This window comes from Balaenoptera ricei, chromosome 10 (assembly GCF_028023285.1).
Source record: "Balaenoptera ricei isolate mBalRic1 chromosome 10, mBalRic1.hap2, whole genome shotgun sequence".
Lineage (NCBI taxonomy): Eukaryota > Metazoa > Chordata > Mammalia > Artiodactyla > Balaenopteridae > Balaenoptera > Balaenoptera ricei.
In genome coordinates this window covers 17,621,351-17,909,708 of record NC_082648.1, presented here as the reverse complement: position 1 = coordinate 17,909,708, position 288,358 = coordinate 17,621,351, and the positions used below count along the sequence as shown (strand labels likewise).

General features: G+C 38.1%; 7 protein-coding genes and 2 long non-coding RNA genes across 15 annotated transcripts; 6 read left to right on the top strand and 3 right to left on the bottom strand.

Moving 5' to 3' along the window:
* Positions 1-36,264: 36,264 nt before the first annotated feature.
* LOC132372456 (tubulin polyglutamylase complex subunit 2) lies at positions 36,265-37,575 on the top strand. The gene has a single exon (XM_059934529.1). The coding sequence runs from the start codon at positions 36,313-36,315 to the stop codon at positions 37,195-37,197; it is 885 nt and encodes a 294-aa protein (XP_059790512.1). The 5' UTR covers positions 36,265-36,312; the 3' UTR covers positions 37,198-37,575.
* A 16,132-nt stretch (positions 37,576-53,707) lies between these two features.
* LOC132372454 (uncharacterized) lies at positions 53,708-56,179 on the top strand. The gene is made up of 3 exons (XR_009505192.1): positions 53,708-53,782; positions 55,044-55,115; positions 56,120-56,179. It is a non-coding gene; the product is annotated as an uncharacterized LOC132372454 (long non-coding RNA).
* Positions 56,180-56,542: 363 nt separating this feature from the next.
* LOC132372455 (uncharacterized) lies at positions 56,543-56,981 on the top strand. Its single transcript, XR_009505193.1, has 2 exons — positions 56,543-56,685; positions 56,851-56,981. It is a non-coding gene; the product is annotated as an uncharacterized LOC132372455 (long non-coding RNA).
* Positions 56,982-73,273: 16,292 nt separating this feature from the next.
* On the top strand, positions 73,274-94,969 carry LDHB (lactate dehydrogenase B). 2 transcript variants are annotated; one of them, XM_059935416.1, is made up of 8 exons: positions 73,274-73,382; positions 78,984-79,118; positions 85,468-85,585; positions 86,806-86,979; positions 88,886-89,059; positions 91,087-91,204; positions 93,153-93,276; positions 94,602-94,969. In XM_059935416.1, exons 2-8 carry the CDS (start codon positions 78,990-78,992, stop codon positions 94,767-94,769), a joined length of 1,005 nt encoding a protein of 334 aa, XP_059791399.1. In that variant the 5' UTR covers positions 73,274-73,382; positions 78,984-78,989; the 3' UTR covers positions 94,770-94,969. The 2 variants fall into 2 exon arrangements, with proteins under 2 accessions (XP_059791399.1, XP_059791400.1); XM_059935417.1 differs by lacking the exon at positions 73,274-73,382 and adding an exon at positions 74,099-74,255.
* A 27,955-nt stretch (positions 94,970-122,924) lies between these two features.
* On the top strand, positions 122,925-179,783 carry GYS2 (glycogen synthase 2). Of its 2 annotated transcripts, XM_059934527.1 has the most exons (16): positions 122,925-123,042; positions 133,777-133,958; positions 134,824-135,015; positions 137,798-137,980; positions 141,241-141,385; positions 155,795-155,912; positions 156,095-156,215; positions 158,803-158,909; positions 159,572-159,631; positions 160,883-160,961; positions 161,734-161,847; positions 171,561-171,687; positions 175,089-175,184; positions 176,073-176,236; positions 177,327-177,407; positions 179,493-179,783. In XM_059934527.1, exons 1-16 carry the CDS (start codon positions 122,925-122,927, stop codon positions 179,712-179,714), a joined length of 2,109 nt encoding a protein of 702 aa, XP_059790510.1. In that variant the 3' UTR covers positions 179,715-179,783. The 2 variants fall into 2 exon arrangements, with proteins under 2 accessions (XP_059790510.1, XP_059790511.1); XM_059934528.1 differs by lacking the exon at positions 134,824-135,015.
* A 3,607-nt stretch (positions 179,784-183,390) lies between these two features.
* Positions 183,391-192,562, bottom strand: SPX (spexin hormone). The gene is made up of 6 exons (XM_059934526.1): positions 192,227-192,562; positions 191,734-191,814; positions 191,431-191,488; positions 190,874-190,936; positions 189,543-189,626; positions 183,391-184,739 (listed from the first exon to the last, which is right to left on the bottom strand). The coding sequence occupies exons 1-6, from the start codon at positions 192,230-192,232 to the stop codon at positions 184,681-184,683; spliced, it is 351 nt and encodes a 116-aa protein (XP_059790509.1). The 5' UTR covers positions 192,233-192,562; the 3' UTR covers positions 183,391-184,680.
* A 6,663-nt stretch (positions 192,563-199,225) lies between these two features.
* Positions 199,226-211,774, bottom strand: GOLT1B (golgi transport 1B). The gene is made up of 5 exons (XM_059934524.1): positions 211,626-211,774; positions 206,429-206,520; positions 204,860-205,038; positions 203,955-204,036; positions 199,226-201,735 (listed from the first exon to the last, which is right to left on the bottom strand). The coding sequence occupies exons 1-5, from the start codon at positions 211,648-211,650 to the stop codon at positions 201,697-201,699; spliced, it is 417 nt and encodes a 138-aa protein (XP_059790507.1). The 5' UTR covers positions 211,651-211,774; the 3' UTR covers positions 199,226-201,696.
* Positions 211,775-211,931: 157 nt separating this feature from the next.
* RECQL (RecQ like helicase) lies at positions 211,932-248,557 on the top strand. Of its 2 annotated transcripts, none has more exons than XM_059935411.1 (15): positions 211,932-212,008; positions 214,334-214,381; positions 222,834-223,031; positions 224,246-224,425; positions 228,064-228,170; positions 231,742-231,940; positions 238,484-238,650; positions 239,400-239,481; positions 240,557-240,678; positions 240,771-240,888; positions 241,666-241,804; positions 245,330-245,421; positions 246,499-246,718; positions 247,045-247,174; positions 247,754-248,557. In XM_059935411.1, the coding sequence occupies exons 2-15, from the start codon at positions 214,366-214,368 to the stop codon at positions 247,904-247,906; spliced, it is 1,923 nt and encodes a 640-aa protein (XP_059791394.1). In that variant the 5' UTR covers positions 211,932-212,008; positions 214,334-214,365; the 3' UTR covers positions 247,907-248,557. The 2 variants fall into 2 exon arrangements, with proteins under 2 accessions (XP_059791394.1, XP_059791393.1); XM_059935410.1 differs by having other exon boundaries at positions 240,530-240,678.
* Positions 248,558-248,596: 39 nt separating this feature from the next.
* Positions 248,597-271,641, bottom strand: PYROXD1 (pyridine nucleotide-disulphide oxidoreductase domain 1). 4 transcript variants are annotated; one of them, XM_059935413.1, is made up of 13 exons: positions 268,705-268,787; positions 266,430-266,552; positions 265,924-266,034; positions 263,365-263,484; positions 260,692-260,820; positions 258,647-258,720; positions 255,448-255,608; positions 254,579-254,679; positions 253,458-253,593; positions 252,444-252,556; positions 251,683-251,805; positions 249,793-249,930; positions 248,598-249,001 (listed from the first exon to the last, which is right to left on the bottom strand). In XM_059935413.1, exons 4-13 carry the CDS (start codon positions 263,434-263,436, stop codon positions 248,753-248,755), a joined length of 1,296 nt encoding a protein of 431 aa, XP_059791396.1. In that variant the 5' UTR covers positions 263,437-263,484; positions 265,924-266,034; positions 266,430-266,552; positions 268,705-268,787; the 3' UTR covers positions 248,598-248,752. The 4 variants fall into 4 exon arrangements, with proteins under 4 accessions (XP_059791395.1, XP_059791396.1, XP_059791397.1 ...); XM_059935412.1 differs by lacking the exons at positions 265,924-266,034; positions 266,430-266,552 and adding an exon at positions 271,442-271,641 and having other exon boundaries at positions 248,597-249,001; positions 268,705-268,785; XM_059935414.1 differs by lacking the exon at positions 265,924-266,034.
* Between the last annotated feature and the right edge of the window lie 16,717 nt (positions 271,642-288,358).

The window sequence follows — 288,358 nt, the reverse complement described above, 5'->3', positions numbered from 1 at the left end:
AACAGCTTCTATTCAATACAGTAAGATACACTTTTCTTTCCACATCAGATTTCATGACAATGTTTTCAGCTGGGGCCAGATTTTCAAAGATGAAGTACAACAACCAGGAAAGCATACAACTATAACTACAGAAAATTAATAAACTTTAATTGTAGTCAAATAAATTTTGAATTAATTTGTGCACTAAATATGTATTCAGTGATCAACGATAGAGAGACAAGGACCATAGGCAAAAAGATGAGAAGATATAGAGCTAATTTGAAGGAGGTTGTACTCTAGAGGTGGGCAGCCATGCGATCCGCAATTGCAGAGTTGTTCAATAACTTAGATGCAAAAAATGTTCGTGTGAGATATTATGGAACCATAGATACAGGGGTTTCTAAGTATTCTTGGGGAAATCCAAAGAGGCTTCAGAGAGGTCTGCCAAAAAGTTGAGAGAGAGGAAAAGGGGGCAGCATTCTAGTCTGTAAGAATAGTCTGTGCAAGTGAATTACCTTAAATGCTGAAGCATAAAACAACAACAACAAGGGAGAAGTAGGGAATGAGATAATTTAGATAGACGGGGACTAGGTAATGAAGGAGTTGAGACTTCCACCATCAGGCCAGTTGCTTTTAAAAGAAACCAGTGGATCCCCAAACTCCCCTGATGGGGTCCAAGGGGAGACCGAGTAGATGGGGCTGCAGGCCAGACCTCTCGGAGTAAAATGGTGCCATTTGATATGCAGTGGATTCAAGCAACATTTTGATTGAAAATCACTGCTGAAAGTAATGGGCTCTACAAAGGAATGTTATTGAGGTTTTCTCAAGAGCTGAATTAATCAGAATATATTTCACAAAATTAGTTTTAATATATTCCTATTTTGAAAGCCACATCATCCATTTTAAAAAGACGAGGAAAAATGACAAGAAACAGAGACAGGGACCCAGAAGATGACTGAGGGCAGCAGCTGAAGTCTAATAAACTGTATTTTGCTGTGTTAGATCATCTTTAAGTGGTTGGCAGCATACTTGATATGGCATGCATCATCTGTTCCGTTGAAAGTTGCCATGTCTTGTTTGACAATCACAGATATAAATGATAGTTCTGTTTAATGCTGATATCTTTACATCTCACAGTTCTTCAATATCCTTCAACATATAGGAAGAATAAAGAAGTTATTAGCAGCAGAATGTCCTACCTTTGGGAATAGGATACAATAATTCTGAATTCCAAAGATCGTGTAAAACTGATCTGCATGACCTTTAACGACACTGGATTCTCATTTAAACAACAGAAGCTCCATTACTTCGGGGTATCCCAGGCATTAATCATTAAACAGAATCAATAGGGAGAGATAACAAATGCTTATCCCCAGATAAGCAGTAGTTGGTAAAATGTAGCTGGTATGAAATTGACTCTTGAAACCCTTCAAACCAAATAGAGTATTTCCAAAATGTTCTCTGTTATAAAATACGGTTCCCAGAATGGTTCTCACTTGGTTAGTTTGAGAAGCTGTGATTTGTTTAAAAATCTGCATATAAATCTCAGAATTCATTCTGTTATTATTGATGAAAATATGGAAACAAGAACAGCTACACCACATGGAAGACTGTCTAGACAAGAATGTTGGGGGTTATGACTGAAATAAATTATTATTTGCTGAGAGTCAACAGTATGCTTGGCATTAAACAAGACAGCCAGAGGGCAGGACCCCAGCCTTTGGACTCACAATTTAAGCCAGACACACAAACAACCAAATCATAAATCACAACAGCTAAAAAAAATATGGTGTAAATTTCACAGGCGTGAATTTTGGTGTTGATTTACTTTCTTGGCAATAATAAATTAAGAGATACCAGAAATAATCATCATAAAGATTGTCAATAATGTTATTAATCCAGTCCCCTAATTAGCTACCTGATTAAATTTTAAAAGCAGATTTTTGACATTTAGCAAACATGGGAATGCATATTTTTAGCAGCAGCACTTATGAAACATTTTATTGCATGATGTTATGAAAAGCAAGTTATACATCATGTCCTTAACTTCTTCTTGTGTGTACATTCGCTAATTTCCACTTTGCAGTCTTTCTTGCCTTTGTGATCACTGGTCTTATTTGATAATGAATAGGAATAGTAAGCCAGTAAGAGTAATTCTTCCCTGCTTTTTTCCTCTTAAGGTATATTTGTATATGCAATCATATGTATATAAATGTCACTCTGGCTCAGGACATCAGAAAAGCAAGAACCTCAAATATTTTTCCTGTTGTCACCTTTCCAAAGAGTGCCAAAGGTCTTGATAAACAGTCAGCTTTGAGGTTAGAAACCTATACTCGGTACAATTCACAAATTTTCTGTCTTTACCCTGCTGTAGAAATTAGGTGGTATTTAGGTTTTGACTAACATAGAATATCTGTGGACCTCTGTTTCCTCACCTGTACAATGGGGGTAACATGCAAAAAACAGAAGCCCTTAGTAACACTCAGTAACAGTGAGTATTATTATTATTTAACACCATATTTATTTAAATAATTATTGTTTCTACATCGTCCAAGTTTATCATGGTAGAAAAATATAATAAAAAAAGAGCTAACAGATGACATATTTTAGAATTATCTACACTGAAACCCCAAGGAAAGGAACGTATTTGCCTTTTTTATGTTTTTGGAGAGATAAAGCATGAGAATTGGGGGAACTCCATGACAGGTAATTCTTCCATTTAGGAGCCATTCAAAAAGAAGGGCCTAGCTGTTGTGTAGGGGTGGATGCAGGTTTTGTGAGTCTTGAAGTTTATACAATTTGAGATCCTTTTTAAGGTCATATACATATTTAATACAAAATCAAGTATTGTGGTTTTGATGGGATCCATGTACATAACGATCACAGAAACTTAAATTTTATTAGCTTCCTGGTGGATCTGCCCCTCAGGGTGAGATAAGGTGAACTTCAGATCCTTCCAATACCAGAGGGTAGAAATGAGAAATAGGATTAAGTTTAGTGCTTTGAAATCTGTAGAAACCAATGACCATGAAATCTTATTTACCTAGGTCAGTGCAGGAACCAAGAAGGCCCATCTTTGTATCCAGAGAGTGTAACATGGATACACTCACATGGTTAGAATAAGGTCTTGCTAAGCTCGTATTCTGTAAAAAGTGCTATTCACCTGGTTCCACCCACCAAAGGACCTAGTGTCAGAACTACGGTCAAACTAGGAGGTACATAGTCCAGATACACAGAATAATCCCTACGCAGGCTGTTAAACATTGAAGTTTGTGTGGATGACCAAGGGATTTGTTTGGAGTATATTCTTTCATTCAGCAAATCCTTTTGGGAGATTTACTATGTGCCAGGCACTCTCCTAGGCGGCAGGGATGCAACAGTAAGAAAACCGACTTTTAAAAAATAGGGCAAAAAATCCATTTCCATGCCTACCTTCTATTCAGAGTGTACAGAAGATAAACAACACAAAAAAGTAAATCTCATAGGGTATTTGAAGGCGGTGTGTGCTGTGGAATATGAAGTAGGGAAGGAGGAGGAGGGCTGGGGAGGGAAGAGGTATGATTGGAAAGATCTAGGCCAGGAAAGGCTCCCTGTGAAAGTGATATTTGAGTAAAAGACTTGAAGGAGGAAAGTCTAAAAGCAGCAAGCCATGTGGTGATCTGAGGAACAGGCCTTCCAGGACAAGGGAACAGCAAGTCCACATTGCCTAGAACAGTGCCTGGCACACAGCAGGGGTTCAACAACATGTATTCCATAAAAAGGAAAAGTGGGTTAGGCTCATCAAGACGAGTTTGGGGCGGTGATGCAGGAAGGAGAGCCATTTTTTTTCCTTTTGGCAACAGGGACCCTCAACAAAGGACAAAAGAGCAGAGGCCTCTGCTGTGGAGGTTCCGTGGTTCCGTGGCACCTGGTGTCACCATGGCCACTCAAGACCATTGTGACATTTACTTGGGATGGCTTCCCCCTTAGTCCTGTCCTGCCCACTTAGCATGGCTTCGATTTTGTCCTTGTCTTTGGTACCAAACCCTGGGCCTCAGCAATGAACTCCATTACTTCCCTGACTCTTAGCATCTCTCCTGCCAGCCACTTTGTTTCGATCTGTTGCAGGTGCCTCAGCTCACATCACTTCACATGACTAGCTGGAGAGTCCACAGTAATGGCACTGCTATCTTACTGTGATTATTGGCACAGATCAATCTACATTACCAGTCTACTACCAGGACAAACACAGCATTTAGTTTTTCATAATGCCAAGCAAAATCATAATGTAGACTCTACTGTCAGTTATGTGAATTGAATCAGGGGGAGAAAGTTGTTTATAATCATCTAAAAATCACCTTCTGTATCTCACAAGGAATAGAACAGAATTCAGAGAAAAATCCAATGCACATTACAATAATGCACTAAATCTCTTCTACTTACATTTCCTGACTTATACAGTTCATTTTCATTAGCTCATATAAACACTCAAGTCTGTAAAAGTTAGCAGTGTGACCAGTGCCAGGCTAAAAGTAGACTGGAAAGAATTTGCTTATATACCCAACTATAATAATTTGAGAAACTGTAATGAGCTATGTCTTAGCCTCTCATTTATTCCTGCATCCCACCATAACCCTTTCCTGCATCCCACCATAACCCTTTCCTGCAGCCATTCTGGAGAGATTCATTCTTTTGCTTCCCTGGGACAGATCTCAGCAACTAAAACTCCAAGTATCTGATTTATTGAGCATTCACTCTGGGCCAGGCCCTGACAGAAGGGGGCCACATACAGCGCCTCTTTTAAAATCACCAGTACCCTGGGGAAGAAGGTATAAAAAATTTAAGCTCAGATCAGGCAAGTAACTTGATCAAGGTCACACAGTTTATGAGAGCCTAAACCTGGATTAAATCAGAGAGCTGGAGGATGTTAGAGCTTGATATTTTAACTGTATTCTCCACACTCCCAAGTGTTAATCCTGATAGGAGAGCAGGATCAGGCAGAGAGAAGACAGTATCCTCCTGACGGTAATAAATGTCTTCCCAAGATACCTCCCTGAGGCCGACATTGTTAGTTGTCTCTTTTTCCCCTTGGTCATGGAAGCCTGATTTTGTCTGGGGTGGGAAATAGTAAGCAAAAAAGTAGCTAAATACTTTTTCATCTTTCCTTGCAACTAGAGCTGGCCGCATGACACATGGCCAATAATATGTAAATTAAATTCTGCTAGGCAGTTCTGGAAAAGGTTGTGCTTCCAACCTTTCCCAGAAGGAAACAAAGAACAAGCTTTACCAGAATCTTCCCTCCTCCTTTCTTCTGGCCCCAAATGTGAACAGAAGGCTGGTAGAGCTTGCAGTTGCCATCTCAAAACTATAAGGGAAAATCTAAAACAAAACAAAACAAAGACAAAAAACTCATGGAGATCTTAGCAATGAAATTGGAAGATTGGAACCTACATCAGACTACCTCCTCCCAGACAACTTGTTATAAAAGGAAAAGATATTCTTCATTTCCTCTATCATTGGCTGGGTGTTCTGTTACTTGTAGGTAGACACTGGTAGCCGACACAGGCCGTTAGAGACCAGAGTTACCCTGGGTCAGTGCTTCTTCGTGTTACCTTTCCATCCCAAACACATACCACCAACCAAAGATTTAAATGTTGTACAAGCTATAGAATCAAGGTTGAGCTATGTACTTTGAGGTCAGCTATTTCCTTATTCCACATAGATGTAATGTTTTTCCTTTCTATCATCTTTTTTTGTTCACTCTCTTTTGTTCTCTGTGCAAAAAAAGTACACATAAGAGTTATGTGAAATACTAGTCAGTGTTATCAAGTGGCAGACTAATATTAAAAAGCATGTAATGATCTCTAGTCTCTGTCTTCCTTTGATTTTTGTGTAATGAACTGAACTGAAGAATATGTTGTGATTTGGCTTTATTTGAATTTATTTGGTTTAACTCAAAGAAGGACCATGCCCTGATGCAATATTTTCAGGATGGCCAGGGTAGAGGACAAATCCAATCTAGTGAAAGAGACATTCTTTCCCAAAGTTACTAGAGCTGTCTTTCTGAAATTCATCTACATCTGCTCTGTGACATCAACAGAGAAATAAAATCTCCTGAAAGTGAAAATGGTCTTCAGAGGTGAGTTGTGTTCTAACTTAAAACCGTGGTACTCAAAGTGGGGTCCCCAGACCAGCAACATCAACATGATCTAGGAACTTGTTAGAAATTAAAATTCTCAAACTCCAGAAATCTGTCTTTTAACAAGCCCTCTAGGTGATTGTGGTAATGCTACAGTTTGAAAACCACTACTTTTTTTTTTTTCTAGATTCATAATAAGAGAAGGAAATAATTGAAGTGCCTGGGAAGAATTTGGAAGGAGAAAAAGAAGTGAGGAAGAACAAAAGAGAAAAAAGTTAGCATGATGGCTGACTGCTGTGGGACACGTTTTCATAATTATCCCCCATACTACCTTAACAAATTTTTTTGGTAAAATCTATAAAACATATGACGGTGGCTTTCTTGGGAAACTGATGTGATTGAATTTGTTCGTACATGTAGAAACTGGTTAGGGTGGAGGCTGAGTTCCGGTTATAGGTTGACATGGTGGGAAGAAGAGAAATTGCACAATCAAACAGAAGGGACAGGGAAGGCCCCACTGGCATCTGAATTACACATGGAATTTCCCTAAAGAAGTTCTCCTGATGACATTTGACACAGAATCTACATTTTTTGCAAATACTTCCCTTCCCGTCCTTCTTCCATCCTGACACCCCTGCATACGTGCTCCACCACCCTACACACATAAACACACAGACCTTCCTAGAGCTAGGAAAATATCATATTGCTTCAGCATTTTTTTAATTGGACACTTTTATCAACTCCTTGCTATCAGATCTTGATGTAACATCCTGATATTGTTTTTCCTCCCTGCTCACTCATTGGATTCAAGGTTCTTCCTGGAAGTGGATTTCCTGTTATCTTTAGGGAATCTTTGGAGGAAAATATCCCCTTAAAAACAGTTACAGAAATCTTTCTTTGAAAGTTTTGTCATTTATTTGGAATTTTAACCTTCCACTTATACGTAATTTTCACTCTTGCATTGATTTGTGACCCCCTGCATCTAGCCTGTGAACTCCTTTATTTCTGGGACTTGGTGTTATTCATCTTTGTGTTCGCAATGACTAGTAACAGTGCCTGACACATAGTGAGCACTCAGTAAATGTTTGATGAATAAACGAATGATGTTATCAATAGATGCTAAACTTTCCTAGGCCTCAGCTTTTCCCACTGGACTCCTGTGCTGGATACCTGCCTTCTACCCCCTCCACTCTCTTGTACTCTGATGCCTTGATGGTTTTGGCCAGTGGAGAGCCATGACAGGAGATTGGAGGGAGAGAGGAGAGTGAGGTCAGAGTATATATTCCCCTGCTGTCTCCTTCCCTGTGGAGCCACCTTGAATTGGTTCTGTCCCTTGACCTAAGGTCACTGCTCCTTTCAAGGTAGCCTTCTCCATGCTCTTCTTCCCCATTCTAGTAACTTCTTCCTGTCACTCCTTTGGGATAAAGGATGGTAATAGCTCTCCTGACCCTAACCAGGTTGACTAGCTTTTGTGGTTCCTCTATACCCTGCCCACATCCCTGTAAATAGACTCATTATTAAACCATCCGCAAATTATCCTGTTCTGAATGAGCCATCTGTTTACTGTTGGAACACTGACTCATATAACTGTCAAATATAAAAATATTGGAAAACCTTCCATATCTTTAAATATTCACCAACAACTGGGTTGTTCTCAATACATGTTGTTTCTGCATAAATATGCTATTTTAGATATTTCATAAGTATAGTATTTTACACTGAGGGAGTTAGAAAACTTACGCCCCCTCTAGTCTCCTGTAGAGGCAGGCAGAGGGGCCCTGAGCCAAGCTGGATCTGTCTGTAAAATGCTCTAGCAGAGCCAGGATTCCTGCAAATAACTTCGCGCAAGCAAAGGATTTCAGAGAATGCATAAATATACATGTAAAAGATATTCCATTTGGTTTTCACATGCATAATACAAGTTTTCCTGTGGGTATAATATCTTTGATTTATTACTTTTGCTTTTTGATTTGTTAGGATATTTACATCTTAAACCTTCTTTGCAGCAACAAAATCACTTATGAAACCTGAAAAAATGTACTTTGAAATCTATATTTCAAAATTTTTTAAACTTCTAAAAGCCCATCAGCTGGTTCTGATTGGAACCCAAGGTGGAACCCCAGTATATATTATAGTGGTACAGGGTTGGTATTAAATATTTTTACCTCTTTGATTTTTTTAATATCCTTTTGTAAATGTAGTGCCACGGTACAGGATTGTAGATGACCCACATCCTTGTGTTTGCATCCAAGAGAAATGAAGGAGGAAATATCTGGGGAATCAGAGGTCCTCGCTTGTACTACTATATGGCTGCCATGAGCACGTCATTAATTTCTCTGCACTTTGCTCCTCTCACTTATAAAATAGACGAGTTGCAGTAAATGATCTCTAGCGTCATTTCCAAATCTGTAGATTTTTATCCTGATGTCTTTAGAAAAAAAGAGAATACGTTTCTTTTCAAAACTCAGTCTTCATAGCTGTGCCCTAGCTGGATAGAACCCCAAATGACTTGAAGCCCTATATCCATTATTTTCCAATTAAGAAAAATTCAACTATGCTGCTCAACAAATTCTTGAAATTCTTCCTGCCCATAACTTCTGCTTCATTCACTGTTATTACCACAGCTAATTTAATCGTTTCATATAATTATTGAAACAACACCTTCCCCAAATCTCACCCTCCAGAACTCCCGACCTCATACCGTCTTTTTGGAGAATGAACACAATGGCCCATACCACCTCTGTGTGCCTTACTTGGTCTATGATACCCAGATATGTTCCTTAAAATCTTGTGATCAAAGTACTCCACCAGGTCTCTCCCCACGGCTTCCCTTCTTTTGTGATTTAAATTTACAGAAGACCTTCCTTGATCTATTCAATCTAGTCCTCTTGAAAACCTTTATGTTTCTTATTTTGAACTTCTGTATCCGAAAACATACCCAAGGTTAGCGCATGTTCCTGTGATTGCTGCTTCCTCCATAAAGCCTCCCTGGGCTGGAAGACCAATTAACTCCTCAGTGTCACCTTCAACGACAGCAGGACCTCAGCAACTCCACCCTCTTCCTCATCCAACAACCGCGTCGAGCACCTATTCAGTGGGAGTACTCCGTACATTACCCACAAATGCTTGATGTCCTTTCACACATGAATATGAAATCTTGTCTATGTCACCGCCATTCATTGCTCAAATGGATAAGTATCTGCCTGTACTAGCTTGCATCAGCATAAGGCTGTGTGAATAAGGAACCACATCTGCTCACTGGAGTACAGTCATGGCACCAGGGGTCAGGGTCACATTGCTGAAGGCATTCCAGGCTTTGGGAATCCTCCGGGCCCAGGCACTAGTGAACACCGAGGTATGCTGCTCAGATCCTCTAGCTGCAATGAAGAACTTACTACCCCAGGAATGCTGCCTGCAGACAGCCCCTAGGGGTCAGCCCCCTTCCAATATTGCCTCAACTGTCCAATTTTTGTCCAAGTCAGTTTCTCTTTGAAGATGGCCTATATCTAACAACTGTTTGGCCTGGGACTAGAAAAGTCCATCTCTCTCCTCTCAACTCAGGGTTGCTGTGAAGCGTCCTTTAGAACTTCCCATAGGGCTGGCTGAGGCTTCTGCTGAAACTGCCTTGAAGTTTGAGATTGTCCTCCACCCCGTTCTGCTTCCTTACCTTCTCTTTCACAAGCATTGATCCTAAGAGCCCTCTGTAAAATCCCTCCTGCATCCTGATCTCCATGTTAGAGTTTATTTCTCAGGGACCTCAATCTGCAACACACATAATAGATGAGAAAAATTTCCCACCCCTAGAGGAGTAGGAATTTAGAGGGAGAGCCCACCTACAGCAGATAAGGTCTCAGTTTCCCACCTTCATTTTAGCTTTTTTAAAAAAGAATGAGATGTGGAGACCATATGTTAAATAAACTGATTCAGCAAACTGCCTGTACTTTTCAAGTCATGATAAGTCCTAAATTTAGTGAATAGAAATAAACGTTTAGTGAGTAGAAATAAATGTTTAGTGAGAAACTATTTTTTTCCTCATAAAGTATTTTATATGCATTTAAGTAGTAAGACTTAAAAATATAAAACCACCTGAAAATTGTTATACCCCCAAAATAACAATAATATCTTAAATATTCTAATACCAATCTATATTCAAATGTCCCCAGTTGTCTGAAATTTTCCTTTTGCAGTTGATCTTTTCAGATAATAAGAATCAATAAAGTTCATTAATTGCATGGTTGCAATATCTCTTTACTTTATTTATTTATTGCTTTTTTTTATTAAACATCTTTATTGGAGTATAACTGCTTTACAATGGTGTGTTAGTTTCTGCTGTATAACAAAGTGAATCAGCTATACGTATATATATATACCCATATCTCCTCCCTCTTGCGTCTCCCTCCCACCCTCCCTATCCCACCCCTCTAGGTGGTCACAAAGCACCGAGCTGATCTCCCTGTGCTATGCGGCTGCTTCCCACTGCTATCTATTTTACATTCAGTAGTGTATATATGTCCATGCCACTCTCTCATGTTGTCCCAGCTCACCCGTCCCCCTCCCCATTATCCTCAAGTCCATTCTCTAATAGGTCTGCGTCTTTATTCCCGTCTTGCCCCTAGGTTCTTCAGAACTTTTTTTTTTTTTTTTATTCCATATATGTGTGTTAGCATATGATATTTGTTTTTCTCTTTCTGACTTACTTCACTCTGTATGACAGACTCTAGGTCCATTCACCGCACTACAGATAACTCAATTTTGTTTCCTTTTATGGCTGAGTAATATTCCATTGTATAAATGTGCCACATCTTCTTTATCCATTCATCTGTTGATGGACACTTAGGTTGCTTCCATGTCCTGGCTATTGTAAATAGAGCTGAAATGAACATTGTGGTACATGACTCTTTTTGAATTATGGTTTTCTCAGGGTATATGCCCAGTAGTGGGATTGCTGGGTCATATGGTAGTTCTAATTTTAGTTTTTTAAGGAACCTCCATACTGTTCCCCATAGTGGCCGTATCAATTTACATTCCACCAACAGGGCAAGAGGGTTCCCTTTTCTCCGCACCCTCTCCAGCATTTATTGTTTGTAGATTTTTTGATGATGACCATTCTAACCGGTGTGAGATGATATCTCATTCTGATTTGCATTTCTCTAATGATTAATGATGTTGAGCATTCTTTCATGTGTTTGTTGACAATCTGTGTATCTTCTTTGGAGAAATGTCTACTAGAGCTAATCAATGAATTTGGTAAAGTAGCAGGATACAAAATTAATGCACAGAAATCTCTTGCATTCCTATACACTAATGATGAAAAATCTGAAAGTGAAATTAAGAAAACACTCCCATTTACCATTGCAACAAAAAGAATAAAATATCTAGGAATAAACCTACCTAAGGAGACAAAAGACCTGTATGAAGAAAATTATAAGACACTGATGAAAGAAATTAAAGATGATACAAATAGATGGAGAGATATACCATGCTCTTGGATTGGAAGAATCAACATTGTGAAAATGACTTTACTACCCAAAGCAATCTACAGATTCAATGCAATCCCTATCAAACTACCACTGGCATTTTTCACAGAACTAGAACAAAAAATTTCACAATTTGTATGGAAACACAAGAGACTCTGAATAGCCAAAGGAATCTTGAGAAAGAAAAACAGAGCTGGAGGAATCAGGCTCCCTGACTTCAGACTATATTACAAAGCTACAGTAATCAAGACAGTTTGGTACTGGCACAAAAACAGAAACATAGATCAATGGAACAGGATAGAGAGCCCAGAGATAAACCCACGCACATATGGTCACCTTATCTTTGATAAAGGAGGCAAGAATATACAGTGGAGAAAAGACAGCCTCTTCAATAAGTGGTGATGGGAAAACTGGACAGCTACATGTAAAAGAATGAAATTAGAAAACTCCCTAACACCATACACAAAAAATAAACTCAGAATGGATTAAAGACCTAAATATAAGGCCAGACACTATAAAACTCTTAGAGGAAAACATAGGCAGAACACTCTATGACATAAATCATAGCAAGATCCTTTTTGACCCACCTCCCAGAGAAATGGAAGTAAAAACAAAAATAAGCAAATGGGGCCTAATGAAACTTAAAAGCTTTTGCACAGCAAAAGAAACCATAAACAAGGTGAAAAGACAACCCTCAGAATGGGAGAAAATATTTGCAAATGAAACAACTGACAAAGGATTAATCTCCAGAATTTACAAGCAGTTCATGCAGCTCAATATCAAGAAAACAAACAACCCAATCCAAAAATGGGCAGAAGATCTCTTAAGTACTTTAGTCTATTTAGTTCCCCCTCCCTTCTCATGCTATTGAATTTGCTGGAGAAATCAGATTATTCATCCTTTATAGAATTGTGCCCATATTCTAGAATTGTATGATTGTTTCTCTGTGATGTTTTTAATCAATATTTTTAATTGACGTTTAGTTGATTTACAATGTGTTAATTTCTGCTGTACAACAAAGTGACAGTTATACATACAATTTTTTATATTCTATTCCATTATGGTTTATCATAGGATATTGAATATAGTTTTTTGTGCTATACAGTAGGACCTTGTTGTTTATCCATTCTATATATAAAAGCTACATCTGCTAACCCCAACCTCCCACTCCATCCCTCCCCTAACACCCTCCCCCTTGGCAACCACAAGTTTGTTCTCTATGTCCGTGATCCTGTTTCTGTTTCATACATAGGTTCATTTGTGTCATATTTCAGATTCCACATGTAAGTGATATCATATGGTATTTGTCTTTCTCTTTCTGACTTACTTCACTTAGTATGATAATCTCTAGTTGCATCCATGTTGCTGCAAGTGGCATTATTTCATTCTTTATTATGGCTGAGTAATATTCCATTGTGTATATACACCACATCTTCTTTATCCATTCATCTGTCAACGGACATTTAGGTTGTTTCCATGTCTTGGCTATTGTAAATAGTGCTACTATGAACACAGGGGTGCATGTATCTTTTTGAATTATAGTTTTGTCTGGATATAGGCCCATGATATATGATTGCTGGATCATACGGTAATTCTATTTTTAGTTTTCTGAGGAACCTCCACACTGTTTTCCACAGTGGCTGTACCAATTTACATTCCCACAAACAGTGTAAGAAGGTTCCCTTTTCTCCACACCCTCTCCAGCATTTGTTATTTGTAGACTTTTTAATGATGGCCATTCTGACCAATGTGAAGTGGTACCTCACTGTAGTTGTGATTTGCATTTCAGTAAGAAACTATTAAGTTCTAGGCATTTTACCCACATTAGTTCATTCAGTCTTTCTGGTTACTCCAAAAAGACTAACATGCTCAAAGAGTTAAGGTAATTTGCCAGATATCACACCATTAATAAGTTAGTTAAAAACAATAGGACTTTGAACACTGCAAAAGATAAATGGACATAAGTTTTCAGCTCTTAAAAAAAGAGTCACTGGGGCTTCCCTGGTGGCGCAGTGGTTGAGAATCTGCCTGCCAATGCAGGGAACACCGGTTCGAGCCCTGGTCTGGGAGGATCCCACATGCCGCGGAGCAACTGGGCCCGTGAGCCACAATTACTGAGCCTGCGCGTCTGGAGCCTGTGCTCCGCAACAAGAGAGGCCGCAATAATGATAGGCCCACGCACCGCGATGAAGAGTGGCCCCCGCTCGCAGCAACTAGAGAAAGCCCTCGCACAGAAACGAAGACCCAACACAGCCATAAATAATTAAATATAAATAAATAAATAAACCCAAAGTTTAAAAAAAAAAAGAAAAGAAAACTGCAGGTTGGGGACTAAGTCTTACTGTCTTAAAAAAAAAAAAAAAAGAGGCACTAACTTAGATGTCTCCTTTCTGCCTGGCTCTTTAATACATGGTTTTAAAAAGATTTATACTCTGATTAAAGTGGATACCACGTTGCTGAGTTTGCCTTTCAAAGCCACGTTGGAAACTTCCGCCAACTCTTGGTTAGATGTAGAGGAAAAGGAACCCTTCTTGTTCTTTGTCATCTATATACTCAACAGAACAAGAGCTTTACAATCAAGCATTATCACTTTCTGATGATGGCAATACATTAATCTACCAAGAATACGCTAACGTTGGTACATATCAAGTACTTTTGTGAAATACAAGGTTTGGGGAATTTAAGAAGAAAATAAAAGGCATTAAATTATACTTTCTCCCAGATCAACATCTCCCTTCTCTGGTTTTTTTGTCAAAGACCATCCCCCAAATGAGCTATTTAAACTCCTGGGAGGGCCTGTTTATTTTACGGCCCAGAGAAACGTGTTAAGTATTAGAGAATTGTGCCGAGAGACTGCTTAACGGGGGTTTTTGTTAACTGACCTGAAATTTTCTGGGCCTTTTGCAAGACTTGAAAATTTCAAACTGGATTTATGCATGTTTACAATGGCCAGAAAAATCAAAGTGAAAGGGACCAAAGAGACCTCTGGAGTGAAGGTCTCTTTCTCATGTAGACAGTTTAATAGCTGCGTGTGAAATAACAGCATGCTGTTAAAGATACTTTGGGAGGGCCGGTTTCACCCATAAAGCAGTGGATTTCCTGCGAGCATTGCAGAATGTTGCCATTGGCTCCTCACTGCTGGAAAGCTGCTCTTGGAATCCTCCAAAACTGGCTCTCTGTGATTCTTCTTGAGCGAAGATCACATTCAGCAAATCGTAAGAAGGGACAATAGGTCACTGGCTCTTGAAAAGAAAAAAAACACTACCATTTCCCTAGATAGGTCTCTAACCTAGTGGTGTTCATGTCTTAAATAACTTTGAGCCCTTAAGGGAAAATCCATCTTGTCAGTTTTCTTCAACTTCCTGCCAGGCTCTTTATCAGAAGAAATTAAATACCTGTCCTTGCAATCTTTATGTCCTGAGTAAACACTGTCAGGAAAATTGTCTGAAATACCAATTTTTCTAATATTAGGAATTTTTATATTTTTTCACACATGACTATTTTTGCATTTCAGGGTTTTTTTTAATTAATGTATTGTTGTTTTACAACGTTGTGTTAATTTCTGCTGTACAGCAAAGTGACTCAGTTATATATATATATATATATATATATATATATATATATATATATACTCTTATTTATTTATTTATTTATTTAATTTATTTTATTTTTGGCTGTGTTGGGTCTTCGTTGTTGCGCTCAGGCTTTCTCTAGTTACCGCAAGCGGGGGCTACTCTTCGTTGCGGTGCGTGGGCTTCTCATTGCGATGGCTTCTCTTGTTGTGGAGCACGGGCTCTAGGCCCGTGGGCTTCAGTAGTTGCAACACGTGGGCTCAGTAGTTGTGGCTCACGGGCTCTAGAGAGCAGGCTCAGTAGCTGTGGTGCACAGGCTTAGTTGTTCTGCAGAATGTGGGATCTTCCCGGACCAAGGCTTGAACCCGTGTCTCCTGCACTGGCAGGCAGATTCTTAACCACTGCACCACCAGGGAAGCCCTATACCCTTTTTCATATTCTTTTCCATTATGGTTTGTCACAGGATATTGAATATAGTTCCCTGTGCTATACAATAGGACCTTGTTGTTTATCCAGTTTATATGTAATAGTTTGCCTCTGCTAACCCCAAACTCCCACTCCATCCCTCTCCCATCCTCCCTCCCCCTTGGCAACCACAAATCTATTCTCTATGTCACACATTACTTTTAATTCTTCTAATAGTAATATTGACTTGTAAAACAGTAAAGGGTCCTGGTTAAAGTGGCTATAAATGATGAATATTGATAGTGACCGTTTATTAAACACATACTAATCCTCACTATGGGCCAGGTACTAATTATGCAATTGTCACACGCATAATCTCAACAGCCCTCAAAGAAGAGTTAAAGAGGTTAGATAAAAAGCAATACAATAAAACTCAGTCCCATATATGACTCACTCCAGATTGTGATTCTAAACCATTGAACTGTGCAGCGTCTCCAAAGTGAAGCTAGAAAACAAAGGGTGACCTCTTTCCTCCTTCCCTCCTCCAGAAATACTATTTACAATCCTCTCACAAGGCAAGAGAAGATAGGAGCTTGATACAGTCATATTTTATCATACAGTGACTTTGAGTGAAGAGTAATGAAACTTACTTCAGCCCCTGGCAAAATTCTTGCACATATCAAGCATATTGCTTGTTGTCTTTTGATCTTATTTGATAGATAGTTAGACAGATAGATAAATAAATACACACATATATTACAAATTATGTATAACATATAAAGTATATATGAAAAAGTATACCAAAAAATTCTATAATGAACGAACATTACATAAACATTTATGGAGAAGATACAAAAATGTCTTCAATGGAGGAAATTATATTTATTAAGGGAACCCTGCCAAGGACATTCATATTCTATCAATAGTTGAAAGGTATATATTTTGATTCCATTTTATAAATGAGTCGCCTGAGGATAAAGTTTGTGGCACAAGGTCACATGGATATTAAAGTTAATCATCTAAAGTAAAGCACCCTCTCAAATTCTCAAATTGTCAACTTTCTTAACGTAATAACCTCACCATTTCCGGCTGATTTCCAACAGCTGTTTTTGTTATTGTTCTCGATGTTGTTTTCATTTCCTGCTCCCCATTTTTGTAGAGATATTTTCAGAATAAATCCGCCTTTCAGCCAAGATCAATTTGTCCTACTTTACTTCTCACCAAATGATGTAATATAAGGTTGACTCTATTGTAGCAGTTGCCAAACTTTGCTGACATTGAAATCATCTAGGAATCTGGAAAGACACACTCATATTGTATGCCTATCTGCAGACATTCTGATTTAACTAGTATGGTTTGTCATTGGGGAATCTGGGTGTTTTAAAGCAGTGGTTCCCAACCTTTTTGTCAGCAGGGACTGGTTTTGTGGAAGACAATTTTTCCAATGGGGGGTGTGGGAATGGTTCAGGCGGTAATGCGAGTGATGGGGAGCGATGGGGAGCGGCAGATGAAGCTTCGTTTGCTTGCCCACTGCTCACCTCCTGCTGTGCGGCCCGATTCCTAACAGGCTGTGGACTGGTACCTGTCCATGGCCCGGGGGTTGGGGACCCCTGTTTTAAAGCTCCCCAATGTAATTGGTACAGCCACTATGGAAAACAGTATGGAGCTTCCTCAAATAACTAAAAATAGAGTTGCCATATGATCCAGCAATCCCACTCTTGGGCATATATTCGGACAAAACTATAATTCGAAAAGATACATGCACCCCAATGCTCATAGCAGCGCTATTTACGATAGTTTAAGACATGGAAGCAACCTAAATCTCTATCAAAAGATGAATGGATAAAGAAGATGTGTTACATATATACAGTGGGATATTACTCAGCCATAAAAAAGAATGAAATGAAATAATGCCTTTTGCAACAACATGAATGGACCTAGAGATTACCATACTAAGTGAAGTAAGTCAGAAAGAGAAAGACAAATATCATACAATATCACTTATACGTGGAATCTAAAATACGACACAAATGAACATATCTACGAAACAGAAACAGACTCAAGACATAGAGGACAGATTCGTGGTTGCCAAGAGGGAGGAGGGTGGAGGAGGGATGGATTGGGAGTTTGGGATTAGCAGATGCAAACTATTATATTTAGAACGGGTTTGGGATTAGCAGATGCAAACTATTATATTTAGAACGGGTAAACAACAAGGTCCTACTGTATAGCACAGGGAATTACATTCAATATCCTGTAGTAAACCGTAACGGAAAAGAAAAAAAAAAATGGCATAGGGAATTTTCACCATTTATTGTAAAGCAAACAAAGTTTACAAAATAATATGTTAAAAATATTCAGCTTAATCATAAAAAATAAAGCTCCCCAGGTGATTATAATGTGCAGCAAAATTTGAGAACCTTGCTCTTTGAGTTATTTTAGTCTTCTCGGGCTGGATCGCCAAAACTACCAGCTAATGCCATTGAGCTATATTACTCGCTCTCCCTCTGTATTCCAGTCATCTGTGCACCTCCAGGACCCTCCCTTTATTCCTTAAAGATATTAGCAGTGGTCACTCCAAAACAATTACTGCCATAATTTTTGGTGGTTTCCATACCCAGGTAGACCATCCTTCCACTATCTTGCCCTTTCAGATTCTTGCCTCCTTCCTTGAATTGTGGTTGTCCTTAACACTGCCTAAGTCACCTCTGGCACAATCATACTCTCCTTATGCTTTACTGATGATTGCATCATTCCCCAAGCTCAATTTCAAACCACCACACTCTACCTTTCAGTGTTTGAGACAATACATCACTCCTTCCACCTTCAACCAGCTTCTCCACTCAGCTTCCAGAACTCCTCTTTCTTTTGGTTCCCTTCCTACCTTTCCAGTCACACCTTCTCAGTATCATTATTGCTTCCTCATCACCATCTTACAAATGGAATTTTGGAATCCTTGGATTTTGACACTATTTTTCTTTCTCTTCATACCCTTCTTCCCAGGTCATCTCAATCAGTCTCGTGGTTTATAATCTCTGTGGCAAAATGATTTGCAAATTTTTTGTCTCCAGCTTGGGCTACTTCCCTGAACTCATCTCAGATATCTCACTGCTGATTCAACGCAATCACTTGGATGCTCACAGTTGGATGCTAATAGTCATCTCAGAATTGGTGTGTTCAAAAACAAACTCTTGGCAGCTGTGGGTGTATGTCCATGAGGCCCACATTGCTGCACCTGGACTCAGAAGGGGAAGGGACAGAAGAAGTGGATGCATTAGGCTAAAATGAAAGAGAAAAAGGATGAGCTAGAGATGCAAGTAAAGTGTCTCAAAACTGACTAGAAACCACGGAGTGAGATATGAGTTAATTGTCAGCCTCTGCTCTAGGAATTGCTTCTGATGTCTTCACCTATTCAAAGGGTTTTTTCCCTCTTTCTTTTTTTCTTTTTTTTTGGTAAATCTCTATTCTTGATTTATTAAACTAAAAATAAAAGCTAAGATAATCAATCAATCAATCAATCAATCTTGATTCCTTCCAACACCACCTACTCTTCCTCTAGTCCCATCTCAGTAACTTGCATCTTATTTCTTTCGGTTGCTTGGAACCAAAACCTTAGAGTCATTCTTGGCTATCTTTTTCTCCCACGCATCACATACAGTCCATCAGCATGTTCCGTTGGCTACTCTTTTAACATGTATTTTAAATCCAACTACTTATTACTTCCTCTATCACCCCCAGCCTGGTCTACGCTGCCATGGAGTGCTGCCATTAGCCTCCTAACTGAGCTTACTGCTCCCACCACTTTTCCCTTCCAGTTTAGTCTCCTCCTGTGTATGGAGGTCTCCTTTAAATATAGAAGACACATCATGTCACTCCTCAGCGCTGCATCACCTAGTGATTCAGTCTCACTTAGAATCATGCTGGGTGAGCTAAGATATGGCACAATGAACTTATCTATGAAGCAGAGGCAGACTTGCAGATATGGAGAGTGGACTTGTGGTTACCAGGGGGGAGTAGGGGTTGGGGGATGGATGGATTGGGAGTTTGGGATTAGCAGATGCAAATGTGATATATAGGATGGATAGACAACAATGTCCTGCTGTATAGCACAGGGAACTATATTCACTATCCTGTGATGGGCCATGGTGGAAAAGAATATGAAGAAGAACATATATATATATATATATATATATATATATATATATATATATATATATATATATATGTATGGCTGACTCACTTTGCTGTACAGCAGAAATTGATACAACATTGTGAATCAACTATACTTCAATAAAATTTTTAAAAATGAAAAAATAAAAAACAAGGTCACTATAGGGATGGACAGGCCCTCTATTATCTGCCCCTTTGTGATCTCTGACACCCCTCTTACTACTCTCCCCCTCCCCCAATACACTCCAGCCTCCCTGGCCTCCTTGCTGTTCCTCAGATGTGACAAGTACTCTCCCACTTCGTTTCACTTCCTCTCCTCCTTGTCTGGATTCTTTTCTCTCAAATCTGCAGGGCTTTCTTCCTCACTGTCTTCAGGTCTACTCAGATGTTACCTCCTCAGAAAACACTTCTCTGATTATTCTACATTAAAATTTACCCTGTCTTTTTAAAATCACTTATGGCCACCAACACATTACACCAGAAATCAACCAATTTTTCTGTAAGAGCCAGCTTGTAAATATTTTAGACTTTGGGAACCAAAGTTCTCATGTCTGCCATAACTACTTTGCTATTGTAGTGCAAAAGCAGCCATAGATAATATGCAAAGGAAGGGCATTGCTGTATTCTAATGAAATGATAATTACACAAATAAGTGGTGGGCCAAATTTGGTCTATGAGCCATAATTTGTCCACACCTGCCTTATATAGTACCTGTTTCTTACCTACACTCACCTTTTAGAATGTAAACTCTTTGTTGGCAAAGACTTCTCCATTTAATAGTAGATGGTCAATTAATATTTTTAAATAAATATCGAATGTTGCATAAATCTACTTTTTTTTTGTAATTGTTGCATCTCTTTCTGTGATATTCTGCCATGGGTTGATCAGTATCAAAGGACAATATTTTCATCATTCAAGAAGTAACTGTGTATGTTTGGGCAGAAATTTTGACAGTTTCTACCATGGAAATGTACTGTTAAAAAAAGAAAAATCCAGTTAGTGGTCATTGGTAGATTTTTTTTTTTAACATCTTCATTGGAGTAAAATTGCTTTACAATGTTGTATTAGTTTCTGCTGTGTAACAAGGTGAATCAGCTATATGTATACATATATCCCCATATCCCCTCCTTCTTGCACCTCCCTCCCACCCTCCCTATCCCACTCCTCTAGGTGGTCGCAAAGCAATTGGTAGATTTTTTAATGAAAATATAAAATCAATTCTTTGCATGTTCTGTGGTTAAGCACACTATTATTGTTTGGCATCTTTGAACTGCATTTTCTTAAAAAACAAAAATTGCATTGAATCTGAATCAAATTGGATAAAGACCAAATCTATGTTTAATGTTTTAAAATAATGTAAAATTATAATTAAATATTTGCAATAGAATCTTTTTTTCTGAGAAAAGTTTTCCCTCTAAGGAAAATGGTCATTATTTTCAGTTTCACAAACCGCAGAAGACATACAAGCTCAGACTGTCAAATATACATTGTGCCTGGAAATCCACATCAATCCTTATATAGATGTTTCCAATGGAAGATTGCTCCAAATACCATCAGAATCCCACTGCCATGAAATACCAAGTTGTTAATTCAAAAACAGAGTAAAAGCTTATGATTCTCAGCAATCCATCCTACTGGCTTGTTTCTGTGATAACTGTTTGATGGTCAGGATTGCTTCCAAAGATATGTTCAGACTAAAGTATCAGTGTCTATAATTTACTCAAGTTGAATTTTTCACTAACATAAAAATTTTCAATTTTGCACCTTGGCCTGAAACTAAAGCAAAATGTTCTCTTCCTGAAGTTATTTAATCTTATCTCCTATGTGTTCCTAAATTATGTCTTAAAAGCATCCTCCTGGTGTTCCTGACAGAAGCTGTTATGAGAAAATGTCAAGATTTCTTATCTTCCTAATTGTCATAGAAAATGCGAGAAATTTGCAAAGACTATGAGTTCCCGAAACACAAAATGCTTCTGCACTTAATACTTTCCAAGTATCCGCAGCTATCAGTTAGATATTTTTGATTTGCTACTAGATCATTATTCTGATAAGAACATAAAATAAGAATTAAGAAAAAGTATCCTTTTTTGATAATAAGCTATCTTTGCTTCAAAATTGTTGCTCAAAAGTGAAATAAATAAATACATAGACGTATCCAAACTAATTGAATTGCTTTCTCATCTCAAGATGCTGTTCCCTACAGTCAGTTTTGGAAGATAAGGCTACTCCTCTTGCACTGACTCTGAACATTAAAATTTTCTGTCTATCTAGGCCTTGAATTATCACCTTATACTTTTCTAAAAACAGAAGTCCACTCACTCGGTTTAAAATACATATTTCTAAAGGAAAATAAACACATTTCACTCAGATGTTTGTGAAACCAAACACAGACACTGTCATCCAAAGAGCAGAATTTATGGGAAAAGAAAAGAGAAAAGATGGTCCTGGGATCATTCAAATCCCAAAGGAAGAGAAAGACACATATCACTTAGCAAAAATTCCCACCAGAAACAAGTACACATGTATTTGAGACAACGAAAAGCTGAATGGAACCCAAAAACAATAGACAGATAAGGAGGTTTAGATGAGTGAAAACTATTTTTTGTTGTTTATATTACAGTGTTACAACTAGATCCTGGGGTAATTTTCCAGTGATAAATTTTTAAACCTTATTCAAATATGAAAGCTGTTTAAGATATTTACTTTAATATTTTAGTAAATGTTGGCTTAATGGGGGTCACCAATGTGTTAAAAAGTCTCAGGATTAAAATATTTGCTTGAGGTTTTTTTGTTTGTTTGTTTGTTTTGCTTGAGATTTATTGATGAGAAAAAACTCATGTAAGTATTCTAAGGAAAGATAGCAGATGAATAAAATAGGGGCTGGGAGAGCTACTTTGGAAAGTCTCTTGTTAAAGTATTCTTTGTAAATGTAAGTCACCACCAGTTGGACACCCAACTTCTTGCACCCTTGGACTAAGGTGCAGTCTGGCAGTCCAGCAGGGGAGGAGTGTTAGTCTAGCTTGAAAGAAAGAACATACCGAATGCTATAAACATTTTGTTGGTGCATCTCAAATAAAGTTAAAGCTTGGTGCAATTCTATGCAAAATTCTAAACAAATATTTTTAACTTGGCAAATAATTCTAAACTTCTGTAAAGCTGAAATGGGCAAAAAAAAAAAAAAAAACAATGAATTTTTGTGAAGAACAAAATAGTAACATGAGGAATTTATCTTAGCAAGTGTTAAAATTTACTATAAAGCTATACAATCAAAACTGCGGAGCTAGAACAAGGATGGACAGATCAGTGAAATACAATAGAGAGCCTAAGAATACACATAATTATATAAAAAATTGGTGTATGATATATGTGTGATGAGTAAGAAAATATGTGATCAGTAAAAAACAATGCAATAAATAAGAAAACGTAGGACAAGTAGGGAAAAAGATTATTCAATAAATGATTCTGGAAAATTGGTCAATGATTTGAGAGAAAAAAACAAAAAAATTCTAAGTGCATTATAAAGTTAAATAATAAAAATCCAAAGCATAAAAATCAAAGTTAGGAGAAAATGTGAATAAATATTTTTAATGCTTTATATGGAAAAGCTCACAAAGAAAAAATTATTAAATTCAGTTATTTACAAGTATCAATACTATCAAAAATTTGCAAGTATGGATTCAGGCAATGACCTTAATATATAATGAGTTCGTATGAACCTGACAGCAACACATCACACACCAAATTAAATTGGGGAAGAATCACAAATGGGCAGTTTACAAAAGAAAGAATTTAAATGTCTATTAAACATAGGAAATCGATATTCTCTCTAATAAGCAAAGAATGTAATTAAAAATACTAAGAAGACCTTTGCCTATAAAAATGTTTAAATATGTATGTATACTCAGTGACAATACCCAGAGCTGCAAAAATGTAGTGAAAGAGCACTGGTAAGTTGTTGGAATTATAAGTTGGTAAATATTTTCTGAAAGAAGGATACACAGATAAAATTTTTTTTTTAATTTTTATTTATTTATTTATTTTTGGCTGTGTTGGGTCTTCGCTTCTGTGCGAGGGCTTTCTCCAGTTGTGGCGAGTGGGGGCCACTCTTCATTGCGGTGCGCGGGCCTCTCACTATCGTGGCCTCTCTTGTTGCGGAGCACAGGCTCCAGACGCGCAGGCTCAGTAGTTGTGGCTCACGGGCCCAGTTGCTCCGCGGCATGTGGGATCTTCCCAGACCAGGGCTCGAACCCTTGTCCCCTGCATTGGCAGGCAGATTCTCAACCACTGCGCCACCAGGGAAGCCCCAGATAAAATATTTTTTAAAATAAAAACAAAACTGAAATAAATGTCCAGCAAAAGGTAAATGGTTAAATAAACAATGGTTAGCAAGATTGTGCATTTGAATAATATTTCATAACAGAATATTCATGATGGGTTATTAAAAAAACAAGTATCAAAATCATATATAATATGATCCCAATTTGTTAACACAAATTTTCACAGAAAAAAAAACAGAAAAATAGATAAATATATTACTTACAATTTTTTGATCATTTCAGATTTGCCTTATTATCTTGATATTTTCCAGAATACCCCAAAGGGGTATGTATTGTTATTTTTAGAAATTATTATGTAAAGTAACATGTGTTTGCAGCCACCGGGTATCTGTCTGAAATTTAGTTGAATTATATGAGATGGTCCCTGTCCTCAAGGTGCTTACAGTTTCACTCGACACAAGCTCATTCATAAAAGAAAATTCAAGTATATATGACAGGGTATGTTCAAATATCAAAATAGGAGAAATTCAGAGGCTTTGTGGATTACAGTGGGCATGGAAGGGTGTCAGGGCTGGGTCTTGAAGGAAGATAATAATTTGTCGAATGAGAAAAGATAGGTGATAAAGACTTGAGAAGGGACTTCAGTCAGGACAGGATGTGACTTTTCTAAGGGACGATGTTAGGACATGCCTGAAAATATACTGTACTTCATATTCTCTATCTTTTCCACAGTCATTTAAAAGTTGTAAGGTATCTGGATAACTAATGTAAATATACTACTAACATATCAAATACAACATTTGAAAACTTTCATTTTTTAACAGAGATTCTAGAGTAGCCTGTCTTTTCTGCGAAAGAAGAAAAACTCACGTTAAAAATTGACAATGACACAAAGAGGAAGACAAATACCGTATGATATCACTTATATGTGGAATGCAAAATATGGCACAAATGAACTTATCTACAGAGACAGAAGACAGACTCACAGACATAGAGAACAGACTGTGGTTACCAAGGGGGTGTTGGAAGGGATGGATTGGGAGTTTGGGGTTAGCAGATGCAAACTGGTGTATATAGAATGGATAAACAGCAAGGTCCTACTGTATAGAACAGAGAACTATATTCAATATCCTGTGATAAACCATAATGGAAAAGCATATTAAAAAGAATAAAAAAAAAGCAAATGAAATATTTAAATGTACGAGCATTCTAAAATTTTTTCACAATTACAGATAGGCAACAAGTTAGGCATTGTGACTCCATCTAAATTCCTTAGAGACACATGGAACTATCCATTACTGACAAGTGGCTGTGGTGAGCAAGACTCGTATATGTGCTGTGTAGGAAAGAGAGAACTTTCCCACGACCTAAAGAGACTCTGCAAAGTGACCACAGATGGTTTATACCAGAAAAGTTGGAAAAATTATATGAAGTCCTGTGAAAAATCTTAGCTTGGAAAAAAATAAGAGGGAACAAATAAATAAGAGGTCACCAGCAACCTCCAAATTAAAGGAGGTCTCTCTGAATCCGCCTTTCTGAGATTTTAACATATGGACTTTCTAAATCACAAAGGTCTGGAGAGATGAGAACCAAAGTGAGTTCCAAATCCCTGAGTTTTATTATCCCATTGTTACACACTAGGGAGATTTATGGGAGCCTCTTCCATAAATGTTTTGACTGTAGTAAAGAAATGACTCGTTCTCACTAGACCTTTTTAAAAAGAAGCGATGCATTATGCCAGGAAGAGTGCTGAGTAAATGGTGGGTGACCAGAACTCTAGCTGGCCTGATATTTATCATAGGGAAATGATGTCGAATACTTGACCTCACAAGGTTTTCACTTTCAGAACCTGCAGTTTGAAGACAGTGTTTGAAATTAGAATAACACAACCCGTCCTAAGCAGGCTGTGAAGATCTTGTTCAGTAGTATAAGTCAGAATGTTCAAAACTAGGAGATTCCAGTTGAATTCATAAAAATCTGGAGAGTGGGAAATACCCTAAAGACCACCAGGAAAAGCCTAATGGTCTCTGGGGTCATAGAAACCTCCTGGCATGCTCCCTTTATTTTATAATAACAATAGCAGCCTTGGATTGAATGCAATCTAAGATCAGGCTTGAGGTAAAGAGTAGTTTATTTATAAGGTAAATAATAATTTGAGGTAAATGATATCTCTATGAGATACATAATATTTTACAGATGAAAAAACTTGAGGCATAAGAGAAACTAAAAGTCGCTTGTCAGAGATGAGACATCTACGTGTCAGACCTGGGAGGCTTGTCCCATGCTGAAGCCTTGCTCTTAGGAGGCCGTGCCCCACCTCCTCCTATCAGAAAGAGCTGGGACCCAGTTGGGACAAAGAACAGGTAAGCACCTTCCAAATAAGTGCTGGAAAGATCTATCCAATGTCATAAAAATAAAGAATAAGTACATTGAATTGCCTCTCAGAAAGTATGGAAACTGAGACATAACCAAGTAACAACTTATTAGAAAAATCCGCATTTTGAAATTACTTTAGAATTCCATGGAGATGTTTTGTGTAATTGAAGATACAACCTCGAGATATCAATGTTTGTTCGTTTTATGCTAAATGTTGGTGTGGAAACAATGCCACAATTTTCTTCGCTCCCTGTTAATGAAAAAACGATTAAAAAAATGTTTTGCATACAGGAAGATTTTAAGCGGTTGTGATTGAGAGCATACTCTGCAGCTACCTGGGCTGAGTTGAATCTTGATCCCAAGACTTACTGTCTATTACAAGTTATCTTAGTCATTGCTGTATCCTGAATGCCTAGAAAACAGGCTGACACCTAATAAACTGGTAATAAAGATTTTTGAATTTTTAGCATTTAATTCATTTTTTCCAGAAAATGGGAATTAGGTCTCTCTCTCTCTCTCTCTCTGTCTCTCTCTCTCTGTCTCTCTCTCTCTCACACAGACACACACGCACACACACACACACACATAATCAAGACTTTCTTTTAAGTATAGTGCAGCATACCATTACTGTTCTTTTCTTTCTTTTTCTTGGTCATTTTTGAGAATAACCGCTTCTCCTGGAACAGTGGTATTTGTAGAACAGCATTAAAGCTATGTTGTGAATATTTTAACCATAGATTCAATGGGTACAAATGAGAAATTCATATTTTGAAGTCTAAAGTCGCTGTTTTGTCTACTTTGATCACATTAAATGAAACACATATTTGACTCCTGTCTGATTAAAAGGTCTTTAACTAACATTTATTTTTCTGAAAAAAAGCAAAAGAAGTTGAGGGACTCCTTGGATGGCATCTCAGACGACCCAAGAAACCCACATTCCCTTAGCCAAGTTCTGATATTGCTCCTCTGAGAACTTGCAGCAATCAATAAAAATTTTAAAATCGTACAAAGAAACTAAATATTTCAAAGCATCCATAACCACCAAAATGAATAACTAATATAATGCCCTAGTGGTATAGAAGACAGGAAATGGAGAACAAAGTGGAAAGTTCGATTTAGTGGAACATACATTACCCTTAAGTCTTTTGACTGCTTATTTAAATTTGCATCTTCATTTGATTGTCATTCCAATTGTAATTAGACTCGTCAATTCCCCTTAGACAATAAGACTAGGAAACTTTGCTTCTATCCTCACTTTATTACTAATGAGCTGAACAATTTACCACAAATAATTTGACCTTTCTCAATCTTACTTTCTTCATATTTAACTAAGACAGTTGGAAAAGAAAATTCCTAAAGGTCTTTTTAGTTCTAAAACACTGAGCTTTCAAGCTAATGACAAAAATGAGATCTAGAAGATGAACTGTGTTATAAATACTCATTCAACGTTTTAATTTGTTTATTCACTAATGACGGTCAATATGTATTGAGCCAAGCACTTTTCTAACACTTCATGTGTATAAACACTTTTAATCCTTCCAGCATCCCCATGAGATAAGCCTGTTATTATCCCAACTTTATAAACGAAAAAAGAAAAGCACAGTGATTACAATGCTAGTGGTCAGGCAATGTAGCTGGGATTCAAACCCAGGCCATCTGGCTCAGACCCCATGTGTTGAAGCACTCTGCAATTCTGCTAGAGCAAATTTCAAAACACTCATCCTGATCCGGGGGGGAAAGACCCCACCCCTGGCCATCCCAGCAGTTGGTAAGGATTCCATTAATGCAGAATATCATGTCTTCTGAGAAACGCTGTTCTTGGTAGAGAAAAGTAGTTTGAAGGCTAAAGTTGATTTTTCCCCCAGAGAGTTATGTACATATCCCTAGCCCCTCCTACCTTTTAAATATTTTTCTCTAGTTTTTAAATTGCATAGTCTGATTGCTGGGATTGAAAAGTAATGCTGAGAGAACAACAATTTGTTGTGTCAAGACGTGTAGAAATGAGCATCGCATAATTAGCTCAATACTATAAAGACAACTTTAGGAGATGCATTTGAAAATATGAGTATTGGTTTCTCAGAATGTAATTGCTATTTGTTCTGGCCAAGGCTATTATAAAATATGGAATAGATGAGGGAGAAAAATTGTGCAAACAGTAACTTGGGTATGCCTGTAAGTGTTGTATGATTGTGTACATGTGCATGTTTATAAATATGAATTACTAAAGATAGCAGAAGTCAGTTAAAGTTACAGCCTATTATTAACAAGTCCTAAAGAAAAAATAGATAAGTAAGATTTTAGGTATGTATGTATGTTGGCAAACTTGTATGTACTTACTAAGGCAGGTTCATAAGGTCTAATTAAGACTAAGTCAAAAATATATGTTGAACTTACAAGGTTGATAAACTCATTCTATTTGGGAATAAAACTTAATGTAAAGCTATGGTAACTCATACTGAATATTGGTGCAGTCCTAAATAAATAGGCCAGTAGAACAGTACAGTAAGATCTCACATATACAAATGAATTATGAGAGAATGGGACTGCATATCAGAGGAGAAAGTGTAGACTTTCAATAAATGATGTAAGGACAATAAATTTGTATCATTACTAGTCAGATAACCAAAGGATAGACAAAATTACTTTGTAAAAGAAGAACAAAGTTAGAGGACTAAACCACCTGACTTCAAGACTTACTTAAAGCTGCAGTAATCAAGAGCGTGTTGTATTGGTGTCGAGATAGACAAATAAATCAATGGAACAAAATGGAGTCCAGAAATAGATGCACACACATCTATGGTCAATTGATTTATAACAAAGCTGCAAAGGCATTTAATGGAGAAAGGACAAAGGGTCTTTTCAACAAAGGGTGCAGGAACAATAGGATTTCTATATGTAAAAAAAGGATGAACTTCCATCCATAATTTTGCATCATAAACAAAAATTAACTCAAAATGGATAATAGACCTAAATTTAAAACCTACTTAAAACTATAAATCTTCTAGAAAAAAAATTGTAGCAGAGAACATTTGTGACCTTGGGTTAGGCTATAATTTATTAGCTATGACACCAAATGCACAGTACATAGGACAAAATGACACATTGGACTTCATCAAAATTAAAAATGCCTATTCTTTGAAAGAGTCTCTTAACAGAATGAAAAGACAAGCCATGGACTAAGAGAAAATATTTGCAAATCACATAAAATACTTGTATCCAGACATTTACAATTCTCAAAACTCGATAATAAGAATATAAATATCCCAATTAAAAATGTGAACAGAAATTTGAACAGACATTTTATGAAATAAGATATACAGATGACACATTAAAGGATGATCAACATTACTGTCCATTAGGGACGTGGAGATTAGAGACATGTAGCGATACCAATACATATCTATTAAAATATTTTAAAAATCTTAAAACTGACTGTGTCAAGTGTTGGCAAAGTTGTGGAGCAACTGGAGCTCTCATATACTACTGCTGTGAATGTAAAGTGACACAACCACTTAGGAAAAGAGTTTAGCATTTTTTTTTAAAAAAGTTAAACACATATCTATCATATGATCAAGGCATTCCACTCCTAGGTATTTATCCAAGAGAATAAAAGCATATATCCAAACAAAAATGTATACACAAATGTTCATAGCATCTTTATATGTAATAGCTAAAAACTAGAAACAACTCAAAAGTGCATCAATCTTTGAATGAATGAATAAATTGTAGTAAATACATACAATTGAATATTACTCTGCCAAAGAAAGGAATGAACTTGTTATACACCATAACATAGATAAATCTCAAAATAATTATGCTAAATGAAACAAGCTAAACATAAAAGAGTATATGGTGTATGGTTCCATCTTTATAAAAGCCTAGAAAATACAAATTAATCTACACTGACAGAAAGCAGTTCAGTGCTTGCCTAGGAATAGGGGAGGTTGGGATGGGATGGGAGGGGTAGAATAAAAAAAGGGCATAAGGGAATTTAAGGGGGTTCTAAGTATGTTTATTATCTTGATTTTGTTTATGATTTCCCACTTGTGCATATGTTAAAACTTATCAAATTGTACTCTGTGTTAGTTTTCTATTGTTGCATAACAAATTATCACAAACTTAGTGGCTTAAAAAAAATCATAAATTTATTATACCACTATTTCCGTGGGTCAGGAGTCCTAGTCAAATTATGGGTTACCTGGGTCAGGATCTCATCAGGCTGAAATCAAGTTGTCAGCCATAGCCGTTATCTCACTGGAAAATCGAGGTCTCAGAATTCAGTGCCTTGTGGTTGTAGGATTAAGATCCCTGTTTTCTTACTAGATGCCAACCAGGGATTCTCTTAGCTCCCAGAAGCTGAGAGTTCTAGTCATATGGCCCTTTCACAACATAGAAGCTCACTTCTTCAAAGCAATCAGGAGAATCTCCCTCCAGTCTGTCCTGATGTTTTCTTCCATAACATAACCTAATCACAGAGTTATGATCTCATGGTTTTCACAGGTCCCACCCAAACTCAAGGGAGGGTATCCTAGTCAGCTGGGCTGCCATAACTAAATGCCATGGATGGGATGGCTTAAACCACAGAAATTTATCTTCTCACAGTTCCAGAGGCTGGGGAGTCCAAGATCAAGGCTGATTTGGTTCCTGGTAAGCTTTCTTCCTGGCTTGCTGATAGCTTTTTCACTATGCCCTCACTTAGCCTTCCTTCTCTCTCTCTCTCTCTCTCTCTCTCTCTCTCTCTGTCTCTCTGTCTCTCTTCCTTTTCTTATAAGGCCACTAATCCCATCATGAGTGCCCCATCCTTATGACTTAATTGAATCTTAATTACTCCCAAAGGCCCCATCTCTAATTTAGGGGTTAGAACTTCAACATATAAATTTTGTGGAGACATGTTCAGGCCATAATGGAGGGGATTATATAGGGTGTGTACAACAAGAGGTGGAAATCTTGAAGCCATCAGAGAGGGCTGCCTACTACCTATACTTTAAACATGTGCAGTTTATTTTATGTTAACAGAAAACATCAACATAAAAAAACAGGAAATGATAAAAGGGAAAGAAATTAGATTATTGTCAGACTTTTTGTAGTAATTTTTTATGTAAAAAAAAGAGAGTAACATTTTAGATACTGAAAGAAAGATTATGTGAGCCACTGATTTTATATGCAATAAAACTCATTTTTAAATGTAAAGGGCACGGGCAAATTCAGGAAATGTTGTTTCTATTTTCTTCATTAGGAATCTACTACAGAATGTACTTTAGACAACCAAAATGAGTAGAGAATTATCAGTATGAGAACAGATGAATATTAAACATATAGTTACTTGTAGAACTGACACTAAATGAGGAATAAAGGAAGACAGTAAAATATATAATGTCTTTATTTTTAAGCAAAGTAGTGAAGTTATAAAAGTTGGGTTTAATGTATAGAACATATTCAAAAAATAGTTTTAAAGTCCTCAAAAATTTTTAATTGTGGTGGTTTTAGTATGATTATTTTAAGACTATCTTGTTTGTAACATGGGATAAAGTAATAGAGCGATTATGGGAAATTCTAATTATACTCTCTCCTGTATTCATGAGAACTGGGATTCTTGATGTGGAAGAAAGTGATTACAGTTAAGTAGAAACAAACATAACCCGCACTTATACGGTCAATCAATGTATGACAAAGGGGCCAAGAATATGCAATGGGGAAAAATAGTCTCTTCAATAAATGGTGTTGGGAAAACTGGACATCCACATGCAAAACAATGAAAGTAGATCACTATCTTACACCATACACAAAAATCAACTCAAAATGGATTAAAGACTTGAACATAAGACCCGTAATCATAAGACTCCTAGAAGAAAACGTAGTGGGTAAGCTCTTTGACATGGGTCTTGGCAATAATTTTTTCAATCTGATTTTGATACCAAAAACAAAGGTAACAAAAGAACAAATAGACAAATGGGACTACATCAAGCTAAAAAGCTTCTGCACAGCAAAAAAACCATCAACATGAAAGGGAACTTACAGAACGGGAGAAAATATTTGCAAATCACATATCTGACAAGGGGTTAATATCTAAAACATCAAAAGAACTCATACAACTCTATAGAAAAAATTAAAAAACTAATTCAAAAATGAGCAGAGGATCTGAATAGACATTTTCCCAAAGAAGACATACAGATGGACAAAAGTACATGAAAGTATGCTCAAAATCACTACTTTTCAGAGAAATGCAAAAAGCAATGATAAATCACCTCACACCTGTTATCAGAAAAGACAAGAATTAACCAGTGCTGGCGAAGATGTGGAGAAAAGGGAGAAAATCCTTGCACACTGTTGGTGGGAATGTAAGGTACAGCCACTATGGAAAACAGTATGGAGTTTCCTCAAAAAATTAAAAATAAAAACTACATGTGATCCAGCAATTACACTTTTGGGTATGTATTGGAAGGAAATGAAAACACTAACTTGAAAAGATATCTGCATTCCCATGTTCACTGCAGCATAATTTACAATAGCCAAGACATGGAGACAAGGATAGACAAGTGTCTATCATTGAATGAATGGATTTTTTTTTTAAGTGTGGTGTATGCATACAATGGAATGTTACTCAGCCATATAAAAAGAAGGAAATCCTGCCATTTGCAACAATATGATTTGAACCTGAGGACATTATGCTAAGGGAAATAAATCAGAGAAAGACAAACACTGTATGATGTCACTTACATTGGAATTTAAAAAACAAAACCAAATAAACAAACAAAAAAAACTCAACTCAGATACTGAAAACAGATTGGTGGTTGCCAGAGAAAGGGTGTGGTGGGCGTGTGAAATGGGTGAAGATGGTCAAAAGGTACAAACTTCCAGTTATAAAATAAATAGGTCCTGGGGATGTAATATACAGCATGGTGACTATAGTTAATAATATTGTAGTGTATATTTGAAAGTTGATAAGAGAGTAAATCTTAAAAGTCTTCATCACAGGAAAAAAATTTTTTGGTAACTATTTACGAAAAAAGACGCTCCCTAGACTTATTACAGTGATCATTTCACGGTATATACAAATATTGAATCATTACATTTTATACCTGAAACTAATATAATATTATGTCAATTATATCTCAATAAAAATACATTTAAAAGGTAAATATAAATAAATCCATTGTGTCAGTTAGTGTATGGGCTAAGCTGCTATAACAAAAAGACCCCCAAATGCAAAGTCCTAAACAAGAGAGAAGGTTATTTCTTTTTCATGGTAATAGTGGAGGTAGGGAGTCCAGGGCTGTTGCAGTGGTTCTGCCATCCCCAAGCATCTGGTTTCTGTTTCTAGGTCTAAGGACATTGCTCCAGTTTTCCTTAACTCTTAGCCTGGAGGAAAGGAAAGGACCAGAGGAGGGCATGTACATTTTTTTAAAGGCATGGTCTAGAATAGAATTTCTCAACCTTGACACTGTTGACATTTGGGACCAGATAATTCTTTGTTGGGGGCAAGGGGCTGTTTCATGCATTGTAGGATATTTAGCAGCATCCCTGGCCTCTACCCACTAGATGCCAGTAGTACCCCCAAGTTCTGACAACCAGAAATTTCTAAAGGGAGGGGATAGGCAAAAATCACTTCCATTGAAGAGTCCCTGATCTAGAAAAAGCACACATTACTTCTGATGTTTTCCTATTGCCTAGAACGTAGCTATATGGTCATAACGAGCTGGGCAGCCATACCCATCTAAAACTTGGGAGTTCTATTATTTAAAAAAGAGAGAGAGAGAGAGAAAATGAATGTTTGGGGATGACTAGTAGTCTTTGCATCCATTTCAGGCATGTGGACTGCCAAATTTCTGAAGTTCCACCTCAAGTCTGAGATACCTGCCCAGAATACACAATGAGGCTGGCTGTGGAGGGGAGGGAACAAAGGTGGTCACCAGGAGGAACTTCTAGGGTCCTTGACAAGAACTCAAAAAATATATATAATGTATGGTTTAAAACAGAGGAAAGAAAAAAGAGAAAGCTGGTTACAGATCTGGGGGAATCTAAGAAGAGGGGAAAATCCCAGTTTCCCACCAATAGGCCAACCCTTGGAGTGAAGAATTAGATCAGTTTCGTACAAGAATTTGTAAAAAATCAAACTGCAGCAAAGCTGGTCTCGCTTCTCTTTCTTTGAGCCTCCAGGAACAAAAACAAAAACAGCACACCCTCACACCCCCCCACACTAGAATTTTAATTGGAAATATATTGATATGATCTTACAAACTATTATATGTGTGTGTGCATGCACACATGTGTATATGCATATATGTGTGTATATGCATATGTGTATATACACTCATATAAAAAGATTTCCTCCCTTTTCCACTCCTTTCCACAAGAGGTCTTCTGGCTACATGGTCCTGTCAAGACAATCACAAGAGTCAATTGTACATAATTCCTTGTGAAGGACAGATATTCAGGTCCCTTTCCACTAAGCTCAGTTATCTCCTCATATGAAGTGACAATTAGGCTCTACATCCCTCAGTGATCACACAGTCTTGGCTTCACATCTCCTGTAAGGAAATTCTTGGGGGCAAAAGCATCTATACATCTCCTTAAAACAGTATTTCTCAAGCTTGAGGCAGTCTAAATCTAAATTTAGACAGAATAGAATTCTAACTTTGCAAAGACAGAATTCAGCCAATACATACAATTTCTATTACTAAAGAAAACACTTAATGACTCAATCTGAAGGTACTGCATTTTGGCTCCCTCACTGGATTTCAGTGCTTCTCTAAGAGTAAAGGTAGGTGATCGATCATCCTTTATCTGCATGGAGAAGAGCTGCCACAAAGGCAAATTCCTGCATCACCGCTGGGAGATGAACAAGAATCACTACTCCCCAAATGGAAAGTTTTCCCACCACCGCGTTGAGGTCCAGAAGCTATCGAGCACTCAACATTTTAGAATAAGGCAACAAAGTCTTTTATCGAACAAATACAGTTTGGTCACATAGGTTTGCCAAAATGCCATGTGGTTTTTTATTTCCTAATACCTCAAATGTCCCCAAGCAAATTTTTAAACACACAAGTTATTCCTTCAAAATGCCAAGATTCCATGGGAACATTATACTCTGTTTTAAAAATAAAGTTTAAGGCTATTTGAAAATAAAGTATTAATCAGTCAATGCTGAGTAGCCAGATTCACAGCACACAGAAATATGTGATACAGTTTGAAGCTCTTCAGTGGAGACAGATATTAGAGACCCCTTGAAGACATAGGCTTTTAGAAAACCTTCTATATTAAAGCATGCTCTTAAGTTTCTTTGTCCTTTTAACAGAACAGAACATTTCAAAGCACTGAATTACCTTATTTAATCATCAGTAAATTGTTCCAATTGTAACCAAGCAGGATACTGTGGGGCATTCATGGACAGACCCCTTCCCCCATGTCCTCTGTCTGCCTCTTGTTTGTAGAAAAGCTGTAGTCTCTCAGCCCTCCCCCGAGTCACAAAAGCCTGGCTCAAGAATTAATGATTAAAAGGAGGTGAACATGTAATGACAGAGAAAGGAGTTGGGCCAGGAGAACTAGTAACAATATAAACAGTAAATCAGCCATATGGCAGTCACAGAATCTTTAGTTCCTCCCTGAAATACATAGATAACAGTATCTGGTGCACATTCCTGAGTTGTTTTACAGATACTAAAGCTTCCACCAAATAGAAGAAGTTGACTACATGATGACCATGGACACGTAGCCCCCAGACCTACTGGAGTCTGAGAATTAATAATGTTAACCCTTGTGACACTGTCCAGTTACCTCACCATCAACCAATCAAAGAATTGTGCACGAGCTGATCACATACCCTGCAACTCCCCTCCCTCACCTTGCCTTTAAAAATGCTACCCTGGCTCCCAGCCGCCCCGCTCCCCCGCCCTGTCCCAGCCGCTCCTCCGACCGCGCGCGGAGCTGGGACGCGAGCCATGGAGGAGACACCGCCCCCGCTGCTGGGCAGCAACAAGCCGCACCTGGAGAAGCTGACCTTGGGGGTCACCCGCATCCTCGAATCATCCCCAGGTGTGACAGAGGTGACCATCATAGAAAAGGCACCTGCTGAACGTCATATGATTTCTTCATGGGAACAAAAAAATAACTGTGTGCTGCCTGAGGATCTGAAGAACTTTTACCTGATGACCAATGGCTTCCACATGACATGGAATGTGAAGCTGGATGAACATACCATTCCATTGGGCAGCATGGCAATTAACAGCATCTCAAAACTGACTCAACTCAACCAGTCTTCCCTGTACTCACTTCCTAACGCACCAACTCTTGCAGACCTGGAGGACGATACACAAGAAGCTAGTGAGAACCAGCCAGAGAAGCCTCACTTTGATTCTCGCAGTGTAATATTTGAGCTGGATCCTTGCAACGGGAATGGGAAGGTTTGCCTTGTCTACAAAAGAGGGAAACCAGCATTAGCACAAGACACTGAGATCTGGTTCCTGGACAGAGCATTATACTGGCATTTTCTCACAGATACCTTTACTGCCTATTATCGCCTGCTTATCACCCACCTGGGCCTGCCCCAGTGGCAGTATGCTTTCACCAGCTATGGCATTAGCCCACAGGCCAAGCAATGGTTCAACATGTATAAACCCATCACCTACAACACAAACCTACTCACGGAAGAGACCGACTCCTTTGTGAACAAGCTGGATCCCAGCAAAGTGTTCAAGAGCAAGAACAAGACCTTAATCCCCAAAAAGAAAGGGTCTGTTCAGCCTGCAGGTGGCCAGAAAGGGCCCGCAGGTCCTCCTTCCACCTCTAGATCCTCCTCTGGCTCTGGAAACCCTGTCCGAAAATGAGCGCCCCACCTCCAGCTCCCTACCAGCCCCACAGTGACGATTTCCATGCACAGATGCCCCAGGCGTGGCCCAAGCCTCAGATTCTGTGTGTGGAACCATAGTCCTCTCCCCATCTGAGTGACAAAATCCTAGGCCTTTTACTGCCATTGGCTTGAGCCAGGAGTTGGAAGGGCATACTCAGGTCTCCCCAAGAATCCTTCCCTCATACCCCTTACAGCAGGTTGTGCCACCTACTGATTCTGGAAGCTGTGGCGAATGTAAGGTGTTGTGTAAGTGACTAAGTAGATCTCTTAAGAGCTTTCTTCTCTTTCTACTCCAACCCCCTACCCCTCAACAGTAATTAGAGAAGTCCCCCATAGAAACCACTGGTTTTGACCTATGAGGCATTAGAACTATGCCGCTCAATTGGTAGCCACTTTTTAAAGCAGCTAAATTTAAGCCATGTTAAAAATTCAGTTCCTCAGTTATATTAGCCACAATGGGAGTATTCATGTGGCTAGTGGATTCTGTATTAGCACAGAGATGATGAAACATTTCTGTATCATCACAGAAAGTTCTATTGGGCAGCACTGCATTAGAATACTTCTGCATTACCCTTCCTCAGATCAGTTAATTTTTGTTAGAGAATATTGGTACCTTAATTTGATGGGTTATAATGTTCCACGAAAGACCTTGAATATACATTTTTATGTTCTTTATATCCTTTACCACAAACAGATCTTGCTTTGCTCATTTTCAGTTTCCTATAGTTTCTCATCTTCATCGGTTTCCTATAAAGTTTCTTGTTTCCAGTTTTGTGATGTGATAGTTGCACATTTGCCAAAATTATCTTTATCACTTTTTTTTTAAAAGAAGAGGTGATTCTGCTGTACCATTAAAAACAAAACAAAACAAAACCTCCAAAAAAAAAAAAAAAAAAAAAAAAATGCTACCCTGAAACCTGTCAGAGAGAGTTTGGGCTTTATGAGCATTAGCTGCCCCTTACTCCTTGTATGGCACCTGCAATAAACGCTGCACTTTCTTTCACCACAACCTGGTGTCAGTAGATTGGCTTTACTGCTTCCAGCCCGCGGACCCAAGTTTGGTTGGGTAATGACTAAATTATTCCATTGAGTAGCATTGATTTTTGTTCAAAGGAAAAAAATATAATTTCTTTAGTCCTGTCTGCTTCTCCTTTTCCCTCCTCCTGCTTCACAAATTCAGGCCATTTCTGGCGCTCATGGAGGTATTTCAAAATGCTGCGATAGGCATAAGAATTACATGCAGCTGTCCAGTTTTCCCAGCACCACTTATTAAAGAGGCTGTTTTTTCTCCATTCTATATTCTTGCCTCCTTTCTCAAAGATAAGGAGGCCATATGTGCGTGGGTTTATTTCTGGGCTTTCTATCCTGTTCCATTGATCTATATTTCTGTTTTTGTGCCAGTACCATACTGTCTTGATTACTTTAGCTTTGTAGTATAGTCTGAAGTCAGGGCGCTTGATTCCTCCAGCTACATGTAAAAGAATGAAATTAAAACACTTCCTAGCATGATACACAAAAATAAACTCAAAATGGATTAAAGACCTAAATGTAAGGCCAGACACTGTAAAACTCTTAGAGGAAAACATAGGCAGAACACTCTATGACATAAATCACAGCAAGATCCTTTATGACCAACCTCCTAGAGTAATGAAAAAAACCAAAAATGAACAAATGAGACCTAATGAAACTTAAAATCTTTTGCACAGCAAATGAAACCATAAACAAGACGAAAAGACAACCTTCAGAATGAGAGAAAACATTTGCAAATGAAGCAACTGACAAAGGATTAATCTCCAAAATATACAAGCAGCTCATGAGCTTAATATCAAAAAAAAAAAACCCCAATCCAAAAATGCGTAGAAGACTTAAATAGACATTTCTCCAAAGAAAACATACAGATGGCCAACAAACACATGAAAAGATGCTCAACATTGCTAATCATTAGAGAACTGCAAATCAAAACCACAATAAGGTATCACCTCACACTGGTCAGAATGGCCATCATTAAAAAATCTAGAAACAATTAATGCTGGAGAGGGTGTGGAGAAAAGGGAACCTTCCTGCACTGTTGGTGGGAATGTAAATTGATAGAGCTGCTATGGAGAACAGTATGGAGAGTCCTTAAAAAACTAAAAATAAAACTACCATATGACCCAGCAATCTCACTACTGGGCATATACCCAGAAAAAAACATAATTCAAAAAGAGTCACGGGGGCTGAGTTCTGAGGAGAGCTGCTGTTTCACTTCCACTCTGAAGCCATGTGGCTGACAGTGTCTTGGTGCTCCACCCGGGTGTCAGGCCTGTTCCTCTGAGGTGGGAGCTGAGTTCAGGACACTGGTCCACCAGAGACCTCCTGTCTCCATGTAATATCAAACAGCGAAACCTCTCCCAGAGATCTCCATCTCAATGCTGAGACCCAGCTCCACTAAATGACCAGCAAGCTACAGTGCTGGACACCCTATGCCAAACAACTAGCAAGACAGGAACACAAACCTACCCATTAGCAGAGAGGCTGCCTAAAATCATAATAAGGTCACAGACAACCCAAAACACACCACCAGACACAGTACTGCCCCCCCAGAAAGACAGGATCCAGGCTCATCCACCAGAACACAGGCACTAGTCCCATCCACCAGGAAGCCTACACAGCCCACTGAACCTACCTTAGCCACTGGGGGCAGACACCAAAAAAAACGGGAACTGCAAACCTGCAGGCTACAAAAAGGAGACCCCAAACACAGTAAGTTAAGCAAAATAAGAAGACAGAAAAACACACAGCAGATGAAGGAGCAAAGTAAAAACCCACCAGACCAAACAAATGAAGAGAAATAGGCAGTCTACCTGAAAAAGAATTCAGAGTAATGATAGTAAAGATGATCCAAAATCTTGGAAATAGAAGGGAGAAAATACAAGAAACGTTTAACAAGGACCTAGAACTAAAGAGCAAACAAACAACGATGAACAACACAATAAATGAAATTTAAAATTCCCTAGAAGGAATCAATAGCAGAATAACTGAGGCAGAAGAATGGATAAGTGACCTGGAAGATAAAATAGTGGAAATAACTACCACAGAGCAGAATAAAGAAAAAAGAATGAAAAGAATTGAGGGCAGTCTTAGAGACATCTGGGACAACATTAAATGCACCAACATTCGAATTATAAGGGTCCCAGAAGAAAAAGAGAAAAAGAAAGGGACTGAGAATATATTTGAAGAGACTATAGATGAAAAATTCCCTAACATGGGAAAGGAAATAGTCAATCAAGTCCAGGAAGCGCAGAGAGTCCCATACAGGATAAATCCAAGGAGAAACGTGCCAAGACACATATTAATCAAACTATCAAAAATTAAATACAGGGCTTCCCTGGTAGCGCAGTGGTTAAGAATCTGCCTGCCAGTGCAAGGGACACTTACCTGGCCTGGGAAGATCCCACATGCCGAGGAGCAACTAAGCCCGTGTGCCACAACTACAGAGCCTGCGCTCTAGAGCCCACAAGCCACAACTACTGAGCCTGTGTGCCACAACAACTGAAGCCTGTGCACCCAGAGCTCATGGTCCACAACAAGAGAAGCCTCAACAATGAGAAGCCCATGCACCAAAACAAAGAGTAGCCCCCACTCACCACAACTGGAGAAAGCTCATGCACAGCAACAAAGACCCAATACAGCCAAAAATAAATAAATAAATAAATAAATTATTTAAAAAATAATTAAATACAAAGAAAAAATATTCAAAGCAGCAAGGGAAAAACAACAAATAACATACAAGGGAATCCCCATAAGTTTAACAGCTGATCTTTCAGCAGGAACTCTGCAAGCCAGAAGGGAGTGGCAGGACATATTTAAAGTGATGAAAGGGAAAAACCTACAACCAAAATTACTCTACCCAACAAGGGTCTCATTCAGATTAGACGGAGAAATTAAAAACCTTACAGACAAGCAAAAACTAAGAGAATTCAGCTCCACCAAACCAGCTTTACAACAAATGCTAAAGGAATTTCTCTAGGCAGGAAACACAAGAGGAGGAAAAGACCTACAATAACAAACCCAGAACAATTAAGAAAATGGTAATAGGAACATACATATCGATAATTACCTTAAATGTAAATGGATTAAATGCTCCAACCAAAAGACATAGATTGGCTGAATGGATGCAAAAATAAGACCCACATATATGCTGTCTACAAGAGACCCACTTCAGACCTAGGGACACATACAGACTGAAAGTGAGGGGAAGAAAAAAGATATTCCATGCAAATGGAAATCAAAAGAAAGCTGTAGTAGCAATTCTCATATCAGACAAAATAGACTTTAAAATAAAGACTGTTACAAGAGACAAAGAAGGACACTACATAATGATCAAGGGATCAATCCAAGAAGAAGATATAACAATTGTAATTATTTATGCACCCAACATAGGAGCACCTCAATACATAAGGCAAGTACTAACAGCCATAAAGGGGGAAATCGACAGTAACACAATCATAGTAGGGGACTTTAACACCCCACTTTCACCAATGGACAGATCATCCAAAATGAAAATAAATAAGGAAACACAAGCTTTAAATGATACATTAAACAAGATGGGCTTAATTGATATTTATAGGACATTCCATCCAAAAACAACAGAATACACATTCTTCTCAAGTGCTCATGGAACATTCTCCAGGATAGATCATATCTTGGGTCACAAATCAAGCTTTAGTAAATTTAAGAAAACTGAAATCATATCAAGTATCTTTTCCGACCACAACGTTATGAGACTAGATATCAATTACAGGAAAAAATCTGTAAAAAGTACAAACACATGGAGGCTAAACAATACACTACTTAATAACTAAGAGATCACTGACGAAATCAAAGCGGAAATCAAAAAATACCTAGAAACAAATGACGATGAAAACACGATGACCCAAACCCTATGGGATGCAGCAAAAGCAGTTCTAAGAGGGAAGTTTATAGCATACAATCCTACCTCAAGAAACAAGAAATATCTCAAGTAAACAACCTAACCTTACACCTAAAGCAATTAGAGAAAGAAGAACAAAAAATCCCCAAAGTTAGCGGAAGGAAAGAAATCGTAAACATCGGATCAGAAATAAATGAAAAAGAAACAAAGGAAACAGTAGCAAAGATTAATAAAATTAAAAGCTGGTTCTTTGAGAAGATAAACAAAACTGATAAACCATTAGCCAGACTCATCAAGAAAAAAAGAGAGAAGACTCAAATTAATAGAATTAGAAATGAAAAAGGAGAGGTAACAACTGACACTGCAGAAATGCAAAGGATCATGAGAGATTACTACAAGCAACTATATGCCAATAAAATGGACAACCTGGAAGAAATGGACAAATGCTTAGAAAAGCATAACGTTCTGAGATTAAACCAGGAAGATATAGAAAATATAAACAGACCAATCACAAGCACTGAAATTGAGACTATGATTAAAAATCTTCCAACAAACAAAAGCCCAGGACCAGATGGCTTCACAGGCGAATTCTATCAAACATTTAGAGAAGAGCTAACACCCATCCTTCTCAAACTCTTCCAAAACATAGCAGAGAGAGGAACACTCCCAAACTCATTCTACGAGGCCACCATCACCCTGATACCAAAACCAGGCAAAGATGTCACAAGGAAAGAAAACTACAGGCCAATATCACTGATGAACATAGATGCAAAAATCCTCAACAAAATACCAGCAAACAGAATCCAACAGCACATTAAAAGGATCATACACCATGATCAAGTGGGTTTTATCCCAGGGATGCAAGGATTCTTCAATATACTCAAATCAATCAATGTGATACACCATATTAACAAACTGAAGGATAAAAACCATATGATAATCTCAATAGATGCAGAAAAAGCTTTTGACAAAATTCAACACCCATTTATGATAAAAACGTTCCAGAAAGTAGGCATAGAGGGAACTTACCTCAACATAATACAAGCCATATATGACAAACCCACAGCCAACATCATTCTCAATGGTGAAAAACTGAAACCATTTCCAGTAAGATCAGGAACAAGACAAGGTTGTCCACTCTCACCACTATTATTCAACATAGTTTTGGAAGTTTTAACCACAGCAATCAGAGAAGAAAAAGAAATAAAAGGAATCCAAATCAGAAAAGAAGAAGTAAAGCTGTCACTGTTTGCAAATGACATTATACTATACATAGAGAATCCTAAAGATGCTACCAGAAAACTACGAGAGCTAATCAATGAATTTGGTAAAGTAACTAGATACAAACCTAATACACAGAAATCTCTTGGATTCCTATACACTAATGATGAAAAATCTGAAAGAGAAATTAAGGAAACATTCCCATTCACCATTGCAACAAAAAGAATAAAATACCTGGGAATAAACCTACCTAAGGAGACAAAAGACCTGTATGCAGAAAATTATAAGACACTGATGAAAGAAATTAAAGATGATACCAACAGATGGAGAGATATACCATGTTCTTGGATTGGAAGAATCAACATTGTGAAAATGAGTATACTACACAAAGCAATCTACATATTCAATGCAATCCCTATCAAACTACCACTGTCATTCTTCACAGAACTAGAACAAAAAAATTCACAATTTGTATGGAATCACAAAAGACCCCTAATAGCCAAAGCAATCTTAAGAAAGAAAAGTGGAGCTGGAGGAATCAGGCTCCCAGACTTCAGACTATACTGCGAAGCTACAGTAATCAAGACACTATGGTATTGGCACAAAAACAGCAATATAGATCAATGGAACAGGATAGAAAGCCCAGAGATAAACCCACGCACATATGGTCACCTTATTTTTGATGAAGGAGGCAAAAATATACAATGGAGAAAAGATAGCCGCTTCAATAAGTGGTGCTGGGAAAACTGGACAGCTACATGTAAAAGAATGAAAGTAGAACACTCTCTAACACCATACACAAAAATAAACTCAAAATAGATTAAAGACCTAAATATAATGCCAGACACTGTAAAACTCTTAGGAAAACATAGGCAGAACACACTATGACATAAATCACAGCAAGATCCTTTTTGACCCACCTCTTAGAAAATGGAAATAAAAACAAAAATAAACAAATGGGCCCTAATGAAACTTAAAAGCTTTTTCACAGCAAAGGAAACCATAAACAAGATGAAAAGACAACCCTCAGGATGGGAGAAAATATTTGCAAGTGAAACAACTGACAAAGAATTAATCTCCAAAATTTACAAGCAGCTCATGCAGCTCAATATCAAAAAAACAAACAACCCAATCCAAAAATGGGCAGAAGAACTAAATAGACATTTCTCCAAAGAAGATATACAGATTGCGAACAAACACATGAAAGGACGCTCAACATCACTAATCATTAAAGAAATGCAAATCAAAACTACAATGAGGTACCACCTCACACCAGTCAGAATGGCCATCGTCAAAAAATCTACAAACAATAAATGCTGGGGAGGGTGTGGAGAAAGGGGAACCCTCTTGCACTGTTGGTGGGAATGTAAATTGATACAGCCACTATGGAGAACAGTATGGAGGTTCCTTAAAAAACTAAAAATAGAACTACCATACGACCCAGCAATCCCACTACTGGGCATATACCCTGAGAAAACCATAATTCAAAAAGAGTCATGTACCACAGTACTCACTGCATCTCTATTTACAATAGCCAGGACATGGAAGCAACCTAAGTGTCCATCGACAGATGAATGGATAAAGAAGATGTGGCACATATATACAATGGAATATTACTCAGCCATAAAAAGAAACGAAATTGAGTTATTTGTAGTGAGGTGGATGGACCTAGAGTCTGTCATACAGAGTGAAGTAAGTCAAAAAGAGAAAAATACTGTATGCTAACACATATATATGGAATCTAGAAAATTGGTACTGATGAACCTAGTGGTAGGGCAGGAAAAAAGAGGCAGACGTAGAGAACGGACTTGAGGACATGCGGTGGGGCGGGGGGTGGGGGAGAGGGGAAGCTGGGACGAAGTGAGAGAGTGACATGGACATATATACACTACCAAATGTAAAATAGATAGCTAGTGGGAAGCTGCTGCATGGCACAGGGAGATCAGCTCGGTGCTTTGTGACCACCTAGAGGGGTGGGATAGGGAGGGTGGGAGGGAGATGCAAGAGGGAGGGGATATGGGGATGTGTGTATACATATAGCTGATTCACTTTGTTGTACAGCAGAAACTAAAGTAAAGCAATTATACTCAAATAAAGATGTATATATTAAAAAAATAACTAAAAATTCTTTTCCCCAGTAGATGCCTTTAGGAAAATTCCAAACCAAAGGGAGACAAGGAAGTGAATGTTTATAGAGTGCAACCAGTGTGGAAGATAGAGCTTTGCTCCTTTGTAAATTAAGTTAGAATCGGCCTACTTTTCTCCTGGGCGTAGGTTGAGAAAGAGAGAAAGTGAACTCCCCTTTGTTTGAATATCGCCTGCCCGGCTGCACTTCCTAGGCTGTGTCTCAGTGAATCCCCATGTGGGCATCGTTATCCCGATTTTATATACGAGGGTAGAAACATGCTCACATCTGTGTATCTGGCATGCAAAAGTGCACAAATCACACCCAGACCTATGGATTGTAATTGTAGAGATAATTGTATCTGACTGATAAAACTTGTGTTCCCTGGTCTGTAGCCACATCCTCGGTAGCAGAAGAAGCCCTGAAAATTACCCTTCTCTGCTGCAGCTAAAATCAGATCAACTCATCACCCCAAGCTATTGAAAATGGTCCAGGTAAACCTCACAACATAAAAATACAACGGACAAAAAATCCCATCGATTTCTAGCTCTTTTTCCATGTCTCTTGAATTTTTAGTGTGAACGTTTGGTTTAAAAACACCTCATCAAGCCAAGTTTAAAGAAAAATGTCCAAGCAGCCTTTCAGTTCAGCACAATTATAGGGTGTTTTTGTTCAATCTTTAGAAGGTTTTCATAGATATTTTTAAGAAATGGGAAAAAAACCAAGTTACACACAAAAAGTTTGCTTCCCAAGCTGAAACATGGACTTGTGAATCCAGGATAGTTGAACAAGAAAATTATTCTTGGAGAAAATATCTGAGAAAGAAAATATGCCATATTAAGGCAAACTGAGTAAGGAAAGTGATGATTAACTGTAATAGAGACCAGGGTCATGTCAGGTCCCACTTCACCTTTGGATAACTTCACTCTCTCAACCTTAAGGGAGTCGCGCCTAGGATTGCTTATGACAGGTAATTCTTTTTTTTTTTTCACATCTTTATTGGAGTATAATTGCTTTACAATGTTGTGTTAGTTTCTGCTGTATAACAAAGTGAATCAGTTATACATATACATATATCCCCATATCCCCTCCCTCTTGTGTCTCCCTCCCACCCTCCCTATCCCAGCCCTCTAGGTCATCACAAAGCACCGAGCTGATCTCCCTGTGCTAAGTAGCAGCTTCCCACTAGCTATCTATTTTACATTTGGTAGTGTATATATGTCCATGCTACTCTCTCACTACATCCCTGCTTCCCCTTCTCCCACTGTGTCCTCAAGTCCGTTCTTTACGTCTGCATCTTTATTTCTGCCCTGCCACTGGGTTCATCAGTACCGTTTTTTTATATTCCATATATATGACTTAGCATGCAGTATTTGTTTTTCTCTTTCTGACTTACTTCACTCGACAGGTGATTCTTGAGTCACATATATGCAACCACAAACGCAAAAGAGACTTCCCCCACGCCCAATACGTGGTTTTACATACACTTTTATGCATAGAATCCAAGATAATCTTTTATTGCTTATTAAAGGCATTTCTTACTTAAGGGCATTCCAACTCCCACATAAGGTCACCTTATTTCCTGCGCTTGCCTCAATGCACATTTTTCCACACTTCTTTTTTTGCACCGGAAAACTGACTCTAGCATGCTGACTTGTCATAGGAAACCCAGTGGGAATTTTTAGCCATCAGTTTTAACTGAGAGCCATTGATTCCTTTGTAGAATAATATCAAGCACGAGAACAGTAACAATGTTCCCCGGGGTGGGGGCGGGGGGAGCGGCGAGGGAGGAGGTGGGTCGAAATGGATGGATGGGTTATTACTGCCATCTGGTGGCAAGGATGCAAAACTACAGGCAATACATTGGCGAGTTCAGAATGACTCATTCATTTGGGAAACGCATTGTTTTACAAACTGTTAAGAAAATGTTTAATTCCAAGATGATTACCAGATGTTTTGTTTCACTTACTTGATCCAGACCAGTTGGAATTTCAACTGTTCTAACTCACTTTTTTCCTCAATATCTAAGAACATAAAGGTGTTGTGAGTTTTCGGGCCTAAAGACCACAGAAAAGATTTAATGATCGTTGCATCCATTTCACCTTCCTGTGGAACTCAGCCTCCAAAGCTTTTAATCTAAATCCGAAAGTTGATAGACATTCTACTAAGGGGGTGCGGCTTTCAAAGGGGGACACCTCATCATTTGTTTGCATCTATCAGGTTCTTATGGTATGTTTCCTAGGCAGTTGTCAACATGATAAAATCAGGTAAAATTCAGGATACCATTGCTTCAACAGGGCAGACTTGTAAAGTGTCTGATTATGACTGCGCAGGGGAATTCCACTCCTATGATATCTAGACGTCCTTTTATGCCAAAGCCTCTATCATATGCTAAGCAATACCATCATCCCCCACTACACATCATGTAATTTCTGTACAGGAAACCAAGCCTTCTTTCACTGCACACTTGCACAACTTGTTTGTTTCTGCCTTCAAGTCTTCACACTTTCTTTTCTTTCCACCTCTATTTCCTTCCACGCTCTCCTAGACAACTACCTGGGTCTTGGCCAAACTTCAAAATGGACCAAAGATCAAAAATGCTTCAAGGATTATCTGCACCTAGTTCTGATTACTACAATTATCATTGGGGAGGTTGCTTGCTATGGGTTAGGCACTCTTTTAAACACTTTATACATATATTATTTACAAATTGTCAGAAAAACTTGAGGAATTATTATCCCTATTTAAGAGTTGACAAATCTTGGCTCAGAGCAGTCAAGAACTGACCCACACCTACATAGGGAGTGGGTTAGAGAAAGAGTAGAGAAACCATGTTTGGAAGCAAAGCTCAGTCTAGGTTAGAGATTAAACTCATTCCTTCCTTCATAATCACACTATCAGCTCTTTAGCACGCATACATGTGCACACACACACGCACACAAATGGGCATACGCACACAGAGTTTGGTATAACTGCTACAATATATATTTGCATATAATACTAACAGTACATATATATTCTCATTATCACTTGCCTGTGCAATTGCATCCATTTACCTCAACAGAGTCTGAATGATTTGAAATTAGAAATAATACCTGACATTTCCTTTTAGCAGCTCCAGAGAGACCACATTAGCAAGTCGTATGGTCTTTTGATTCAGAGCGTGGATTCTGAAGTCAGACTACATTCTACCACCATCTGTACCATCTGGATGGGATTGAAAAACGTGCTTTCAGGGAACTCTACTCAATACTCTGTAATGGCCTATATGGGGAAAGAATCTAAAAAAGAGCAGATATATGTATATGTGTAACTGATTCACTTCACTGTACAGCAGAAACTAACACAACATTGTAAATCAACTATACTCCAATAAAATTTTTTTTAAAAAAAGAAAAGCGTGCTTGACATCAAACACTCAGTTTGGTAACTTTGAAATATTCATAAGGCTTTTTGAAAATTAGATGACATAATCGAGGAAAAGAGTTTAACTAACATCACGCTTGTTACATATCTCTCATGTATGAAGGGTGTTTTTATTTCTGCCCCTTCTACACACTGGCTATTCCATTCATATGGTTGATTAACTGTTTTCAGTGAGACAGCCAGGCTTTCACAGCAGAAAAAGAAAAGAGCTCTTATACAGTACTGGGTGACTTGAATGGTAACGCTAAAATAACAAGACAAGACTCCTTGTACGGGTTGTAAATACAGTAAGGTCTGGATAGAGCATCTTTAGATATTGGAAAAGGCAGAGGGTACCAGACTCCTGAATTATCTAGCCTGGCAATGGCCGTATGGAAAGTTCTAAATGTGAAAATGGTAGCTTTGTCAGTTTTCTCCTACAGGCATTCCAAAGACTGCCATCCTCCCTGTTCATCTCCAGTAAAACATAGTAACTAATACAGCTCCTATAAATTTTGCCTTTTTCTAGGACTTTTCCCTAACATACAAACACAAAAAGGAATTGCAGCACAAAAACTGTTAAACTACGTAAATCCCAATTATATTTGGAATAAACTTTATACTTTCTGCTTCCTAGTTTTGTAAGGGAAGTAAAATAGCAATCACTGGGAGAGAATTTTTATATTCCTGGGAAAATAATTTAAAGTGTTATTTTTAAGGAGAAGAGCAATCATCTCTCATCCTAGAAAATGAGAAGAATTTTTTCAAATTACTGTTTAAAGGGTGGTAGTTCTATAAAAGTTGTATGTAGTGGCGTGTGTGTGTGTGTGTGTGTGTGTGTGAACATGTATATATCATGTATTTATATTCTAAGTTGATATCATTTCTTAAACCACTGTCCCACTGCCATGGGCACTGATGCCTTAAGAATCCCCATTTCTGCCATGATCATGGCAAGTGTTACACACGTCAGGGACTATCCATTAAGATTAGAAAAATAGTACAAAATCCTTTAGCCTTTATCCAGCAAACCTACTTCTAAGAATCAATCCCAACCATACACTAGCAAGATCAAAAAATACATTTGCTCAAGATTATTCATTGCAAAAACAAAAAAGAGAACAAACAAAAAAAGAAAGAAAGGGACTTCCTTGGTGGCCCAGTGGTTAAGAATCTGCCTTCCAACGCAGGGAACTCGAGTTCGATCCCTGGTGGGGGAACTAAGATCCCACGTGCTGTGGGGCAACTAAGCCCTCACACCACAACTACTGAGCTCGCCAGTCACAACTAGAGAGAGAAGCCGGTGCGCCGCAAGGAAGAGCCCTCGTGCTGCAACTAAGACCCAACACAGCCAAAAATATAAATATAAAAATAAATAAATAGAAAGAAAGAAAGAAAAAAGATTATTCATTGCAGCATTATTTACCATATCAAAAGACTAAAAACAACTCAGATGCCCATTGAAATGGGACTAGTTAGTTAAATAATACATCTTTATGCAATCAAGTACTCTGCAGAGTTTAAAAACGGATGGGAACTATCTCCATGCTCCATGCATTTCTGTGGATTATGAGGGATATTTTATTAAGTAAGAACAATCAAAGTAGAGAAAAACTTTTATAGTATGCTGTTATTTACCAAAAAACAGGAGCTATTGTGTTTATTTACACACATATATACTTTTTAATTTTTTTTATTGACGTATAGTTGACTTACAATGTTGTGTTAATTTCAGGTGTACAGTAAAATGATTCAGTTATACATATATATATGTATTCTTCTTCAGATTCTTTTCCTTATAGGTTATTACAAAATACTGAGTATAGTCCCCTGTGCTGTACAGTAGGCCCTTGTTGGTTAGCTATTTTATATATAGTAGTGCATATATATTACACACATCTATATATACACATATAAAATATCAATAGGACAAATCACAGAAATTTTTAAATACTTACCGATAGGCTAAGAGGGAATATAGAGTGGAAGAAAAGAGATAGAAGCTAGTCTTCTTTAAATATAGCTTGTTTTATAAATTTGAGTTGGAAACCGTGTGAATTTTTAAATTTGAATATGTTATCAAACATAAAATGTTTCTATATTAGTTATGTACAAGTAACTCTCAAACAGTCATCTTTCTGCACATCCTTAATGGCATATAGTCTAAGGACAAAAAAAAAAACCTTTAAAAAAACACTTTGTTTCAGTAATTTGTATTTTTGGTGATAGTTGATGCTATTGTCATTCTGATATTGTTGAGTGAGTCACGTAGGTTAAAGTAAATGAATAAGTATGTCTGTATCACTGACAAACAGGAATTTTAGCGTGAAAGAGGGAAAATACAATGGTAAGGTTAAAGAAATGAAATTGAAGTCTGTCTTCTTGAGTATTAATTGAAAATATCAGTGTAAACTCATGAGGGATTTTATCTTTAAAAAAAAAAAAAGGATTTGAAGGATTGCCTAACTCTACCCTCTGAAAAGATCTAGAAATAATGACTAGTCCAGTAGTAAGAGTACCCTGAGTGCCTAGATTGTGGTCTCTAAATATTTTTTATTTTCCACTTAGATGGAACCTGGACTTTTTGAAGAAATGGCTGATTCCAGATCTGGAGCAAGAAATTTACAGGATAAACTTGAACTTTCTTGTTGGGTCAAAAAGCAAGAAACACTGCCCAGATCATTTCCAAAGGACTCATGGTTCAACCCCAAAAGATTCCCACCATCCCAAAGTTAGACAATTAGACCAATAAGAGTAATAAATGCGATCACATAAAATATGTATAGCCCATGGTTTGTAATAATTTCAAGCAAGCAAACAAGCAAACTCATTGGCCATCCTTGGAAAATGATAGGGAACATAGTCATTTTGAAAACTAGTAAATAAAAGGAAAGAATCAAACTTTATCCTGCTTTTTCTATATAAATTATACTTCAGAGTAATTCAGTGGTTAATGAGGCTAGAGTTCTCTATGTAGAAATATTCCAGCTAATAAAAAAGGGAATTGTAGAATAGTGATATTCTAATGCATATTGCTCTTTTGCAAACTCTAATGAGTTAATAGATTTAGACAATGATCATTAACAACTTCTAAAATCACAAAAAGAGAATCAGCTAGGCAATAGGTGTCTCTTGATATGAGTTCACTATCAACTATTCTTGCCCAAAAAATTAAACCTAAATTTCACCGAGACTAAATCTAACTACCATTTTACTGAAATTACAGAAACATATAAAATGATACCACAGATGCAATCGACAGAATCCAGTTTCTTCAACAAATAAATGACAAGTGGGAAAAATAAAATGATGGAGAGAGGCCCTCTGGACTAAAAAAGATTTGAGAGACAGATTAGCCAATTGCAGTTCATGAGTCTTATTTAGAACCTGATTTAAACAAAAACGAACTTGGAATAAATTGAGACAATGGGGAAAATTTGAAGACTGACAGAATACTTGATGATATTAAGGAATAATTGTTAATATTTTTGTTGTGACAATGGTACTGTGGTTATGCTCAAAAGAGTTCCTATCTTTCAATGATACAGAAATATTTATAAATAAAACTGTGTCTCGATGTTGCTATAAAATGATCTGGTGTGTCAGGGGAGGTAAGTAGGGGCATAAAGAAAAAGCATTTGAGCTTGAATTGGTAATTGTTTGAAACTAGCAATGAGCATATGGGAGAGTTACACAATTCTCTCTAGTTTTGTATATACTTGAAATTGTCCGTAATAGAAAGTAAAAATAAAAGCTGGATTCTTACCATTAACCAACAAGGACTTGCATAACCTGTTCCATGCCCACCTCTCCAATCCCCTCTCGCTCATTTTGTGTCAGCGACTCCGACCTTATTTCTTTTCTGTGACTACATCCAGCTCTTTGTCTACAGAGAATGGAGAAGTATTTGAAGAGATAACAACAGCAAATTTCCCCCAAATTACGAAAGACATTAAACATACACACAAGAAGCTAAAGGAAGCAATAAGTTTATATCTACTTGTCCTTTTTCTACTAACTCTAGTATTCTTAGCCAGTTAGCAGACTTTCTATTCTATGGATATCTTGCACCCCAAGGCCATATCTTGCACCCCAAATCCACCATTGACCACCTTGGTGGGTTTCAACTGAGAAAATCTCCTAGGTTCCATCCTTATTGATATCTGCATCCTCTGAATGACCCAGATACCAATATTAACAAGCCTCGGGGTTGAGGTTTACAGCGATTATAGATTCCATGCGATGCCTTTAAAGCCAAGGTGTACCAGGAGGGAGGAAGAATAATAGCTCTTTCTCATTTAATTTGATGCAGGAATGAAAAGGGAATAGAATGCTATCAACGTAATTTTTGGGGTCTTCTGAAAGCACTGTCTTCCCCGACAGTTTTTAGGGGAAGGAAACTGATCTAAGGTAGATTGAAGGAGGAGGCTGGCTTCAGAAACAGGGACTAAACGGTGAGAGATCTGAGATAAATCAGGGAAAGCAACTGCAAATGTGGCATGTTGTTTGTCCCCGAGGATGTCTTTAGAATGACACAAAACAAATTCTGCTTTCGTGTTTAGGGCCAGTTGTAGAAATCTGGTCATAAAATAAACAGGAGAAGACAAAGGGCATATTGCAGCAGGAAGATGGATGAATGCAGATGGTTATGTAATTTCGCAGCAGCTCCACACCCCTTGGCAAGAGCTGATTGTTCCAAAACCCAAGAATAGCTCCCCATGTGATCTCAGACTAACTGGGAACGAGGATGTACCTGGCATGGCAAGGGGAGAGCTCGCCCAGAAAAGTGATGAGTGAGGAAATCATTTTCCCTGATAGACTTAGGTCAGCAACCTCAGAGAGAAGAGATTCGACGATTCAGAAGCCAACGATGGCCACCACTGTGCTGTTTTTAAAGAGGTAGGAGGCTGTTAACACCATATGCCATTCATCTCTTTTATCCCCCAGATGGCGTTCTTTGAACATACGCTGTTTGCCAAGCCCTGAGCTAGACCTGGGGAATGCAACGCTGAGCAAAGCAGGCCTGGTGTCTGAAGATAGATTGAGTATCACGTCTTTGTGTATCAGGAAGTTGGTTGTCCGGAGACATTCAGTGAGAAGCCAGGCAAAGGGCTTTCCTAGGCTCACCTCTCTTGGTTTCTTTTGCCAATATCCTTCCCTTCAAACCCCCGTGAGCCCCATTTTAAAGTTGACAGAGTCCATAAGAGATTAGTACACGGAACAAAGGATAGGAGACAAAGACCTGCAGAGGCCAGAACTCTTTGCAGAATTTTTGATGTACAGCAATGAAAAAAACAAAATCCTCAAAAATGTAGTTGTCTAAAAAGGACAAAATAGCTCAATAAAACTACACCCACTTCACCATCACTACTGTAGGCACTTTGTATAGACAAGTCAAGGTTGGCCTTGTCTGTTTCTATTTTGTCTGGTGTAGAAGATAATTCATATTATGACAAATGGCAGCATCGAAGAAGAATTGGATGAAGTCTGCTTTATTCCATACATAGAAATTAATGCATCTAAAGTAAGTTGGCTTATAGAAACAGAAAAGCTTTGGTCTGTGCAAAACTGGCATCAAAATTAAAGGAACTTAGGGACTTCCCTGGTGGTGCAGTGGATAAGAATCCCTGCTCGCACTGCAGGGGGCCCGGGTTCGATCCCTGGTCAGGGAACTGGATCCCACATGTATGCTGCAACTACGAGTTCACATGCCACAACTAAGGAGCCCACATGCCACAACTAAGGAGCCTGCGAGCTGCAACTAAGGAGTCCACAAGCCGCAACTAAGGAGCCCACCTGCTGCAACTAAGACCTGGTGTAACCAAATGAATAAATAAATATTTTAAAAGATGAAAGGAACTTAGACAAAATGGCCCCACTTAACAGAAAAGGAACATATACAGGTGCCATAAAATGATCAGATTAGGAATATTATATCAGAACACTTATAAAACTCATCTTTTTAAAATTCATGAGTAATTAAAATACTAAAATAAACAGAAAAGAGACTTAAAATATCATTTTCATTATTCTGTTATAAAACCACTTTCTTGTATAAGATAACAATTTTAATTCCTTCTTGAATAGGTAACAAATGTGTTTGGTTAAAAAACAGTAAACAGTAAGAAAGTGGGTCTCCTTTCCACTCCTTGTCACCTAGGTCTCACTCCCAGAGGAAACCACTGGAACCAGCTGCTTGAGCGTCGTTGGGAAATAAGCAGTGCACAGACAGGTACTGGACCGGTAGCTCTGGTATCAGCGTATGTATTCATATTCCTGCTCTATTGGCTGTTCAAGGCCAACCCCTGTTCTGATTGGTCAGTCAGCATCCCCCTGAGTAGAAACATGTGCAGTACGTGTATAACCTTGCTTTACAAATGTAGCACACTGTTGTTATCAATTGCTCTGTTTATTTTACTTATGTGTGATTTTCCACATGCATTCATATAGAGAGCTATTGATACCTTGTCCTTTCAATGTATTAGCTCTAACCTTCAGAATGTTCTAATTTATAGATGAGTAAACCGAAGTTTAGAAAGATTAAGCAATTTACCTAAAACCACAAAATTGGCAAGTGGTAGAGTCCTGGTTGAACCACAACTCTCTCAGTCCAAAAACTCTTATCAACTCTTCCAATTTTAAATTCACTAAGAACAATAATAAAGAAAACATAAGTTAACAGAAAAATACAAATTGTCAGCAGTACTGCTGCATTTTCCTGTTCCCTTAGCTTCTAGTCATGATTGACTTGATGAGAATGACAGAAAGAGATGACTGAGGTCAGACTGCAATATACAAAATGTTAGGCATTCACGCAGCAGTTCTAGCAATCTTCCACTAGGTGGCAGTATTTAAGAATATTACTGAAAGCCACAATGACTGCAGGTAATTGCAGCAATGAGATTGGATGTCAAACAAGAGTCTTTAAACTTTGCCCCACACTTGCATTTCCAGTTTTGTTTCGTTTTGTTTTGTTTTGGTTTTCGTTGTCCTTGGAAAAGTTCAGGAGCTAAAGCTTTACCATCTCCAGTAAAACTGTCTAATTTGGGGTCACCCTTCAACTTGCTAATACAGAACTTCAGCTTTAATAAATTACAGTAAATTTGTTTAACCTTATTTTGGGAATTCTGTGTATGGTCCTTGAAATTGTTCCAAATACCGTTTCCACCTCTGGAATTTTGTGGGCTATGCTACAGAGTGGTATTTAAATGGCTGTTAATCTTTATCGTGTCTCAGATGTCTGGGCCATGTGTGAAGTACAAGGTCAGGAGCTGCTGACATGGCATAGGAATCGGTAAGAATTCTGCCTGGAAATAAGAGTAATATTTCCCTAACAGTTAACATCTTTTACAAACCACTCTACATTTGCCATTTCTCATCACTTTGCAACACTGGACCTTCAGTCCAGTCTAACAAACCATTTGCCTTCCTGTGTACATCTCTCTTGTTCCCACCTCCATACTTTACACACACTCTCCCTGTTAAAAAAAATTCCTTGCTGGGACTTCCCTGGCAGTCCAGTGGTTAAGACTCCATGCTTCCATTGCCGGGGGCACAGGTTTGATCCCTGGTGAGGGAACTAAGATCCTGCAAGCCGGGTGGCATGGCCAAAAAAAAAAAAAAAGATTTCTTGCTTCTTTCTTTCTCAATCCAGGTACCCACCGAGGGGAAAAAAAATGTTGCCTGCCATATCAGTAAACAAAGAACGTTGCCTGCCATCAAGCCATCAGCCACTGCAGCCACCGGACTCTGTGCACCCTGAGGGGAATTCAGTTTGGAGAAAAGAAGGATACTGGCCCTAGGTAGTTAAGATGCATATCTAAGGAATCATTTCAATGAGCCCAGTCTCTTCCCATACATAGTAAAGCACTACGATCATTAATTTGAGATTTCTGGGTTTTGCAATTAGCAGTAATCTTTTGAGGTTCAACTACATGTTTTTGTTTTGTTTTGTTTTGTTTTTTCAGCAAAAACTCCTATGCGTCGCGGCTCTTCTGTTACCTCTTCAGAACAGTTCCTCAGAGCTATCTGAGAGGCTGTCAGCCAGGTTATAGCCCTCAGGAAGGTCCCCAAATAAAGCATAACTCACAACTTTTAAGTTGTGCATTTTTCTTCAGTCAAAACTACCTTGCTTCATAAAGTCTCTTCAGGGCTTCCCTGGTGGCGCAGTGGTTGAGAATCCGCCTGCTAATGCAGGGGACACGGGTTCGAGCCCTGGTCTGGGAAGATCCCACATGCCGCGGAGCAACTAGGCCTGTGAGCCACAACTACTGAGCCTGCGCGTCTGGAGCCTGTGCTCCACAACAAGAGAGACCGCGATAGTGAGAGGCCCGCGCACCGCGATGAAGAGTGGCCCCCGCTTGCCACAACTAGAGAAAGCCCTCGCACAGAAACGAAGACCCAACACAGCCAAAAATTAATTAATTAATTAATTAAAAAAAAAAAAACGCAAATGAGTTTTAAAAAAAAATAAAATTAAAAAAAAAAAAGTCTCTTCAAAAAACATACTCTAGGGGCTTCCCTGGTGGTGCAGTGGTTAAGAATCCGCCTGCCAATGCAGGGGACACGGGTTCGAGTCCTGGTCTGGGAAGATCCCACATGCCGCGGAGCAACTAAGCCCGTGCGCCACAACTACTGAGCCTGCGCGTCTGGAGCCTGTGCTCCGCAACAAGAGAGGCCGCGATAGTGAGAGGCCCGCGCACCGCGATGAAGAATGGTCCCCGCTTGCCGCAACTGGAGAAAGCCCTCGCACAGAAACGAAGACCCAACACAGCCATAAATAAATAAATAAATAATTAAAAAAAAAAAAAAAAAAAAACATACTCTAGGCGTTTTCTTGACTAATTTTATGTTCCTCTTTTGTATCTTTGCTCAGAACTTATGAAACCAATTTTCCATAATAACTTACATTTTCATATATGTTTATCCTACAATTTTTCAAGTCAACATTTATTCCATATATGTTAAAAACTGTTCTGAGGTTTTTATACTTCCAAAGAGTCATCTGTGGCCAATTTGATTTCTCATATTAAATATTTTTAGAATACACATTCCTTCGGAGTTGAGGTTTCTTCCAAAGAGAGGAATTTATGTTTGCAAGGCACTTTGAATCAAATGTGCATAATATTCACATTTTCCTTTTTTCTTCCTTTGCTATTTTTTGTGCAAGTTATTACTGCAGTATAATATACATACAGAAACGTGTGTAAATCACAGGCATACAGATGATAAGTTCTCAAAGTAAACATACCTACAGAGCAAAATTTAAATCTAGAGACTGAACATTCTCAGAACCAGAAGCTCCATCAAGGTCTAGTGGACAAAAAATGTCACCTGCCGCATCAGTAAACAGAGAATGTTGCAGCCATCAAGCCATCAGCCACTGCAGACATTCCGACTGTGTGCCCTGAGGGGACTCAGGAAGGAGAAAAGCAGGATACTGGCCCTAGATAGTTAAGGTGCACGTCAAAGGAATGATTTCAAGGAGCCCAGGCTCTTGCACCTTCCTATACATAGAAAAGGGCTAAATTCATTAACTTGAGATGTCTGATTTTCTTTAATTAACAGTAATCTTTTGATGTTTGAGTACCTGGGCTTTTTTGCAAAAACACCTGTATGTCCTGGCTCTGCTCTTACCTCTTTGAAACAGTCCCTCAGAGCTGTCTGAGAGGCTGTCTCCTGGGTTTAAGTCTTCAGTATGTCCGCCAAATAAAGCATAATTTTCAACTTTTAAGTTGTGCATTTTTTTTTTCAGTCGACAGCATCTTGCAGTCACAACTCTCTCTAACCATTATCCTGACTTCTAACACCATAAATTCACATCCAACTTTAAGAAGCACAAATAATCTGGCACACTTGTAATAGGTGGAAACATAAATATATGTAGAATAAATATAACTAACTAGTGGTTGTACTTCATCTCCATTTATTTATGTCATCCTCACAATAACCCTATGAGTTATGTCCTCCCTTTTTTGTAATTTTCAGATAAAGAAACTAAATATTAGAACAAAAACAGCATTTTCTTAAGGTTACCCAGCCAGTTAATGGCAAAATTGTGATTCAAAATGTGCTTTTTCCTACTCCAGAGATCCCATTCTTAATCACTGTGCTCTACTTTCCACGTATAAGAAAATACATTTCAAAAACAAATATAATCAAGGAAATGATCATTTACTCTTGGAGTGTTTCAGAAGAGGAAAGAAAAATAAATTGATAATAAGGTACATGTCATAAATACAGGCAAGCAGGGAGGGAAAGAAGTTTCTACCAAAGAGAAAGTGTTGATTCATTAAGATAAAGTCCATTATATTCTCCCTTACTTATGGTATCTTTTAAAATTAAACCCATCCGTTGTATTATTTTCTTTCTGTCAATTTCATTGCAGGATAAGTAGAGTCATGGTAAACCTGAAGTGCTCAGACATGATTAATTAGCTGAGTAAAGGGAAAAAAAAGTAAGAATTAATTAATTTAGGAAGTGACCATGCTTACTATTTCTCTCCCATAATGCATTTGTATCTCATACACATTCTTCTTTGTCCTTCCCTCTAGGTGCACCATCACCATGTCAGGCAGAAAAATCCAATCTTCTGTTAGAAAGGGTCAGTAAGTATTTTCAAACAAACAAAAAGACCTTTTAAAAAAATATCATTGAAAGAAACTGAGTGTGGTCTAGGCAGGAAAAAAATACATTTCTAACCTAATTCACGTAGTACAGTTTTCCCCAAGATCATCTATTTACTCTTAAATACATGCTAACAGGCTGAGTGAGTACAGTGCACATATAACGAGGCATGAAATAGTTACATAGGAAACTCCCAGGCAGCTGGGAAGACTTGTGAGCCAGTAAAAATGAAAGAGGTGTTCCATGGAACTGTATAGCTCTACACCCTAAACACCTTTAGATTTAAGAGTTTACATGGATTTGTGTAGTGGCTGCTAGGTACAAAAATGGTATAATCTGTGCACCCTGGAAGTCTTAATCACCCAATATGGAGCCGCCAGAAATTTACTTGGCTGGAGACTTCAGATGGGTGAAGTGGTTTTCACTCATTGACAGTGGGTTTCCCAATGTTTGGGAATTGCTGGAATAAATGTCCGAGAGATCCTTTAACCCTTTCAGAGTTATCTAAATTTTAAAAGTTTATAACTAAAGAAGTATCCATCCACATTTTAAGTACTGAGAGAGAGAGAGAGAGAGAGAGACCTTTTTGGAAACTGCTGATAAGATATCTGATTGTCTCCCTTAGAAATACGCACATGTGCTTATACAGACAATTTTATATAAAAATTCAAAGCCCTGATGCTTTTACTGAAAGGTTAGGAAGAATTCCATCTATAGATATGATTTTAGGCAGTGTAAAAAGGTGAACCAAAACTTTTCAGGAAATATGGAACTTTAGGAACAGAGGACATTCCCTGGTTTAAACACACACGCAGCCTGGGTTTCTGGGTTAAAGAAGATGTGTCTCGAGTTTTCATCGGCTCCCATGCTCCGGCAACTCAAAATCTCCGGTCACCCCCCAGCTTACAGTCTACCCCGTGTCTCAGTGCCTCTGCGCTTGCTGCCCCTCCTCCTCTCCTCTCTCTTCCTCCCCTCTCCTAAGGTTGAGCTGAAGTTTACTCAGCTCAATCTTAGGAGTGAGTACGAACCTCCATTTTCCAGGAAGTCTTCCCTGACTTGCCTAAGCCCTCTGTGCTCACAGGCTAAGCCAGATGCCCCAAGGATCCCCTGCTCGTGAACGCATCATTTCATACCATCTCTAGAATCTAAGCAATTTGAGTGCCGGAACTGTGAGTGATTTAAATTTGTGTCCTCAGGTCTTAACACAGTGCCTGGAACTTAGAAATGTTTCTGAATGAACGAATAAGTGCATATATACAGATGGTACATACACTCAGTGTTTGAATCCAGGTGGCTGAAAGTTCAGACTCCTTTGAACCTATTTTCAGGAGAACTTGAAACAATATCACTACCTTTGAATGGGCTTGCTTAAAAGGAGCATGTACTCATTAATAAATAATCCCATCTTCTCTCTCGAGGTCAGCAAAGCAGCTCCTTCTGACGAGTTCCTGAGTGATCAGTGTTTGATAAATAAATTTTTACAGCAAACATTTCCCATTTCCTTTTCTTACACTTTTCATTATTATTGTTTAAATCGATATACATGTGTATGGTATAAAATGTAAAAAGCTACCAAAAGATATACAGTGAAATGTAAATTTCTTCCCAACACACTCCTGGTTCCTCAGTTCCCTCCCCCAAAGCAACTACCATTAGCAGTATTCATAGTCTAGGCATATAACAATATTTTTCATTACATTTTTGGATGTACATTCAAGAGAAAGAATTTGCTTATGGCCCAAATATTCTCGATCTTGGACAGCTGTTCAAAGGACCAGCATGCTCTAGAGGTGCTTCCTCATGGACAGGCTGTAAGGGTTCCAGACAAATCTATCCAGGAAATAGCTAGAAATAGAGGTCTGAGGCTTAGAGAGAGTTCTCAGCAGGAGGTAGAAATCATTAGTAAGAAATTGTTGATACCATTGGGATGATGCAATATCCCAAGAAGCATAGAGGAAGGTAAGAGCCTGGCATCACACCAGAATCAAGGACAGGTCCAATACTGAGGACAGATACAAGAAGAGCTAACAGTCAAACCCAGGCAGGATCAGATAAGGATTGTCTTAGTTTGCGCTGCTACAACAGAATGCCATAGACCGGGTGGCTAAAGTTGATTTCTCACAGTTCTGGAGTCTGGGAAGTACAAGATCAGAGTGCCAGCCGATCCAATGCCTGGCGAGAGCCCACTTCCTGGTTAATACATGGCTGCCATCTTCTCTCTGAGTCCTCGCACAGCAGAAGGGGCAGGGAGCTCTCCGGGGTGTCTTTTATAAGACACAAATCCCATTCATGAGGGGCTCCACACTCGGGCTCATCATCTTTCAATAGCCCTCCTTCCAAATACCAACACACTGGGGATTAAGTTTCAACATGAATTTTGGAGGGACTCAAACATTCAGTCTATAACAGGGATGAATTAATAATGATAGTTTTTGAAACATTAAAGTAAGAGCAAATTTTGTACTCTGGATACTTTAAATTACACTGAGAGGCACTATCAGATACTGAAAGGTCAGTGCTGTAGGATACTGAAAACAGGGAGTCAAGAAAGTGGTAATAGCACAGGGAGAGATGTGAACAAATTTTATCCATCAAATATTTATTGAATGGTTACCATGCACCACGAATGTGGGAATGCAACAGCAAACAATACAGGTTTTTGTTCTGTCCTCTTACAGGTTCATATCTTGGTGCAACTGTAACTCTAAGAGAATGCCCTAAGATAACCTTCCCTCCTCACGCTGGTGGAATATTCAAAGTAGAGACACTAGTCTCATGTTGCCCTGATACACATAAATCATCCACTTGAGTTTAAGAGGATTTTGAAAGTCTTGTAAACATTCATCATCCAACCTGCTCAAAACCTGTGCCTAGAAAGAGAAGTTAGGACTATAATAGGGGAGGAATGTTAAAGCACATGAAAGAAAAAGACAAAGATGAAAATGAAGGAGGACAAGGTAGAGGAGAAAAAAAGTAGTACCAAGAACAGCAAAAGGGTCTGAGGCTTCCATGTTTTCATATAATCTTCATTCATCCAACCATTTAAAAGTAAAAATAAATCATTAAATGATTTTTTACCATATGCCTTACATTGTTTTAGCACTGAAAATGCAGAGATGGAAGATAGGCTTCTAGAAGTTTGCGTTCACAGATAAATTAACAGACTCTGAATGTTGGTGAGTCACTATAGAGCATCACACCTTTTCAGAAAGCCTTTCCACAGGCTCAGGTACACCAGTGTTGCGGCCATATGGATATATGTACAAGGTGCAAAGGAAGCAGTAAGAGAGATGCTTCCCCCCTGTTGGGGTTAAGAAAAGATTCCAGGAATTTCAGACCAGGAATTATTAGTTCTCTCTTGGTTGCAGTTTTAGGGCATATCCTGCACATATTTTATCTAATTTGAGCTTTACCAACAAGCCAATGCCATTCTTGTGCCCATTTTACAGATGAGAAGTGTTCAGAAAGGTTACATTGCCGACTCACTTTGACATAGCTAACAGTGGGAAAGCCTGGATTCAAGCCCAGAGTGTCTAGCTGAGAATGTACATTTGTGATCACCACCCTCAGTGCCTCCTTTATTTGTGTATCACCTTGATCCAAGCATTTGGCATTGAACTATATATGCCTTCTTTCAGGAGTGGGGTACAGGAGATGAGATTAGGGAGTCAAAGGTAAATGTTTAGACTCTTTAGAGGTTTAGAACAGTTTTCCACAAAGTGTGTGTTTTGGAAACTTGTATCAGAGTCACATGGATATTTACGAAATACACAGACTCTTGAACTCTACCCCTAACCCACTGAAATGGAATTTTTTCTGTATGGGATGTTTGAAAAACATTGGCTTCACGTGTGACCCTGGAATGCTTTAAAAAATCCCACTACTATAATTCCAAAATGATGAATGTGGTACAGTTTTAAAGGAAAATTCAAAATCCTCCAAAATCCTTCTAAATGTATGATGCCAGGAATGTCAGCCTTGATCTTAAGCATTTAAAGCACCTATTTTATTCTGACATAGTAGAAAATTGAGAATTTTCCTCAATGCTTGCTTATGAAGAGAGGATCTCAAGCCACAGTAGAGTAAATGATACTGGCAGGACTTGCAAATGTAAACAACTGGAAACTAACCAAAATAGGAGAAACAACAGTTTTTAGACATTGGAAGGCAGGCATGACAAGACCATGATCCCTGAAAAAAAAAGAAAAAAAGAAAAGAAGATGAGCCTTATAGTTGACCTGACTTTCTTCCTGGAAGCATTTTTTGGATCACAGTGTTAGTAGAAGGAGTCCAAGCAGGGCACTAACATCTCACTGGGTTGAAGAGACAGGGACTGGTATTCCAGAAAGTCAAGGCAGCTGGAATAGGTGGGACACACATAAGATATGAAGTCAGCAAAGAACAGCTGCCAAGAAATGTAACTGGGTGACTCCCAGAACCCAAATGAGATTTGGTGATATTCAAATTCTGATTGGCCATTGTGTAGAAATCTTGTTGAAGACCCAGGGTCTCAGTACATACCCTAGAAGTCTAACACCTTGTTAAGACATGTAAACCAGCCATAGAGTAAAACTACTCTAGAACTGCTCTAACAGAGCTTAAAACAAGCCTCAGTAGGATCAAGCTGATCCACAAGTAACTTAAATGCCCTCTAAACAGACTTCAACGCCCTTTGTAGACTGCAGCAAAATCTAGAGACTTTAACATGGTAGCATTCACAATTACAACATCCAGCATCCAACAAAAAATTGCTTGATATGGGAAGAAACAGGGAGAAACTCAGTCAGTACAAACAGAAAACATAAACGACAAAATGGTTGAAATTTACACACACATACACACACATGCACATACTCAAAGACATAGAGGAAAATATGAATATAAATAAAAGAGCAATTGAAACTATGAAAAGAACCAAATGAAATTTCCAAAGATGAATATATAATTTCTAAAATTTAAAATATACTGGATGGACTTGAAGCAGATTAGAAACTACAGAAGAAAATTTCAGTGAACTGGAAAAAGTAACTATACAACTATACAAACTGAGGCATAAAGAGAACAAAAAAGCTGACTTGTGGGACTGTATCAAGCTGACTAACACAGATGATTTCATGACCTCCTGGGCTTAATTCTTACCATCACCACTTAGTACATTTGAGGCCAATTGATTTGACCTCTCTGTGCCCCAAATTCCCCAACTTTCAAATAGGGAGAGTAATAGCACCTGGATTAAAGGGTTTTCATGAGGATTAAACATGCTTGTATATGTTAATATAGGTAAGGTAATCACACAGTGATCAATGAATTTTAACAATTTTTATTAAATTCCAAAATAAGAAGAGAAAAAAATTGATCATGGGAAGTTATTCCTAAATGGTGATCTAAGATTTTCAAAATTTGAAACTAGAAGATATAATTTGCCAAAAATAAAACAATTATTATGAAAGAAAAATAATTTACTTCTGAAAAGGAATAGGATTTATTGGAATCTTATTGTATATTAACAAAGTTTTAACTATTGTTTAATTTTAAGATGTGGAGACAGAAAGGATGCACAATAAATGGTTAGCAGTGATTACTTCTAAGGAGAAGAATTGGGAGATGGGGAAACTGAGGACTTTTGCTTTCTACTTTGTATATTTTTACAAATTTTCAATTCTTTTTAAAATCATGGAGTATTTATAGAATAAAGTTAGGAGAATTGAAATGAGATGACCTGATAGTATGTTATCAATTAGTCAGAAACTGGCTGATGTTTTCTTCCGCCTCTGGCTTTACTATGATTCCGTTGCCTCCTAAGATTGTCACCCTTCTTCATTAAATACTATTAGACAATTGTCTCAAGTTCAATAGCATCAGTACACTAGCCAAGATTATATTGGGCCATTCAAAGCACTCAGTATTGCCTCTAACACATAGCAAGTCTCAATAAATACTAGTTCCCTTATGTTGCACCCCCAAATCACACCCATTTTTTTCATTTAATGAGCAACATCAAGATTCTGGATTTTAGAGATTGCTTTTGGTGCACCTGTTCTTCTGTAATCTTTTTTTTTTCAGTTGAGTTTTGTTTGTTGTTGTTTTTCTTCTTTTCTTTCTTTTTTTCCCTATCCGCTAAGATCAGAGAAAACAAAATGAAACAATTTTTTAAAAGACTTTTTAATTTAAAAGCAGATGAGAAAAGTATTTCTTATCCTATTTTTGCTTAAGAAGTACCAATGAGCATTTGGAGTGGAGGGTAAACACAGCTGCAGGGAAATTGCTTTCAGAAGCCCATTAAGTGAACCGATTTCAGCCACTAGGGATGGATGAGTGGTAGAAATAAATTCCTTTGTGGTGCACAAGAGCACTGCAGAAAGTTGCATTTTAACCTGCCTTAAATAATCAGCAAGACATAATACCTAACTTAAATACACAGTCTACAGCCAAAATGCCTGAGGCATATGTTCTTTGCAACATTTCTACTCTAAAAGTGAAAGAATATTCCTTGAGTCTATCTACGCTGCCTAAAAACCTGGGTAATACTTGATATATTTTAAAGTATTTATGTTTATTTTCTAGTTAAAGAAATTATCTGTGGACATTGCACAAATTGTTCAATATAAACAAATGTATATTTTAAAAAAGCACTCAGATGCATATAAAAACCGGAGAAACCTGAATGAGGTCCATAGTTTAATTTATAGTAGTGTACCAATCTCAACGTCTTGGTTTAAATAATATACAAAGGTTAAATAAGATGTTACATTGGAGGAAGCTGAGTGATGGATACATGGGAACTTTCCGAATGATTTTGCAACTTTCTGTGAGTCTAAAATAATTTCAAAATAAGAAGGTTTTAAAAATCACCTATACTTTTAATATTTTGGTGTTGAAACAAATAAGGTCAGTGTGATTTTAAAATGGACAAAAGAATGTGTCAGTGAGAACCCTGCCTTTGGTCAGTGATTTGTTTACCTGAAAAATTCCAGGGAAGGGGTTCAGATGCCATCACCTGGTTTTTCTCTTGTCTGCTGTCCCCCAATTCTTATTTCTCTTAGTTGGTTCCAGTTTCAGAGAGGCTCTTCTCTTAAGAAGCTCCAGTGCATTGTAGGGGAGGAAGAGATGAGAACAGGATGGAAAATTCTGGGCTGGTTTCACAAGGTGAATAGTTGCTAAGTGGAAAAAAACAAAACAAATTTCCACTGCAGCAGATGAGCAGAGATATGGAAAGTTTAAAAACAAAATAAAACAAAAAACAAACAAAACCTTAAAGAAACCATGTGTTCCGTAAATATTCAAAAGATATATATCTTTACCAATAATCAAAATTACATAAATTTAGAACAAAATTCCATTTTCATCTGACAAACTGGAAAAACTAAAACATTAAGTAAGACATACAGAGGCTGGGAAGCGTAAAAGGGTACAAGCCTTCTAGAAAACAATTTGTTCATATCCTTTGGCCCAGTAATTTCACTTTCAGTGATTCTAAGGAAAGAATTAAAAATACAGATAATGACTATGTACAGGGATATTTATGCAATTTTTTTTATCATAGTGAAAAGCATAATGTCTCAAAATTTGGGGATAATTGAATAAACACAGTGTTTCTGAATGACTGAATATTTGTAAACTTCCAGATTTCTTGTAATATTTAAAGTAATATTTTAAAAAAGGAAACAAATATGTATAAATCTATATTTTAAGAATTATCCTCAAATTTTAAAACAGTTTTCTTACTAGCTGTGTGACCTTGGGCAGAATTTTAACCTTCTGTGTCTCAGTTTCCTCATCTGTAGAATGAGGATAATAAGAGTGACTTATAGGCTTGAAATGAGGATTAAATGAGTTACTACAAGTAAAATAAATATTGCATGTTGTTAATTCATGTAATTGCATATATTACATGCTCTTTGATGTATTATATGCCTGGTACATAGTATTAGTTTTCACAATAAATGAAAGCTTTTTTATTATATAAAACAAATTCTTTGGTGTGTATTGCTTTATAGAACTCTTAGAAAACTTTAGTGAAGTAGACCCCAGGATTTTCCAGTTAAAAATCTCAGTGATAACACTTTCCACATTACAAATAGACATGCTTTAAAGGACTACATACTCATTCATAGTTTAAATGAGTACAAGGAAAGAAGGGAAAGAGCAGGTAGGCTTCAGAAGAATTCAAGAATTGAGAAAGAAGACGCAATTGCATCCAGACAGGGTGTGAGAGGGAAGGGGCAGGGGGCCATTTATTTTATTACAAGCATTTTCATTCCATTTAATTCTTTATTTTTATTTGCTAAAAATAAAAAAATATATATTTTGAAATGTGTAGGGCCAGAACACAGAAAAGCTACTCATCTTCTTCAGGGTCTCTAAAATAAGAAAAGAAGTATTAAAATAAGAAAAGAAGCTGTAGAAGAAAACCCTTGGCAGCACAAAGAGTAAGAGGCCATGATTCCAGGAATGGGAAATGTTGATGGAGGACTTCACACAATGAAGACCTTGGCAATGCCCTGAGGGGGAGTAGGATGAACTCTTCCCAGAAAGCATCACCCAGGGAACTCACGGGCACCTCCTTGTAAGCAGTAGGAAAGTTCTGCTTTCTGATTGGCTCTGCTGTAGCTGGCCAGCCTGAAAGGTCACCTTCAGGCAAAAATTGTGAGCTCTTATCTGGTGTATAATTCACTCTGTGTGAATATTTTCTTCTCAATATCACCTTAACTGGAGCAAACTCTTACCAAGGCAAGAGTTACCAGAGGTGCTTTCCAAAGATTTATCCCCTCTCCCAGCAGAGGAGCATTTTTCCGTGAGTGGGACATGGTTAGTCAAAGAGTTATCCACTGATGTTTTTCAGACACCCAGAGAAAACAACCTCCAAGGACAAGAGAAGTAAAAATGCATGCATGCTCTTTGGTTGGAACCCAGGAGTCTGTTACCAACAACATCACTTCTAAACATCTGTCATTCCGGGACTTCCCTGGTGGCACAGTGGTTAACAATCTGCCTGCCAATGCAGGGGACACAGGTTCGATCCCTGTTCCCGGAAGATCCCACATGCTGCAGAGCCACTAAGCCCGTGCACCACAACCCCTGAAGCCTGCGCACCCTAGAGCCTGCACTCCACAACTACTGAGCCCACGCGCTGCAACTACTGAAGCCCCTGTGCTCACAATTACTGAGCCTGCATGCCACAATTACTGAAGCCCGCACACCTAGAGCCCGTGCTCCACAACAAGAGAAGCCACCGCAATGAGAAGCCCGCACACCACAATGAAAAGTAACCCCTGCTCACCGCAACTAGAGAAAGCCTGCACGCAGCAATGAAGACCCAACGCAGGCAAAAATAAGTAATAAAAATAAAATTAAACATCTATCATTCAGGTACACTAAGGGGCCCCATGCTTCTTAGGACAAACTAGTCCATACCCAACTAGATTCCAACATAGGTCATTTCAAAACTACTTGTATAACTCAGAATATCATTACCTCCCTTTGAAAAGGAACAGCTGATATGTACACAGAAAAGGCACTCCAAGTTACAACTATCCAGTGAATGGCTGGACAATTAAACCTTCAATTTTCTTCTTTCCCCACTGTCACGATGTCTCTCCCTGGCCACATTTGTTTCTTGTAGTTAGAGATACCCACCAACATCGGTTCTTCATTTTATAAGCAAATATTGCTATTATAGTATCAACTTGAGTGACAACCCACCAAGCAGAAACTCAGCTTCAAGGAGCCTATCTGAAACATGCCTAAGAATTGGGAAATAAAGAAAAATGGCAAAAATCATGTAAATACATATATATATATATATATATATATATATATATATATATATATATGCCTGTGTATGTGTGTTTGTGTGTGTGTGTAAAAGAGTCTGAATCCAGGGATGCTTCTTAAATCCTTGCTCATATAGTGCCCCAAGGTTAATAAATATCTAGCTGGGAGAAACACAAGTATCTTGTCAGATACTATGTTACTTGGAGATAAAAAGATGAATAAAATACTCTAAAGGAATTTATAGTTCTAATAAGATTAACAAGTATCTTGTCAGATACTATGTTACTTGGAGATAAAAAGATGAATAAAATACTCTAAAGGAATTTATAGTTCTAATAAGATTAATCTGGTTTCATGAACACAGAAGAACAAAAGCAGAAAAACAGAATTAAAAGAATTCACACAGGCAGACGCACAGATAGCGGCAAGACCAAAGCTGTTTCTGGTCCTATTCTTAACTCACAGAGTAACTTGAGGCCAGTCACTCAAACTCTGGGTATTCATTTGGGTTAGATTATGTCAAAACTCCTATTCCATTCTAAAATTCTATGAATTTGGTTTTTAAAATAGTTGATAGTCTGACAACAGGAGTTTTTTTTTTTTTTTTTTTTTTTTAAAGGCACAAGATGTGAACAAAACAAAACAAAACAGCAGTTTGGGGTGATTTACTATAGAAGCAAAGCACTCTACCCTCAGAAGTAGGCTTTCTCATGGCACATAAATCATTCACAAAGACCCACAGGCAGGAAAAGTCCAGATAAAGCAATTGTATATTAATGGGCTTATATTCTTTATCCTGTTATTTTTTATTAACTTGTTTATTATCTATGATCTTGTCCATGCCTGTCATATATTTATGTTTCAATAAACATTTTTGGAAAGAAAGAATCATATTTTTTGAATTATATATGTTTCAATAATTATTTTTTGAAAGAAATAATCTCTTTTGATGATTTTTGACTCACTTTCAGTTTTGTATCCAGATTTCTGGCAATTTTTAAGCTGTATCTCTAAATGGACTGGTTTAGCATTCACTGCCTATAAGGCTTTTTCCATGACACCAAGCAGTTCTTCAATTTTCAGGCTGCAGTGACTGGGCATCCCACAAATTTAACACAGTTCTCAGACTGTCTACCTGGAGATGGCATCAGATCCCATGGGTTAAGGGCTCAGTCCCACAAGACTACCACACTTCAGACACCAGCCCACAAGCCCAGGTTTCTACTGTGCTTCTGACTGACTGGCTATAGATCAGAGGTTTCTACAACCCCCTCCTTGGGTTGGATTAATTTGCTAGAGCAGCTCACAGAACTCAGAGAAAACACTTACACATTTGCCAGTTTATTATAAAGGATATTATGAACAATACAGATGAATGGGGGAGGTTTGGAGGGGTCCTGAGCACACGAGCTTCTGTTCTAGTGGAACTGGGGTGTCCCACCCTCCAAGGCATATTTACCAACCCAGAATGATTTCTTAAAGAATGGAATGCTATAGGGTGTAAGGGAGAAAAAACTTTTTCTCCATCCTTTAAGGGTCCCTGGCTGGGTCTGAAAAGCAAACTGACAAAGACAGATTAACAAGAGAAAAGCGTACAAATTTTATTAAACTTTTATATGTACATGGGAGCCCTCACAAAAGAATGAAGCCCTAAAGAAGTGACCAGAGGAGGGAACTTTTATATCTTTTAGACAAAGAAACAATAAATTTGTGAAGAATTTGAGAAGACAGGGGGGTTTGGGTTAGGGGTAGTAAATGGTAAAGAAGTAGCTGGAAAGATAAAGGTTAGTTTTAACAAAGTTTGTTTATACAGACTTCCCTTCCTCCTGGTACAGGGAGGGTACATTTCACATGGGAAATTTATCTCCTGCTCTCAGGGAAGAAGGGTGAAGTAGGGGGAGGGGAGATCAGAATAAGCTTCCTGCTCCTGCTGTTTCCTCAAACCCCTTCAGCTTAAGATATTCAAAATGCCAAGGTACCATATTTTGGGGTAGCATGTCATGAACACCATCAGGGGAGTATATTGTATGAATCGTATATAAAATTGTCTTTCACACTTCATACTGAAAAAAATAACTCCCCTGGTTATACAATTCTCAAAAATCTCTGAGGCAGGTAGTACGTGCTGTCCTGGCATTCAGAGCTGCAGATGGAGAACTCAGTTCGATCAATCAGATTAGTAACTGATTGTGGAGGGGATGGAAATGAGGGTGGAGGAAAGAAATATTTTTTCTTCTTTTTTTTTCCTGTCCCCTTTCCCTCCCAAAGATACACAGTAGCAGGGGTGGCAAGAAGGAAAAACTGCAGAGATATTTAGACGTCTACAGGAGATGTAGAGTGACTGTTTTGGAAAGCAGGTGAGAATGATCTAGGGTGGCTTCTACATTTCTTGCTAGAGTGACTTGCTCATCTTGCTTCAAACTTGGATTCAAGACGAATGTAATAATACATTTGAGGTTATCCATCAAGCCCTTCCTCCCCCTGATCATCATGCTTCAATTTGTAACTAGACTGTGCCTTTAGGGTCATTGAAGTCCCCACTAACTGGCCTCTGTAATTCTGGAGTTTGAGGTTTACCAATTCCTCTAGACACCCCTTTTCTCAGTGGCTGCCCCCTCCCCCTTTTTTTTGGCTGTGTTGGGTCTTCTTTGCTCCACGTGGGCTTTCTCTTGCTGTGGTGAGCTGGGGCTACTCTTTGTTGCAGTGTGTGGGCTTCTCATTGCAGTGGCTTCTCTTGTTGCAGAGTACAGGCTGTAGGCGTGCGGGCTTCAGTAGTTGTGGCGCACGGGCTTAGTTTCTTCGGCATGTGGGATCTTCCTGGACCAGGGATCGAACCATGTCCCCTGCATTGGCAGGCGGATTCTTAACCACTGCACCACCAGGGAAGTCCGGTGGCTGTTCTCTTTGAATTTTTATTGTATTTTAGCCAAATCTCTGTTACCACATCACATTGTGTTGTAATTGAAAGAGTCTGCCTGCTTGTCTATCTCCTAGGAACTGGGAGCATCTCAATAGGCATAGTGATATATCCATTTTTGTACCTTCCATGCTTGACACTGAGATGAAATTACGGCATAGGATTGATGGCCATTTACCAAAAATAAATAAATAAATACACTAGCAAAAAAATCCCTTTCAAATACAGGGGGTTTGTGAGATTGCTATACCTGAAAGCATTTTAATAAAGACACACACAACTGAAGCCGAATCTTTAAGATACCTTCACCTGCTTAGTCATTCATTCATCATTCATTTATTCATTCACTCATTCATCGACACCGTATTGAGGTACGAGGCACTGGGCTGGGTGCTGGAGACAGAGACGAATGGCAACATGCAGCTTTGGAGTCGCTCAGGGACTAAAAGAGAAACTGCATTTTACTGGTGGCCCCATTATCTGCCCCTGAGACCATACAGATTGGTAGGGAACTTCAGAAGGCAGGCCCTAGGCCTCACTGGTTTCGCGGGCAACTAGTAGGTAGTTGTTGTATATTTGCTGAGTTAAGGTGGGAAAAACCCTTGCATCAAATAAACTTTATATCGAAGATGACGAGAAATGAAAATCTAATTTTATTTAAAAAAAAATTCAGAAGCAGCAGTTTTATTCCAGGGGAACGAATACACCACCAGCATCTCAGCTCAGAACAGTGGTCCCCTGAAGTTGACGTGGAATGCAAAACAGAAATTTACTTCTATTGGGACTAAACTTATCCAAACAAGAGCGTGAGAGTCCAAAAGGGTCAAAGGTGGTCAGGGTTTAGAAATAACGCCGCCTCTGTGTGGAAAAGTCTGTGAGCCGCCGTGAGACTGGCTGAGAGCGAGGCCGCCTTAGCCGCCAGAAGGTGACCCCCTCGACTGGGCCGAGGGAGGGCGTGGGCACATTTGAGCCCTTGTCCTTGAAGGGCATTGAGCGAGCCGAGGGGAGGGGTGGGCGGGGCTCGGGTTTCCAATCACAATAGAGGAAGCTCAGAGGCGGCCGAGGGGCGGGCCCCGCCTCCTCCTCCCTCCTTGCGGATCCTGCGGTGAGGGGGACGCACGCTGCCGACTTTGTCTTCTCCGTGCGACCCTTACCGCCGTCTCGAGAACTTTCTCTCCCCTGGTAGGTTTCTGCTCGGGACCCTGAATCCTGGCTCTCGAGCAGACCGGGTGGGATGTGGAAGGGAATCCTTGTGTAGCAAGACTCGGGGAAGGACCAGGAAGGACATCTGCGCTCCCGGGCCTGTAGCCCTGAGCATCCGGACTCGGGTTGGGGCGGGTTGGGGGCAGGGGCCGTGCCCTGGGCTGGGGAGCAGGGCGGCGCGGAGGGGCTGCGAGCGAGCCCCCGGGCTTTGTCCGCCACGCTTCGGGGCTCGCCGCCAGCCCGTGCTTCCTCGGGGGACAGACTTGTTGCATTTGCAGGTGATCCCGGTCCCTGCGTGTCCTTGATGGGTTCATGGCGGCCGCATCACCGTCGGTGCCTGCTGGCGGGAGCCAGGACACGTGCTTGAGGAGCTGGGGGAGGGAGAAGGGGCCAGGTGGCCCGTGAGGCTGGCGGATCGTGAGCCTGGGGATTGGCGTCCATTACCACGGGAATGGAGAAATGCCCGGCTTTTCGGGGTTGAGGGTGAAGGATGATCTTGGCCCTGCCCTCCAGCCTCTCCCAGGCTGCGGCACACGCAGCCCTTCCCGGAGCGATGGGCCGGCTCGTTTCTGGCCTCTTTTCTTGGTGCTTCGGGTGCTTTGTTTATTTGACAGCTTTGGGTGTTGAGCGTGAGGAAAGCCTAGACTTTTCGCCCTAGAGACCTTGTCCGAGGAGATCCGTGGTTGCTGCCTCCCCTTGTGACCTGCGCTCTGCGCTGCGGGTGACAAGAGGAAGAGCTGGCCCGTGGGCGGCCTGCACAGCCGCTGCAGCTGGGGCCTGCAGGGGTAGGAGGAGGGGAAGAACCGCCACTTACTAGTGAAGATATTGCACGGCAAAACTGGGCTCTAAAAGGTTAGTCTGCAAAGTGGAGCTTTGTTCCTGAACTTAAGGCCCGGGTTCATTTCTAACGATTTATATCCACAGAAGGGGCAGGAGGGTGGGAATGTAAAGGACCAAACATCGGAGGTAATTTTTACCCTGTTTATCATTCTTTTCCCTTACAAGCCACCACTCTGATCTTGAGGCAGGCCTGTGTATAATATAAAACATTTTCTTCTAATTTCTTACAACACCTGTTAGAGAACCCCTGTTAAGGGGGGGAAAAAGAAAATTAAATCACTTTTTCTCTAGAAAGACCTGAGAGAAAATCTGTACTTCCTCAAGCTTCTACAGTGTCATTTCTGAAATTCCCCAAATAGTTTAAAAGGTCTTATCTGGACAACTAATCTGTATTTCTATAGCAGTCTTTCTGGATTTTTGTTTTCCACTGCTTTACTGGATCCTCTGTGTACCTAAAGGATCTTAAACAAACCAACTAGTGAAAATAACATAATAAAGAAAATCTGTGCGTTTGTATCTGTTCACCAAGAGAGGCGGCATTCTTCTGATTCTGCGCAATATGCAGGACATGTGTGAATTTCATTGTTATGGTCATCTATTTGTGGAGACAGTTGTACACCATTGTGTATTTCTTTTTTCTCTAGCATCCAGGAGAAAACTGCAAATAGGCTTTGTAAAGGCAAAATAATCTTTGAGTTTAGTCCCTCATGTTTGGGGGAAAATAGTTTTTGGGGAAAAAAAATAGCTATAGAATGAAATAGTTGTTAAACAGTTATCTCCAAATCAAGTACTTTATTCCAACTTGGAACCTTACCAACTCTTACTTAACATATACAATTACTAAACTAGGTTTTGTTACTTAGTCCTTTGCAGATGAGAAACAAAAAACGAGAGGGAAGCAGGGGTACAGTTTGAAACAGGGGGCATTGTCCTCTAAGTTAACAGTTTAGCATTAAAAGTAAAAGGCAAACACAAATACTAGACATTATAACGGGTTACAATTATAAACGATACTTAATTCCGAAGAAAGGGCTTTTTTTATGATCTGTACCCTCTTTGTTTAAGAAAGCAGGTTGATACAATAAATTTTGCCTTTTGTTTTAGTTATCCAGAACACTCAGCTGATAATCTGATGGCGCAGATAAAATCGGTGTTACTGTATAAATGTTTTCTAACAGTTTCCATTTTTTAAACTTATTAATTTTTCTTTTTTGGCTTTTTCTTTAATGGCTGGAAAGAAACTCACTCAAAGGCTGATATTCTCCTAATGTGACCCCCTGAAAAAAAATTTAATAAGTACCCGCCTTCCAATAAGCTTCCAAGGTGCACTAGAAGGAATTCAGAGTGATATTTTCTGCAGATTTTGCATAAACATTATTCATCACTATTGTCACTGTATTTAAGCACACATAGTATGTCCAGTACACTGTGACAAATTTTAGGTGAGACTTCAATAGAAGAAGAAAATAGAAGAACCAATTGGCCCCTATCTTCTAAGAGTGATAATAACCATTGGTAGTAGAAATTATATTAATAACTGGCCATTCTTTTAGCCCAAGCTTAAATATGGGCTAATACTGGGCTCTAACTTAAATAGTTACACATAAATACTTTATAGTGGGCATAGAAACAAATCCGCTAATCTAAATATAAATATTCATGTTGTTTAACCAGTAAATGAATGGCCACAAGACAAAATTGTTACAACTTTGTTAAATACTATTAGAAAAGCAAGCACAGGCTGAAGAGACGAACCCAAATTCTAACAGGCTTCGTGGAAATTTTTGTCTTGTTTTTTGTTAATGGGTTAACATGGTTTTTTTAAAAAAAAAAACATCTTTATTGGAGAATAATTGCTTTACAATGTTGTGTCAGTTTCTGCTGTATAACAAAGTGAATCGGCTATACGTATACATATATCCCCATATCTCCTCCCTCTTGTGTCTCCCTCCCACCCTCCCTATCCCACCCCTCTAGGTGGTCACAAAGCACGAAGCTGATCTCCCTGTGCTATGCGGCTGCTTCCCACTAGCTATTTTACATTTGGTAGTGTATATATGTCCATGCCAGTCTCATTTCGTCCCAGCTTACCCTTCCCCCTCCCTGTGTCCTCAAGTCCATTCTCTACGTCTGCGTCTTTTTTTTTTTTAATTAGTTAATTATTTATTTATTTATTTATTTATGGCTGTGTTGGGTCTTCGTTTCTGTGCAAGGGCTGTCTCTAGTTGCGGCGAGCGGGGACCACTCGTCATCGTGGTGCACGGGCCTCTCACTATCGCGGCCTCGCGGCCTCTCTTGTTTCGGAGCACAGGCTCCAGACGCGCAGGCTCAGTAGTTGTGGCTCACAGGCCCAGTTGCTCCGCGGCATGTGGGATCTTCCCAGACCAGGGCTCGAACCCGTGTCCCCTGCGTTGGCAGGCAGATTCTCAACCACTGCACCACCAGGGAAGCCCCTATGTCTGCGTCTTTATTCCTGTCCTGCCCCTAGGTTCTTCAGAATCTTTTTTTTGTTGTTTTTTAATTTCCATATATATATGTTAGCATACGGTATTTGTTTTTCTCTTTCTGACTTACTTCACTCTGTATGACAGTCTCTATGTCCATCCACCTCACTACAAATAACTCAATTTCATTTCTTTTAATGGCTGAGTAATATTCCATTATATATATATATATGTGCCACATCTTTATCCATTCATCTGTCGATGGACACTTAGGTTGCTTCCATGTCCTGGCTATTGTAAATAGAGCTGCAATGAACATTGTGGTACATGACTCTTTTTGAATTATGGTTTTCTCAGGGTATATGCCCAGTAGTGGGATTGCTGGGTCATATGGTAGTTCTATTTTTAGTTTTTTAAGGAACCTCCATACTGTTCCCCATAGTGGCTGTATGAATTTACATTCCCACCAACAGTGCAAGAGGGTTCCCTTTTCTCCACACCCTCTCCAGCATTTATTGTTTGTAGATTTTTGGATGATGGCCATTCTGACTGGTGTGAGGTGATACCTCATTGTAGTTTTGATTTGCATTTCTCTAATGATTAGTGATGTTGAGCATCCTTTCATGTGTTTGTTGGCAATCTGTATATCTTCTTTGGAGAGATGTCTATTTAGGTCTTCTGCCCATTTTGGGATTGGGTTGTTTGATTTTTGATATTGAGCTGCTTATAAATTTTGGAGATTAATCCTTTGTCAGTTGCTTCATTTGCAAATATTTTCTCCCATTCTGAGGGTTGTCTTTTCGTCTTGTTTGTGGTTTCCTTTGCTGTGCAAAAGCTTTTAAGGTTCATTAGGTCCCATTGGTTTATTTTTGTTTTTATTTCCATTTCTCTAGGAGGTGGGTCAAAAAGGATCTTGCTGTGATTTATGTCATAGAGTGTTCTGCCTATGTTTTCCTCTAAGAGTTTGATAGTGTCTGGCCTTACATTTAGGTCTTTAATCCATTTTGAGTTTATTTTTGTGTATGTTGTTACAGAGTGTTCTAATTTCATTCTTTTACATGTGGCTGTCCAGTTTTCCCAGAACCACTTATTGAAGAGGCTGTCTTTTCTCCATTGTATATTCTTGCCTCCTTTATCAAAAATAAGGTAACCATATGTGCGTGGGTTTATCTCTGAGCTTTCTATCCTGTTCCATTGATCTATATTTCTGTTTTTGTGCCAGTACCATACTGTGTTGATTACTGTAGCTCTGTAGTATAGTCTGAAGTGAGGGAGTCTGATTCCTCCAGCTCCGTTTTTCTTTCTCAAGATTGCTTTGGCTATTTGGGGTCTTTTGTGTTTCCATGCAAATTGTGAATTTTTTTGTTCTAGTTCTGTGAAAAATGCCATTGGTAGTTTGATAGGGATTGCATTGAATCTGTAGATTGCTTTGGGTAGTATAGTCATTTTCACAATGTTGATTCTTCCAATCCACAAACATGGTATATCTCTCCATCTGTTTGTATCATCTTTAATTTCTTTCATCAGTGTCTTATAGTTTTCTGCATACAGGTCTTTTGTCTCCCTAGGTAGGTTTATTCCTAGGTATTTTATTCTTTTTGTTGCAATGGTAAATGGGAGTGTTTCCTTAATTTCTCTTTCTGATTTTTCATCATCAGTGTATAGGTATGCAAGAAATTTCTGTGCATTAATTTTGTATCTTGCTACTTTTCCAAATTCATTGATTAGCTCTAGTAGTTTTCTGGTAACATCTTTAGGATTCTCTATATATATTGTCATGTTATCTGCAAACAGTGACAGCTTTACTTCTTCTTTTCTGTTTTGGATTCCTTTTATTTTGTTTTCTTCTCTGATTGCTGTGGCTAAAACTTCCAAAACTATGTTGAATAATAGTGGTGAGAGTGGACAACCTTGTCTTGTTCCTGATCTTAGAGGAAGTGGTTTCAGTTTTTCACCATTGAGAATGATGTTGGCTGTGGGTTTGTCTTATATGGCCTTTATTATGTTGAGGTACGTTCTCTCCATGCCTACATTCTAAGGGTTTTTATCATAAATGGGTGTTGAATTTTGTTGAAACCTTTTTCTGCATCTATTGAGATGATCATATGGTATTTCTCCTTCAATTTGTTAATATGGTTTCTCACACTGTTTTTTTAAAATATATTCTGTGCTCTAGAATACCATTATGCTCCTTTTAAAATGTATTTTAGTTCAAACTTGCAACAGTAACATTACAGATTCCCATGCAGGTTTCTCATATGGACACATGTATAATATTTTGATTATTTTCTTTCAGGGCACAATGGCGACTCTTAAGGAAAAACTGATCGCACCAGTTGCAGAAGAAGAGACAATGGTCCCAAACAATAAGATCACTATAGTGGGTGTTGGACAAGTTGGTATGGCATGTGCCATCAGCATTCTGGGAAAGGTACGTACTTTCAAGAACACCATACGTACTAATGAGAACCTACTGTATAGCATAGGGAACTCTACTCAGTGCTCTGTGGTGACCTAAATGGGAAGGAAATCCTAAAAAGAGGGGATATATGTATACGTATAGCTGATTCACTTTGCTGTACAGCAGAAAGTAACACAACATTGTAAAGCAACTATACTCCAATAAAAATTAATTGAAAAACAAAAACAAAAAAACACCATACATGATAGATAATTTCAGCATGTGTATACAGTCTCTTTAGGTATCTGAGAATTTGATTGTATCTTTAAAAGATTTTTTTTTCCTGAATAATTTGAAGTAAGTTGTAGGCATCGTGATACTTCACCTTTAAACACATTAGCATGTATTTCCTGAGAGAATGACATTCCTCCTATCTGACACAATAGAGTTACTGCACTCAGGAAATTTAATACTGCTAAAATGCTATTATCTAATACACAGTACCCAGATTAAAAGTTCTCCAACTATTAAAATCCTGCCTTTTCTCCCCTAATCCACGATCATGTTTTTATATACTTGTCATGTCTCTTTCTTCTTCTTTAATGTGGAACTGAGCCTTTCTTTGTCTCTCATGTCATTGATATGTTTGTAGAGTCCCTGTCGGTTCTGTAGGATGCCCCTCAATTTATGTTGGTCTGATGTTTCCTTGTAATTGGGTTCAGGTTAGATTTGGGGGGTGGGGTGGTGGCACGTCCTTCACAATGCATCACAATTTTGTCTCATGACTGGTGGTGCCCAAGAGTCCTCTGGTTGAAGTGGTAACTGTCAGATTTCTCCACTGCAAAGGTCCCTTAACCCTCTGTAGTTAATAAATAATCTGCACAGTCGCTTTTTGAGGTCATGGAAATATCCTATTATTCCCCTCAAACCCCCACCCAGTCCTTTTATTTTGAAATAATTTCAAATTTACAGAAAAATTTGCAAGAATATAAAAAAAAATAAAACTTCCATATTCACTTCACCTATGTTTACTAATTCTTAACATATTTGTGGGTGTGTGGGTGTGTGGGTGCACGCACGTGTATGGACTTTTTTCTGAACCATTAGAGAATAAATGCAAACATGCCCTTCCTTTCCTTCTGTCTGTCAGAGTACATTTCCTCAAAATAGGACATATTCTCACATAGTTCAGTTATCAACATCAGATTTAACACTGACAACATGCTACTAGCACCCTCTACTCCTCCAGATTATATTTTCCCCAGATACCTCCATAAACTTTTAGTTTGCTTCCTATATTCTTACTTACCTCATTGAATTGATCCTTGTTCTTTCGGAAGGCTGTCTTAAATGTTTTTTAGGGGAACCCCTCCCCTCAATGCTGCCTGGCCTTCAGTAGAGCACACTGTCCATTTGTATTGTATGTGAAGGCTGCTTGAATAACTCCCAGCCAAGCATATTTCTATTTACAAAATTTAAATTCTAAAGCAACAAATTCTGAATCTTCACTGAGGAAAAAGTCATCAAAGAAATCAACTAAAATATGTAGTGTGCACCAATGAAAGTTTTATTCTTTTGCATTTTTTCTTGCTAGTTTTCATTGGCCAGGTTCCCCTGATTTAGGAAAGCTGCTTCCCAAATTACAGGGAATTTAAATAATCACAATTTAGTGTTCATCCTTCATACCAGTAAAAATGAAAAGTATTCCAGCTTACCTTTCTTTTAAAATATGTACCGTGTTTGAAGTGGTTTGACTAAAATGCTTCATTTTAAACAACAATCTCAAGAAATGGGAACTGTTCATATCCTGTTTCCAGATGAGGAAGCTGAGGCTTCATTAGATTAAGTGGCCTGCCTATTGTCACGCAGCTGGTAATGGTAGAGCTGTATTTTGAGCCCAGGACTCTGAACTCTTAACTATAGTGACTCTGCAGTTTCTATTCATTCTATGCTAGTACTGGGGCAATTAAAGACATAAGTATATATTTTTTTAAATTGAAGTATAGTTGATTTACAGTGTTGTGTTAGTTTCAAGTGTACAGCAAAGTGATTCAGTTATATCTTTTTCAGATTCTTTTCCATTATAGGTTATTACAAAATATTGAGTATAGTTCCCTGTACAATACAGTAGGTCCTTGTTTACCTATTTTATATGTAGTTGTGTGTATATGTTAATCCCAAGCTCCTACTTTATCTCTCCCATCCCCCCAGACATAAATATATTACTAAAACACTAGCTAAAGATTTTTCATTCCTCCTGCTAATCTCAAAATTTGGATTTTCAGGAAACTATATCTGAGCTGTCATGATTCTATAAGGAGTACCTCGCTGATTGTTTTAACTGTAAATTTAAAATCCTCTTGGGTAAATAATTTAGTTGAGACTCTCCTCTCTGCAGTTATATAATACTTTGGCCCAATTCTAGTGCTCGAGAGAACAGACTGGGCCCCTAACAGTAGGAATCTTCCAATTGAGCTGCTGTGAAGGAAGGACTGCCTTCCTGAAAGACCATTTTATTAATCAAAAGTGTTTAAATCTTCTTTTAATGGGGAAGAATTAGAGTCAAAGTTGTTATTACTCTTTAGTAAGGATTATAAACCCCACTTGTTTAATAAGAAAGGGAACTAACAGTGCTCTTTTGTCAGGTGTCTGCATGTTACCTTATTCCTCTAGAAAAGTTCTAGGGGATATTGTCATCTCTATATTACTGTTGGAAAAGGACAAACTCAGAAAGATTAAGCCCCTTGATTAAGATCTCAGAGATCCTAAGTGCCAGATCCAGTCTCTGAGTCCATCACCAGTGTGCTTTTCAGAGGACACACACTGCTTTGGCCCAGAAAGTGAACAAAGCTGGGGCACCAGAGACAGAGGTTGAGAAGGCCCACGCCTTAACTGGGCCCGTGGAGGCAGCTGAGCCTCCCGAGTACAATGTCCGCCATTGCAAAGACACCGGTGTTTTCTGCTTCTCTTGCCCACTCTACCCAGCCTCGTTGCCAACATGGAAACCGTAGTGAGCTTTTATAAAAATAGCTTCCCTACTTAGAACTTTCTGATAGGTAACAGTGCACGTCAACTACACGCATACATAATATGCAATGAGGCGTCAAGGATTTTTCCCTGCCTGTCTCTCAGAGCAAGGCGGGGTGCACACCTCCAGGGGGCACCATTCAGAGGGTCAGGAGCGCCTTTCCAGTGCAATGTGGTGGTGCTGTCTCTGACTTCATCTCTTACCTTCTGCCCCCTTTCTTCAAAACACCAAGCTCATGGCTGCTTAAACCGTTTTAGTACTTGATTTCCCTTCCCCTGGAATGACTGCTCTAGACCATCAGAGCTGACTCCCTCCCATCATTCATGTCACGCTTTTTTGGGCAGGCCTTCCCTGACTGTCCAATACCAAGTAAGCGTCCTTCCCTTCCCTTTAACTTCACCCTGCCTTGCACTGTTTATAGCACTTCCATTATCAGAGTCATCTTAAACTGTTTGCTTCACTCCTGTTCCCTTCCTGGTACATTCCACGAGGGCAGGAACTTTGCCAGATTTGTTCATTACTGTATTCCTCATTAGTAGAATAATGCCTGGCACTTTCAGTAGTAAATATGTATTAAATAAATGGATATTCCCGCTATTACGAAGAAACTGCACTTACATCTGGTCAAATTTTGATCACAGCTTTTCCTTTTTCATGGCTTCTCCTGCCACCCCTACCAATCACAAGCTCTGTGTTTTGGCTGCCAAGATCCCATCATGTTGTCAAGGTCATACACAGGTTCCATGCAGTTATTCCACCCTTAGCCTCTGTGCAGCTGTTTTTAGTTTGAGTGTCTGTTCTTGATTGAGTCAACTGTAGCCACATTCTTGTGGTACAAACCCAGCATAAGGAGTCTCTTAAAAGGAGCAATGTAATTACATACTGCAGAGCAGTTTTTGCAGTGCAAGACTTGGCCTAAAAGTGAGACTTAATAAGAATTTGGTGTCTGCACAAGAATAGACAGGTTAATGGAACAGACTCAAAGCCCAGAAACAGGACCAAAGAGTATTTAATGAAAAGTGGCATTCCAGAGGAGAAGAAAAACAAATTATTGAATAAATGGTGCTTGTCCATTTAGCTAATTATTTGGAAAAAGTTATACCTTTTCCTCCCACAAAATGTCATGCAAACTAAACACTTGAATGTAAAAATGCAGCCATCAAATATTAAGCCACTGGCAGCAGTAATTTACTAGCTAAGAGGGCCAAGAGGTAGATTATGGCTATGTCTTATCCACATGGAACTTTAGATTAAGAGACAATTTTTATAGTATGTTAAACAAGGTTTCAGCAGCGATGTTCTTGGCTTCTAACTGATCTTGTTCCTTAATAAGTTACTGCTTTTGCGATGAATCTAACCCTTGATGTATCAAACATTTTAAAATATATTTACAGCATTAACTGGAATATACATATGGCTAATATACACTCTGTGAATGCAGAAGGAGATTTCTTTAAGCCAAAGTGTCAGTACTTAGTCACACATCTTCTATTTGCCTGCCTCCCACTGGGAGGATATTTAGTCCCACAGATGCAGCTAAATTCAGCGCTGCAATTATTTTCTCAAAGTGTTGGATCTCTTCCTTCCTTGCCAGCTGACTATGCACTTCGCAGACAATTCTCTACCCACTGAAACAAAACACAGGATCTGAGATCCTGTGACATCCTTTTCCACTTAAGCCCCAAACTGTTGTGCCCCGTTGACTTTGACAGCACCCATGTGATGTTCCCAAAATAAGAGTGACGTTCCCGGCTCTCAGGACCTTGACGGAACGGTTATTAACGTTCTCTTGTATGGTTTTAGGGCTTCAGAAACACAAATGCGGGTTTTGTGTGATCTTGTCAGAGGCTGCAGAGGAACAAAACCATTTTTAAAGTGTTGAAACATGAGTCTAAGTGAAAACGGGTGAACATTAATGCCAGTATTTGACATACATGGAAATGAGAAAATATTTACCAAGTAACCCCCAGCTCATAAAAGGGTCATTTCAGAAGCTTGCAAGTGAATCAATTGCTTGGAACTAAGAACATTTTCAGTCACAGGGAGGCCTGAGTCTCAGGGAAACCCTCACAAGCAGGCCTATTGCGGCTCACTGCTTGAGGCCAGCCGCCCCTGGGCTTCTAGAAACGGGACAGTGTTCATTCCTTGGCTCCTATGGGGAGCGGGACCTGCTTTGTTGGCAGCTTAACTGGGTCACGTTTTCTTATTGGCTGCCTCGCCTCTCTTTGTTTCTCCCTCTGCTGCTCAATACCTTCCTGACCCCTCCAGTTCCACCCTGGATTATTCTATCGTAGCCTCCAAAGTGCTTCCTGAACCCCAGTTACTTAACGCTTTTTTCCCATCAACACCCTTTACCCTTTACCTAGCTGATCTCACTATCCTTCAAAGAGGTATTTGCATTGTTAAGTGTGATATATCATATTAAGCTAATTATTTTGCTAACAGCCCAGTTTTTTTGCTAAAACCAGTAAAGGCCAGGATTCGGGTGATATTTCAATGGGAAGGATAACTACTTTTTAAAGAGTTTGTAAATTATGAGTTTTCACAAGACAACCAACTTTAAAAGCTGAAAAGTTATTTAGATGCAATTAGATTGACACCCTCCCCCCTTCATTTTTCTGAGAAGAAAAAGTTGACTTGCTGAAGAATGGACATGATTATTGATTTACGGTTTTTCTTGGGATGGATGGCACAGGTGACAGTTGGAATAGAAAACAAGAGAACTCTGGGCAAGTTTGGGTTGATCATGCATAGAGAATTCACTAGCCCTGGACCCCTGTGTCCATGACTCCTTCCTTTCCCCACCAGGATATTCGAGCTGGTCAGAGCCAACCTGAGGCTTCCTGGCTTCAACCAGGGCTTCAAAGCCAGCTCTAAAGTGAACTCAACCTGTTGATGGTTTTAAACTGAATCTGCCCTCTCAAAAACCCCTCCAAACTGGAGGATGACCTTCGGGATGGACACACTGCCCAAGGTTGTTTCTAGGTCTTCGTCTCTTTTTCACCGCCATCCCCCATGAATATGAAGACTTGCACACCCTGAGGCCACTGTTGAGCCACGTTGGTTTCATGTCTGCAGATTCTTAAAGCAACTTGTATCATGCTCACTGAATGCCAGTTGGGTACCAGAAGGTGAAATTCTGAAAAATTGGTATCTTAAATATGAATAGTTTGTTATTTAAGACATTTTATCATGAAATTGTTTAAAGAGCACACCTAACTCCATGGTAAAATTCTCCTCTAGGTTTTTAGACATTGAGTACTTTGCCGTTTCAACAGTCTCTGGCTTGTACTGACAGCGGAGGTATCCTAGAGTGGCTTCGGGTCCTAACAGCTGTTTTCGTGTTTGTAGTCTCTGACCGATGAACTCGCTCTTGTGGATGTTTTGGAAGATAAACTCAAAGGAGAGATGATGGACCTGCAGCATGGGAGCTTATTCCTTCAGACACCAAAAATTGTGGCAGACAAAGGTAGTCTCATTTCACGCCCAAAGTGATCAAATAGTAAATTGATGTCCTCACTCCTTTATAGCAGATCGGTTTTCCCATCCTGGTGAATCTAGTGCTGGTAGTTTCTCCTTTCCTTCTGGGTCCAGTTCATCCTCAAAAACAAACATAATTGTTACCTCTGTAGTCCCTCTCCCACTGCCTTCCACACATGTGGTACATAACATTTTAGGAAATTGGATCCTAATGCTTGTTTACACCTACCTGAGAACAGGGATGTTTTAGATCTGAAAAAAATATTGCACAAAGTAATTTGAGTGCCTTGAAGAAACTAACTAAATTCATATTCTAGCCATCTTTGTCCTGGATTAATGGATTTATGCTGTGACACTGTCACCACAGCACGGCTGTGCCCTACAGATGTAGAAATGTGGGCCCAAAATAATTCCTAACAATACTATTGATAATAGCTGTTATACATTGAATTATTAGCATTCTGGGTATGCTAATGTGAAACTTTGCATATCTCATCTTCACAGCAACCCTATGAGAGATGGATACTATTACCTCCATTTTATGGAAGAAGCTGATAAAGTATTAGTAACTGAAAAGTCACATAGGGACATGGTTTAATTATATGAACCATCCATAGCTATTGAGTCTAATGACCACATCAAATCAAAATGTCTGTAATTTGGGAAAGGGTGCACTTCCTTGAGGAAAAAATAAAATATTTTCTAGAGAAACTCACTGCTAAAAATTAATAAGGTTCTTTAAAATATTGAGTATTAGAAATTAAATTCTAGCCAAGAACACTGGAGTGCCTTGCTTCCCTTCATAGATTGAATTAACATTACAAGTCTGCAGTTACCTTTAAATTGCTTTTTTGTTGGAGGGCTGCCTGTTGAACTTTGCACTCACTGTGTTTATGCTTTGTATTATTCCTGACAATCCAATCTTCTCTAAAGCCAATAGCATTTTGCATTTGTTAGCCGGAAACATAATTTAGGGCCATGTTTACTTCCTGGGTCCATTTTCTGAGCCAGTGTTATGGTTGGAATGTTTCCACATCACTCAAGGAGGAAGAAGCCACAGAACATTGGTGTTGCAGCTCAACACCTTATACAGAAAATGTAATTCTCACGTACGTTCTGGGAGCTTATGTATAGATTTCTAGAGCATATTATACAACATGTTTTGATGAAGAGTTGTATGTAAAGTACTTTTTTCCCCTCTCCTTCAAGATTACTCTGTGACCGCCAATTCCAAGATCGTGGTGGTAACTGCAGGAGTTCGCCAACAAGAGGGAGAAAGTCGTCTGAATCTAGTGCAGAGGAATGTTAGTGTCTTCAGGTTCAGCATTCCTCAGATCGTCAAGTACAGTCCTGACTGCATCATAATTGTGGTTTCTAACCCAGGTATTACTATAATGCCTTAAGGTTCAGTTCTGTTAAATTCAATATTTTGGATTTTTTTTTTTTAACTTAAAAAAAGTCTGTTCTGGTGTCTGCTGGCAGGAGCAATTCATGTCTTCTGTTTTTGGCCACAAAAGAGTGGTGTTTGCAAAACCAATGACACCGTCCCAGGCCACATGCTTAAGAATCTGAGAAGAGTTTTATATAAAGCAATTTCATCTGCTTGTTTTATCTGGCTTTGTTGTAAAGTCTAAAAGCTTTTAAACTTTTCTATCAAGATTATCCTGGGATGCATAATGAAGCGTTTGAATGTGATTCCAATTTGGATGAAATATTTTAGCATATTTGACCTTCTGTTTTCCAGAAAATGCTTTCTAGTCTTCTTATCTATTTCTAAAATTCTTGAAAATTGAGTTGATTGAATTTGAAGTTTAAGAAAGCCATTAATTAGTCTAGGTTTAAAGATAGAAATAGACTGTATTGATGGACAAATACATGCTTAACATCAAATGTTGGAACTTGAAAACTTCTGGTTAGAAAGAATTGCATTTTTTTCAACCCAAACAGTCAAAATTCACTCTCTATTTCACACTTCTTTTGCCTATAATTTGCCACCAAGCTTACTATTTACTGGTGAGCACCGTAGATACAGTGATAAAATGGTAAAGCTAATTATCTCTGACACTTCACATTGAGAAAGATTGTGAATAAGAGCCAAGAAAATCCTTATAATTTATGGGGGTTTTGTTGTTGTTTGTTTGTTTGCTTGTTTTAGCCGCACCGTGTGGCTTGTGGGATCTTAGTCCCAGACGAGGGATTGAACCCCGGCCCTCAGCAATGAAAGCACAGAGTCCTAACCATTGGACCGCCAGGGAATTCCTTAATTTATGGGATATTGAGAGTTGGAAGCCAGCAAGACCAGATATTATTTTAGTAGTGTTCTCTGTAATCCTGGATTAAGAGTTTCCTAAATAGTTCAACCTTGCATCTAAAACTTCTCATAAATAGAGGGTGGCAAATAGATGTAGAACATGAATGACAAACAGGAGGCACATATGAAGTTGTGCCACATCCTGTGCTTAAAGCAGACAGTATTAACTGGTTATACAGCTTTTCCAGGTATACCTTCAAAATCTTAACCCTCCAGGGAGTCACTCCTACTGAGTCAAAGTTGCCAAGGAAGCTTTTATAATATCCAGGCCAAAATGACCTTAAAATATCTCAGCCAGTGTCTATATATGAGAGTGGAGGTGGAAACTTGCCTTCCCTGTGTGCACGTTTTCCTGCTTTTTACAGCTTAGCCTGTAAGTACTTTGATCTTCTCTAGCGCAGCAGGTTTTAGCTTTGCAGTCTCTGTGCCACACAAGAATAAAGGCTGTGTCATAGAATTCCTTTCATTAAGTAGTAGAAAATGTTAATACCCTGTATTATCACAGTTGTTTACTGAATAGTGTCTTGTTCCCAGGGAAATTTATAGCAGCATGCCTTGGTAGTTTAGTAACTGAGAGCTTTTGGTTTCTGATGACAGTTGTTCAAATCATGGAATGTTAGCATTGGAAGAAACTTAAGTGATGAACTAACTCAACCCCTTTTCTCTTTCTTTCCATATAGAGTAAATTAATCTGCAAGACTCATGTATTCTTGTTTCAAGTAATAATGTAAATAAAAACCTCAATATTGCATTTCCCATGTTTTACAATCTCTCTTACTATAAAACTTAAGTTTTTTTCCTGTCTTTCTAACTCCCATTATCTCTCATTATGAAAAGTCAAGTATTTACATCTTTCTGGCCACATCTTATTTGGAGGATGGGGCAATGTGAGAAGAGTAAACCAGGGAACCCATTAATTGACATAGCAATTGAAATCAGTTTTGATGTACTTACATATATTATTTTTTAAATTTTTAGTGGACATTCTCACATATGTTACCTGGAAACTAAGTGGATTACCCAAGCACCGTGTGATTGGAAGTGGATGTAATCTGGATTCTGCTAGATTTCGCTATCTTATGGCTGAAAAGCTTGGCATTCATCCCAGCAGCTGCCACGGATGGATTTTGGGAGAACATGGCGACTCAAGTGGTAAGAAGAAAAAAAAAAAAAAAAGGACAGTATTTACTGTGTACTTATGTGGTGTTCTTGCCATTCTGACTGTTTTCTTTGTTTTTACATTATATTTTCTATATTTTCACGTACTTCACATTACTAATAAGTATTGTGGGAGGTTACTTTGATACTGACTAGGTAAATATCTGATTCCTCCTCAACTTTTTTTTTTTTTTTTCCCTCCTCAACTTTTTGCCTGCTAAGTTTAGTATCCACTTACGATTCTTGCCTAAATAAATTATGATGGTTGTCAAACATGATATTCTAGTTCCATTATTTCGTCTTAAACATTGAATTTTATACATTGAATAGGCTTATGGTGTAAAGCTGTCATAATCCAAAACATAATGATAATCTTTGTTTTACTAAATTCACTTTTGCCCAATATGCAAGGGGCTATTTTCTCCCTAAAAGGTTAAGACGTAAATTTTCCTTTGAATTTAGTGAGAGTTAGTAATGTGATTTTGGTAGAGTTTACTTTGGTACTGTAAGAATTTGGTCTTAAAATTATTGCATTGGTGCTTTCTTGTATGATGATGCTGGCTTTTTTTTTTTTCTGACACATTGTACCACTTCATTCAAGAGTTTCTCGTGTCCAAGGATTTTCCTGAATTTCTATGCTATATAAAGTAGTACAATGTCTGGTGTACAGTAAAAACTCAGTGCTAGTTATCACAGTTGCTAGAACCACAGATCTGGAAGTGACCTTACATGTTGAAGATCCTTTAGCTGGCTAGTGGCATAACTGCAGCTAGAATCATGTCTTCTGATTCCTATCCAATGTTTTATTTACTCATTACTGTGTCATTTTTTCCAAAACATCTCCCCCCCACCCCGTTTCCGTATTGATCTATACTGTGTACATAAAATGAAAGAGAATTAAACTATGCTCACTTAGGCATGATTATGTAGATTTCATAGTCTTCAACAAAAACCAGGAAAATGCTTTAGTTTTCTCAACAGTTACCCTGAATTAGCAAAAGTTGTGGACTGAAACATGGTCTTGTTTGGCCATGGGCAGCTTTGCCCTTCATAGTTGGTTCTAGCTTTTACCCCAGGGCTCTGCTCTTATTTTCTGAATCTAAGTGTTTTCCTTCAAAGGTCCCCAAGGAACACAAACTTATTTTTCAAGGTCCAGTTCAAACGCATATTTTTTGTAGCGCTTTCTGACATTTGATTTTCCCCTACATTAAGTAGACCCTTATTTATGTTTTATTACACTTTTTTCATCCCTCCGTAAGAGCATATCCCATTGCTTTAGTGTCCTTTACTAACTGTTTTCTCCTAGTAAATTCTAAATTTGTCCATGGTACAGAGCATATTTTAATCCATCTTTATATGCCTAGATCTTCAAAATATAGTTTTGGCTGGGCAAGAGGTGTTCAGAATAGGTAAGGGGGTGTTTTGGTGCATCAAAGCCTCCAAAAGATATAGTCAGTGATAACACCTTTGTCTGCTATGCCTTTGGGGGCATTCTTGGAAGGAAATATTTGATGCAGTTAAGACCAGAGCAATTCATTGTGGTTACATGGAGTTTCTTTCCAGAAATGGACTGAACTTAGAGCATGATAAGAGAAAATTAGACGGTACTCGGGTTTTTTCCAAGAATTCTTTTGTTTTTTACTTCACTCTAGGAATAAAGGGGGCTTATATTTGAAAAATAAGCAGGCAAAAAGTTAAGAATTCCTCAAACCCAAAGTTTAGAATAGTCCCAAACTAGAATCCCTTAGGATTTCACAAACCTAGGGAAAGGCAAGAATTTCATAATGTCTGTAAGCTTTACCCAGCAATTCTGTGTGCACCAAAATGGTTGAAAGTTAAAAGGTCAGATTTGAAGGCAAATGTCAGCCTTTGCAGGGAAGTATATTGGAGTCAGCTGTCATTGGAGCAGTAAGTGGGTAACTTGCAACAGGGGTGAAATCTGAACTAAGAGAAGAAAAGATTTTTTAAAAATAAGGTCAGAGATAGCTAAAATGTTTGTGTATTTATTTTTTCCTCTGCAGTGGCTGTGTGGAGTGGGGTGAATGTGGCAGGTGTTTCTCTCCAGGAACTGAATCCAGAAATGGGAACGGACAATGATAGTGAAAATTGGAAGGAAGTGCACAAGATAGTGGTTGAAAGGTACGTAGGAGGGAGCTTGATTTAAGACAATTAGTATCATGTTAGACAAAATTGTGAACACTTCCCATGGCTGCCTGTTCAGATAAACTTAAAAGTTTTTTTTTTGTTTTTTGTTCTTGCTTTTTTTCCCATTTTTTCTTTTTTTAAATTACTCTTTGTTTTGGGGGGGTTGTTTTTTTCTTTTTATTATTTTTTCTTTTTATTTTTTCTATTATATTTTTCTTTCTATTTTTTCTTATCTTTTAGATAAACTCAATATATAATAGTAAATATGTGGCTGTTACCTTCTGAAACAAGCAAGACTAATTTATACTGGTCAAATTTGCTATGCTGGTCCCCCTAGGGAAAGCAAATATTTTTCTAGAGAAATTCTATTGCAGGAGTAACAGGAGTGGGACATGGAATTAACAAGTGAGAAAGGCTTTCAAAATACCTACTGTTGACACATAAGGTTGGCTTATTTAGAAAAGTAAACCTAGACACTATTAGTGTCATAATTGCATTAAATAATACTTACTGATTGATTGCTGATACTGTTTAAGCTGTGCTGTATTTATCTTTCCACACCCAACCAAGGATGTCCTCCTCTCCCTCTTTGAAACTGCCTTTTGTTACTGTTTTCTCTTTCTATGACCTTCATGTTTATCCTAAAATAAGGTGTCATTTTGGACCAGAGTAAAGAATGTGGGCTTAGATTGAAATTATAGCACTGACACTAACTAACTGTATAGTCTTGGGAAGCCATTTAGCCCTTAAGCTGAATCTCAGTTTTCTCCTCTGTAAAGTCATAAGGTATTTAAATTATTGTAAAAATTGAGTTAAATCACACATACTTATCACTGATAAGCATTCAAGAAATGTTAGCTTCTATTTTCAGAGAATTGTTGTTATAAGACTAACTGATGTCTCAAATATGGAATCATTTTGTTTAGTTCAACTTTATTTATTTATTTTCGGCTGTGTTGGGTCTTCGTTGCTGCGCGCGGGCTTTATCTGGTTGCGGCTAGCGGGGGCTACTCTTCGTTGCGGTGCGCGGGCTTCTCATTGTGGTGGCTTCTCTTGTTGTGAAGCTCGAGCTCTAGGCTCGTGGGCTTCAGTAGTTGTAGCTCATGGGCTCTAAAGCACAGGCTCAGTAGTTGTGGCACATGGGCTTAGTTGCTCCGCAGCATATGGGATCTTCCCGGACCAGGGCTCGAACCCATGTCCCCTGCATTGGCAGGCGGATTCTTAACCACTGAGCCACCAGGGAAGTCCAACCCTTTATTTTATAAATGAGAAAACTAGGGCTCACCCAGGTAATATAACTTGCCCTAGGTCTTTTAATCGGTGATAGATTGCATTAAATCCCAATTTTCTAATACCCAGTTACTCCTGCTACCTAATTCTCAAGTACAAGTGCCTTTGTGGGTTTCAAAGGGTATAATTTGTGCTCAGAAAGTTGCCGGGCAAGGTATTGCCATCACTTTTCTCTTAAGTTAGTTGGTCATAGTATTTTAGGTGACAATGGTTAGTGGCCTCAAATGGACCTGAAAATCAAAGTATATTTTGTCCTTTGAATGTGAAGGTTCTTTTACTTTCACTGTTCCCTGATTTCATTAATATCTTTGGATATATTGATGTTTATGAATAAGAAGATTGGTTGGAAAATGTACATTTTACCTCTGTGACTTTATAAATAGTCATTTATACAATAAACTACTTAAATTTGTCAAAGCATTTACATAGCACCTACCATGTAGTTTTAAAATTTTAAACATTTTACATATATATTAACTCATTTAACAAACTTATGAAGTAGATACCACTGTTATCCTTATTTTACAGAAGTGGACACTGAGACAGGTAGATTAAATAATTTGCTCAAGATTACAGAGTTAAGAGACAGCAGGAGTCAAACCCAAAGTGTCTGGTGTCAATTATCTCTTTTATGAATTTTTTTTTTCCTTAGTGCCTATGAAGTCATCAAGCTAAAAGGATACACCAACTGGGCTATTGGATTAAGTGTGGCTGATCTTATTGAATCTGTGTTGAAAAATCTATCCAGGATTCACCCAGTGTCAACAATGGTGAAGGTAAACTGTTATAAAATATTATGATTTCTGGTCGAGTATTCAATATGTAGATTCATTTTAAGAAGGATGAGATAATGTCTCAGTCCACAGTTATTTTTCATCTCAAAGTTTTATGGAAACCTTTCTCCTTTCCAATAGAAGTTTAGGACAATAAGAGCAAAAATTTGTAGAGACATTGAAGCATTTTTACATTTCTCCCTTGTATGATGTGGCAAATTAAATATTAACTCTGAATCTTATTCGACATATTCTCAGATGATCATTTGAATAAGTTTAATAGTTTCATTTCAAGTTGGTGTATTAAATTATAGATTGGCTTTGATGTATGTAGCATTTGATACTTTAACAAATTTAGTTTAACTCAAAAGCTATGGAACAGTTAAGTAGAAATTGATTATTTTTAAATAAAACTAAAATTGTATTAAAACATTGTCTAAGATAATGGACTCATTTTCTACAAGTCAACAGCAGGGGTGAAAAAGTAAGGGGGGGACTGCAGTAGATTCAAAGAAACTAAGAGATAAATATAGAAGTGTTGGGGGGGTAGAACATGGTGTCAGATGTTTTGGGGGTTTTCTGTTGTTTTGGGGGGTTTTTTGATACTATAGCAAAAAAATTAAAAGCAAGTATGGCAAAAATTGGATAATTGCTGAGTCTTAGAGTGCATATATGTAGGAGTTTGTTTATTCCCTACACTTTGGTGTATATACAAAAACTTTCGAAGTTAATTTAAAAAAATATTAAACTGACTTGATTAATATACTAAAATAATTTAATTAATTATGTAGTTAAATTGACCATCTGAGTAATTTACTTAATACAAACCGGTAAAGTGTTTTGGGAATTGTATGATTTTTTTTCAGCAACTCTTGGGTGTTGCAAGAATCTTGCCTTTGAGTGGCATCCAACTACTTCCCTGGACCTTGTAGGTCGGCTACTACCTGAAATTCTCTCCTTAACTAAAGAATTTTAAGAAACTTAAAATTTCATGAAAAGAAGCCCAGTGAGAACCACATTTGAATGTGATTTGAATTTGAAGACATAATCAAAGTTTATTAAAGTGTATTGAAGCAGAGAGGTATCAATAAGTTCAATAAAGTACCTAAAATTCTAGTTTTATCATAGTGTGTATTTGTATATTCTATGTATAAAATCTAATTAGAAACACAAGTATTAGGGTATATAGGCCTATAAGTGATAAAAACTAAAGAATGAGTTTATGCTTATCAAATTTCCTGCAATTCTTCCTGTTCAAACTCGGGACCTGTGATCATTCTTACCTGTGGTTTCATTTCCTCATCTCAGTGCTTTTCTTGTTCTGGCAGGGGATGTATGGCATTGAGAATGAAGTCTTCTTGAGCCTTCCATGTATCCTGAACGCTCGGGGGTTAACCAGTGTTATCAGCCAGAAGCTGAAGGATGATGAGGTTGCACAACTCAAGAAAAGTGCAGACACCCTGTGGGACATCCAGAAGGAACTAAAGGACCTGTGACTTCTGGCTGCTAGGCTGTAGAAACTTAAAACTACAGTGTGATTAACCACGAGCCTTTAGTTTTCATCCCTGTACGTGGAGCACAGTCTGCTCTTATCTTCCTAAGTATGTGAATCTGGGCTCCCAGAATCAAAGCCCAACCTTGGTTTAATGCTTGCAAGATGAGTCCTTGAACAAATAAAATTAACTATCGTAGTGTGCTTCTGTCTCTGGAATTCTTTCTTTAATGGTTTCTGAAAGATTTCAGTCTGTTTTTCAAATAATTCTTCCCCCCCTACATCATAAGTTTCCCTAAATTCTATCATCTACATCCCATCTTCTACTTCTTTTGCAAAACAGCACTACAATTCTTTGTCACAACATGTACTATGATTTTGTTGTTGTTGTCCTGAGAATATGGTAACCATTTTTTTTAAGGACTTATTTTTTTGGGAGCAGGTTTAGTTTCACAGCCAAATTGAGAGAAAGATACAGAGATTTCCCATAAACGCTTGCTTCCATACATGCATAGCCTCCCGTTATCGACATCGCTCACTGGAGTGGTATGTTTGTTACAGTCAATGAACCAACATTGACACGACATCATCCAAAGCCCGTCGTTTACTTTACAGTTCACTCTTGGTGTTGTGCATTCTATGGGCTTGGACAAATGTTTTATGACATGTATCCATCGTTAAAATATCACGGTATTTTCACTGCCCTAAAAATCCTGAGGTTACCATTTTAAGGTTATCACTGAAGAAAGAACTAGAACCAGTGGATGACATTTACAAGGAAGTCCATTTTATTTCTCTAAAAGGAAGAACCTCTAAAACAGCTTTCTAAAATAGGGATTAACTTTGTTAGAGTTGGTTCTATTTGATAATGAAGAAAAATGAAAGTTTGGACTGAATTATCCAGATCCAGGCTACTGGGAGACAGCATAAAGGGGGGTTAAGAGGGGGACTTATAGCAGACTTCCTTTAACAACGAGTTTCTACTTTCCATGTAATATCTAAGGGTCAAGTGTTTTAGGTAGTGTTAAAAACATGGACTTTGTTATCACATAAACCTGGATTTCATTGATTAACTGCAATTTGGAGCAAGTTATGTACTTAACCACTCCTAAACTTCAATTTTCTTAACCTATGAAGTAGTGGTAATAATGGTACCTCTTCAGTATGGTGTATGAATTAAATGAGAAAATGTAAAACAGCACAATGCTTGGTTCTAACAATAAGCAAGTAGTGCTTACTGTTCTAAGTGATTTACGTATATATTAACTCATCTAAGTCAGCCTAACTATAAGGTAGTGTTTCTCCACCTAGGCACTATTATTTGGGGCTGGAATATTCTGTACTGCGGGGACTGCGTGGTGCATTATGGGATGTTTGGCAGCATCCCTAGCATCTACCCACTAGATGCCAGTTACACACCTCTCTCCCCAGTTGTGTCAACCCCAAAATGCATCCTGGGAAGCAAAATCACCCCTGGTTGAGGATTACTGCTCTAAAGTATTTGAATCCTCACTTTACAGATGAAACTGAAACACACAGAGGTCACACAGCTACTAAGTAGCAGATTTGGGGTTCAACCCAAGCATTGTAGCTCCTTAACCTGTGCTCTGAAGCACAGTGTGCTACTATTGCTGTAAATATTAGTCATCGTTATGTTTCTGTATCTTTAGCATTTATAAAATAATATCAAAATCATTCTCTAATGCTCCAGCATATTATGAGGATATTATTATTATCGTATTACAGAAAGGGAGACTAAACCAGAGGTACTAAATACGTTTCTCAGGTGACATTTCCAAAATGACTCAATCTTACCTACTGGCATAGCACAGAGAGCTATATGCAATATTTTGTAATATCCTATAAGGGAAAGAATCTGAAAAAGAATATATATCTGAATCACTGTGCTATATATTGGGTTGGCCAAAAAGTTTGTTTGGGTTTTTCCATAAGATCTTATGGAAAACCCAAACGAAGTTTTTGGCCAACCCAATACATGAAACTAACAATATTGTAAATCAACTATACTTCAATTTAAAAAAATGACAATCTTTTGGGATGATAATCATACATCTAGCTAGAAGTAAGGAGAAAGGTTATTTTAATTTATGTAATTCATTGTTCTAATTTATTTGTGAATACTGAATTTACAACAAGCCAGTGATTTCCAAGCTTGAATTTCATGGACCAGTTTAAAATTCTTTAAACTTTGTCAGGGATAGGGAATGAGTCCTTGTGTGGAAAGAGGTAGGGGGCCTCAACATAGCCTTGCCATCTTTTAATTTTGCCAAATAAAGACATGGAGTGAAAAAAGAACACATATTCTTACCATTATATGGAAGAACAGATATTTTAATGCCAAAAGAAGGAGAACACCATAATCTCAAATTTATCAGCTGTCCTGGACCAAGAGCAGAAAAGCAAAACCCTTGTTCTGGAAGAAGTCTGGGTCCTTGGTTTTCATGGAGCCGCTCTACCAGCTACAGACTGCCTACGTCCAAGCTGCTTTTGCATTAGGAGGAAATAAATGCCTATTGCTGTTATTATGGGTATGTGTCTCAGCAGCCAAATTTAGTAACATATTCTGTAAGACTTTATTTGGAAAATCAACCATAAGGCAAAACACCTGTTAGCAAATAACTTTTCATCTAATCAAGGAGACAGACATGAACGATAAATCGCAAAATAAAGTGCTGTAAAATCAAGAAAAAAAACCCCTGAGTCTTCACATATTCAGTTGGAGCACTTCGGTTGTCTTCTTGTTCTCTGGGGAAACATGAAAAATGGAACTGCTAAGATTCCCTAGGAATAGAGGAGATGACCAGTAACACCTAACTAGTTAATACATGGATTCAGATATTCCATAGATCAGTATCCAAAATACAACACTCATGGACTGTTTGGGACTGACATAGATAGTTTATCCATAAAGCTAATTTTGTCTCATATAATTTTAACATTGGAAATGACCTTGGCTCAAGCTATTCTACAGAAGAGCCACTAAGACCTAAGCGCTAAGCTGATTTACCTAAACGCAACCAAGCTAGTTTATGGAGCTGATCTATTGGTTAGTAGTCCTTCAAACTAGCTAAAACAAAACAAAAAGGAGGGAGGATTTACTGGTGCACCTAACTGAAAAGCCTAGAAGTGGAACTGACATTAAGCAAGATTGTATTCAGGAAGAAAAAAATGTTACCAGAATTATCAAGATTTTCTCCAACTCTCCTCTGAACTCTCCTTTTCTCTCCTTAGTATATTTATTTGATTTTCAGGTTCTGTGTGGTGGTAAAACTCCAGTCTCACATCCTCTCATACTCAGGTCTAGTAGAAAACTACCTACTGCTTTCCTAGAAACTCCAGAAAATATCTCATTGCATCCTATGGGCTCTCACTGAGTCAAAGGCATATCCATGGACCTCTCTCCATGGCCTGGGAGATGCTGTGCTCACATTGGCTAACGACTTGGTTTTTCTGGAGCCAAAACCCGTGAACTGAGAGTGGTAGAGGGATGTGTCTCAGAAGAAATCTAAGGTATTCTTACCAGATGTTGGGGAAAGATAGACAGTGGGTGATAAAAACAATAGATGTCCTCAAATCTCAACACCCAATCTGTGACCCTTTCCATCACCCCATTTTACTGCCTGGTATTACTGTCCCCCAATAGCTAATGTAATAAATGCTTTCAGTTATATCTAGATTCTGCCTTAGTGAAGGTTTTGTTTTTTTGTTTTTTTTTCTGTATAGGTCAAATGCAGACCTTATAAAGGGAAACCATGACATTTTCCACTGCAATGTCTGACTCACCTTGGTTCCTGTTATTATTGGAGCTCCCACATAGAAACACTAGTCATTACTTTAGAAAACTGAGAGATCAAACAAAAGTAGGAATCCTGTATCCAGTTGTTTTTTTTTTTTAATAGATCTTTATTGGAGTATAATTGCTTCACAATACTGTGTTAGTTTCTGTTGTACAACAAAGTGAATCAACCATATGCATACATATATCCCCATATCGCCTACCTCTTGAGCCTCCCTCCCACCCTCCCTATCCCACCCCTCTAGGTGGTCACAGAGCACCAAGCTGGTCTCTCTGTGCTATGCAGCGGCTTCCCGCTAGCTATCTATTTTACATTCGGTAGTGTATATATGTCCATGCCACTCTCTCATTTCGTCCCAGCTTACCCTTCCCACTCCCTCTGTCCTCAGGTCCATTCTCTATGTCTGCGTCTTTATTCCTGTCCTGCCCCTAGGTTCTTCAGAATCTTTTTTTTTTTTTAGATTTCCATATATATATGTTAGCATATGATATTTGTTTTTCTCTTTCTGACTTACTTCACTCTGTATGACAGACTCTAGGTCCATCCACCTCACTACAAATAACTCAATTTCGTTTCTTTTAATGGCTGAGTAATATTCCATTGTGTATATGTGCCACATCTTCTTTATCCATTCATCTGTCGATGGACACTTAGGTTGCTTCCACGTCCTGGCTATTGTAAATAGAGCTGCAGTGAACATTGTGGTACATGACTCTTTTTGAATTATGGTTTTCTCAGGGTATATGCCCAGTAGTGGGATTGCTGGGTCATATGGTAGTTCTATTTTTAGTTTTTTAAGGAACCTCCATACTGTTCTCCATAGTGGCTCTATCAATTTATATTCCCACCAACAGTACAGGAGGGTTCCCTTTTCACCACACCCTTTCCAGCATTTCTTGTTTCTAGATTTCTGATAATGGCCATTCTGACCTGTGTGAGGTGATACCTCATTGTAGTTTTGATTTGAATTTCTCTAATAATTAGTGACATTGAGCATCTTTTCATGTGCCTCTTGGCCATCTGTATGTCTTCTTTGGTGAAATGTCTATTTAGGTCTTCTGCCCATTTTTTAATTGGATTGTTTGGTTTTTTGATATTGAGCTCCATGAGCTGTTTGTATATTTTGGAGATAAATCCTTTGTCCATTGTTTCATTTGCAAATATTTTCTCCCATTCCGAGGGTTGTCTTTTCATCTTGTTTATGGTTTCCTTTGCTGTGCAAAAGCTTTTAAGTTTAATTACATCCTGTTTGTTTATTTTTGTTTTTATTTTCATTACTCTAGGAGGTGGGTCAAAAAAGATCTTGCTGTGGTTTAAGTCAAAGTGTGTTTTTCCTATATTTTCCTCTAAGAGTTTTGTAAGTGTCTGGTCTTACATTTAGGTCTTTAATCCATTCGGAGTTTATTTTTGTGTATAGTGTAAGGGAGTGTTCTAATTTCATTCTTTTACATGTAGCTGTCCAGTTTTACCAGCACCACTTATTGAAGAGGCTGTCTTTTCTCCATTGTATGTTCTGCCTCCTTTGTCATAAATTAGGTGACCATATGTATGTGGGTCTATCTCTGGGCTTTCTATCCTGTACCATTGATCTATATTTCTGTTTCTGTGCCAGTACCATACTGTCTTGATTACTGTAGCTTTGTAGTATAGTTTTTAGTCCAGGCCCCGATTCCTCCAGCTGCGTTTTTCTTTCACAAGATTGCTTTGGCTATTCGGGGTCTTTTGTGTTTCCATACGAATTGTAAAATTTTTTGTTTTGATTCTGTGAGGAATGCCATTGGTAGTTTGATAGGGATTGCATTGAATCTGTAGATTGCTTTGGGTAGTATAGTCATTTTCACAATATTGATGCTTCTAATCCAAGAATATGCTATATTTCTCCATCTGTTTATGTCATCTTTGATTTCTTTCATCAGTGTTTTATAGTTTTCTGAGTACAAGTCTTTCACCTCCTTAGGTAGGTTTATTCCTAGGTATTTTATTCTTTTTGTTGCAATGGTAAATGGGAGTTCCTTAATTTCTTTTTCTGATTTTTCATTGTTAGTGTATAAGAATGCCAGAGATTTCTGTGCATTAATTTTGTATCCTGCAACCTTATCAAATTCATTGATTAATTCTAGTAGTTTTCTGGTGGCATCTTCAGGATTCTCTATGTATAGTATTATGTCGTCTGCAAACGGTGACAGTTTTACTTCTTCTTTTCCAATTTGTATTACTTTTATTTCTTTTTCTTCTCTGATTGCCGTGGTTAGGACTTCCAAAAGTATGTTGAATGAGAGTGGTGAGAGTGGACATCCTTGTCTTGTTCCTGATCTTAGAGGAAATGCTTTCAGTCTTTTGCCATTGAGAATGATGTTTGCTGTGGGTTTGTCGTATATGGCCTTTATTATGTGGAGGTAGGTTTCCTCTATGCACATTTTCTGGAGAGTTTTTATCATAAATGGGTGTTGAATTTTGTCAAAAGCTTTTTCTGCATCTATTGAGATGATCATATGATCTTTATTCTTCAATTTGTTAATATGGTGTATCACATTGATTGATTTGCGTATATTGAAGAATCCTTGCATCCCTGGGATAAATTCCACTTGATCATGGTGTATGATCCTTTAAATGTGTTGTTGGATTCTGTTGCTAGTATTTTGTTGAGGATTTTTGCATGTATATTCATCAGTGATATTGGTCTATAATTTTCTTTTTTTGTAGTATCTTTGTCTGGTTTTGGTATCAGGGTGATGGTGGCCTCATAGAATGAGATTGGGAGTGTTCCTTCCTCTGTAATTATTTGGAAGAGTTTGAGAAGGATGGGTGTTAGCTCTTCTCTAAATGTTTGATGGAATTCACCTGTGAAGCCATCTGGTCCTGGACGTTTGTTTGTCGGAAAATTTTTAATTGCAGTTTCAATTTCATTACTTGTGATTGGTCTGTTCATATTTTCTATTTATTCCTGGTTCAGGCTTGGAAGGTTATACTTTTCTAAGAATTTGTCCATTTCTGGGCTTCCCTGGTGGCGCAGTGGTTGAGAGTCTGCCTGCCAATGCAGGGGACACGGGTTCGAGCCCTGGTCTGGGAAGATCCCACATGCTGCGGAGCAACTAGGCCCATGAGCCACAGCTACTGAGCCTGCGCGTCTGGAGCTTGTGCTCCGCCACAAGAGAGGCCACGACAGTGAGAGGCCCGTGCACCGCGATGAAGAGTGGCCCCTGCTCGCCGCAACTAGAGGAAGCCCTTGCATAGAAAACAAAGACCCAACACAGCCAAAAATGAATAAATAAATAAATTAAAAAAAAAAAAAGAATTTGTCCATTTCTTCCAGGGTGTTCATTTTATTGGCATAGAGTTGCTTGCAGTAGTTTCTTATGATGCTTCGTATTTCTGTGGTGTCAGTTGTGATTTCTCCTTTTTCATTTCTAATTTTATTAATTTGAGTCCTCTCCCTCTTTTTCTTGATGACTCTGGCTAAAGGTTGATCAATTTTGTTTATCTTCTCAAAGAACCAGCTTTTAGTTTTATTGATCTTTGCTATTGTTTCCTTCATTTCTATTTCATTTATTTCTGCTCTGATGTTTATGATATCTTTCCTTCTGCTAACTTTGGGTTTTGTTTGTTCTTCTTTCTCTAGTTCCTTTAGGTGTAACGTTAGATTGTTCATTTGAGATTTTTCTTGTTTCTTGAGGTAGGCTTGTATAGTTATAGACTTCCCTCTTAGAACTGCTTTTGCTGCATCCCATAGGTTCTGGATGGTTGTGTTTTCATTGTCATTTGTCTCTAGGTATTTTTTGATTTCCTCTTTGATTTCTTCAGTGATCTCTTGGTTATTTAATAACGTATTGTTTAGCCTTCATGTGTTTCTTTTTTTTACATTTTTTCCCCTGTAATTGATTTCTAATCTCATAGGGTTGTGGTCAGAAAAGATGCTTGATATGATTTCAATTTTCTTAAATTTACTGAGGCTTGATTTGTGACCCAGGATGTGATCTATCCTGGAGAATGTTCCATGAGCACTTGAGAAGAAAGTGTAATCTGCTGTTTTTGGATGGAATGTCCAATAAATATCAATTAAATCTATCTGGTCTATTGTTTCATTTAAAGCTTGTGTTTCCTTATTAATTTTCTTTTTTCTTTTTTTTTAAAGTTTATTTATTTATTTATTTTTAATTGATTGATTGATTGCTATGTTAGGTCTTCATTTTTGTGCTAGGGCTTTCTTTAGTTGCGGCAAGTGGGGGCCACTCTTCATCGCGGTGCACGGGCCTCTCACTATCGTGGCCTCTCTTGTTGTGGAGCACAGGCTCCAGACGCGCAGGCTCAGTAGTTGTGGCTCACGGGCCTAGTTGCTCCACGACATGTGGGATCTTCCCAGACCCGGGCGCGAATCCGCGTCCCCTGCATTAGCAGGTGGACTTTCAACCACTGCGCCACCAGGGAAGCCCTCCTTATTAATTTTCTGTTTGGAAGGTCTGTCCATTGGTGTAAGTGAGGTGTTAAGTCCCCCACTATTATTGTGTTACTGTCGATTTCCTCTTTTAGAACTGTTAGCGGTTGCCTTACGTATGGAGGTGCTCCTATGTTGTTTGCATATATATTTATAATTGTTATATCTTCTTCTCGGATTGATCCCTTGATCATTATGTAGTGTCCTTCCTTGTCTCTTGTAACATTCTTTATTTTAAAGTCTATTTTATCTGATATGAGTATTGCTACTCCGGCTTTCTTTAGATTTCCATTTGCATGGAATATCTTTTTCCATCCCCTCACTCTCATTTTGAATGTGTCCCTAGGTCTGAAGTGGGTCTCTTGTAGACAGCATATTTATGGGTCTTGTTTTTGTTTCCATTCAACAATCCTGAGTCTTTGGGTTGGAGCATTTAATCCATTCACGTTTAAGGTAATTATCGATATGTAAGTTCCTATTACCATTTTCTTAATTGTTTGGGGTTTGTTTTTGTAGGTACTTTTGTAGGTCCTTTTCTTCTCTTGTGTTTCTTATAACACAAGAAGTTAGAGAAGTTCCTTTAGCATTTGTTGTAAAGCTGGTTTGGTGGTGCTGAATTCTCTTAGCTTTTGCTTGTCTGTAAAGCTTTTGATTTCTCCATCAAATCTGAATGAGATCCTTGCCGGGTAGAGTAATCTTGGTTGTAGGTTCTTCTCTTTCATCACTTTAAGTATATCATGCCACTCCCTTCTGGCTTGTAGAGTTTCTGCTGAGAAATCAGCTGTTAACCTTATGGGAGTTCCCTTGTATGTTATTTGTCCTTTTTCCCTTGTTGCTTTCAATAATTTTTCTTTGTCTTTAATTTTTGCCACTTTGATTACTATGTGTCTCAGCATGTTTCTCCTTGGGTTTATCCTGCGTGGGACTCTCTGCGCTTCCTGGACTTGGGTGGCTATTTCCTTTCCCACATTAGGGAAGTTTTTGACTATAATCTCTTCAAATATTTTCTCGGGTCCTTTCTCTCTCTCTTCTCCTTCTGGTACCCCTATAATGTGAATGTTGTTGTGTTTAATGTTGTCCCAGAGGTCTCTTAGGCTGTCTTCATTTCTTTTCATTCTTTTTTTAAATTCTGTTCCGCATCAGTGAATTCCACCATTCTGTCTTCCAGGTCCCCTATCTGTTCTTCTGCCTCATTTATTCTGCTACTCATTCCTTCTAGTGTATTTTTCATTTCATTTATGGTGTTGTTCATCTCTGGCTTTTGTTCTTTAATTCTTCTAGATCTTTGTTAAACATTTCTTGCAACTTCTTGATCTTTGCCTCCATTCTTTTTCCGAGGTCCTGGATCATCTTCACTATCATTATTCTGAATTCTTTTTCTGGAAGGTTGCCTATCTTCACTTCATTTAGTTGTTTTTCTGGGGTTTTATCTTGTTCCTTCATCTGCTACATAGCCCTCTGCCTTTTCATCTTGTCTATCTTTCTGTGATTGTGGTTTTTGTTCCACAGGCTGCAGGATTGTAGTTTTTCTTGCTTCTGCTGTCTGCCCTCTGGTGGATGAGGCTATCTAAGAGGCTTGAGCAAGTTTCCTGATGAGAGGGACCCGAGATCCGCATTTTCTTATTTCTAAATTATTAGCTTGAACCCCACAGAAGCAAATGGTTGAAGAAACACCATTCTCTTTAAATATTCTGTATTACTTTACCTGTGCTCAGATAATAGAGAACAAACTTTACCATGTTAAACCAATAGATTTAACTGGGTGATATGGAGGGAAAATGAATTCTAACATCCTTAGAAGAGAGATTTAACTTAATTTAAAACAACCAAGACATTTTACTACTAGGAATCAGAGAAATAAAACATATATATGTGTAGTCATATGACATTTATACGTTTAGTCCAGTAGACACAGCACTACACATGTGTCCAAATATTACACTTCCAAAGCCGTGGCTCTTCTACTTCAAATCCATGTGATGAGATTATTCTGAGTTAAATCTGGTTTGGAGTGAAAACAGCTTTCTAAGAAATATAGAAAACCCTGAGGTTTAAAAGGGTTAAATACACAGGGAGTTTTTCTCCCAAGGGAAAAAAATGCAATCAGAAGGTGATGACAGCTCAATTCCCAGGTTATCTCTTGTTTGTTCTACTGGCATGGTATTTGGCCGCCTGCATTACAAAACACTCAACCCTGCCGGGCACGTCCTCTTAGCCATGCAGAACTAGATTATGTTCCATGAGGCTGGAAATTATGATTCCCACCTGATACCAGGCAGCTGGTGCTTTCAATTCATGTCGAAGATGTAAATGGTCATTTCTAATCAACTACACAATTCTAGAACAATGCACAGGATATTTTTAACAGTAGACAAAAGTAACATATGTATTAGCCAAGGGCTTTACAAGGAAATAACATAAGCTTACTTAACATTTAAAGATTTATTACATTTGGTTTCTATCCCTAATAATAATGTGCGTGTGTTTGTGTGTGGAGATGTGAGAGAGTCAAAGTGTGCTAAAAAAGCTTGTGCTAAAATCTTGACACAAGCAGGTTTTAATGAAGGTTAGTTTACTTGTATATTAACAGGACAGTTTTTTAGGTTAAAAGGCCTATTTTATACATAAATATTATATCTATGTAAGTTCCATATAGATACATAAAAAGGCATGTAAGTTTTTTCTGTATGTTAATTTTGAACACCTTGTAAACTCTGTAATATATTTACATCTCATTTTTAAATTAGGTGCCTTTTAAACACTTTTCTCTATTCCTCAACCCATACACTAAATAGTAAGATCATTTGAATTTTAATAATAAAAGTGTGGACTTCTCTGGCAGTCCAGTGGTTAAGACTCCACGCTTCCAATGCAGGGGGTACGAGTTTGATACCTGGTTAGGAACTAAGATCCCACATGCTGTGCGGTGTGGCCAAAAAAAATTTAAAAAAAAATAATGATAATAAAAATATATTCGGTTTCCTAAGCCCATTTAAAGATTAAAAACGAAATCTCCTGAGAAATTGATTTTGCTTTTTATTTTGTGAGCATCAAGAATGGAATAAGAGAGATGGTGTTTTGTGTGGACATATTTGAGGCTAATTTATACTATAAGGAATTTTGCCTATGATGATGTCAAGTTTTAACTTTATCCCTGAATATCTTTTATCCCCGTTCTTGCTTTTTTTTTTTTTTAATCCTACTTCAAGATTGTGCTACCTTCACACTATTACATGGATCATTGTAAGCCATGTGAAATATTGTCTAAAAAATGTATACTTTAAGTAACTGAAACTATACAAAGAAGAGTAACAAGCTAAATCTTCAGACTTTTATTGACTGTCATGTTCCAGACATTGTGGTAGGGGCTGAGATTCAAAGGTGAAGACAACATAATTCCACCTTCAACAGTCTTATAGAGAAGAAATAGAGGCAAGAAGAGAATTATTCTGAAATACAATATGACAAAAGTAGCCAGGGATACACAGAGGGCATTAAAGAAACCTTCCTTAAGAAGGAATATCGAAGGTAACCTTGGGAGTGTGGAGCTTAAGAACACCCTGGTCCAGGTGTCACTTAGAGGAGCTGGCCCGGGGCCCAGAATGAGCAGCCTGCAGACTGTTCCTGGCAAAGGGGACAATGGCTGCCCAGGAAGAGAATCGGGTCACAGCACTGTGTGGGAGATTTGAAATGCAGCCTGATGGCCCTGGAGCATCAAATTCCCGGTTCTGCGTGTTAGATGGTGAGGCTGGGGCAGGTGGGGGGCCTATTCCACAGCGATTCCACTAGAGAAAGTGGCCACAAAACGCAGGGTATCACAGAATCAACAGTGGTGCCTACACTATTTAGACTCTTCGAATAATTGTTGACTTTCGGGGTTATCGGGTTTATGAATAATGTACTCATTAAACACTAAACAAAGATATTCATTGATTTGCATGTATTTTATAGAAGAAAAATGATCTCTTTCCTCCTCTTCCTCCATTCCTTAATCTGAGCATGCATTGCTAGTATGCATGGAGACTCCAGACTCAAGCAAGAAACACATCATTTCCAAAGAAGGATTTTCCCTGGGAAGGCAGAGCTCCTGGTCCTCACCAAGTACTTCCAATTCCCTTGCATGCTAGCTGTGGCTAGAAAGGCTGGGCTGTATCTCTGCATTGTCCTTTTTTCCCCCTCTTTTTCTTGTTCCCTTAATCCATTCCACATCTTCTATCTTTTCCCTATTACTTTTTTAACAGTGCTATTTCAACATTTTACTCATACTTGATAACTGAAACTTTCCTGATTTTGCTTTTAGAAAGTGCCTAAATATGAAGAAATCTGCTTGTGCCTCCAGAAACAGATTTATACATTCATGAATCTAGCCATGAATTTTGACTGAGTACCAGCCAATGTGACAGGCCTGGAAGAAAGAGTAGAAAGCCACAGATGTGAGCCTAGTGGGGAAAAAGACACCCATCAAATAATTACACAACTAGATATATATAATTACAAACTGTAATAAGTATTATGAGAAAAATGTGCCTATTTCAGCGAACCATAGAGGGCTTCCCTCTGGGACACTTACACTTGATCTGAAGGGGAAAGATTTGAGGAGAATTTTAGGCAGAGAGCACAGCATGTACAAAGGCTCTGGGGCAGAAAGAACCATGGCCTATTTAAGAAACTGAAAGAAAGCCAGTGGGGTCAGGGCTCAGAGGAAAAAAAAAAAAAAAGAGAGCATTAGGAACTGGATTCTGCAAGATCTTGTAAGCCAGGTTTCGAATTTGAATCTTTAGCCTAAGAATTTGAAGGCAATTGAGTGTTCTGAATTTCAGTATGACTTGATCCAATTTGCATTTTTCATAAAAAAAAACACACACTTTAGTTTTCAAGTGGCAAGAGTGAATCTTAGAAACCATTACAAGAGATGAATGTAACTTAGACTAGGGTGATAATGGCAGAGAAATAGAGAAGCTGGGGAATTCTGGAAATATCTATGAGGCTGCATTGACAAGGGCTTAAAAGAAACAAGCAGAGGCAATGCCACAGTCATTAGCAGAGCAGATTCTAGAGCCAGACCTCCTGGTGTAATCATGGCTCTGACACGTGTTAGCTGTGTGACATCGAACCAATCCTTTAACCTTAGCCTCATTTTCCATATCTGTAAAATGGGCAAACTATTGGTCCTTCCCACCCAGGGTTGTTGTGAGAACTAAATACTTAATAGACATAAAGCACCTAGTCCATTGCCTGGCATGAGTGCTCTAGAAGTGTGTGATGCTCTCAGCCTGGTTACGGAGAATGTCGATGGAGAAGAAGGAGGTGCTGAGGAGGATGGTCAGAAATGCATTCATTGCACTCAAACATGACTTCAATTGGTTAAGAGGAATCACATAGGACCATGAAATTATTAAGCTCTGAACTGGTAACAATCTGTAAGAAATGATTGTACTTTTGCTCAACGAGAGAATCTTTTTTTCAGGTCAGATCCCAATGAGGAAATTACTCTCCCTTCTAAAAGTGATTTAAAACAAAAGAACACGATTTTTGCCGAGGAATGCTGAACACCAAAGAGAAAAATCACAAGTGGGTGCCCAGATATCACAGAACACTAGTATTAAACTGAAATAGAAGTTGTTCCTCAGGAAATAAGGAATTAGAAGCAACTTCCTTAGGAAGCTATTGACACACTCAATCATCCACCCTTTCAGCAAATACTTCCAGAGTGTGTATAACATGTCAGGCAATTTGCTAGGTGCAGGTTACAAAGGTGACCACAACAGACAGTGTTCCTATCTGCCTAAAGATTAGTGTGGAAGCATTAAGCAAACCCAAGAAATTATTTTAAATAAAACTCTATATCTGAAATTAACAAATTAAAAAAGGAAATAAAATTGATAAAGGAAAAATGAGGAAAAATAAGAAAAGTTACTAAACATGATAAGGGCTATATTTCAGAGTTCAAGAGCAAACATTCTATTAAAATATTAACACTAAAAGCAGTCTCATAAGTGTCACTCATAGACACATTATTATTTGGCAATGTTTAGTATATTCTAGCTCTTCCAATCAAATAAAAATGAGACGTGCTATAAATATTAGGAAATAACTACTATCTTTAGATGATTGCCTACCTAAAAAAAATTCAAGAAACACCATTAAAAACCTATCAGTGCTAATAAGACAATGTAATACGGCAGATACAAGAGAACTGTAAACATTAACCCCTTTCCTTTATACTAGAAGAAATTTAAACTTGAAATGGAAAACCTATCTCATTTCACATATCACACTAATGATAAAGGATTTAAAATACCTTGAATAAATTAAAGTAAAATGAAGTAAAATCTTACATGAAGAAAATTACAAAACTACTAATGATAAATCATAATAAAATAATTTTATATATTATGAAATTTACTAACAAAAGCATTTATATACAGAGATATTTTAATTTCTGGGTGGGAAAACAATATCATAAAGATACATCCTTCCCAATATAAAATTACTTGAATTCCAAGCAGAATCTGAATGAATTGATGCTTTTGTTTTTGACTGTTTTGGTGGTGGTGGATTTATCCAAGTGCAATGGAATCAGATGAGATATTTAAAGCATGATAGTAATATGGTCATAGTTTTATATTTAAATGCTCACTCTAACTGCTGCATGGAAAATGGACTATTTGTGTCTGTGGCAGGAAGGAGAGCTAAGGAAATGTGGGGAGCCTAGTTAGGAGGAGTAAGGAGGCTGTGGCACTTAAAGGGTTACAGCTGAGGGTGACCTGGACCATGGTGGTGGCAGAGGCAGAGGAGAGAAATGGACTCCTTTGAGGTATAGTTAAGAGAAAAAAAAGTGATAGGACTCAGGGCTTAAACTATGAACATTTCCAGATGCAGAATGAAAAATTTGGAAGTATTAATAAGGACCCTGACACGAGATAGTGATTTCTAGTAGGGAGTGACATGAAACAGACAGGTTGCTAGGAAGTATTAGGGAAAGTTTCAAGAAACCCCAGGCATCTCAAAAAGAAGATTCAGAAATGATGAGAAGAAAGACTTTGCTCTCATGCACATCTAGCTAAAAGCTTTCAGCAGCTCCCTGCAAAGAAGAAACTAGAAGTTAGTATCGGAATTTTCATTTGTATTTTGCTGCATAGATTACACTTAAGTGTTTAAACATTGTTCCTGTTACACATGGCATAATGTGAATTCAGTCATGCTTACCTAATCCTATGTCTTCATAAAATCCTAAATAGTGAAATCCTCCAGAAACTGATATGCATTAAATATCTCAACCAGGTGAATGCTACCTGAATTGAACTTAAGCTTCTGCTATCCAGAGTAAGGAAACTAGGTGAGCAGTATTTCTCATAGAGCTTTATTTTACCAGGTCCAATTTCTGTACGCTGTATTGACCCCAGAGAAGGAATTATTTGCCCCAGAGGAGGATCAATCCCTTTCTCCTGACTTCTCAGGCAGGTTTAAGGAGGTCAATTCTCCATGAGGATGTTTTTCAAAAGTATCATTTTGGCAAATAATTACCATCACTAACAAGAGTAAAATCCCCATAACGATCTTCTGAATCTCTCAAAAAAAAAAAAAAAATCAAAGGAGAAAGAAACTGATGCTTAGAACAGATAATAACTTTCTCTTCCTGTTATTCCACAAACGGCTCTGCTCCTCACTGAAAGAGACAAAATTTTCATTTTAAATGATGTATTTCGGTAGAGGTGAATTTCTAAAATTCTGCACAATTAAGATAAAATTCTTAATTTCATATATATACTCACAGACTGGTACACATGTCCCAGCCTGCCCCAAAAGCTCCTGTGAGGTGATGAACTATGCCAGGTATGAACCAATAGTTCACACAAACTTAAAAAGCCATTCTTTGTTATTTGTAGAATTCACTCAGTTTCAAACATAGATTTTGTTCTCTTCTAGAAGTATTTGGATATCTTACAGTTCCTAATTAAGATTTGTATGATTTGAGACAAAACAAACTTTAATAACAGCTTTCAAGATCTTCTTCTATTTTTCCACAAGTGACCTTGTGAAAGTTGTATGCTGTATTCCTGAGTCAAGGCCTAAATTTAAGGAGGTGCAAAGGTGAGATAATAAATGCTTTCTGAGCAAACAGTATCTTTGAACTTCCATCCAGAAGTTGATTTGGTCTAAGATTGAAGGACTCAACATCAGTTTTTAATAGCAAACCTCTAACCTAGTGTCCCCATGTATTTACCCATCTCTCCCCTGAAGGTAAGAACTGCTAGGCTAATTGCCAAAGAGATAATAAATTGCTTTTAATTTTAACTCTTCCTTGGTTATTTTAGAAGACATTGCATGCTTATATTCTGATTATTCATTTTCTGAACCTACCTGAGCAGTATCTGCTTGTACTGCAGTTAGTTTATCTTCTCTGACTGGTTCACACTCAGAAGTATGCTGTCCCTTACAAAAGAAGTACTATTTAGCTAATTATGATGTTTGATATATTTCCAAGAATAAATATTTTCATGAATTATGGGATTTTCTGAAGTCAGGGACATAAATCAATTCTGTTCACATTCCTTTGGTGGAAAGTTAGTTCCATGTCTACACCTGGTCTCCAGAAAACTGGGAAATGTGTTTCAACCAGGTGGCCATATACCCAAGATGAATGGGAAAACCTGTTTGGTACACAATCTAAAAAGTAAGCATTCTTAAAGTTTTCTTTTATCCAAGAAATAAACATTTGGTTTTGCAAACCAAGCTAAAGTTTCTAGGTATTGTCTCAAAAAAAAAGAAAGAAAAAGAAAGAAAGAAAGATAGGAAGAAGAAAGAAAGAAAGAAAGAAAGAGAGGGAAAGACTTTTTTAAAGAAATCATAATAATGTTAACATGTCCTATGGATAGTACAGAGAGCAGCATTATCTTTATCATTCACTTTCTTATTCATCTTTGATTTATTTATTCATATGTGGTTTTAACTAGGCAGCTATACACATGTTTGGTGAAACACTGACTTCATTTAAAACACTTGCCTGGGATGACACATCCAAGAAAAGAAAAACACCAAGAGTCAAGCCCATGCTCTTAATCACTTAATCTTAAGATTTAGAGCTTAATCTTAAGCCCATGCTCATATCAATATACTGAAGTATATATTATATTTGCTTCCTACAATACTTACCTTCATTGCACTGTGTTAGAAAGACCTCTGAAAACAAATAACAGGACATATTTGCCTTGCATTGGCCAGCACATGGACTTAGAAAAAAAATCTCTTGGCATTTTCTAATACTGCTTTCCTCTTAACCTTCCAATCTAAATCAACACTAAAGAGTATTATAATCATATCAAGAGAGTGATTCCACAGTATTCCTTGGGAGCCATTTCCATGTTACAAGAACAACTTGTTTTGTAGTCAAAGTGCACATGGAATTGCCAGTCACATAAAGTAATATGACTTCTCCTCCAAGTGCAGTGATTGAGAAATAGCCTGGTACTGATCTTGTGAGAAATATGATGAAAAAATTACCTTTCAATATGAATATAATCTAACATTAAATTTTAAAATCCTATTTTCCTACAAAATTGTGTTTATAATAGGGCTGAGTGATGTCTATGACCGTGACGACTTTTCCTTATGATCTGAGACCATGGCACCCAGGATTTGTGTTTAATGAGAACTTGTTTTTATGCCTGCTGCACACAAAAATGGAGATTTAGTAAGCTGATAAAAATAGGTAAACCCAAAAATATGTGTTCTCAAGGGGACATTTGGTGAAACTTATTGGTGTTAGAGTTAATTGGGGTCCCATATGTGGCTGCTCTCACCAAGGTTGGGTAGGACTGATTCCCTGGTTCACCTAACTACCCTGAACATTGACTTAGTAGGTAAAATAGGCAATTACCGACAGCCACTCCCCTGGCAGAAATCACTTTAATACAACGGCCGTACTAATGTCATTATATTCAACAAAGAAATAAATATTACTACATCGACTATTTTCATAACACTGTTTTGGAAGAAAATTAGTTTAACATCACATATGTAACTTGTTCTCCTTGTCATATTTGTCATATATATGTATTTTATAAGTGTCTGCATATATATATAAATATACATATATATATTTAGTATAAAATCACTGTGTAAAAAAGATTTGGCCACATTTTACATCCTGATTTTGGTGGAGAATGCCAGAAAAGTCAGCCTGTAACTTGATATTTCTAACCTCCACACCAGTGTCCTTTCATCCAAGTAGAGCTCAGAGAAAAGGGAGTCTCAGTGGCAACGAACCAATGGTTTCCTGAGTGAAGACCAGGGCAGAGGCAGATTCGTAGCTCGAGCTGGCCTGCCATGAGTCAAGTTCATGCACCCTGATTGCAATCCCTGGGGTCTGAGCCAAAGCAGGATTTGGCAGACACTGTACCAGGGACATGCATGCATTCTCTTAACTAATCCTCGCAACAACCTCAAGAGGTCAGTGTTATCACCCCCATGTCACAGGCTAGTGAGTAGTTCAGTTCTAACTGAGACTAGCCTGTCTCCAAAGCCCTTTTCTGAAACAATTTCACTATGCGACCTCTCCAGCCGTCTGGTAAACACACAGTATCATCAGGCTTTGGCTTCTGCTCTTGGCAGATTTTGTTCTCAACTCCACACACCTTTGCTCTGGATTCTGATGATTTTTTTTAACTGATACGTTTTTAAAATGTGGTCATATTGATTCTCTTTAAGTTTTAATGGGAAAAAGGAGGAGGGGTATACATTGACAAAAGCATCATAAAATTTGATGGAACTTCTCAGAGTGACTTACTCTCTCCCCAGAGAGATATCATCTCTCTGCCTTCTCCCTTCCCCCAAATCCCATTCTTTCAGCTCTTCATCCACAAGGGCTAAAGCTACTCTTTTTAAAATAAAGCCAGGGAAGAGAGCACAGCAAAACAAAATCTCTATTCCAAAAACAAGTTCTGGGTGTCTGAGCAAGACTCCATTTATGCTGCCACTAAAATAATCTCAATGGTCAAAGTCAAAAATCTTTCTCATTATCATCAATGCAATGGGTGGGAATTGTCAACTTAGATTACCAGGTTAATTTTAGAATAACTACTTCTTTCTTTGGTCATTTCCTGATCAGCAACTCCAAATGTGCACAGTAAAAAATTAAATCAGAAGCTTAAGATTCCTGTGTTTTTAGGGAGTCATTTACAGTTAACCTAAATGAGTAAAATAGCCCTGCAGAGACTAAGGGAACTATGGTGACTGTTAAGAAGACAGATTTCTCCAGCTCCGGCTGATTGCTATTGTGAAGGTATGCAAATAGGATCTAGATTTTTCAGGAGAAAATAAGAGCCCAAAGTTTTATATGAAATCTCCCTTTTTTGAGAAATCATCGCACCTTTTGTAAATATGAAGCACTATACGTACCAAGTAAAATTCAGGTGACCATACTGTGACCTCTGCTATAAAAGCTGAATTTTCTGGAGCTCTGTTTCTGCACCCTGCACTCCCTCTTTCTGGGATCTTACTACTCCTGTGGCCTCAGTTACCAGCTATGTCCCAGATCTCTCCTCTGAGGTTCTGAGTAGGGAGAATATCTAACTTTCTACTGGACATCTGGCTGGTATCTCAAACTCACCATGTCTAAAATTGAAGTTATTACCTAATCTCTCAAGTAAATCGATTCTGCCACCCAGTGTTTCTGATTTTAGAACACTGCATGACCATCTGCCTAGGTGCCCAAACTAGGTACCAAACTACTCTTCTCCACACCCAATCAACTCCAAGTTCTCCACACCCAATCAACTCCAGGTCCTGTGAAGTCTTTTTTTTTTTTGCGAATTGTATTTATTTATTTATTTTTATTGAAGTATAGTTGATTTGAAATGTTGTGTTAGTTTTTGGTATACAACACAGTGACTCAGTTATATATATATATGTATATATTCTTTCCCAGATTCTTTTCCCCTATATATTATTACAAAATATTAAGTATACAATACAACAGGTCCTTGTTGGTTATCTATTTTATATATAGTAGTATGTATATGTTAATCCCAAACTCCCAATTTATCCCTCCCCCCACTTTTCCCTTTGGTAACGGTAAATTTGTTTTCTATGTCTGTGGGTCTGTTTCTGTTTTGTAAATAAGTTCATTTGTATATATATATGTATTTTTTAGATTCCATATATAAGCCATAACATATGATATTTGTCTTTCTCTCTCTGGCTTACTTCATTTAGTATGATAATCTCCAGGTTTATCCATGTTGCTGTAAATGGCATTATTTCATTCTTTTTTATGGCTGAGTAATACTCCATTGTATATATGTACCACATCTTCTTTGTCAACTCTTAAACACATCTCACTACCCACTTCTCTCTAATCCCATTGCTATCACTCTAATGCAAATTGCCACCAGCTCTTCCATAGATTACATGAGTCGCTTTTTTTTTTTAAACTGAGGTTGGGTTTTATAGCCAGCATATAAGTGGAAAATCTTGGTCAAAATGTATGTGTCAACCCTCAGGCACATTCACAGAGAGATACTCAGACTATGGAAAGACCAAATGTAGGAAATGCAGTCCTCTAGTTCCTTCTCATTCTAAGGCATCCTCTCTTCTCACTGAGTGGATCCTCTCAAACTATTTAAATTTTTCTCTCTTGTTCTAGCTTCTCTTTGTCTAGCAGATATAATTTAATTTTCAGAACTTAAATGCTCATATGACGCATATCCAAAAACTGTAAACACATCATCTTTAGTCTCATCCCTTCTTTCTCATGGTTGAGTAATATTCCATTGGGCATATGTATACCACATTTTCTTTATCTATTCATCCATCAGTGGATACTAAGGTTGTTTCCACAACTTGGCTATTGTAAATAATGCTCCAATGAACACGGAGGTACAGTTATCTTTTCCAGTTAGCATTTCTATTTCCTTCAGATAAATACCCAGAAGTGCAATTGCTGAATCATATGGTAGTTTTATTTTTAATTTTTTGGATTGTTTTCCATAGTGACTACATCAATTTAGTGTACAAAGATTCTCTTTTCTCCACATCCTCACTAACACTGGTTATTTTTTGTCTTTTTGATAATAGCCATTCTAACAGGTGTGATGTGATATCTCATGGTGGTTTTGATTTGCATTTCCCTGATGATTAGTGATGTTAAACACCTTTTCATGTACCTGTTGGCCACCTGTATGTCTTCTTTGGAAAAATGTCTATTCCGATCCTCTGCCAATTTTTAAATCAGATTGGTTTTTTTTTTTTTTTTTGCTATTGAGTTATATGTTTCTTATATATTATCACATATATGATTTGCAGATATTTTCTCCCATTCATAGGCTGCCTTTTTATTTTGTTGATGGTTTCCTTTTCTGTGCAGGAGCTTTTTAGTTTGAAGTAGTCCCACTTGTTTATTTTTGCTTTTGCTGCTTTTGCTTTTGTTGTTAAATCCAAAAAAGACGTTGCCAAGACTGATGTCAAGAAGTTTGTTTCCTATGTTTTCTTCTAGGAGTTTTATGGTTTCAGGTCTTATGTTTAATCTTTAATCCATTTTGAGTTAATTTTTGTGTATGATATGAGAGAGTGGCTTCGTTTCATTCTTTTGCATGTGGCTGTCCAGTTTTCTCAACACAATTCATTAACAAGACTGTCCTATCCCCATTGTATATTCTTGGCTCCTTTGTCATACATTAATTGACCATATCAGTGTGCATTTATTTCTGGGCTCTGTATTCTGTTCCATTGATCTATGTGTCTGTTTTTATGCCAATAACACACGTTTTGATTACTATAGCTTTGTAACATAGTTTGAAATCAAAACGTGTGAGCCTCCTGCTTTGCTCTTTCTCAAGATTTCTTTGGCTGTTTGGTGTCTTTTGTGGTTCCATTCAAATTTTAGGATTGTTTGTTCTATTTCTGTGAAAATGCCATTAGAGTTTTGATAGGGATTACATTGAATCTGTAGATTGCTTTGGATAGTATGGACATTTTAACAATATTAATTCTTCCAATCCATGAACACAGACTATCTTTCTATTTCTTTGTGTCTTCTTCAATTTCTTTCATTAATATCTTACAGTTTTCAGTGTATATGTCTCTTACCTCCTTGGTTAAATTGATTCCTAGTATTTTATTCTTTATATTGATTTTTTTATCCTTTAGCTTTACTGAATTCATTTATTAGTTCTAACAGTTTTTTGGTGGAGTTTTTAGGATTTTCTATATATAATGTCATGTCATCTGCAAAGAGTGACAGTTTTACTTCTTCCTTTCTGATTTCCTCTTATCTCTTTTTCCTGGGAGATCATTCTCTATATCTAGTTGTATTAATTCTATCATTACATGTATTTAATTCATCACTCTCAAAGTCCTTTAATTACTTGTTTCAAAGTGACTTTCCCTGCTAGAATGTAAACTTCACGAAGTCAAGAATTCTGATCACAGTACCTGACATACAGCATTTAATTCTCCATTTTAATCTTGTTTCTATAGTCACAACAACAACCCATGCATAATACACTACAGACAATGGACAAGTGAGAGCATAGAAATGAACTATATAGGGAAAGGCATTCTCTTTACCTTAAGAAGAAAAAGATCAAATGTTAATAACATGTTCATTGCTGCTCTTATAGCATTGAGAAGAAAACCAGAGATTATCTATGGAAGGGATAAAGTCTTACATTCTAGAATTTTTGACTGATAGGCAGGCTTCAAAAGCTCAGATTCCATTCCTCCTCTCTTGCCCTTCTCAATATTCCATTTTTCATAGAGCAAACTGAGAAATCTTTGAAGAGCATAAATAAGATCACATTACTACCCTGCATAAAACCATTCAATGACTTTCCAATGTAACCAGGATAAAATACAAGTTCTCAACCAGCTTTTCTATGATTTGTTCTCTGCTTTTGTCTCTGACTTTCTCCCCTCCAGACTTCTTACTCATTTTGCTCTGGGCCCTAAGCACATTGGTCTTTCTGTTCCTGTGTGAGTTAAAGGCATTTCTCTCTCTTCTCCCAGATCTTCAAGTGTTGCCTCTTTTTCATTATTTCTGTCTCAATTCAAACAATACTTCCTCAGAGTCATCTTTCTTGCCCTCCCCAGCTAAAGCATCCATTTCTATCAAGTAGCATTCTCTACCACTGTGGTTTTTCTTCTTCAGAAAGTTAGCTGCCCCGGAAATAATATAATTTGTTTATTGGCTTACATGGTTAATGTCTATCTGTTCACACAAGGGCAGCAACTTGTCTACTGATTATTGAAAATAACTTCAGCTCCTGTAATAGTAGTACACAGTAGGTGCTCCATATATATGTTAACAGCATCTTTCTGGATATGCAGGTGCAGGCTAATCAAGCCTTTGAAATCCTAAAGACCTCCAAGAAGATTGCCAAATAGCAAAGCAAATATGTGGTTTTCTAAATGTATCTGGTGACCTCTGCTGGAATATTTACCAAGGAAGCCAAATATGAATTCTAAGTTTTTTCTTAATTGCCCTCTCACTATTTTTTTGTTATACTCACAGTTATGGTTTATTACAGGGAAAAGATAGAGATTAAAATCAGCCAAAAAAAGAAGAGCATAAGGCAGAGTCCAGGAAAAGTACTAAGTACAGAGCTCCCATTGTCCTCTCCCCACGGAGTCTTGTATGTGTTGTTTTCCCGGGATCCGTGTACAATACAGGGAGTATTGCCACTAGGGAAGCCCACCTGAACTTTGTGGTTCAGAGTTCTTATTTTTTTTTAAAACATTTTTTAAATCAAAGTATAGTTAATTTACAATGTTGTGTTAGTTTCAGGTGAATGGCAAAGTGATTCAGTTTTATATATATACATATATATATATGAATATATATATTCTTCTTCAGATTCTTTTCCATTATAGGTTACTACAAGATACAGAATATAGTTCCCTGTGCTATACAATAGATCCTTGTTGTTTATCTATTTTATAGATAGCAGTGTGTATATGTTAATCCTAAACTCCTAATTTATCTCCCCTCCCTTCCACCCTGCTATCTCCTCCAGTAACCATAAGTTTGTTTTCCATGTCTGTGAGTCTATTTTTTTTTTTTTGTAAATAAGTTCATTTATATCATTTTTTAGATCCCACATATAAGTGATATCATATGATATTTGTCTTTGTCTGACTTACTTCACTTAATATTATATTCTTTAGGTCCATCCATGTTGCTGCAAATGGCATTATTTCATTCTTTTTTAGGGCTGAGTAATATTCCACTGTGTGTATATCCTACATCTTCTTTATCCATTCATCTATCAATGGACACTTAGGTTGCTTCCATGTCTTGGCTATTGTAAATAGTGTTGCTATGAACATGGGAGTGCATGTATCTTTTTTGAATTAGAGTTTTCTCAGGATATATGCCCAGGAGAGGGATTACAGAATCTTATGGTAACTCTATTTTTAGTTTTTTAAGGAACCTCCATACTGTTCTCCACAGTGGCTGCACCAATTTACATTCCCACCAACAGTGTAGGAGGGTTCCTTTTTCTCCACACCCACTCCAGCATTTGTTCTTTGTAGACTTTTTAATGATGGCCATTCTGACTGGTGTGAGGTGATACTTCATTGTAGTTTTGATTTACATTTCTCTAATAATTAGTGGCAGAACATTCTTTTCATGTGCCTGTTGGCCATCTGTACATCTTCTTTGGAGAAATGTCTATTTAGATCTTCTGCTCATTTTCTGATTGGGTTGTTTGTTTTTTAGATATTAAGGTATATGTTACTTCTTTTTACTGAATGATAAAATGTTGGTGTGAGTGTAAAATTAGAGCTCAGGACCTTCTGAGAGTCTTTCTTCCATCTTGGAGAAACCCCACATCCCATTCTGTCTAGATAACTGTTCTCTTTCCTCTCCCAGCTAATCAATTTGTGCTTTTAGCATAAATCTTAAAGGACAGTATTCAGGGATATAGGAAATAGAGAACTTTCTCTGATTTCCCTCCAAATCTTATTGCATAAATGACTGTCCTTCTTTGCACATATATCTGAAGGAAGCAGATTCATCCAGATAACATGGATCGATAAACATATATCCCATGGATATATGGTTCCATTATTTCACTTCTGCTGACTCAGGGAGCAGTTTTGAAAAAGGGATTCACTGCTAAAAAGCAAAGAATTGGCAAAATGTGTTCTCATGTCAGGAATAATAGGTTCAAGAGTTATATTAGTCTACTTTGAGGGGTCATTAGGAGATGATGTGTTGTTGAGAGTGCTTGTCCTTGAGGCAAAACCCCAGGTGAGAGCCAAGAATTTCAGAAATTCAAAGTAATGAGAGTGGGAATGAGTGAAACAATCAGGAGGTGATCTGATGACACTTTAAAAAACTGTTTACTTGTCCTGTGTATGGTATGACTATATGTACACATTTATAGCAGAAAATTTGTAGAACACAAATAAACAGAAAGATCACATAAATATTAATCATAATCACTACGACCTAAAGAAAACCATTGTAAGAAATTTGTTTATATCTATTCCAGTCTTCTGTTTATATATACTTCATGAGTAGAAGTGTATGTATACTTTTTTTTTACAAATTGAATCAGTCATACTATTTTATTTATGACTAGTCATACTGTTTACATACAGTTTATTTTTATTTAGTATGTCATGAAATATTTTCATTGATCTAAGTTCATCCCCCCCAAATTTTTATGTAATTAATTATTTGAACAGATAATATATGCATGTGGCACAATATTTTAAAAATTCAAGAAAAGTAAGCTTCCTTTTCACTCCTCTTCTCTCCAGTAGTAACCATTGCTATTAGGGGAAGCTTTTAGTTGACCAATATATGTCTGATAAATAAGGCTGGAAGTTATTAAAGAGGTCAGTATAGTGCCAGGCACTATACTAAGTCCCTTACACAGATGATCTCATTCTCGCTTTAGTAAGAAAATCAAAACTTAGTTAAGCAATTGGCTTGAGGTTACATAGCTGATAAGTGGCAGATTGGACTTGCCCTCACAAGTGATGAACTTACAACCAAGCACGTGATACCTGGCACATACTGTGAATGAATAAAGTCTCACAGTGTAATTTGGATAATGTGGATCAGCTATCCTTGGGCTTGTTCAATCCTGGAAGAACCAATCTCAGGGTTGCTGAGACTAGACACTGCAAACTTCAAGCTCTATCACAACCCTGTCACCCTGTTCTCACTTCTTGTCAACATGTCCCTCTGTTTGGTTTTATTGGAATTTTTATTTGCAGGACTCACAGGGGTTATGTCAACACAAGCAAGTCATTTTGTGAAGCAGAAAGTCATTTTCGATAATTTGGGCTCCTCTTTTTATTATTTTAGTACTTGAATTTTTTGATTAGCCGTTTAACTTTTTTCCCACCACTTGAATGAATGGATAATAAACTATATACTTAAATTTACAGACAAAGATAAGAATCAAATACGTCACGAATCATGGAAAGGATTTTTAATCTACTTGATCCACATTGATTTATTAATATCAGATAATGAAATATGGCTTTCTCTATCTTGAGTCATTAAAATATTCTTAAGTAAGTAAGGCCACCTGTACAGTAAATGGCTAAAGACCTAATTAAAGATTCTAACCTTTCTAACTCTAAAAAGTTAGAATCTTTCACTAGGTTTTAATACTAAGAAGTAACAAATAAGATTAGTTATAATAAATAGTAAAAAATTAAAATAGTGAAAGTACTAACAAGTAACACACTATTCTGTGAGAATTCTGCTCATAATTCTAACGTGAAGGATATTTTGTGTGAATTTCAATTCTGCTGCTATATGGAATAGTAATGTAAACATAATGATTGTAGGCTAAAACTGTAAAGTAAGAGGTTTCAAAACATTCATTTTGTGAATGTCTTTACTCCCTTTAGGAACAATATAGAGTGTAGCTGTGTGTGCAAATAAATTAGCACATACATGTTTATATACATACAAACACATGGGGAAAGATATATATTTATAGCATTTATTGACAGGCTGATCCTGATCATATTTCAGAACCTAATGTCTTTTGCAATTTTCTTCCCATATTTGAACACTTTTACATCCATGGAATTATTTTTTTATCAATTTGATAATATTTGAGGTAATTGTACACATACGACTAAAATTAATTTCTACAGCCTCATTAAAATGATGGTCTGATGATCATGGGTCAGTCAAAATTACATTCTTTGTATGTTATACTCAAAGACATCCTGGCATTTTCATAGGGAAATTTTTAAGAAAAGTAATTAAGGAAAGGGGAACCAAGATCGATGCCTATCATCAAAATTAGATTTGTCAATGTAGAATGAAATAAGTAGAAATAATTTTTCTTAGTGATCCAGAAATGGGAATCAAGAGAAAAAATAATACCTACTTAGGAAATCTAAAGGGATTTAGAGCTTAGAAATACATCCCAGTCAATTCTACGTGTAACGTACAACGGTCTGCAAAATTTATAAGGGGAACTGCTACTCCTGGATCACTTTGGAGGTAATGAAATAAGTACTGGTGACTGTGTGAGTCTAGGAGTTTGGTCAAGAGGACAAGGGCTAAATGTCCAGACTCACGTCATGATCAGCCTGTGAAGATTCCATTATCCCGGGGGGTGCTTACCTAAGCCCCAAACTGGAGGGTTTTACTTGTGATTGTTCTGGGTTGTTTGGGTAGATATTGATCGGAGATAGTGTCCTCACTGGGCCTTCCCAGAAAGACTGTAAAAGGAGCCAAGAATTCTGCCTTCCATTGGAAATTCTCTGGGAAGGCCATGAGATTTCTTTCTGCTGGTTTATTCCTGTGAGAAGCTACCAAAGCCTGTGATCTACCAGCTCTGAACCTCTGAGTCCCTAACGTGCACCACTCCTAGGATTACAGTTCATTGAAAGAGGGATTCAAAAGTGCCAGAGAACTGAAGGAAGAATGCTCCGAGGCCGATCGCTATCTGTGACATCCCTGGGTGGGCTTCCTCGGTGGGAAGCCAGACTCCCTGTGGAGGATTTACTTCTCTTTGAAGTCGCTTGGGAAGTGACCAATAAAGGTTTGTACTGCCCCTGAGGTGGTTATTTGCCAGATTGCTGAAGAATGTAGATTAGGATTTCACAGAATGCTCTCTAGTAAGAATGACTTGCCAGTGAGTGAGGAAAGTATTCAAACCGAATATGTTTAGATTACGTTTAACCTTGTCTATTTCGACAAGGTTGAAATGAAAGGCAATGAAAACTTAAACTGGTGTATGTGTTGAAGGAAGAGAAAATTGAAAATATTAGTCATGGCCAGAGAATGTGCATTTAAATTAAAATTTGAAATCCGTGTTATGACAAAACAGGAATATAGAGTTAATATTTACCTTTCTGGTCTTATGATTTTTCTCAGCAAAGAAAAGCACAATTTTGTACTTTATTTTAGGGAGAACTGTGCCTGATCAGGACCAATTAGAAACTTTAACTCCACACTCCGTTAGCGAGTATATGAAATATTTAACAACATTTCTAATAATTCAAGATTAGCTTGGAATTAAACTTTTAACTTAGAACCAGTTCAGAAGGCATAATATTGAGCTCCTATTAAGAAGAATGCATGTAATTTTTTCTTCAATACTACATAAACATAGACATTATAAAATAAGAAAGGAAATCAAATTGCCAAAACTAAAACAATTTCCTAATAAGGTATAGTATCACTTATGCTGGATTGGAGATGGCAAGGCAGAGAACTGTGACCTAAATGATTTTTATGATAAAGTTATCTGTAAAATTATTAAAAAACAATTCCTCATGGATTGATATTGTCTACTTTAAAAGTGTCAAGACTATTACCACTAATACTGAAGGAATACTGGTAAAGAAAAAGGAACCGTTCTGAAGGTTGAGTTTTCTTCAAGGTCATGAAAAACCAGGCCAAAAGATTGATGGGTAAGGCAGTGATAACTTGTGGAATTTAAAGGATCTGAAATGATAACATGTGATGTGATCTATTACATGTTCATTTTTTTGAAATTTATTTTTCTGTTTTTATTTTTTCTGACATGTTTATTGCAGTAGTCTAAAGGATCTGAAATAAACATGAATGTGATACATTACTTCTTCCTTTTAGCTAATCAGAGCCAGCAAAACCTCAAAATCAGAGAAATTGTATTTAGAATCTGATTTTTACCTTATGCTCAGTGTTCAAAGCTCTCATGTGTATGCATTCATAAAATTCATAAAATCATAAAATAAAAATTAAAAACAAATTCTTCCTATTTAGGAATGCATGGAATGAATGTCAGAAAACAAATCACAGTCTTCCTCTTTGTAGTTTAGTGAGGAAGAAGGAAAGGCGACAGAAATCTTAATATGGAAGCGTGAAGTATTATACCTATAGCTGTTCCTAATGTTCTTTTTCCAGTCCAAGGTTTTTAAATATGCCCAAAGCTCCTGGGAACAGAGCCATCTCTACTACATATAAATCCCAGACTGTGACTTGAAATAGAGGTTGTTTTCTACAGAGTAGGCAGGAACTCCAGGATATAGCTCATTGGTGGAAAAAACTGGGGGACACTCTTTTGCACCAAGAATCAGTTCAGAAGACCTCTGTGTGGGTTCTCCTGAGCAGAGCCCCTCTCCTTCCTTCTAGCAAACATTGCTGGGGCATTGTCTCCCGGTGCTGGGCACACACCGGTGAAACTGTTTATCCCACAGATCTTATATCCTGACTACATGCATGCAGCTCTCAGGGCCTAGAACAGTGCCTGGTGCATAGAAAATGCTCAATGGGTTTTTTTTCTTTTGCATGAAGGAATGCATACATTTATTTTTCAACCTCTAAGTTGCCTTTGATACTTATTTTCTTTCATTTCCCATGCAAGAGGAAGGGAATTTTCTTGTCAAGATGGGACCCACAGAGTGATTTACCCAAATTGGTATCATTTCCAACATACCTTTAATATTTATCATGGTCATATTTTTAAGAAATTTTTATATAAATGGACAATGATTGTGTCCATCCCTGATAAGACATTGACACTACAGTTTCTTTGAAAAAATTTACTTTGAACTTTTACTTCCCTGCAGTTCATAGCAGTGATAGGAGGCATCTCTGAGATCATGACTCCAAGTCCTCCACTTCATAGATGAAAAGGATGTCTACAAGGCATTAAATGACAAAGCAAATGGCAGGGTTGGGACTAGTGTTTAGGTCTCCTCTGAGTCCACTTCTCTTTTTTATTACCACACAAGCATTACAAATTAAAATGTCCAGTTTCTAAGGAAGTGCCCTGTAGGCGAATGGACACAGGACTTTAGTCAAAACGGTCAGGGTTTTCTAAGACTTAGAAAAAAATCTCTTAAACTGTCTGAATATCAGTTTCTTCATGATAAAATGAATGTAGTATGCTCCAGCCATCTTACAATGTTTTGTGGAAACAAGAAAATGTATTCATATCCAAGAAGACAAAAGATTTATTAGGGGAAAAAAAACTCCTTACTGCCAGAATTTTGCCCATGAACAATGGAACTGCGTAAAATATAACAAACAAGAGAGTCATAGTTAAATTATTGGGTGTTCATTCTCAGATGTCAAAATAACCTTTTCTACTTGTTCACATTAACCTTGAAATTTATTGCTCTTATTCAATAAAGATTCATCAAGTGTCTATTGGGTATCAGACACTGGAAAACAAGGGGCTTAGAACTTAACAATACAGAATTGATTCCTAATCTTCCAGAATTTACGAACTTGTAGGAAGATGGACATTGAACATGCAATTGTAGTCAAGTGTAATGAGTGTAAGAATGAGAACAAGGTGCTCTAGGACTATAAAGGCAGACCTCATTTTATTGTTTCGCTTTATTGTACTTAGCCAATGTTGCATTTTTTTTTTTTACAAATTGAAGGTTTGTGGCACCCCTGCATCAAACTTCGTGTCTCTGTGTCACAGTCTAATAATCCTCACAATATATCAAACTTTTTCATTATTAATGTATTTGTTATGGTGATCTGTGATCAGTGATCTTTGATGTTACTACTGCAAAAAGATTATGACTCGCTGAAGGCTCAGATGATGGGGAGCCTTTTTTAGCAATAATGTATTTTTAAATTAAGGTATGTACATTATTTTTTTAGGCAAATGCTATTGCACGCTTAATAGATTGTGGTATAGTGTAAACATAACTTTTATAGGCACTGGGAAACCAAAAAATTCATGATTCGCTTTATTGCAATACTCGCTTTATTGGGATGGTCTGAAGCACAGCCTACAATTATCTCTGAGGTCTGCCTGTAATTTGGTGAGGGTGGGGGAGGTTTTTACCTAGTTGGAGGCTTGGGAAGAACCTTTGACGAAAAGACATTTGAGCTGACACCTGAAGGATGAATAGCTGTTGGGTAGAGATGAGGAGGCGGTGATAAAGAGGGGACATGTTCTATGCATGGGAACTGTACATGCCAAGGTGCAGAGGTGAGGAAGTATACTCTGTTCAATGATCTGAGGGAAGTTCAGAGGCAGAAAAGGAGTGGAGCATGAGAGGAGACAAGAGAGACCAGCAAGGGCTGGACTGTGGAGTGTATGGTGAGTTAATAGCCTTAAGGAGTTACATTTCCAATCCACAAAGGATGGGAAGCCACTGAAGTTCTAGATAATGGAAAGTGTTAAGGAGTCAGATGTGGTTTCTTTTATTTTTTTATTTTTTATTTTTTTTACTGAATGAAAAATTCTTTAGATCCTATAGTGCTTTACTGTTTGCAACTTTCGCACACATGATTTCATATAATCCCATAATAACTTTTTCCCCCTACCCTATATTGCTCCTCCTCCCTTCCGTCTCCCCACTGGTAACCACTAATTTGTTCTCTATGTCTGCGAGTCTGCTTCTTTTTGGTTTTATTCGCTAGTTTGTTGTATTTTTTAGATTCCACACATAAGTGATATCATACAGTATTTGTCTTTCTCTCTCTGATGAATTTCACTTAACGTAATGCCTTCCAAGTCCATCCATGTTGCTGCAAATGGCAAAATTTCATTCTTTTTTCATGGTTGAGTAGCATTCCATTGTATATACACACCACAAAAAGCACTATTACTAGTTGAGGGACAGGCTAGCAGGAAAGTAACTGTGCCATGGTCTAGGATGGAGTGTTTTGCCCCAATATTGGAAATAAGCTTTACTTTCAACTTCTTTGCTACAATCATTTCTTCTATACAAACTTGCCCAAATCATTGTAGATTGTGGACCAATGACCATGTTGAGGATATTTAGGGTCATTAAAAAGAGTTTAATGAATGTTGTCAAAAATAATGTATGCTACTCTAATAAACGTGAACACTTCTGAAATTTAGTCACTAAATGGATGCTTCCCTCTAAAAGTTGACTAAAAACAATTTGTTTTAGCACCAAGCCAGTGTCAACTGAAAAAAAGATTGCACAACCTAAAAGTTGAGAACTGCGTTTTATTCAGCAGACTTTCTGAGGACCATAGCCTCTCAGTTCACTCTGAGGGACTGTTCCAAAGAGGTAAGGCAAGAGCCAGGATATATAGCAATTTTTGCTGAAAAAAACAAAACAAAACATGAACATGTAGTCAGACATCAAAAGGTTACTGCTAATTACAAAGACAGACATCTCAAGCTAATGACTTTAAGTATTTTCTATGTTTGGAAAGATGCAAGAGTCTGGGCTCATTGAAATCATTCCTTTGATACGCTTCTTAACTATCTAGGGCCAGTATCCTGTTTTTCTCCATCCTGAATTCCCCTCAGGGTGTACCATCGGGGCAGCTGCAGTGGCTGATGCCTTTATGCACAAAACATCCTTTGTTTACTGAAATGGCAGGTGACATTCTTTGTCCACACCAGCTTATTGCCTGACAGAATATTTCTCCCTGCTCCCTCCTCAAACTGGACACCATAGTTCTGGGTTACATGGTACAAAAGGCACATGGAATAATTCAGAAAACTACAGTCGAAAAGATGTGGTAGAAACTGATTACGATCAAGTCCACTACTGCAGTCTGAGGCAGGAGTTCTAAAGGTGGGACCTTGATGAAAGTGAACTTCCAGGAGTTTGCAAACCTTCTAAAATTGTATGTGAAAATTGTGTGCTCATACGTGTACGTGCTTTGTCAGAGAAAAGGACTGAATGATTTCATCAGATTTCCAAAGGCCCCTATGATTTTTTTTTTTAATTTAAAGTTACGTTTGTGACTCACATTTTTTTATTTTATTTTATTTATTTATTTATTTATTTCTGGCTGTGTTGGGTCTTCGTTTCTGTGCGAGGGCTTTCTCTAGTTGTGGCAAGCGGGGGCCACTCTTCATCGCGGTGCGCGGGCCTCTCACTATCGCGGCCTCTCTTGTTGCGGAGCACAGGCTCCAGACGCGCAGGCTCAGTAGTTGTGGCTCACGGGCCCAGTTGCTCCGCGGCATGTGGGATCTTCCCAGACCAGGGCTCGAACCCGTGTCCCCTGCATTGGCAGGCAGATTCTCAACCACTGCGCCACCAGGGAAGCCCCAAACTCCTATGATTGATGTGAGAACCACTGCTCTAAAGTTCCCTTAACCTTGGGTTCCTTTTTATTAACCCAGAATGTTTAGAGCCCAAAAAAAAAAGCGATTTCCCCTAAGTGCTGTTTTCCAAATGGCCTTTCTCTAGAGCAGAGTAGAAAGGATTCCACCCTCCCCAAGACTTAAAGATGCTTATCTTTGCGTGATACAGCTCGCTTTCTCCCTCCGCCCCTCCCACCACCATTTTCAAAGACTCATCAGTATGTTGTTCCATAGAGTTACAATCGGCCGTCCGTATCCACGGTTCCACACCTGCGGATTCAACCAACTCTGGATCAAAAATAGTCAAAATAAAATTCCAGAAAGCTCCAAAAAAGCAAACCTTGAATTTACCACATACCAGCAAATTATTTACACCCCCATTTACATTGTGTTAGGTGTTATAAGTAACCTAGAGATGATTTAAAGTATATAGGAGGCTATGCATAGGTTATATGCAAATACTATGCCATTTTATATAAGGGACTTGAGCATCCTTGGGTTTTGGTATCCACAGTGGTGGTTGGGCAGTGGCGTCCCAAAACCAACCTGCTGTGGGTACCAAGGGACAACTATACTTACGATCCTGCTATCTAAAGCTTGTGGGCTCTGGAGTCAGACTGCCTGGATTGTAATCCCAACTCCATCATTAGCTTTGTAATATTGGATCCGTCTCATAGCCTCTCTGTGTCTCAGTTTCCCTGTCTAAAAATAAAGATAATAATAGCATCTTCCTTAATAGTGTTGTGAAAACTAAAAGAAATACCAACTGTAAATCACTTAGAACTGTGCTTAGCATCTATTAACACTCTGTTACCTTATTATTATTTCTTATAAAGTTTATTCATACAATGGGGACATTGAATCATTCATTTTCACACTAGCTCTCACTTTGAGCAATTGCGTGTTTCTATTTTTAAATGCAAAAGAAGAAAGAGAAAGAAAATACATGGATCAAAGTTACTACAATCATGGGCAACGCTGTAGTTAGAGGTTGGGGTTTCTTTGCCTGGTGTGGATATGCAGTGGCCATGTCATGTCAAAAGCATCCTGAACCACACCACATGAAACACACAGTCTCTGTAAGAACCATGCTTGTCACACACATACCTTCAAGATGAGCACCGGTCTCTCCACTTCCCTTTCATCCAGATTGCCATGACTAAGCCCTTCCTGTATAAAATATTCAGAGCTGCCGTTGTGGATGTAATCAGGGTGGGGCGTGCTTGTGGGCATGCTCTTAGTGTATCATCTCCCACTGCCCTGGACTGCGGCTGCTTTGATTTGAACCACACACCCAGCTGACTGCTAGGCACACAAATATTTGGTGGCCATCGTCACCAGTAGCATTTAATCTCTTTCCTACCAAGACCTGCTGCCTCAGAGAAAGATGTCCAACTGTGTAATGACTATCCCTGCTTCTTTAACTATGTCTTGGGACAGGAGGGTCGGATTAGTAGCTATGCACACTGAAATCATAGACTTCTAAATTCTCTGACTTTCAACCATTGAAAAATAGTGAAGAGTCTCTCTCTCTATATACTTATATTTATATATTATAACATATATCTCCTTTTCCTGGCTGGTGCCCACCTTCCATACTGCCTTGGAATTCTGCTTTTAACAATATCAGCAGTGTTTCTAGATAAAAACTTGAGGTTTTAGCTACTTCATTGACATATATGCTATGATAGCTCATCTTTTCTTTCTGATGAAAGGCTTGATACTTTGCCCTCACACTAAAGACAGCTTTCATGTTGTTTCAGGAAAGTATAGATCAATAAAAGACAAAGTACATGTTTGAAAGTGAAGGGTAAGTCCAAATTCAATGACCTACACTGTGGTAAAACAATAATTCATTAAAAAATATGTGTTGGTGAACCTTTGGTTTGTACTCCAGATTTGAAAATAGGAATGACCCTATTTCTCAGCTATCATACTCATCTTTAATGAGTGTGCCGAGAGAGGAGTTTGGGGTATAAGGTGGTAAATAGAGTGAAAATTAAGGAAAGTCTTTGGCATATAAATCTGGGAAGGACAGAGAGTGCCTGAAATGGAGCTTGAACATGTGAAATAGCAGTAAGAGGACCTCCCCACAGAAAGACTGTACGGGGAGAAGCCTGGGGGTGGGTGGGGAAAGATTTATTTACAATCAAGCCTCAACCAATATGGGATGAAATTTTTAAAAATTTTATGTTTTTATTCCTGATAGACTAAAAAAACATAGCCATAGTATTTGTAAACACTCTAAGGCTATTTGGGGACTATTTATCTCAAGGTTGAAGGCCTCAAATGGGAAAAAGAAGCAGCAAATTAATTGTGTTTATCTTTGCATTTCAATTCTCAAATCTAACCATTTATTTTTTTTGAAATAAAAAATTTCTCTTCTCCCTGACATCCTTTAGCAAATAAAAATGTGTTTGCATTAACCCGAGTGTATTTCAATTTGCAACACATAATCTAACAAACAAGGATGTTCGAAGGTCTCTGGGCAAGGTACACAGCTGCAAATAAAAGAGAGTTTTCAAGACTAGAAATGTGAATTAGACATTTAATAAGTGTATGCCATCAGAACCTGATAACATAGTCCCCTGGATAATATAAAGATGAAGGAAAATAGCCTACAAAGAGGAGGAATTATTTGGAGATTTTCCATTTTTATTGACAGTGGGCTTGAATAAAGCTTATATAAATATATATACTTTTAAATATGTTGCTAAGATGTGACTCCAAGACTTTAGAGAAAAGTTCTTCTTTTTAGTTGCTCTTGCAAACTATTTCCCTAATGTTTTTTCCTCAACAAGTGGTTTTGACAGTTCCTAAATTTTTCTGGAATTTGGGGAAATATTTAGGCATCCTTGATGTTGGCATCAGTTTATGTAGACTCAGATTCGTGGTTGAATGGTCAAGTGAATCCTGTCTGCTCTGGTCCAGTCTGAAAGGCTCTGCTTGCAGGTTTGCAGAGCCTCTTCCTGGTCCCACGCTGTCCTCATCAGCCACCTGAGCTGAGACTGATAGTGTCCTTATTATCAGAGGCTGCTCAAGTGACAGTTTAAATTTCTTTTAGGTGTGGTCAAAAAGTTTTTTCTTAAAGATCAAGTTTCTAAGGACAATAAATTTATGTAGGCTTATATGAAAATTACATGTAATATTTACATTTTGGTAGTTACATTAGCTCTTTTCTTTTATAAATTAATGAACCCCGTTGTATCATGTAATAGTACTAACATTTGCCTTTTGTGTCTCACCTCTCAAAAGGCAATTTACCAAAATGTGTATTTTGAGTGATTCAGACTTTTAAAAAAATTTGCAAATGGCAATTCTACCTTTTGGCTCTCAGTTATGACTATCGGTAAGATTTATTATTTAAGGTCTAATTTACTGAAATAAGAAATTTAAGAGATGCAGTAGGTATCAGACTTTACATCCTGAAGAATTGAAATACCTTATGAAAAACCATGGTGAAAAATAAGACTTTTTCTTCTTAATATACAAGTAACAAAATTTTTCTTGGAAGTGGGGTTGGTGATTGGTGCCAGAATCTGTACTGGCTTGGGAATTTTATACAGGATTTCTTGAGTCGTTCCTTTGCCTGTGGTTCATGGACAAAGTATCGCTCAAGACATTGATTCAGATTGTTTTCATATTCTCATACGAGGTGATTGCTTTGAGCTGGCACGGGAAGTATCCTGTCCAGTTTACTGAAGGTCTTTTTCCCTTTGGTCCTCTCTATTCCTCCTACCTGTTTACTGAACCCCTCCTTTTGAATGCCTAGGACTCTCTGCTTGCACCCTCTGCTCCCAAAATAGAGCCTTGGCTCTGACTGTTCTCTCTGCCTAAAACATTCTTCCCCATGATATCCACTTGCCTGATTTCCTTACCCTTTTAAGTACTTACTCCAAATATCACCTTTTCAATGAGGTCTAATTTTTAATACTCCTGCTCCAACCTGCCCTTCCTCCCCAAGTGATGTACTGTTTTAGCCCCCTTGAACAGGTGAGCTAATGGAGCCTTAGACAGGTTACGTGAGTTAACTAGTTCAACTTAAGTTGGTTACAATATTTCACCACCATAATTCTTTATAAATATCCTTATACACACATCTTCTTATTTTTCCCCCAGGACAGTTTTCCAGATGTAAACATGCTGGGTATAACAGTATGTATATTTTCCAGGAGTATACATATTTTTTGGCTTTGTGTTTTAATAGTGGTGGCAGCAATGCCAGAGAGGCAAAATGCAATACCATATGAAAACTTGTATTTGTGTCACTGAGTTTGACATGAGGATTGGGCCAAGCATCTCCCCTCAAAATCCATCAGCTGCTTATCCTTGTCAAAAGGTACTTGCTTGGGGGCTCCCTTGGTGGCGCAGTGGTTGAGAATCTGCCTGCCAATGCAGGGGACATGGGTTCGAGCCCTGGTCTGGGAAGATCCCACATGCCGCGGAGCAACTGGGCCCGTGAGCCACAACTACTGAGCCTGCGTGTCTGGAGCCCGTGAGCCACAACTACTGAGCCTGCACGTCTGGAGCCTGTGCTCCGCAACAAGAGAGGCCACGATAGTGAGAGGCCCGCACACCACGATGAAGAGTGGCCCCCGCTCACCGCAACTAGAGAAAGCCCTCGCACAGAAACGAAGACCCAACACAGCCAAAAATAAATAAATAAATAAATATATTTTGAAAAAAGGTACTTGCTTGTTCCCTAGAAGGGAAGAGGCTTTTTATCCTGGGAGACTTATAATTTGAGCAGTGGCTGTTACTTGGTCATATTTTATCCCCTTGGACCACTGTTGGAGAAGGGGTAAAAGGTGATTACTGCTGCTGAGGGCATGTGTCGTGACAATAGCCGTTTGTCTCACCTTTGACACTTCCATGTGGATAGAGGTTTAAGCCAAGTACTGCTTTATTCCGATTGTCTCTTCAGGTTTCCTTGAAATATTTGTACTTCTCTGCTGCTGCCAACCTGCTGCTTTCTGACAAGCACCCAGCATGAAATTGAACAAAATAGTAACTCTTTGATAGTGTCCCTTAAAATTTTTCTTTTAGAAAGTTAAATAAACCCTTGCGCTTGATGGATCCCAAATGCTAACTTAAAAATGAGTACCAACCCAATATTGTATATCAACTATACTTCAGTAAAAAAATGTTGGCTTAAGTAACATAGAAAAAAATGAAGACTCATGTCCACCCCTTCATCACTTAAAATGAACTACTAACCTGAATGATAATGGGACGTTTTCTTTTTAACAGTTGGTGGCATCTACACTGTGATTCAGACAAAGGCCAGAGCAACAGCAGATGAGTGGGGAGACAATTACTTTCTGCTTGGTCCATATTTTGAGCATAATATGAAGACTCAGGTGGAACAATGTGAACCTGTAAATGATGCTGTAAGAAGAGCAGTGGACGCGATGAACAAACATGGCTGCCGGGTAAAGGATACCTGGTTTGAAGTGATTTATGGAATTGCCTCGCATGTAATAGGAGAGTAAACATAAAATAAAGAACATGAGTAAATTACTATAGAAAAATAGAGACCAAAGGGGAAGTTAAAACTTGGATATACAAGTGACTAAATAATTACAATCGGAAAAAATTTGAAATAGCTACTGCATTCAAACTTGCACAAGGTAAAACATTCAGGAATAAAAGAATCAGTTTGATGAATGTAATAGAATTAGACCGTGAGCTGCTAGATTAAAGAGAAAATGCATCTTGGGCAATACATTTAGTTACAACCTCTGGCAGCAACCATATTGGGAAACACTTGGTGTCACATTTTCTTTGATAAGAGGAATAAGGGAAATTATACACATTTGTCTAGAGAAACAACTTTTTTTCTGGCAGGAAATATTGTAAGTCCTGTTGCATAAAGGAAAATAAGTGACATGGTAGACATATCCAACTCCAGGCTGTTAAAGATACAGATCACTTCACCTTATGACTCTATCATAAAAACATAGACCATAATATTAAATCCTAAAACCATGGGCTTAAGGTCACAGGAGGATAATGAGGGACAGAAGAACAGAGATTACATGATCTAAATACTTCATTTTAAAATAAGCAAATTTAATGAAGAGCAGGAACTTGGAGATTCTAGATGAATGGGTGCCAACCCATTCCCTCTTCGGGCGCACATATCAGATGCTCCGTGTTATCACTATGGTTCCCTATATGGCTTGTGTAATCTGCTTTTGAGTTCTAAATACAGTTTATAACTTCTAAACCCAAATACATTGTTCTCCCTTGCGTTGCCTAGTATTACTCCATGGCTGTGTGTTCTTTATATGGCAGGTGTACTTTGGAAGATGGCTGATAGAAGGGAGTCCTTACGTGGTGCTCTTTGACATAGGCTATTCGGCTTGGAACCTGGACACGTGGAAAGGTGACCTCTGGGAAGCATGCAATGTTGGTATCCCTTATCACGACCAGGAAGCCAATGAAATGCTGATATTTGGATCGTTAACTGCCTGGTTCTTGAAAGAGGTACTGTTTACTGTAGAGTCGTACAACAGAGGAGAAGCACAGTTGCTCTCTGTGCCCAGCAACAATCCTCTAAACTTTAAGCCAATTTTGAGATGATGCCATTATTAATTGTCCTAGAACATTTCAAAGGGATCTGAGAAAACATTCAACCTTCCCGTAACTAAATACCAGCTTTTGGAACAGGGTGATAATAATGCTTTTTTTTTTTTGGCTGCATTGGGACTTCGTTGCTGCACACGGGCTTTCTCTAGTTGTGGCGAGTGGAGGCCACTCTTCGCTGCAGTGCGCAGGCCTCTCATTGCGGTGGCTTCTCTTAATGCAGCGCACGGGCTCCAGGTGCGCAGGCCTCAATAGGTGTGGCATGCGGGCTCAGCAGTTGTGGCTCACGGGCTCCAGAGTGCAGGCTCAGTAGTTGTGGGGCACAGGCTTAGTTGCTCCACGGCACGTGGGATCCTCCCAGACCAGGGCTTGAACCAGTACCCCCTGCATTGGCAGGCGGACTCCCAACCACTGTGCCACCAGGGAAGTCCCAATAATGCTTATTAATATTTACATCATGTCAGGTTCAACTAGAATGATGTGGATAAAACATCCAATTATATTCACTGTTACATAGATAATATTCAACATATATGCAAGAAAAAACAGTATACATCATGCACTATGTACTTGAGTTCTAGCATCATGGGAGCAGAAAATGGCCTGAAATATTTGATTTTGTTTATGTGTGAGTGCTTGTGTGACTTCAGTGGCTCTCAGATCTTTTAATCATTTGCTAAAGGCTTAAGTGATCTCAGCAGTTGCTAAGGAGTCCACAGCAGTGAAATAGTCCATAGATGTAAAAATAAACCAAGGGCATTGGAAAGCAGTCCTTGTTAAATGAGCCAAGACTGTACTCAATTCCTGAAAGCATGGCAGTAGGATTTCTTCATATTCCTTTCATTACCTCAAGATGATTATGCCTCACTTAAAAATCGGAGAATGAAGAGCATCCCTAACAAAGTGGGACTGTGGTCTAAGGATAAATCACAGAACTGTATGTTGGGAGTGTGTCCCCTTGACCAGTATAACTTCTTTCTGATGAAGTCAGTCCAACAGCCATAAAGGGCTGCTTTGAGGTGAAAGGGAAGTGAAGGGGTGGTCCTATTGCTTTGTCTTGGTGACACCATAGGAGAAGAAGAGCGAGGGTGCTGACAGGATCTGGCCTAATGACAGATAGATGCAGGCTTGTTTAGCATCAGTTGCTGAAACCAACTCTTCCTCTGCAAGCTGCCCCAGGGCTGAGGCCAGCCTCCACGAGCACCCACACATGCGTGCATGTCAAGCCTTCCAGGTGATTCTGATGTACCCTAGGTATGAGAACAGCTGTCTTAGGTTAACTCTCTAGACTTCCCAATTCTCTGGGCAGGCTTCTTGAGCACAGGCGTTTTTCATTATCAATGCTACTCCCCCACTAGGGAAACAGTCATTAAGGGGAGTGGAATGTAAATATTAATTTTTTGAAAGGGTGAAACAAAGTAACTTTTTAAATTGAAATGCAGTTGATTTAAATATTGTGTTAGTTTCAGGTGTACAGCAAAGTGATTCAGTTATTTATATATATATATTTTTTCCATTATAGGTTATTATAAGATCCTAATATAGTTCCCTGTGCTATACAGTAAATCCTTATTGTTTATCTATTTTATATATGGTAGTGTGTATCTGTTAATTCCATATTCCTAATTTATCCCTCCTTCCAACCCTTTGGTAACCATAAATTTGTTTTCTATGTCTGTGAGTCTGTTTCTGCTTTGTAAATAAATTCACTTGTATTATTTTTCAGATTCCACATGTAAGTGATATCATATAATATTTGTCTTTCTCTCTTTGACTTACTTACTTAGTATGATATTCTCTAGGTCCATCCATGTTGCTGCAAATGGAAATATTTCATTCTTTTTTATAGCTGAGTAACATTCCATTGTATACGTATACCACATCTTCTTTATCCATTCCTCTGCTGATGGACGTTTAGGTTGCTTCCATGTCTTGGTTACTGTAAATAGTGCTGCAATGAACATTGGGGTGCGTGTATCTTTTTGAATTATGGTTTTCTCTGGATATATGCCCAGGAGTGGGATTGCTGGATCATATGGTAGCTATATTTTTAGTGAAACAAAGTAACTTTAAGGTTAAGAAACTGGTGTCCTGCCTAGTGTTAGAATTAGACCTGGAATTAGACCTGGGTCCTCAGTGTGTTATTAAATTTCTATTTGATTCTAAGCAAGTTATTAATCTCTTTCCCTAATTCCAAATTCTTAAAATAATAATATATCATTTAAAATGTTTTTGGCTTCAAGGAACAGAAAGTCCAAATGAGACTGACTTAAAACATGAAGTCATTTATTGTTTATTAAAAAGAAGCTTGTAAGTGGGTGGTCCCACCTGATTCAGCAGCTCAGTGAATCTTCAAGGATAATATTGCTATTATTCATTCATCCATTTAATGAATATTTATTGAGTGCCTACTGTGCATTTATTCAGGAGTCCCCTCTGTGGATACAAAAATAAATTTGATCCATATTGAAAGAGAGGATTATGCCATAAACATATATGGGCTTTATGAACATGCAGCTAAATTCTATAAAACCGTTATATTTGCTAAATCTGCCTGCTTTATCTTTAGATCCCTTTAAATTGTGCCAAAATTTACAGGCATGATAACTTTCCTTACGCTGTGGGCCATGAGCAAGATCAAACTACACCACTAACTTTTCTAAAAACTTCTTTTCTGGTGTAGGTGACAGATCATGCCGATGGGAAACACGTCATTGTCCAATTCCATGAATGGCAGGCTGGGACTGGACTGATTCTTTCTCGAGCTCGGAAACTTCCGATCGCTACAGTCTTTACCACTCACGCCACACTGCTTGGGAGGTATCTCTGTGCAGCAAACATCGATTTCTACAACCATCTTGATAAGGTAATTAGTCCTTCCACCTTCCCCCCTCACCACCTTTCTTTCTGGTCCTTGAAGCTGAAGGATGGGAAGTATTGACCTTCGTCTTTCATCTGTCATCCAGATGGCAGAAATGCCCTTTTAACCAATCAATATTCATGACAAAGCCTCCCCTGAGCTGACTGAGAGCTCATATAGTTTAACTTTGTTCAGAGTGCAGTAGAGTGTAGCAGGGAGAGGCCAGATGGCTGTCCACTTTGTAGCAATAGACCCAAGATCCAAAGGGATCTGGTGGGAGTCAGACACTGCGGATGTGAGGTCGGGCTGCTGTCTACTCTGAAGCTTGGCAAATGCTGTGAGGACCCTGGATCTGCATGCAGATCTGAGTGGCAGGTGCATGGCAGGGAATCTAGCCATCAACTTGTACTATGAGCCTTACTTCCTCCACCCTTCAAGTGAGCAAAGGTCAGATTTCTGCTGTGACTCTGCAGTGAGTTATAGGTGGAGCTTTATGGGGGTCTAGTAAAACAAAGTTATCAAAGACAGGGATGTGGGGCTTTCTTGGTGGCGCCGTGGTTAAGAATCCACCTGCCAATGCAGGGGACATGGGTTTGAGCCCTGGTCCGGGAAGATCCCACATGCCGCGGAGCAGCTAAGCCCGTGCACCACAACAACTGAGCCTGCGCTCTAGAGCCCGTGAGCCACAACTACTGAGCCTGTGTGCTACAACTTCTGAAGCCCGCTGGCCTAGAGCCCGTGCTCCGCAACAAGAGAAGCCACCTCAATGAGAAGCCCGCACACCACAACGAAGAGTAGCCCCTGCTTGCCGCAACTAGAGAAAGCCTGCGCGCAGCAACTAAGACCCAACACAGCCAAAAATAAATAAACAAATTAATTTTTAAAAAATTAAAAAAAAGAAAATAAAAGAATAAAATGAAACAAAATGAATTCGGAGAGTATTAAGATGAAATTAGTACAAGATAATGAAAAAAAGATGAATGAAAGGATGTACGAGTAAGAAATATATCTCTGAAAAAAAGAAAAAACAGGGATTTGGATCTTTGGTGACTAAACAGTTGGTTTTGCTTATCTTAGAAGACTGCCTTATTCTATGACCCAGAGTCATTCAGTTTTGACTTCTTTCTTCTATTTTCCATCTGTTCAATCAGATTAATAAAAGTATGTTTCTCATATCATCCTGTCAGTAATAGTGATCAAGCATTTGAGCACCATAAAGTCAGGAGTTTTGCAGATTTGGTATCTATGCTGCCAATTAAATCAATTTAGCATTTCAGGGTTCTGTTTCACTATCAGGAACATTAGGAAGTTGGAAAGTTGATTTCTAAAGACTCCCCCAGTTTAAAAAAGTTCTAGAATTCTATGAAACAGAATGCATGCTTGTGTGAGTGTGTGTATGTTTGTGTGTGTTTGTAACATATGAATAATACTACTCAGATAACAAGAGTAGAAAATTATACTACCATCTCGGAGACATTTTGAGCACAGGAAAGTTCTTTCAGACAAACTTTAACATTTGCAAAGCAATGAATGGTCCTAAAGAGAGCTTGCCTATAAAAAGATCAGCTGAACCTGAAGGTCAAATTGTAAACATTAGATGTATATTTAAAATAAAGTCACCAAGGAATTCAAAAAGTCAGGAGATCAGGGAGATTTCCTAATGGTAGACTAATAAAGGCAAACCAGTGATCTGTGATAAACTCAACCACTGTGTTTCCTGGAGAAGAGCAGACTTTGATTTTTGTGAAAGAGAAAATATTACAGAGGTGTATCAAATATTTCAGGCATATCAAATATTTCACAGCAGAATACTTAGGAGCAATGTATGAAACAATTAATAAAAACAATTAAGAATATTCATCAGATTTTATTCATCGTTTTTAAGGAACAAAACCATTATAATATATAGTTATATATTATAACTTTATCTGCTCAATAAAAGGTCAGTGTTTATATCACACTATCTTCAAATATGATTATATATCTCCCTAGCTTAAATCCCTCAGTTGTTGAAATATGGAAGCTTAGTCAGACCCCAGCCCATTTCTCTAGTAAAAAGTCCTGCTCAGCAGAGTGACTAGTAAATGAATAACAAGTAATTAAGAACTAGGTTTTAAGTTAAAAACTCATAATCATTATTCACAGGAAAGGCCCCCATATCAATTTCTACAGCAGACCTTCCAACGCTCACAGTAGGTTTAGAAATTCAGTGAAACAGCAAAACACCAAATTATATATATGAAAAGTTTTCAAAAGTTCAACATAAGAAATGAGTCATAAATTAGTCTTTGGTACAGGATCCACAGTCAGTGTCAGAGAGCTCTGACTCAGGCAAGTAGACATCGGGGGGAAATGAGAACAAGGATAAAAGCATTTAACTTTTATAAAAGCAGAAAGATTAGAACTATTTTACTCAAAGACATGAACTGAAAACATTTTTGGTTAATAGCCGATTCATAGGGACCTTGATGTTTGTTTATGTTTTGACTTAAATGTATTAGTTAAAATAGCATTGCAACTATTTTCAGCCAGCATATGAATTTTCTGAGACTCTCCATGAAGATGTTTCAAAATTCATTCTTATTGGTCCTGCCATTGGTCAATCGTCTCCTCAATGATAGTGATTGAATACCTAATGCTTTAGATAAAAGGGGGTTTGGCTTTTTTTTTTTAAAGTTAAGATACCCAGAATAATGGATGATTACACTATCTAACACACCATCTAATTAAAGTAACTGTACACTCCTTGAAGTTTCACGGTGTTGGGAGTTATATAGCATGGAAAAGCATTTGTCTTTTCTCTTTGTCAGGTTTTCTTTAGTGAATAGGAAGGATAATACTTATCCTTACTTTCAGTATCAAGTTTAATGTCAACTTTGTTTCATTGCTTATGGAAAAAAATATGATAAAGACCTTGGGGAATGGAATTAGCTCAACATTTATAAAATAAGTAAAAGGATAATTAAAATGCCAAAAAAATCAAGAGTTCTCTATGATTATAGCAAAGGGGAAATATCATTTACATAGGGGGTTAAATGGCAGTTTAGAAGCACAGATGAAGTAAACAGCACTTTTTGTAAGCATAAGTAGCTATGTGCTTTAGTAATGGGTTTAATAGAAATTTATCATTATTTCTTTTGTGGTCATAAAATTTCACACAGCCTTGAGGAAAAACAATATGAGAAATATGTGATTTTGTTTTGCTCATGTAGAAGGATCGGTGTAAGCAAATGTGTATGTGCGTGTGTTTTGTTTTGTGTTCACAGTTTAACCTAGACAAAGAGGCTGGGGAAAGGCAGATTTATCACCGGTATTGCATGGAGCGTGCCTCAGTCCATTGTGCTCATGTATTCACCACTGTTTCTGAAATAACAGCAATAGAGGCAGAACACATGCTGAAGAGAAAGCCTGGTAATTATTATCCCTGAGTTTGTCACCGATCTATGAGAATTTTGTTTGAAACAAAAATGCGTAAAATAATAATAAGAGGAAAAATTGCATTCACTATTACCACTCAAATCTTTACACATATTTTAATTCTTATTTTCAGTAGCTTTGTTGAACACTAAGCTATATCTGGAACATACTAGTGTACAATCTGTGCTTGTCGAATAGTCTATGCTTAAAATGCCCTAGTTCTGAACTGGATTGTCATAATGACTTCCTGTGTGTAAGCAAGCTGAGTTGATTTTTCTATTTTAAGAAAATGAAAGTCCAGAAAATATCAGAAATGTGAGTGATACTACCCTAGTCCTACATCTTAGAACATCGCCTCATTGGTCCTATTTGGTAGAAACCTGTTGTTTTACTTCTCCCAAGATTTTCTTGTTTTTCTGAGAACTATCCCCAGACCCATCCAGAGGTTGCAATGCCAAGAGGCATGTTCATAAAACATGACACTGTCACCTGACCACAGCTGATTGGTCCAGAGGTAGACATCTGACATAAGCTGGACCAATCAGAATGCTCTCATAAGAAGGAGTCTAAACAGATGAGTCTGTTTGAATGCAGTCTTGTATAACAGAAATGTCACCTTGGAAGCTGTTAGCAGTGTCCATTTTCCCATTATGCTGCATGAGATGCAAAGAAAGTTAAACTACAGTGAAGTACAATAAGAAGCAGAAACAGTTTGAGAGAGAGAGAACTCTATACTTTCCACAGTGATTTAGACCATGGTTTAAACTAATTCCTGAGGCCCAGCTAAGTCTTTGCTATGAGACACTCCAGCATCTTATTAATAAATCCCTCCTTATTATACTAAGTGTTAGTAGGTTTCTGTTACTTGCAACCAAACAGTCCTAATTAATACATCCTCCTTGCTTGATTGCTGTGGTCTTGTCTCTAGTTGTCTTTCTTTCAGATACCAGTTGAATATCAGAGAAAGCATTTCAAAGTTTTAGATAATGAAAAAAGAAGAATCCAAGTAATTTGAATAGTGGCAGCCTCAAGATCCTATGCTATTCTTTTTTCTTTCCAAGGGTTCTCTTGGATTCACTTGGGTTCTCACTCTTATGTCTCTTACAGGAGTTTTCTACATCAATATGCTCACTTGTTTCTTGGATCTTCCTTTTTTCCCCTATCTTCAGTATCCTTTTCTGTGCTTACAAAAATGCTTTGTTTTTTCCTATTCTAAAATAAAAATTTCTCTTGATGGCACTACTCTGTCAGATGTCTACACAATCTCATCCTCCCTCCTTTTGTTAAATATTTTAGAAAAATAATCCATAGTTCTTCCACCTAGTCACAGCCCCTTCAACTCTAATTTCCAACCTCCAACACTTGGTCTAAAATTGCTTTTTCAAAAGTCACCAAGTTCAGAATTCTGTAATTTTCTTTATGTTCCTTGACATTCTTTAGCAGTTAAAGGTGGCAGATACCTCTGTCATTCCTTACTTTTCATGACATTACATATTCTAAGTTTTCTCAAATATGATTCTTTTCTGGTGTCTCTAATAGTTTCTCTACTATCTTCCATCTTTTAAAAGCAGACATTCTCCATGATCAGATTCTGGATCCTGCTTTCTCTATATACTATTTTCTTAACTTCCTGTTTTCTTAAGGAGATTGCCGTAGGATAGGGGTGAAAACTGTGGACTTGTTGCCAAACTGCCTGAATTCAGTATCAAAAATGACTTTGTGTTGAATATATGTCACTAGCTGTATGACACTGTGAAAGTTGCTTAAGCTCTCTTTGCCCTAATTGCATAATGGAGATGATAATACTATCTCTTATCTAGAATTGTTGCAATGATTAAATAAGTTACTACATGGGAAGAACTCAGATCAGTGCCTGGTTCACTGTAAAGGTTCAGAAAATGACAACGATTATTATTTTGTATGGATCAGAATTTTCCCAAGCTCTCATCTCTGTTTCTGCTAACTTCACTTGGAGGTTCTATTAGAACTATAAACCCCATAAGCTACTCCATTTCTGACTAGTAAAAGAATCACGCGGTGGCTCTGATTGAAATTGTGAGATCCCTGATGCTTTGTGGTTCAAGAAGGTCCACAGACTTTTAATGGATTATTAAACACAAAATTTTTCCCAAGAGCATTCTGAGAAAAAGCATCATATAGCACATCATGACTTTGTATTTTTTAGTTTTCCTTGAAGTCTTCCCCAGTTAAAAGTATAACCACAGCTAAAAGGTGTGGGCATAGCTCCAGAGCAAGAGGGAAATGTTGGCTGGATCAAAAGCTTATATAGGGCCAGATATTTTTAATAATATTAACATATGCTAATTGGCAAAGCCTTATTTATTACTGCATTATTATACTTTGACCATAAATTCCACTCAAAATCATTTCTGATGTTGAAAAGATGATTTTTTTAAAATATTGGAGAGAGGGCAACATTATAAATTTACTAATTACAAATATACAATTAAATACATCTGCTTTGAAACTTGAAAATAATGTACATTCAAATGATTGCCCTCATGGATTATATACTGAAAAGTTTTTATTCTTTGTTGAAGCGAAAAACTCCCAAATGAATTATCTCCAGTTGAAGAATGCCAATACATCCGGCAGCGCATGCATTCCCACATTTACTATAAAATCACTTATTGTCCTCCTTTCACCTAACGTTTGGTAGTTTGGATTTGTGAAAAACTCGAAGGCACAGTTCTATTCAAAACCATCTGATTTTGTTCAGAGATGTAAATTTTACAAAGAGAATCAACGTCCCTGTAAGAATTTTTTGATTTTGTTGTAGAACTGTACCATCTGTCCGAACTTCACAATTTGGATAATTCTTAGAAGATGTAGGGTTTGTGATGTCATCTTAAAGAGGTGTCATATAAATGAACTAAATTTGACATTGTAATGTCAACAAAACAAAATGCTCTAGCCAGTGAGTGATTTCATGACATTTTTCCAGAAAGGTCACTGGGGTCCAAAGCTCCTGTAGACTTTTTTCAAACACACTAAGCACAGCTCTATACCCCAACCCAGTGTATAGATGCCAGGCTGCAGAGAGGGTGTTTTGCAAGAATATTCATCTTGAACCGATATGACTCTCAAAATCTATTATATGGAGTTTAGGGAATTTCTAGCAGTCCCCTTATGTGATGTGTGATGATGTGAATTATTCACAAGACAATGGATCCCAGGAGTGTCTACTGCATTCAGAACATTCAGTAAAATGGTTCAAAATTCTGTAGAATATTTTGACAGTGCATCTGTATAATACCATATGGACAAGACAGGTATGGAGTGTTCAGTTTTGATATAATAAGCACATTTTTCAGGTGGCCCTTGGCCAAGGTTGTTAGAATCATATTCCTTCTTCATGATTATAGTGAGTCATCGCATACGTGATATCACTGAAAGCTATATTCTGAATTGCTTCTCTCAAAGTCACTTCCACTTATCAAAGCAAAGAATGATCCAAAATCCCCTTGGTAAGGAGTCCCAGTAGCCCTCAAACCAGTAGAATAAACTTGCAACAAGAAACAGACTTCCCATGGTGATCTCTCAGAAATTAAAAAAGTACAAAGAAGCATCAGTGTCAGCTCTTTTGGATTTAATCATTGCTGCAGTATACTTCCAGCTTAGAACTAAGACCTGAGCCCTTCCTAAGGAAAAAAATTGGAAGAAAAATATGAGCAAATACTCCTTAAACTAGTTACACATCTGTAGTGAGGTGTACATGTTGTGCCACTACTAAAACCTGATGATAAAACAGGATACGGTACTGTGATGACAACATACGCACTCTAAATAAGACACCGAGGCAGCATTCAATTCCTTTTTGGTGGCAAGCTCTTAGGGGTTTTTTTGTTGTTGTTTTTTGTTTGTTTGTTTGTTTTGTTTTTGTGCTGTCAACAACTGGTAGCCAATAATACTATTTTATTTTTTATATTTATTTTTTCATGATAAATAATATTTATTGAATGCTTGTTACGTGTCAGGCCCCATTCTAGTATTTTGTTCACATGAATAATCTCATTTCATCATCACAGTAGCCTAATGAGATAAGAACTATTATTATCCCTCCTTGCTATGAATGAGGAACCCAAGGCACAGAGAGGTCAAGTGACTATTCCAAAGCCAAACAGCTTGTAAGTGCTGCCATCTGGATGCAGCCCAGCCAGACCTGTTATTTTTTTAATTTAGTTTATTGAAGTATAGTTGATTTACAATGTTGTGTTAATTTCTGCTATACAGCCAAGTGATTCAGTTATACATATATATATATATATATATATACACACACATATATATATACTTTCTTTTTTCATATTCTTTTCCATTTGTTTTATCACAGAATATTGAATATAGTTCCCTGTGTCATGCAGTAGGACCTTGTTGTTTCAATAGTACTATTTTATTTTATTTTATTTTTTTTTTATTTCTTTTTTTTTTTTTTGGCTGTGTTGGGTCTTCGTTTCTGTGCGAGGGCTTTCTCTAGTTGCGGCAAGCGGGGGCCACTCTTCATCGCGGTGCACGGGCCTCTCACTATCGTGGCCTCTCTTGTTGCGGAGCACAGGCTCCAGACGCGCAGGCTCAGTAGTTGTGGCTCACGGGCCCAGCCGCTCCGCGGCATGTGGGATCCTCCCAGACCAGGGCTCGAACCCGTGTCCCCTGCATTAGCAGGCAGATTCTCAACCACTGCGCCACCAGGGAAGCCCAATAGTACTATTTTAGATGCCCAAGGAATCATAACTCACTCTTGGTTCAGAATTCCTGAGCAATTAAACTTTCAAACTGTATGGAGATTCTATTTCCCAAAATTCTAAGTACGGAGTAACATTTCAATAAAGTAATATGGAAATTATTCATTCATCCAACAATTAGTTATTAAACACTGCTTCAAGCAATAGGAAAGGGTAAGTGGATAAACGCAAGTACCTACCTTCATAGAGCTTACATTCTGAAGGGAGGAGACAGGCAATAGACCAGATTATCAAATAAATGCACAATATGTTTGGGATAATGAGCGCCGTGGAGAAAAGTAAATCAGATAAGGGAATAGGGAGTGGAGGTGGAGGTGGTGGACATGTTTTGTTTTTGTTTTTTTCTTTATGTAGCGTTTCAGAGAAGTCCTCTTTGATTAGGTAAAATTTAAGGGAACAACAGATAAGACTCTAGTCTTCATCTATACAGGAGATACCTATATACCCAAGAGGGCAAAAAAGGAATGAAATAAGAAGTTACTTTCTTGGACTGTTACAACAATTCTGTGAGCTCTGTGCATAGCCAAGATAAGTTTCTTGCAATCTAATATTTTGCCTGCTCCAAAACCCAAGCAAGATATTTTATTTATTTTTATTCTTTTAATATTTAAAAAAAATTTTATACAATTTTTAAAGGTTACTTTCCACTTACAGTTATTAGAAAATATTAGCTATATTCCTCATATTGTACAACACATCCTTGAGCCTCTCTTACACCCAAGAGTTTGTACCTCCCAATCCCCCACCCCTATATTGCCCTCCCACCTCCCCACTGGTAACCACTAATTTGTTCTCTACATCTGTGAGTCCAAGCAAGAGATTTCAGACTAGAGTAGTTCTGGTTTCCACAATGCAGTTGTTCTTCAGTTTCTACAATGTTTTTCATTTACAAAATCTTTTGTTTACGCAGTTGCTTTACTACCTAGAGAAAAAAAGAGACGATCCAGGGAGCTGGATTAGCTATATGTAATTAAGAATATCAAATTTCTTTTCTTTTTCCTTATTTCAAAGGCATCCATGTGGTAAGAAATTTTTTTTGCCCACCCAAATTCTGAATTTATTCTGTTTTTTTTTTTTAAATATTGTATGGTCTTAGTGGGAGGTAAGACCCTACTTTCCACCACAAAAGTCAAAGGAGGACAAAATGTGATTTTTTCCCCCCTGTTTCTGAGCAGATAGGAAGCAAACGAGAGATTCAGGATCAGTCAGTCAGATGCTTCTGCCAGGATTTTGAATAATGAGAAAATAGTGCAAAGAGGCCAGGGCAGTTGGAGAATATACATTTTCTTCAGTGGCAGGGAGAAACCCAACACAAAAATAAGAAAGTGTCTGTTTCCACACATTCTTACCAGCAATGACTTTCTTACTTTTTTTTAGTCTTCGCCAATTAGATATGTAAAAAATGGTATGGCATATCCATTTGTCTTTGAATACTGAGTTTTAACATTTTTTACCAGTTTGTTTGACAATGGTATTTAATCTTCTATTTATCTATGAGGTTTTTTTTTTTTCTATCAGGATGTCTCTTTTTTCTTACTGATTTTTAAGAATTGTACACATGCATACACACACACATCTATGCTTTAAATGTCGCATGTTTCAATTTGTCACCTGCGATTCAGTATCGTTATTAATAGTGTTGCAGTTATTGACTTTTGAGTCCATGCTAATGCCTTAACATGAACTCTAACTGCCATCTTTTGGTCAATATTTTCCCTGTGTGTTGGCATTACCTACCCTCAGAAAGATGGATGACACTGACGTTATCTTCTACTTGGGGACACTAGTGAGAAATTAGGAATCAATGTTGCTTCCTGAGGGAGAGAGAAAAATTGGGGGACAGAAGTACAAGGGAGATTTTTCAAAGTATATATTTTGAATTCTTGAAACTTGAATGATGCGAGTTTATTGCTTATATAAACAAATTAATCATGTTTTTATAACTAATTTAATTAATGAAAACACTGAGTTCAGAGCAATACCAACTCTAGAGTGGAACTGCTCACAAACTGAAGAGAGCCTTACTAATATAGTAAACATTGAAAGGATCATTTTAAACATTATTTGTAATAATTAGATTCCAGATAAATATTTTTACTCTAGAGACAAAGCTACAATTTTAATTATGTCATTACGTGTGTCCATATGATTCCATATCTATCAATGAAACATAAAAACATTTTTTTTTTTGAAACTCACGTCTTAAGCCACGTAGGCAGTGGGGTGCTGGAACCAGCTCATCCTGGCTCACAAGAACCAATTATTAAATTTCAGGAAATTTGTGAGCTGATTGCTAAACACAGACATTATTAAAAATTAAATTATGTAGACCAGAGCAACAGCCAGCTCTACCCACCACCAGTCCCTCCCATCAGGAAACTTGCAAAAGCCTCTTAGATAGCCTCATCCACCAGAGGGCAGACAGCAGAACAAAAACCACATTCACAAAATGTGGAACAAAAACCGCATTCACAAAAAGATAGACAAGATGAAAAGGCAGAGGGCTATGTACCAGATGAAGGAACAAGATAAAACCCCAGAAAAATAACTAAATGAAGTGGAGATAGGCAACCTTCCAGAAAAAAAATTCAGAATAATGATAGTGAGGATGATCCAGGACCTTGGAAAAAGAATAGAGGCAAAGACTGAGAAGATGCAAGAAATGTTTAACAAAGATCTAGTAGAATTAAAGAACAAACAAACAGAGATGAAAAATACAATAACTGAAAGGAAAACTACACTAGAAGGAATCAATAGCAGAATAACTGAGGCAGAGGAATGGATAAGTGACCTGGAAGACAGAATGGTGGAATTCACTGCTGCAGAACAGAATAAAGAAAAAAGAATGAAAAGAAATGAAGACAGCCTAAGAGACCTCTGGGACAACATTAAACACAACAACATTCACATTATAGGGGTCCCAGAAGGAGAAGAGAGAGAGAAAGGACCCGAGAAAATATTTGAAGAGATTATAGTCGAAAAACTCCCTAACATGAGAAAGGAAATAGCCACCCAAGTCCAGGAAGCAGAGAGAGTCCCATACAGGATAAACCAAAGGAGAAACATGCTGAGACACATAGTAATCAAATTGGCAAAAATTAAAGACAAAGAAAAATTATTGAAAGCAACAAGGGAAAAATGACAAATAACATACAAGGGAACTCCCATAAGGTTAACAGCTGATTTCTCAGCAGAAACTCTACAAGCCAGAAGGGAGTGGCATGATATACTTAAAATGAGGAAAGGGAAGAACCTACAACAAGATTATTCTACTCATCAAGGATCTCATTCAGATTCGATGGAGAAATCAAAAGCTTTACAGACAAGCAAAAGCTAAGGGAAGTCAGCACCACCAAACCAGCTCTACAACAAATGCTAAAGGAACTTCTCTAAGTGGGAAACACAAGAGAAGAAAAGGACCTACAAAAACAAACCCAAAACAATTAAGAAAATGGTAAGAGGAACAATACATATCGATAATTACCTTAAACATGAATGGATTAAATGCTCCAGCCAAAAGACACAGGCTTGCTGAATGGCTACAAAAACAAGACCTGTATATATGCTGTCTACAAGAGACCACTTCAGACCTAGGGACACATACAGACTGAAAGTGAGGGGATGGAAAAAGATATTACATGCAAATGGAAATCAAAAGAAAGCTGGAGTAGCAATACTCATATCAGATAAAATAGACTTTAAAATAAAGAATGTTACAAGAGACAAGGAAGGACACTACATGATGATCAAGGGATCAATCCAAGAAGAAGATATAACAATTATAAATATATATGCACCCAACAGAGGGGCACCACAATACATAAGGCAGCTGCTAACAGGTCTAAAAGAGGAAATCGATAGTAACACAATAATAGTGGGGGACTTTAACACCTCACTTTCACCAATGGACAGATCATCCAAACAGAAAATTAATAAGGAAACACAAGCTTTAAATGAAATAATAGACCAGATAGATTTAATTGATATTTATAGGACATTCCATCCAAAAACAGCAGATTACACTTTCTTCTCAAGTGCGCACAGAACATTCTCCAGGATAGAGCACATCTTGGGTCACAAATCAAACCTCAGTAAATTTAAGAAAATTGAAATCATATCAAGCATCTTTTCTGACCAAAACACTATGAGATTAGAAATCAATTACAGGGAAAAAACCGTAAAAAACAGAAACACATGGAGGCTAAACAGTACCTTACTAAATAACCAAGAGATCACTGAAGAAATCAAAGAGGAAATCAAAAAATACCTAGAGACAAATGACAATGAAAACACAACCATCCAAAACCTGTGGGATGCAGCAAAAGCCATTCTAAGAGGGAAGTTTATAACTATACAAGCCTACCTCAAGAAACAAGAAAAATCTCAAATAAACAATCTAACCTTACACCTAAAGGAACTAGAAAAAGAAGAAAAAACAAAACCCAAAGTTAGCAGAAGGAAAGAAATCATAAAGATCAGAGCAGAAATAAATGATATAGAAACAAAGAAAACAAGAGCAAAGATCAATAAAACAAAAAGCTGGTTCTTTGAGAAGATAAACAAAATTGATAAACCATTAGCCAGACTCATCAAGAAAAAGAGGGAGAGAACTCAAATCAATAAAATTAGAAATGAAAACGGAGAAGTTACAACAGACACCGCAGAAATACACAGCACCCTAAGAGACTACTACAAGGAACACTATGCCAATAAATTGGACAACCTGGAAGAAATGGACAAATTCTTAGAAAGGTATAACCTTCCAAGACTGAACCAGGAAGAAATAGAAAATATGAACAGACCAATCACAAGTAATGAAATTGAAACTGTGATTAAAAATCTTCCAACAAACAAAAGTCCAGGACCAGATGGCTTCACAGGTGAATTCTATCAAACATTTAGAGAAGAGCTAACACCCATCCTTCTCAAACTCTTCCAAATAATTACAGAGGAAGGAACACTCCCAATCTCATTCTATGAGGCCACCATCACCCTGATACCAAAACCAGACAACGATACTACAAAAAAAGAAAATTATAGACCAGTATCACTGATCAATATGATGCAAAAATCCTCAACAAAATACTAGCAAACAGAATCCAACAACACCTTTAAAGGGTCATACACCAGGGTCATATGACCCTGGTCATATCCCAGGGATGCAAGGATTCTTCACTATACAGAAATCAATCAATGTGAGACCCCATATTAACAAATAGAAGAATAAAAACCATATGTTCATCTCAGTAGATGCAGAAAAAACTTTTGACAAAATTCAACACTCATTTATGATAAAAACTCTCTAGAAAGTGGGCATAGAGGGAACCTACCTCAACATAATAAAGGCCGTATATGACAAACCCACAACAAACGTCATTCTCAATGGTGAAAAACTGAAAGCATTTCTTCTAAGATCAGGAACAAGACAAGGATGTCCACTCTCACCACTATTATTCAACATAGTTTTGGAAGTCCTAGCCACAGCAATCAGAGAAGAAAAAGAAATAAAAGGAATACAAATTGGAAAAGAAGTAGTAAAACTGTTGCTCTTTGCAGATGACGTGATACTATACATAGAGAATCCTAAAGATGCCACCAGAAAACTACTAGAGCTAATCAATGAATTTGGTAAAGTACCAGGACACAAAATTAATGCACAGAAATCTCTTGCATTCCTATACACTAATGATGAAAAATCTGAAAGAGAAATTAAGGAAACACTCTCATTTACCATTGCAACAAAAAGAATAAAATACCTAGGAATAAACCTACCTAGGGAGACAAAAGACCTGTATGCAGAAAACTATAAGACACTGATGAAAGAAATTAAAGATGATACCAACAGATGGAGAGATATACTATGATCTTGGATTGGAATAATCAGTATTGTGAAAATGACTATACTACCCAAAGCAATCTACAGATTCAATGCAATCCTATCAAATTACCAAAGGCATTTTTTACAGAACTAGAACAAAAAAATCTTAAAATTTGTATGGAGACACAAAAGACCCCAAATAGCCAAAGCAGTCTTGAGGGAAAAAAACGGAGCTGGAGGAATCAGACTCCCTGACTCCCTGACTATACTACAGTAATCAAGACAATATGGTACTGGCACAAAAACAGAAATATAGATCAGTGGAACAAGATAGAAAGCCCAGCGATAACCCACGCACCTATGGTCAACTAATCTATGACAAAGGATGCAAGGATATACAATGGAGAAAAGACAGTCTCTTCAATAAGTGGTTCTGGGAAAACTGGACAGCTACATGTAAAAGAATGAAATTAGAACACTCCCTAACACCATACACAAAAATAAACTCAAAATGGATTAGAGACCTAAATGTAAGACTGGACACTATAAAACTCTTAGAGGAAAACATAGGAAGAACACTCTTTGACATAAATCACAGCAAGATCTTTTTTGATCCAACTCCTAGAGTAATGGAAATAAAAACTAAAATAAACAAATGGCACCTAATGAAACTTAAAAGCTTTTGCAAAGCAAAGGAAACTACAAACAAGATGAAAAGACAATCCTCAGAATGGGAGAAAATATTTGCAAACAAATCAACGGACAAAAGATTAATCTCCAAAATATATAAACAGTCCATGCAGCTCAATATTAAAAAAACAAACAACCTAATCCAAAAATGGGCAGAAGACGTAAATAGACTTTTCTCCAAAGAAGACATACAGATGGCCAAGAAGCACATGAAAAGCTGCTCAACATCACTAATTATTAGAGAAATACAAATCAAAACTACAATGAGGTATCACCTCACACCAGTCCGAATGGGCATCATCAGAAAATCTACAAACAACAAATGCTGGAGAGGGTGTGGAGAAAAGGGAACTTTCTTATACTGTTGGTGGGAATGTAAATTGATACAGCCACTGTGGAGAACAGTATGGAGGTTCCTTAAGAAAACGAAAAATAGAATTACCATATGACCCAGCAATCCCACTACTGGGCATATACCCAGAGAAAACCATAATTCAAAAAGACACATGCACCCCAATGTTCATTGCAGCACTATTTACAATAGCCAGGTCATAGAAGCAACCTAAATGCCCATCGACAGACGAATGGATAAAGGAGATGTGGTACATATATACAATGGAATATTACTCAGCCATAAAAAGGAACGAAATTGGGTCATTTGTATATACGTGGGTGGATCTAGAGAGTGTCATGCAGAGTGAAGTAAGTCAGAAAGAGAAAAACAAGTATCGTATATTAACACATATATGTGGAACCTAGAAAAATGGTACAGATGAACCGGTTTGCAGGGCAGAAATAGAGGCACAGATGTAGAGAACAAACGTATGGACACCTAGGGGGGAAAGTGGCAGGGGGTGGTGGTGGTGGTGGGATGAATTGGGAGATTGGGATTGACATGTATCGGCTGATGTGGATAAAATGGATGACTAACAAGAACCTGCTGTATAAAAAAATAAATAAAAGAAAAAAATTAAATTATGTAAACTTACAATTAAATATTATACTAAAAACTAAATTAATACTCAAAAGACATCAATTCCTAATTATTTTACTACATTTTACCGTGATCAATACTCTCGTTTATGTCTATTGCATTTGTACGGTGGAAATAGTATGTAACGGTGTTACTTTGTATCTCTTTCCAATTCTGTATTCACATTAGTAGCTTGAAATCAGTCATGGTGGGAGTATTTACGCCATGGAGATGGGCAAATACTTCTAATAAACATCTTTCTCTCTCTCTCTCTCTCTTTTTTCCTGGAGTGCTGGTTACCACTGCATGTAGGCCTCTATGTGGGAGGTTATTCTGCACTAGAAATACAGATGTTAAAAGACCTCATTGACCTAATTCTTTAGGCTAATAAACTGAGACAATTAATTTCAAGACATCTTTTTTTTAACTTATTTTCTTGACGTATAGTTGTTAGTTTCTGCTGTATGGCAAAGTTATTCAGATATGTATATATATATATCTTCTTTTTCACAGTCTTTTCCATTGTGGTGTATTATAGGATATTGAATATAGTTCCCTGTGCTGTACAGTAGGACCTTGTTGTTTATCCATTCTACATATAATAGTTTGCGTCTGCTTATCCCAAACTCCCAATCCAATTCTGTTCTCTATGTCTGTGAGTCTGTTTCTGTTTCGTGGATGAGTTCATTTATGTCATATTTTACATTCCACATATAAGTGATATCACACAATATTTGTCAAGACACATCTTTTATTTTTAATTGTTTGTGAAGCAGTGAGAAAATTCCAGAGGAATTAAAGTCATAATAATGTGGTATTCATAAACAGTCTTGCCTTCTCCCTCTTTGCGGACAGTACAGCTGCCTGACATAGAGGATAAGGATGTAGACTCCTGAGCTAGGCCGCCTTGGCTTTAAACTCCCAATCCATCCTTCCCCCACCCTTCACTCCCTTGGCAACCACAATTATGGTTATCTGACCTTAGCAGATAACCTCTCCGCAGGCCAGTTTCTTCATCTGCAAAATGGGGACAGTGAAAAGAACTTACTTCATATGGTTTAATGAAAATTAAATTAATAGAGTCTACAATAAAGTCTGGCTCAAAGTAAGCCTGAGAGAAATGTTATAGAAAGAGATACATTGTAAGAGGGGTCTGTCCGCTATCCTGATCAGTAGCAAATGCCCAATTACTTAGTAAAAAATCATAAGAACAGCAGTTCTTTTTAAAATTTTTTTTCACAACAAATGACCAAGAAGCCTGGGTTGATTTTGTGGAAGCATTTCAAGGGAATAGCCTGTTAACTGTAAAATATCCTTCAAAATGATAGCATACTTATACTTCTAGCTCAAATCTCCACTGCAAAAATTTTCATTGCCATGTGCTAATTTTTTTATTCCTTTTGTTTTTACTGCTACTATATACAATAACCCATGAATTCAACTCAGTAGGTGATTTCCACCATATACTCTGAGCAGTGCCTCTCTTTCTTATCACAGACAATATTCTGGAAAACCAAAAATGTCTCCCTGCCCAAGCAACAAAATCTTCTAGGTAGAAAGACTCAGCTACGTATTAGACCTAAAGGGCTACTTTTCCAATGTTCCGTATGGACAGAACACTTCCCACACATTTAACCAAAATAAAATGACAAGAGGTAGTTTAGTGCACAGCACAGTTAAAGCTACAACAGGTGGAAGCAGACCGCACAGACACTGCTGGTCCTCCTGACACGTGTGCTCTGGAACAGATTCTATTGACAACTCTGTGCCTCAGTTTCTGCCTCTGAAAATGCAGATAGACACCCCGGCTTTATTGGCTGTTGCAGGGATTAAATGAGTTACTTGCAAGGTGTTTAGAGCAGTGCCTGGTGCACAGCAAGTGATCAATAAATGAAAACTCTAACAATGACTATTTTTGCTATTCGTGTATTTCATAATACCCATCACTCAATGTTATTTCAGTCAGATAGTCTTGATTTTCTATGTCAGCAATTTATTATAAACTTTTATGAATTTTCAATTCTATGATAGTCAGAGACTAGAAATGTTAATAGACACCTAACTTGATAGATTTAACAATACTGTTTCGTTTTTCTTTTTTACAATGCTACCCTCTCTCAAAAGAGCTTTTTCGTGATGATTTTACTTTGCTTTTCCAGATGTAATTACTCCAAATGGCTTGAATGTTAAGAAATTTTCAGCAGTACATGAGTTTCAAAATCTCCATGCCATGTACAAGGCCAGGATCCAAGATTTTGTTCGAGGTCATTTCTATGGGTATGCTTTCCTTCACTGAAAAAAAATTAGTGTGTGATGTTAGGGATCTGGGGTATAGAGAAAACAGGGTTACTAAAGTAAATGTTTATCTTTCCTAGTCCCCTTTGTACTTTAACAGAACTCATGTGTACATTTTGTTGCTGTTGCTTTATTTCATTGGAACCTGTTTTGTTTTGTTTTAGTCATCTGGACTTTGATCTTGAAAAGACGTTGTTCCTCTTCATTGCTGGGAGGTATGAGTTTTCAAACAAAGGAGCTGACATCTTCCTAGAATCCTTATCCAGGCTAAATTTCCTGCTGAGGGTAAGAATGATCTAGAATGCCATACAGTATTTTTTTATAAGAGGACTTTCTTCTGTGGGAAGTAAAGAAACTTCTGGCTTCATAAATAGATTTCAAAAGAATATACGATTTTGAAGACTTAAAATGACAGCCTTATTCTAAAAGTGACTTTGGTCTTTCAATTAACATATTAGGATTGCCACACTGTTCGCTTGTGTATTTGTCTATGATGTCAGGTATTTTTTAAAGAGAGCCACAAGCTTACCACATATGTGCTATTTTTTTTTCAAGAATCATAGGAGCAACATTTTATTGGAAATGCTTCTAAAAGAATATTTTTATGTTAATTTTAACTTTTTCAATTTTTATTGAAATATAGTTGATTTACAATGTTTCAGGTATACAGCAAAGTGATTCAGTTATACACATATATAAATATATATACTCTTTTTTTTTACATTCTCTTCCATTATAGGTTATATATTTGCTATTTTTAAGATGACCATATAGCACCCCTTTTCCCACCTGTCCCCAAAGAGTTTGTAAACAATTGAAAGATAAATATAGAGAAATCAAGCAAACAGAGAACAAAGAGTATAAAACCTCACTTTTTTTAAAACCAATAAAAACTATAATGGAAGATATGGCTTGGGTGTATGGCATCAATAGGTTTCCTAATATTGGACCTTGGTATTAAACTTCTTGGTATTAGACATCCAATCACAGGCAGCTCTGGCCATTGCCATCCTCCCCAACCAGAGCATGTCTTCAGAAGAACATGTGCAACACGTCTGACAGCCAAGCAGTTTTCCTCTGTAGAACGGGGAAGACACTCACAAAATCTATTCCTATCCCAACTCACTTGCCATGCCTCTTCCTTGAGATTGAAAGCCTTGAACTGTGAAACTAGGAGAGGTCCCACCACAAAGAAACAAGAAGGAGGGAAAGGAGATTCCCATCCCAACAAGGTGGAATCATTTTTTGCTCAGGAGGGTGGGGCTTTATAGGTTCCAAACTAATACAGCAATAAAACCTGTGCGAATAGAAGTGCCATGTCATAGCTACTGATGAAAGTTATTGGCTTATATTCGAATCCCATCACATAAAAATATAGAATAAGTAACAGGAAAATAGGGGAGACTAGTGTAGAAGTCCAATCTTATTGAGATACTGAGACAATCTAAACTTTCCTGAGCTCCGTACTGCTCTCCAGTTCAGTTTTTATTTCTTAGACATAGATTTAGCCTTGCCTTAGAGCAGACATTGTACCAAGTATGCTAAAAGATTTACTAAAACCACATTAATAAAAACCCAAGCCTGTAAAATAGGGTTGAAGGTCAGAAAGATTATTCAAGAATAAACTACAATAACCTTATTTCACAGTATTTCCTGATACGTATCTATTCAACAAGCTTTACAGATGGACTCACAACTATATCAAATATGTATTGTGTTTAGAGACATTATTAATCAATTTATCCATACCTTTATTAATTATGCACTTTATTCTTAGATGTCAAGTAAAAGCCAGTTTCTATTTTTCTAGACATCAAAGACAATTACAGTCTTTGGAGAAATTAAAAGAAGGCATTCTCTTTCCATATAGTACATTTATTCTTTAATGGCACATTGGCTACTTGTGGGGTGAGTTTCCTATTCTATGGCTCCTGTAAATGTTCAAATAGAATTTCAGGTCCTAGAGGGCAGAGACCACAGATTAGATGGTAAAGTGTCCCACATTCAGGAGTAAGTCATTTCAGAATACAAAAGCATTCATCTGTTCACAGTTTTAAGTTTATGCTTTCATTCCCACAGCTGTTTGGCATGCCATTTCCTTCTGAGAAATTCCAGGTCAATGGTATTTATTGGAATAGGAAAAGTAAGCAGATTGTAGAGTCAAAAAAACACCGGTTGACTCCCAGTTTTGCCAATAACCTCTGATAGGAGCTCAGACAAAATTTTGAAACTCTTGTGCCTCTCTTTTGAAATTAATGAGGAGAGTGATAGCGATTGTGCAGTTACTACCAGGCTTGGGTTAAGTTATGCGTTTAAAGCATCCAGCACAGTGCCTGCCACACCAAAAGTTCTGGGCACATGCTCGTTCCCTTACTTTAGGGCTAAAAAAACCAAAACGCAACATCATGAGAATCAAGACATTTAACAGAAAAATGTAAATAATCTATTTGTGCAAATCCATGTAAATTAGCTATAAGAAATAGAATAAACCCAAACGAAATCCTCATTAACTTTCCAACCTGAAATTTTAAAGAATATTAGCTCACATTTATGTTATTTTTTTAACCACAGAAAAGCACAGTGATATCAATAGCAATTGCTCTATATTTTAGATGATCGATGTCATGAAAATATTCTATGTGTGGATTTTTAAATTGTTAATTGACAAATCTTGATTGAATGCCATATTTAAATTAAAATTTCTGAAAAAGCCTCAAGACAGTGGGTGTAATTTTTTTGTCAATCATGAATAAGTATTCTTTTTATCTCAAGATATTCAAAGCACTCTTTTTCACAGTTTAAGGTCCATCTGTCACATGGTTTATTTTATCTTTGATAGTTGACTCTGTTGTGTTTTCTAATCCTTCATTAGATGCATAAAAGTGACGTCACCGTGGTGGTGTTTTTCATTATGCCTGCCAAGACAAATAATTTCAACGTGGAAACCCTGAAAGGCCAGGCAGTGCGAAAACAGCTATGGTAACCTCACATCTTGTACATGTTCTCAAGCAATAGACCTAAAGGGATTTTTTTAAGTGCATGATTTCTGATCTATTTCCTTAACCTGTTTTTTTTCATTAAGATTATTATAGCACACATACTACTTGGTTCTCTTCTCATTGGGCTACTAAATGTTAGATTATGTCATGCCTATAAAACTGTGTTAATATAGAAACATTGGAGTGAGCCACCATGGAAGGATAAGGCCTCTATAGCTATTTTTAAAGATGGGTTGAATTTAAAACAAAATTTTATTATGGAAATGTTAAAACATATGCCAAAGTAATGAGATTAGTATAATGCTCCCCTACCTGCCCACAGCCCAGATTCAACAATTATCAGCGTATTCCCGATATTACATCGATACCTCCATCCACTCCCCTTCCCTTCCCCTCACCCTCTCCTGATTATCATCAAGCAAAAAATTGTTACATTCTCTGCACTGGTCAGGGTGTTCAGCTGCCTCAGCTCTGGAGGTTTTAACTCAGGCTAAACTGGCAACTAGGAAAAGAACAGAAGAGGTGATACAGAAGAGACCTGTAATTTCAAAGCCTGCACTGACAAAACAACAGCACTGTCATGGCAAAGAAAGACTTAAAACGGTGACATTGTTTAAGTTGTGAATCTTTCTGCTCATACAGGGACACTGCACATTCTGTGAAGGAAAAGTTTGGGAAGAAACTGTATGATGCATTATTAAGGTAGGTGCTTGGAACACTGAACACTTCAAACATTTAGGGCTTCACTATTCAGACTTAACCATTTAGACATTGTATTTATTTTGTTCCAACTATAAAGGAATCAGTAGCCTTTGAAGATGTTTTACATCGTGTGAGCAGATTTTGTTTAATCCTTCATCTGACAAATATTTGTAAACAGTTTGCACAAATGAGAACATATTTATATATACAGATAGGTTCTAGTTCAATGGAAATCTGATTAAGTGTTAATATGTCAGTCTGAAGCTGAGGGAGATTTCATGAGGTTTTTTTTTATAATTTATTTATTTATGTTTGGCTGCATTGGGTCTTCGTTGCTGAGCCAGGCCTTTCTCTAGTTGCAGCGAGCGGGGGCTACTCTTTGTTGTGGTGCGCGGGCTTCTCATTGCGGTGGCTTCTCTTGTTGCGGAGCTCGGGCTCTAGGCGCCTGGGCTTCAGTAATTGTGGCTCGCGGGCTCTAGAGTGCAGGCTCAGTAGTTGTGGTGCACGGGCTTAGTTGCTCCGCGGCATGTGGGATCTTCCCAGACCAGGGCTCGAACCCGTGTCCCCTGCATTTGCAGGCAGATTCTTAAACACAGAGCCACCAGGGAAGTCCTTCATGAGATTTTAAGTCAAAATATATATTGACTTCATGTATATTAAATCTATATTTACTTATATATTAGATTAACATGTATTTATTAATTAACATTAATTAATGTTAGCTAACACATTTACTTAATAAGTAATATATAGTATTTAAATAAATAATAAATAAAATATATAAAATGTATAAGTAAAATAAAATCTAAATAAAAAATCAAATTAAAATGTATTATAAAATAATAATATGTACAAATTATATGGATTTTGTTACCATATGAAGAGAAAGCTGTGTTGTCTCCTGATGCATGGTGGCATCATTTCTTGTTACCGGTAAAAATATCAACTTATAGGTGGACAAGTTATGGCCACTGTAGAACACAGTACTTAGGGGTGGGCAAAACACAGTGAGAATGTCCTCCTGATCATCAACATGAATGCTTTAAAAATTAATTTCAATTTTCTTTTATGCCAGCAAAGGTGTTCTTTTATCAAACTTCCTCAAACTTTAGGAATTTGTGAGCTTCATCAGGAACCTTTGTTTGCTTTACATTTATTTTTAAATTGCTTGAAACGGTATCTAACACATAGGAAGCACTCAATTAGTGCCAGCTGTTTTTATTTTTATTATTAAAACTGTTTTCCCCACAGAGGAGAAATTCCTGACATGAACAATATTTTGGATCGAGACGATCTGACAGTTATGAAAAGAGCCATCTTTTCAACTCAGGTAATAAAGGAAAAAGTGCCCATCACTTCCCATAGTTGTTAAAGTCCATTTAGATCAATATCTTAATGTATTGGAGTGGGCTGATTTGGGAAATTTTTAAACCTGAGAGCTAGAAAAGTCATTCTTAGGTATTTACCTAAATGACGCCTTTGTAAGTTCTCTTTCTTCAGTGTATTTTCAGGACTCCTTTAAAAAAATCTCATGGAACTTGTCTTTGTATCTATTTAAAAAATTCATTTGGAACCAATATGTCCAATTGAAAAACGATGTATATTGCAATGACACTAAAAATACCTCCTAAAGTTTCCAAAAAGCATAGAATTCGGAGTCACTATAGAGAAAAGGTGACTGTTTCTCAGTCGAGTGGAATTATTATAAAAAAGGAAAGATAAGTGTGTTAGGCTTGTACGGGAATCTTGTCAATAACAGCGAGGCATCAGAGGACTGCCCCCTAGTGGGAACCGGCAGAGTAGCTCATCTGGAGTCAAGCTTCCAGGACATTTATTCCAAATAAGTCCCAGGAGCGCTCAAGAAGTCTAGGCTTTTCATAGAGTGGCTGCAGGTGAAAAACACAAGTACCGTATGTTCACAGTATGGGAAGGAAGTTCTTTATCCTGTTATCCTCCTCTTAGTGGCATGAAAGACCTTAGTAGTATTTCAGACCAGAAGGCATAAAGGTTGGATATCATGTCGCCAATGACGTATTGTTGAAATTAGTCACACTTGTTAATTCTTTTCACAAACTGACATTTTCTTCTCTCTGTTCCTTCAGCGGCGATCTTTGCCCCCGGTGACGACTCACAACATGATTGATGACTCCACAGATCCCATCCTCAGCACCATTAGAAGGATCGGGCTTTTCAACAGCCGTACAGACAGAGTCAAGGTACAACTAATTGTTTGCGTGGGGCACTTCAAAATCATACAGAATAGATTTTTTGAGAATTTATTAGAAGCATCCCTTTTTGGTTGTAACGTCTATCAGAAATATTGTAAATAATATTTTGTTTCCTGTCTTGAGCAATTAAAGAATGACTATTTTGGTATCATTCTTAAAAATTGAAGCCTATTTATGGCTTTGAGTTGTAATTTAGCTTTCATATTCATTGTACAATACTGTCAGTAAGCATCAGGAAATGGTCTCATTTTTAATGAAACACATATAGTCTAAGAATTGCTTTATTAATGAATCTCTGAGATTAACATGAACTGTCTTTGTTTCTTCTTGATAAAGTTCAACTTAAAAGCAGAGTATGAGGAGCTTCCAGTTTCAGAGAATGTGGCTAATGATGGTTTTATGTAATTTTCTACTGACCAATTCATTCTTTTGACTCTTGGGTTTCTATGATGACAAGGGACAGGGTTAGGTACATGAATAAGACTTGGTTTCTGCCACCGTGGAGCTTAATCTCTGTGATGTTTACTGAGGGCATGTAATGTTCTAGGCATGGGAGACAAGGGTGAACGTGTCAACAGATAATTGCTTATCCTTACTCACTTCCATTCACCAGCATTCAAGATCAAGTTGTCACAAGCTTTTACCAATCTTTTTGAAGGGAAAGGTCTCACCGTCCCTTCTTTCTTTCACCTTTAGCAGATCTTATGAGTCCCTTCATACTGGCCTCGAATATAGATTTTGACCCATTCTTACTTCTTTTCCTTCAGATTCTAAGGGTTTTTCTGGGATCTTATTTCCTCCCACATTCTTAGGAAATGTGCCCTGTTTACCCTTCTTCATATTGTAGGCTTACTAGCTCCTTCCCTTGCTGTCTACAAATATTTCTTAAATTTTTCCACATGAAAGAATAAACTTTACCTTAACCCTGTCTCCTCTTGATGTTTCTAAATGTTTTTCTACTCTTCTCTGCAAAGTTTCTTGGGAAAATATAGTCTATTCTTAAATGTATTTCTCATCCCACACTCACTCGTTAATGTAGGTATGAGTGGATATAATGGAGACAAATTAAGGACCTACTGCAACAGTACAGGTGAGGGATGCTGAGGGCCTCTTCCAAAGGCCTTATCAGAAGTGCTGGAGAGAATGGAATAATGGGAGAAATGGTTGCCTGCAGAACGGACCATATTTCAGTGACCAGTGGACACTGAGAGTGAGAAAGAGGGAGAAGGCAAGGCTTCAGTATGTAACCCATACTTTCTAAAAACTAAGGAAAGGCTTCAAATGAAGTTGGTTTGAGGGTCATGTCATGAATGGAGTTCAGTTTTTGATAGATTGAGTTACATGTGAGATATTCAAGTTGAGATGCTTAATATGTACTTGGAAATCATAGGTCTGGGGTTTATAAGGACAGTTGTGAGGGGAGCTATTGGCGTGTGGGCAGTAGTGGAGACCAAGGAATGACGACCCTGCCATGTTGGAAGACCAGGTGGAATGAATGAAGAAAACTGTTGAGCCAAGGAAACCTCAAGAGTTAAGAGGGGGGACTTCCCTGGTAGCGCAGTGGTTAAGAATCCGCCTGCCAATGCAGGGGACACGAGTTCGATCCCACATGCTGCGGGGCAACTAAGCCACAACTACTGAGCCTGCTCTCTAGATCCTGTGAGCCACAACTACTGAAGCCCGTGTGCCTAGGGCCCGTGTTCCACAACAAGAGAAGCTACCACAAGGAGAAGCCTGTGCACCGCAACAAAGAGTAGCTCCCGCTCGCTGCAACTAGAGAAAGTCCGCGTGCAGCAACGAAGACCCAACACAGCCAAAAATAAATAAAATAAAAAATAAATAAATTTTTAAAAAAAGAGTTAAGAGGGGATTAAAAAATGAAAGTTCAGGAAAAGAAAGAAAGGGAAAAATATCTCAGAAATCAAGGCAGGAGAAATTTTCATAATAGTAGGAAGAGCTCGTAATACAGCATTAAGTGATACAAGCTGTTTGTAAAATGTTCCATATTGTGTTAACCCTTTATTTCAAACATATTCTACACACCCACCTACCCACATATTGTATACACTGCCCTGTGCCATAGAATTATGGGTGATTTTTGTTTCTCATTTGTGTTTGTGAATTTCCAAATTTTCAACACCTAGTGCACCTATAATAGTCAGGCTGCACATTTTCCCCTGGAAATGCAGGACTCTATCTGCCAAGGATGCACCACCCTTTATGTTTTTCAGCAGGATTGGATCCACAGAGTGTGTCAACACTTACTTGGCTTCATTCTCATGTAGTTTACCCCAGACTGGTCCTTCTCAATTTTTTGTCTCTTGGAAAGAAAATAGTGGGAGCAAGAAAGCCTCTTATTTCCCTGTCGATTTCTGTTTTTCTCAGAACCTTTCATGTCACATCCATATCTAAATTTGTGAACCTTCCTCTGTCGATCTATCTGTGCCTGGCACTTATAATGTACAATAAATACAGATTGATGTTTAAAAAAGTGTGATAACAGTGAGGCAATTTCCCAGGAATGGACGAGTAACTTATTTCCTAAACATATTAAACACTTTCATACCTCTGTGTACTTGCTGATATTATTTTCTCCTTCTGAAATAACCTTATCTCTGTTATTTTAACAATTCTTTTGGGATCCAACCTAAAAGTCCTCTCTTCCTTACACTTTTCCTCAATATACATTTGTCACTTTTCCTCAATATACATTTGTCTACTCCAGACAGAACAATCGTTGCCTTACCTGTATTCTCAAGACACTTTCTATCTTCTGCAATTATAGGAATTTTCACATTGAATTCTATATATTTTAATTTATGTGTCCATTTCGCCAGAGACTGTGGGTTCTTTGAGGCAGTGATCATGTCTCACCTATTTTCTAAGTTTTTTTCCTCTGAGAAGCAGACACCGAGACAGGAGTAGATATGAAAACACTTATTGGCAGAAATGCCTGTGAAGGGTAAAGAGGTTCAAAGCAAGAGCAAGCAGGGAGGTGCAGCCAGACACAAGGAAGAGAGAGCAAAAAGGAAGGATGAGCTAGGAAGAGCCTTAGATGGCAGCCCAGTTTTTAAAAAGTGTCAGCCTTATTATCCTTTGTTTTTTTGCAGAAAGAAAAGTCAACTGTAATTAACAAACACTAGAATTCATAAAAATTAGCAACTACACAAAAAATGTACACACATAACCACACTATATATAGTGACTCATAAAGGGGAAAAGCAATGGTCCAAAACCACCCAATACGGCTTGTCAGTTAATGGAAGGAAACACACACACACATACACCCCACACATGCGTGCTTATGCACCCACAAAAACAAACAAAAACAGTTTTCAACAGTACACTCAAACTACAGCTAACACAATTTCAGAATTATTATACAGTACTTCCTTTCTTTTTTTTTTAAGATTTTTTTTTGCTGTGGGTCATTTTTAAAGTCTTTATTGAATTTGTTACAATATTGCTTCTGTTTTTTATGTTTTGGTTTTTTGGCCATGAGGCATGTGGGATCGTAGCTCCCCCTGACCAGGGATTGAACCTGCACCGCCTGCATTGGAAGGCGAAGTCTTAACCACTGGACCGCCAGGGAAGTCGCTACAGTGCTTCCTTTCTTAATACTAAAGATTCTTACTTGGGTGTGTGTGTGTTTTGGTTTACTGTTGACTTACTTTAAGTATCTTAGTGTTCTTACATACATTTTCCTTTATTGAACAATCTTTTCTTCGTGTTTCATCTTCATGTGTCCTTTCCACGTGCCAGAAGTTTCAGGTTGGCAGGCAGATGGGTGCCTTAGTCTATGAACAATTCAATGCAATGGTTTTAATAGGGATTTCCATTAATAGGGATGAGGATTCCCCAAGCAAAAGTTGCCCATTACAGGAATCACCCAGTGGGCAGAAATGGGTTGGCGCTAGTACCCATCCCTGCTGGTCTTACAGGCTAGGAGTAGCCACTGTGATAGATGCACAGGTGAGGCACTTAGGGCCGTCAGTCAAGATCCCCAGGCCAGGATCTCTTGAAGGAAATCCCAGTGGCAAGTTCAGGGCTGCCACACACATCTATAAAGGTATGTGAAGTCCTTCACGACTGTACTCACACTGCCTGGCTTTAAATCTCGGACACTTATTCAACGTGTAAGTTTACTTAATCTACCTGTACCTCAGCCTTCTCATTTGTAAAGCGGTGATCATATAGCCCCACTCATAGAATTGTTGGGAGGATTAAATAAACCATAGGTACCATGTTTAACACAGTCCTTGGCACAGAGTAAATGCATAATAAATGTTAGCTTTTTTTTTATTAGTACTAGGCCAGTCCCTGGCACATCATACTCCATATATTTTTAGAAGTGTGAATGGAGTTTGATTAGCATAGAAGACAGAGAATTGATCTGTACCTGCAGGATTTGATAAAATGTTTTATAAAAGAGATGATATGTTAGCTACATCTTGATAGATGAGCACAAGTTCATCAGCAAATAACAGAGGGGTGGGCTCACCAGGCCAAAGAAGTAGATGAAAAGGCACAGAAATATAAAAAAGTCCATGACTTATGTAGAGTGAATGGAGAAGAAATTTGGTCTCATACAAATTGTGTTTATGCAGTTAAACTCAGGAGCATTTTCAGATATTCACTGATTAATATCATAAAGCAAACACACACACAAGAAATAAAAGAATAGCCCCTTTCATACAAATTGTGTTTATGCAGTTAAACTCAGGAACATTTTCAGATATTCACTGATTAATATCATAAAGCAAACACACACAAAAGAAATAAAAGAATAGCCCCTTTCTAACAATATACACTCAAAAGCACTGAGATAGACTTTGGTAGATTCAGAATTAGGTATTTCATTTTATTAATAGCATCCTTTAAAAGCTTGACAGTAATTCAGGGCTTGTGCTAATATAAGTACCTATTTGATCATCTGCATATTTATAGATGGCTATAGAGTGGTTCTTAACTCTCCGACTGGATTGACAAGTTTTTTATATGAATGTGACCATTTGATTCAGGAAGCATTGCAGATTATTTTAAACTTGAATTTATCATCCATCCTGCCTTGGTGGCAAGGTATAGTGAGAAAAGTCTAGACGGCAGATTTCAGGTCTGGACCCTGTGCTGCCATGCTGTGAAGGTAAACTAACTTCCTGGGACCTTACTTCCCTCCCAGGATAAATACAGTCCGACAAGTTTTTGTTTATCTGTTTTATCCCCACTGATCCAGGGACTGCTGGGAACCAGGTGCTCTGCTGGGGGGCTTTGCATACAGGATCTCATTTAATCCTCCCTGTAACCTTGGGCTGACCTCTGATATCCTTTCCTCTGCCCTGAGCTTCTGCCATTGGCTGTTCTAGGACCCAGGGCAGCTGTTTTCTTATTTTAGTCGTGCTGTCGTCTCTCTGGCTGGGAACAAAACGAATGAGCCATGATGTTTTCATGTTCCAAAATGGGCTTTGGAGAGTACAGATTTTCCTAAGTTTGGAAATGCCAAAGTAGGCACAATGTCTTTTAAATCCCCCTTTGCTGATATTTACCAACAGAGTACAATGGGCTTCTGACTTGATGGTTGCCCAGACTCAATCAACTGTCTATGTCTTTGGTCTCTTTTCCTAGTGCAATATTTTATATGTAATAGGAATTAAAATTATGTTTTGTGGAGGAAAATATTTTATCCATTTTTGCTTTGCCAATTTGTGATTCTTGTGATTGAATAAACCATCATTTGTAGGTACTGGTTTTGGACATTTTTACCATTTTATTCCTTCTTGAGTTTAACATGTCTGCTATTTATGGATCTGCTGAGATATAACCAATGCTTCTAAAGTCTTAGCTTCCTTATTTCTAAAATTAGGACAATGAGAATGTCTACAGTCCTCATCACACAATGTTGCTAAGATTAAATCAGGTAATATGCGTGAACGTGACTTATATAAAGTATTAGGCAACTGTTGTTGTCTAATACTTTTTTTGTTGCTGTTAAAAAAAAAGTTTCTTTTTCCTCTTCCTTTTCCTCTCCCTCTTTCTCTTTCTCCTTCCCAAACAGTTCAGTTCTAAAGCCATTAGGCGGGGCAGCACAGGTAGGCATCTACACTGGAAGGGGGGGGCATGCTGGGGTAGTCCATAGGAAGGAGTCAGAGCCCAGGCAAGGTGGGGAAGGTCCACGCAGTGGGGAGAGACACTCACAGCAGGTGTCAGAGCCAGAGTGGAGTGAGGGAGAGGCCGTGGAGAGACTAGTTAAGTGGAGGGGGATTGTCTGAGTCTGTTCAGGCTGCTGTAGCAAAATACCACAGACTGAGTGTCTTCTAAACAACAGACATTTATTTCTCACAGTTCTAGGGGCTGGGAAGTCCAAGATCAAGTTGCCAGCCTGGTCATGCTCTGGTGAGGGCCCTCTTCCTGGTTCATAGATGGCAGCTTCTCACTATGTCCTCACATGGTTGAAGGGGCCAGGGAATTTCCTGGAGCCTCTTTTATAAGAGCACTAATCCCATTCATGAGGGCTCCATCCTCATGACCTAAGTACCTCTTGAAGGCCCCACCTCCAAATACCATCCGTCTTTGGGGGTTTAGGATTTCAGTATATGAATTTTGGAGGGAACACAACATTCAGATCATAGCAGGGATTGACCCAATAAGTATTAAATTAAAGATAATGGAACTAAGTATAGATGTGCATGTGTGTTGTATATTGTGTCTCTCTGACTGCTGAGAGGGCCTGTGACACCCCAATAACAATGAGCACATCTAACACCCAGGTCTTTATATCATTCTACACTAAAAGGAACCAGGACTCACCGAAGAAATTGTTACTTCTAGGGCTGTGGCAGGAAAAGTAAAAGATGAGCCTAGAACTTCTTCTTGTGTCAAAAAATCAAAGAAATGCTCAAAGAATGATGGAGATCTGTCAAAAGTTTACAGAAACCAGTTTGAAGGGGCTCCCACTGGCCAAATCAGGCACAATTTAAGTACCAAAATAAATATAGATAGCAATGAATTAGAATACATTGAACAAGGAACCATGAATCCAATACAAGTATAAGTTTATTGAGGAATGGAATATTTATATAGTTTCAAAATAACTCCCCCCAAATACTTACTAATAACAAAGGAGAAACAGAGGAAGATTTTACAGTGGAGAAGCCAAAAAGACATGACTTTAATCAAGAGATCAAAGTGAACATCAGAAGTAATGAATAAAGTGTAAATCCCTTGCCACCTGATGAAATGCAGTGAGAAGAACGGAGTATCACCTCTGTGCTATATCTACCAAAGATGCATAACTTACTCTAACCATGAGGAAGCATAGGACAAGCCCAAACTGAAGATCAAATTTCAAAATAACTAGACTGTAGTCTTCAAAAGTGTTAAGGTCATGAAAGCCCAAGAAAGTCCTCGAACTCTTCCAAACTAAAGGAGACTAGAGAGAAGTGACAACTAAATGTGACATGTGACTGTGAACTGGGTCCTTTGGTTTAAAGGACAGTATTTGAACCACTGGAGAAAGTTGAATGGGATTTAAGGATTAGATGGTAGTGATGTATCAATGTTAATTTTCTGATTTTGATGCTTATAGTGTGGTTATGTAAGAGAATGTTCTTTTTTTAATTGAAGTATAGTTAATTTACAATGTTGTGTTAGTTTCATCTGTATAACAAAGTGATTCAGTTATATATATATATATATATATATATATATATATATACATATATTATATATATATATTCTTTTTGTATTCTTTTCCATTATAGGTTATTACAAGATATTGAGTCTAGTTCCCTGTGCTATACAGTAGGTCCTTGTTGTTTATCTGTTTTCTATATAGTAGTGTGTATATGTTAATCCCAAACTCCTAATTTATCGTTCTTCCCCACACCACTATCCCCTTTGGTACCCATAAGTTTGCTTTCTATGTCTATGAGTCTATTTCTATTTTGTAAATAAGGTCATTTGTATCATTTTTTTAGATTCTACACATAAGTGATATCATGTTTGTCTTTATCGGATTTACTTCACTTAATATGATAATCTCTAGGTCCATTCATGTTGCTGCAAATGGCATTATTTCATTCTTTTTTTATGGCTGAGTAATATTCCATTATATGTGAGTGTGTATGTACATATATATATTAATATATATATGGTATGTATATATATATATATCTTCTTTATCCATTCATCTGTTGATGGACATTTAGGTTGCTTCCATGTCTTGTCTATTGTAAATAGTGCTGCTATGAACATTGGGGTGCTTTTCAAATTATCTTTTCAAATTAGACTTTTCTCCAGATATATGCCCAGGAGTGGAATTGCATGATCATATAGTAACTCTATTTTTAGTTTTTTAAGGGAGAATGTTCTTGTTTGTAGAAAATACATCTTAAGTATTTGTGGATGATGGGCATCCAGTAAGCAATTTACACACAAATGGTTCTTGAAAAAATATTAATTCTCCTCACATTGTACTTGCAACTTTTCTGTAAATTTGGGATTTTTTCAGATTATATGCATATATACATATATACCTGTATTTATATATAATTATATGTATAATTTGTATAAAATTAAATTTTAATATAATTTTAAAAATATATAATTTATACATAAACATATATATAATTCTATTTCCCCATTTTATGAAAGTTCTCACCAAACCAGTTATATGTTATCTGTCAGCCTCCCCCCATAGCTAAGTAAGTTATTAAAAATAATTTCTAATAAATTTTTAAAATCAGATTTTAAAGTACTGGGATAATAATATAATTTATACATTATAATTATATTATAATTTATAATTCATCATTTTAATAAATAGGAGAAATAGAACTCATTCATCTAGGTGACCAGTTAAGTAGCTATTCTATTCACAACTTTCCAAGTATAGCTGGCTGTCTCTGGTCTCCACCTTTGCAGAAAATTATAGGCTCTGCAGTCCAAGAAAGGACTCATACCGGTGCACGAGAGCCAATTACTGAATTTTCAGAAATGCTGTAAGCCAGTTTTAAACACAATCATTGTGTAAAATTAAATTACATAAACTTAAAAAAAATCAATTATGCTAAAAAGAAAGGTAATGCTCAAAACTCATTGCATCTTAGTTGTTTACTGCATTTTCCTATTACCTATGCTCTCGAGGTTATTTATGACTATTGTACTCACATGGTGGAAATATTCTATAAGGAGGTACTGCTGCTCTTCCCATCTCCAGTTCAGTGACATCACATTGGTAGCTTGCAATTGGCCCTTAGTTCCATTTCACTTGGCTAACTCATGCCTGGGGCATATAAGGGTAGCTCCCCTTTTTCCTCCTCAAGGTGGGAATAAATTGAGAAACAAGACAAGGGCTAGCAGTCAGAGAACCAAGTAAAATCTTTATTGTCAGTAAAGTCTGGGTTGGAGGAGTTTAGCATGAGAACAAAAATGGATACAATAACTCCCTATCCTCTAATCTAGGCCTGGGAACCTGAGGGAAAGTTAGTACTCAGAATAGATATTTACAGAGAAGGGAGAGAGGAGAAAAAAACACCCGGACATTTTCCTTTCTCTTTTTTCTTATCTCTCTCTTTCTTTCCCCAGAATCTAGAACACAAGGATTCTATAGTATTGAAATATTGAAATAACAAAACTGTAGGAGATTTTTTGCTTTAATTTCTTTTTCTTTTCTCTTTTTTCTCATTAGAATTTTTCTTTTTCAGGTGATTTTGCACCCAGAGTTCCTATCCTCTACCAGCCCCTTGTTACCCATGGATTATGAAGAGTTTGTCCGAGGTTGTCATCTTGGAGTATTTCCATCATACTATGAACCCTGGGGTTATACTCCAGGTATGTGACATGTATAGATTGGGAAGTGTTTTAGATTTTATTAGTAGATTATTTTATGCACATGTATGTAATATTCTAAGTTGATATGTCATTTCTAAATGATATGTCATTTAAAACTACAAAACCAAAACCTTAGTAGAAATGGTTGGATCTATCCCAGGGATCCATTTTATGTTTTGTAGCTCCTGACCTAAGAATAAGGACATAATACATAATCTTTTTTTTTTAATTAATTAATTTATTAATTTATTTTTAGTTGTGTTGGGTCTTCGTTTCTGTGCGAGGGCTTTCTCTAGTTGCGGCGAGTGGGGGCCACTCTTCATCGCGGTGCGCGGGCCTCTCACTGTCGCGGCCTCTCTTGTTGCGGAGCACAAGCTCCAGATGCGCAGGCTCAGTAGTTGTGGCTCACGGGCCTAGTTGCTCCGCGGCATGTGGGATCCTCCCAGACCAGGGCTCGAACCCGTGTCCCCTGCATTGGCAGGCAGATTCTCAACCACTGTGCCACCAGGGAAGCCCAATACATAATCTTTTATGTAAGTATAGGAGATTGTGGTTGGGCATATTTTAGGGGTATCTGAATTGTTGCCTCATTGCATTCCAAAGAAAAAGAATGTTTTATAAAGATTATATCTTCACCAGTCCTATCCATTAATATGAAGGAGAAATTAACTGCAAAGAGTTTAATGTGAGAAACAATTTTTGTTTCTAAAATTGTTCTAAAATTTATTTCAGAATTCTTTTTTTAAATGAAAGGATATATGTATCTTTTAATTAGATAACACATTCATGTGGTTGAAGACACAAATAGTATAAAGAGAGGTACAGTGAGGAGTCATCTTCACACCCTTGTCTTTCAAAAACGAGGTACTTTTAACATAGAATGCTGGTTCAGTGGTAGGTATTATGCCCAATGACATAATTCAATTCAGACCCTCCACCTGCCTCCCTTTCTGTTCGGATGGTGGATTCTCAGATCCACTATCTATTTTTCTTTTCTGGCCCCTACTGGCATGGTTGTCATTAGTATTAAGAGACATCAATTTGTACTTGTACTGAAATGCCTAATTAAAAAAGAAACAAGTACTTTAAATATATGCCAATGCAAAGAAGACAATGATGGCTTTTCCATCTTCTTGGTAAACAGCGATTTTCCTCCTAGTATAGATATAATTCCATTTATAATTGTAAAAGAAAAGGCTCAGAAAACATTTTTATTTATAATGAATACATTTTGCCTTCTGCATCTCAATGTCATTATAGGCCAAGTAAAGGGCAGCAGCAGTCAGGGTTAGAGAGGTCATAGACTGAATTATGAAGAAGATTTTTTTCTAATCTTTACATTTTGATCCCAGAATTTTAGTATAGAATTTAAAATTCTGTATAAATAGGATACTATAATCTTTACAATAGGAGTGACATGAAGGCTCTTCATCTTTTGACATAGGTCCTATTCTATTGTTCTAGGCTCCACCAAGAATAATTTGCCAGCAGCTGTAAAACCATTAGAACTTTTGGGGGAAGATTGAAAAACAATTATCCATTCTTGAAACATGACAGAGAAAAGTTATTGATCTAACTCCTCCAGCTACGTCTCTTGTAGTTCTAAAAATTGTTCTCGGCACAAATTCCACTTTTGTGAAGGCGGTGTCTTCCTACCTATGAAATGCCCACATAGTTATCTTAAATTGCTTATAATAGAGTGTCTGTCTTTTGAGATACATTAAAACAATTCACTTGATGAACTTAAAGCTTTGTTATAGGCTCTTATTCTTATTATCTCTAGGAAGTAACATAATTTACGATTGGAAATATTGAGAGCAAAGAAGTACAAAACCAAAGCATGAGTGACCAAGGGAATGTGGGAAGTCATTTATATTGGGTAAAGAGAATGTTATCTAACTTACAGCAGCCTTTCTGCCAGAATATCATTTTATAGGACAAAGTTAAACTTAACATGAAATGATAGAGGAAATATATTTAGTGTGTTAAGATAAAGGCCAGCAAATGTGTTGTAAAAAATAAGTAGATGGAAAAAGGGGTGTGAGAAATATGTACCCTATAGTGAATGAGTCATTCTCTGTTTTAAATTAACTCAAGGGGAATTCCCTGGTGGTCCAGTGGTTAAGGCTCCACGCTCTCACTGCCGAGGGCCCAGGTTTGATCCCTGGTTGGGGAACTCAAATCCCACAAGCCACATGGTGTGGCCAAAATAAATAAATAATAAATTAACCAAAAGAAGTTGGCTCCTCCTTATTTATAGAAACAGCAAAACCTCTGGTGGTATACATTTGGCATTAGCATATTAGATACCTCTCTAACTTTTTTTACATAGTTGTTTTATGTTGTACTAACTCTCCAGAAAGTGTTAAAATCTGTGTTTTGTGTTTTGAGAAAACCCAGTGAAGATAAACGCTGACTTCATTAAATTCACTCAATGAACATATACTGAGCTTACATGGGTCCCTGGCATTTTATTATATGGGTGTCAATGAGTATTTAATAAAAATAAGGACCTGTGAAGTTCCACAGAATTGTAGGCAAAATTTTTCTGGGGAGGAGTTCCAGAGTTTTCATCTAATTCTCAAATGGGTCAGTAATCCCCGTCCCACCTTCCTCTCCTCTACCATCTTCACCCAAATTCGGAAACCACTGTTCTCTAGAGCTAAACCAAGAGGAAATACTTGCAGAACAGGAGAACATGGGTCACGAGGAAATCTCTTTTTATCCACCCATCCCCACTAGCCAACCAAGAGAAATTCCGTAATAAAATATAAATTTCATGTTAACAATTCAAACATCCTTGAGTGTGTTAACATGTCTTAAGACACATCTGATATTGTCTAAAAAAAAAAGGTTTTGACTAAAAGGTGGTAGAGGATTGAAAGAAACCATGGGTTCGCTGAGCACCCAAGAAAGTGGAAGGGGTTGGTGGCAAGAGAGGTGAATATGATTGGAGGAGATGGTTCTTTCCAAAACATATTTACTTACCCCATAAACTTGCCAAATACTTAGTGACACAAGCTTAGAACAGAGCAAAAAACAAAGCCAGCTGGAATGAGAGAGGCAGTGTAGGGTAGCAGTTCTGAGCAAGGGCTCTGGAGCTGGGCACCTGGCTTCAAATCCCAGCTCTACCACGTTGCCTGGCTTGGTGAAGTTGGGGAAGCTATTTAACCTCTCTGTGCCTCAGTGTCTTCGTCTGTAAGATGGGGATAATGGTAGCCTCACTTCATAGGGTGGTTGAGAAGATTAAATTAGTTCATGCATGTAAGGAGCTTAGTACCGTGCCTGGCATAAAATAAATGTTGCTATTACTAGGTGGACTGGGGCTTTTCCTTCTCTGCGTGTGTAAGAGGCTATTGTTGCTGGTTTGAAGCCAAGCCTTTGTCTCTTTCCCCTGGCAGCCGAATGCACCGTGATGGGTATCCCCAGCGTGACCACCAACCTCTCCGGCTTTGGCTGTTTCATGCAGGAGCATGTGGCTGATCCCACTGCATACGGTGAGGCTTTTCGTCATGAACCCAGCTGCAGGAGAAGCACCAAACAAAGCACGGGGTCTTTACAGAGCCCGACTCTAACGCTATCCTGATGATTAAACTTTCTATACTTCTTGTTTAATTAAAAGTAGATTTCATTATATGGTCCATAGAAAAGATTAGAATGATATTAATATTGAACATATTGCTCAAAAGACAAACTACAAAAGGAGTGTTAAACTTGGACAAACATTGCCTTTTCACCTTTTTATGTTTCTGAACTGATTTGGTCCTCTATTACCTAGAAGTGATAATCACAATAACCATGGCTTTGGAGTACATGTATTGATCAGCATAATTATAAGTTCCATGCCAAGTTATCAAAATTCACATTTAAGACGGCAGATGGTATCACCATCTCTATGCCCATGCTGTCTAGCAGCAAGAAAAGTTAGAATGGGCTGATGCTCTGCCTGGACATTGCCGATTCTCTGGTCTTTTAGAATTGCATTGTCACTGTTGTCTTTCCTTGGCTGACAGCTCTGGTCCTCACCTGTGGCTGCACGGTGGGGACACTGGGGAACCTAAAAAGCACTGAGACCCAGGTCTCACCCCGGAGATTCTGGTTAGTGAGCAGCCCCGAGGACGATCACTGACCCGAGGTATCCCTGTACTGCCAGATTTTCTTTAGCAAGATCTGCTTTGTTGGCTGTGTGTTGGTGACAGTTGTGAGCCATTAGAAGGAAATTACAGGAGAAATACAGTCTCAGAAGGGAAAAGATAAAGCAGAGGCAGGAGGGGAGTCAGGGAGTGGATAATCACGCAGTTCGTGATAGACCCTAAGGAACAGGAGTAGAAGTGCTTTAAGGTTAGCCTTATCTTGACTTGTGCTCTGGCTTTTGTGCCCCTCAGGTATTTACATCGTTGACAGGCGATTTCGCTCACTGGATGATTCTTGCAATCAGCTGACTCAGTTTCTCTATGGATTTTGCAAACAGTCACGCCGCCAGAGGATTATTCAGAGGAACCGAACCGAGAGGCTTTCAGACCTTCTGGATTGGAGATACTTAGGCAGAGTAAGCAAGTTTATGATACACACAGAGGACTCCTTTAAAAATCCCACTGGACTATAAAAGAATTGATTCGAGTTGTAATCTGCAAGGTCAAGTCTGTATCATCATTGTTAAGATCTCAGTGATGTTTTCACGTACTTAATATGAGTACCTTTGAGCTTGATATGAATTCGCAACGTCCCAACCCCAATTTTTCATATTTAGTTTGAGACCAGAACAGCCACTCCAGCAGCATCTAGCCATGATCTTACTAATTATTCTATCACCAGGGCTTAACTTGATGCTTCACAGGTTTCATGAAGATGAGGAAATCAAGAGAAAAGTCCCTATTTTGTTTCACTCTAAGAGATAATATGATCACATTCCTCAACTACAGTGGGGAGTGGAAATAATCTTGTTTCTCAAAATGACAGGTACAGGAAATACCTCCTTTCAATCCTGCCATTAGTTTATAAATACTCAGACGTTCATATATCTCAGCAGTGGATGATTTAATAAAAACTAAATTGACTTTGCCTTCACATAATGTATCTGCTTAGATACTGCTCAACTCTGGCTGACAAATGACAGATACGGCCACCAGCTGAGTATCTACACACACTAATGCCAGTAGTCACGCTCATTTCCACCCAGGAAGATTAATTTTGCTGTCTTCATTTTATAATGAAAGCAGGATGATACGCCCCTTAGAAGCTATGTTTCTTACGTAAGGTCGGAAGCAGGATTTAAAGCCAGTGTGTATGATTATTCAGGCCCCATCTTTTTCTCCATGCCACACTGCTTCTCTATGGAGTAAAACCAGTGTTTTCAGTTGCCTTAGTGCTCAATTCAGAGTTCAGTAAAGCCAGTATGTCCTTCCCCTCCAATTTTTGATAGTATTTCTTTACTTATTCCTTGAAAAATGATAAAGCTATAAATTGTCATATTTTTTCTGATTCTTAAATTTAGGATGAATAAAATCTGCCACTTTAAAAAATATATATAAATATATTTATAAGTAGGAGAATAAGATTTTATATAACAACTTGGTTATTGAGATATAAATATATAAATATACATCTTTTTTAACCCATGGATTGGTTTTCTATCATAGTATTACCAGCATGCCAGGCACCTGACATTAAGCAGAGCTTTTCCAGATAAATTCCACACGGAAACCACATCGCCACCAATGGTAAATATTTTATGTATTGTTTATTTGTTTTGAAAGCTAAATGTCTTACGTATGGTAAGTCCTAACAATACCTTTTATTTGGAAGTAGCTAAATTCACAAACTATTGTACATTTTCATAGTGTTGCTACAAAGCAAATAGAGAAACTGACAAATCAGACCAACTCTAAGCCCTCAGTTCAGAGTTAGCTTATACACAGGCTGAGCAGTCAGCTAATTCATGTCACTGGAGAAGCACTTTCATATGAAAACTCTCCTTGCCTTAGTGCCTGAAACCTCTTAGACATCCATTCTTTTGAGGGTTGTCAAAAAATAAACTGGCCTGCTCTTATTGGAAGTGAATTTGCTATCCAAGGAGACGTTTAAATGTAGGGTGACGACTTGGCAAGAGTAACAGTGAATTCGAGCACCACAGGAGAAATTGGACTAGATGAGCACTTATGCATGGAAATTCAGCAGTGCCCACCAGGGCGTCTTCCTCTAATATTCCCTTAGACGTTTATATTCTTGAGGCTAGAGCAGATTACTTGTCATCACATTTGCTTAGAAGGAAACACAGCTTGAAGTAAGGCAGTATCAGGCATTTCTCTTCAGTGGAATTAGTCCTTACAGCAGTCTACACAGTAGTCCAAGAGCTAAACTTCTCTGTTCCCTACCCACCAGGTGAAAACTTAGGTGCAAAAGATGAAACCCATATCATTGTCTATGAGATCCATTTTAGCTTAGTAGTTCCACACCCCACAGGACCCAACATCTCATGTAAATCCTCACAGATAAGCTTCTATGGTCTCCACAAAGAATGTGAGCAATTACAAGAGTCATCAAATTCAAGGATTTCCAAATACTAGAGACCTTCATCAAGTATTTATAGATCCTCCAAAAGCAGATGGCATTTTCCAATCAGGAGTCACTTTCACTATAAACAATTTTGCCTAATACCTTATATTCCACCTCTCTTTGGTGTATGGGGACCAGATCTAGAAAGTTAACCCAAGGGAAAATTTGCTCATAGAGAAAGTGAAAGAGTTTTGTAAATCCCTCAGTATACAAATTCCACTTCCCATGTCCATGATTCTAACAGAGTGACTTGCTTAGCTTATTTAGAGGTGGTCACTGCCCTTGATGATAATTCAGCTATATTCATTCATTTATTCAACTAATTCAAATAATAAGTATTGAGCTCCTATGCTCCCTAAGTGTAGGACTCAGCTCTTTTTTTTTTTTTTTTTTTCTGGTATTGCTTTCAGGTAAAGTATCTGAGCCTTGATATGACTGTACATGTATGACATAATAATGTCTAAAAATGGTTGAAATTCAGAGTGATAAGTGCTGTAACAATTTTATACATTTGTCTTCCTGATTGATGAAGCATCTGCACTCCTAGAGAGCAGGGATCATGTTTTTCATCTTTGTTTCCTCCTGCCCCATAGGTGGTGCTTAGTATGTGTTTATCAAATGAATTATCTCAGAGCATCTTAGGTAGAAGGGCAATTGATTAAAACCTAGTGATGTTTGCTCATTAACTGAAAATAAAAGGAACTGGTGGAATTTTATGGTCAGTGAAGTGGCCTGACTTCCAGGAATCTTTCTAGTGGGTGTTGTCCATGGAATATCCAGGCTGCTCATGTTCTGGAATTTGATTGAGCACATCTGAAGGATGACATAGAGACTGATAATCTCAACAGTGTGTCATGGCAGTTGATATTAAAGGCTCTGGGATGATCACAGCCCTGGAACCACTCTTTGCTCTACCACTTACATGCAGTATGACCTTGGGCAAATCATTGGCCTCTTGGACCCTCAATTTTCTTCTGTCAGTGGAAAGAACAAATTGGTCAGAGATTAAATAAGATCACAGGTATATAGCCCCTGGCACATTTCAGTGCTTGATAAAAGAAAGCTATTTATTTAAGGAGTCTCTCTTGATCTTGGTTGGACCAGAATCAAAATAAATCAAAGTTAATAGCCCCTGAACAGACTAAAAAATCCAACTGTGTTTTTTATTAAATGCACATGCCAAGTGTGTACCTCATTGAAAAATCAAAAAGTCATTCTAATGTTTTGTGTCTTTTTTTTGTCTTTGGCAGACAGAAGGGTTTAAATATCCCAGGCCTTCCTCAGTACCACCTTCTCCTTCGGGATCTCAGGTCTCTAGTCCTCAGACCAGCGATGTGGAGGATGAGAATGAGGAAGAAAGATACGATGAAGAAGAGGAGGCTGAAAGGGATCGGTTAAATATCAAGTCACCATTGTCTCTGAATCATGTTCCTCGCGGGAAGAAGAAGCTGCACGGCGAATACAAGAACTGAATTCCACTCTGGTCGAACAGGCTAATTTAGTGAGAACATAGAAAGAATGATTACTGAAAGAAATGAAAATGCCACAGGTTTCATTATCTTCTTCTCAGTATAACAATGGGATTTATTCTCTGCCTAAAAAGTGGAGGAGATTAAGTGAATGGCAATTTTGTAATTTATAATAAAATCCAACTCCTTTTGCCCCAGTCAGTTCAGGCTCTAGGAAGAGTGTTAATTAAAGGAGGAAGACCGGAAGTGTTTTTAAAATGGTTATTTTAAGCAATAAGAATTTTCATTTCCTAATGCTGATTTTTTACTTAGCATCACCATAATCCTTGGCTTAGTGTTTATACAGCTTCTATACCTGCTAAACCAATCTGCCATTTCCCCCACAAAGGATCCTGATCTTAGCTATGAATGTGTTCTACCTTTATATTTCAAGTAATTTGGTCTTTAGTGATTATTTTTATTTTTCACATGAGGCAGAACCATGAATTTATACCTAGCTTTGCAGACAATCAAAATCCATAGGACAGTAGCTATCCTAAATCCACATGTTGATACATATTAATATATATGTACAAGGTCACTTCTCAAATTAATGATCGGGAGATGTTACCATCTGTACTGTACCATCTGACTGTAACAGTTTTTTCTATTGTTTAAAAGGAAAGCCTTTTTGAAAACTTGGTCAATCTTCCATAGGTGATAAATTGTTAAATCCATATGAATAAATATATCAATATTTAAAGATTTAACTGCATTGATAATGTTTAAAATTCTTTTAGACATTTAAATAAGATAATATGTGCAAAAACACCTACTATAAAATAGTGCCTTATGAAGGATAACATTTAAAACTGTCTTTTAAAAATTTTTTTAAAAATTTAAAAATTTTTAAAAAAATTAGCAAAAAGAAAATAGAGTCTACTTATAATAAGGACAATGTCTCTGAGACATTGTTGAATGATTGTAGTTAAACATATTAATGTTTTAAATGTAGTTAAACCTAAATCAGCAAAAAAACAAAAAAACAAAACCTAAACCCCACATTCACTCATGTATTGTTTTTTCCACGACTGAATGTTGTTACATTTAGACCACAGTGAACACCTTGGTTGGCATATTGGTTGGCCCAGGTTTGTAGGGGCTCTAAAAAAGTTTAGGTCTTCTCAGTGTTGGGTTGTTGATGGCAATAACGGAAGAGTAACAATGACAGTGTGTCAGATGGTGCAAGACCAGTGGAAAACTGCACTCCAGCTCTATCACCCCATTGTTAGGGGAGAGTAGGAGAATGGCGGATACAAGCAACAACTCAGGTCAAAATGGAAGATTGTTGCAAACTCCCCTAATTTAGAGGTTTGTAAGGAAGGAAAATAAATTACCTAAAGCCTAATCCTTAAAAAATGCCCAATGGATACCAATTAACCCAACTCTCCAAGCTCTGCAGAGGAGATCAGAAAAAAATATGAAATAGATTTGTATTACAATCCAAATACTCATTTGCTGAAGTGCCAGAAAGATCTCATGATAAAATGGGTTTCACTTTTGCAATAACCATGAAAATATATCCCTAATAAAGTGGTGCAATGTGTGTATTCAAGTGATACTCTTGATTGGTAATTGGTTGATCCACGGCTACTGAAAGCATGAGCTATACAGAAGCTATAACTTGTTAATACAAAACTTTAAAATTCAAGTTTTTTTTTTTTTTAATGAAAGAATAGTTCTCTGATTAGAAATGAGTACAGGGCTTCCCTGGTGGCGCACTGGTTGAGAGTCTGCCTGCCGGTGCGGGGTGGCGTGGGTTCGAGCCCTGGTCTGGGAGGATCCCGCATGCCGCGGAGCAACTGGGCCCGTGAGCCACAACTACTGAGCCTGCGCGTCTGGAGCCCGTGCTCCGCAACAAGAGAGGCCGCGATAGGGGGAGGCCCGCGCACCGCGATGAAGAGTGGCCGCCACTTGCCGCAACTAGAGAGAGCCCTCGCACAGAAACGAAGACCCAACACAGCCATAAAATAAATAAATAAATAAATAAATAAACCCAAAGTTAAAAAAAAAAAAACAGAAATGAGTACAAATGGTATAGGACACATGGAAATGACTGATTTGTAAACACCTGGCTTCGAGTGGCATGTGTAAGAATCAGTCTCTACCCTGCACTTGGTCCTCTATTCAGACAGCTGCTGCCACCTGACTCCAACCCCTTGCTCCAGTCACTTAGTTGTCCTTTCCCCAAGACTGACAAACCCTGGTGTTCTAGTTGTTGTTTCCCCAATATTGACAAAGCTCGGTGAGGAACAACCAATAGGATTGTTAGGTGACTGTGTGTCTAGCACAGCACCTTATACACAGTAGTTGCATAAATGAATGGTTTTATTGGGAGAAACATAGATACAAAAAACTGATGCTCTTAAAGTATGTATAAAAAAAGAAAAAATAATAAATAAAGAATGTATGTATCCATAAATTGGAGGACAGGAACTACAGAAAATTGTGTGTGCTTGACCAGCTGACAGCAAGACTTTTTTTATGCATTGTACCCCCCTTCCTTCCATGGTAAGGGCTAGAGTGAACAGAGCCGGCTTTACATATACAGATGGGAATATAAAATATTACAAGTGCTATACTAGAAGCTTTCCAGGACACAAGGAGTTCTCAGAAGAGGGATTGGTTAAGTGTACTTGAGGAGATTCAAAGCGACTTCCTAGGACGATCCTAAATTTCTATGAAGTAATGTGGGAGATACAACTGCCCACTTCACATTGTGGTTGTAAGGATAAAATCAAATTAGATGTGAACATTTCCTTAAGGGATTTATAGTCCAGTAGGAGGAGACCAACAGGTTACATTCCCAACTCCTCTTTCTCCTGAGGCCAGGGTAAAATAATGTAACTCAGGGTTGGTAGGATATAGACCTTTATTTCTCATCAGCAGGTAAAGAAGAAATGCTAGTTGGAGGCTGATTTTAACCTCTCACCTTCTCTCCTTGCTTAGGATCACTATGGTGGGGGAGAGGAGTCATCCTCTGGGGAAAACCAGGGAAACAGAGTAATTGAGAGCCCACCCTGGAGGCCACATAGCCACAGGGGAAGAAGGCTATAGAGGCAAAGAGGAGAAGAGCAATTGGAACGGGGTGAAAGTGGCTGCAAGTCCTATCTGGAGGTGGGGTATTCTAGTATATGGACATGCACAGGAGGCAGATATTTTCCAATTTTAAAAGACAAGCCATACAATGTGAAAAGTGTTGACCACTGATCACTTATTCATTTCAGTTTTGAACAAGATAGAAATAAAGAGAATTGCAAAGACACCCCCGGAGAGATAGAAAGTTATAGCAAACCGGGCATATGCAACTACTGGGTTAATGTGCACATCTGTACGGCAGAACAATGTTCAGGAAATTCAAGTACTTGTAATATTGTAGCTGATATTGTAACAGCTGTTGGTCATTTAGACAGCTTTTTACAAACTCTGTTTTAGTGGGAAATACTTGAGATTGTTCTAGTTGTGGAAGAATTACTTTGTAAGATAGACTTTAAATGTATTCTGGGACTAGACATAGTATTTAAGCAGTCCATATGTACAAGTCTATGTCAGATGAGTAAATAATTCTCAATAAACTGGATATATACACTGTCTAGAAAATCCACTTTAAAATCAAACAATAATTAATGACAGGCACCTATTATAATGCCACATAGATTATTTTATTGCTAGCATATTATTTTTTTGGCAGACATCAATGTTACATTAACTTGAATACAGTTTCATTATTCAGTTATGAAATGAGATACAGACAAATCTTATAAGCAGGGTTTTGATTACTTAACACAGTAAAATTGTAATTCCAAGTTACAGAGACATTCACATAATGATATTCTTTAGCTACTGACTAATAGCTATATACTGATGACAATAAGAATGGACAATACTTTCCACTTGTGACATTTATCAATAACAACTCTCAAGTAATTAAGTCAAAAATAATGAACATGATGGTCATATTGTAATTTCAAATAAATATACTATATGCTTGCTGTAGGTATGTGTGTATTTTATTTTTCAGATAGTACTGAACCCTAGTTGAGTTTAAAAAATGAATAAATTAGGCATATTACCATGCATTTTGTATCAGGGTGCCTTTATGTTATGTTTTTATGTAAAATAAAGCCTAGAGTTCTAGTCAATTAGAGTAAGCAGTGTTTGAGTCTGTTTAGCCATGGAAAATGGGTTACCTCTAAAAAACTGGTTTGTTTCTTTTGTACAAGAGCAGCGTGTGTTTCCATCTGCTTATTTCCCAGTAACTTTTAGATCCTTGTTTCTAAACTGAATTCGGGGAGATCCCCAGGGAGCACAAGGGGGAGCTTCCAGCTGTAGAACCTCCCAATGGCTCCAGTCTCACCAAGGGTCCCCTCTCTCAGCAACCACACTGCAGTGTCTGATCACAGGGCTTCTTCCCAGTCACCCCTTCCCACTTCCCTTCCTGACACCTTACCTCTCCTGGATACTAAAAGAATCACACTCTACTCTTTCCCATCTTGCCATGCTTCCCTGCCTCACCCTCCTTGGAGGTGAGAAAAGGGGGAAAAGGAGAGGAGATTCTCTGCTGAGTGATAAGACAGTGCAAGTGGGTAACAGAATGAAAAAAAGCAATTAAGAATGATTAGATCAAGATGGGTATCTGTTGTCACAAAACGAAAGAACACTCTAAAGAGTCTTCAACCTAATAATTATAAATGGGCTAAAAAATTCGAGAGTAAGACACAAGGTGATCTAAACAGGACCTGAAGCAATGGAAGAAAGCAACGATGTTCTCACTAAGAACTCAACATCACTTTAGCTTCTGGAAGAATAAAACTGGCTGCACATGTTCCTAAGATTACAAATGAACATAAAAAGGGTCCGCAGGCTTTATTCACATGGGTCATGTTTTCAACAAGAATAGAAATAAAATTGAATGGAATCTGGTATATTTTCACCAGTTTAGCAGACTGTCTTCTAGGAATCTGGTTTGATCAAAGTTTTCTTCTCCAGCTGTTAGGAAAAAAAAATACATAACATAAACATGTATCCTGTGTTTTATAAGAAGAAAATATAAGATGAAGAGAACCTCAGGAGATAAACATTTGCCCCTCTACATTATGTTAACTCAGGCACTCTGCTATGGAAACCACCCCCAAATTGGATTTTGATTGATTTTGTTTCAAAAATTTCCCCGTCAGCTTGGGATGCATTGAAGAATTCACATCTGACATGTGAATCTCTACAGTGAATTTAACTATTACATGGTGTGTTTGGTAGAAATATGAAAAGGCCACATGTCTTGCTCTAAATATGCCTCGTGTCTAAAATACCCACCAGTAGAACCATTCACTTGCATCAAGGTACTGTTTCTGTATTTCCTGTTAAAATGCATTTTAGCTGGGAAAGATGACAGAGGAACACATTTGCACATATTCTCTTACAAGTTGAACTAGACATCTGGGGTGGATGGAAGTAAGACAAAAAGAAAGGACACTTGTTAGTTGGGCAGGATTGCAAAACTTCAGAGCAGGAGGAATCACCTCTGGGGTGGGGATAGCGGACTGAGATGACAGCAGATTCCTGGGACTAAAAATGGGTTGAAGGGCTGAAACTGATGATGGGGAAGGGAGAGGAAGCTGCCAGAGGCAAAATTCCATTCCTCATTTTATGTAAGGTCATCTCTAGAGAAAACCACTTTCCCCTAGTTAGTTACAATATGGTTGGAATATCTGAGGTACAGTTTAACCTGAATTGGTAGCAAACTTCAAAATACTGCAGATACTCAGCTACTCTATTTTTAAAATTTTTTTAATTTTTCTATTTTTAAAAATTTTTATTGGAGTACAGTTGATTTACAATGTTGTGTTAGTTTCTACTGTACAGCAAAGTGAATCAGTTATACATATACAAATATCCACTCTTTCTTAGATTCTTTTCACATATAGGTCATTTCAGAGTACTGAGTAGAGTTCCCTGTGCTATACAGTAGCTCCTTATTAGTTATCTATTTTAAATATACTAGTATTTAAAGGAAAGGAAAAAAAAAAAAAAAGAAAGGAATCATCCCTGTATATCCTCCATTAAGATAACAATCCACTACTTAAAATAATAATCCACTACATAAAATAAGTCCAAATAATACCTAGGGACTTCAGAATAAAAATATTAAAGGTGACTAATGATTAATCTATCATATGGGAATCCAAAACTTTCCCATCCATTTAGACTAATAAAATTTTGTTTCCTCATTTCATCATCAGAGACAAGCCACTTCGGAAACTTCAATAATTAAAAACTTGAATTTATTTTCCAACAAAGACTTGAAATGGATATCTATAGTCACATTCTTCTGTAAAGCTTCTAATGAAGAGCCCTCCCCTCCTCTTTAAAATTAGCTCTACCTTCTCCATTCCAGCTCACATCTTCCCAGCAATTAAATCTCAGACTTCACTAACAATCCATTTCCACCCTCACTGTCCTCCTACTGACTTCAAAAATCAGTAAGAGGGACTTCCTTGGCATTCCAGTGGTTAAGACTCTACCCTTCCACTGCAGGGGGCACGGGTTCCATCCCTGGTCAGGGAGCTAAGATACCGCATGCCTCGCTGCGCAGCCGGAAAAAAAAAAAAACAGTAAGAGTGCCAAATGCCGAATTTAGAAAAGATCACCTTGGATGCAGCATCTTCTACCCATGATTCAACTCTTTCTCACCTTTTCATCACAAGAATTCTGAAAGCCGTGCCAGCAAGCATCCACCTTCTCTTAACTCTGCAGTTTACCTTCTTTTCCTAAATTCCCTTGAAACAAGGTTTCAGAACGGGCAAGGCAGCAGCAAATCACACCACTGGGCAGGGGCCGAGGAGAAGACTTGTGAACCGTGATATAATGACCCTTCTTACCCAACACAATCTTCCTTCTCCTTTGATTTCTGTACTCTTACTAAGCATTCTGCTATATTTGATGCTTCTCATCACTTCTTTCTTGAAACTTTCCATCCTCGACTTCTTGGATTCTCTGTTATTCTGGCTCTCCTCTTACCTTCCTGCCTGCTCCTTTTGAAGTCCCTTCACTGATATGATTTCCCCCCTATCCCTTGATCTCTGGGTATTCTCCAGGGCAAATCCTTTATTATCTGCCCTTTTCCCACTACATCTGAGGCCTAGGAGAGAGTTCCATTTTCATGCTTCCAACCTTTATTAACTGGCTCTGAATTTCCAGTTGTTCCCAAACCTGACATCATCAGAATAATGTGAGTGAACTTCTTGAGGATACAGATTCTGGGGCCTCACTCAAGTAGTATGGAATCAGACTCTCTGGACCTAAGGCCAAGAAATCTGTATTTTCAGCAAGTTCTCCAGAGAACTCTGATGGAACCAGTCCACATATGGAGAGCAGAGAACCAGTGACCTATACACGTTTATCCACTGGAATGGCTCCGTCACCTCAAACTGAACCTTAATTATATCCACAGGAATTTTCATTTGTCAGTATCACCATTTTAAACTCACACAAACACTTTAAAAATGTGCTTGACTCTGGATTCTCTCTTTTGTTTTAAAATTTTATTGAAGTATAGTTGATTTACAATGTTGTGTTAATTTCCTCTGTACAGCAAAGTGACTCAGTTATACATATATTTTTTTCATATCCTTTTCCATTATGATTTATTACACGGTATTAAATATAGTTCCCTGTGCTATACACTAGGACCTTGATTTTTATCTGCTCTTCCTTCCGGTATGCCTCAGGGTTGAGGCTCCAGTCCCACTGACCTCATCACTCCACTCCTGAATGACTGCCTTAGTTTCTCACTGACCTCATCACTCTGGCCTTTCCTCTTCAATACCATCCATCTGAGAGGTGGCAGGGCATAGCTGAAAGAGCTACAGCATCCCACAGCCCTGAGTTCAACTCCCCGTATCACTTCTTGCTGTGTAAACTCCCCATATCACTTCCACTCTATGTGGACCTTAGGAGAGTATATACAGCTCAGAAGGGTCAGTTTTCTGAGCTATAAAGATTAGCTTTAATATCTGACACACAGTAGATGGCCTCATATTGTAGCTATGGTAACTGCTCTTATGGTTACCCTATAAGCAATAACCAGTTTCATCTTCCTTCACCATGTCCTCTTTCTGGTAAAAATCCATGGACCATCTGATTGATTCTCAGATAAAGAATAAGTTACCCCCTGTTCTTCATCCCAGTACTAGTATGTACCTGCTATGTGATAGTGGGCAAGCTACTCAATCTTTCTGTGCTTCTGTTTCCTCATCTGTAAAGTATAGATAATGACAGTGGGTAATCCTAGGAGGTAATTCATTTGTTATGGATTAATGAATTATTAATAAATGTATTAATCCGTATCAAGTGCTTGGAACAGTGCCTGACCCACTGCATTATAGTAAAACCCTCAATAATTATTAGCTAGAGGGAGTAGTAACAGTAGTTGTAGTCATAGCTATAGTATGGCCATGACTCTCACAGTTTACTGTCCTACTGACTGTTCACCCTGCCTTTTCACTGCAAAGGCCATTCTCATTCTTGCTTTTGTTTAATCCAGTTTCTTCTCTACCTGCCACAGTGCCTGGCACCTAGCAGGCATAAATGCAGATTTACTGAATTCAGTATTATAATCCCCTCCACTCAACCAGGTCAGCCGCAGACTTTCTCTGATTTCAAAAGACCTCTTTATCCCACTCTCTTCCATTTGCTTCTCATAGGTTTTTGTTTTGTTTTGTTTTTGCTTTTTCACAACAAAACCATAAGCTAGAAGCCAGAAAGAGCCCCCTGCTCTCTTCCCCTCCCTATTGGACGGGGCCCGTCCAATAACAGGCAGGGAGCACACAGGCTTTCTCCGCTAGCACAAGTGTCAGAGCCCAAGGCCAGCAGCTATGCTTTGACCACCAGACTACTCACTGTATTTTGTTAAATACATTTTAACACTTAAATTATGTCATAAATATGGCATCATTACAATTTTTGAGAGGGAAAAATCTAGATCTGTTGAATATGCTTTGATGACCTCTATTGTTAATGCTAATAGAAAGTACGTACTTTGTTTCATTTGGCTCTTAGAGCAACCTGCCCATGGATGTCATTATTCCATTTTACCTGTAATGACACTAAGGCTCAGGGTCACCCAGCTAGTAAAGCAACAAGGCCAAGATTTGAACCCAGTCCTGTTATACTCCAAAGCCCTGGCTAATGTACAACAAGATGCCTTAATGCAATTAGTGGTTTTAATGCTACATGGATAGAGAGCCTCTATTTGAAGAACACACCTAATCCTGGCATGGAAGAAGATATATAGTATAGTGCAAATCACACAGGCTTAGAATCAGAACTAGCCCAATCTCTTAGGGTGAACCATAAGAAACTGCTGTGTTTGTAAGTAAAAAATGGTGATTTTCAGCTATTCCATTTGGTTCAAACTTTAATAGTGAGTAACTGGATTTGCGATTATTTAAACCTCTTTTGGCCTCAGTTTTATCAAATATAAAATAATGAAGTTGGACTTTCTGGAGTTCTAACAGAAATAAAAGCTCCAATAGGCTATGGATTATGGAATTAACATGAAATCCCCCAGTCTCATCAAGGAAATGTTTTTACATTCTTGGGAAACACTTTAATGAGCAGCATGGGAGTCTTAAAATAATAAACGTCTCTGTGAATTTCTGGTGGTGTGGACAACCGTTAATTATTTTTTAAAATCTGAATAAATAAAAGCAACTTTGTTGTACTCAACACAGAATGCCCAAAGCACTCAAAGCTTCCCTGTCCTGCAGTTAAAAGAGGTTACTATAATTATACCTTCTTGCGGTTTCTGCAAGGAAGCCAATAGCACAGCTACTGCCTCTGGAAGAGTTAGTAGTTGGGGATTTGGGCTTCGTCTTTCTGGAGAAACGAAAAAATAAATACAGATTCTATTAGCATTTAAATATTCATAGAGATAAATCCTATTCCAGTATGCTATAATACTAGAAAATCTCTGTGAAATACCTCTGTTATCCCTCAGCAAAGAGCCCCTTACACAGAATGATTTTTACAAGTTGAAACATTTCACACTTCCCTTAGACATTGCTTACAACTGGTTATGTGGTGTATTACAGGGAATGGAAGAAAATTTAAACTATATACTACAGAGAATTTCATGAAAGCAAGGAGGATTAAGATAAAGAACCCATGAGAAATTTCCCCCTCAGAGCTTAAAATGGGATGTCTGGGCGGAAAGGTTTAGATGGGACCCTGCCTGGAGCCTGGACTATCTTCTCTCTTGTTCCTTCCAAAGCAGTTTGAGAAAATAATCTACATTCTTGGCCACATGTAAGTCAATTATTTGACTGAAGGAGTATCTGCAAAATATTCAGAACTATTTCAAATCTAAGTTGACAGAAGACAAACCATCCTGATTCAACACAAACCATGATTTTTAATTTGGGAGCTGCTGAAGTGGGAAAACAAAACTTACCCTCCCACGGTAAAAAAAAAGGTTAATTACACTGCAGGCTTGAAGAAGGTAAACAAAAATTTGATAAGCACCTATGTGCTCAACACAGTGTTTGATATTTTTCAAAATGAGTCTACTTGGTATTTTTAACAATCTTGAACGTTTATCAAAATGAATGGTATTGTTATTTTTTAATCCAATGAATGGCATGGAAAGGTTTATCACTTAACATAGTCTCTGGCTCCGTCCTTAAAGGCCCCCACTTCTTCACTATTTCTGGTTTTGAACCTTTTGATAGTTGTTTTTAGTAATATAATAGAGCTGTTTGAAGTTTTTAGGCAAATCACTATTTTAATAATGATGATGATGATGAAAACAACATTGGCAACAACAACAGCGTTTAAGAGAAATCTTGTAAAGATCATGCCCTAAACGGGAGGCCCATTTCTCGGGCGGGGCAGGCGCACGGCTCTCGTATCCACCCTGACGCCCGGGAGCGGAACCCCGCCCCCGCCGCCCATTGCCATCCCGGCGGGGCGTTGCGATCCCCCGCTCCGCCGCTGCCAGCGGGGCCGGGCGGGGCCGGCTCTCCCCCGGGAAGGCCCACGGGCCAGCCTTTCCGGAGGCGGAGCGCGCCCCTCCGGTCCTGCGCGGTCTTCTGTAGCCCGCGGCCCCCTCACCCCCGCGCACTCACCGGGCGGCGGCCGGTCGGCGAGGTCCTTCCTCCGGCTCTGGTCGGAGATGAAGCGGCGCCCCTCTGCCAAGGCGAGACACGGGCTCAGCGCCCTCCCGGCCCGATCGATCGGGGTTCCGGGGCCGGGAGCGGGCGGGGCCGGGTGCTCCCGGTCCGGGGCGCGCGGAACTGCCGGGTTCGGGGCGCCGGCGCGGATGAGGAAGGAAACCACGGGTGAAGCCCGCACGCCCCCCGCCCCCGGGCCGCCGAGTGCGCTTCGGAGGGAGCGGCGATCTCGCCCACCAGCCAGGGCGGGGCGGTGTGTCCCCGGAAATCCCAGTCTCCCTTTGGGCAGGAGCCAGCAACCCTCCGGTTTAGGGTGGAGGATTTCTGATAATCCTCCCCCCGCGCTCCCGACCTTTCTCCTTGATTAACTGAGACCAGGATAACCTCGATTATTTATGGGAACAAACTCGATAGGATTCTCTCCCCACAGCTCTTCATCTATCCCACGGATTCATGCACCCCTACGGATCTCCCTCTATTGCTGTCGGAAGAGCAAAGTATTTGGAACGTACGTGCACCCTTCAGGTAGAGCATAGCTTGAGGAGTCCAGTTCCTTCTCTCAAAGAGTCTCTATAACCCGGCGAGAAGAAGAAAGCAGTTAGTAAGGCGTTGCTGCCCAGCCCACTATTAGGAAAAAAAAGAAGGGAGGGGAGGGAAAGAAAGAAAGGGAAGGGAAGGAAGGAGGGAGAAGATAGAAGGAAAGAAAGAAGGAAAAGAAGGGAAGAAATAGAAAGAGAGAGGGAGGAAGGAAGGAAGGAAGGAAGGCAGGCAGGCACACAGCGCACGAAGGAGTCCCAATTTTTGCGTTTGATTACCTGCGGAGCACTGTTGGAATTTCCCATGAAAGAAAACACCAGGAAAAGAGCCAAGGTTGTTACCACCAGACTTCTGAATCCCTGTATGAAAAGATCATAGAAAGTCTTTTCTGTGCCTATAGGATCTTCTGCTTCCTTCCCTGGCGCCTGGACAATTACACATCCCTTACTCTTTGCTATGTTCTGTTTTAGCGCTCAGAGGGTGGGGCAGAAGGGGATTCCCCAGTTTATCGTCTAGTTAATCCACAAAGAGTTCTTTTCTTAAAAAATTAATTAGAAATATATTATTTTTATTATTTAACCCAAATGAGGATTTGGGTGAATTAGTGAAACTTTTTCTTTGTAAAATCAAATGATTCTGATATTTTAAAGGCGTAACGTTTAACTATCCTTTAGCCTCTAAAACACTTATTAAACATAAAAGAGGTAAAAAGCTATACAGCTTTTTTATAAAATAGCTAAGAAATCTCAAGTATATAAAACCTTTACTTACCTTCATGCTCTACACCTTTCCAGAAGCTGCAATAACTATAACTTAACCTCTGAGTTTTCTAATTTTGTTCTGAAGGTGGGGCTTTTAAATCTTAGTGTCAAGGATCCCTCCTGATTTTGCATAGAGCTAGTGTCCACAGGGACTTCCTGTCAGTCTTCAAGATTGAGAGGATCTGATGACTCCTCCAGGGAGATTCAGTTGAAGGAAGTAGAGGAATGATTGATGGGTGAATATCATTTACTGTCCACATCAGCCAGGAGATATTCTGAAAATATCAGCATCATGACCTTTGATTTTCCTATTAGCTTCCCAAGGCAGTATTATTATTATTATTATTGAAAATGATTAATAACCCCAGGCAGAATCAAAAGTAAATGAACAAAGTAAGAAAACTTGTCTTGGGTAACTAACGAGCTATCAAGCTAACACCGGTGAGTAAAGATGAATCATTTGGGTAGGAATGAAAAGGTTAGGGAATCTCAATGGAATTTGACTCATTCACTTAATTATCCACTCAATTATTTAACAAATATTTATGGAATGCCTACTATGTAACAGACATCCTTCCTTTTAGTTCAAGGGACACAGCCATGTATTAAAAAGAGAAGTCTCTGCTTTGATCATGTTTATCTTCTAGTCAGAACACTCCAAACCGGTAAATAAGGTAATTACAGAATTTTTAAATGCTTTATAAAGCAAAAGTAAGCAAAATGATGTGATAAGGTAAGTGGTGGGCTACTTTAGGGAAGGTAAAAATAAGAGGGGGTCTGGAAAGATAAGGTGGAGTCAGACATGGGATAAACTGGGGTGGGAATCAATATTGCTGACATTCTCAGGCAGAAGAAAAATACAAAATCTTGGGATGGCAAGGAGCTTGGCTTGTTTGAAGAACAGGAAGGAGACCAATGGAGCCAAAGTTGTGTGGGTGTCAGGGGAGGACACTGTAAATTGAGGTTGGAGAGTAAGAAATGGCAACTTGGTTATAAGCAAAAGATGATGATGGCTTAGACTAGGGGAGTCCTTGCAAGGAATGGAGAGCTGTAATGAATTTGGGAGGCAGAAAACATGGACTTGTGGATAAACCGTATATGAGAGTTTAAGAAAAATAAGTCAAGGATGACTCTTAGATTTTTGGTTTAATCACTGGGTGAATGATGAAACTCTTTATTGAAATCGGAGAGACTTCATAAAGAAGCAGTTAAGAGAGGGAAATAAAGAGTTGTCTTTGGACATATTAAAATTAAAATGTATACTAGACATCCCAAGGAGAAATGTGAAGTAGGCAGTTGCAGATGCAAAACTCTAGAGCTCAGCAAACAGGTCACCAGCCTATAGATTATTTTCTAAAGGCAGGAATTATCAGATTTAAGAATCTTGAGAATTTTAAGGATGGAAAAAATTGGGATTGAAAAAATACTTAGGGAGTGAATGGAGTTAAGAAGAGGAAGAGGGGCTTCCCTGGTGGTGCAGTGGTTGAGAATCTGCCTGCCAATGCAGGGGACACAGGTTCGAGCCCTGGTCTGGGAAGATCCCACATGCCACGGAGCAACTAGGCCCGTGAGCCACAACTACTGAGCCTGCGCGTCTGGAGCATGTGCTCCGCAACAAGAGAGGCCGCGACAGTGAGAGGCCCGCGCACCGCGATGAAGAGTGGCCCCCACTCACCGCAACTAGAGAAAGCCCTCGCACAGAAACGAAGACCCAACACAGCCAAAAATAAATAAATAAATTTATAAAAAAAAAAAAAGAAGAAGAGGAAGAGATAGAGCTCTGAGAACAAACCTACAGAGATTGAGCAGAGGGAAAGTCAGCAAAGGAAGCTGAACTGAAGCAGTCGGAAAGAAAGAAATTCCAGGAGAATGAGGCCATGGGAGCTGGGAGACTATCCAATAACATTGAAAGGTTAAACTGATGTGAGCTAAGAAGTGTCTGCTGGATTTGAGAATACGATGGCTTTTGAGGATAGAAGCTAGACTGGGGTGGGTTGAATAGGATATGAGGAAATAAGGACAAGTGTGGACAACCTTTTTAGAAATTTCACCAAAAGGGGGAAAGGAAAATGAATTTTTAGAAAAGATATGTGAGTGTGGTGGAAGTGGGCTATTTTTTTCTTTTTAGCCTTTCAGCAAATCTGAATCCTTTTAATTTTAGGGAACTTCGGAAATTCCCTAAACTATAAATTATGATTCTTGGTGGGAGGCAGCATCTTCCTTGTATCGTAGAAGCTGAAAATGCTAGACGCTCTTTCCCAGCCTCCCTATCGGGTAGAGTGTGGGCATGAGGCAGGTTTCACCAATCAGATGTACCCACTCTTCTGGAGCTGGGGAGGGAAGAAAGTGGGGAGCAGGAGAAATACTTTCTGGTGCAGCACTGGTTGTAGGATGCCTGAGTTTGTGGGGGCAGTACTGGCTACAATGCTAGTGACAGACACCAGCATCCAGTGCTAGCGGAATAGTGATACTAACTGCACTGTCCTTTTAATAAAGTCCTCTTTTGCTTAAATCAACCAGGTGTGTTGGTTTCTTTTGATGACCATTTGCAGAACATGTATGCTGATGGGGATGATCAGCAGAGAAGGAGAAATTGATGATGTGGAAGAGAACTGCAAAAAAGGGAGTTTGTGGAAGGCAAGAAGAATAGGACCCAAATTTGTCAATAACCAGTTGAAACAGTTCTATACACAGGCAGACAGTGAACAAGGACCAGAGTGGCCACCATATGCTAAAGTACCATGGATGACAGAGGTGGTCACTTTCTTCGGAATGTTAGAGCAGTGCTCCGCAGGTATTAATGTGCTTTTGAATCACCTGGGAATCTTGTTAAAATGCACATTCTGATTCATTATAGCTGGGGTGGGACCTGAGAGTCTGCATTTGTAGTAAACTCCCAAGTGATGCTAATGGATGCTAGTCTACTAATCCTTGGACATTATGAGTAGTAAAGCTTACAGGATATAAAAAGTGATAAGAAAAACTAACACTTAGAGTCTACATGGCTGGGAGAATGGCTAACAATAGAAACATCACGGATAATGGAGAGGGACTAGATGAGTTTAGTTTGGGACTGAAGTTTGAGGGGTGATGCTATCTACCAGTAAATACTTGTCTAAGAGAGACGGGGGTTTGGGCATTTGATGTTTGGAATTGACGATCATGTGCAGCCAAGAAAGCTGAGATCTGGTTAGTAAATGAGAATGAAATATAGAAAGTAGTTTGTAAGTAGAAACTTGAGGAATATTTACTCCCTTTAAAGAATAAGTAGAGCAAGAAGGAGCCAGAACCATGAATGTAGTGTTTTCCACTGTTTTAGGAGAGGAGGAAGATAAAAACTAAGGACTAAAAGGTTATCACCATATCTAAAGAAAATCAATATTCCTTTAAATATTAGGTTTTAGGATTTTAGAATTTAATTTCAAAAGATTGTAACAACTTCCAAAAAAAAAAGCAACAGAAGAAAGATTATGCATGTGTTTATATTTTAAAAGAATTTATAAGTGAAACCCAGTTATTAGGTTACCCTAACAAACAACTAAAATGTCTTTTCCCCCTCTCCATACCAAAAACACACAAAGGTTTTAGAAAGAGGGACAGGAAAATAAATTGCCAATCAAACTGTGATTTGCATTTACAATCTTAAGGAAAAAATAATTAACGTGGTTTGTCTATAACAGTTCCGCTAATGAATTCACAAACAGATGTTTTACGTCAAAGCTGCCATTTTCAGCATAATATGCACAAGTGAGCAGAATGGCTTTGACATATTATCAATATTGTAGTCTTATCAAAAGCAACATGCCAGAATGTGTTTGTTCTAAAAGGGCATTGACTCCCAATCAAATGTTTTTGTTAAATTCACAATATTTTAAGATTTTTACAGGTCTAAACCTAGAGATGGGCTAAGAAAAGTTACTTATTTGAGAAAAAAACAGTTGTTGCATAAAACCAGTAAATTTTATTCTGCTGATATGATTACCCGGCAGTGGGTACTGGACAAATTGGATCCAAAACCTTTTTTTAAAGGCATATTTAATGGAGATCATTTTGCCTGCATCACTGATGTTATCTGAATTCTTCTAGTTGACTGGAGCGTGCCCAGGCCCCATTTAAAAAATACTGTCACAGTTTAAACTGCATTCTTACAAGGTCAGTGATTATTGTGTTCACACAGAAAACAGCTATCTTTTTAAAAAATTATTTTTAAACTTTATTTATACATTATTAAATCGAAGTATAGTTGATTTACAATGTTGTGTTAGTTCCAGGTACACAGCAAAGTATTTCAGTTATATATATATACAACTTTTTTTCAGATTCTTTTCCATTATATGTTATTTCAAGACATTGACTATAGTTCCATGCTATACAGTAGGTCTTTGTTGTTTATCTATTTTATACATAGTAGTGTGTATTTGTTAATCCAAAATTCCTAATTTACCTACCCACCCCCCTTCCGCTTTGGTAACCGTAAGTTTGTTTTCAATGTCTGTGAGTCTATTTCTGTTCTAAGTTTGTTTGTATCAGTTTTTTAGAAATCACACATAAGTGCTATCACGTGATATTTGTCTTTCTCAAACAGCTACTATCTTGGGTAAGATTACCTGGACAATATGGCTATTGAGATACTCAAGTATCCAAATTACTCTCTGATAACAGAATAGAGGGTTTTGGTACAGGATGATGAGGTCATTGGGTTCAAGTCCTACTTTGGCTTTATTCTCTGAAGGCCAGTCAGCCCCATAGGCCAGCTGTCTCACAAAGGGGTAGAAGAAGTAATTTCCCCAAAGGGCTACCGGTTTTAGGAGGAGATTTAGGGACACTGAGAAGGCCTGCTATCTAAAATAAAACTCCCCACTCATTGGCCAGTGTCTTTACCGTCCTTTACTTAAGGCTTTGAACTTCAAGAATGTCTTTTTGCAAACCATGTAAATACCACAAAACAATTGGCAGGTTCTAGGAGAGGACAAGGAAGGGCCAGCTGTTTTGGCTTAGTCAGTCAAACAGAGGTGACCTTTTAATAGGTCTTAGACCTGGTAAAGGTAAGACCATGAAAAAGTGTCAGTCGATGAAGGATTTGGGGATGCCATTTCTATGTCTAACCTCCTATATGGATACAAGTAGCAGAAGAGCAGAAGTTGGAACCTTTCAGCCCAGAGGACAAGGTTAGAAAGATGTGCTGGATACTGTATTTAATAACAGATTCACCAGACAATAGTCAAGACTTGCAGTTTAATAATTGGATTCAACAAATACTTATTGGGTACCTTAACTGGTAGATTTGGCCAGTGGTTTTCAGCCTTACTAAAGTATAAGATCAAAACATTGCAGACGTTAAGTGATTTTATTTAAGTCACAAATACTTAAGTATTATATATTCCTTCCATGTAGAGAAAAAAAAATTAAGCATTTCTCCACTAATTTCTAAATTCACTGCTCACTTTTTTACCTGAAGTCTATTTCTATTTATGATTACATTTAAACAGTTTGGACGTGGAAGATGTGACCATTATATAAAAAAGAAAACTGGGGCTTCCCTGGTGGCGCAGTGGTTGAGAATCTGCCTGCCAATGCAGGGGACAAGGGTTCGAGCCCTGGTCTGGGAAGATCCCACATGCCGCGAAGCGACTAGGCCTGTGAGCCACAACTACTGAGCCTGCGCGTCTGGAGCCTGTGCTCCGCAACAAGAGAGGCCGCTATAGTGAGAGGCCCGTGCACCGCGATGAAGAGTGGCCCCCACTTGCCGCAACTAGAGAAAGCCCTCGCACAGAAACGAAGACCCAACACAGCCATAAATAAATAAATAAATAAAATTTTAAAAAAAGAAAACTGCATATAAGGCTAATTTAAAAGACACGAGGTTATGACCCAGCAATCCCACTACTGGGCATATACCCTGAGAAAACCATAATTCAAAGAGTCATGTACCACAATGTTCATTGCAGCTCTATTTACAATAGCCAGGTCATGGAAGCAACCTAAGTGTCCATCGACAGATGAATGGATAAAGATGTGGCACATATATACAATGGAGTATTACTCAGCCATACAAAGAAACGAAATTGAGTTATCTGTAGTGAGATGGATGGACTTAGAGACTGTCAAACAGAGTGAACTAAGTCAGAAAGAGAAAAACAAATACCATATGCTGACACATATATATGGAATCTAAAAAAAAAAATGGTTCTGAAGAACCTAGGGGCAGGACAGGAATAAAGATGCAGACGTAGCGAATGGACTTGAGGACACGGGGAGGGGGAAGGGTAAGCTGGGACGAAGTGAGAGAGTGGCATGGACATATACACACTACCAAACGTAAAATAGATAGCTAGTGGGAAGCAGTTGCATAGCACAGGGAGACGAGCTCGGTGCTTTGTGATCACCTAGAGGGGTGGGATAGGGAGGATGGGAGGGAGACGCAAGAGGGAGGCGATATGGGGATATATGTATATGTATAGTTAATTCACTTTGTTATAAAGCAGAAACAAACACACCATTGTAAAGCAATTATACTCCAATAAAGATGTTAGAAAAACCCACAAAACACGAGGTGGGTTATTGTGCAATGCTAAAGTTTTAGAATTTCTTAATAAAAATACACCTGACCATTGTTATGGATTGAATGTGTTCCCTCCAAATTCATATGTTGAAACCCTAACCCCCAACGTCATGGTATTTGGGGGTGGGCCTTTGGGAGGTAATTAGGTTTAGATGAGGTTATCAAGATGGGGCTCCTCATTAAGGGATTAGTGTCCTTATGAGGAGAGAGATGAGAACTTGTTCCTTCTCTTTTTCTCTGCCACGTGAGGACACAGTGAGAAGGCAGCTGTCGGCAAGCCAGGAAGAGGGCCCGCTCCAGGAACTGAATCTGCCAGCACCTTCGTTTTGGACTTCCCAGGATGCAGAACCATGAGAAATAAACATCTGTTGTGTAAGCCAGTCTATGGAATTTTGTTATAGCAGCCCAAGTTGAGACAACCACCAGTTAATAGAAAAGTACCCTTTTATTGAGAAGACAAGTGTATTTACAATATTCAATTGTTAGATCATATAATCTGTGAGACTTTTAAAAGCAGCAGTATTCCAGGAATTACAATTTATAAGGGGAAAAAGAAAACATTCCAAATAGGTTTCTGTTACAGAAAATACATTTGAACAATGCCAGAGACACTTAAGGCTAAGTAGTATTAGACCTTCTCCTCCATCTTTATAGCAATAATCAGAGTATGTTTTTTGTCACAAAGACAGAAGACTAATATTGGAAAGGAAGAAACAATATGATGTACAGTCCTTTCTGTCAGAAGACAAGTATGTTTAAAAATAGAGCCTCATCAATGGTTCTGAATAAGAAACATACAGTGCTGCCAAGCAGTCCCAAACTCACATTTGAGATAAACTGTGGACTCATTTAAAACTGAAAACTGCTCCAAGCCTCTCACTCTTACTAAGGACTGGGAGATTATCACATCCTTTACACATTTCTAATAATGCTTTCTGAAATAAGATTGCTGAAAAAGAGATCTCTGTTACAGTGCAAAGAACATTTTGATAGAAATTCATGTCTACAAAGGAGCTAAATAATACAGATGTTCCATACATTAACAGATACTGTTCTTGCTTTAAAAAGGTAGAATTATCTAACCACTGTAAATAATATGGGTCAGTCAAAAATATGTATAACAGAGTCCTACAGGGCAACTTGTATAAGTCAATCCCCAAAATATGTATATATTTGACACTCTCCAAGTGAGGATATTACTTTTTTGAAGAACATTAGACACAACACTAGGTTTCTTATTATTCCATGAACTATTGAGGTAGGAGTCTCATTTTGTCAATATCATCTGTTTTCACAGATTATAAGTCAAATGCCAGTACCAGAAAGACAGTAATCCACAAGGCTGAACCATTAGACTATCTACCAAGTCCTTCCTTCTTTAGATGAGCAAGGTTGGGACTTCTCTGTGCATCAAGAGATTTAACTAAAAATAACATAGGCTGTAATATATTTTGTAGACACATTTGTCAATAAAAATCACAAATTTCAATTATGATTTTATACATTAAAAAGCTTTGCAACTGTTAAAAAAAAAAAAGAGTAAATAGTATAATCATTAGTGGTAAAACAAATAGTACTATGACTCTTGAAATGTCTTCCTACATCTACCAAAAGGGTGCCACCTTGGAAAACTACTAATGAAGAAACAACTACTGTTTCCTACTGCCTGTCAAGCAGCAACAGTAGAGAAGACAACACATCATTTTTGTAGTGTCATGTTTTTCAGAACTATAGCCAGTTTAATTACAGTAAAATAATTTAGTATGTGAACTCAGATATTCTCTCCATGAACTCAAATGAAGAGTGATCATATGAAACACACATTATGCATATTGATTTTTATGTTATGAAAAAGCTGAAAATAAGGGAAAACTTGGCTTATGTAAATAGCCCTTAAAAAATAGCTGTTAAGTTTAACCTTTTAACACGGTACATCCTAAAGTAAATATTACCAGTAGTTATTTTATGAAAAGCAAAATAATAAATCACTGCTAAAATTTAAAAAAGAAAAGAAAAAGAAAAACTGGATCACAACATGGAACTATCCATTTGGGTTGCATCACGTAGTATCTTAAATAACAAACTATTCAATGCAATGAGCTATGTAACGGACTCCTTCATCACCAAGAATGCTTTTTTTGTTAAATGCTTACATGTCATGAAAGATAAAGATGCTCACGTGAGAGTCCCAAGAAGTATGAGGACTTCCAGAATGTGTTCCTGAAAGAAAAAGTGCTGAGTCAGCTATAACTTAGAAGCTACAAGCTAGTAAAGAATGACCTTTGCATATTCCAACAAAGAATATCTAGTTCAGATTTCCATCTGGCTTTAAAATATTAAGATTCAGAAGAACCACAAAAGTTTTATTTTAACCGTACGTTTACCAAAATAAAAAAAAGAAAAAAAGTGATTCATACATCGACACTGGGTTTTCCTGGTTTTAATATATTACGATGACATAATCCAATCTAACTCATGCATCACTTTCAGAGACACAGTGCAACTGGAAATATTTTCGCTGTTGCAGAGGACATTACAGTTCTAAAAAGCAAATGCCTATGGGTGTGCTTGCATCTTCAAAAAAAAAAGAAAAGAAACAGGCACTATAGTTCTCTAAGGATGGCTGTGTTTCACACATTGTGGAAAAACAGTAAGAATCCCCTTCAAGAGTTTCAATATGCATTGTAACATAGATTTCATCTCCTTCGGTTTGCTTGCTGACTTCTTAGATGACTTGGTTAGAAGTCTGTTTTCACTGCTTCTTTGTTAACTGCTGTTGCTACTCTGTAGGCTATACGTTTTAAACTTCTGTAAGGAACATTACAAGCTATTTCATGTAATTTAATTTTGTGCTGAATATTCTTCAAAGGATTTATAAATAATACAATATTTTAAATGAGTCTTCAATTCACTTGTTGTTATACCATATTGTTGCTTTCTCCGACTTTATCTACAAACTGCAAGAAGAAAAACAGATAATTAAATGAAAGCCTAGAGCACTATAAAATATTACATCAACACTTCAAATGTGGATTAAAAAACCCAGCTTTATAAGATTTGTGGAAATTTAAGGTATGACTGACAACGATTAATCCAGTACTACTCACCACCATCTTCTGACACAAAAGTGTATATAAAAAAATTTTTTTTTCTATAAGTTGTTTCTGCATGACATGTTACACATATGACTTTAAGGGTGCAATACAAGAAACACAACGCAATGAATAAAAAAATTGGATAAGATGAAGTTAACACTGCTAGCTCAACAAAAAAAGTAAAAAAATAAAAAGCTGAAATGTCAGCCATTCATGCATTAATGAACCCAATAAGATATTTCAACTGACCATTATTGTGGATCTCTTCTGGGCCTATGTAGTCTTTGAACAAACAGATTTAGCTCCATTAAGTTCAATAATTAACAACAGCTACTGACTAAAAATACTTTAAATGTGTATTCTGGACTTCAGACTGAAAGTGGCAATGACATTAAAAAGAGACTTAATGATGCAAGCATAAATCGATAATTATGGAACATAAGTTTTAACACACATTAATGTAAGTGGTTATTTACTTTGGTTACTCCACCCCAAATATAAAGCAATTGGGCTTTCTTCAGCATTCCAGATGGTGATGCAAACAGATGTTGAAACAAAGTAATTAGTGAAGATATTAAAAGTTACATGACCCAAGTGATTATATAACACTATCAAAATCTAGCAATCATCTAACCCTTCCTTTCATTTCATTATTCACATTTTTACTTAAGCATTTATTACAATGAAGTAATAATAATAGGAAACATCATTTATAGTATTGGATGTCCATTTATGCAAATACTGAAGAATCCTTAAATTAAGGACATGATTAATGATTACAGCTCTATAACTAGAAGTTCAAAACATTCAAAAGACATTCTAAGTATAAACAACATTGACTACTGTATGAGTTTTGGGGATTAATGCAAATGAAATCAGGATATACCCCTATAAGCCTAGGTTCTAGCATCTTATATTATCGCAAATAGGTGATTGGCACACTGAAACTAAAAGTTGCTCTCAAAGCACTCATGGATTCATTAGAATTTTACGGTAAATTTAGGTGGAGAGAAAGCACAACATTGTATCTCCAAAGGTAACTTCAAAAAATGTCTAGGTTATCTGGGCTGCAAGGTTCTGATTTGAGGATGGAAATGACATTAGGCTTATAGTGGTACCTATTTTTAGTGGGTAAGCCATCCTTCAGCTCTTTGAGAATTCAATAAATGCTATGAACTACCTCTCTAGAAGCATCTACAAAAGTCTGCAAACAACTTTAAGAAGCTGATTGCCCACCCTGGAGAAAAAGATTTGACAAGACTGTTCTAACTGTGGACAGAGCTAGGAATGGAATTTTATCATTTGACTCCCAGTATCACAGTGCTTTATTTAATTGTCTTAAAGCACTCCATTTGGTGATACAGTCTAAGAGAGAAAATATTTGTAAGAAATAATGATGTCCTTTTATATTATCGCTTCTAAAATTAGAGATCATATAAAAGTTAATTGAAAAGTGCCTTGAACTCTCAAAGAGAAAGGCAGCATAGCATATCAATCCAAGTTACATGAAAAAAGAGAGAACATTAAAAATGGATACAGTGAAACCAAATTTCAGGTTCTATAGGTTTAGCAATGATTATTTTCTCTGGTATTCATGGTAACCACGATCTATGCGATGCAACCATTTATATCATAATAAAAAACTTATCAATCATGTATCAATTCCTCAAATTTCTAAAAAGAGCATCAGAGAGCATTTATCTTTAAAATTTTTATTTTATTTAAAAAACTTTTAAAAATTATTGAAGTATAGTTGATTTACAATGTTGTATTAATTTCTGCTATACAGCAAAGTGATTCAGTTATACATATATATATGTGTGTGTGTGTATGTGTGTGTATATATATATACATATATATATACACACACACACATTCTTTTTTATATTCTTTTCCATTATGGTTTATCACAGGATATTGAATATAATTCCCTGTGCTATACAGTAGGACATTGTTGTTTACTCATTCTATATATAATAGTTTGCATCTGCTAACCCCAAACTCCCAAGCTGTCCCTCCCCCCAGAGAGCATTTATTTTAATGGTTTAGAAAAACATATTGTTAAATATATGATTACTTACTGATCTAATTCCAGGTAAATTCAAGAGTGATCCAAGGACTGGCACTCTTCTAATAAATCCAACAACCACAGGAAAGAAGCCCCTGGGAGAGGTGAAAAAAGTTCTTAGGATGAACACGTTCTCTATTACCAAAATGAACCGTTAGCCATGTAAAAAGAAAGGATCCTGTTAAAGTTTTGAATGTTTTAAGAGACTTCAAAATTCAGTTATCTCTTACCTCTCCCTGGATTTGATCCCTTCCTTAGTTGTGCTCATAACATTCTGCATAAACATCTATAATGGCATTACTATTACATCCTACTGGTATCTTTACAGTCTATTTCCCATTTTAGAAATGAGAGATTCTCTAAAGCAGATTTGGCACTTAATAATGTTTGTTTCCTGTGGGCAATATGGTGCTTGGCAGATAGAAGACAAATGATATACTTTTCTTGAATAAATAATTAAACCAACTTACTTGAAAGTATTTTCTCACATTGCATACTATTCTTTACTGGGTAAGTGGCATTTGTAAAATATTAACTGATCAAAACCTCCCATAATGTATTTGGTCCAAAATTTTCTAATATCTACATGCACTAAAGAAAGTGTCATCAAGTGACAGTAACTGTACAGCATCAAGTCTACATATTAAAATGCTGGATCGATCGATCTATCTACCTACCTATCTGTCTATCTATCTATCTATCAATCACTGTCTGGTTGATGAAAATACCAAACATAAAGAGAGTGCCGTAAAATGCCAACAAAATAAATTTTATTGCATTGAAAATACTTTATAAAATAATTTATACCTTGACATAAGCAATCATCTGCATCTGATAAACACATCTGGGTTTCTGTAATAATTATTTGACATAAAGGTTTACTGAAAGAGAAACAATAAAATAAAATGGTTGCCTTACCTGAACAAGAGAAAGAATCCATAAATTTCGAAGATCATGCCTATCAAAGGCCAACCAATCAGGACTACAAATACACCACCCAGGAAAAATCCTGTAGCTTTCATTTTATGTTTTTGGAAGAAGAATCTGAATGTTCTTTCTAAACCAATTACAAAAGCCAAGCCAGCCACAAATAAAACCTAGAAGAGGAGGAAAACGTAACACAGAAAAAGCAGTTAAATGCACTGCATATGTTTGAAGGGGTAAGGTCAAAGCTGAATATGATAAAAAAGACATGTGGCTTTTAATGTGAGCAACTGGCCAGAGAAAACTACAATGCACACCAAGAGGCAGAACCACGTTAAACCCGTAGTTGTATCCCACTCTGTTCAGTCCTCTTCTATCTTGATTATATGAAGAAAAGAGAAACAAAGAAAGATTAGGTGTCACCCAGCGGCATCTGCATCTGCAGTGGTTTCCCCAGCTTTAGCTAGATGGCGATGGCTTAGTCAAGCAGATGAGCGGCAAGGCAAGAGAGGGAAGGTGCCCGAAAATATGTCAACCGAAGGTACTCCTGGTTCTGAAAACTTGATCAGGGTGATAGGAGTTCCTATGGACGGGAGAAAACCTGACATGGCCCAGTTGGTAGTAGAAGAAACCACGCAAAGCCAGCAAGAAGATCCTAGTTTTATTAATTCCGGAAATCTGGGAGCAGCAGAAATGAAATACAGCCATGCATTCTCAAATATACTTATAGTTTGTAGGTTTTCAGACAATGGACAAGAGATGGTGATTGACTAAAAGCCTGCGTTTTCCCAGGTTTTATTCCCAAACACTTGCCTTTCTTCATAACCATTCTTCAGTGAAAAATATTTCACAAAAATGTTTATTAAGCCTATTGGTTAAGCTTCACATTCTGAGATACCAATGCTGTTTATATTATTGTTTAAAACATTAATTTTGAACAATCGTTACCCTTTATATTTTCCAATGTCCAATTAAAAGCCCAATGTTAACATACACTTCAAAAATATTTTATCGCTATTCAGTGACTTTATTGCCCTCTTAGAAGGGTTATTATTTATTTCTAGAACTCTTGCACAGCCTTCACACATGCACAACAGAGTAAACATTCCAAATAAACAATATACACACCTTTTTTAGCAGGTCAACTATTAATATATTTTTTAAAGGTTTAAGTAGTTTTTAAAATTCTGTTCATTTTATGCTATTTAAGCAAATGTTAAATCTCAGATGTGTAAAGTCAAAACATTAACAAACTTACCAAGACACGGGGCTATCAAGTCATCTATTTTGAACTATTTGAGGCAGTCTTGATTTAATCTATTGTAAATCACATATCAAACACTTAACAGAGCAGTTATGGAATTAGAAAACTTCATTAAGCATTTATCTTTTATTTAAACAGAAAGCTGACAGGTTTCACCCCTGATGAAATCAGAGAATGTAACAGGAGTCTTCACATGAGTAACAGTGAATTATTTCCCCCCAATTTCATAGCAGGCAATAATTCATTAGTAGTTAAAATTTCCTTATGAATTTAGTTAAAATATATATTGAAAAACTCACATTTCCAATAGCCAGTAGTGCTTTGTCAAAAAAGAGAATCATTCCAAAGAACAGGAAAAACACTCCAAATCCTGTTAATCCCATTCCAATTTCTGCAATATAAGTTATATGGTTAAGGGTAAAGCAAAAGTAAAGTTACATTAAGATCCTCGTAAACTAAGCAAGAAAAAATTTTCAGTTTTTCTTTTGACTGATATAAGGAAATAGGACCCCAACATTGCAGGTTGACTTATAATGACATTCATTAAGATCCAGAACAAATTAAATTAACAACAGAAAATTACTCCCAAAATTTAAAATATGAATGGGAATTTCTAATCCTTATATGAGAGAGAGCATTTCTCACAAACATACCCATAATAGAGAAAGACAAATCAGGACTCTGAACCTTTGGTTATATTATTTTTTCTCTCCCAAGAGCCCTTCTGGCATCAGACATAAGTATGTGGGTTCACTTTTGTCTCCTTTTCTCCTTTCATATTCCATGACTAGTATTTGTATGCACAATATCTGCAGTTCCTTCTTTCCCTTCTGAAAACGAATTCCTTCCTTAACCCACTGGAAATGCTATGGGAGGTCAGCACAGACTGCTTCTCACAATGACAACAGGAGAGATTTTGAGAGTCAAGAAGCCGTCTCCTCCAAAGTTAAGTTTCAGACTTTTAACTTCTTGACGGCTTATTATGGATTCATCTTCTACAAGTCTCTCTTAACTATGCATCCATTCACATATTTAGTCTAAGAGTCCAAAAATCACCTCTCCAACATTTCAAAGAAGACTGTTTTACCTAATATTAATATTCTGGGTTTTTACTTTTTCATTCAAAAACAAAGAATTGTTGATCAACTCCTAAATGCCAGCAACTGTTCTAGGTACTGAGTATAGAGTGATGGACAAAGTATAAGCTTTTAAGTCTATGGTTACTCTTTATACAAAACTAATATTTTATTACCTTTACACTCCCTAGACTTATCTTTATGTCTGAAGAGTCTTAACTTTCTAAGGTTACAGTTGTACTATTCTGTTAATGTTACAAAGCACAATCCACGAAATTAGTTCCTTGATTATTTCAGTTTTGTTTTCAGGAAACAGTCACCAATCCTTATTTTACCTAGCAGCACTATCTGTATAAAATAATAAATCAGACCGAAACTGCCATATTTTGGGAAACACAATTTTAAATACACAGTAGTGATTTCTGATCTGTTACTTTTTTGCCTCGGCTCCAGAGAGCTAAAACCTAAGTCACAGCTACTTAAAAATTTAAGCATGTAAAATGTTATGATGAGTTGAAAATTTATATCCTATGCCTTTTTTGACATCCTTCACATCAATTTACAGTTAACTCCTGCCTCCCATTCCAGCTGCCTTGTTCTCCGAAAGTTAGTCTAAAAGAATTCAGGTACCTGTCCATAAATACACTGGTAAGTGTATTCCACGGACGCAAATTCTCATGAAAATTGGAGGCTCATACCTTCATGCTTAAATGCTTTAGGAGAATTTAACCAAATAACTGTTTAGGTGTCAGACATAATTTCCTACAGGAAAATATGGACAAAAGAGCAAGGAAAATTCCATTAAATAACTATTTAGTAGTTAGGATTTAGTCACTGGCAGCTGAATTATTTAAATACAACTCATTTCTATCTTTTCACAAATTGTCCTAATGATTACGTACACATTTTGAGATGTTTGTTCATCAGAAAGGAAACTATATGGCAATATGCCTACTATGTATTGAGAATTTACCATGAATTGCCCATTACGAGGTGCTTTTCGTATCTTATAGAACTTAATCCTCCCCATACTACTGCAAGGTAGGCATCATTACATTATTCTAGAGATTTTTTTTTCGCCAGGTTAAATATGTTTGATTAAATGAAATTCAAGGGCACTGGAGTAGGCTGAACTTCTGGGAGAAGCATCTTTAGGTTTAATATAATTAGCTTGTTACTAACATAACTAAGGAGATGTCAGTACAAAATTGACTGCAGTGAAAAAGGACAATGTCTGTACATGGTTTTACACTTAATGAGATGTTTATACAAATATGTCATAATTCCTTTAGCAAAACTGGGGGGTTAAAAAGTAGCACCAGCCCCATGTTTCATGTGGGCAACTGAAGGCTCAGATTAATAATTCACCCTTGATCATAGAATCAGCAAATGTGCGTGTGGAGGGGGACAGGTGCAGGGAGGGACGGGGGTGTGGTGTGGAGTCCGGCTAGAATTCAAATCCAGTCTTCAGGCTCCACATCTTACAACTATCACAGGGGAAACCCAAACATTCCCACTACTTTATCCAGTGTCGTACAGAAAGAGAGGGTTGCCTGTAACATTTTTGTCAAAACGGACACTAGCATGTTATTGCCCAATAGTCCCTGATCTGAATGGGTCAAAAGTCTCAAACTGACCTCGCTGTGTTATTTTCTCCCCTCCAGAATTCCATTCTTGCCTATGCCTATGTATTCACAAGCCCTCTGGTTATTAAAGCCCTACTTGGAGCTGCTCGTTCACCACCAGAATCATACCCAGTAAAATAAACTTATCTTCCTCTGTGCACTATCAAACCTTCATTCCCGCTCGAGCGCACACACACACACACTGCGTGTTTTTAAAGCATAATCTGATAAAAGCAGTCTAATAAGACAAATGTATCTAAAATCAAAAGCTTATTGTAGAAATGTGATAAGGAGAGATATTCTTAATCCAATGACCATCACTGTTAGCATTTTGATATCTTATTTAAGACATTTTAAGGCAGCATTGTCTTTCTTACTATGCCCATTCCTTTCAAAAAGTAAAAATGTCACAATAAAGAACTCAACTGAACACCATGGTAGAATTTCAGGCAATGTGACATAATGAAGTAAAGATTTAGAGGCACAACAGGAACTGCCCCACTCCAGCCCCCTCAATAAATCTTGTGGGTTTTTTCTGGGGTGGGGTGAGGTAGGGTGTGCTACTATAGAATTCCCTAAAACAATTATGAATTGCTATTTACTATGATCAGTACTTGGTCTGGTACTTCTCTTCCAGAATCAGGATCCCAGAATAATTTTGGCAAGTCACTTGAATGATGGCTGATCCCTACAGTTAAACACACACACAAACACCATTTGAAATCCAAAGAGCTTTTGGTTCACTAATAATTTTGTGTTCTGATCCATTGTCTTATCTAAAACACTTGACAAATGAGCAGTAAAGAGTATAATTTCATCCTCCTCATCAATTTAATGAAGTGAGGAGACTGCTTCCTATTCTGCCCACATTCTAACCCAACCCCCTTGTTCCGGTTTTTGGAAGGATGTAAATCAGGCACTTGTCCCTATAAGACTTCAGTAGAAGAGAATCTCTACACACAGGATAAATAGTTCATATATTTACCTATGTAATAATCACAGACTAAGATAGGAAAGTTAGATAGGAAAACTATGTAGAGATTAAGTACTTCCTCTGAGTAATTAGTAGTATTAGAAATAAATCCTAGCAATTTATGTATACAATTCTGCTAAATTCTGGGTTTCAATTGAGAGGAACAGAGTACTGCATCATAAAGAAAATAGGCTCTGAATATTCTACACAGTCTCTCTCAAAAAAAAAAAAAATCAATGCACAATTCTAAAGGATAAATATCTACTGTTGAAACTATTTTTGCTATGGAACAATTTCTCCATTCTAAGACAGATTTCAAATAAGCTTTATAGCAAGTCTTCTTAGATGCTAGTAGGGTACCGTGAAAAGAACAAAGGTTTTTGAGCCAGCAGACTTGGGATCAAGTCTTGTTTCTGTCACTTCCCTCATGATTATACATTGAATTTCTTTTGAGCCTCCTTTAATTTATAAAAGAGACATATTCCTCTTTGCTCTACAGGGCTCTTAAAAGAATTCAGGATAACGATTTATATAAAAGCACATGGTAAACTGAAATAAGATGCTTTTATACAATTATATAAAATGGCTAATTTTATTATAACAGTAAACCAAAACATCCCACAAAAAACAAACAAAAAAGGACTATACTTATATTTTCTCTGATCAGAACAGGCAGACCAAAATGGGCATCCAAGGTGCAGACCCAGTCCAATTTGAGGAAGGGAAGGAGCTCGAGTCGGGTGGCAGTGTGGGCAGGAGTTATTAGCAGCTCGGTGAAGTTCAAGTTAGCCATGATTTGAATCCAAACCTTACGACTCCACTTTAAAACAGGGCATTTTTAAAGGAAGTTCTATTTTTATTTCAACAGACTGTTTAGTTCTTAAAATCTTTAAAATTCAAGTAAGTTATTCAGAATAAGAAAAACAAAGGCGTGGCAGATAAAACAAAGTGAGATAAAAAGTCTATCACGACCATCAAAAGATAGGAAGCATAGGGTTGGCAGAAATGTAAATACAAAATTATTAAGATTGACAAAAAGGGATAGAAAAGTGTAAATTTTACATTGATAGAAAATGAAAACAGACAGCAATGTTAATCTTAGAGATAAGATAGGCCTGGAGAACTCTGTGGCAGGCAGAAAGATGCTAAAATAATAAAACATGCCACCAAAGCACAATATACAATATTAACGAAAGAAATCGTTTAACTGAACACAGAGTTTACTATTGGGGAGACAGTAGCCGGTAGAAAAGTGAAGTTGTTTCAAGGGACTTTTAAAAGGTTGCTTCCAGTAGTGGCAAAAGGCAAATACTCAAAGTATTTAAGCGTAAGCACATTTTCAAAAACAGCCTATCATAGGTGACATTTAAAACTCGGCCTCCCAAACAACCAGCAGTAACTTGTAGAGGACCCCAAGCATGTCACGTGCAGAAATGTCCCCAAGAGTGGGCCGCGGGCACAGCGCATCAAACTTTCTCTCGTGGCCACCCGCGGGAACAAAGCGCCCATCTCCCTGGGAGTGAGAGCTGCGTTACCACGGTGCGAGACAGACGCTCGGCGAAAGCTCCCCCTCCCCAGCTAGGGCGTCTCCCCAGACCCCACCGACTCTCCCCCCAGGCCAGGTCCGCCACCGCGAGTCCAGCCCTCGGTTCCTCCAGGCAGCCCTCCAGACGCCCGCAGCCCTAGCTATGTCTCGCAGGCCGCCGCCCCCATTTCGGAGCTTCATTCATTGACCCGGGCGGGCGGAGGGGCGGGCGGGCGAGACCCAGCCCAAGGAACGGGTGTCCGGGGCTCGCGGCGGGGCCTCGGAGCAGGTACTTACTCTGGGTGTCCGTTAAGGAGATCATGGCTGCAGGGGTGAGGGCGGCGTCGACAGCACCTCGGAGCGGCCAGGGTGTGAAGCAAAGTCGAGAGAACGAAGCCGGGAAACAGCCCAGGCGAAAGCCGCCACGTCTTCCGGAAACACGCAGCCGCCCCCACCCCATTTCAAAGCCGTTTCCCATTGGCTAAGCCTGCTCCCAACATCAACCAATCACCTATGGCTTTGTTCAGTGGCGCAAATGGTGGCCACACCCCTTGACCAATAAGAGAAGGATATTACTTGCAATTGGTTGAAAGGACCGACCCGGAAGGGTGGATGCTCCTGGCTGGAAAGAAAGGAAAGCCTGGTGGCGGGAAGTTTTCGTTGGAGCGCGTCTGAAAGCGGTGCGTAGCGGACCTGAGGCCGGGGCGTTTTGGGGTCGGAGACCGAGGAGAGGAGGATGTTCCTTAACCCCCTGGGGAGACGTTCTGGGGTAACTCCCGTTACCGCTTTGAAAGAGCTAATATTCCTTTTCCTGGCTGATGGGGAGGCCGGCTCACTTCCTTCCACCAATACATTGGCGGGGGAGAAACAGGGGCCCTCGCCCTTCTAATGGAACTCTCTATCATCGCTCAGCTCTAATGGAACTCGGTCCTTTAGGGGCACGTTCCACTGCCGACCGGTCTTTTTTTATCACCAGCCTTTTCCATGCAGGAGGCTTGGGTACCACAGCTTGTTTATTTGCAACCACTGTTTATTGGGAAACGCCCCTGGGAACGCCTAAGCGTAAGGGAGGGTATTATCAATTGCTGTTGCGTCTAAACACAGGGGGCGAGGAGTTGGGGGATGTGTGTGTGTGATTTAGCCTCTGGTACTTGGTGTCAAGAATGCATGACTGCCTGAGACCCTGTAAAATATTTCCTGAGGATGCTTGCAAAAGTTCAGGTACAGCAAGTAAAACCACTGAATCATGGAAGTAGTAATTAGTAAAAGTTCATTGTGTACACACCAAAAAGACAGTTTGCCAACTGGGAGCACTCAAATCGAAACATGGAATTAGGCTCAGGGCTATATTGTTATAAAGCAGCTTGTTTAGTAAGGACTGTTTATTCTTCACACTGATTGGTTATAATAGTAACATTTTCTTAAAAGATAGGGAATTGATTAGTGGTTACCTCATAGCAACCTTGGGAAACAGTTGGAGTTTTGCTTCTGATTTCCAGAGGCAGAAACAAAAAATGCCCCAGGTCAAGTTAGTCTTTCAAAATAAGCTAAATTCAGCTTTGTTTGTATGTCTGTGCTGGTTTTGTCTGCCCAGGAAATTTTCAAGACTGGTGTCCGTTTGTTTTGGATTTTAACAGTGCCTAGGTATACTTCTGACACACATGCTATAGATAGCTCATTAATTTTTGAACCTATTTTATGTTCAGATAGCTTTTGCTATTAAATCACATTCTTTGGGGAAGGAGTTTATGAGCAGTTTTTTAACAGTATAATCAAAGGAGTCGTTTAAAATAGTGGGGCAAAATGGTTGTAGATTACATCCTTTCATAAGTATAGAAAAAGCCTCTGCTTTCAATCTCAGCAAACCTGAGCCTGCACTATATGCAAGGCACTGTGCTAGGCTATGTGGATACAGATGTGAAGGGACTCAATCCCTGCCCCCCTGGAGAACCTTACAGTCTAGAGAAGGAGAATTGTATTTCCACAAAATGGTGAAGACATATTCGTATCGATAAAGAATTAGAAGTTCTTGGTTTACTCCCCTCCTTCAGTATCTTTTAGTGGTGTGGCCCTTCCAAACTTCTTAGCAAGGTAAAGAAGACCCTACTTATTTTTCCAGCCTAGTGGTGACTACAGAATTCTACATGAGGAAGGGCATAAGGTCAGCAGTTTGAGTAAGAGTAGGGTGATGCTGAAGCTTTGGAGAACATTCTAAGTTAGTTTTGGAAAATATTGGTTTTCCATATCAGAGTTGGGGGAGGTGTTCCTGGAGATTATGGACAATCTAAACAAAGTTCCTACCCTCCAACCTCACCTCCTTCCACTTGCTCGTGTGTACTCTTAAGTTTTAGTCTTTCAGAAATATTTTGAGTTCCTTAATACAAACCAGGCTTTTTCCCCACTTCTGACCTTTTCATGTTCTCTCCCTCTGAAATCTCACACCTGTGTAGAATACCAATTCCTCTTTTAAGATTGAGTCTAAATTGTAACCCTTTAAAGCAAATATTCAGTAAAATGTTAAATGATCAATTTGAATATTATGTTGATGGGCTTTGCTTCATCTGGGGTATTTGAATCTATCCAACTTGTTATTTGTAAAATAGCTTCCACCATCCCAATTTTAGAGACAGGGAAAGGGGCTGAGACGAACAAGTTGTTTAGCTTTGCTAAGATCACACAGTAATTTAGGGGTAAAGCTGTTTAACCTCAAAGCTTTGCTCTTTTTTTGTGACATCGTTTTGTGTCTGGTGGATATTTGTTCAGTGTTCTTGACGTCATACTTGTTATTATATGTTTATGTGACTTTGGACACTTCTCTGAAATCTAGAGAATTTTCCATAAAAAAGTAGAGTGGGAAGAAGCATGTAGTCCTTATTGAAAGGTCACTGCAGTATATAGTTTACTTTCTAACATTTTTTGTGCTTAGTAATGACAGATTATCATTGAGCGTTATCAACAGTACTGTTTTTAAAAAGTTGTTGCTCTGATTTTTCTTTCACTTTTAGAAAGAAATTTGGCTCTCCAACTCAACTTTAGAATGGCATCCGTTTCAGGTTAGTGGAGATGATTACATTTTGTAGTTCATTCTGTTCTCTTTCTAATTGCATGTTTTTCTCTGTACCTTCCCCTCAATTTTGCTGTGAACCTTAAACTGCGCTAAAAAAGTCTTAATAGAAATTAATAAAAATAAATTTTAAAAATACTTGTTTTAAAAATTCTGATCATAGAAGTGATGTCTTTTCAGATTTTGTTTTCATTGTGGGAAAATGTACTTAATGAAATTTACCATTTTAACTGCTTGTAAGCATACAGTTCAGTGGCATTACGTGCATTTGCACTTGATGTGCAGTCATCACCATTATCCATCTCCAGAACTTTTTCATCACTCCAAACTGAAACTCGGTACCAATTAAACCCATTCCTCCCTTCCCTGCAGGTAACACTATTCTGCTTTCTGTCTCTGTGAATTTGACCATTCTAGGTACCTCATTTAAGTGGAATCATACAATATTTGTCCTTTTGTGTCTGGCTTATTTCACTTAAGCGTGTCTTTGAGGTTCATCTGTTTTGTAACATGTATCTTTTTAAGGCTGAATAATAGTCCATTGTATGTATATACACCTTCTCTTTATCCATTTGTCTGTCAGTGGACATTGGGTTATTTCACTTTTTGGCTTTTGTGAATAATGCTGCTACAAACATTGTGTACAAATATCCATTTGAGCCCCTGCTGCCAGTTTTTGGGGGTGTATACCTACAAGTGGAATTGCTGGTTAACATGGTATTTCTGTGTTTAATTTTTTGAGGAACGACCGTACTGTTTTCCATCGTTGCTATATCATTTTACGTTCCCAAAAAGCAATACATAAGAGTTCCAAGGAATGATATGTTTTTTGATAGCATTCTGGGAACTTAAGAAATTATCAGGTAGACAATATAAATCATTTATAATGTCACTAGTCAGGTTAATACTGTAACATTTAGATGTATTGTTTTTCAACAAAATTTTTAACATTTTGTACATAATGTTTGGTAATGTGATTTTTAAAAATATAACGTAGATATAGAATATAGACATATTGTTAAGTAAATTCTATATTGTAAATATTCTATTTTTAATACTGTTCTGTATTTTATTGTTTTGAAGTATCATTAAATAATTAACACTTTTAGTGTTGGTGTTGAACTTTTAGTCTGTCTCCATTTTTAAAATGTAAAAAAGGTTGCGTTGAACATCTTTGAGTCAAAAACTTTGTGTGCATCTCCGATTATTTCCTTAAGATAAGTTCCTATAAGTGGAGCTATTTGAAACGTTTTTAAAGTATAAAAGAAAAACTTCCATTTCACCTTTTCTAGGCAGCTACTCTTGGTATTTTGGTATATTTCCATCCATTGCTTGTTTTTATAAACTTGGCTAGATTCTATTGTGCTTATTAGTGAGGTCTTGCTGACTATTCAGTAAAGAAGTGGATGGCAGGAGTGAGGAACTTATTCTATGGTTATTTTCCTGTGCTTTGTAGGATATAGTGAATATGACCTTTGCTACGTACTAGCACTAACAGTGGGGTAACAAGATTAGGTTCTTTTCAAACTTTAAAGAAATGGTTTTCCTAAGTATGGCATCCTCCCATCCACCCCTAAAAACTTTACAATTTATTTAAATATAAATATGAAAAAAATAGTGACATAGATTTTGGCTTTGTCTCATGACTCATTCTCACAGTTTAAGGGTTAATAATAAATGGTAACAATTTAAGTTATATTAAATGCTAATCCAAATGTTCTTTACTAAGAGACAAAGGTGAGGGTTTCAGATATGTTACGGAACCTTGCCTCAGTTCGGTATAGGTATTTTTGGAATGCATAAATGAGTTATTCAACTTAACAAGACTTTAAGCTTTCTCAGTAGGCTATGATTTTAAAATAACTGAGTAATGACATAGATAAATTTTATTTAAGAGGAGATGCTTATTTTGAATCATTGCCTTTACAATATTGTGCCCCTTTCAAATAACCCACCCCTTCTATTGTTCTACCCACTTGTCGAACTATATTTGAAATGCCTCTGAAGTTGCCTTCAGACAGTTTGTTGATTTGGATTTGATGGCTTCCCTTGTGGCAAATCACTTTCCTTTCGTTGTTCATTTCAGTATGGGATATTGCTAGAAAATGTGCTGTTTCTGAAGACTGGTACCTCCCTTGCATCAGCTGTAAGCTTAGGAACTCTGGAGTGTGATCCCTGCTCAATACTATGTGCTCTTGAGATATAGTATAGTAATAAGCCCTCTTTGTTATGGATTATTGAAATCTTTCACTTTTCAATCTCATCTCCAATAATACAAGTCATGTGTTGTCCGTGCTGGCAATAGAGGTGATATAATTTTGAACAAAAACATTAAAGGACCCTGATTTATTACAACTAGCTCTATTTTCTTATACTCTTAGTCAGTCAGGACTTTATCTAAGGTACGATGATACTGACTTTGTAGCATAGTTTGACATTAACATCTCCATTACGTAGGATTTGATCAGGAAGCAGAGCCACTATGAGCGATATAAGGGACTGACTGTAGGGATTCTACTTGGTGTGAATATGGGAAGTGGTTAAGCTCTTTCTTTCTGTCTGTTGCCTGTGTGTCTGGAGCTGGGCCCAAAGTTGGCGGAGCCAACAGTTAGGAAGAGAAGACGCATATGCAGTGGGGAATGCCCACAGAAACTGCTCCCCACGAAGATGAATCTTACCGAAACCTATATCAGTCTCTTATTGCCTCAAAGCCTCCAGTGTAGGTGATGCAGGACCTGTCAAAATGCTCGTGTCCTTCCCCATGGAGTTGCATATGACCTGGCTGGGTGTTCAGAGAAGCCAAGGGAGGAGAACCACAGGATCTAGAGGAGCTGCAGGCCCTGCTGTTTCCCTACGGATATCTAGCAGCAGCTGGAATCATGGACCCAGCTGCTGCCCCTTGCCAGTGAGGTCACCAGGCCTGACCTTGCACTGACCTTCTTAAATATGGAAAATATGGCGACGGCTTCACTTCCACCTCCTACATCTCTGGCTCCCCAACATGATACAGCTGTCCCTGGTCCAACCAAATATACACTGATCATCTCCTCTGAAGAGGACAGGCTTTCTTTTTATTCATCTTTGGGTGATGCTCATTCCTCTTCTTGCTGAATCACATCCTTCTTGATAATCTTCTAACTTAAATCCTGAGATATGAGGTTAGCGACTATTAACACTTTTTATTTTAGAGTTTAGGGGAATGGGAGCAGGAACATCAATCAACCCATCCATCCATCCATCCATCAACCAACCAACCAACCAACCACCAACAAGAAAAACCCAAATTTGGCTTATATAGGAATATCAAAGTAAGGGAGAAATGCTTATAGCTACTACAGTTCTTGGTTCTCACCTGATCGTGGAGTCATAGCTATTATTTTATAACTGCCTTTTCAACTTCTCATTCCATAGCTTTTTTTTTTTAAATTTTATTTATTTATTCATGGCTGTGTTGGGTCTTCGTTTCTGTGCGAGGGCTTTCTCTAGTTGCGGCAAGTGGGGGCCACTCTTCATCGCGGTGCACGGGCCTCTCACTATCGCGGCCTCTCTTGTTGCGGAGCACAGGCTCCAGACGCGCAGGCTCAGTAATTGTGGCTCACGGGCCTAGTCGCTCCGCGGCATGTGGGATCTTCCCAAACCCGGCCTCGAACCCGTGTCCCCGCATTGGCAGGCAGACTCTCAACCACTGCGCCACCAGGGAAACCCCTCCATAGCCTTTTGTTCTCAGCAAGCAGCTCACCTGGTCATGGGGCCTTGCCTGGTGGGATTTGCCTTAGCAGTTTGCTTGTCATGAGTTTTGGTAGTTTTCCATTAACTCTAATCAGAGGAGATGGGAATACCAAAAGACAGCCTAGAGGATCCCCTCCGTTCCAGACACACTTCTCCTCACCTCTGCAGTGTCACAGCAATCCAATTCCCTTTAATAGTCAGGATCACTCACCCCAGCCAGTCCAGTAACCCCCTTCTTGGCCTGTTGATTTCCTGTCATGAGGAACGCAAACTGGCCAAGTGGTAGTCAACTTCCAGTTAAATGGAACCGTTGCTTTATCTCCTGGTAGAAGAGTTCTTCCTTGCTAACTAAGACCTCTAGACCAGCAGAGTCCAAAGTTTCAGGGATGGGAAGCAAACATTTCGCTAGTGGATCCTGGCAGTGGGAAGAGCACTGTTCACTGTTGTGATAGGTAAGCACACTTATCTGCCTTCCACTTGGTCTTTCCTACCATAATCATCCTTACTCTTGGGTCAGGAGACCAATGTGTGAACTCAGCCCGTTGCTGAATGTATCTGTTCTAATTATGCCTGCTGGAACTGGGGAAGTAACCACAGAGTAGTTTGGAGGACCTCCTAGCCCACTGTATGATGCACCCAAGCAAAACTGCATTGATCATCGGCTTTGCTTAAGTCCAGTCCCTACTCTGACTGGTGGATCACCATGGCATTTTAGTTCTCCAGGAATTATCAGTTTAGAGTTGATGTCTGGTAGTTTCTGAGAAGTTATTTTCCTTTTCCCAATACACAATTACCTTGATAGGTTTCTCTGGAGAAGGATAGTGGAAAGATTTACCACATACATTTTTAGCTGTGTGGGAGAGCCCTTTTTCAAAGGGCCCCACTTCCACTTTATACAAGGGACTCTAGGTCTATAAACTGGCCATTTCCGGGAACTGGTTGAAGGACTAGGGCTCCGTTGCGGTGATTCAGATCAGGCGTGTGTTTACCAGTCAGGCCTTTGTATTCTGCCTGGACAGATCAAGTCCTCTATTTCCATTTCAGACATCACGATCAGCTAGCTACTGCCAGAGATCTCTGTGGGTCAGACTGTTCTACTCTATTGCCCGGTATGGCAGCCACATCCACCTTTCCTCTGGTCGTGAACTGAATTGCCAGCCTTTAGCCCCCATGTCTTAGAATCCATCATTCTCGTTGATTCAGGTAGTCTAGTTCAAAGGCAGTACTTCCCATGGTCATTCCTGGCTTACAGAGAACAGCCACTCCAGCCCTCTTCCCGGATGCTGGGGCTCCCCTCATGAATGCATTTCTTTCAGGCTTGGTGAAGGGAGGATCCTCTGGGTCCTGCTGGGGGACGGGACCACAGGAGAGTGGACGATCAACCCACCTGATAATCCACTCTAGCACTCCCATCTCCCTAAGCCTCAGGTTTCCCTCCTTTAGAGCATACCCAGGAGGTCCTAGCCTTTCCACTTCATTGGCACCTCCACCTGTGTCATTCCACCCCAACTTTCTGATATTCATCTTTGGGACCAGCTAAGTAAATTATTAGAGCCACTCCTGGCCACTATATTTAGCACACTAAATCTAGAATTTCTTTCTTTCTTTCTTTCTTTTTTAAATTTTGTTGTTGGACTATGTCCTGTCTTTTTTTTTTTTAAATAAATTTATTTATTTATTTTTGGCTGCGTTGGGTCTTCGTTGCTGCCCGGGTTTTCTCTAGTTGCGGCGAGCGGGGTCTACTCTTCATTGCGGTGCGCGGGCTTCTCGTTGCGGTGGCTTCTAGCTCTAGGCGTGCAGGCTTCAGTAATTGTCGCACGCGGGCTCAGTAGTTGTGGCTCACAGGCTCTAGAGCGCACGCTCAGTAGTTGTGTCGCACGGGCTTAGTTGCTCTGTGGCCTGTGGGATCGTCCCGGACCGGGGCTCGAACCCGTGTCCCCTGCATTGGCAGGCGGATTCTTTACCACTGCGCCACCAGGCAAGTCCCTAAATCCAGAATTTCTTATTGAGTCCACACCAGTAAATTTGGCTTCGTTCAATATTGTATGCTGTCCACCTTGATTTAGTAGCCTTAGGACCTATTCCCACGTATACGCTATAGTTTCTGGTGATAGATATTGGCAAATGCAACTCTTTTGGTGTGTTTCATATTTTCTCACGGTTCACATTTGTATACCTCATCCTCTGGGGCCTCGTGGGTCTTGTAGCGCTGGGAGATGGCGGGGGCAGATCCTGCGGGTGATTAGCATGCTCTTGCAGAGCACCTACCCCAGGAAAGACCGTAACGGGCAGGAGGAGGCTGTTTCAGAAAGGGGAGGGGGGGTAAAAAAGACTTGGCAGAATTAGTGGCTCAAGGTCCCCTGCTTCGTTGGAATCTGCCCATATGTTCCCATCCCGATTTCAGGGTCTCACTCCTTCCAAATCAATGTCCTGACTTTAACAGAAGAGTCCCTGTGGGGTTGGGAATTCAGTTTGTATCATAATTCAGCCACCTGCAGAATTTAAACTTGTTAGTATTCAGTAATCTCAGCCCTGTAGCTCCAGCATACTCGGAAGCAACCAACCAACCCCATTATTCTTACAAAAATCTTCTGTGACAGCAAACACTTGGTCACCCAGAGCATTGCCTTCTCTAGATACTTAATTACTGGTGTCTATAGATGATAATTTAACTCCGTCTACTGCATGCTGTGGAATACCATTATCGCTTCTACCACTGCAAAGAGGGGTCATTAATGCCCTTAAATCTAATCAGATCAGAGACTCAATTCCAGGTGACCCAGAAACGATTCAGAGAACCCATCTTTAAGGTTCTGTTCCTCTGGGACAACATTTGGCATTGGTTAGGGTTCCATCATAGAAGCTGAATCATTATGAGTGATATAAGGGATTTATGCCAGGGATTAGTCTCTACGTGATCATGGGACCTGGTGAAGAAGTCCATTGCTAGTCTGGAAGTCACAAGAGCCAGCAGTAGGGACAGGAAGATGGATGTGGCATGTGGGAGGATAAGGAAGAGCTGAAACTCACTAGGACCAAGTGGAACCTGTGTGTCACTGGGACTCATGTGGTGTGTCACTGTCCCCAAGGCTCTGACCTCCAGGCTGCTGGTGCCCTGCGGAAGAGCTGGTGCACTTGCCGCAGAAAGTTGCATGTGAACCCGGCCAAGGATTCAAAGAAGCTGAAGAAGCTGTGAGTAAACCTGCCCCTGTTTCTGCCCCCTGTCAACAAGGTGAGCCAGCAGATCAGCGACAATGGGAGTGAGCTGCAGCAACACCTGACCTTATGCCAGCCTCCTGACTGTAAACCTGGCTGCTGTTTCATTTCCACAGACTTCCCTGGTGGCCAGCCCTAACCAAGAATCACGCAGGCGGTTGGTACAGTACAAAGCCACTGGAGCATCCTATTTTAAATCACAACTGTAAGATTTCATCTCATGAAAGGCATTAAGACTGGACACTGATTGGGAATTCCCTGGCAGTCTGGTGGTTAGGACTCTGCGCTTTCACTGCCGAGGGCCAGGGTTCAGTCCCTAGTCGGGGAACTGAGATCCCATGAGCCATGCAGCATGGCCAAGAAAAAAAACAAACAAAAACAAAACAAAAACTGGACACTGGGGGCTTCCCTGGTGGCGCAGTGGTTGAGAATCTGCCTGCCAATGCAGGGAACACGGGTTCGAGCCCTGGTCTGGGAAGATCCCACATGCCGCGGGGCAACTAGGCCCGTGCGCCACAACTACTGAGCCTGCGCGTCTGGAGCCTGTGCTCCGCAACAAGAGAGGCCGCGATAGTGAGAGGCCCGCGCACCGCAATGAAGAGTGGCCCCCGCTTGCTGCAACTAGAGAAAGCCCTCGCACAGAAACGAAGACCCAACACAGCCATAAATAAATAAAATTAAAAAAAAACAAAAAAAAAAAACAAAAAAAACCCCAAAAAACTGGACACTGATTAATGCAGGCAGATGTTTTAGAAAACACCAATCTATAAAATTTTTCTAGCTTCCACTGATGTGATGTCAAAAGAAATCTCACTTTGACTTTAACATTTGGACTGATTAGAGTCATACGTTAAGGCTTCTTTATAAGTTAGCATGCTGGCCTTGTAATGCCAATTCCAGTAGCACGCTTGATTTCTCTCTTTACTGTTACATCATTGTGTTTATAATCACCGACTCCTTACCATGTCACAGTATGAACCCAAATATGAATGTTTTTGTAAAATGATAGCTAGGTAGTTAGGGTATGACTTTTAAATAATTTCTTCTTGCTTCAAAGTCTGGTCACTTTACTGAAATGATTTAGGAGATGGTTGGACCACTGTCCTAGAACATAATAAAAAAAACATTATTATTGATTAAATGCTTAACTGTGTGCCAGGTACTGTGTTAAGAACTTTCAATATGCTATCTCATTTAATTTGTTATAGCAGTTCTATGAAAGCTAGGTATTAATATTATCCCCCATTTTACAGATAGGGAAATTGAGGCTCAGTTAAGTATAAGGTACTTCGTCTGAGGTCACTCAGCCAGTAAGAGGAAGACCTAAGATTTAACTCGGGTCTGTGTGGCTCCAAAACACATGCTTTTAACCACTCTGCTATACTACGATAAGTTTATAATTTTGATGGTGAGGAATACCCAAAAATCAATAATATGGAAACCTAAAGTTGTGATTAACTCTGTCTGGTCATTATATCTTTTTTCGTCCCTCGTAGCTCTAAGTGAGGAACTGGATTCTATAACCACTGAGCTACACGCAGTGGACATTCAAATTCAAGAACTTCTGGAAAGGCAACAGGAGCTTATTCAGAAAAAAAATGTCCTAACAAAGAGGATAAAGCAGTGTTTAGAGAATTCTGATGCTGGGGAGAGCAGCGAATGTGATTCTTCACCTGCCTCTTGGAATAAAGAAGGTTTGCTCTTTTTTTGTTGTTTTTCTTTTTATCTTTGCCAGTTTTGTTTCTTCTCAGTTCTATGAACTGGAATTAAATCATTGTGCCTGGGCCAGTGCTTTCTAGTAGCTTAAGAGTTGAAACTGGCCATTCCTTAAGTGGCAGGGGAACTTGGAGGCAGACCATTCTTTACCCATGTTCTTTTTAAGTGAAGCCTTTATTATTCAGAATGTATTATTTTGTCCAAATATGGTTTCAGCAACATTAATCGGTGCTTGGAAAAATAAGATATTTATTTAACTCAATTTTCTAGGTTTTAACTAGAAAAAAATTAAACAATTGAGAAAAAAATTCAAACTCCTCGTTAAAGTGTAGTTCATTCTCCTGCCCTAGTGAACAAACCTTTCTTGATTCAGGATCTTGCCAAGCATCTTGTTTATCATTAATTGTGGAATACTATGACTCTCGAAAGAATTGAATTGCTTTTGTGGGCCTTTTTTTCCAGTGTTCATTTTTAAACAAGATATTTACACCAAAAATTTCAGGTAATCGTTAACTTTGTTCTTGATAGTTGAGTTTTCTATGATGCTATGAATTTCCTGGTGGACATGCAGACTGTTTTTCAAATACCTGACCAAGCACCTTTCTCCTCTGTAAGTTATTTATCACTGGCAAAGGTTGTCATTTTTTTCTGATGTACTTTTTTTTTTTTAAGAAATCTACTTTAAATTTATATATTTATTTATTTATGGCTGTGTTGGGTCTTCGTTTCTGTGCGAGGGCTTTCTCTAGTTGTGGCAAGCGGGGGCCACTCTTCATCGCGGTGCGCGGGCCTCTCACTATCGCGGCCTCTCTTGTTGCGGAGCACATGCTCCAGACGCGCAGGCTCAGTAATTGTGGCTCACGGGCCCAGTTGCTCCGCGGCATGTGGGATCTTCCCAGACCAGGGCTCGAACCCGTGTCCCCTGCATTGGCAGGCAGATTCTCAACCACTGCGCCACCAGGGAAGCCCTGATGTACTTTTTCTTATGATATATCATTAAATTTGATTTTGCTTAGCATCCTGAATTAAACAGATCTCAAAATTATTATTATAAAAGTTAAATTGTCCATAGTATTAAAAGTCTTATATATTGATCTGATTCTTCTCTATTATAAAAACAACCATTCACATTTGTGTCTCATTCATAATCCTGAATAGTTCTAATCTATCTGGTTTGTTTTTCTCTTTCTAGATTTCCCATGGTCTGATAAAGTTAAAGATGTTCTGCAAAATGTCTTTAAACTGCAGAAGTTCAGGTCACTTCAGCTGGAAACGATTAATGTAACAATGTCTGGAAAGGAGGTATTTCTCGTTATGCCTACAGGTGGGGGAAAGAGCTTATGCTACCAGTTACCAGCGTTATGTTCAGATGGTGGGTATTAATCAACATTAATTTAACGTGAAGAAACATCGTTTCTCTGAATATATCTTTAAGTCTTTAAAAAAAATGTCTAGCCCTATATTTGCCAAAATCAAGTGCATTTTTGTTTGATTTATCTCTCCACTAATAGACATTTAAAGGATTCACCTAGAGAGGGAATGTTAAAGACTCTGAGAGTAATTCATTCTTTTATCTGGTTCCTGAAACATCATTAAAAAACATGTTGTAGGAGAAGAAGCACTAGAAAAGGAGTCGGTAGGCCTGGAGTCGAGCCCCAGGTCTTTGTGGAGTGTCTGCTGTGGAGTTAGGCCCTGGAGATACTGGAGTCAGCAAATGTACGTGGTCCTCGTTTTCACAGAGCTCAGTGGCCAGCAGTGCTTTCTCAAACTGTAATGTGCATAAGAATCAGCTGGTAATCTGATCAACATGCAGATTCTAATTTAGAGTGAGACCCAAGAGCTTGCATTTCTGACAGGCCCTCCGATGACACTGACGCTGCTGTTTGGGGACTAGCAGGGGTATAGAGCAGGGTCAACGGACTTCTCCTCGAAGAGCCAGTCAGTAAATGGGACAGGCTCTGCGGTCCGTGAGGTCTCTGCCGACTGCTCAGCTGCCAGTGTAGCAGGAAAGCAGCCACAGACGATAGGTAAAGGGCTGGCTGTGGCTGTGTTCCAGGAAAACCTTATTTACAAAAACAAGCAACCGGCCCTTAGTTTGTTGACCCCTGGTCTAGAGAATACAGCTTAATTGCAAGCAATTGCATTAAAGGTTTTGTGATAAAGGTTTTAATAGGGAATTAAGTCAGTGCAAAGATCTGGTCTAGGGGCTGTTAGGGAAGGCCTGAGAAAGTGGCATTTTTTTTTTTTTTAATTGTTTTTTCATTGAAGTATAGTTGATTTACAGTGTTGTGTTTCAGGTGTACAGCAAAGTGATTCAGTTATATGTATATATGTATATATATTTTTTCAGATTCTTTTCCCTTATAGGTTATTACAAAATATTGAGTAGAGTTTCCTGTGCTCTACAGCAGGTCCTTGTTGGTTATCTATTTTATATGTACTAGTGTGTATATGTTAATCCCAAACTCCTAATTTATCCCTCCCTTACCCTTTCCCCTTTGGTAACTGTAAGTTTGTTTTCTGTGTCTGTGGGTCTGTTTCTGTTTTGTAAATAAGTTCATTTGTATCTTTTTTTTTTTTTTTTAAGATTCCACATATAAGTGGTATATGATATTCATCTTTCTCTGTCTGGCTTACTTCACTTAGTATGATAATCTCTAGGTCCATCCATGTTGCTGCAAATGGCATTATTTCATTCTTTTTATGGCCGAGTAATATTCCATTGTGTGTGTGTGTGTGTGTGTGTGTGTGTGTGCCTAAAAGTGAGAGAACATGCATGGTGTGGGGTATTCAGTAACCTGGAAGCATTTTAAAGCACTTTTCTTTTTTATAGCTACTTTATTTATTTATTTATTTATTTTATTTTTGGCTGTGTTGGGTCTTCGGTTCATGCGAGGGCTTTCTCTAGTTGAGGCAAGTGGGGGCCACTCTTCACCGCGGTGCGGGGACCGCTCTTCATCGCGGTGCGCGGGCCTTTCACTATCGCGGCCCCTCCCGTCGCGGGGCACAGGCTCCAGACGCGCAGGCTCAGTAGTTGTGGCTCACGGGCCCAGCTGCTCCGTGGCATGTGGGATCTTCCCAGACCAGGGCTCGAACCCGTGTCCCCTGCATTAGCAGGCAGATTCTCAACCACTGCGCCACCAGGGAAGCCCCTGGAAGCATTTTAATGTGGCAGGCAGTGAGGGGCAAGACATGTGGAAAGAGTCTTTAAAGATATTTTTAAAACTTTTCCTTAGATGAGTGGAAAGCTATTGAAGGGTCTTAAACAGGTAAGAGACTTGTCAGATTTGTGGTTTAGAAGGATAATTCCAGCAGATGGAGGAATTCCAGAAATATTTAGGAGGTAGGTTCAGTAGGACTTGGTTTTCACTGGATACAAGACTAGGAGAAGAGATAGTCTAGCTGCCCAGATTTGAGGCTGGGACAGATGGTGAAGTTGTTCACTGAAACAGGGTACATTGGAGAAAGAACTTATTTGGGAATGGAGAGGGAAGGTGATGAATTTAATTTGGGGCCTGTTGAATTTATGATGCCTGCAAGATATCCAGGTAGAATTGTCCTCTGAGTAGGAGGATGTTTGAGTGGAAAGCTTGGGTCCGAGAGATCTGTGGTTGCTGGGTTGGAGGCTGTTAGTATGCAGATGGCTATTGAAGCGAATTATATCATCCAGAGCAATGTGAGAAGAGAAGAGCGCCCAGAACAGAAACCAGAACACCAAGAGTTTAGGGATAAACAGAGAAAGAGGGCCTTACAGAGAAAGCTAAGACAGAGTAACAAAGTGTAGGAGGGTAGTCAGGAGAGTATGGTATTATCAGAAGCCTGGAGAAGGGAGTATTTCAAGCAGGGAGTAGTTAATAGTGATGACTGTTGGGAAAAGGTCAAATAAAATAAGGACATGGAAGTTTCAGTGGCCTTGGTGACAAGGGACTCAAATATGACCTTGGCTAGAGCAGCTTCAGTAAAATGGTTGGGTGGCAACCAAAGAGCAATTGTTTGGGAGTGAGTAGGAGTGAGGAAGTGGGACCAGTGAAAGGGACACTCCTGGGAAAGAATTGCTATGTAGGGAAAAAGACAGGGGGCCCTGAATTAGGTGTTCAGGGTTTCTTCAAATTTGAGAGACTTGACCGTGTTTAAACGTAATGAGGGACTTCCCTGGTGGTCCAGTGGTTAAGACTCTGCACTTCCACTGCAGGGGGCAAGGGTTTGATCCCTGGTTGGGGAACTAAGATCCTACATGCCATATAGGGTGGCCAAAAAATAAGATAAAATAAGATAAGATGATAAGATAAAATAAAATAGTAATGAGAAAGTGCCAGTAATGAGGGAGAAAGTGAAAATACAGGAGAGAGGACTAATTGAGAGGGTAAAATCCTTGATAAGGTCTTAATCTTGAGTATATTGTTTAAACTGGTCTGCTTTCTGCCCTAGGTTCTTTTAAGGAACAAACTACAGAAACATAAGAACGTAGGATTTTAACAATGTAGAATAGCTTTTGTAGCTGCTGCAAACAATTTCAGTTCTCAGAGAAAGGGGATATATTATGAGAACTTGAGTCAGTCAATAAACCATTCACTGATTTCTGCTCGACTAAATTAATCTGGTGCAGTAAGTGAATGGATACTCATGTAACTATCATTCTAGATGATACAAGTTGCTATGTTTTCTTTGGAAAGCTAACTAGATAGTATTTGACTTGATTTATATCATTTTACTGAGATTACCAATACTGAATGTTAAAAATGATAGTAAATTCAAAATGATAACATCTATCTATATTTTTATAAGACTGATAGGGTGAGAGATTTCTGTTTATCTTATATCTGCTTATTTGGCTATTGTTTATTCGTATCTACCTCCTTTATTAATGAGGGTAAAAAATAACATGGTCTATTGCTGAGGCTGCATTGAAAATCAGTCCGAATTGATGGGCAGGGCCACAAGTTACAGTAAAGAAGGTAAACTCATTCTGGTGGTGATGTAAAATTTAAAGTGGATTTCTTTCTCTTTTAGGTTTTACACTCGTGATTTGCCCATTGATCTCCCTTATGGAAGACCAATTAATGGTTTTGAAACAATTAGGAATTTCAGCTACCATGTTAAATGCTTCTAGTTCTAAGGTATGCGTTTGTGGCTTTTATTGTATCTTATTTTTAATTTACACTCTTCATTGAAGTAGGAACCTTAGCTACAATTGATTTGCTTATAAAATTAAAAAACTGATAACTGTTTACATTGGAGTCGAAAATTACTGCTCATAGGTCAGTTCTAGCCCACTGCCTATTGTGTGTGGTCCATGAAGTAAGATTAGTTTTTATATTTTTAAATGGTTAAAAAAAAAATCAAAAGAAGAATAGTATTTTGTGAAGTGTGAAAGTTACATGAAATTCAAATTTCAGTGGCCATAAATAAAGTTCTATTGGAACAGAATCATGCTGGTTCTTTTATGTGTAGTCTGTGACTGCTTTCATGCTGTAACAGCAGAGTTGAGTAGCTGTGATATGGACCACAACACCAATATTTTCTATCTGGCACTTTACAGGAAATATTTGCTGACTGTTTTATAGTATCCATTCTAAAATAGTGAGCAAGAATTTCTTTTTATGCATTTTAATTAAATACAAAATTGAATTAGTAACAAGATACCCAACCCTTGTGGAATTTCTTCTGTTTGGGAATGGACTCTCTTACCTTTATCTGTAGAATAAAGCATTTCCAAGGTGTTTGTTTTTTAAAAAGCATATTACTGAAAATTTTAAAAATATACAAAAGTAGAGAGAATAGTATAAAAACTGTCATGTATCTGTTAAGTACCTTTAACAGTTATCAGCATATGACCAATTTTTTTCGTCTATATACCCCCATTTTCCCTTCCTGCCCACCCTTGGTTTATTTATTTGAGACAAGTCCTAGACATCATATCATTTCAGTTGTAGCTTCTTCTTCAGTGTGTATCTCTAACATTTTAAAAAGGTAACTACAATGCCATTATCACATCTAAAAAATTTAGTATTAGTTCCTTAAAACCATCAAATAAAAAGATTCAGATTTCTGTCTCATCAAATGTTATTTTTTTTAATCATGGTCCAGATAAGGTTCATGCATTATGTTGTACTGGTTGATATATCCATAGGTTTCCCTTATTTCTTGTTTGTTTCCCATGCAAATTATTGTTTAGGTTGGTTTTTTTGTTTGTTTTTTTGTCCTATACTTTCCTATATTTTGTCTCTTCCTGACTGTATTCTTGTGATGTTGTTTCACTTGTTCCTTTTAGTTAGATCTAAAAGCTTGACTGTATTTGGGCTTTCTTTTCTTTTCTTTTCTTTTTTTGGCAAGAGTATACTTTCCCCTGGTATCACTCAGGAGGTATATAATACCCAGTTATATTTTTGTGACATCAGCTTGATCAGTGGGTTCAGCTTATGTCTGCCTGCTCTATAATTATCAAGTTCTCTATCACCTTTTCATCTAATGGTTTTAGCAGCCACCGATGATTATTGCCTACCTTAGAGCATTATTTAATTAGGAGGTTACAAGATGGTGATTTCTAATTCTCACTTTTTCTTATATTAGCGAGACTTTTTCTGTAAAAAAGAACTTTTTCCTTATTAACTCATTGCACATTGAAAGTTCTTTCCCTTTCTTTACCAATTTTCAGAAAGAGTTGGTTTTCCAGCATTCTCCAAAGGTGGTCAATAAGTTCTTTTTTTTCTTTTTTTTTCCAAGTATCATTGTAAACTTATGGATTTTTAACATGTTTGCTGTCTTTTGATCCATAGTTATTATTCTTTTTTTATGGTGAAATAGTCCCATCTTTGAGTAGTGAGAGTCTATCTAAGGTGTCTCCTAAATCTGACTCATAGCTTTTGAGTCTTTGCTTTCTTTTATAAGATACTCTGTGCTCATTTTGTATATTTGCTCCCAGACCTAAAGTCAGCTATGTCTTCAAGAAGCCCTGGTTCTCCTAGTCTTTCCCATATAATTTTGTTTTATTTAAACTCTTGTGTCATTATAACTGCTTTCTCATTCACCAAAATGAATCTGTGGAGAACACTGCCTTCTCATATTGCACTTCTTTAAAACTGAAAAAGAGAGTAATAATAATGGAAAGTACAGTTGACCTTTAAACAGCGTGAGGGTTGGGAGCCCCTAACCGTACACACAGTCAGAAATCTGCAGGTGACTTGTAGTCAGCTCTCCTCATTTCAGGGATTCAACCAACTGCAGATCATGTAGTACTGTAGTATTTACTACTGAAAAAAATCTGCATATAAATGGACCCATGCAATTCAAATTTGAGTTGTTCCAGGGTCGACTGTAGTTAGAAAGGTGCGATGATTACAAGTTCAGGCCATGTCACTACTGCTTGAAGAGTTGGAGAAAGAGAAAGGTATAAGTCCAGTTTTCTGGTTGCTTTCACTGATCGTTCATAGGATGTGAGGACAACCTTTTTTCCCCTTGCTTCTCCACTTATTCTGTCAGAAGTTCTAGTATTTTTTGGTACCTGCCCTTTTCTGAGGAAATAGCCTTATGTTTGCTCCTCTAAGATTTCTGGGACATTTAGGACCAGCTGAAATATTTAATACACTTTGGCCATTTCTTAACAAAACTAGGAATATCTTGAGGAGTTAACAAACTGCTTTGCTGGGATGATTGAAAGTATTTTGACTTTCTATCACATTCACCACTTCTTTTGGTCCTAATTAGGTTAGAAGGAAAAAATACAACATCCAGTGTTCTAAATATTATAGAAAATAACAACAACACTAAGAACCTAATAGCTGTTAGTTCTTAAGATTTATTCTTGTTACATATGTCAGCGGTCCCCAACCTTTTTGGCACCAGGGACCAGTTTTGTGGAAGACAGTTTTTCCACGGATGGGGGGGTTAGGGGGGTTGGTGGTTTCAGGATGATTCAAGTGCATTACATTTACTGTGCACTTTATTACATTGTAATATATAGTGAACTAATTATACAGCTCACCATAGTGCTGACAGGAGGCGGAGCTCAGGCAGTGATGCGAGCGATGGAGAACAGCTGTAAATACAGATGAAGCTTTGCTCGCTCGCCGCTCATCTCCTGCTGTGTGGCCCGGTTCCTAACAGGCCACGGACAGGTAGTGTTCTGTGGCCCGGGGGTTGGGGACCCCTGATATATATAATATATAAATATATGTATTTCATATTATAAAAATTTAATGAATAAGGTACTTCATAAAACCTAAATAGATTATGAGTAGATTTGATAACATCATTAAAGTAGCTAGTTCACACATGCATGAAATGATTTCAAATATAATGTTAAAAATTAATAAAACCCACCTTTATCACCATAGCTATTGCATTGAGCTTACATTTTGGCATTTATTGTGAAAAATTTAGAATTATGCCTTTATGGAGTAAATGCTTATTGGAGTGTCTTCACATTCATTTTTTTGTTGTCTTTTTTGTCAAATGAGATTATTCTTTTATCAGCAGTCTGGATGTAAGTAAATAACTGAAATGCTGTTTGCACAGCTGCCATGAAGTTTAGTACTGGTACATCATTTTGATTTTAATGCAGTAAACATCTGTTGCTAAAACAGCCCCAAGGCTGTTGCTTCTGAGTAATGAATGTCTTCATTTACCACTGAGTATTGCAGTCTCCTAGCTTAGCTCTACTATCATTGTGTCTGTCTTTCCTTTCAATAGGAGCATGTGAAATGGGTTCATGCTGAAATGGTAAATAAAAACTCCAAGTTAAAGCTAATTTATGTGACTCCAGAGAAAATTGCAAAAAGCAAAATGTTTATGTCAAGACTAGAAAAAGCCTATGAAGCAAGGAGATTTACCCGAATTGCTGTAGACGAAGTTCATTGCTGTAGTCAATGGGGACATGATTTCAGACCTGGTATGTATGTTGTATCTAGAAAACCCACTGATGCTAGGGACTCTTTTCTTACTCAGCTTTGCATGATGGAAATCCCTGCTTCCATTAAAATTATCTTCTTAGGTAGTTATTACTCATTTTTTCTTGCCTTAACATAAGGGAAGTCAAGAGGCAGAATCTTTGATCTCTTTACCCCTCACCCCCATGGTAGTGTTTATTAGTCTAATTGCCTTTATCTTTTGAAATGTGTGCTTATTAGCAAATATTATACCTTGCCATCTTTAGCCATAAAGGTTTACTGACCTCCAGATTCTCCTTCACATCTGTTGAGGAATTTGCATCTGCTTCAAATTTGTCTCTTTTAGTCATCCTTCTGGGTGTCTTTAGCACCCACTTCAGGATCTACACCCAGCTAACTTCTCAGTGTTATAGTTCTGTGGTATATTTTAGTAACCTTATTCTTTGCTTCTCCAACAGAATCCTACAGTCGTAGCCTGAATCAGATTACTCAGACGTGTTCTATGCAAAAATATCTGAAAATTAATTAAACTGTTTGGGTTTTTTTGCTGTTGAGCTGTATGAGCTCTTTATATATTTTGTATATTAACCAACCTCTTACCAGGTATATGATTTGCAAATATTTTCTCCCATTCCATAGGTTGCCTTTCATTATGTTAATGGTTTCCTTTGCTATACAGAAGCTTTTTAATTTGAGGCAACCCCACTTGTTTTTTTGTGTGTGAGTTTTTTTGCTTTTGTGCTATTGCTTTTGGCCTCAGATTCAAAAAATCATTGCCAAGACTGATGTCAAGGAGCTTATCTCATATGTTTTCATCTTGGAGTTTTATGGTTCCAGATATTACGTTCGAGTTTTTAATTCATCTTGAGTTGATTTTTGTATGTGGTGTAAGATAAGGGTCCAGTTTTATTCTTTTGCATGTGGCTGTCCAGTGTTCCCAACACCATTTATTGAAGAAACTATCATTTCCCCATTATATGTTCTTGGCTCCTTTGTAGTAACTTTATTGACTGTATATGCATGAGTTTATTTCTGGGCTCTCTATTCTGTCCCGTCACTTTAGCTATAGCTTTTATTTGTATGTTCTTAAATTTTTATTACTGTAGCTTTGTAATATAGTTTGAAATCAGAAAGTGTAATACCTCCGGCTTTGTTCTTTCTCAGGATTGCTTTGGCTATTTGGGGTCTTTGTGGTCCATACAAACTTTAGGGTGGTTTTTCCTATTTCTGTGAAAAATGCCATTGGACTTTTGATAGGAATTGCACTGAATCTGTGGATTGCGCTGGGTAGTTTGGACATTTTAACAATATTAATTTTTCCAGTTCATGAGCACAGAATATCTTTCCATTTGTTTGTGTCTTCTTCAGTTTCATTCATCAGTGTCTTTTAGTTTTCAGTATAGAGGCATTTCACCTTCTTGGTTAAATTTATTCCTAGGGATTTTATTCTTTTTTGGTCTAGTTTAATTTCTCTTTCTGATAGTTGTTATTAGTGTATAGAAACACAACTGATTTTTGTATTTTGATTTTGTATCCTGCAACTTCGCTGAATTTGTTTATAAGTTCTACAGGTTTTTGGTGGAGTCTTCAGGGTTTTCTATGTATAATATTATGTCATTTGCAAATAGTGAGTTTTATTTCTTTCATTCTGATTTGGATGCCTTTTATTTTGTTTTCTTACCTAATTATTGACTAGGACTTCCAATCTATGTTGAATAAAAGTGGTGAGAGGGGACATCCTTGTCTTGTTCCTGATCTTAGAGGAATAGTTTTCAGCTGTTCACCATTGAGTATGATGTTAGCTGTGGGCTTGTCACATATGGCCTTTATTATGGTGAGAGTTGTCCCCTCTAAACCTACTTTGTTGAGAGTTTTTATCATGAATGCATGTTGAATTTTGCTTTTTCTGCATCTACTGGGATGATCATGTGATTTTTTTTTTTTTTTAAAGCACTTTTCTTTTTTTTTTTATAGCTACTTTATTTATTTATTTTATTTTATTTTTGGCTGTGTTGGGTCTTCGGTTCATGCGAGGGCTTTCTCTAGTTGAGGTAAGTGGGGGCCACTCTTCATCGCGGTGCAGGGACCGCTCTTCATCGCGGTGCGCGGGCCTTTCACTATCGCGGCCCCTCCCGTCGCGGGGCACAGGCTCCAGATGCGCAGGCTCAGTAGTTGTGGCTCACGGGCCCAGCTGCTCCGTGGCATGTGGGATCTTCCCAGACCAGGGCTCGAACCCGTGTCCCCTGCATTAGCAGGCAGATTCTCAACCACTGCGCCACCAGGGAAGCCCGATCATGTGATTTTTAGCTTTCATTTTGTTACTGTGGTATATATCACATTGATTGATTTGCAGATGTTCAACCATCCTTGCAATCCTGGAGTAAATCTCACTTCATCATGGTGTATGATCCTTTTAATGTATTGCTGAATTCAGTTTGTTAATATTTTGTTGAGGATTTTTGTATCTATGTTTGTCGTGGATATTGGCCCATAACTTTTCTTGTAGTATTCTTTCCTGGTTTTGGTATCAGGATAATGCTAGCCTCGTAGAATGAGTTTGGAAGTATTCCCTTCTCTTCTGTGTTTTGTAAGAGTTTGAAAAAGACTAGTGTTAATTCTTCTTTAAATTTTTGGTAGAATTCACCAGTGTAGCCATCTGGTCCTGGACTTTAGTTGGGAGGTTTTTGATTACTGATTCAATCTCCTTACTAGTGGTTTGTCTGTTCAGATTTTCTATTTCTTAATGATTTAGTTTTGATAGGTTTTAGGTTTCTAGGAGTTTATCTGTTTCTTCTGAGTTTTCGAATTTGTTGGTATATAATTGTTTACAATACTGTCTGATAATTGTATTTTCATAGTATCAGTTGTTATGTCTCCTTTTGCATTTCTGATTTTATTTATATGAGTCTTCTCTCTTTTTTCTTGTTGAGTATGGCTAACAAGTTGGTCTATTTTGTTTATCTTTTCAAAAAACCAGCTCTTAGTTTCATTGATCTTTTCTATTGTCTTTTTAGTCTCTATTTCTTTTATTTCCACTCTGATCTTTGTTATTTTCTTCCTTCTGCTAACTTTGGGCCTAGTTTGTTCTCCCTATTTTAGTTCCTTGAGATGTAAAGCTAGGTTGTTTATTTGAGATCTTTCTTGTTTCTTAATGTAGATGTTTTTTGCTATGAACTTCCCTCTTAGAACTGCTCTTGCTGCTTCTTGTAAGTTTTGGTATGTTGTATTTCCACTTTCACTTGTCTCAAGACATTGTAAAATTTCTCTTTCTTCATGTGTATCTCAATTAGCATGACTACAACTAAATGCCTCCCAAAAGGCCTGTTCTTTTTCCTTCTGTCTTGTAACTGGGAATCACTATTTGCCCTGTTGCTGTGCTAGATCAAAAACTTTTTTTTTTTTTCTTGATCAAAATCTTTTGATTTGCTTCCCTTCTCCGTGTCTTTCCCTCTTCCTCCCTGTTCTCGTAAGCAATTTCCCCTTCAGTCTTCCCTATCTTAGAAAATCACTTAACCACTCACACGTTTACTCAAGCCAAAGTTTTAGCAGATCTGTTTAGTCAGGGTCTAGTCAGGAGGCAAAAGCTATACCAGTTATTTGAACACAGAGAATTTACATTACATTATGTAAAGAATTGTTAACTAAGTAAAAAGTGATTATAGGCAGCTAACTGAAAAAAGGAAAAGAAAACTCCAAGGTATCATGGAGGTAAAAGCTAGAAGAAGCAACTACCATCCCTAGGGCTGGGGGAACAGGAAGAAAAGGTTGGGATTGATGAGATTTAGAAACCTAGAGGAGGGGCCTTGTGGAGCTGACACTCAGACCCATGGGAGGCCCAGCTCCCTGGTGCTGGTGTCTGTGGAGGCAGAGATAGGGTGGACCTGTGATGAAGTCGGTTCTCCAAAGCTTAGAAAACTGCCAACTGTATTCAGCTGCTGCTAAGTGGTGGCTAAACCTTGCTGGGGCGACATTCTCGAGAACACCAGCAAACGCACAGGAAGCAGACTGGAGGAGCAGCAGTCTTCTTCCTCCCCCAGCCTTGTACTTTGTACTTGTAGGGCCAGCCGGCAAAGCAGAGATTCCCCACGCCAGCACCACAAAGCAGAGTCTAGAAGGGTGGAGTTGGAGCTGAGAACAAATGACTTCATGGTGGTACATTGTCCTTGACTTATCCTACCTCTGCAGATCCGGCCCACCACCAAGTCCTGTCACCTCCACCTCTCAGTTGAATCTCAAGCTTGTCCACTTCTCTGTGTATGTACTGCTATTTCTCAAGTCCAGCTGGGCTCCTTTCCATCAGTCTACTACAGTAGCTCCCTGGCTGGTCTGTGTTCCGGTCTTACCCTTTTACAGTTCATCCTCCACCCAGCAACCAAATCAAATCATGTTACTTCCCTCCCTAAACTACCCAGCAGATTCTCTTTGTACTTAGAATAAAATCTATATTCTTAACTGGGGTCCCTAAGACCATATGTGATCTGTCCCCTGTTTGTCTCTGCCCAATTTCCCCTCACATGTTATACTCCAGCTACAATAAGGTTATCATGATGACCACTTACCATGCCCTGATAATCAGATACTTATTGGTTTACTCCTTGCATTGTCAGATTTCTTTGCTTGAATTGTAGTTCTGTTTGCATAGCATCTTTGTCTTGTTCTCACTTTATCTCTGGTGCCTAGGTCTCTAGGTGCTTGGCACATAATTAAAAGTGTTCAACATATGCCAGTTGATGAATGGATGAATCTTGGACTCTCTCCCCCACCCACCACCATATCCCAATAGTCACTAGGACCTATGGGGTTCCAGTTCATGTATTTCAGTCTTTTCTTTCTGATTTATTCTCAGTGTCATGCCTTATTTCATATTCACTGTTTTTTGTTTTCCAGTCTGTCATTGCCACCTTTTAACTCATCTCCCTTTCTTCAGCCTTTTGCTTTACTCCAGCCCATCCTTCACACTTCCACCAAAAGACAATTCCTGAAACATAGACTGTGTCCTTTATCTGCTTGAAAAATCACACGACTCCTCATTTCCTATAGGACAAAGTTCTGGCTCCTTAGAATCAACCAACTGTTCAGTTCATAGTCTTACTTAAACCTGCCTTTTTATACTCTTTGGAGTAACAGTATCGGTCAGGGTTTGGGCAGGGAAGCTGAGCTATTATGAATGTTAAGGGATAAGGGATTTATTCTAGGAAGCAGACCTTGCACAGTTGTGGGAGGAGCTGGGGAAGGGAAGGTCTGGAGGGGGAGTTGGAGGATCAGAGGAAAGTCACTGACTAGCCCTGGAGCACTGGTGTGGGAGCACCAACCGGAGCTTGTAGGGGAATCTGCAACTGGCGTGGCCACTGCCAAAGGGGCCGCACAGGGGGAGCTCAGGCAGGTCTCTGGTTAGTTTCCTCCCAGTAGCCGTCACCTCCGTGGGTCTGCTGCCAGGCCTCTAGGGGGACAGTGTTGATCAGCGAAGCCTACAGTTGGGAAGAAGAGCTGAAGGAGGAGTGGGGAAGAACTGGAACAGGCTGGCACTGGCTGGGCACTTGTCCACCATCCTATCTGCCGGGAAGGCCCTTCAGAGAGTGTAGCAGCTGCTTCCCTCCTGCCTCCCAGGCCTTACACAGGTTCCTCTTCTGGTCCAGCTGTAACTTGGAACCATCCAGGGAATAGAATAGAGTTCCCAGCCGACTGGGGTTGACAGTAAGTAGGTCCATCTAGCACAGCACCCTGTGATCTAGCCCCTCTGAACTGCTCGCTGATACCTGAACCTACCGAGTGATTTCATGCCAGTGTGTTTGCCGTGTGTGTGTATGCTGCTTCCTCTGCCTGATGTTTTCTTCTTCTTCCCTTCCTCCCGAACTTCTGCTGGATTCTTCCAGACCCAACTCAGATGTTATCTCCCTTGAAGCTTTCACAACTTCCCAAGCAGTTACTTTCTGTTCCCTGTTTTCATAGGAGTCCTCTACCTTAGCACTGAGCCATTTCTCCCACATTTCTTTTTCACTTTTCTCCAAATAGTTTAAGTACTTAAGGGTGTACTCATAGACAACTTATCTAGTGACTTAGATGTGTCTGATAAATATGAGCCCAGAATGGCTTTCCTGAAGTGGGTTATATAAAAACCAATGCCCTCACCAAGCGTTTTCTGTTCTGAGTTTGCCACTCTTGGATGATACCTGTGGTAGAAGGGTTTTGACTGATGGTCTTTTTATCTCTCGTCAGTTGCCATAGATTCAAACACTATGGCTCCTCCCACTCTGCCTCTCGAATCCACTGTTCAGCAGATGTAGACCAGTGCTCAGCTGATTGGAAATGTTGTGGTATTCCCTACTGAAGACACCTATGGCCAAGAACAGTGTTTCTGAAGAACCGGTTAAAAGTAGAGTAAAGCCTGTCTATCACCAAGGCTAGGGAGCAACCACAGCTTAGATACAGATGGCTGTGGAAGTAAAATTGCAGTCATCTTGATGATCTGCAGAATGTTAGCAGGTGTAATTTACTCCTTAAAGGATAGGAAGAGGCTACTTTGTATTTTTTTTTTTTTTCCCCAGATTATAAGGCCCTTGGTATTTTGAAGCGGCAGTTCCCCAGTGCATCGCTAATTGGGCTGACTGCAACTGCGACCAGTCATGTATTGAAGGATGCTCAGAAAATACTGTGTGTTGAAAAGTGTTTTACTTTTACAGCTTCTTTTAATCGGCCAAATCTCTATTATGAGGTATGTAACTTTTATGTCAGTTTATTTTGTGAAGGATTTCGGAAGAAAGGTTACTTTTTCATTATGTCTATTTACATGAGTCACAGTTAATTATGTTTAAAAGTTTAAAAAAATCAAGTGAGTATAAGCAGACTTACTAAAGAATGCTTTCCTTGCAGAGCTCCTGTGCAATTTAATTCTTTGCTCGGTTAAGTAGAAAACACTGCCTCATTAAGTTTGCATACATGCTTTCTTATGCAAGGATGGAGAGAAAGCGTGTATCGATACTGAGGACCCTAATGACATCTCTATAGAAATTAATTATGAAATAATGCAAAAATTAATATACCACTAAAGATTTGCTATTACTCCCTATTTAGATTTTATCTGATATACAACCTTGAAAGGTAAATAACCTCACAGCTGTTTTTACTTTCCAATCCTTTTAAGGACAGACTTAATATTTTTCTGAGCTCTTACTGACTAGTTGTTTCTGCCATGGTTTATGTTTTTACAAAAGTAGCATCAGAAAATTTAAAAAGTCTCTGTCTTTACAAGTTATTCACTGCTTTTGTGCCTCCTCTCTCTGGTAAATTCAAAAATAAGGATCAAGAAGAGTCTGGGAGGTGATAGGGTCAGATGGGCGAGTGAAAGAGTAATAGAAAAAAACACCATGCCCAAGAAAGAGCGGCGCCTTGAAAGTTGTAAGTAAACGACCGCATGAATGGTATTCATTAATTTACTTTTTAATAAGTTGACTTTTTTTTTAGGTTCGGCAGAAGCCCTCAAGCACTGAAGATTTTATTGAGGATATTGTAAAGCTCATTAATGGAAGATACAAGGGGCAATCAGGTAATATAGAAACAAACCAAGTTTGAAGACTGAGAGAGAACTTTCCAAAAGTAGCAAATATTATTTACACTAATACACTGAGAAAAAGATTAGCACCAGAAATATTAATGCATGGCAGAAGATACTTGAAAATATCATGATAAAATTAATTTGCTTGGTGATCTTAGAAATCAGGTGTGGCATTTGCTAATTACACAGATTATGAGTCATAAAACTGATTTATTTTTGCTTATTTACACTTAATTGCATTAAAGAGTGGACATATTGACATACTGTTAATTATCAACAGCACATATTTAGTAAGTATCCACTGTATATGATTGAAGGTTAAGCAGTGATTTTCTAAAGGGATATAAAATATAGTTCCTTATAGTAAAGGACACATTAAAGAAATAAACAGTACATACTGAATGAGCTAAGTATAGAGTTGAGAGTGCGTATAACATGTGTTCCAGGATTAATGTAGAGACAAGTGTTACTAAAGCAAAGAGTTGGTGTAAAAGTAACATTTCAAAACTATTCTGTAGATTTTCAGGAGATATTAATAGGGGCCATGGGTAAAAGGAGTTCCAGGGTCAAATAAGTTTGAGAAAGGCTGCAGCTGTTTATTCCTCCTGAAGAGTCACAGGGTGTATCAGCACCTTAGAAGTTCTGACCAGCCCTGCAAACAAGGAGACACACGTGTTTGTCTTTGTTAACCTTCCCAAACTTATTTGCACACGAAACTCTTTTCTCATAGCGTGCTTGTTAATATCTTGTGGAGCTGTGGGGCATCAGTTTGAGAAAGACTATGTAGTGGGAGATAAAGTTGGAGAGAGAACTGAGATAATGGGAACCCAAGCTGGTGGCTCCAGGCTTGTTACTGCTCTGGAGCAAGTTGGTGATCAGACCTTGAATTACACTGAAAAGTCAGTATGTGTTCAGGGCCTTGGAATTTTTCATAATTCTTATTTTCCCCCATGCATTGTAATTATCAACCCCTTCAGTGTGTGAGTTAAAACTTTCCTAGGAATGCACTATATGTATCTAACCATTTCTTTTACTACAGGAATAATATATTGCTTTTCTCAGAAAGACTCCGAGCAAGTTACAGTGAGTTTTCAGAAACTGGGGATTCCTGCAGGGGCATACCATGCCAATATGGAACCAGAAGACAAGACCAGGGTTCACAGAAGATGGTCAGCTAGTGAAATTCAGGTTAAGTAATACATCTTCAGTAGAAGCCCAATTCACCTTTGAATATATTTTAACTTGGCTTCATTAATATATAAAATGTTAACACATTTTAGGTAGTAGTGGCAACAGTTGCATTTGGTATGGGAATTGATAAACCAGATGTGAGGTTTGTTATTCATCATTCAATGAGTAAATCCATGGAAAATTATTACCAAGAGAGTGGACGTGCAGGTATGTGTAATTCACATCCAGAAATAATTTTTTTTTTAATGTTTATTTATTTATTTGGCTGCGTCAGGTCTTAGTTGCAGTGTGTGGGCTCTTTCGTGGCGCGCAGGCTTCTCTCTAGTTGTGGCACATGGGCTCCAGAGTGCGCGGGCTCAGTAGTTGCAGCTTGTGGGCTTAGTTGCTCCACAGCATGTGGGATCTTAGTTACCTGACCAGGGATTGAACCCGTGCCCCCTGCATTGGAAGGCGGGATTCTCAACCACTGGACCACCAGGGAAGTCCCCTAGAAATAATTTTTAAAGAGCTTTAAAAACACTATAAATGATGTTTAATAATACTGTATTTTTAATCTTCTTTATTGGCTAGTATTTTTATAACAAACAATGAAATCTTTTTTGTAGTTTTATATTTGCCTATGGAGAAATCTTATTTATGTTCCATTGGAGTGTCATGAATTATTTCTTCTCATATTTGCTAAAATAATTTGATGTCCATCTTTGCCTCCTGAATTTTTAATTAGTGGTTTCAAGTCTATAATTTAAATAACTGGATTACTTATGGACACATCTTTAAGCTAGTAAGGCTGATTATTCATAGATCTCTTTAGTCATTTTTTTAAAAATTTGAGGGCAGCTGTTACAAATTAACCTTCACAGCTCCGTCTGAAATTTCTAGATATATATTTAGACTACGAAATATTGCCAGCAAATTTTATATATTATTTTTGCATGTTTGACTTTTTAAAGTAATTATGCAATCTCAAGATTCTTCCCACTGCAGGTCGAGATGACATGAAAGCAGACTGTATTTTGTATTATGGCTTTGGAGATATATTCAGGATAAGTTCAATGGTGGTGATGGAAAATGTGGGACAACAGAAGCTCTATGAGATGGTGTCATACTGCCAAAACATAAGCAAGTAAGCACACACCTTTTTGTCACTTTTGTCAATTAAAGACAAGCACAATATGAAAGCATATGACATTACTTTGAGTCCTTACTCAAGTGAGTAGATACATTAGTGAAACATCAAGTGCAAACCAGTAAAAGCAGATGTCTGAAGGGTGGGAACCAGTACATGAACCTGCAGGATGCCTGAATCTAAGAAAATATATTCTCAGATACAGAGAACAAAGTAGTGGTTACCAGTGGGGAGGGTCAGGGAGGAGCAGTATAGGGGTGGGGGTGTGGGAGGTACTGCAACACAGGGAATATAGCTAATATTTTGTAATAACTGTTAATGGAAAGGAACCTTTAAAAACTGTATAAAAGTAAAAAAATAAATAAATAGTATCTTAAGTCTAAAAAAAAGAAAAAAGTCATTCTCTGTTTGGGAAGGATAGCGGTTAACTTTTTTCTAAATGTTTGGTAGAATTCACCTGTGAAGCCATCTAGTGCTGGGCTTTTGTTTCTTGGGAGTTTTTAAATTACTGATTCAATTTCATTACTGGTAATTGGTCTGTTCATATTTTTTATTACTTCCTCGTTCAGTCTTGGGCGATTGTACATTTCTAGGAATTTGTCCATTTCATCTACGTTGTCCATTTTATTGGCAAATGGTTGTTCATAGTAGTCTCTTTGATCTTTTGTATTTCTGTAGTATTGGTTGTAACTTCTTTTTCATTTCTGATTTTACTGATTTCAGCTCTCTCTTTTTTTCTTGATGAGTCTGGCTAAAAGTTTATCAATTCTGTTTATCTTTTCAAAGAACCAGCTCTTAGTTTCATTGATCTTTTCCATTGTTTTTTTAGTCTCTAGTTCATTTATTTCTGCTCTGAACTTTATGATTTCTTTCCTTTTAACTATCTTTGGGTTTTGTTTGTCTTTCTTTTTCTAGTTCCTTTAAGTGTAAGGTTAGGGTGTTTATCTGAGATTTTTCTTGTTTCCTGAGGTAAGATTATATCACTATAAATTTCCCTCTTAGAAAGCTTTTGCTCCATTCCATAGATTATAAATCATTGTGTTTGTTTTCATTTGTTTCCAGGTATTTTTGCATTTCTTCTTTGATTCTTCAGTGATTCACTGGTTGTTTAGTAGCATATTGTTTAGCCCCTGCATGTTTTGTGTTTTTTGCATTTTTTTTCTTGTAGTTGATTTCTAGTCTCATAGTGTTGTGGTTGGAAAAGATGATTGATATTATTTACTTTTCTTAAATTTACCAAGGCTTGTTTTGTGGCCTAGCATGTGATGTCCTGGAGAATGTTCCATGTGCACTTGAAAAGAATATGTATTCTGCTGCTTTTGGATAGAATGTTCTATATGTATCTATTGAATCAGTCTGATCTAATGTGTCATTTAAGGCCAGTGTTTCCTTATTGATTTTCTGTCTGGATCATCTGTCCATTGATGTAAGTGGGGTATTACAGTCCCTTACTATTACTGTGTTACTGTCAGTTTCTCCCTTTTTGTCTGTTAATATTTGCTTTATGTATTTAGGTGGTCCTACGTTGGGTGTATATATATTAACAATTGTTATATCTTCTTGGATTGACTCCTTGATCATTATGTAATGTCCTTCTTGAGTCTTGTAACAGTCTTCCTTTTAAAGTCTGTTTTGTCTTATATGAGTATTGTCACCCCCACTTTCTTTTGATTTCCATTTGCATGGAGTAACTTTTTCCATCCCCTCACTTTCATTCTGTGGGTACCTTTAGAGCTGAGGTGAATCTCTTGTGGGTAGCATATATATGCAGGTCTTGATTTTGTATCCATTCAGCCACTCTGTGTCTTTTGATTGGAACATTTAGTCCATTTACAGTTAATGGAATTATTGATAGGTATGTACTTATTGCCATTTTGCTAATTGTTTTGGGGTGGTTTTGTAGGTCTTTTTTGTTCCTTCTTTTGCTCTCTTGTGATTTGATGACTCTCTTTAGTGTTATGTTTGAATTCCTTTTTCTTTATTGTGTGTTTATCTATAATAGATTTTTGGTTTGTGGGTACCATGAGGTTTATATATGGCAGTTTCTCTCTATATATACATGATTGTTTTAAGTTGCTGGTCTCTTAATTTCAAATGCATTTTAACAATCCTGCATTTGTACTCCTCTCCCCAACAATTACTATTTTTAGTCTCAGTCATCTTTGTAGTCTTATTGCCTATCATATAAAAATGACTCAAAATTTTTGAAATAAGCAGCAATTAGATCGTGATAGAAAATGGCATTTCTTTCCTATGGATGCCACAATAATCTAGTTTAAAAAATGAGAAAACGAAAATTTCCTTAAAATATCCAATATCCAGTAGCCCCCATGAAGCATATTTTGGGGTTTAGACTCAAACTGATACTGTAAAATACAAGAAACTGCTATCAGGAAGAGTCTCTTAATACAGGCATACCTTGGAGATATTGCAGTTTCAGTTTGAGACCACTGCAATAAACTGAATATTGCAGTAAAGCAAGTCACATGAATCTTTTGGTTTCCCAGTGCACATATGTTATTTTTACACTATACTGTAATCTGCTAAGTGTGCGATAGGATTATGTCTATAAAAATAAGGGACATACCTTAATTTAAAAATTCTTTATTACTAATAAATGGCAACCATCATCTGTGCCTTCAGCAAATTGTAGTAGTAATTCAGACTACTGATCACAGCTCACCATAACAATATAATAATATTGGAAATGTTTGAAACATTGCGAGTATTATGAAATTGTGACACAGAGACATGAAGCGAGCAAATGCTGTTAGAAAAATGGTGCCAATGGACTTGCTCAATGCAGGGTTGCCACAAACCTTCAGTTTGTAAAAAACACAGTATCTGCAGAGCACAGTAAAGCAAACTGCAGTAAAACAAGGTATGCCTGTAGTTGTGAAATACTGAATCTCAGACAATTTTTTAAAAGCAATGTCTATTAACAACATATGGAAAAAATTATTATACATGGTGGACAGAATAATGGTCACCCAAAGATGTCCACATCTGAATCCCTGGAACCTGTGAGTGTGCTACTTTACATGGCAAAAGGGAATTAAGGTTGCAGTCAGCTGATCTTAAAAGAGGGAGGTAATCCTGAATTATTTAGGTGGACCCACTGTAATCACAAGGGTTCTTAAATGTGGAAGGAGGCATAAGATGTCAGAGTGATGTGAAGACTTAACCCATTGTTGTTGGCTTTGAAGATAGAGGAAAGGGGGCCATGAGCCCAGGAATGCAGGCAGTCTTTAGTCTGGAAAGGGCAAGGAAACAGATTCTCCCCAAGAGCCTCCAGGAGAAATCCAGCCCTGCTGACACCTTGATGTTAATCCAGTGAGACCCATGTCAGCGTTCTAACCTACAAAAATGTAAGATAATAAATTTGTGTTGTTTTAAGCCACCAAGTTTGTGGTAATGTTATGGCAGCAATAGGAAATTAATACAGTATATAACTCTGTATTTTAAAATAGGGATTCTTAAAACTCTATTATTTGATAATTTGTATCTCTGATGTGTTTGCAGCTGTCGCCGTGTGTTGATAGCTCAACATTTTGATGAAGTATGGAGCCCAGAAACATGCAACAAAATGTGTGATAATTGCTGTAAAGAGATTTGTGAGTTGTTTTTTAAATCCTTATAGGCTAATATTTATATGTAGGAATACATGAGGGCAATATTAGACACCCAAAATGGATTTAAAAGAATAAGCAAGGTGTGAATAGAATTTCCCAGATTCAAGAGTGACAACATGAAGTTTTGAAACAGAGGCAAAATTAAAAGCCATATGTGTATGCATTTATTTTATGTTGCTACACTGAGGACATGTTAAATTTTTAAGAAATGAAGGGAAAAGTTTAAAAACCTTCTGAATAGAAATACTATTTTAAGTAAGAGAACGCTAACCTCTTGTGATAATCTCTAATGCTTTATAGTTACTGATTGGAAAGAGAAATTTAGTGCAAAATAGAGACTACAGCGTATCATTTTTGATCCAGATAATGGCTAACCACTCATAAGACACTAATTTAGCAGTGCGTTGGTGCTGTCTTTTCACTTTTTAAAATCCTGTGTGTATGTGTATTATTGGAAGAGCTGGACTAACCCATTCCTCATTGAGTTCTGATGCCTTGGTCGGTGAAGGTCACAATTTTAACTTTGCAGCTAGAGAAAATTATTTATGATTATTTGATTATTTTATACTGACCAAATTAACAAGAGCCTGATACATACATCGGAGTGCTAGTATCAGTAATTGGGAATAACTGTCCACGACATTCTTGTCATGAAATTAGAGTCCCTAGGAAGCCATACCGGTTGTCAGAATATTGCTTAATGAGCACGCATCAGGTAACATGAAGAACAGACTGACTCGCCTACGAACACCAAGTATTTGTCATAATCATGTTTGGCTGACACTCTTTGGTTCCTAGAGCATACCCAAAGGCCTTCTGATAACCAGATTATTTTCTTTACATCACTTAAATCTCAGTGTCTTACAGAGACTATAGCTTAATCTAGTGATAAGAGACTTGAGCAGTAGTCTTAGTTCAGAACATAGAAACAAATCAGTGTTTAGGGTGGCTCACACTGGGTGAAGACATTTTTTAAACCAGTCTAACCACTTAGGACAGCCTATCCTTGCCCTAATTTTGAAATCCCATTCACCTGTACCCATGCCTCTTTCATTACAGCATTTGAAAGAAAGAATATAACAGCGTACTGCAGGGATCTAATCAAGATCCTGAAGCAGGCAGAGGAACTGAAAGAAAAGCTCACGCCGCTGAAACTGATCGACTCTTGGATGGGAAAGGGTGCAGCGAAATTGAGAGTAGCAGGTGTTGCTCCTCCCGCACTCCCTCGTGAAGACCTGGAGAAAATTATCGCGCACTTTCTTATACGGCAGTATCTCAAGTATATACAAACCCGTATCTTGCCCTTTCATGTTGTCTTTATGATTCTCATTTTTATAACTGCAGCAGAACAAATGGTTTTGTGGTTGTTTCATAAGAACTTTTAAACCCTATGCAAAATTTACCTAGTAAACAAATTCAAACTTTGATTACTGTATGTCAAAAAAGCACAAAAAATACTTTCTATAAACTGCATTTTTATACTAAAAGTTTTATATTTCATATCAACGTTACTTAAAATTATTGCACTTTATTTTTTTTTTTATAAACTTCAGTTTGTTGTCTGCAACTTGTCAAAACCTGATTGTTGGCCTTTATCTTCTACAGAGAAGACTACAGTTTTACAGCTTATGCTACCATCTCATATCTGAAAATAGGACCTAAAGCTAATCTTCTGAACAATGAGGAACATGTTATTACCATGCAAGTAAAGAAGCCCACGCAGAGCTGTTTCAGGGTAGTTATTAATTTTTAATTTTTATATATTTGAAAAAGACATTAAAGCCTATGGGATGCTTTTCTTTAACTAGTACTCTCCTGCGTCCAGTGGAGCATAGTAAGAGATTAAGTCAGTTTTCTTCCTGGAATCTGGGTATAGAAGAGAGAAAACCTACTTTTGTGTTCTGTAGAGGTATTAAGTAGAATTTAGACTAGCTTTTTAATAGACTAGGGGTTTCCAACCTTCTGGGATGTGAAGACTCCATTTAATGTCTGATGTTATGAGGCACCCTGCCCTTGCTTGTGGTCACTATTGGCTGAGAAGTCTGCCTGCGCAGCAGAGGTTGAAAAGCACTGTCACAAACTAACTGCTCTCAAGCCTGCAAAAGCACACCAGGCACCAGTGTGTCTAAGGACTTGACAGCACAGCCCCTTCTATTTAAGATGGGGCGCATACTGGAAGAAATTTGAAGATAAAAAACAAGACCACTGGACACTTAATTAAAGAGGTGATAATAGGACTATTGAGATTATTAATCTCCTGAGAAAATGGAATAGCTGAATTTTTACTAGTGTTTGTCTTGCTGTTGTTTTGTAGGCTGAATCACCTCAAAGTTGTCATTCTGAAGGAGCTGATAAAAAGAGGGAAGAAAAAACTCCAAGTAACTTCCAGAAGAAGTCGGTGAACATGCTTCAGCAACCTGACTGTAAGATTACAGGGGCTAAGAAAAGAAAAATTGATAATGCGTGAGATGAGTGCTTCTGAAGTTTCTAATAGTTTATGCATGTATACACCATTAGTTTTGTAGTTAATCAGAAGTTTAATTTTAAGACAATTTCATTAATATTTTATTCATATGGAGCTATATTTTCAGAATTTATTTCTTAAGTATTGAAGACTTGAGAATTTGAGACCTTTTGAAATTTTGAGATCATGAATTGTATAAACTTACAGTATGAAACAAGGGAAAAATAAGTCATTTTAATGTAAAACCCTTTAAATGTAAAATACTTAAGAAAATAAGTTCATATAACTATCTTAAGCTCTTTATGCCTTGCCATAACTAGTTGTATTTTCTTCTTTTGACACAACTGTCTTTTGATAACAATGTTATTATACTGAATATTTTACTAAATAAAAAAGGAATAAGGTATCCATACAAATAATATTAGCAAGTATGCTACACCTCTATTGAAGTAAAATAAAACTGTAAGCTTCTGGAAACCACAGCCCTGCTTTGACATTTCACAGAGAATGGCTCTGGTATATTAACCAGACCACACTGTTGACTAAGTAGATAACATAGTTAAATTTGCTCCAAATCTAAATCACAAATGAATGTGTCTACGTTTAAAACACAGAAATGAATACTTAAGACTTAAGTGGTCAGTTTTGTGTTTGTTAGGAAAAAAATATATCTATAAATAAATGATTTGAACTGATTTCATCTTTAGAATTTTATTTATTTTTAAAATCTTCGTATTTCCGTTTTTAACTTCAGATGGTCATCATTAAATCAGTGCAGTCAATTTACTTTATTGGCATGTGACTTTTTTGTCTTATTTGGAACTCGATGTAGCCCTTGAAATGCCCTTTTTAGTCAAAATAATCTTCTATATCAATATTTGGATCTAGTAGATCTTCTCCATATGCTGAAAGATTCATCTGGTTTAAAATTAAGTTTTCAAATGTTTCTTCTAAATCAGTTTCACCAATTAAGACCGCTCCCATCATTCGCCCATTCTGCAGGACGGCTTTGATGTACTCTTGTCCTTTGGTACACCTCAGTAGTAATTCATGATCTAAACCTAAGCCCTGTGCATTGTATTTCCCCAGCAATACAACCTATATAGAGAAAGACAAAACAGTTATTTTAGTGAGTATGAAAAGGAAACATAATATGCAGTTATTTTGTGTTTTCCTAGAATGGCAAATCTAGTCACGAAAATTTACAGCTAAAAGTGCCATTCGGAGGAGCCCAAAGAAAACACTTGCATGGCATGCATTTACTCTACAGATGACACTACCATACAATCTGTATGAACTTTAAAAATACCAAGCGAATATACAAATATGTAGGATGTAGACTACATTAGCCTTGAGTCACAATTTAAAGATTTAGTAAGAAGCTGAATTTAATCTTTCATGGGCAAATTGTTTAGTCTCCCTGAACCGTATGTATATATTTGTATGTGTTTCTCCTTGTCGGTAAATTAGGAGGAAAAATCCTGCCTCAGAGTGATGTAAAGAGGATTAAGTAAGATAATACGTAGGGGGAAGTACCTGCTCATTCTTGAGTATGAACAGCTGTTAGTTCCCTTCACAAAGGAGGAGTGAATTGCAACTAAAACTCAGAAATGCACCAACAGGGAACAAATCTGGAAGAGATTCCCCGCCCCAACCCCTCGAACTATAAAATACTACAGTGAGATGGTAGGTAATGATTATCAGATGATTAGTGATTAAAGCCCAGCAATAATAACCAGATATAGATTTGCAAGAAATGAGGAAATTTGTCATTTTTTGTAAAGTGATTAAAGCCATATAAGTTCTTATTCATGTGAGAAAATCAGATGACCATAATTAGTTATAAAACTAACAAGCAGAAAAGGCACTAATTTGCTTATCTATCTTACCTTACAGTTAAAAAATTTTGTTACATGAGCGAAAAGTTCAAAGCTGAAATCCATGTCAGTAGACTCGCCTACACTAGCTGCGGCCATGCACTTGGCTGCATACCATCCCATCTGTCTAGCCTGGGTCCACAGCCTCATCTGAAATTAAAAAAGGTTACGCAATTTAACTTTTTATTATCATTATTTGAAAAATGTTATCACCTTAACCTAGTAAAATTCCTTAAAGGGGTTCAGTGCTTGACAGTCCTTGAGAACAGATCTAGCTAGTTAGGTAATTGATTGAATCATCTTTGCCACAGAAGCAATCAGCCATCCACACTAAGCAACTGATTCTGGTGTTTGATCATTCTTATACCTCATGTGTGGTAACTAATGTCTTTTTGTGTGCAAAAAATAATAACCATAATCATGGATATGAGCTTTAAGCATTTCTGGTAGAAGTGATAGATTTTTTTTAAAAAATTCAGTCTCCTCTCTAAACAAGGAAGGGTCTGATGAAGTAAGAGGCAGCCTACGGTAAGGGAGCAGCGTAAACTGAGCACGGTAACAACCAGAGAACGGCCAACAGAAGTGGCCTGCGGTATTACACTGCTGCACTGCTACCTAATGTATTCTAGCCTCCGAGTCCCTTTAGTTTGTGTCTCGGACTATATAGAACAAACTAATTAGTGTACTTACTACTTCTGCAAATTAAGAGATGAAATTTATTAGATTCACTCAAAGTAAGAAACCCGTTTATTTTTGGACTTTCCTGTATCAGAGTATGAGGCACATGAAGGATATAATAATATACATATTCCCTAGATTCAACCCTTAGAGGGCTGAGATGTTAAAAAAAAAAAAAAAAAAAAAAAAATCCCACGAACTCCAATTCCGAATTGAGCTTGGGACAGATATGCCATAAAAACAACATTGGATGTCACTGTAGAGAAAACTAAAAAACAAGCTAGTTTGAAGCATTTTAGAATTATGGCTGAAATCGCTCTCTTGTTGATGCTCTCTCTGATGTATGTTAAAACATACTAAATAGTAAAGCTGCTTCTTAGAATACATCTGGTTCTTCCACTACTTCACACTCCACAGTTAATCTGAATAAATATCCCTACCTGTGGAGCTGGTCTTTCACCAAGATAAGCGTTGACTGGTTCTTTCATCTGTTAACATCTACCTCTGTCTCTACTCCTACTAAAACCACCCCACCTCTGGCCGCTGAGTACCTTCCTCCAGTACTCCTGCTCCACCATTACAAGGCAGGCAACACTATCGGGGCAGGAGGAAGTCTAGATCCACTCAGAAGGGGTTGTTAGGCTGAGGAATTCTGCTTACTATGGGAACATTCTTTCAGTAATGATTCCCACGGGGATAGGATCATCAGAAGCAGAATGTATGGTTTATAATCTCAGTTTGCTACTTTTTAATCCAAAGCTGTGCTGTCCCAAATCATAGTCACTAGCCACATGGCTATTTAATTAAAAGTAAAATTAAAATTCAGTTCCTCAGTCACATTAGCCACATTTCCAATGCTTAGTACACACATCGCTAGTGGCTACCTGACTGGACACTGCAGAAACATAGAGCATTTCTGTCATCACAGAAAGTTCCACTGGACACCGCTGATAAGCATCTGAGCATGAAAAACAAAGTAACAATCATAATTCTTTTTAAATTAAAAGACATCCCAGTCTATTCCATCACTATATAATAACTTACCAAAGGGAAAAATTCTAGAGTTCTTTTTGTTTGTTGTTTTTGTGACAAAAAAACTCTATGATAGCTTCCCACTTAAAGTAGAAAAGTTGGAAAACCAGAAGGCTGGATATGCTGGTAGCAGTTCCTTTATTTTCAGATGGAATCTCTGATAAAAACCTGTGACCACCTATGCCAGCTTACCTGCTGCCAGACTGGGCTGGGCTGCCAGGAGACCGTGCAGATGTCACCTGCAGCATAGATGTCAGGAAGGGACGTGCGCATGTGATCATCCACCTTCAGGCCACCGTCTTTCCCTACATCAAACTAAACAATGTTCCTCATAAGCATATGGGGTAAGAAAAAGGAAACGTGACTTTTTCATTCTAAAGTAAAAGAACAAGTCAAATTCTACACGTTGATAAGCTGATCTTTAATGAGAAAAGCTGGCTAAACTGCAAAGTTTAGACAACTAAGCTGAATATCCAGGCACTCAAATTCCTACTAAGACGAACCCATAAAATTCTTAGAACTTCAAATTCTTAAAATTCTTAGAACATCAAAAATTGCCAATAACCATATGATGACCCCACCCATAGTTAGAAAAATATTCCTTAGTTTTTGTAAACTTCAAATGCTAAAAAGCAAAAAGTACAAGCTGGCTTCTCTAAAAGAATCACTTTTAAGAATTCATAGGAGGTATCAGTTTCTTACCAACATTTAGATAAATTGTGCATTATGTCCCCTTAATAATGACACTTAGGCTGGGATGTTAACTGCTTAAAGACTTGAAGCAGTAAAACAATATTGCAAATCAAGACATGAATATAAACTAAACTGTTTTCAGTCATCTTAAATTACAGTTCTGTGCCAAAACAATGAACAATTATTCATGCTTGAGAATTAGAGATCTTCATAAATAATACTTTAAAAATGTTCACAGTGGGACAAAATTTTCACCTTACATTGTTGCCACAAAGAAAAGGTTCTGTATTTGGTGTAACTCCTGTAGCACTGACAATGAAATCACAGCCATATATCTTTTCATTGGTCAATTCCACATATACAGGCCATACCTCTTAAAATAAAAAAAAAAAAATTATTCTCAAGTGTAATCACCACCATCTATAACATTATGTGAGTATAATGACTAGAAGAAAGAAAGAAAGAAAAAGGCAGGAGATGACTTTAAAACAACACCTCTTAATATTTATAGGTACATTTGCTAAAACAATTTTTAATGTCATCAGTGCCATCTTCTTATTTTGGGTATAATCGCAAAACCATGGCAGGCATTCTAAATATTTTTCCTTCAGATTTAGACACAGAAATTCTAACAAAGTAAATTTAAATTGATAATACTTAATAAAGATTTTTAAAGAAATAATTTATAGATTATACTCCATTGAGAGTTTAGTCCAAGTAGGTTACTCACTTTTCAGTGTTTTCCCTTATTATTCACATTCAAACTCTAACACTCTCTTTTCCTATGAAAAAATTCAAAGAATTCAGAGCAGTGGGATATCCCATACAGTAGGTTTGGGTGAGTGTATTTCTGAGTAGTTCTCATAGGAGTGTAGAATAGGAATTTTAAGAGATCTGTGCCTTAGTTTCAAATTTATAGATTTCATTCTGTTTGATTTTGAGGATGTCACTTCACCTTTCAGAGTATCAGATTTTTTTAGTTTTTATGTTTTGCCTTGATTCACAAGATATTCTGATTAACTCACAGTGTTATAATGGTCAAAACATAATGAGCCCTACATAAGATGTTAAGCTTTCTACAATTTAATTTATTAGAAAATGTAAAGAGTAGGTAGTGAAAACAAAATGATTTATGTTATTAAATTATGGTTTTATTTTTACTTTTCACATTTAAGTTTTATATGGAAATATGAAGCTGTTTTCTAAATATAATAATAAAGCAAGATTAAGTCTTCTTTTAAAATAAGTGTTTATTTTTTTATTTCATCACTTACCTTTGTCAGCTGTAACTAACTGATTATGATGGTCTCTTGGAAAAGTCAAGGACTTTTTCTTAGAAATTCTAAATTCTTCCTGAAGATAGATTTTCTTTACTTCACACATAGTTTCAATGTGAATTTTATGAGAAAACTAAAATAAAAGAAATACTGGTCACCATAATACTTCTAGAAAGAATGATCTGGGTTACTGATGATGAAGAAATAATTTATAATACACTTATAAAAACATATAGAAAAAATAATTCTTATAAAAGAAAACACACTGAATGCCCACAAGCATGCCTCTCAATTTCTGTTTGAAAGAAATAAGCAGAAACTCAGTCAGTACTTAAAGAGATCTAGTAGCTGAATTGGCAGGTAGCACCAAGGGCATACTTTTTACTATGAGCCTCCCTGATAACTACACGTATATTTCTTTTAAATTACAACTGTTACAGACTAAAGAAAGTTGATATATCCCAGATTGTTATATTCCAGAATCTTAGTAAAATGCCAGTTAGGTAGGAGATACTCAATAAATGTTCACTGAACTAAACTGAAGTTCCCAGGTTAAGAATACCATTAATCTTAGGACCTGAAGGTGCAGGAATAAATTACTTTGTGTAATTCCCATCACAAAAATTAGATACACTGTGAAGCCAGCCCCCTTCCAACCTACTGAAGGCTGAAAAGGTATCATACACAGTAATAAGGCCTGCATGTTTCTTACAATATTTAAATATCATAGCCTTTTAACACCTACTAAAAAACTAAAATATCTAGTAAATAAAATGAGTAAAAGCAAGTCATCTGCTTATGCAATTAGGATATTAAATGTGTATTTTATTTAGAATCTATCTAATAACCTTTAAAATATTATACCACATCTAAAGTGACCTTTGAGAAAAGATTAATTTAAAATGACAGGTGTATTCACTAAAGTCTCTGTATGGAGATCTCTGTCTCTGGAGAGTTCAAATGGGCCAAGTGGCACTGAAGCCCTTTCCTAGCACCATGGATTTTAAGGAAAGCAACCTAGCAATTCTTTGACTATATACTTATAACCAGTCTTTAACAAACAGTTCAAGAATTTAAAATTGCATTTAGATATGTTTAAACAGTATATGAAAACATACCTCTTTTGTTCCTTTAAGATCCAACCCTTCATGCCAATCAGGTCCCAAGGCACTGCCTATATTACCAGCATTAGCTTTGGTTTCTGCTTCCTTTTTCCTTCCTGAAGGGATAAACTCAATTCAAAATCCAAATGATATAAAAACTGCCAGGCAGAGAATTACATTTGTGTTCAGAAGTTTTTAGGCAATGTAATAATTTTCACACATACATTCATACAGCAGGACTAAACTTATCTATATTAATCATTTTAATCATAATTTTAATATTTTGTGATATAGAGCTATAAAATGGGTAATCTTTCAATCGAGTGTTGTGTATAAACACTCAAAAGTGTTTTATGGATGTTATATACACTGGTTAATATGAAAGGTAAGAAAATTAGACATCAAATATTGAAAATTTTGTCAATTTTTAGTACCCCCAAAACTTACAAAATTCTTGCTCAATTTTATAAGCCAAAAGTTTAAAAAAATAAAAAAGCTCTTTTAAACTAAAAAACTGTATTTGTTTTTAAACTCACTGCATTTTTAATAAAATTACCTTAGGTATTGTCTAACTGGAGCATCTGTCTGCAAAGATGCAGATGGGCTGGTTTATTTAATTTACTTTAAATTGCCAGTTTTAGTTATACATATTTTTCATATAAAATACATCATACATATATATACACATATATAAATATATTTATCTTATAAATATTTCATACATATATATAAATAAAACCTTAAACATCACATAAGGAAATAGAAATATCTATATTCCTATCCCCAAATAAAATCTTTTTGCTAAATTTTCTTATAGCCTTTTTCTATATGGTTAAAAAAATAAAGTTTCATCCGTGAATGAATGAGCTAGATGCTATATTTACCTTCAGTTGTATATCTGGTTCTTTTTTGTGCAATTTTAGCCTCTGGTTTTTCAGCAATGAGCTTTGAAATCAAGAATTCAGCTGCTCCTGCATCGAAGAAAGTATTCCCAATAGCTTTATCTTTAATGGCCCAAATTACTTCACAGCCTTCAATTTCATACCTAAAAGAAATATGAAAGTTACTTGGAAGAAAAAAATCTTTGTATCTACAAATAACAGTTATCTCTTAAGGCAAATGTAAAGAAAATATTTTAAGGCAAACTGAGAAAGAATGATTATAAAGAGGAATGCAACACTTTTTCAGGATAATAAGTGCTAAGTAGAATAAATAATACAAGAAATTTAACCAGTTTACTGAAAAAACATATGTGACAAATATATGTACTGAATATCAGGTAAAATTTCATTACAATGAATCTCACTTCAAAGTGTTCAATTTCTACAAGATAGTTATATGAATGTCCCCCAGGGTTCCCAGGAGTGAGCAGTGTCTTGTTTATTACCTAGTTATACAGTAATCAGTAATGAACGGATAGATGTTATATATGTTATATAGCTACAATATTGAGAACAGTTGACTTCTTTGCTAACATACTTTATGTATTCAAAGCACATTATGGAAGGACACAGAAAAAGGAGCAAATGAGAGATACAAACTAAAATCTTAACTTTGTTATAACAGAATAATTACCCTGCAATGAATTCCCTTCACCTCAGAAATTTCGAAGCCATCTAGCCAAAGAAAGATCCAGTTCACAGAAAAATGAAGGATCTTAGAGGAAGAAAGGAATGGCCAAGGAAGCCACCTTCCATTACCGTTCAGGAGGTAGCCAGAGCTCCTGAGCACTTGCAGTTTTATCTCTAGGTTTGGACACGGAGAATGTAATTTTCTTAATATTCATTCCACAAAGTCCCTGAAGTTCATTATAATTTATCTGCTACTACTACTTGTTTTGGTACAAATGAATTGGGACAATCCTGGACACACAGTATATATGGTCATCCTAACTACACTAGGATTTTATTTGAAATTGCAATGGTAATAAGAGTGTATTGATGTTATTAATTTTTAACATTTATTTATGGTAAAAAGTACTGCCATCTTTATATCTCAGACTGATATAAGTTAGGTTACATGACTTTTCAAGGCTGATCAGTAAGCAGGTGATAAAAGAAAGAAGGTTTAGTACATCTGACTCCAGATCACCTGATTCATGCTTTCTGGCATATGGTAAAGGAGTCCCTTGCTTTCTCCAGTGGGCCTTTATTTTTCCTCCTCTCCTATGCCAGCAAAGAGGATTTATAGTTACTAGATGTCAGATTATCTGGAGAACGTTTTATCTTAACACTGCTCAGGTCATACAGCATTGCTGATGAGCAGAGAGCAGAATACACACACATTTGGTGATAAATTTTATATGTCAATTTACATACAGGCACACAGTTACCATGAAATGATTTCCTTAATTTTTATAAATTAGAAATTTCTGTAATTACCATTTTCTTTTTGTATTTTAAAGTAGTACAGCAACATAACACATATCAGAATAGCTTAAAATACTGATGCTAGACCAGCAAGCCATATTTACTATAAGTAGTCACCATAAGGAACTCTTGGATGTGCTGTACCTCACAAGACACCCTCTAATCCTCTTACCCTATGAACTTGTCCTCAGAAAGATGCATAAGCATGAAGGTATCATCACCCATAGGGGAAATACTGCTTTCATTTTTAAAACCACTCTTAAAAAACAGACAACAGTGAAGTATTAAATTTTGTGAAATTATGAAAAACTATGTCTGTTTGAAAAAGAAAGGATTAACCTACATTTGGAAAGAAGAAAAGAGATAATAACTGAAATAAAAGTATACTGAAGAAAATCAACATTAGCCTCAGTGGGACACGGGGGCTATTAAAAAGCAGAAAGAGTTTGGATATGTCATTTTTCATCAAGAGAAGACAAAGGCCTAATCATTCAGTAAACCTAAACCAAGAGAATAGCACTATATGGGAGCTTTCTTAAACTACCAGAGCTTACTGAATATAAAATTACGTGTTTTATATCCAAGTATATGGTCTTTAATCTTCAACCTAAAGAAAGTGAGGAATAGGATTAAATGTTGAGACTCTGAACATTTTTGAATGAGAAAGCTTTTCAATGTGAATAATAGTAATAATAATAATAATAGTATTAAGTTATACTTTTGGTGATAACTGATGGAGAAAATCTGTCATGTGTACATAAGGATTTGAAGCCCCTCTTACAATAAATCTATGCCTCCCTCCTCTTGGCCCAGTTTGGTCTTGACTCCCTAGTTTTTTCTCTGCATTTTTCCATACAATGCCACAAACTTCATAATTAAAATAATGATTGCCACACCTAGTACTCAGGCAATCCAACAACTCTTACAGGTTTCCACTGGGATTCACCATCCTCTAAAAAGGAGGGGCAAAAACCTAGTCTCAGTTGGAATGAATGGAAGTGAGAAAAGACAGGGCTTTGGCAGATTCCTTATTTTGATATAAATTTGTCCTCTTTGTAGACAGACCCAACTTTCTGGCCTGAAAAATATCTATACTATTCCATGTCAGCCATCTGCTGAAAGATACAAATCACAAAGAAAGTGCATCAATACTCTGTAGACCATAGCAGGTCCTCAATGTTTTCCAAACTTGAAATATCATCTTAAGATGATAGTATTTCACATTAAGGTGTTCATGATCCCCAACTTCCAAAACCCAAGAGCTAGGAGTACCACATACCCTGAAATAGAACTCAGACACTTTGCGTTTCATCAGCCAGACAGGTACCATACATGAGTGAAGCAGGATGGGTATAAGCAATAAAAAGCAGTGGGGACTATCTCCAGAACTCTCTAAAGGTGCACACATTTAAACTGTTCTCCAGTACAGTACATGCTTCTAAGAACACATGTATGGGCCAAATCTAGACAGTCATCAGTGTCTGCCCCTTTGAGACCTAAAGCATTCCCGAAACTCCTGTGTTTTATAAGGTCAATTTTGCAACTATGAATTCCATGAAAGCTAAAAAAATAAAGTGGATTTTTCCCCTTGAAAATGTATGAAAAACAATTATATTTATCTTTGATTTTAGGATAACAAGATGTCTTCTAGTCTGTCAATAATCACATGAATCACAGAGCAATTCTTACATAATATTCAAATATATGTACTTACACTAATTCAAGTGCAATACCACCGTTCCCTATGATCATTATTCTCTTAGCTTTTGTAAGCTGTTTCTGAAATTCCTGTATCAAAAAGAAAATGAAAAGAGTGTTTTGTAATAGTGGGCAATGCCTGAAGCAAGAGGCTTCACTGATAATAAACCTCACTTTCCCATTCTGCCAGGACGCACCATCCCAATTAATATAATAAATGCTCCCTCCATGTTTCACCCCAAACTGCCTTTATAGCAAGGCCTCTTCCTGACTTTCCTTGCCTTTTATGTCACTACATTCAGAATTGCAGCAAGAGCCTCTGTCTTTAGTTTGCCACATTCCCAACTATTTGACCAAATCAATTACCAACATGACACTGATCTTGACCCTGGAAACAGGATTCTTCCTTTCCTTCTAGTCCCTCAATTGACACTTTCCCTGCAGTTACTCAGCACCTGGGACTTGCAGGAACGAGAAGCACAGCAGCACAGTGGTTCAGAGCACAGATCTAGAGTCCCTGGCTCTAGCAGTTACTAACCAGGTGACCTTGGGCAAACTGCTTAACCTCTCTGCACCTCAGGTTCCCCAACTATAAATGGAAATAAGAGGTGAGTATATCTCAAGGTTTCTGTAAGTATTAAGATGATAGAGATAAAGCTGTTGGGAGTAGGAGGCACATAATGTCTAATATTTATTTTAAAATGTTATTACGTTATAAGACAGCTAATTGATGCCTCCACCTCCCATCCCTCCCTCCCCCCCCACCAAAAAAAAGATCACAATGAACTTGGAGAGAAAAAAAAATAGCAGGAGTCATTCTTATGGTACTTTCTAAAGTAGAGAATTGTCCCATTGCTTCCAGATGACATTTGAATAGCTAAATTCCACCTCCCACTATGTCAGGTCACCATTTCTATTAATGGACCCCAAAACTTATTGTAATGTACAATACATAACCACTGAATTGACTTCTTAAATTCTACAAGAAAAAACCTGAAGTTAATTCTAGTTATCCTTCACTGAACACAGCAGGTAATTAAAGACCTGTAAAGAGCAGTGGGCAGGGAGATGAATGTCATGAGTTTAGATTATACTTCTGATAAACTTAATAACTACTTTAGTATAGCTAAATTTCTTAGTCTCTCCATCTCAGCTGCCTTTTTGCAGAGTGGGAGTAATGACTGTCACACAGGATTATCATGAGGATTCAGTGAGTTCATATATGTAGAGGACCTCGCTGTAACACAGTTATGAACTCTATCTTTGATACTACGAACCTAAAATGTTTACAAGAACATAATCCAGTTCTTCTAGTATTGTCTAAATTCCTAATTATTTAAGAATAAACTGAAGAAAATACTATCAATTTTCAAGACTATAAAATCTTATCATGTAAATGTACAATTACCACTTCATGGGACAGAACAACAACGAGCTTGAGGTAAGACAATAGTATTGTGACTAGAAAACAAGAAGGTTTTTGGCAATAAGGGTCAATGAACCCTGAAATAAATTACCAAAAGAAGTTGTATAAGATTCTGAAGATAGAATTTCATCTTATTGGGATAGTTTATCACTGTTCTTGAGCAGAACAACAAACCAAGTGTCTTTTTCAGTTCTAGGATTCTGTCATGATTCTGTATGACAAAGATCTTCTGAATACTAATGTCTTTGCTGAGAAGTAAATTTTGGACATGCTTTATCTTTTGAGAAAAAGATCATTACGTCCTTTAGGATGCAAGTCACATACTCCCGATCAGAGTAAAATAATGAATGTGTGTGCAATGTAAGTTGTAACCTTCAGCATAGACATTATTTCTGGGATATCACATAATGGAAAGAACATGAAATAAAAAACAAGATAAATTATCCACTAAAACTACACTCAAATTGGCAGTAATAAAACATTGTAACTACTTTCTGGTTTATGAGTCATGAAACCTATCTTCTGCTGCTACAGTTTAGGAATTGACATTATAAGTGGAACACTTTGATTCAAATGTAGAAAAAGTCTTAAGAAATCTTCATGTTTCTTTCCCATGACCAATGTCAAAATGTTACCTGAGCACTGTCTGTATCACGGATTCCTAACACGTAAGGATTTGCTTCACATATCAACTTTGGTTTAGCTCCAGCACACAAACAGAGCTTCTTATAAATATGCTGATTGCCATCTTCAGTTAAAATGCACTGTAAAACCATAGAGCAACGAAGAGGAGAGGGGAAACATTTATAAATAGGTACAACTGCACTTTAAACATTCAATAAGACAAAAGCAAAAAATATATTAAGGTTGCCTCTTGGTGGCACTCAATACTTTGTTGCAGCAATGACAAAGCTAACTGAGCATAGGAATGCATTCTCTAATCCAGTGATTCCTAATCACTTTAGAACCATGAACCATTTAAAAAATCTGATGAAAATTAGTCCTTCTCCCATGGAAAAAAAGGTACATTCCCACAAAATTTTGGATAAAACCAAGGGAATCTCATGTTTGGAAAGGTATGTTGACCTTAGATTAGAAAGGAAACATTTAGAAAATTTCAAATTGAGCATTCTGATGAACATTTCCTTGATGAACATTCTGATCTCAGTGAGAAGATACTGTAAGAAGATCTAGTGATTCTAATCATATCAGACCTTAATGTCTGTTATGGGTACCGGGGAGTAGTGAATGGTAGAAGAGGTCACAATACATCTTAATCTGAAAAATCAGAAGTGCTAAAAACAGTATTTTATATTCCTAAGTACAAATAACAATCACTTTACCAGCAAACTTCATGCTGTTTGGGGATTATATTTTTATGTAAGTGAAAAACATGTTAACCTTAAATCCTAGCATGTACTGGCTTTAATGTTAATTTATATTCATTTTGAATTAATGAATTTAGATGAATCTAAAAATACATATCAGAGATCCATTGTTTTTGTTCCTTAATATTGAATGAATATCTACACAAAAGTAGAAGCATTTAGAAAGCAGGTATACATAAGCATGTGCTACTATGAGAGATGTCAGACTTTGCTGGAATGGTTTCGGGGAGTTAACCTTTGTGCCATATGTCTGATTTATAAAACTTGCCAAATAGCATTTACATACCCACTGAAATATTTGTTACCCATTTTAACTCTTCAGCTACATAACAAATACATAAAACCAATAAACCAACACAGTATAATCATACAGAAATGTTACACAAGTCTTCCTTTAGATAATCTGGTTAGAATTTTAACTAATAGAAGTTAGTTATAGGCACTGACCAAATTTAAAAAATTATTTGCATTTAGCTACTATAAAAGAAACACAAAAACTTTTCATTGGCTACTGTTAAATTTTTGGAAGTAGAGACGAAGGTAAAACACATTGTTTCTAATTCACTAAAGAATACGAAGGATGGATGACAAAATGCAGACATGTATGTTATGTAGGACACTTTTCAAATGAAATGTGTGGCACTCTGATTCATTCAAATGCCCTAATATATAAGTTCCCTCATAATTCATTAGTGTACTTTTGAGCCTACCTCAATGAGCAGATTCACTGACATGGGTGTCTTATGGAACAAGTACTACCTTTGCAAGTATTAGGAACTAACTGCGGTGTTTGGATTCAGATTTGTAATATTTTTCTCATAAAACTCAGTACTTTTTCTTACTTTTTTTTCCCCTGTCAAGTTATTTGTTTCAAATGTGACATGTATGCTTTCTCCCTAAGGGAGAACTCAAATGTGAGCTGCTTTAGAGAAACAACTACAAACCCTACTTCCTATCTTGCCTAAAGCTCATCTGAAGATACTGTTAATCATGTGACACTGAGACTTCCTGACATCTGAGACTGAGGTACTGCCTTTCCTGAGACTGTCTTAGTTTGGGCCTTATATCATTTTGGACTATTACAACCACCTCCTAATTTGGTTGTTGGCTACTGGCCACTTGCTCTATCCCAGTTCATCCTTGACACTGCTGTCAGATACATCTTCCTAAAAGAGTATTTTAGCATCCCTGGCTCCACTTAGAATCTCTTTACTATTTTTTCCATTGATTATAAAATAAACTCAATTTATTAGCATGACATAAAAAGCTCTTTACAATCTTATTTACTTATTTCTCTGGGCTAGTCGGCCAACCTCCTTTACTTATCCACACCCCAACCCCTTTGACAGTCTCACTCTTCCACACGCCCCTTTCCTTTCTCTGGGTCTCTGAACCCGTAACGTAATTTCTTCTTCCTGGAATGTCCTTTTCCACCTGGAGAACTCAATTCACCCATCTTTAAAACATAGCTCAAACATTACTCAATCTGGGAGGTCTTCCTGAATACCTACCATCAGAGCTTTGACAATATTTCAACAACTGTTTTCTTCTATGGGCATACATTACACGTACGCACGGCTATACTCCCTATGACACTGAGAGCTACCAGGAGTAGGTTCCTGCTATTACTGCTATTGTATCTCGGTACTTAATGCAGTGCCCAAAACACAGTGAACACTATATAAATGTTAATGCTAATTTAAAATGTAAAACCTAAAATGCCAGGCTAAACTAATTATATGACCCCAAGAAACTCACAAAAAGTGTAAGTTTTTCTAATACTAATGGAAATCAATGTCACTGAAATTTACATGCTAGAGACTTGGGCGGTGGTGGAGCAGGTGGGGGTCAAAGGAAGGCAGGCAAAACCTCACCAAGATTTAACAATGGCAAATGTCATTAAGAAAAAAGTCCTCTTACATGTTCTTTGCTGTTCAGTTGCTTTACTCCAGATTCTATAACCTTAATGTTGGGAAAGCGATTTTCTAACATGGTACTTGGTTGTTCTTCAACATCAAATTCTTCCAACACTTTAGAAACCTGCATTAGATAAAAGAAATAAAAATGTATACTTAAAAAATTTTTTCCTTTCAAGAATTTTAAATAATAAAAAAATACTTTCATTTCTTTTTATACACTATTTATTTTATATTGATAAAACAAAGTCTGCCAACTGCACTATATACAGTGGAAAGAGGGCCAGACTCCACATTTTAAGACCTAAATTCAAATACTAGTCCTACCACTCTTGGGAAACTCAGAAAGTCACTGAGCCTCAGTTTCCTGGCCTGGAAAATTAGGGCTAACACTACTTACTTCTGTATAGTGTAATCAAACAGCTAGCTTATCTATTTCTTTATCCTTGTAGCTCTCTCTTTCCATTGACTAGCTAACCTTATTGTGATCTAGTCTTTGGACTCTTCTTTCCTCTTCTCCAAAATCACTGGCATCCTCTTGGACTCACTTTCCATCCTATCCCACTAAGACTCCATTGTGGATCATTTACTTCCCCTTTTCCCCAAATCCTTTACTTCCTTGCTCTCTTATCCTTAACCATTAATTACCCTGAAAACGCCCAAGCACAGACCAAATTACTTGCTTTCTCTAGTCCTATACCCAGTCTGCTATAGAAGTACCACACACCTTTCAGACCAGTATTTGGCCTTAAACACTGCATTGAAATGCTACTGCATGGCTATAGCAGTTCTCAAACCTTTTAGTCTCAAGACCCCTTCACATCCTTACCAATGATTGAGGACCCCGATGAGCTTTTGTTTTTTTGAGTTACACCTAGCAATATTTGCTGCATTAGGAACTAAAACTGAGAAAAATTTTTAAGTATTTCTTAATTCACTTAAAAGTAACAACAATAAAAACGTGTTACACTGATACAACATACCTTTAATGAAAAATATTTTTTTCTAAAACAAAACAAATTAAGTGAGGAGAACAGCCCTGTTTTACATTTTTGCACATTTCTTTAATATCTGTCTTAATAGAAGACAGCTGCATATCTGCTTCTGCATTCAAACTGCTTCTACCTTTAAACCACTGCAACGCTGTTCTGGTTTAAGTATCAATACATGAAGAGAGTTCAGCCTCACACAGATATGCAGCCCTTTCAGATAATTGTACGTTCTTCTTGATGCCACACTAAAACTCAACAAGTGATGGTTTCTTAAAGATTAGATGAAATGTAGAATTTGAAACCATATCAAGAACTTTTCATACTGTGACTGTGAAATCCATTAGTTTATCCTGCACTTTGAGCGGATCTTAGAACATCACACATCAGTCGTTTGGACAATACTGGTTCATTAAGTTAACAGAGATCTTCCAAATACTGACACATTTCATATCAATAAATATAAAAAAACACATTCATTATTATCAACAATTTCATGAGAAAAGTCTAAGTACTATAAGGCTGACAGTGAAGAATGAGTTTTCCAAAAATCTAATTTTTGCTTGAAAGCTCTAACTTAGTCATATTGGCAACAAGTACCATCTGTTGTTTTCTTAAAGTGACAGGCTCACTTCATTCATTTTCCAAACATGAATAGCCAGTTTGTCAGCTGTTCTTTCAAGTAAAATTGATGTTCCATGAAAACAGTAGCTAGTTCATCTTCAACTCAGCAATTGCACAACTGCTTTTCCTTGAGACAACGTTGTACTCGTATGCAGAAGAGCTTTATGCATACATCGCATGGCATCATATAGAATATTAAAAAGATGTGTACTCAGGAGTCAAGATTTAATAAAGCTAACATGTTTTTTACTGGCTTTTATTTTTTTCACTAACTGTGTGGCAGTGAAGAACAAAATGGCTACCGATGTAAGTAGCCAGCACTGCTTTTATACCATCAGTGCAAACGTCAATACAGTGAGAAGAGCAGTAACATCTTGGTAACATATTCCATTCCGTCAGTGACTTTTTCAAACTCTCACCATTCTAATATTCCCTGAACTTACTCTATCCTCTTTATTCTCAGTAAATCACCTAACTTCTAGGCACAAAGAGACCACTAAGAACTCGGACTACTTCTTTCCCACTATCTAGATATTTCTTTGCTAGTGTCCACCTTCCCTGACCCATTCCCACTGTTTCAGAGTCAATCCATTGCTCTGTGCTCCATATCCCATCGCCTCTCACCTCCTCAGGACTCCTTCCTTGTTACGTATTCCTTGCTTTCCTTCATCTTCAGGCTTCCCCACTAGTTTCTTAATCTCAACAGGTGAACAGGCTCAAGTGTTTCCCACCGTAAAAGAATAAAACTCAACTTAACGCTAGACCTTATGTCCTCTTTTGGCTGCCACTCTATCTTTTCTACCTTTGCAGCCAAATTTTTCAAGAGAGAAAAGTTTATGCTAACCATCACTTTAGAATTTCCTCCCATTCATTTCTCAAAACAGCATAAACTGTCTCAAAGTCACCAATGATTTATACTAGAAATAGCTACTTTCGAGCCATCATCTTACCTGACCGTTCCACAGGATCTGACACAACTGACCACTCCTCTTAGTTGAAACTTTTGTCTTCCTTGGCTTTAGGGCTACTGCTCTTTCACAGTTTTCCTCTTAGATCTAAGACTAAGAAGAAGGATGGCCATTTTTAAGTTCTCCTTTCTCTCTGACCTCCGCTTAGTGTTCCAAGGACACCACCACTGGGCCCATCTTCTTCTCCTGGCATGTGTCCTTCCTGGGAAAGTGCAAGCCAGGCCCGTAGCTGTAGCTGACACTGAGACAACGGTGAATACTCAATTCCCGTCTCCAGCTCAGTCTTTCCACTTGCTCTAAATGCCCCAGCAGCTTGGCATCATCTAAATTTAGATAAAGTGCAATTTCGCATCATGGCCCACAAGCCCGTCACGACCTGGCCCCTGCCTACCGGCTCAGCCTCGCACTCCACACACCAGCGGTGAACTGGTCCCTGTTGGGGCATGTTTCATAGTCACACATTGTCATGCACCTTGGCACATGCCTACCTCCACTCCCTCTCTTACAAACACTGTAAAACCTTCTTCAAGTCTCAGTTTCAATGCAACTTCCAATGTAAAGCCTTCCTTGATTCGCAAAAGGCAGGCTTTGGCACTCCTTCACAATGTTTTCTATGAATAAAAATAAATATGCATGTATTGGAATATGACCTCAATTTTTTTGCCTCTATCAGGATAATGATCATATTGTATGACAACTATTTCTTGCATATCTGTTGTCCCAACAGAAAGTAATCATTCTGAGAAACTGGCCATGAGGGCCCTACAACCAAAGTGCCTAGTTTCAAAACCTGACTTTATGCACCTCAGAAATTTACCTAACCTCACTGTGACCCATTTACCTCACCTGTAACATGGGGATAATATAACAACCTACTTCACAGGGTTAAGAATTAAATACATTAATATATTTAAAACATTTAGAAGTACAGCATAATAAGTACTCCGTAAATGTGAATTATTATTATTATTAATCCTTTTTCTCCTTTAAAAATTACGCAAGTCACGAATATGTGCTCTTTTTAACACTAAACAAATAAACAATACATAATAAAGATTAAGTATTAAAATCCTTCTTTACTGCTCTTTAAATCTCACTTTCCCCTTACCCCAGGGATAACCACCAGTGACTTTTTGACGTATGTTCTATACTTTTAATCTCTATACCCTGGGTGCCTAGCACACTGGTTGGTGATGAATCTCGATGCTCAATAAATGATAACAAGAATGCAATTTCTGACTTCTAAACACTAAGAATAACTGACACTTGCAATATTTATTTTAATTCACTTTCACATAGATTAGTACATCTTAAGCTCACAACCTTGTTAAGTAAGCAAGGAAGATATTATCCTAATGATGCAACTCAGGTACAGACATTTGCCAAGGTTACACAGCCAGTAAATAATAGTTAGGCCTAGAACCCAAGTTCTTTTTCTTCTATTGTACAACACTTAAAAAAAAAAAGATTGGCAAAAACTAAACTCAGAGGTCTTACAACTCTGGGATCATTACACCAAATTAAGTCTTCTGTAAAGACATTAGAAGACGCAGCTATACATCTCTCTATTATGTATGTACTCTTAGCCGTAACTGAATATATACTTTTTTCTTTTAGAAATTAAGAGCCATAATTTGTTCTCTGGTTCTCCCAATCCCATAGTTCTTTTGGCTGTACCAAAGGTTCTAAGATATCTTATCTCTAGGCAGGTTATAAAGAGCAACATATGGCACTAAATTACCCTTGGTCTTAGGGGCTTATGTAAATCTTAGGGGTTTATATATGAGAATGGGGTAGGTTAAATGTATACTGATCTCTTCCCTGGGAGACAATATATACAGAACTTTTATAAAACATACTTCAAGATTGGAAAGGTGTGTTTGTGGGAGATGGGTAGGGAGAAGGTTGCTTTTCCTCTTTAGCATCAAGTCTTTAACCTTTATATGAATAAATAATAAATCTTAGACAAAATGCTGAAAGAAATAAAAGATACAATCTATTATCAGAGTATTATAAGGGAAAACTTCTAATGAATCAAAGACTATGTCAATAGTCTTCACTGCAGTGTGGGAAGAAAAGATTTATGTTTTTCATCTTTTTATTCATTTATTTTTTGCATAGGCATTATAATATTCACAACTGTAGCACTGTAGTACATGTATATAATTTATAAATATAATATTAAAATATGAGCTCAAAAGTTTTTAACAGGTGAGGTACAGGATCAGAAATGTTTGGAGACCACTTTTCTTTGATACTATGACCCAAATGTTCTCAGACTCCTATTATAATGTTATAACATGTGTAAAATAAACTCACGAACTACAAACTGTTCTGAGATGCTTATGACACATCTGAAACATTAATTATCTGCAAGTGTAAACCTGGCTCAAAAGCACTTTTCTTCTGACTCGTAAACACACACACACATTTATAATAAAGATACACATGTATATTTGCATAAAGATACACATGTATATGTGTGTAACACCTTTCCTCAAGAGATAAATTTTCTGAAAAGTAATTCTGAGTGGGGAAGAAAAGATGGGAGAGAAAAAGAGAAAACTAGAAATTCAGTACCATTCCAGGTGCTTTTGGTATTCAATCTGAACAATTTTAAACTTTGAGCTATGATTTTAAAATGAGTATCAAAAGAACATTTGTCATTTTAAACAATTAAAATACTACAATTACACTAACTGCTATTTGAGTGATTGTAGTTTTTAAAGAGTAATACTAAGAAAGTTATATAAAGGTTCTTACCAGCTTGAAATTTGTAACTGCTTTAATAACAGGAGAAGCTGTGATCAGGAGAATATCTTCTGATGGAAAGTGAATCGCCAACTAATTAAAAAAACAAGTAGGAAAAATATGATAAATAACTAAGCATTAGTACATATGGCATGGTGGGGTGAGACAGGGATAACACAATTTTAATAATGTTATTAACTTAAGAAACTAAAAACTCACTGTTCTTACTCTAAAGGTCTTGGTCATATTTATGGGGTAGTGGTGAGTAATGTTCCACTCTCATATTGATTAAAATGAAAAATACATTTACACTAAACTCAACAATTATCATGCAGAGGATGAGAAGAAACTATCTTCTTAATTAACAGTTAAACCAACTTCTATTTATTATAAAATAATAATTTCAATTGCCTTTAGTAGAATGAAATTAAGCAAAGCTTCAATAAAACATTTAAAAGCTTAGCACCTTTCCCAAGTACTTCTATAATATTTGACAATATTATCACTCTCTCCATCTTGCTTTCCTCTGTATATTCTGTAATTTATTTCCCCACTTTCTGTTTCCACTATTATGCTACTAAAATCACCTTGAAGTTAGCCTTCCAGTCTCATGTTAACCAGCTTCCCCTGCCCCAAACACATTGTAACTAATCACCTTTAAAAATTTTTCATTTGATCATATTACTACACTGCTCAAAATCATTTGACTACTTATGTAAGTCTTTGTTAAATTCTTAGCACGATTTATAAGATCCTTTATGATCAGGTCTCCCAGCTTTCTGGCTTCATCTCTGGTCATCTTCCCCAAGCAGCAAAGCTTAAACCATATGCTTTAAGCTTTGCTGCTTCCAGATGGTGCCACGCTTTTCCACCTGAGATTACACTGTTGCCTCCCTTTGGAAAGTCTGTCTTTTCTTGTCTACTTGGTAAACTTTTTACTGATTCCTCTATATAGGCATAACTCAGAGATATTGTGGGTTCTGTTCCAGACCACTGCAATAAAATGAATATCTCGATGAAGCAAGTTGCATGAAACTTCTGGTTTCCAAGTGCATATAAAAGTTATGTTTAGGGACTTCCCTGGTGGTGCAGTGGTTAAGAATCCGCCTGCCAATGCAGTGGACACGGGTTGGCCTGGTCCGGGAAGATCCCACATGCCACAGAGCAACTAAGCGCGTGCAACACAACTACTGAGTCTGCGCTCTAGAGCCCGCGAGCCACAACTACTGAGCCCGCGTGCCTAGAGCCCGTGCTCCGCAACAAAGACAAGCCACTGCAATGAGAAGACCACGCACTGCAACAAAGAGTAGCCCCCGCTCGCCACAACTAGAGAAAGCCTGCGCGCAGCAACGAAGACCCAACGCAGCCAAAAATAAATAAATAAAAGTTATGTTTACACTATAGTTGCCAATATTAAGTGTGCAAAAAAATGTGTTCTTAAAAAATGTAATGCCTTAATTAAAAAATACTTTACTGCTAAAAATGCTAACCATCCTCTGAGCCTTCAGCGAGTGGTAATCTTTTTGCAATAGTAACATCAAAGATCACTGATCACAGATCACCATAACACATAGAATAATAATTTAAAAGTTTGAAATATTGCGAGAATTATCAAAATAGGACACAGAGACACGAAGTGAACACATGCTGTTGGAAAAATGGTGCCAATAAGGCTTGCTAGAGAGGGTTGCCGCAAACCTTCAATTTGTAAACAATGCAATATATTCAAAGTACAATAAATCGAAGGGCAATAAAATGAGGTATGCCTGTACTAAGACAAAAGGACACTTCCCTTAAGAAAGGATACTTCTTCCCTAATCCACTCCTTACCAACTCCACAGGTACCCCTAAGGTACTGAACACATTGATGAAATGACTTATTTACTTACTTACTTTTACTTATTTATTTATTTACATGACTCACTAGGCTGTGAGTCTCTAAAAAGGAGGTACCATACTCTGTTTGTATTAGTCTGATCAGCCCTTAGTACAGTGCCTGGATTATAGGTGTTTACTCAGAAAATAAATGAAAACTACACATCCAAAGATTAAAAGTTAAGGGGAAAAGAACCTCTTCAATTTCTTATGACATCAGTGATGTCATAAGAATAAGACATCTGTTTACTGTTTACCAACAGAATAATCCAGTCCCTCTTGGAATACATGTACATGTATATATGTGGTCTGATTATTCACTATAAATCAGAAAAGCATACCCTCACTGCATTTAATCCCTTGCCAGTTGTTTTAAAAAACATTACTAGAGATGATATATCTTCTATCTTGGGAGTCCAAAGTATAGGAAACTTACGTAAGCGTTTCTTTATCATTCAGTTATGATGCACTCAGGACTTGGGTAGCGTGCGGAAGCGGGATTCAATCAGCTAATTAAGAAAGGGGGCTGAGTTTTCCGACCAAGAACTTACTAGTCGTAACCCCCCCCTCTCCTCCCCATCGGCTTTGACATTACTAGGACCAGAGCCGGGTTTAGTCCGCTTTGCGTTTCCCCTAACAACTTGCTCGCCATCGCTCCTCCCTGCGCCGGAAGCGAAGCCTGCGAGGTACTAAGGACATCATCTGGGGCCACGACACAGTCTCTAATATCTGGGAGCAAGGAGTGAAAGGGGAAAAAAGGAAGCGGCTAAAGAGCGGCCTGGAAAAAAACCAGGAAAGGCGGGCGGGGAAGGAGCCTCAAGCGCCACCGCCTCCGGGACGGACGAGAGGCGGAGCCGCCTGCGCGCCCCCTTACCTGCTCCGCACAGGTGACACCCGCGATGCCACCCCCGACCACCACGAACTTCCCCGCCGTCTGGGGCGAGCACGCCGCCTCCATGCTCTCGGACTTCCAGCGGTTTTAGGACTCCAGTGCGGAAGCCGGGAAAGTTTACAGGCCGGGAGAGGGAGTGGCGCGGAGAAACCCCTTTCGGCGCCTGCTCCTGAGAATCCGAGCTACGGGTGCCCGGGAACTCACACTTAGTCTCTTCGCGCTTCTCCGAGCTACGGGTACCCGGGAGCTCATAATTAGTCTCTTCGCGTATCGGCCGGGGCTGCGTTGCCTAAAGCGCAGAGGCGGCTTGGCAATTGCGGAGTTTTGCGTTACTATCGCCACAGCTGAATGTAGTTTTTCCACGAAAATTTGGTAAAGATAAGACAAAAACCAAAGTAAAGTAGATGGGTTGTCAAAAGAGGCTTGGCAGGTTTTCTAAAGACAGACCAGTGTTCTCACGGGGCAGAGCGTTCTTAGAATAAATGAAGTTCTCACTGTTCGTTCCTGCGGGAAATTAAACACAGCCTCAGCTCTTAAACTCTTCCTGGTAGAAGGAACATAATCCTTCCCTACCCTTAACCTAGCAAGCTAAGATTTTATGTTTTGGAAGCACATTCTTCATTGACACATTAATCAAGACGAAAGCAATACTACTATTGTTTTCTAAGAAGTTATTTCCATTTACAATTTTGACCTCAGCGAAAATTTCCCATAGTAGATAGACTTGCTCGCCATTTTGTCAAAATAAAAGAACTTTCTTCCCAAGTTTTCAGTAAATAGCAGCACGTGTAAAGGCTGAATTAAATATTACCAATCTAATTTTTAAAAACTATTTTTACCATATTCATATTATTACAGTATTCACCATTTAATTGTTTTACTATTTACTATTACCTTTGCTGTCTCATATAATATTTCCCCTGGGGGTTGTACTATAAAATTAAGAAGGTACTATTTCTCTAAATGGCTCACTCAAAAACTGGCAATTATCAATCCCCCTTTAATTCTTTAAAACTCTGGAAATAACCAGCCTATATAAATGAGAAAACCTAACACATCTAATTACAGATATTTACTGATAGCTTTAAAAATTATTGTGTTTTGATTTACTAAGTTAAATAGTAGGCACTTTAATAAGTGACTCTAAGTCCAATTACTCTCTCAGGCAAGCAAACAAAGCATTTCTAGCAAGAGGAAATTGGACTTTAAACCCATATAGATCTAGTCTTGTTTACTTCTCTTGCTTCTTTATTTTCACACGATCTCCCTCATCTCACTGTGCTCTAGCTAGATTGAACCACACTTGCAGCTTCCAGGACATGGCATATTCTTTCGTTTCTGAGCATTTGCACATAACTCTTTCTGTAATGCTCTTTCCCAGTAATTTTCCCTAGCTAAATCCTCACTGACCTTTGGTTTAACTAGCCATCACCTCCCCTAAGAAGCTTTATCTAATGTCCTCCAGACTGAGCTGGGTACCTCTTGACTTAAAACACTTTATTTTACCTATTACAGGTCTGATTCCCCCTCGCCACACCCCAATCACAAACTCCTTCATCTCAGGGATTGTCTCTCTTTGAATCTTCAATTATTCGTGAGTGTCCATGTAAATATGCTGAATGAATTAGTAAGTGGTTGGAGCATCAGACTGCCCTGAAGTCCCTTAAAAATGTATTAGATCCTCTGGTATATTATGACAGCTATTTCCTCTTTGTGGAGGGCAAAGCGAAGAACAGACTGGAACTCAAGTTCCCAGAGGAAATGGAAAGAGACCAGATGTAGATGAGAGGGAGGGTGGCCCTGGGAAAGGAAGCAAAGCAGGGGGGTGCTTCTCTCTCGAAGGAGAAGGAATGGTGACCCTACATTTCTCCTTTTGAAAGCTGGCCTATGTCAGGGAAGGATAGTGTTAAGACCTAGCTGCCTCCTTCACTGGCTTGAATATTTAACTTTTAGCGATTCTAATGGTTAAGGAAGAGCACTAAGAAAGAGCTAGCAATGCATCCCACTTTATAGTGTTGATTGATTTAGATAAAAATGCACTCTGGGTGTGGAATGGGTTAAATGTAAGATATAGGTACCTTTGGAACGTGGATTCCTCAGGGAGGGCAGGGATGGGTAGGGGCTGGAGAAGAGGGGACTGCAGAGAACTCCGGTCTAGAAATGAGGGAGGCTTCATGCCAAGGGGCAGGAGAGCAGCAGAGAAGCCAGAGCGTCTGCTCCCTTTTAACTCTTTTTGGGATGTTTAGGAGTGAGCAGCACACCAACTTAGTGGTTGTTTTGGAGGAGTGAAAGAAAGACCAGTTTCTTCCTAGATATTCTGGTGTACGCTTAGAGGTAGAAAAGAATAGTGGGCCCTGGAGTAGACCAGGACAACTTCACAGAGGAGGTAGGGTTTATACCGAACCTCAAAGGCCCAGAAGCATTTGGATAGGTTGAAAGGAACGATCTGGCAACCCAAGTCGGAAATATCTCAAGTACCAAAAGGTTCATGGCTGAAGTGAGCGTGGGAAATATAGGAGATGGTAAAAAGAAAGGGAAAAACAGTGGTTGGGGAGTTCAGGATTCATCTGGAAAAACTGAAGGAGATAAAACCCTCTTTATCTCACATCTACTTCCTTAACTTTTTTTTTAAATTATTTATTCATTTATTTATCTATTTATTTATGGCTGTGTTGGGTCTTCGTTTCTGTGCGAGGGCTTTCTCCAGCTGCGGCAAGTGGGGGCCACTCTTCATCGCGGTGCGCGGGCCTCTCACCATCACGGCCTCTCTTGTTGCGGAGCACAGGCTCCAGACGCGCAGGCTCAGCCTCGCGGGCCCAGCTGCTCCTCGGCATGCGGGATCCTCCCAGACCAGGGCTCGAACCCGCGTCCCCTGCATTGGCAGGCAGATTCTCAACCACTGCGCCACCAGGGAAGCCCTCCTTAACTTTTCTTAAAGGTCATCTCTAACTTATAAAGTATTAAGTGAAAACCTAGCTTCCCATTCTTCACCATGCTGATTCCGAAAAAATGTCTTAAATAAGAGGGTTTAGATTAATTTATTGAGCTGACTGATTGAAAACTGGGAAAGAACAATGAAATTTCATGCAACAGTTAATGATTAACGGCTTTTGAATCAGATGACCTAGGATCAAATATGGCTCTAGCATTTTCTTAATCATGGGATCTTTAGTGAGTTACTTCTCCACCTGAGCCTTAGTTTCCTTGTTGGCAAAGTGGGTGTAAGATCTACTTTGTAGCAGGTGTGGAGAAAAGGGAAGCCTCCTACACTGTTGGTGGGAATGTAAGTTGGTGCAGCCACTATGGAGAACAGTATGGAGGTTCCTCAGAAAACTAAAAATAGAATTATCATATGATCCAGCAATCCCACTCCTAGGCATATACCTGGACAAAACTAAATTCAAAAGATACATGCACCCCTATGTTCATAGCAGCACTATTCACAGTAGCCAAGACATGGAAACAACCTAAATGTCCATCGATAGATGAATGGATAAAGAAGATGTGGCACATATATACAAAGGACTATTACTCAGCCATAAGAAAGAACAAAATAATGCCATTTGCAGCAACATGGATGGACCTAGAGATTATCACACTAAGTGAAGTAAGTCAGAAAGAGAAAGACAAATACCATATGATATCACTTATATGTGGAATCTAAAATATGGCACAAATGAACCTGTGTACAAAATAGAAACAGACTCACAGCCATAGAGAATAGACTTGTGGTTGCCAAGGGGGAGGGGAGGATGGAGAGGGATGGACTTGGAATTTGGGGTTGGTAGATGCAAACTATTACATTTAGGATGGATAAACAACAAGGTCCTACTGTATAGCACAGGGAACTATATCCAGTGTTCTGGGGTAAACCATAATGGAAAAGAATATTAAAAAAAGAATGTATATATGTATAAAATTGAGTCACTTTGCTGTACCGCAGAGATTGGAACAATATTGTAAATCAACTATACTTTAATTAAAAAAATAGATAAAAGATCTACTTCGCAGAGTTGTTTTGAGGTACGGATGAGATAACATATTTAAACTTTCTAGCACAGTAGGTGCCGCAGTAGGATCAATGGTTAAGTTGTCTGCCCTTGGGAGATTGAACAGTCTATATCTCTGCTCAAAAGATTTTATTGACATTCTTAACTTCAATGAGATTAAGATGCTTTTAACTTTCAAATGTCTATCTCTCATATCATTACTCTGAATCTTCAAACCTGAAATTTCTAAAGCCTCCTGGATATCTGCTCAAGGTTACCCCAGTGTCCTCAAATTCAGCATGAATCTAAACTGGGTTCATCTTCTTCTCAGGATCTCTTCTTTGTTTTTGTTTTATTGAAAAAGCTGAACTTTCTAGGGAACAAGCAAAGTCTTCTTTCTCACCACTTTTCCTGTGAATATATTTTTCTTATCCTCTAAATTAAATCCTTGTCTGGCCTCAGAGCTTTTCTGATCATTCTTGGGTGATTAAAAAGTCCAGTGCTGCTTAGTATCAAAACTCCAGACTCATCCAGTTAAAGTTTCACCTAACTGCAGGCAGTCAAGGTTGCTTTCTTTTTGCTTTCTTGTCCCAGCTCTTCTCCCATCTAGTAGCTGATGTTTTAAGCTGCTTTAAAATTGGAGGTGGGCAAAGAGTAATGGGAAGAAAGATCTGACCTCACTGTACAGCTATGAGTCAGTGCTGTGCTAGAGCCACTGTCTTGTGAGAGCTGATTGTTAAAATTTCAGGAATTGTATAAACTGATTGTTAACACACCATTGTTAAATATTAAATTATATAAACATATAATTAACTAAACTATATTAAATAAAGGTAATAAATACTCAAAACTCATCATTTCCTAATTATTTTACCATTATCTACTCTTGAGGTTATTCACATCTATTTTATCCATATGGTGAAAACATCATACAATGTTGTACTGCTGCACATTTCTTCCCAATGCCTCATTCAGTGATGTCACGCTGATTGCTTGAAATTGGTCATGATGGGTATTTACACCACGGAAAACAGCAAATGATGCAAATCAGGGATTGTTTTGTTGTATTGCCTAGACTTAAGAAAGTGATGGAGAAAGTATTAATAATGCAATTAAATGAAAATTGTGTTGTGTGTGTTGTTTTTGTGGCACATTGTGAATAGCACAAAAAATCGAGGAAATATTATTTCAGCGTTCAAAAGCTACTATCCAGTTCAGCAAAGACATTACAGTTGTCATAGATAAACAAGTGAAGTTTGACCTATGTCTTTGTTGTTCATTTTCATCTTACCAGTTACCTTAGATGGAAATATCAACCAACATTCAAATTACACTCATTAGTCAATTGGTATTATAATTTGACTTGGGAACAAGAATTCTGCAAAATCTATGAAAGTGTTCTGAGAGAATCAATTGGTTATATGGAATTTACAATAGAGAGTATTGCATATTTATTATTATTATTAAAATTTAAAATAAGTGCTATACACCTTTATATCAGTAAAATTTGCTTTATATATATGTACTTTTTCAGATATGTATTTATATGTGTGTGTGTGTATTTTTTTTTTCAGAGAGCCAGTTGTTAAACATTTACCAGCACACTACTGGCCATTGATGCCTTGCTGGTGTGACTGATAAATGCTGATTCTTGGACACTGAGAACAGACTGGTGGTTGCCAAGGGGGAGGGGGTTGGGGGAAGGATGGATTGGGAGTTTGGGGTTAGCAGAGGCAAACTGTTACATATAGCATGGATAAACAACAAGGTCCTACTGTATAGCACAGGGAACTATATTCAATATCCTATGATAAACCATAATGGAAAAGAATATTAAAAAAAGAATGTATACATATGTATAAATGAATCACTGTACAGCAGTAATTAACACAACATTGTAAATCAACTATACTTCAATAAAACAAAATGAAACAAAATGCTGATTCTTTCACTTTCCGAATGGGCATGCGGAGTTCCCCCATCACTGGGGATCTTTCACCTGCAGTTTCTGGGTCAGCCCTTCTCCAGACTCAGTCCCTCTTGAGATGACATAGGGTTCCCAATGGGCCCTTGGGAAACTCACTTATCCTTTTTTTCCCAGCAAACCCTGAAATTGCACACTAACCCACCATAGCATCTCTCTTCTCTCTGCGGTCAGACCACCTAGGTAGCCACACCTGCATGCCTTCAGCTGAATGAAGTGCCATCTCCTGTGTCCTCCAGACTCCAGGGGATACCTGTAGAGCTCTCCAAGGAGAAGTCTTCCTCACTTATGTTAGGCACAGGGACTGGAGAGTGAGGTGAATCCCCTTCCCTTCTCCTTAACTGTGTGCACTGTGAATGCGCTGGGGCTAGTGGGGCTAAGGGCAGAGGCTGTTTCCTACAGCATACCTACCACCCTCTTCAAAAGGATTCTTATTATAGCCTTCTTCTAGTCATCAAAGAATTCTTTACATTCTCGTATACAGCCTCAAGGAATATGATGGGCTAATGCCGGCAAATTTTTCTTTGTAGCAGGTCCCTACTTTATAATCGTTAACATGGTCTAGTACCTTAAAGGCATTGGGATGTTTAGTACCTATTATATTGTCCCTAGCTTTGGGAGCTGAATTAACACCACCCCCCAATCACATTTAACTCCATGAGACACTGTTTTTGTTTTATAAATATCAGAGTCACGCCATTTAGAAAACTGGAGGCATTTCTTACACTCTACCCCCTGGCCCCCAAATTCAACATTCCAAGTCCTACCAACTCGGAAGTGTCTCTGCTTCTTCATTTCAGTTTTGATTGTGACTGCTCTGTCTTAGGCCTTTCTTCCTCCATTGTCTGCTTCTAATTGATCTTCCACGCTGCCATAAGCGTTACCTTACTAAAAGGGAAACATGGTTGCTCTCCCTTCCCACCTCTTTTTCTTCTGGAACTTTTCCAGTTCCCTGAACACATCAAGATTTTCTTTTCTCTATTCCAGGTTTGCCTTGTCCCACCTATAGACTCTGTGAATGGCAGGCTCAGATGCCGCCTTCCCCACTATTCTCAGGCAGAAATAATGTCTATAGTAGTTTATTACATTTAACAGTGTTTATCATGTTAGAGTTGAGTGTGCCCCTATTGGGCTCCTCTTTGAGGAAAGCGTATCTTTTTCTTTTTCTTTGTTTCTTTTCTTTTCTTTTTTGGCTGCACAGCATGTGACATCTTTGTTCCCCAACTCCCAACCAGGGATCGAACCCATGCCCCCTGCAGTGGAAGCACGGAGTCCTAACCACTGGACCATCAGGGAAGTCCTGAAAGTGTATGATTTTTCTTGCCTGTGCCTCTAATCCCAGCACTTAGCATAGTGACTTAAGCAGCATATATTCAATAACCGTTTCTGGAGGTGTCAGAATTAACACTATAGGCCTGATCTTACAAAGACTGAGTTCTCATAGTATGGTTAGATCCATCACTGTGAGGTATGAATTTGCCTTATGAAATATTCCTGTTCTTTCTTAGTTTGCTGTGATATTTCTAGATCGAGTGTTCTGGGTAGTTAGGTGTTAGGGTCACCCCATGGTATCAGGATGGAACCTCTGCTCAAAATTTGGTTTGGATGTCAAGATTTGATGATCACACACACATATATATACAAACCATGAGTAAATGGAAAGGTTTATTACTCACATAATGAGGTTTCCTGAACCTTCTGGAGAGAGCTGGGCAGGCTCTCAAGCTGATCTTTCCTTGAGAGGCAAGGAAAGGAGACCAACTTTGCTTTTATTACAGTTAGGGGATTGGATCTGGGTGAAGGTTCGGCACAAGTGGGCCAGGTTTTGTTGTGGTTTATATTTCTTGCCAGTGCCAAAGGTGGGCACACCCAATTCCCTCAGCTTGCCCCTCTGTGGAGCAGAAGGGGAAAGGGTGAGGCTTGAAAGCAGCCAAACATTGCAAGCGGAGTCAGGCTCTTTATTACAATAGCTAGCCTTCCTCTTTTGGTTTCCAACTCTGTGCGATAGGTTTATAAAATTTCCAAACTCTTCTCAAGCTGTACAACGGAGCTTCATACTTCAATTTCAATTTCAATCCTTATCACCAGAAGACACTCTTATTAAATTATAAGCACACAAGGCAATTCCAGAGTCAAATATAAATTCTTTTTTATCATCCGCATCTCTTTTGTACTATAGAAAATTGGGAATTCTCTTTAGCCTTTCAAACTTTTTGAGTCACAATTAAAACTTCTAAAAGATGCCCTTCATAGTGTGAAAGGTTATTATAACACAACTTGCATGTCCTTTTCCATATACTCTAAATAACAAATATTAGGTTTCAGCCTTACAGGTTTCATGCTATTTTTGAATAAAATGTTTCTGCTTAAGTTCCACAGCATTTGTTAATTGCTATGCTTTTCACATATAAAATTACTGTGACAGCACTTGAAGGAATTATTATTTAATTATTTTTATGATTAATTACTTTCCATTTTAGTATGTAAGGCAACATTTTAATATCAGCCACATTGAAGATAGGGAAATTCTGATTGTTTTCTCAAAAATAGATAAAATACTTTCCACAGCCAATTATTATATTAAGGGAATAGAAACAAACAACACTGTATTTATACTTGTTTATTGAAATCACTAATATTTCTCATAAAATAAATGAAGGTATAAAGAAGGTAAAGCATATTTTTCCCTCCAAATGAGAAAAAATGTTAAATTCTGCTATCAAATGAATATGGTTAATTTACTTCAGTTGATATTAAATACTGAAATTAGAAATTAGGTTGTATCTCAGTGAATTTTATCTGTTTTGAAAAGAAATAAACCTCTGTTGTTTAAATAATACTGCAAATACTGCATTATCCATTCACTACATTAACCCAAGACAGATTTATATGACGTTAAAGTAAATTTCTCCAGTCTTGAACTTATTTTTAGGTTTATATGAAACTTTAGAATTTTAGCTGTCAAAATGATCTTTAATACAATTCATACGTCGTTAACAACAATGATTCACATTGAACGTGCTTGCCCAAACACATCAAGCTAAAAGTGGAAAGAAATTCTCATCAGTAGACTTGGGAGATACAAGTTAACCAATGTTTGATTTGATTCAGGCCAGATCGCTTATTGTATGAATGACCTTTTGAAGAACAGTTGTATAAAAAAATTTTTGTATAACACCAAAAAATCTTGTTCTTATTGTGGCTGTGAAAGGCAGTCATGGAGGGAAAAAATTTGTCTCAGGAAGATGCAGCATTTGTTTAAAGAGACGTATCAGTTGGCTGTGCTATGATTCATTTTTGTCATCTTTGAAGTAATCTAAAGTTTTATCAGTTATAGAATAGTTACAGCATCTGGTGTTTGTAGAGAATTGGACACCCATTTGTTCCCTCTTTTCTTTGACTCTAGCCATCTGCCCCAGGAACCTACACTATCTTTTTCTGTATTTATCAATGCTTCCATTGAAAAGGAATGTTAAAGTCAATTATCAGATGGCCATGACTCATGGAATCATAATGTAACTACTTTCCTCACATGCAAAGATAGTTTAGAAATGTGTCAAAACATTTTACAAACCTAACAGTTTTGCAAAACACCAATAACTCTTTTAACAATATTCCTATTTTCCTTTTACATCTCTCAGTCCTTTTCCTCTCTTTCCTGCGATGATACATTTTCTTTCGCCTGACCCTAAATGCACTGTTTCTGAAAGCTCCATCCTCCATGAAGTTCTCTTCCCTTTCTATACTGCCTTTATCAGCACATCTCTTCCTGGTTGCCTTTGGAATATACATTCTTCCCTTCTTCCTTACTAATAGAAACCCAATTTTGTTTGAATTGCCAATATGCTACCTAAAAATATTTGTCCTTCCAGACTCTTTAGCAGCTGAGGTGGCCACATGATACTGTTCTGGACCATGAGTAAGTGGGAGTCATCCAAAGATTTGGGGAAAGCCTTTGTTCTCCTGATACAGGTACTGCTAGTTTCTCCTTTTCCCTTCCTCCTTCTTCCTGTCTGGAAGGTGGATGTGAGATTAGGGGTAGAGCAGCCATCTTGTAACCACAAGATCAGAAGTATGAAGATGAAGATATATTTGCTAATGATATGGAAGGAAGAGATGGAAATATCCTTCTCTAAATGCTTTATTGAGCCACTTTTTAAACTCTGGCTTGCCTACCTCCAGGCCTCTTGTTACTTGAGACAAATAAATCTCTATATGTTTAAGCCACTACTGGTTTTCTGTGCTTATCGCTGAATATAATCCTCACCTAGCCCCCTTTTATTTAATTACTTTAGGACAGAAACATTTGATTCACTCCAATTACATCCTATCTTTAAAGCCATATTTATTCCTATTACTCATCTCTGATTTCCCTTCAATGTGCTACTTGAAAGTATACAAAACTGAAGGCACCATTCTGGATCATTTGCAAAGCCAAATAAATGGCTTTTAGTTCAAAGGAGTTCACTGATTTATTGTGACATTTCTCACTGTGATTTATCTCCAACATTTTGCTGTAAGCATGGTGTAATTTATAATTTGGGGACCTTGCTGACAGTTTGATTTCCATACTCCATTCCTGACCACACTGGTGTCAATTTGTGTTAATCACTCCTGCAGAGGGCATGACATATTTTATCAGACATAGATTTTGATTTGTTACCCTTTCTACACTGAGGCTGATTAGCAGTGAGCAGGAAGTAGGCCACTGCGCATGGCCATCTGATAATATATATTACCTGTGTGTCTACTCTTAGATCTATACCTGCATATTTCTATTTATGCCTAGATCTAATTGGGATATCAAATAGCTATATAAATATAACTGTTTCCAAGACAGTGGCTTTGTTTTCTTCCCAATTATCATGGATTCAATTTAATGATTTAACATGATCAATTCCTAAATCTGAATATATTGCTTCAGTTTCATAAATTTGTATTAACCAAAATTAGTCAAATATGCATGATAAGCATGTGTTACTTTTATAATGAAAACTATAATCAAATGACTTAAGAGAAGTACATTTAGGTTATGCAAATGCAAATCAGTATGACCATTCTAGTGCCATTCACAAGTTTTTAATTGTTACATTTATTCATTCAGCAAATATTTGCTGAGCACCTGCTACATGTCAGACATTGTTCCAGGCACTTGGGATATATCAGTGAATAAAACAGACAAAAATTTCTGCCCCACCAGGAAAAGACAGATAATAAAATACACTTTAAAAATGAATAAATAAATAATGGGGCTGTATGTTAAAAAGCACTAACTGTATAGAAAACAATTAGAACAAGAAAAGTGAGATCAATAATATGTGCTGTTTACAACGTTAATTAAGGTCCATAGGTAGGTCTCATTGAAAAGATGATATCTGAGCTAAGACACAAAGGAGGTAAGAGAGTTACGAGGATGTCTGAGAGAAGAGCATCTAGACGATGGGGCAGGGACAAGGTGGCAGGCAATAAATGCGAAGGCCCTAAAATAAGAACATATAGGGTAAAACCTAGTTCTTTCCTTCTGTGTTTCTCTCCTGTGTGTCCCCTTTACTTTCACACTTCTGCCACACTCACACAGGGTACTTCACTTCTAACACTTCTGGTCACCAAGTATGTGGCGTTCTTTTCCCCACACTCAGCAATTCTCTGTGACATCAGCTGGGAGCCCTACATTTTACTGAAATCTAACACTATTTGCCTGGAGAGCAAATAGTATGTGGCGTTCCTTTCCCTACGCTCAGCAATTCTCTGTGACATCAGCTGGGAGCCCTACATTTTACTGAAATCTAACACTATTTGCCTGGAGAGAGCATCAGATCTCACAGGCTCAGGGCTCAGTCCCACAAGACTCTCCCTCCCTACTTCAGCTGCCAATCACAAATAGTAGATCCCCAGGTCACCCACAACTTCTGTCCATTTGGCTACAAATCAGAGGTTCCCACGACCTCTCCTGAGGACTGAGTAATTTTCTAGAATGGCTCATAGAACTCAGGGACTTACTTACTCTTACTGGTACATTAAAGGATATGATAAAAGCCACAGATGAACAGACAGAGCAAGAGATACATAGGGTGAGGTCTGGGAGGGTCGCCAAGTATAGGGGCTTCTGTCCCCATGGAGTTGGGTATCACTCTTCTGGTGTGGTGTGTTCCCCAACCTGGAAGCTCTTGGGACCACTGCTTTTGGGATTTTATGGAGGGTTCCTCAGGTAGGCATGATCAATTATTAGGTCCATTTCCAGCCCATCTCCCCACTCTGGAGGATGAGAGGTAGGACTGAAAATTCTGAGCTTCTCAACATGGCTTGGTATTTCCCATGATCAGTCCCTGTCCAGGAGCCATCCAAGAACCCTCCCAGAGTCGCCTCAATAGAACAAAAGAGGCTCCTGGTGTTCTTAACACTTAGGACTTTACAAGGGTTTCGGGAGCTCTGTGCCATGAACCAGGGGCAGGACCAATGTATATTTTTTATTGTCTCACAAACCCACATGCTCATCAAAGGGAAAGTAGATGACTACTTGACTGTGGTACATGCACCCAATGGAGTTTTATGTAGCAATAAAAACAAATTAACTTTGATGATACTGTATGCAACAAAATGGAAGAATCATAGCAATAAGTGAAAGCATTGAGTCCTCTCAAATTACATACAGCCTGAAGCTCTCTTTACAAAATTTAAAATAATTAAACACCTACATGCATGTATGAATGCACACACACACTCTCTTTAGAATTATACATAAATGCAAAACTATATAAAAATGAAAGACGATAACGATCAGCAAGAGATTCACAATGAGCACAAGACTCAAGTGGACGGTTATCTTGGACTTGATGAGACAGGAAGTGGGTTGGTGGGGGAAACCACATGGTTAGATGTAGTTTATTTCAAGGTTCTAGGTTTTACAAATAAGAGCTTACCATGCACGGACAATGTTGAGACCAAGTTGTGAAGCAGGGAGTATATGATTAATCTAATTCTGTGTTTCAGAGGTCCACAAAATCAAATTTTTTTCCAAATGAAGGATTTCCTAAAAGTGTTGTTTTCCACATTTTAAAAATAGAGCGCAGAAAACAATTATGGCGGACCATGCCTGACTTATCAGTGTTCATGGCCAGGAAAGAACTTGTGCAATGGCGTGAAAAGAACACACACAATGTGTTTGATGTTCAGAGAGACATAAATTGAATGTACAGAATCTGAGGGGTGCTTCTGTACCGTACAACTCAGAGACATAATTGTGATCTCGAAGGTTGTTTTCAGAGGCAAGGATGGTGGTGGGTGACCGGCCACACATGAATCCATTCCAGTACTTCACACTGCTATCTGTTTAGCTGCAGGTCCTAATTTTCACCAGAACTTCTGCTGACGCTACCCCAAACTGGCATTACTACTACCAGAAGCATTGTCCTATACCAGGGGTCAGCAAACTTTCTTTTGCAAAGGGCTAAATAGTAAATATTTTAGCCTCTGCTGGCTATAACTATTCAGGCTCGTGGTTGTAGTTATGAAAGCAGCCATAGATAGTATTTAAGTGATTGAGTTTGGCTATGTTCCAATAAAATAAATTACAAAAACAGGTGGCAGGCCACATTTGGCCGGCATGCATAGTTTGTTGAACCCCTGTTCTATACTATCCATCCAATGACGAGTCTCTTTATCTTATAGTAGAGGGATAGCCATACACATGCTTACCAGCATGGTAAGATGGTATTTAGGCCAGACCTTAGGGTTTAATGAGTTATCTCCCAACAGTTGCCACATCTTCCAATGTGAGGAGAAACAGAACTCTCTGGTCCACACTACAGAAATCTTTACAGTGGACTTATTAACAAATAACACTATCTCCATTGTTGCAAATTTGGGATGAGGATTTGAGGGAAAGCAAACTCTACTTTTCAGAGTTGAAAGGAGGTTTCTCAGTTTTCTCTGGGGAGTGGGACTTATCAATGCTATCAGAATCCAAGGTGACTTTCTGGGGGTGATCTACAAACTCTGTATACACATTCTTTGCCAGTGTATTTATACATTTGAAGCTGTTTGAAAACAAAAGTAAGTTGTCTTCTACCAGCCATTCAGACACTGTTTTAGGATAGCTTTGTGGATCTTTGAGGCTCTTTGGACGTTTTTTTTTTTTTTCATCCTATTTTTTAGAGTGCATAACAAGATCACTTTTTGCAGTGAGGCAGCTCTGTCTTATCTGTAAAAAAGAAAACAAACCCCACAATAAAAGGGTAGCCAAAATATCTTCATTGCCTGCTTTGCTAATTCATCTGCCCACCTAGAGATTTTATTTGGCAACTTACGGGACCAATGTCTTCAACATGATACCGACCACACTGGATTTTCATCCGCAGAGAAAGGACCGGGTGACTTGCTTCGTGAACAATGTAGTGAATTGGTCTAGTGTTCTTCTCTAGTGGATTCCCCAGCAAAGTGCTGAGGAGGCCGGGGAGGCCGCGCGCCCCCAGGAAGTGTGGGTACAACATATCATGTGGAAAGATTGTACTGAAAGTTAAGAAATCACATTCAGTATTGGGAGCGGAGCCAGGGTGATGGCAACGGCATCAAGGACTCTGTTTCACCAGTGCTGAGGAGGGGTAATGACCTTGGGTAGATACTTACTCAAAAAAGAGATATTGTTTCTTAATTTAAAAAAAGGTGGCTGATAGAGACAAGCAAAAGAAGACTATGTTTATGACCAAGGGGCAATTATTAGTGTTTTGAAAACCCTTTCTCTATGGTTATTTAAGTCCATTTGTTGTACAATCACAGTTATTTTTGAGTATGTTGGGCAAGACCATCTAAGTTAGGGGAAAACTACTTTGCTTAAAAACTTACCGGGGGGGCTTCCCTGGTGGCGCAGTGGTTGAGAATCTGCCTGCCAATGCAGGGGACGCGGGTTCGAGCCCTGGTCTGGGAGGATCCCACATGCCGCGGAGCAGCTGGGTCCGTGAGCCACAACTACTGAGCCTGTGCGTCTGGAGCCTGTGCTCTGCAACAAGAGAGGCCGTGATAGTGAGAGGCCCGCGCACCGCGATGAAGAGTGGCCCCCGCTCGCCGCAACTAGAGAAAGCCCTCGCACAGAAACGAAGACCCAACACAGCCATAAATTAATTAATTAATTAATTAATTTAAAAAAAAACTTACCAGAATAGTTAAGGTCCTGGAGAAAATAATCCTGATAAATAAATAAAGCCCTAGCTACTGGGGGTCCTTGACAGGGAGTTGTCACAGAATTTTCTAAACATTTCCCTACAACACCTCCATCAGGGAATCCTTCCGGTTGTCTCCCAAACATTCTGAAGGTGTGTAGACCCCTGCACGGCCGCTACCACCGCCCTTATCCAAGACACTGAAGGTCTCGGGCCTGGAGTGCCACAACAGCCGTCTGGCCCCGCTCTTGCTTCCTGTGCGTAGCCCTTTCTCTAGGCTGTGGACAAATCGATCTTTTAGAGGCACAAATTTGATCGAGTCATTTCTCACATCCTCCGATGGTTTCCCATTTCCGACAGGAGGCAGTCCTATCTCCTGGCCGCGCAGACAGCACTGGGCGAGGCCTGTCTCTGCTCAGTGCCCCGGCCTCCTCCCACCCACTCCTTTCCCCCGTGGTCAGAGGTCACCCTGCTCCCACTACCTCAGTCTCCTTGCCAGCCTTCAAATGCACCCTGCTCGCTGTCTTCCACCCTAGGGCTTTTGTGCTTGCTGTTCTGGCGTGCCTGGAGGGCTCTGTCTTACATCTTTACCCAGTTGCTCATCTGGATCTCTGAATTTAAGCTCAGGCATTACTTCTTCAAGGGCTCTCCCAGACAATCCCCCCAAACAGAGGCCTCGGGACACTCTCAACCCCATCCCTCTGTTTGCTTCTCTTCATGGCTTTTATACCCTCCAAAAATTACCTTGGGAAACCGTTCCATAAAACCTTTGGATGATCCTGCCAGGAGATGGAGGAGTAGAGATGGGAGGTAGGCCGGGGGTGAGGATAAGGGGTTGGTTCAGGCAGGGGAAAGGGGTGTCTTGGGACATTGGCAATGGGATTATGTTTTCTCTTGAGAAAAGTTAAGATACATAAACTCTTCTTATTTTTTCATAAGTGTAGTTCTCCAAGGCTTTGAACACTCTAGGAGATAGTTTATACAGATTGCAACAAAAGAAGGAAAAAGAACACGCAATTCTCTGCAACGTTATTTTAATGCTCTTTCCCACCTGTTTGCTAACTTAATGTCAGCTCTTGAGAGGCAGTGGAGTGCTGGGTTCTGAGGCCTGGCTGCTGGGTTTAAACCCCTGCTCTTCTGTCTCCCAGCCATCTGATCTGGAGGACATTAAAGCCTGCCTGTGCCCCAGCGACCTGACGAATTTGTTGAGAGGATTAAATGAGTTAATACACTTCGGAGAATGGCCTGTAGCACATAATGGACAGTCAGTAAATGTTAACTATCATTATTACCAGACAATAGAAAACAACCCTGCCTCTTGGGGCTTCTTAAGAGAAATGAAACACTGGAATTTCCATTTCCACTGTGGATGAGGTCACCGGAGGGATCAGAGCACTTCCTGCCCCACTGCCTCCCACTTTTGAAGCAGCTCCCAGATTTTGTCCACAGAGCTGCAGGATGGGCAAATATTTTTGTGTCCATCCTTTCCCCAGGCTACTTACACACCTGAAAACAATGACTGAAATCTCACCTTCGGAGGCTGAGGAGCAGTACAAGTAATATCTGAGAATTACTAAATATTATTTGGGTAGGAAAAAATGTTCTAACTGATTTGGTTGCTAAATATTCACATACACACACACTATACACAATTTACACTTTTAAAAATATACTTATTAAATAGGCCTAGTAAAGGGAAAAGAGCTCCTCTTAATATTATTATGTTGACTTGCTTATTTTCTTCTTTCCTTTAAGCAGAGCTAACAAAGTA

Excerpts from the sequence above, each read along its gene's own strand:
- LOC132372456 (XM_059934529.1), top strand. The coding sequence starts at position 36,313 with ATGGAGGAGACACCGCCCCCGCTGCTGGGCAGCAACAAGCCGCACCTG.
- LDHB (XM_059935416.1), top strand. The coding sequence starts at position 78,990 with ATGGCGACTCTTAAGGAAAAACTGATCGCACCAGTTGCAGAAGAAGAG. Across the intron at positions 85,586-86,805 it reads AAAAATTGTGGCAGACAAAG|ATTACTCTGTGACCGCCAAT; the intron begins GTAGTCTCATTT and ends CTCTCCTTCAAG. Across the intron at positions 93,277-94,601 it reads CAGTGTCAACAATGGTGAAG|GGGATGTATGGCATTGAGAA; the intron begins GTAAACTGTTAT and ends TTGTTCTGGCAG.
- GYS2 (XM_059934527.1), top strand. The coding sequence starts at position 122,925 with ATGCTCCGAGGCCGATCGCTATCTGTGACATCCCTGGGTGGGCTTCCT. Across the intron at positions 137,981-141,240 it reads TCTACAACCATCTTGATAAG|TTTAACCTAGACAAAGAGGC; the intron begins GTAATTAGTCCT and ends TTGTGTTCACAG. Across the intron at positions 176,237-177,326 it reads ATTGGAGATACTTAGGCAGA|TATTACCAGCATGCCAGGCA; the intron begins GTAAGCAAGTTT and ends TTTCTATCATAG.
- SPX (XM_059934526.1), bottom strand. Across the intron at positions 191,489-191,733 it reads ATTCCAACAGTGCTCCGCAG|AGACTCTTTGAGAGAAGGAA; the intron begins GTAATCAAACGC and ends GCCGGGTTATAG. Across the intron at positions 189,627-190,873 it reads CGCCGACCGGCCGCCGCCCG|AAAGACGAAGCCCAAATCCC; the intron begins GTGAGTGCGCGG and ends TCGTTTCTCCAG.
- GOLT1B (XM_059934524.1), bottom strand. The coding sequence starts at position 211,650 with ATGATCTCCTTAACGGACACCCAGA. Across the intron at positions 206,521-211,625 it reads CTCCTTAACGGACACCCAGA|AAATTGGAATGGGATTAACA; the intron begins GTAAGTACCTGC and ends CTTATATTGCAG. Across the intron at positions 205,039-206,428 it reads CACTACTGGCTATTGGAAAT|GTTTTATTTGTGGCTGGCTT; the intron begins GTGAGTTTTTCA and ends CTCCTCTTCTAG.
- RECQL (XM_059935410.1), top strand. Across the intron at positions 224,426-228,063 it reads ACCAGCGTTATGTTCAGATG|GTTTTACACTCGTGATTTGC; the intron begins GTGGGTATTAAT and ends TTTCTCTTTTAG. Across the intron at positions 245,422-246,498 it reads TAATTGCTGTAAAGAGATTT|CATTTGAAAGAAAGAATATA; the intron begins GTGAGTTGTTTT and ends CTTTCATTACAG.
- PYROXD1 (XM_059935412.1), bottom strand. The coding sequence starts at position 271,525 with ATGGAGGCGGCGTGCTCGCCCCAGACGGCGGGGAAGTTCGTGGTGGTC. Across the intron at positions 255,609-258,646 it reads GGTATTGCACTTGAATTAGT|GTATGAAATTGAAGGCTGTG; the intron begins GTAAGTACATAT and ends TATTTCTTTTAG. Across the intron at positions 253,594-254,578 it reads ATCTTAAAGGAACAAAAGAG|TTTTCTCATAAAATTCACAT; the intron begins GTATGTTTTCAT and ends CTTTTATTTTAG.